Source organism: Mercenaria mercenaria, chromosome 4 (assembly GCF_021730395.1).
Source record: "Mercenaria mercenaria strain notata chromosome 4, MADL_Memer_1, whole genome shotgun sequence".
In the NCBI taxonomy this organism is placed as follows: domain Eukaryota; kingdom Metazoa; phylum Mollusca; class Bivalvia; order Venerida; family Veneridae; genus Mercenaria; species Mercenaria mercenaria.
Window position 1 is genome coordinate 43,524,951 of NC_069364.1, and position 288,358 is coordinate 43,813,308.

The 288,358-nt window shown below is 34.4% G+C and overlaps 7 protein-coding genes across 13 annotated transcripts in view; 4 read left to right on the plus strand and 3 right to left on the minus strand.

Moving 5' to 3' along the window:
• The window catches only part of LOC123551570 (lanC-like protein 3), a 12,458-nt gene extending 10,256 nt beyond the window's left edge, over nucleotides 1-2,202 (plus strand). The window contains exon 5 of the mRNA XM_045340604.2: nucleotides 1-2,202. This exon is cut by the window's left edge and continues 3,171 nt beyond it. The gene's annotated coding sequence lies outside the window, so the exon portion shown is untranslated.
• A 9,791-nt stretch (nucleotides 2,203-11,993) lies between these two features.
• On the plus strand, nucleotides 11,994-59,659 carry LOC128556607 (uncharacterized). The gene is made up of 7 exons (XM_053542156.1): nucleotides 11,994-12,509; nucleotides 25,613-25,784; nucleotides 28,470-28,572; nucleotides 29,823-29,913; nucleotides 47,154-47,199; nucleotides 58,420-58,483; nucleotides 59,491-59,659. Exons 1-7 carry the CDS (start codon nucleotides 12,465-12,467, stop codon nucleotides 59,657-59,659), a joined length of 690 nt encoding a protein of 229 aa, XP_053398131.1. The 5' UTR covers nucleotides 11,994-12,464.
• Nucleotides 59,660-79,026: 19,367 nt separating this feature from the next.
• Nucleotides 79,027-179,449, plus strand: LOC123551571 (uncharacterized). 3 transcript variants are annotated; one of them, XM_053541047.1, is made up of 14 exons: nucleotides 79,027-81,339; nucleotides 112,838-112,948; nucleotides 124,934-125,047; nucleotides 142,845-142,933; nucleotides 150,720-150,893; nucleotides 153,868-154,059; nucleotides 154,727-154,802; nucleotides 156,730-156,807; nucleotides 161,107-161,176; nucleotides 168,358-168,531; nucleotides 173,193-173,518; nucleotides 173,720-173,829; nucleotides 174,135-174,457; nucleotides 174,659-179,449. In XM_053541047.1, the coding sequence occupies exons 1-14, from the start codon at nucleotides 80,614-80,616 to the stop codon at nucleotides 177,919-177,921; spliced, it is 5,826 nt and encodes a 1,941-aa protein (XP_053397022.1). In that variant the 5' UTR covers nucleotides 79,027-80,613; the 3' UTR covers nucleotides 177,922-179,449. The 3 variants fall into 3 exon arrangements, with proteins under 3 accessions (XP_053397022.1, XP_053397024.1, XP_053397023.1); XM_053541049.1 differs by lacking the exons at nucleotides 79,027-81,339; nucleotides 112,838-112,948; nucleotides 124,934-125,047 and adding an exon at nucleotides 130,032-130,182; XM_053541048.1 differs by lacking the exons at nucleotides 79,027-81,339; nucleotides 112,838-112,948; nucleotides 124,934-125,047 and adding an exon at nucleotides 131,732-131,863.
• Nucleotides 179,450-189,306: 9,857 nt separating this feature from the next.
• Nucleotides 189,307-202,295, minus strand: LOC123551574 (uncharacterized). 3 transcript variants are annotated; one of them, XM_053541052.1, is made up of 8 exons: nucleotides 201,855-202,080; nucleotides 198,655-198,865; nucleotides 196,253-196,340; nucleotides 194,714-194,796; nucleotides 194,233-194,358; nucleotides 192,486-192,576; nucleotides 190,860-191,041; nucleotides 189,307-189,524 (listed from the first exon to the last, which is right to left on the minus strand). In XM_053541052.1, exons 2-8 carry the CDS (start codon nucleotides 198,655-198,657, stop codon nucleotides 189,339-189,341), a joined length of 759 nt encoding a protein of 252 aa, XP_053397027.1. In that variant the 5' UTR covers nucleotides 198,658-198,865; nucleotides 201,855-202,080; the 3' UTR covers nucleotides 189,307-189,338. The 3 variants fall into 3 exon arrangements, with proteins under 3 accessions (XP_053397027.1, XP_045196542.2, XP_045196541.2); XM_045340607.2 differs by lacking the exon at nucleotides 198,655-198,865 and having other exon boundaries at nucleotides 194,233-194,355; nucleotides 201,855-202,295; XM_045340606.2 differs by lacking the exon at nucleotides 198,655-198,865 and having other exon boundaries at nucleotides 201,855-202,293.
• A 4,104-nt stretch (nucleotides 202,296-206,399) lies between these two features.
• On the minus strand, nucleotides 206,400-222,615 carry LOC123551575 (uncharacterized). 3 transcript variants are annotated; one of them, XM_053541054.1, is made up of 9 exons: nucleotides 221,803-222,615; nucleotides 212,019-212,223; nucleotides 211,769-211,913; nucleotides 211,167-211,251; nucleotides 209,729-209,805; nucleotides 209,243-209,374; nucleotides 208,578-208,668; nucleotides 208,138-208,319; nucleotides 206,400-207,682 (listed from the first exon to the last, which is right to left on the minus strand). In XM_053541054.1, exons 3-9 carry the CDS (start codon nucleotides 211,823-211,825, stop codon nucleotides 207,503-207,505), a joined length of 804 nt encoding a protein of 267 aa, XP_053397029.1. In that variant the 5' UTR covers nucleotides 211,826-211,913; nucleotides 212,019-212,223; nucleotides 221,803-222,615; the 3' UTR covers nucleotides 206,400-207,502. The 3 variants fall into 3 exon arrangements, with proteins under 3 accessions (XP_053397029.1, XP_045196547.2, XP_045196545.2); XM_045340612.2 differs by lacking the exon at nucleotides 212,019-212,223 and having other exon boundaries at nucleotides 211,769-211,883; nucleotides 221,813-222,614; XM_045340610.2 differs by lacking the exon at nucleotides 212,019-212,223 and having other exon boundaries at nucleotides 211,769-211,883; nucleotides 221,803-222,612.
• On the plus strand, nucleotides 217,361-220,478 carry LOC128556608 (uncharacterized). The gene is made up of 2 exons (XM_053542157.1): nucleotides 217,361-218,535; nucleotides 220,397-220,478. Exons 1-2 carry the CDS (start codon nucleotides 217,361-217,363, stop codon nucleotides 220,476-220,478), a joined length of 1,257 nt encoding a protein of 418 aa, XP_053398132.1.
• A 5,564-nt stretch (nucleotides 222,616-228,179) lies between the features above and the next one.
• LOC123551576 (rho GTPase-activating protein 1-like) lies at nucleotides 228,180-259,186 on the minus strand. The gene is made up of 10 exons (XM_053542159.1): nucleotides 259,070-259,186; nucleotides 258,478-258,632; nucleotides 257,182-257,313; nucleotides 253,945-254,031; nucleotides 246,374-246,472; nucleotides 244,733-244,843; nucleotides 241,864-241,934; nucleotides 236,951-237,157; nucleotides 234,171-234,277; nucleotides 228,180-233,804 (listed from the first exon to the last, which is right to left on the minus strand). The coding sequence occupies exons 1-10, from the start codon at nucleotides 259,184-259,186 to the stop codon at nucleotides 233,628-233,630; spliced, it is 1,263 nt and encodes a 420-aa protein (XP_053398134.1). The 3' UTR covers nucleotides 228,180-233,627.
• Between the last annotated feature and the right edge of the window lie 29,172 nt (nucleotides 259,187-288,358).

Here is a 288,358-nt window from a genome sequence, read left to right on the forward strand (position 1 = left end):
AAAGTAATTTACTGACTGAATAGCAAACAGTGCCGACCATGATCAGCCTGCACGGACATGCAGGCTGATCTTGGTCTGCACTGGTCGCAAAGGCAGAATCACTTGCCGTCGGCAGGCTAAAGGTTAATACAGGAGGCTGCTAAGGCAGGTTTAGTTGTACTCGTTTTGTTAACAGGTGTTTTTAGCTTGACTATTCGAAGAATAAGTAGAGCTGTCCTACTCACCACGGCGTGAGTGTCGGCGTCAGCGTCACACCTTGGTTAAGTTTTTCGTACCAGTCCACATTTTGACAGAGTCTTTTGAGATAAAGCTTTGAAACTTTCAACACTTTTTTACCATCACCATGACCAGTATTAGGCAAGAGCACATAACTCCATCAAGGATTTTGGCTGAATAATGGCCCCTTTTGACTTAGAAATCATGGTTAAGTTTTTCGTACCAGTCCACATTTTGACAAAGTCTTTCGAGATAAAGCTTTGAAACTTTCAACACTTGTTAACCATCACCATGTCCAGTTATAGGCAAGAGTACATAACTCCATCAAGGATTTTGGCTGAATTATGACCCCTTTCAACTTAAAAATCTCAATTAAGTTCTTCGTACCAGTTCATATTTTGACAAAGTCTTTTGAGATAAAGCTTTGAAACTTTCAACACTTGTTTACTATCACCATGTCCAGTTATAGGCAAGAGAACATAACTCCATCAATGATTTTGGCTGAATTATGGCCTTTTTTGACTTAGAAATCTTGGTTAAGTTTTTCGTACAGTTAATATTTTGTGTAATGTGTTTGACAAATGGCTTTGAAACTTTTATCGCTTGTTCGGTATAATAGTCACTATCTGTAAGAAAGAGAACATAACTCTGTCATTTATTTTGGATGAAGTATGGCCTTTTTGGACTTGGAAATTTGTTCTGTTTTCATACAAGTCCACGTTTTGTCATAACTATTTGACATTTTGCTTTTAAACTTTAAACACTTGATTATTATCATGATTTCAATCTGTAGGCAAGAGTACAGAACTCTGACAACTATTTTGGCTGAATTATGGCCCTTTTTGGACTTTGAAATTGGTTCACACATTGCCATTTAGTGCAAGACTTATCGAAATCCACAAATACAGGAGCATTGTTTGTCTAATCTTTTTTTTTGTTTTGTCTGAATATCTGTGGTAGTATTTTGACCCCATTCTTCAATCAATTCTTCGAATAGTCGAGCGCGCTGTCATCTGACAGCTCTTGTTGTAGGATGTATTTATTAAAGTGTCGGCCTTGTACAATTTCTCCTTCTTTGCAATATTATAGTAAAACAATCACTTTTGCACATGGATTGTGAATTTCAAAACAAAATTGCAGCATTGACAGCTCTGTATTTCTGAAGAGTAATACTATCCCAGTCAATGTATCACACAAAAACACTATCATCAACAATAAACTTTTTTGCTACACATCCAAGTATCTAGTCCATGTTTAAATTTCCCACTCACATCTGTCATGGCCGCCAGTCTGGTGTGGTTTTTTAAATTGTCCGCACAGAAATGTAGTCCTGAAAAACACAGACAAAACAACTGTAAAAGACATCAGAAATGACACAAAATGTAAACAGAGTCAATAAATACATTTGGAATTTAACAAGTTAAAGAAGAGATGGCTTCAAATTGGGAACTTTTAACTTTTAAAGAACTACTTCCTAGGATACAATGACCTGGAAGTACTACTTCAATACCCGGGGTGACACCTTACTTTCTCAGAGTGGCCATGTTTCATAAATTGACACTATTCACAGGCAACATTCCTGCAAGTTTATACATATTTTTCTCAGCAGATTTTAACACAAGTCCAGTTAACATTCAACGAGATGAGTGATTTTTAGTTCTTTTGCTTGGAAATTAAAGCTTTAGTCAAATTTTGACAATGATTTTTAACAGCCAAAGCTCAAATTAAGTAAACTTAGGGATATATTTTCAACACCTTATCTGTTGCATCAAGTTTTTTAGATCACACATGTATACAGTTTTGAATCTCTGTTGCTGTTTTTTGTTGTTTAGCTGGGGTTTTTAATTTGTTGTTGTTGTTTTTTTGTTTTTTTAAATTAACTTACTGTGGCATTTTATTCCTTGTAATCAAGTTTTGTATAATTAAATTAAGTTATTGCTATGTTACTGTCTGTATTTGTTTTAGAATTACAATTGTGAAAAAACAGGAGTGTGTTGTTTTTCCTCCAGATGTCCTACAGTTCTTCTAGTGGAATGATATCTGTTGTAAAGATAAAGTCCATCGGTCTGTTTGTTAACTATTCTGACTGGCAAAATCTGTAAAGAATAAATACACCTTTTTCCAAATATGAAGAGAAAAGAACTACCAAATTGCCCAATGTTTTTATTGCAATTTAGTCAGTGAGACTCTGAACAAACCACTAGACTGGTTAAGACAGGGTTAAATGGTGGATTGCTTGAGTAACACTGAACTCCCTTGAGTTAGTAGAAAAGTGCCTTATTTCATATTACCATGAGATTAGCAACATATTTTTCTTGCAATTGTTTTAAAACTTGCAAAAAATGCATGTAGCCACAATGTCTCAGTTTGAAAATTGAAGAAAAGAAATCCTAGAGTAATGGCCCTTGATTTAGTTAAAATTGTCCTATTTGACAATGTTAACACATTAGATGCCTTATTTCTTGATTAATCTTCATGATTGTGTAGTATTACTCAATCTTCCACAAGACTTCTGCAGAATTTATATTGCCACAAATTTGACAGTGCGCAAGACTGTTTATGTAACACCAGAGTTATGCCCCTGAAAAAAGCCTGTATTGTCTGTATTTCTTTAGCAATCTTCATGAAACTAACAAAGATCTCTATAGCCGCAATATCTCGCACACCTTTGACCAAACACTTATGCAGTGATCTCCCTTGCCGCTATGCTCTCATTCATCAACCAAGCTCCTCACAGAGGTAACCTTCCCGTACGTTCATTATAATGTACCATTAGGGGGAGTTTGATTCATCATGATCAATGAGAGCATAGCGGCAAGGGAGATCACTGTGTTGGAGTTTATCTTTGACAGGTAGCAACATTGTATAAGTGACTTCAAAGATATCATATGATATGGCCCTTGAATGGTATTTCAATAATACACTAGACGTCACTTTTTCTTTAAGCAGTATTCATGAAACATGGACTGTATATAGCCACAATGATTAATGGACAAGACTGATCCAGTAGCACCAGAGTTGTAGGTCTTGAACTTGTCATTAATGCTAGATTCACACTTCAAACATATTAGAGGCATTTTTGGTGGTTCTCAAAAGCATTGCACAAAATGCACATGCCCTTTTAAATATCAAACAAGTACAATAATGTGCAATATTGCTTTAATAAAACTAGAGTTGTGACCCTTTAACTTGTCAGAAAGGCAACAATTTTCAAAGTCTTCATGACCGTACATGTAGCTGCAAAGTCGGAGACATGTCCGATGATTGGAAGATCGTTCATTTTATATTGTCAAGGGGGTGGGGGTGGCTTTTTGGCTATGTGGTTAAGGTCACTGACTATAAAACTCTTGCCCCTCATTGGTGTGGATTCGAGCCTAGGCTGTCATATAATTTCTTCCTATGAGGAAACCATCCACCTGGCTTACGGAACCCAGGTGCCCGCCTGTGATGAAATAATGCCCAGATGTGGCACCTGGGGTCTTCCTCCAACATGGGAAGCTAGAAAGTCGCCATATAACCAATGATTGTGTCGGTGTGACTTTAAACTCGGCAAAAGCAAAATGTATATTGTTATATTTTCACTATTGTACATTTATTAAAATAGTAAGAAGTTAGCTTGTACAAGTATTAAGATGTGCGATATAGAGCGATGATGATGGTCCTTGTGTTGCAATCTGTTTTATTACTACGTACTCGCGTATAAACGCCGTTAAGTAACAATGAAATCTGAAACGTCAGTGTTTTTCCATATCGACGTTCAAAAATTTCGTATTAGGCGCGTGACGTCATTTGTGATGTTTAATTAAGGATGTACGAGCGAATTTTTTCTAACGTTAAGAATTTTTTCATACCCTGTGAGCTTAAAGAACATTAGTTTCTAAGACAAACTAGAGCAGAAAAAACATAGGTCACCGAACTCGTTTTAATTTTATAGTTTACTTTCTTCACCCACTGTTTACGCATCTCTGAAATTTTGTAAATTTGAAACAATGTTGGTACTTTATAAAACATATAATATCCTACTTAATCTTATAGGGATTTCAGGTCTTACAGGTTAATATGAATATATGGTGATGTCAGTATAATATAAGCATAAATGTCACTAACAATTCTCTTTAATTTTTACATGTTGACATAATTACCCCACCCACTTTATTTTCAATGGAAAAAACCTATTTAGATCTACAAAAAAAATTCTGACGTTAAGATTTTCAAAATATTTTGCAGCATTAATGACACACAAAAATGCTTCAAAATGGAAAGAAAAAAAGTTGGGGTCACCGTGCATCTAAGAGATTTATTAAGAAAAAACTGTTTAAAAGTGGTGAATTTTGACATTTTTTTGTTCTTTTTGTTTTTATTTATATTTTCTAGATAATATAAGGTGCTATCTTGAAAACTTTTATTTTATTTATAGCTTAAAATTATACGTATATACCAGTCAGAAAAATATCAAAACCAAACCTGATCTACTTCAATAGATATTTCAAATTACCTACCCCTACTCCATTGTAAATCAATTTTGCGTCAATTTTAGGCAAATGCCAGCCAAAAATAAGGGTGAATTTTTTTTTTTTCGCAAAAAGCATAATATATTTGGTTAAATGTTACATTATTAGCCATATTTTAATTATTTAGCATTAATTTTTGGCAAAACTTTTGTTAGAAAGCAATATTCGAAGAAACATTTTTCAAAATGGCGGATATCCTGAAAAAAAAACGCTCGTACATCCTTAAAAGATGTTTAACGACGATATTTTCAATTTTACTTCTGTGAAACAACACATTTACATCATTTATATAGAAGTGCTGCGTATATAACATTTGCATCTCACTCCTCCGCGGAGTTATATTGTGCTTCTAAAGTCGCACAAAATATTGCTACTTCTGGATACAAATTCTTTACATATACTCCCTATATAAAATTAGTATACTGCAGCGTAATATTACCCATTAACATCGTGATTTTACGCACATTTTTAAAACAGTTTCTAGGGTTTTCCGATAGAAAAATGTTAATGTTACTCATGTAACATTATTGTGTTAAACCCCTAGAATTGTCTAATAATGATTTTGCTTTATAATTTTGGAATGTTATGAAAAAGAATAAATAAATAAATAAATAAATAAATAAATATAGCATGCATTTGAATGTGATCGCAGATATTGTAAACCCTTGTAAAATAACGCCGATCTCGTTGTCAACCTCGGCGAAAGAAATGTTAGGTTGACATTTTGTTTCGGGCCCACATTTTGAGCTAACCATCTGAAATTCACGTGATATTTAAGCTGCATATTAAAATACTTGTGTATAGACGTATCGCTTTTTATTCCCAACATATGACTGAGATTTAGATAAAAGTTATTATATGTAATAAATTTAATCTTATTATGATGATCTGAAGTAATATATAATCTCATTATGATAATTTAGAGTAACATTAACCGATATTTTGCACTTTAAGTTAACAATTATCAACAAAACTTCGTGATACCTTACAAAAGGGCAGGCCTAATTTTTTCCTTGGTTTTCGCACGAGATGCGGAAATCTTTTATCTAGTACTTCTTTTCTTATTTTTTTCTGAGGAACGCACTTGTCACTCTTTCATGATCAAGTTCAATTCTTGCCTCACATTTTGGAGAATTCAGAACATTTCAGAAAAAAATCTCAAGAAATAAAATCTAAATGATATAATAAGACCGAAGAAACAAATGTAAAATAGTTCTAGGGTACTGCCAGTTTTCAGAATGGATCTGTATATACATTTATGTTTTTTATCGTAACTAAAGTGTATTTAATTCTTTTTTATTATACATACTTTCATAAACACACTGGAAAGCTATATAAATTTGTAAAATAAAATAAACATTATATAGACTAAAATATTTACAAGTGGATTTATTGAGTCCCAAAAATTTCAAAGGATAGAAGATCAAACCTCACTTTTGATACAGAAAATGACGGTAGGTTTGCATTTAGTTACATGTTTTCGCCAACTGGCATGGAGAAGTAGCTCCAGTTTTTTCATATATAAAGCATCTTAAAAATCTGCACATTGAACTCGAATTTTGAAGTCTGTGATGTAAAAACTTTGCATGCAAAACAGAAAAAGCCGTGCTTGGTGTTTAATTTTCGTAATAAAAAATTACTAGTGAATTTTGATTGTAGGCCTATTATATATATACATAAAACTTCGACATTTCTCGTTCGATATACTAAAAACAAATTCATTTTAGATTTGTCTACTCTAGTTACTCAACTGCAAATCCGCATGTGGCGGACCCTCAAATTAGCTATATTTCGATTGCTAATTACTGTCATTCCCGTTCTTAACAAAAACAGTGGATTTATGGTTTTAGCAAAGGTTACGAACAGGACAGATTTTGTTTGGCCCTCATGCATATTTGGCGTTTTCATGCAATCGTAAAGCTGTCCGTCACAATTACGGCCAATATGACACATTTATACATGTTGTAATAGTTTTTAAGCTTTTTTTATCTCTTAACCTGCTATCGCACATACTTGTGTAAGTGATAGTGGACAGTCAACTTGATAAAACCAGGTTCAGATTTGGATATTCACCTCATCGGCTTTATTGTTTTTGTTTAGCAAATTTTGTGATTTCTGGATTTAAGTGCCAAAAAATAAACCTGAGGATTTTTTTTTTGGAAACAAATATCAAAAACAGTTGCATAGAATACCGATACGGATCGTGCAAACTTCGCAAGACAAGAAAAGGCAAAGGATTTTAATAGGATACCTTTCTCGCGAAGGCTTCGAGAATAGACATATTTAGATATCAAAATTCACTCTTTTTTGCAGGAAACAGTAAGTATTGATGAATAGTTAAGTTTGATTTCTATTTTAACAGGAGTATATACTTGTAGGAGGGTCTTTGTAATTTAAATGAAAAATAAATAAATTAGAACTCTATTCAATACATTCGAAATAATTTTGAATGTAGAGTCTTTAGAAATACTAATAATACTGATTTTTGTGATATTTAGATAGTTACATATAAAAATCCCACAACAAAAGTCCAAAATCTCAATTTCCCGCCAAAAATAATGCAAAAAATATAGACTGATTGTAAGCAACAAAGCCCTAATATACAGAAGCTGATATACAATATCAGGTTAATCGAAAGAAGTGAGAATTGCGAGAATGTTGGTTTTATTAACAAGGTCAACAGTTTTACTCATTTTGAACCATCTTTTTAAATTTTGGCCAGGATGTCGCGGAAATAGATGTAGGTAAAATGGACATAACATTGTCTTTACAGATGTAGTAGAGTTAATGGGATGGAATTGAACATTTTCCCTATCAACTAAACACGATCATTAACTAAAAGACGTTTTGACTCAAGTCTTTTATCACATCAGTCATATCAAGTCTTTGTAGCTATACGATATCTTACTAACTTATGCAAGACTTGTTCCTCTTAGTCTTCACAAATTACGTGACATCTGATACCCTTGAAGGAATATATTATTTCTCTCTACGTACGTATTTTTACCAGAACCAATGACCCATAGTGCAGCGTACGCCAAGACTTTACTAGTAGTTTTGACTTAAATTGATTGTCGACGTAGTTTTTTCACGACATGAACATTTTCTGCTGTGTGTCATTTGCTGTTACTGTTCCAAGCACTATGCCAGATTTGGGTTACTCGGCTTCAATTTATGACATTGAAGTGATTATACCTAGCATGTTTTATTTAGAAATCTGTTTCAAAGACTTATGACAATAATATACAACTTTTGTGGTGACCAAGCTTGTGCTGCACACGGATTTCGAAAATTTGCTTAAAATTTAGCCTGCTGGCGGCAAGTGATTCTGTCTTTGCGACCAGTGCAGACCAAGATCAGCCTGCACATCCGTACAGGCTGATCATGGTCTGCACTGTTCGCCATTCAGCCGGTATCATTTTTAGTAAGCACCTCTTTCAACAGTTAATGGTTCTGTCCAAATTGAAAGATGGACAAGTTCATTATGGAAATTTAGCAGGGTAAGGGTTAAAACTGAAAAGCATCGAGAGGGTTAGAAGCAATCTTTTCCATATTGTTACAAAAAGGGATATCCGAATATACTTCGTATGCAGTCAGTCTATTGACGGCTTGAAGAGAAACACTTTGGTGATTAACTACAAACAAGCTACCAAGCTGGCCAATTGCAGAAATTAGTTTTAATACACCAGAATGTACGATAGCTGTGAAGACATTCCATCTGTAGTCATAATTATAACAGAAAATCTAACTTTTAAGGACAGTGTTGTAAGCTGATCCCTAATCTATGTATATTAAAGTACATTCACGACCAAAAAAGAGCAACAACACATCATGAGATAATTATTGTTGTTAGGTTCAGAGCCACATCGACTCTGTGGATAGGCGACTTTTCCAGTTTTTGATGGCTCTGGGAAGAGTGCCCCAGGTCCCCCCCCCCCCCCCCCCTCCAGACATTGTTTCGTGCATGGGTGTAGCGTGGGCAGAACCGCTAGCCTTCCGTAAACCATTTTAATGAAATGAGCCGTGCCATGAGAAAACCAACATAGTGGCTTTGAGACCAGGATCCATGCTGTTCGCTTTGAAATACTATTGCAGTTAGAGAAACCATTAGCGAACAGCATGGATCCTGACCAGACTGCGCGGATACGCTGGCTGGTCTGGATCCATGCTCGTCGTAAAGCCACTATGTTGGTTTTCTCGTGGCGCGGCTAAAATAGTCTTGTATATTTTTACTGAATATATTACGAGTACGGATTATAGGTTATATATTTCCTTATAATTTAAATCCATAGTAGAAAACTAGAATAACTCTAAAGGACACAGTATTACAAAGTACGACGCAACGACAGGAGCCGCCACTCGAACCCGCCCAAAAACATGAAATGAAATAATGATTATAATTTTAAAAAAGTAATCAAGGAAAATACAATGTACTTGCTTTTAGGGTATCAACCGTTGACATGTAATTTCAAATGGCGATTTTGAAGCTTAAATGGTGCACGAAGACCCCAAGATACCTCGTTCTTGCTATTTCAGGCCTGTGGGCGGAGTTGGATATTTTTCAAAAAAGACTCATCGTAATGTGAACCTTAAACAATAACTTGTCAGTCTTAACGACTTTTAAAATTTCTAATTCAAGCTTGAAAATAACAAGTGTTACACACCGTAGGGTTCGGGTTCAGAGCAATAAAACAAAGAAAATCACACCCTTTGTTGTAAAACTTGATACAATATCTATTTTCTATACTGGCACTTTTTTCCGCAGACGTGATTTATCAGATACCGGGTGGCCTGACATAAGGTTATAACACACTAAATAGTTGTTGTTCTTTATTCTATATAAAACTGACCTATTTCCAATGACCGCAGCACACATCAGGACCCATTTTAAATTTCTGTAATTTACATTTTCTTGAAGAATATTGTCAGGGCTAACTAAAAATCAAAAGAAAAGTGGGGGTCATGTTTGATGCAAGAAAAATAATTTCAGTCAAACACACAAACTGCAAAATCAGCTAAAAAATGAGACCCCAAATTATACTGGTGGTGTATGATCTAAGTTTCCATGAAAAATTTTGTCATGATGTTATTTCATTATGAAAATGCTACCTACATGTCAAGCATAGATCTGTCATGTGATTTTAGCAAACAAAAAATGCAAAGAAAATAATGAAAATAGCTCTACAGAGCAAAAAAAACTAAGGACTATTTGTGTCCGCCATTATGCGACCATTTTTTTTCGCGCCATTTTTCTATTTAGTGTCTGTATGCCATAGGAGTAACGTATACACATTTAAAGTGGCAGGCCTGACATAAGCGAAACATGTACATATTTTAAGTGGAAATAATTGCAATGCTTACAAAAAGTCCTCACAGTTTGTATAAAATTATTCAGAACCAATACGTATTTTTAAGGTGGTTATCTTGTATTTCGACCATTTTTGAGATTTTTCATACTCTCGCATGCATGTTGTCTCCGCTCAATCTTACTAAAGTACTTGATCTTCTAAACGAAGATCTGAGAACGACCCATTCACATTCGTCTTCTGTATATTTTGGATTTCCAATACTGCTATTTTTATTTTCGCAAATCTATTTTTGTTTGAACCAATCAGACCACTTGTTCGAATGTCAGAGTAAGAAAAATTTGCAGATAATCCAGGGCTCGAACCCGGGACCTCTCGCTTACAGAGCAGGTGCTCTACCAACTGAGCTAACCGCCTATCTGATATCTTTCGACATAAAAAATGTTGATATCAAAAACCAAGGCTTTTTAAAGCTTGCAGAATGTTGTAAGTTAGCTTTTGATTGGCTAGCGGGAGGGCTGTCAGAACGAGGCCATCAATAGCTCGTTGTCAGATCCTATGCGTAGCGTAATAGGAGATGTACTTTAGTCAGATTGGTCTCCGCTTTTCTTGAAAAGAATCCATCAAACTTACAGAGAGTTGTAAACAATTAAGAAAGCAACATTTAAAGGTTACTTTTAGCTACTACGCTAGCGGAAAATCCCCATTTATATATAATTATAACTGCAAATAAGAATAGCCGTGACTACAGATGTTTTATGTCAAAAGTAATACAAAAAAAAAAAAAAAAAAAAAACATTTTCCAGCATGAATGGGCATGTTTATGTTTACCAGCCTTTTGGTCATATCCCAATCCCAAACCGTCATGGTGGCACTTACGAGTTCTCAAACAGATTACTTGATTGTTCGTAAATTAATACGACAAAGGCTTAATATACCTTAGCATGTTGTAAACAGCCTTGAAGAGCATATCTTAACCATACCAATTTCTTCATATTCGAGTTCGAATTCAATAAATGTCCGAAAACACCATTGTTTACTCGTATATTATCAGCGCAGTTGCACAGTATCATATTTTAGAATATTCATGTTAGGTCGGATGTCCTAGCGTTTGATCTTGGAAATAACTGAACACAGAATAATTGCTTCGTAGTGAAAAAAAATGTACATGTACTATGCTTTCCTTTCATCTCATCCGCGGCTGTGACTTTTTATGATCGTTGATGACAAAACAATATACGAGAATGACTGCTGCAGATAGTACATACTGAAGCCTCGTTTAATGATAAATATAAAACTGAAACCGGATTTTTTTCTCAGCCAGTGGTAATTACCCAATTCAGTACATATTACAGGTGTTTGGGATCAGATCCTTCCATGAGACGTATGCATTTGCAACTTCAGTAACTGCAAATTTAGAGAGCTTCATCCTGTAAGCCCGCTGGCACTTTGAAAAAAAAAGTCTTTTGTTATGGTTATCTTTCTGTCTTTGAGCTATTCCTCTATAACTAGCGCACAAAGTGTTTAGTTTTAGTGAGCTTTCGCGCCTTTCAGTATGTTAAGTTAGGATATTTTTCAAAGCTTCGTTTCATACATCACTCGACTTTGAACCAAAAAACTCTTTAAGAAAAAGACAACATGAGTTCAATATTGTTGTAGCGATAGAAACTGTTTCAATTTTGTTACCATCAGTACATTTCTAACGTATTTTGTATAAATCAGGTCTGATCTATATTTTATATTAAGTCTTGCGGAAGGAAAGCCGCTTTAACTTTCCATTTTTGTAGAGATAGTACGTGGGTTATTAGGACTGTAGTTAAAACAAAAGAGTTGAGACAATGTATTAAAAAAAGCTCTTTAGTAATTGACCCTTATAGCTTTCATGACTCTTTATGAATCATTATAAAAGTTAAAACTTTTGTTTTATTTGGTATTGTCTTAAACCGTTACACGCAAGCATTGTAATAAGAAAGCCATTGTTTCGACTTGATATTGAAAGGATCATACAAAAAATACAAAAGAGCGACAAAGGGGCTTTTATTTAACACTTATGTCTGTCAATATATAGCAGTATTCTTAAATAATGTGTCTTATGAATTCTTTATGAAGGAAGACAGTGCTGTGATATGGTGCTAGTTGATAAGCATTGTTTGTCAATAAAAAATACCTAGTCATTTTAACGGGTGTAAAATTTCTCATTGAAAATTGTTTTAGATCAATGCAAATTCGGCTATTTATTTATTGATCGCGAATTTTTGGATTATCTTTCTCAATAAACTGTAAATACCATCAAAATAAACAGTGGATTTAGGTGGATTAATTTCTAATATTTAAAAGTGTCAAGTGCTTATATTGTCTAGGTGGTTGAAATACAGCATGTAGAGATAAGGGTCCGCTGTGGAATTTAAGCGGGCCCTAATCGGAACCCTACATGTCATGTTTGGGATTAAATACAAATCCGGGGGTTAAGTACAAGGTGAGTAAAAAGGTGAAATTAATACGTTATATATTTCTTTCTTTCTTTGATAATACGATAAATAGGAGATCAAGCAAAAGAAAAAAAAACGCGTTTCCTAACGTTGGTGAAGGTAAGGTGATAAAGTATTCGTAAATTAAATATACTTCTGAAACCATTCACATATTTTCAATATTTATTTGTTTATTAGCACAGACAAGAAAATTTAAGCCTTTTAAAAGATGTGTGGGATAAAACTGATATTGGGAGCACAACTAGAAATTAACCTAAAACAAAGCTAGACTCTACGTGACCCTCTAAACATTTAAAAAGTTAATTTGGAAGCATAGAATGGCATCTAAATAAAATAATAGGGATGTTATAGAATGTGCAACATCCACGCGTCCTTTTTATTTTCCGAGTCTTTTTCATTTCGGGAACGACACCAGACTGCCAGAAGTTAGAAGAGTAACGTCCCTTCTCTTGAAAACGCCATTTGCAAGCCTTGTGACGAGCAGTCGCTGTCAGAATTATTAGCTCTCTAATAACTTTATTCCTGCTATACTCCTAGCTATTTTCTGGTCTTTTTACAAAAAAATGAGTATCATTAGTTTATTTTCCAAAAATATGTTGCGAGACAAATGGATCCATGGAAATTGGTACATTCGGCAAATTACAGGCACGTGCCGAATGTACCAGTTAGCATTATGCTGTATGTACAAGAATATCTTTCAGATTGTTATACCATCTTTGTCACAGAATAATGAATAAATTGTTTAATTATCACTTCTACATTCTGTTTGATATAAATTAATGAAACTCCTGGTTTGTATTGACAATGAAGTGTCCATTTACATTTATTCGACCACTTTTAGACTCCCTTTTTGACTTCAAAACTTGAATAAAAACTTTTAGTTCAATAGTTGGGTTGGGTAAGGCAGGAAGGTCTAATACGGGGAGTAGAAACTCTGTATAAATCAATACATTTATCTGTATTATGCTGTCGTCCATACCTGTAAATATCGACCATTCGTTAGCGATCAATATTTTGTTTTCGCCACTATCGATTAGCATGTAATTAGCATATTACCTCATGTTAATCATGGAGCTATATACACTTTTTGTTCAAAGGGTTTACCATTCACATGTTAAGTGGCGATAATTAGATGATCAGAGATTGATCTAAAGGGATTCTGAAGGAAAAACAGCATGTCACTGCATGTGGTGATATGCTTAATTATTATGAATTAACTGGAGCTCACTTCCCCGAAGAAATATTTTACCACTTAACTTCAAACCTGTATTAAAGGACCGATTTTTGTTAAATTTGAATAAATAAAATGGAAAAACAGAAAGCTGACACTTTTCTTAATCTTGTAGAGCCATAATTATAATAATTGATTATAATGTCAGATTTCTAAATACAGAAACAAACATTCTTCTTGGACGCAGAGAATGTTTCAAATGAAATTGTTGTATAAACTCAAAAAAATAATTCAATCGTAAAACTGATACATATGTGAAAAATACAATGTATTTAAATTAAAATAACAATGATTTTTTTTTTTAAAAAAAAAGGCCGACAACAAAGTTACATTTAGTATTCCGAACTTTTAGATAAAACTGCAGAAAATCATCTAGGTTTAACACGCATTTAAATGGTGAAGAACAAAGCAATATCAAAAACAAATATTTTCAGGCAACAGTTTACAGTTTCAACTTGCTATTTTCATTAAAATATGTCCTAATTTTATTGTTCTAAATACTCTGAATCAACAAGACAAATATCATGTAAAAAACGGCATCTTTTTCTCTGGGTAAGGCAAGCCTAGATTTAGCCATTTTCACAGGGCGAAATGTAACATTAATGTAGATATTTTCCATTTAAAAACAGATGCAGGCAATAATTTCATGACAGAACTTTTGTTTTCAACAAAAAATTCAACAAATGCTTTCCCAGATTTTCACTGAAAGGACTAGTTAAACTGTAAGGCATAAGTGTGAGAGTAATAGCAGAATAACCTACGGCATACGCTTCGATTGGACGACAGCATAATCTAAGGTAAATGCCAGTTTCCAGTCCCCGTATCGGTTGTTCCAGGGTAAGGTAACCATAAATGATAAACAAATAACATTTTAGGCCTTAGTTATATATTACATGTTCAGTAAAACAGATTTAATTTTTAAACAGTACATTTTATTTTCTGTCAGTTTTAGTTTTGTTTCATGATTAAATATGACTAATGTTTGTGTCTTTAACATTTTTGGAATTAAGCCACGTTTGAAGTATTTACTGTACCTATGTATTACAGAACAGGATTACAGTACTTATCACAGGCTTATTAGCTGATCTACTTGATTTTCTTTTAATTCTAATTAAAGTAAGTTTAAAACATAAACAAGAATATTTTATATATTTGTCTGTCTGGCTGCTTACATTTAAATGACTGAAAATATTGTGTGAAATTATGATATAAAAACATTTTTCTACAGGAAGAAAATATGCATTTAAAATGGTATATAATTTTTTGAAGCAATTTATTTGTTTTCAGGGGTGTAGCTTCACAAGCCTATTGGTATGCTAAATGTCCATGCCCAGCCTGCTAGGTTGGGTCCAGGTGTATTTCCCACCTGTGAAATTTTTTTTTTTATCTAGTCTGTATATTGGAGTCTTCTCCAACATATCTAGGACTCAAAACAATACAAAAAGCCTGAGTATGGTTAAAAAAAGTTTGAACTCCCCAACAATGCCTTTATGATTAAATTTTTATGAAAATTAATATGTACACATGCCTTGGCCAAAAGAGCCTGTGTGGAGCAATGCCAGTGATCTTAGTGATGTTACTTTTATGCTTATGAGATATATCTTAAATTATATAAAAAAAAGCATGGAAAGTTTTTAGAGTCACCATTTTGCTACCTTGTTGTGGCATTTACTAGGGACAGAATTGATGACAAATTACTGTCAGTGACCATATCACCACCCCCTTACTGACTCATTTAACATATAACATATTACGTTAGGTCTTTCAGCAGCAAAGTAATAGGCGACTTACTAGTAAAGACTGACCGAAAATGTCATACAAATATTTTCATTGCATTAGAAAACTATTTTTCGGTTAATTTAAGATAAGTCATAAATCATTTCAATATTTTGAATTGGAAGAGATTTAAAGAATACAAATTATACATGGACACTAATGTTGAACAAAACGGGCAGTCAAGATAGTTGAAATCTATGTTGTTTATAGGCTTGTCATAAAGTAAACAGGAAAACTTGTCTTATCTCCTCATATTAAATATCATGATTTCATGGTTTTACAGAATATTGAATTTCTTTGGGTGTTTTCATGATATTTTTTACTACGTGCATTTTAATTGTGCTCTTACTTTTTTATGCGTAAAGAAGACCAAAATATTTCTGGCGAAAAAACAAAGACGCGAAAATAATATTGACATAAAAATTGTCACAGTTAAGTTCATTTTGAGAAAAGACATTAAAAATAAATATTTTTGATAGTAGTACCACATTTTGACTTTTGTTTTCTATGTTGTAACTAAGCTGTCTAACAATAAGTGGGCTTGATTTTTACCTGTTACACTGATTTGGCCCCAATTTGCAATTGTTTCAGTAGGGCTAGTTGTGCGCGCATCAGTCGGGTACACCTGGGCTACATGCTGAATAGCTCAGTTGAACATGATTTTCTGAGAAGTATTTCTTGCAGTCTTTCATATATTTCAATTTCCCGACGGCCAACTAAGTATGATTTTTTGCCTCCCTGCACTCCACTTTTACCGGCCATAGTTAAAAAAAAGTCCATAAGATTGAGGGGCTTTCAATTAGTACATTTTATTGTTACAGATATCCTGTGTACTTTGAACTTTTATTCAGTTTTTCAAAAGAATGTTGATTTTCCAACAATAATGAAACTGGCACCTCATGCATTAGATAGAAGCAGTAACATTTTAACGCTTTGAAGTTGCATACTGTTGAGGAACAGCCCAGGCTTTGTTCAGTTTATTTAGTGACTTTAAAAAAGTAACCAAAGATATGCGCAATGTTTTTATTTTGATCCATGTTCATTTGGCAGCAAAAGCATGTTTCAAATAAAAATTTATTTGCAAAACAAATACATTTAATTATTCAAAAGTAAATGAAATTCTTTGAAATTTGGTACCAAACATGATATAATGTGATTTATGAATATAAGAGATTATGGGGAAAACTTCAGTGCACACTACCTTTTTTCAGCAGAGTATCTTTTAATAAGATTTTGTCATTGTTGAATATTAGTTAACTGTCTGTAAGAACCAGTTTGAGACATATTTTTAACTTACCCTATACAAATACTTGAAGTTTCAAGCCCGCACGCTTAGCTCAGTAGGGAATGTGCAGATCTACGGATCGCAGGGTCTTGAGTTTGATCGATCTGTTCTCCATGACAATTTGATAAAAGACATTGTGTCTGAAATCATTCGTCCTCCACCTCTGATTCATACATGAGGGGAAGTTGGCAGTTACTTATGGAGAACAGGTTTGTACTGGTACAGAATCCAGGGACACTGGTTAGGTTAACTGCCTGCCATTACATAACTGAAATACTGTTGAAAAATGATGTTAAACCCAAAACAGATAAACAAGCACAAAAAGTTTGTCATAGCAAATCTCACATAAAAAGTAAAATCTTTTAAGTTTTTATTTTCCCAAAGTTGTATGTGCTACACTTCAATACTTTCACAAAACAGTTTGTTTCAGTTTATTGTAGAAACAAATATTATTAATTTCTTTTGATTGATATATAATGTCATTGAAAGACATTTATCATAATATTGAGATGTCACAATTGAATGTTTTAAGTTTAAGATTGGAAAAGATAAAGGTTCAGTAGAACAGAAAGTAAATTTCATGGCATATTGACCAAACAAGATAACATCATTTTTTCATTGTGTTTTGCTAAGTTGTAAAAATAATGGAATGTTTTTACATCTGTATCTGATTTTAAAGGATACTTTTGACAGCTGTTTTTAAGGAAAATTAAACATTGAATGATGTCATTTCGTTTTTTTTTATAGCAAAGCAGTATAGAAATTTGTTACTGAAATTTCATAAATTTCATGTACTTAAAAGATCTCATAAATTTTAACATTCAGAGAGATCTTCAAAATACTGTGTTGTGATTATACAATTATTTTAACTTACAATTAAAGAGCATATTGCAAAAGAAATGCTTGAGTATAGTCCATTTTTTTTTCATTAAAGGCAAAAAATGACAAGATGAAATTAAAAAAACAAAACATTATGCAATACAGCTAAATACAGTTGAAATTCAGTATTTCGAATTCCAAGAGCGTTTTACTTTGAGATAACTGAAATTTGACTTGAAATGATATGAGCCGTGCCATGGGAAAACCAACATAGTGGGATTGCGACCAGCATGGATCATGACCAGCCTGCGCATCCGCGCAGTCTGGTCAGGATCCATGCTGTTCACTAACGGTTTCTCTAATTGCAGTAGGCTTTAAAAGCGAAAAGCATGGATCCTGACCAGACTGCGCAGATGCTCAGGCTGGTCTGGACCCATGCTGGTTGCAAACCCACTATGTTGGTTTTCTCATGGCAAGGCTCATATTTTGTTCACATGTTTTTGTGACAGGACTTGAAAATGACTTTGAGATAGGTGGAATTTCGAGATAGGTGAGATTGAGATACCGAGTTTCAACTGTATATGACAATAGAATAACTGAAAGACAAATTTGAATCCTAAAGATTCTTAGTTTAAACAATATTCCATCGCTGGTTGTATTAGCAAAGGATAAGTTAGGCATAAATATTTGAGGGAGACTGGGAATTAAAATCTAGCTATTAATGGTTTCGCTTAAAACACCAGCCCCTCTTCAGGTCATTGACACAATCAAGAGTAGATACCATGTGCAAACATTTTCTCCATTTCCACCATTGTTACGACTATATTTCCATAAAATATTTGTATCTTGTATTATTAACAGAGCTTTTTCAAGGATTTTTGGGAAAAAAGCGGGAATTTATTCAGAGGTAAATTGTCAAAATTTAGAAAACAGTATTGACAAATCAAGTAAATTAACAACGTAATTCTGTTTGAAGATAAAACCATGTTGTAAAATAATGTTAAAGCATTATGGCCAATGAAAATTGCCCATTTAGTAAGCATTGAATTCAAATCAGTGTCATTTGATACAGTGAATTTGACATTGATTTGAAAATATCAAAGTGTTTATCTATGTATATCAACCAGTTTAACCTTTTATCTTGTATCATTGACTTTCGATATACCTTTATTAATCGTTATCGTAGTCCTCCCAGTCTCATTTTAAGTGCTAAAATCTTTTTAACATTTGCATACGTTGCGATGACCCAAAATAAATTTCCATTGCAAGACCCAGAAATTTAGGTTAAATGGAAATAGGTGGACATTTTTTTTTTTCATTTGAAAAAAATCTGCATTAAGTTGCTTCATCTGGCGCTTGAACCTGCATCAGCAAGGTGCACACCCCAGACTCATTCAGACTGTCTTCTGGTGTTCCGCTCAAGCAATTTTGTTACCATGAACATCATTGTTGAAATAATTATGGAGAACACTGACAATATTCTTTAAAAATAGACATCCCAGATTATAAGTGAATCTCAGTGTTCTAAATTTTTATCAATTTTGGTATTTCAATTTCAATAAAATGTTTATATTAAGGTGAGAATTTAGTATATCTTAAGCCTCATTGGATAGTTTTATGTTTTTGCATTAACCCTCTGCCAGCAGGCCTGTACAATATTCTAGTCATAAGGTTTTCCAGTTTTAGCCATTAGATCATTTAGAAGCTGAATATGATTTTTCCAATACCAGTTTTGCCCAAAGATATTATTTCTATTTAATTGATACCATGCAAGAATGAATCCATTTCAATGAATAAAAAAGAACTTTATACAACTGTTGACTAACAGAAGGAGGCTAGAAAAGATACAGCAGAGAGTTAGTGGCAATTGCAAACATGTTTGTCACGCTTGTCCTTCCAGTAACAGCTCTTTCAAATATGTTACCTTTCTATTTGGAAAATACTGCCACAACTAGCAATACCTGATTGTTCTACCAAAGTTGAAAAATCGGTGAAACCTTTCCTTAAAAGAACTGTATATCTTGCTTGTAGTTTTAAAAGCAGTGGACATTTGAACTTACCTACTTAAAAGGATTGATATTTTTGAACCCTGGAATACAAAAACAAAAGGATTTGCTTTTGATTAAACGAACACTTAACACTGCAGGTTACTAAATCCATTTGTGATAATATTTCATTGAAATATGTTTAAATAATCTTTGAGGGTTAAGCATCGATGGTTCACAAAAGACACAGTTTGACTTCAGCAAAATAAATGTTATATTTTCATGTTTAAACATGAATTGAATTGTTTTATTTGATGTTTATACATTTTTTGAATATCTGAACATATTTCTTAGGCCAAAGAAACTTATTGGATACTTCAGGCAGTTGTTTAAATGATACTGATTTTAAAAACTGAAAGATTTTTGAAAACTGAAAGATCAAAATTAAAAAGATTCTGATAAAAACATTAGAATTACACACCAAACAGATTTTTTCAGAGAGAATTTGTTTTTAATCTATATTCTTAGTTCAGTATTAAACAGCAATTAAATTGCCACCCAATCCCTCCAGCCCCCTCGACTACTGCCCCACCCCCTAAAAAAAGTACAGGCTTGAATATTAAAGAACTCTGACTGAAAATTTAATCCAGTATTTTTCTGTTTAATCCTGTTGGTTTGGGCAAAGTTTGGTTTATTTTTTATTATCATATTATTATCTGACATCCTTTTAACTTCTGAGATTTTAGATGAAATAAAGAAATTCAAACCATAATCATCTTAATGACTTCATCAAAAATTTTATTTACATATGTTTTATTTAAGTTTAATAGCAGAAGAGCCTTTGAAGGTCAAATTAACTTACAGAGGGTGAATATAAGTAGTAAATTTGGTTCTACACAATTTACTATATAATCTTGGGCACATCGTTAATTTTCAGGTTATACAACGCCGACTCTTTTTTCTTAATACATTCATCATGAAAATTACCGTTGTTATAATAGTACAAATATTTATGTAAATACTAAAATCTAGTGAAAATCCGACCAATTTTGACAGATTTCGTGTTGAGGGGAGATGATGCAAATATTTTGTATTAGTGAAAAGTTTTTATGTCTTTACAATAGTTGAAACAATTAACTTTTAAATTTACGCACATATATCTTGAGATTTTACCTTTGAATTGAAGGCTTCATTGTGAATTAAATGAACGATAAAATCTAAATTGCGTATGTGATGGACTTACTAAAGGACCTATGGGGACATTTCGTCATGCTGAAAACGCGAAAATGGGTTTAGCGTTATTTAATGATGATTTTTGAAAGGCTTCGTAATGATGTAAAAGGTTTAAATTTTCTGACATAGTGGACGGTCAATGCAACTAGAAAATTAATAGTTACTATTACATCGGTCAGCTTGTACATACGATAATCAGATATTCTGATCGTAGCGATAGATAAGATTATGACGATGAGGTTTGGCCTCGGGCGAAGAAATGTCCACTGAAAATAATAGAGACATGGGACATGGTTCGGGTGACAATCGTTAACAGTGAAGACAAGAAATTGATGGTTTTCACGATAATGTTCAAAATTTACGTAATTGTTAACGGATAATCACTGGATTTTTTTCTTTACAGGAGTAAATATGAGGATTAAATTAAATCAACACAGGTAAATGATTTTATATGAAGAAAATTTTTGTATTGATTAACAGTTTGTTGTTTTATTAACAAAATAATTCTCAAATAACTTTAAAGTGTTAATTATAATTTCATACAAGAAAAATACTGGCCTGTAGTGCAGATTAGTTACATGTTTGTGGATCCTGTAATATTTGCATTTTAGATGTCATTTTTTTTGTTGTTGAAAAAAAAAAATATTCAAATAATTATTGTTTATTTAGTTCATGGTATTTTTTAAAGTCTTGTATATGCTTCTATATTGTTTCAATTTTTTTCAATTATTGCTATGAACATCTGGCCAGTATGCCTATTTGAAGAAACAAATTTGCAACTGTTTTGTAAAATACTACTGGAGGCTAATTAATTTGAGACAGAAATACATGTTTTACTAAGTTATTTGCTATGATTGATGTTACATAACGCATGAATACTCTTCAAGGAAGGAGGTGACTTGTGACAGAAACATTCAATTTTCTTTAGTTTAGTTAAATATTTAATCATCATGGCTTGATCAGGTTAAGATAAGCTAAAAAATATTTTACTTGCAAGTGACCAAAAATTAACACAAGTCACAAGGCTCTTAATGTGGCCAACATGGTGTCCAGAAATAGATACCTGGTCTTGTAGCCTTGTACAACCCTTTAAAAGCCAGGAGTCAAACGAGGGAGCCACAGGTACCAGTTGTGTGGTATTAAACCGCAACCTATCACACTCTGGAATTGGGCACTCTAACATTGAGCTATTGATTCAGCAGGAATTTTAAAGTAATTACTTCAACTACAGGGAAGACTGAAGACTGTTTCGTTGAAAAATAAGCAGTTCCATTTCTTATAATATTTTGCAACTAAATTTTCTATAGATTGTATTGATGGGTTTGTAAGAATGTTGGTCATAATATTCTAAGTCCACTAAAGTGAAATAGTTACTTAAACTGTATGTGTTGCATATCTCAGTTATAATTTATTATCTAGTAATCATTATGATCCAGATTGGTTCAATTTCTCAAGTTGCAACTGTATTTTATGTGATAATGTCCATAGAGCTCTTTAAAATATTCTATGGTCAAGTGGTGTGAAAATTCCTGGTGTAATTGACCATCATAAAGACCTAATTTCCAATTAAGGCGGTACCTGTCTCCATTTTCTGCTGTCGCGTGGATGGGTTCATGTGATACGTAAGCTTCTCTTATTAAATCAAAGCATATAAATTGACTGATTCAGTACCAGCTTGTACATAAAGTTTATAATTAGAGATATTAATGATTTTAATCAAATTTTCAACAAAATTAAAAATTCTGTTTATTAAATTTGAAATGTTGTCTATGTGGGCAGAGGGATGTTGTCAAACAGAGGTTTGCAGTCAATACCGTTAGTTCAGTTTGGTCTATTTTCACTAAACTTAATGTATAGCTAGCTAATACTGAGACCTAGATTGGGCTTTTTAAATATTTGGGACTGCTTGGATTATGTTGAACGTTGCTATTACTAAAAATAGAAACATAATTTTCCGCTCATTAGTGAGAGTTTTAAATGAGATATTTTGATAAAACTTGGTATGAAGGTAGTTTATATCAGGATTGCATTGTATGCTGCTATGGTCATGGTCAAGGTCACTTTTACAAAAAGTAGAAACATCAGTATCTTGCCAATCACTTTAGTTTGGAATGACCTATTCTCACTGAATTTTTTGTATGTAGACCTAGTTGGGTATTGCCCAGCAGGTTAGCCCAGTAAGTAGTGCTCACAAGTGAATTGAGAGGTTGGTAATGGGATTGTTCTGATGGATTTGACAGGAGACAGTATATCAGAAAATGTTTTCCTGCTATGAAGTTATTGTCAGCTAAGTCAGTACTCCTCCTGTGAAATAGTTCTCAGGACATGTTGATACTTAACCTCCAATGAAGTAGTTGCTAGAACAAGTCAGTACTCCCCCCTGTGAATTATTGTCAGGATAGGTCGATAGTTCATCTCCAATGTAGTAGTTACCAGAACAAGTCAGTATTCCTCCTGTGAAGTAGTAGCCAGAACAAGTCAGTATTCCTCCTGTGGAGTAGTAGCCAGAACAGGTCAGTACTCCTCCTGTGAAGTAGTAGCCAGAACAAGTCAGTATTCCTCCTGTGAAGTAGTTGCCAGAACAGGTCAGTACTCCTCCTATGAAGTAGTTGTTAGGACATGTTGATACTTCATCTCCTGTGAAGTAGTTGCCAGAACAAGTTAGTACTCTTGTGAAGTAGTTGCCAGAACAAGTTAGTACTCTTGTGAAGTAGTTGCCAGAACAGGTCAGTACTCCTGTGAAATAGTTTCTAGAACAAGTCAGTACTCCTGTGAAGTAGTTGTTAGGACAGGTCGATACTTCACCTCAATGAAGTAGTTGCAAGAACAAGTTAGTACTCCTGTGAAGTAGTTGTTAGGACATATCGATACTTCACCTCAATGAAATAGTTTCTAGAACGAGTCAGTACTCCTGTGAAGTAGTTGTTAGGACAGGTCGATACTTCACCTCAATGAAGTAGTTGCAAGAACAAGTTAGTACTCCTGTGAAGTAGTTGTTAGGACATGTCGATACTTCACCTCAATGAAGTAGTTGCCAGAACAAATCAGTACTCCTGTGAAGTAGTTGTTAGGACAGGTCGATACTTCATTTCCAATGAAGTAGTTGTTAGAAGAAGTCAGTACTCCTCCTGTGAAGTAGTTGTCAGGACAGGTCGGTACTTCACCTCAAATGAAGTAGTTGCCAGAAGAAGTCAGTACTCCTGGGAAGTAGTTGTCACAGATCAGTTCTTCACCTCCAGTGAAGTAGTTGCCAGAACAAGCCAGTACTCCTGTGAGGTAGTTGTCAGGACAGATTGGTACTTCATATCCTATGAAGTTGTTGTCAGAACAAGTCAATATTCCTGTTCCTCATATAAAGTAGTTGCCAGAACAAGTCAATAAATATGATAAAGAATCCGGGTACACTTGCTAGATTACCCAATCAGACAAGCTTATGTATAATAATTATATGTGAACAACAGTTTTTTTACTTCAGTTGTCTGGGGTTCAGAGTAAATAAAGTAATTTACATTTCACAAAATCATTCAGTTTTGTTGTAGTCTATGCCTTTTATTGGAAGTTAATAGTTTGATGGTGTTTTAAGAGTAGATTTGTTGAACAAATTGACTCATTAGACCTACAAATAGCCACAGTTATAAATTTTGTCGTTAGATATTGCTGCATGCTGGCCCAAATTTTGAAATAAATGTGCAAAATAATTTGAAAATGAGATCTAACTTGCATGCATGCTGCACAATTGCGGTATAATATTTAATGCTTTTTGAGGAAAAGTAAAATTTATTGTACCAATAACTTTGTTAAAATTATATCCATACAGCTTTTTGAAAATTATTATGTGACGTGAGATAAGAGAGCATATAGTTTTGGCTATTCTTTCAGCATGTCACATTAAAAATATATATAAAATGTTTCCTGACTGAATTCTAATGTACAAAGAAAGGGCTTTGTGTTAATTTGCAAAAATTTAACTTTACAGATTGATTGTTGTTTCTAGGAAGCACCTATGTCCATTGGATTACGACTGTAGTTTCAAGGAAGCACCTGTATCCATTGGATTATAACTATAGTTTCAATGAAGCACCTATGTCCATTGGATTATGACTGTAGTTTCTAGGAAGCACCTATGTCCATTGGATTATGACTATAGTTTCTAGGAAGCACCTATGTCCATAGATTATGACTACAGTTTCTAGGAAGCACCTATGTCCATTGGATTATGACTATAGTTTCTAGGAAGCACCTATGTCCATGGATTATGACTACAGTTTCTAGGAAGCACGTATGTCCATTGGATTATGACTACAGTTTCAAGGAAGCACGTATGTCCATTGGATTATGACTATAGTTTTTAGGAAGCACCTATGTCCATTGGATTATGACTATAGTTTCTAGGAAGCACCTATGTCCATTGGATTATGACTACAGTTTCTAGGAAGCACGTATGTCCATTAGATTATGACTGTAGTTTCTAGACAGTTTCAAGGAAGCACCTATGTCCAATGGATTATGACTATAGTTTCTAGGAAGCACCTGTGTCTATTGGATTCGGACTGTTGTTTCTAGGAAGCACCTATGTCTATTGGATTCAGACTGTTGTTTCTAGGAAGCATCTGTGTCCATTCAATTCAGATTACTGTTTCTGTGAAGCACCAGTGTCCATTGGATTCCCTTATAGTTTACTTTGTACATTTGATATCAGAGACTGAGTTTAAAAAAATGTGTTATCAGCGATGTTAATGTAACAGAATTTTATATTTTCAGCTGGGTGGGGAGGATGGGTGCGAGCTGAAGAGGGTGCTGGCCCTGGCTGTGATGGAATATAAACACATCAGCAGTTATCGTGCCATAGTTGCCTCGACCACGGCCATTCTCAACTCGGAACATCATGGACGCAGATCTAGTCTGAATGAGTCTCAGGGGCCAAAATACAAAGGTTAATTCATTTTAGCGTGATTTAGAGAAAATTTATTCAGTTTCTGTTAATAAGGTACAATGACACCAGTCAAATTCACACTCACCGTTACCACTAAAAGTAAGGAACCAGGTTATATGCAGCAACATTATAGGATTTTGGGGTTTTATCAGAATTATGCAACTTAAATATATAGGTATAAATTCGTGCTTGAAAATAAAAGTGTTTTGGCTTGTTATCAATAAAAATTGGAGCCTCTTCAATATATATGTGTCGTGTATGAGTTAACAGAAATGCAAAGCACATGACAAAATTACCAACAGACTTCCCTAATAAGATATATGAAGAGTGCATTTTCCGAAGTGAGGGGCCTCTATAGGCAAGTGTTTAAGGTCGATGACTTTGAATAATTTGCCTCTTGATTGCTGTGGGATCAAAACTTTGCTGCTTTTTTTTTCATGTGTGGAAGCTATCCAGCTGGCTTACAAAAAGTCAGTGGTCCTACCCAGGTGTCACCCAAATCTATAACAGAGAGTTTCTATGATAATCTTCCTGAACACTGAGCAGCTTGCCACTAGGAGTAAAGTTATTTTGACAGTAGTACCTCCGATTTTTAGCTCCACTATTCATAGAATAGTAGAGCTATTGGACTTGCCCGTGTGTCCGCATCCGCGTCCCAGTTTGGTTAAGTTTTTGTATGTAAACTGGTATCTCAATACTTCTGGGAATGGATTCATACACTTATTCACTGTGATATCCTGACTTACATTGCACAGGTTCCATAACTCTATTTTGCTTTTTTTACAGAACATTGCCCCTTTTTCGACTTAGAAATTTTTGGTTAAGGTTTTGTATGTAAGCTGGTATCTCAGTGCTCACTAATGGGAATGGATTGAAACTTCACACACATGTTTACTGTCATGATCTGACATGCACTAAGCAGGTCCTATAACTCAACTTTGTTTTTTTCTGTTTTTTTTTTTTCAAAATTATGCCCCTTTTTTGACAGTTTTTTGTTATGTTTTTGTATGTAAGCTGGTATCTCAGTACCCACTAATGGGAGAGGATTTACAAAATTATGCCCCTTTTTCAACTTAGCAGTTTTTGGTTAAATTCTTATATGTAAGCTGGTATCTCAGTACCCACAAATGGGAATGGATTGAAACTTCGATCACTTGTCCACTGTCATGAGCTGAGCTGATAAGAACTGTGCAGGTTCCATAACCCAAATTTGGCATTTTTACAAAATTATGCCCCTTTTTCAACTGTTTTCATTCAGTTGACAAGGCTGTTTAATAGTCGAGCATTGCTGACTTCCTGCAGCTCTTGTTTTCTTTGCAACTGCTGTTGCCACAATTTTTGTTCAGATTTTCAAGTCAGACCGCCCACTTAGCTCAATAGGGAAAGTGCATCTCTAAGGATCTGTGGTTGTGAATTCAATCCCTGGGCAAACCGCATGTTCTCTGTGACAATTTGATAATTTTTAAGACTTTGTGTCTGAAATCATTTGTCCTTCACCTCTGATTCATGTTAGGAAGTTGGTTGCTATTTTGGGAGAATAGGTTTGTACTGGTACAGAATCCAGGAACACTGGTTAGGTTAACTGCCCGCTGTTGCATAACTGAAATATGGTTGAAAAATGATGTTAACCCCAAAACAGACAAAGGTTCAACTTTTCAAAGAATAGGTAAAATAATTATCATTTTTAAGTGTCTTCACTGGCATCCATATTTGGTTCTTGTATGTAAGTACAGCCAACATTACTATGATTAGATGATCTGACAAGCATTGCACAGATTTCATATTCTCTGTTTTGCATTTTTACAAAGTTATGCCTTTTTTTTACTTTTGGTATTCATTCTTTCAACTTGTAAACTTTAGTGACAACACTTTTGAATGTAGGGATAACACAATAAAGAAGTCATGCTTTTTTATGCTATAATATCTGCAGAATCCTGATACATCTGTTGGTGCCCAAGCCCAGTAGGGTGAGGGTACCAATGATTCCCAAAGGATTCTGAAGATAACATAGCACAAAATGGATGTTTTGATAGCACGTGAGTGGGAGAATCTCTCTGTTAACACATTTTTTCTCTTGTTAAAACACCCCTGAAATGTGACAAAACCATCAGTTTTATGCTACATTAGTCAAGCGTTGCTGTCAGAGGTTGCTGTCCTCTAAGTTCCAACAGCTCATGTTTAAGTACCCTCAGAGTAATGTCCCTTGTCTGTAATCATAGGGTCAAACAGTAGCAATGTATAGGTAATTATTTTGTGTCAAAGATGTTATTATTGACTGATAATACGCTAATTGTCAAACTGAAGGCTATATCTAACAAGTTGCAATGTGTCAGTAATGTCTTAATTATGATATATTTTACATTGATGACATGCACACATGTCTTATGAATCATCTTCGATCTTGATCAGCCTTTATAAGTAATATCATTATATAAAGATAATTGCGCATTAATAATTATTGAGGTATAAATGTTATATAAGGTTATAAATTTAGTTTTGTTGTTGTATTAATTATTTATTGTTTTCTTAATTAGACAGGGTCATTTGTTTGTCACTTAATTTTCTGAAGAAGACATAAAAAAAATCACCTAGTGTGTTTTCTTTTTAAGGACTCCAAAATCTGAAATTTTTCATCAATGATCACTAGTTCTTTAAAAGGAAAAAAAAATAGTATATGTTTTTCAGCACTTGACCATCGGTTGTACATTGTGTCAGAGTTGTTGCGGACAGAGAAAGAATATTTCAACAATCTTCAGACAGTACTAGAAAACTATGCTGAACCATTTAGGTAAGGCCTAAAGTAAAATATTTATTGTTTCCACTCCCGCTGCCTACCCATAAAAATTACACCCCCGCCTTACCGAAAATACTTTTTCACAAATATTATAGTAGTGCTAGTTTTTAGGATGTAGGGTTCTAATTCTCAAAGAATCCTGTAACTTAGTTTAGTTACTTTAAATTCAAAGCCTGAAGGGTTGTACATGTTACGCATGCTTAATACAATTGTCAAGGTCACAGTCAAGGACACTTTCTAAACTTTAACCCACATGCAAAGACACTATTTTGGGGACATCGATCATTAGTAGCGACAATTCTCTTGTTTGTTTTGACAATATTTGAGCTGGTCTTTGGTCAGATGTCTTGAGGTTTACTGGCTGAATTGCTTGTCACTCACTAATGCTGGTGACATCCTAGCCAAGAATGGAATTCTTTTTTTAAGAGAAGCCATCCATCTTTAGGAAGGTCAGTGGTTGTATTTTGATGCTTGCCTGCACCCAGGGTTTTCGTGTACGTTTTTCATATATGTTTAGAATATGAAAACCACAGGGGCCATTTGATTACAGCTCCTGTAAAATGGCCTGTTTGTGTTGTACAGTATATACACTGACCATTTTTATGCCCCCGAAGGGAGGCATATTAGTTTTCAACTGTCTGTCCGTTTGTTAGTTCGTTCGTTCGTTCGTTCGTCACAACGTTAACTATTTGCATGAAGGCACTTTACTCGCGAACCACTGTACCCAGGACCTTCAGACTTCACATGCTGATAGTACTTATTGAGTACACGACCCCTACGGACTTTGGGGTCACCAGGTCAAAGGTCAAGGCGCTGCGGGGGCATTTGTCACCATTAGTGACAGCTCTTGTTCTCTAAAAGAATTGGATACTGTGCCTTGCATATTATAATATCATATATATGATAATCAAATTTATAAGAAGATCCTTTGGAAGCATAGAATGCAACCAAGCAAAATATAACAGCCTTGCTTTGTGCGAGTATGTTCAAAAGCCATTTTCCCCCAAAAGAGTATTATACCAGCTCCTATACTGAAGACTACACATTCTTGAAACTATGATTTAAATAGAGATTTTTTATTTTAGACTATAATTTTAGTCTAAAAAATATGAAACAAGTTGTTTTTATGATCCAGATTTTTATCCAAATTTCTATAAATTTCACCTTACATCTATTTGAGAAACTTAACACTTGTTTTTATTCACAAAACTAACAACGTTTCGTTTTGGGTGTGTTTTTTTCAGGAAGTTTACTTCTTTGTCGGTGGAGGACCACAGGGTGTTGTTTGTGGGGCTTGAACCAATTATATCAATCAGTGCAATGATAGGGTCAAAGGTGAGTTCAAACTGACGCTTTTTGTCATAATGTGTCAAAAAAACAACTATATCATGTTGTATTGGATAGAGTGCACATTACCTGTAGAAAACAATACTGAAATACTTAGAATTTTGGGATATCCTGGAAAAACATCTCTTTGGCACAGTCTTGCGAGTTTACTTATCCTGATACAAAGAAAGCAAGGTAACTCAGCTTGGAGTAAGATTTGTTCTAAGATTTAGTTACCTCCCTTAGTAGTAGAGTAGATTAACATTAATAAAATGATTTCATATTCACGGCCTGTAAACACTGGCTCGTCCTCTTTGAGGAGATGAATAGAAAAAAGAGCCAATGATACTTCAGAGGAGGCGCTAATGACCGGAACTTTATGCAGAATGTAAACAAAGAAAAAGGGTGAGTTGATTGTTTGCTTTCTCAGATAAATGTAAGGCCCTATTTAAAAAAATAGCCAATGTAGTTCCACTCAGAAATGATTTTACCTTTTATATATGCAGGCCATTATGCAAGGTAAATGCAATCCTTGACGTGAGAACTTTTGAAAGTTGGAAAATAAAGCAAGTCTAAACCAAAAGTAGACATTTTCCCATATATTTCACACAAATTTACACAAATTTAAGATTTTGTAGTCCCTGCATCAACCTTGCTGAAAAGCAAATCTTACTACTGCATGACTTATGTGGTTTTCTAGCGTGTTTATCCCGTACATGTGCATTTATCACCACGTGGAGGAGCCACCGCCGCAGAGAAGGCGCTAAGAACCGGAGTGGGAGCCAAAGCACTTTGAAATTGAGATTTTTTAATGTATTATCAATTCTCACATACCAGAGCTTTATCATGATTCCCTTGGATTGAGACAAACATCTGATGGATGATATTGTAACAACATCCTATTCATTTCCTTAGAATGTATTCTGAGATATTTGCACTTCTCTTTTCTTTCGCACTTGTCTAATGATTGGCTATCATGGCGTTATAAGTTGTATAATTATGATATTTTCTGTGAAAGGGACATTTCCTAATGCACAACGGTTTTCAGGTCCAACGCATTTTGGATTTTGTAATAGTAATGTTTAACTTTGTATAGCTTGAAATGCTTGCAATATGTCTTCATAGACTTAAAATAAAACATAATTGTTTACTTGTAAATTGCTTAATTCGATTACATATATATGAAAATGCTAACAGTCAAAATACTTCTCCCAGATGTTTTAACGATAACAATGAAACTGAAAACGTTAGATATTTATTTCCCGGTCGAACCACATGTATCATATAGCTTTTGTTTTATCCTTGTCCATTTGTCAGTCGTCCTACAGTCAAAGTCATATTAAGTTATTATTTAGTACTTGGAGTTTGTAAATAGGGTGTCATCTGTTGAGGCAATATTTGCTGTCAAATTTGTTTTTAATTAATGCTACGTAGTAAGAATTGGTATTGACCGTTACTGAGCTTACCGTTACAGAATTATAAATACAATTTTCTAATTTTACTTAAGGTATTAGGCCCCTAATAGTAATGTTTAAAAAATGGCATTTGCTTGGTATATTCTTACAGTTGACCGTGCTTCGCACTTTGTTGCAAATTTTTTAAAACTTTTACCATGCCGTTTTTTTTTTAAATTTTGTGTAATTTATGGTATGTCCTCAAGCTCAAGTAGAGACAAATTTCAGTGTGGCGGCCATAATCCAAAACGTTTGCAGAGAATTAATTAAATCATTATTTTTTATGAAAGAAACACTAAACTATTGGTAAACAATTATAAAACTTAAAATAAAACTGTCAGTATCCATTTTTTCTAGGATGCCTCAAGTAAACGGATTTAATGAGACAGAATTTTTACTCCCAACATTGAAAAATTAAGGTCAAATCCTACCCCCCCCCCCCCCCCCCCCCCCCCCCCCCCGAAAATTGCAGTCAAAGTAGGTTTATGGTAGGAACTGAATACTCTTTTAAAAGGAGGTACTCTATTATGGGCCTAATACCTTAAAAAACGTTTGTAAGGAAACATGTATGTTGATACTTAATTTCCAGCTAGCGCAATTCATCGATCCTATTCTGCGGAATATCGAAAAAAAATATTTCTTATATTTACATTATATAGTATCACTGCCTTACTCGATTTTATTTATGCTTTCAAATAAACTCTTAAAATATTTGTTTCTGAATGAATTAGAAAAGACATAAATATACTGAAAAGTTAAAAAAAAAACATACACTAGGACCCCGTTATAACGCTGTCATCGGGGTCCAAGGTTCGAGACCCGCGGATCTAGCGGGGTTAAATTTATAACGCGGGTTGATGGTATCAGCGGTAAATGCAATACCCCACCCATCGGTAATGTATTAGACGTATTTTGGACGCTGTTTTATGTTAATAAGAAATAAGAATCGTATAAACAGGACATTTATTTACCGTAAATGCTACTGAAAAATACATTAAAAGAATTATAACGCTGTGTCATCTTCTCATTTTGTTGTGATTCTAAAAGAAAGTTGAAATTGTTTATCCCGGAAGTAAACATGTATAACGCTGTGTGAGGAGTGCGATGTCATGAGAATTACATACGCAATGCAATTGCACTGGGGGTTTATGTAACTAAAAGAGAAAAAACGCGGACAGTCTTAAAAAAATAATTTTGAATGCATGAAGAAAATCGATAAACAAGATAGAAAATTGTTAAATCGCCATCGTTAATATACGATATTAAAAAGGGAGAACATTCTCAATATGGCTTTAAGTGCGTCTAATCTTCGCAAATTCCGACGAACCGAGAATGATGATTATGAAAAACGGCTGCATTTTATTACAAAACTGGGCCTGTTGTTCGATTTTTATTCACTCGAGTGTTAATGTCATCCACTTAATTGGTGCAAACTTAAACGGTTTGATAGTTGACTGACCGATCTTCCACGCTTGTTAATGCAAACAGTTTAATTTTGACACGGTACTGATTGCCTAATTGTCACAGGTCTACATGTATTGAAACTTTAACAAAGGCGATACGCAAACAAGTAAGCTAGCAGACGATAATTGATTTTTGTCACAGTTGTCATTGAAAGGTGTTAATGTACACGTACTTGATGTAGTTTTTACGCTGGTTATGATCAAATTAAATAACATCCGCGATTTTTTTTATTTTTTTTTTATTTTTGATTTTTTTTACCCTCTAAAATTTGGGAGCCAAGACGATACAGCGTTATAACGAATACCGCGGTATATCGAGAAGCGTTATAACGGGTTTCGAGTGTATAAGCAAAAATATCGGGGGAGTTTTATAAATAAAGTGTACATTTTAACATGACCAGCAATGCTTAAATCATCAGAACGATATTGTGTTTACGTCACATGGACGTTGTCTTTAGCGCCATGTATGCACCCAGAAATAGCGCTTCAAAGTTTAATCAAACATTTTACTTAGAAGCAAGTATAAAACCAAATGTCAAATAGCACAACTGTTTTGCTTAATTTACACATATACTAGGTCGATTAATGGCCTAGCAGAATAAATCGCCATCATTTCCACAAGACGACTTACCATTTCCTGTCCTGGTGTGTATTGTACAAGCAAACAGTCGGTGATAATACATTTTTTTGTGCAAATGAGATCTGAATGTGCTCACTTTAGTGCTGGTGACAGCCGTTCTCTTGCGCTTCTTTTTATGCTCCCGAAGGGAGGCATATAGTTTTTGAACCGTCTGTTCGTCTGTCGGTCCGTCGGTCTGTCAGTCTGTTGGTCTGTCAGTCTGTCCACAATTTTCGTGTCCGGTCCATATCTTTGTCATCCATGGATGGATTTTCAAATAACTTGGCATGAATGTGTACCACAGTAAGACGACGTGTCGCGCGCAAGACCCAGGTCCGTAGCTCAAAGGTCAAGGTCGCACTTAGACATTAAAGGATAGTGCATTGATGGGCGTGTCCGGTCCATATCTTTGTCATCGATGGATGGATTTTCAAATAACTTGGCATGAATGTGTACCACAGTAAGATGACGTGTCGCGCGCAAGACCCAGGTCCGTAGCTCAAAGGTCAAGGTCACACTTAGACGTTAAAGATTAGTGCATTGATGGGCGTGTCCGGACCATATCTTTGTCATCGATGGATGGATTTTCAAATAACTTGGCATGAATGTGAACCACAGTAAGACAACGTGTCGCGCGCAAGACCCAGGTCTGTAGCTCAAAGGTCAAGGTCACACTTAGACAATAAAGGATAGTGCATTGATGGGCGTGTCCGGTCCATATCTTTGTCATCGATGGATGGATTTTCAAATAACTTGGCATGAATGTGTACCACAGTAGGACGACATGTCGCACGCAAGACCCAGGTCCGTAGCTCAAAAGTCAAGGTCACACTTAGACATTAAAGGTCATTTTTCATGATAGTGCATTGATGGACGTGTCCGGTCCATATCATTGTCATTCATGCATGGATTTTAAAATAACTATGCATGAATGTGTGACACAGTAAGACGATGTGCCGTGCGCAAGACCCAGCTCCGTAGGTCAAAGGTCCTAAACTCTAACATCGGCCATAACTATTCATTCAAAGTGCCATCGGGGGCATGTGTCATCCTATGGAGACAGCTCTTGTTATTTGGGGTGCTTGTGGTTACATTTCTGTCTAAATTTGATGTATTTTATTTTCTTTTCTTTTACATTTGTAAGTTACGTCGTTCTTTTTCGTTGTCAATGATAACCCTTTCCTACGTTTGCCTTTAAACAGACCCATCTGGAACGAACAAAAGTAATAATATCATACAGTACTGAGCATTCTTTCTTTGCGATGCCTTTCAAACATTTAATATAAAATTGACCATTTAACATTAAACTTTGTAGCCATTGCGTTGACACATACACATATATTTTAAGCTCGATTTTTCAAAGAAAAAGTAGAGCTATTGCACTTGCACCGGCGTTGGAGTCGGCGTTGCCGTTGGTTATTTTTTTATAAAGTCAAATATCTCTGTTACTATCAAAGCTATTGACTTGAAACTTAAAATAGTTATTAACTATCAAAGTCTACACAAGAGGAATCAATCCCTATAACTCTAATTTGAATTTGATGGAGTTATGCCCCTTTTTTACTTAGATCTTTTGGTTAACCCTTTTGGTTAACCCTTTTGATAGCATCAAATATCTGTTACTATCAAAGCTATTGACTTGAAACTTAAAACAATTATTTACTATCAAAGTCTACACCACGAGAAACAATCCCTATAACTCTGATTTGAATTTTGACAGAGTTATGCCCCTTTTTAACTTAGATTTTTTAAGTTTTATAAAGTTTTTACTGGCAAAGCTCTAATTTAGAGTCAAGCACTGAGAAAAGTCGACTGCGCTGTCTTATGGACAGTTCTTGTTATTTTAGGTAGATTATGTGCATTTGGGTAGTATAATACAATTTCAAGCATCAAATTACAAACATTACAAGGAAAGAGACATTACATTGCGAGAACGAAAATGCTTTATACCAGTGTTAATCACCCAGGAAAAGAACTGGCCAGTGGCTCTGACTCTAGACTTTTGTGCCTCCTCCAAGGCTTTGGCTCCTCCTCTTAGCCAAAATTGAGCTTAGAAGGGTAAAACCCGTCGTTAAAACACATAATTAATTCAGATTTAACATACCATTATGGGAAAAATTGGTACAATGTATGTTTACTCTTATTTGTGTTAATTAGGGTGAAATATATGGGTAAATCTCCACGTTTGGTTCGAACTTGCCCCATTTTCCGACTTCTCACATCAAGGAATGAATTTACCTTGCAAAATGGCCTGCATATATAAAAAGTATAATCATTTCTGAGTGGAACTACATTGGCTATTTTTTGAAAAAGGGCCATACATTTATCTGAGGAAGGAAACAATCAACTCGCCCTTCTTCTTTGTTTACATTCTGCATAAAGTTCCGGTCGTTAGCGCCTCCTCGGAAGTATCATTGGCTCTTTTTTAAATTCATCTCCTTGGCCTTTTTTCTCATATAAGTCCTGCTTTTTTTTTGTAATTGGCCCAGATTTTCTCAGATTGGCTTAATTGAATTTTGATATAATAATTCAGGTTTTTCATATAGTATGCACACTTTATATAATATTTAGTCCAATATTGCACAATTTAGTAATAAATAATATAAAGTGTCCTAATTACCTAAACTTATTTAACCCTAATCATGCTGGACACGATTGATCGCCTTTGCGACCAGCGTAGATCATGATCAGCCTGCACATCCATGCAGTCTCATCATGATCTGCCCTGTTCGCTATTCAGTCAGTATCTTTTTGTTCAACATCCCATTTAACTGTCAATGTAACTGTCCAAATTGAAAGATGGACAAGTTTATTATAGAAATATTGCAGAGTAAGGATTAATTACCTAAACTTATTTAACCCTTACCCTGCTATATTTCTATAATGGACTGGTCCATCTTTCAATTTGGACAGTACCACTTATTACTCAAAGGGGTTTTCACTGAAAATTTACTGACTGAATAGCGAACAGTGCAGACCATGATCAGACTGCACGGATGTGCAAGCTTATCTTGGTCTGCACTGGTCGCAAAGGCAGAATCATCTGCCGCCAGCAGGCTAAGGGTTAAATAGAATGTGTCCATTCCAGTATGAAAAGTTTAAGCAAAAAAAAACATCCACAGCCTAAATGAGAATACAATAAAAATAAAGTTTTCAACATTTTAGATAAAGAAGAAATACTAAAATAAATCAAACTGTTTGTTCCACTAGTGCAATATTTAAATCATTTTAAGAACTCTTGAAATTTTAACCAATGAAAGTTGATACATTAATTTTTGCTTTCAGGGGGCAAAGTGAGCCATTAAAAAAATATTCTTTTCAGTTTTATTGAACTTCGAACATTTTCCTATCAACTGTGAATGACTCCTATTTACTTTAGATATTTATAGCAAAATTGACAACATTTAAGATAATTTTCAAAAATATCTTCTCAAATTATGATTAATGACCGATCGTTAAGTCCTGCGACATCACTATAATACATTGTTAATTTACAGTTAACCTTTTAACTTTTATTGTTAAATAAATATATGTAGGAAATAATTCTTTGATCAAGATATGTACCCAGTAAATTGCTTCAAACTTCTCTGGTCAACAGAGTTGCGTTTGATTTATTCAGTAATGTTTGCATTTTTCGTGACCACTTGATAAATTTGCATTGTCTCCATGTTAGCGGAGAATTGATTTAAAATTTTCTCTTTTTTTCAATTTTTTCTAGTCTCGTGTGGATACGTTATTTTTTCTCGAAACAAAATTTTTAAATTGCTGGTCCTTCACCCTGAAAGTGAAACTTAAGAATAAATTAAACTTTTAAACGTTTAAATGGAAGTAATTAGGTCAGGATGTTATTGTTGCATGCCTGTGAATAATTAAGGGTACACTTTCTGCGGTAGAGCAAGTTAAATTTCACAGGTATGTTATTTTTAGATTTATGTAACTTTAGATGGTGTTGACCTATTTTATTGTTACATTTACTGCTTCAAATAAACTGCTATATTTTAAATGCACGTCACACCCATTTAATTAAACGTTGTCAGACTCTGTTGAAAAAAGTCATTTAATGGTTGAAAACCCAAATATTGCTTACGTGCCCCTCAGAAACTGTTAAATACATTTGATTCTACCTTAAGTTATTGGTCGCGTACCATATATGGGTGCTAAGAAGGACCACCTTTCAGAATACCATTTTGTTGACAAGCAAGGTTTAAAGTTTGTAAACATACTTTTTTTCCAAAACAATTTTCAGGCTTCAGTATAAGTTAATTTGAAAAATTAAGTCCCAAAATAGATATAAAAATGTTCATTTTCATAAATCTGTACAATTTATTTTTTAAGATTCCTTGAGCATCAGTTATCTTTTAAGCCCTGCGAATAGAATTCATATGAGAAAAAAAAATGTATCAGTTTTTGAAAATATGATACTGTCCGAATTTCTTATCGGTAGCAGCTATTCCTGTTTATTAGTTTTTACTATCATAAGAAAAAATGTATACGTGAATAACAGGTGTTACAGAAATTGTGAGTTCTGTTCTCGCAAGAATAGCTTTTATTAATATTTTACAATAAAAATGATAAAAAAATGACATGAAATAATAAAACATGATGGATTGCAGGAAATGGGAATTAATTCGATATTAAATTTTTTGCCGATTAATAATTTGGTTATGGATTTTTATAATCGGGTTAAAACAGACGTTTAAAAAGATACAAGATACATTAGCATAGTATAAATGAATGATTACGCGTTTTACAACCTGCACACATCCCCGATTTTATTTTATCGCAGATATTTCGGCGTCTATTTATCTTGTAATATGTAAAAAGAAAAAAAACTTCTGTACCATCCGAGGCATGGCGTTTTATGAATGGTCGTTAGTTTTTAGTGTTAACGATATAATAGAGAAAAGTAGCGATGAAAATTCAAAATGATCAAATCAAAATGTTCATCATTATGGCTCCTATCAGAGCATGTCTGTATACTTTTAAAAATTGTAAGTTACGAAAAAAAATTGAAAAAAAAAAAAAATCATTGAACATGTCAACATTTTTCGCTGCAAAAACTGTTACATTTGACATAAGTAATTATGCCATCTGACATTTTCATTTTATGTGCATTAAAAAATAAATGATAAAGGTGAGATATAGTTTTGATATCTAAAATGTACACTAAAAAAAGCGTAAAAATAGCTGTTAGTTTTATTACCTATCTTGCCTAACTCTTCTGGTATGCAGGTGTTAATGGAAATGGAAAAACGTCAAAATATAACATTGCTATAACTTTCTAAATTAGCATGCAAAAAACCTAAGTTCTCAATAAAATGAGACGTTAACTGACAGCTTTATGTTTAACCTAATAGGTGAACCGTTTATCTTCAAAATTAGTGGGACAAGAAAAGTATTTGTATATCAGTATGGAACAATTAAAATGCCAAGACTTTTCAACTTTTTATGCCCCTGAAAGTGGGCATATTGAAATCACACTGTCCGTCCGTCCGTGCATCAGGTTAATTCTTGCCCGGGCTGTAACTCTTTCTTCCATCAAGGGATTTTGAAATTACTTGGCATAAATGTTCACCATAATAAAACAATATGTCATACACAAGACCCAGTCCCGTAGCTCCAAGGTCAAGGTCACACTTAGAGGTCAAAGGTTATCATGGTCTGTTTCGTGTCCGGTCCATTATTCTGCCATTCATGAAGGGATTTTCAAATAACTTGGTATAAATGTTAACCATAATGAGATGACGTGTCATGCACAAGATCCAGACCCCTACCTCCAAGGTCAAGGTCACACTTAGAAGTCAAAGGTTAAAAGGGTCTGTTTCGTGTCCGGTCCATAACTCTGCCATTCATCAAGGGATTTTGAAATTACTTGGCATAAATATTCCTCATAATGAGACAATGTGTCATGCGCAAGATCCAGACCCATAGTTCTAATGTCAAGGTCACACTTAGAGGTTAAAGGATAACAGGGTCTGTTGCTTGTATGGTCCACAACTCTACCATGAAGGGATTTTGAAATTACTTGGCATATATGTTCCCTATAATGAGATGAGGTGTCATGCACAAGACCCAGACCCCTAGCTCCAAGGTCAAGGTCATACTGAGAAGTCAAAGGTTTTTCTTGTCTGGTTCATAACTCTGCCATTTATCAGGGGATTTTAAAATAATTTGAAACAAATGTTAACCATATTGAGAATGTCTGTCTTGCTTATGACCTGGGTCTCTTAGGTCAAGGTCAAGATCACGAAATGATGGGTGATTTTTTTACGCATACAGCTGTATCATTCTTGGGCATGCTTCGGGGGCATTTGTCACCAATGGTGACAGCTCTTGTTTAAAATCTGTATTTTTGTTTTGTGTGTAGAGGTCTGCTGTGGTACATGTTATGGATATCTTTAGAATTTCAAGACAGCCAATAAAGGCCTTGACCTATTAAAAGTTACTTTTAGTGCAGAGTTTCAGATTTCAAGAATTACTTAGTTATTTTTTTTTTTTCTGAAAAAAAGATGGGTTTTGAACAAGTCTTTCAAAGTTACAGCACTTTGATATTTTTTATTAACCATTGATAAACAGAATTTGTTTTTAGGGGATACTCTTATCTAGCAGACAAATATCTAGTTTTCGATAAACACCTAGTATCAAAATAAGATACTCTTATCTAGCGGACAAATATCTAGTCTTCGATATTAAACACAGTCATATCAAAATACTTCGCAATTCATAATTTTGCAGTTATGTTCAGTAATTCACAAAAAGAAAGATTTTACGTTTATTTTTGATTTGCAATAAACTGTAGATATTATTTGTTTTCTCCACTCTTTGTTAGCTGTTTTATATATGATGATTACCACATCTAACCTGAGATTCTTGTTTTTCAAAAGGTCGTTCAAAAGAATTGATGACTTATTTTGACGGTTATTTATTACATAAACTGTTTGAACAGTTTCTCGCAATTTAGATTTATGATAGGGGAAAACCCTCTTATAGTGAGTATATTAAAATTGTACTATTTCACCACCATCATCATCTTTATAGTGTTTCACCTTCTAAAGTACAAATGATATCATAAATCTACGATTTTTTATAAAGGCCAAATGGCAATAATTTTCGTCTTTCAGGGACTCCTCTGTTTTCTTTCCTTTTTAAAGATACATTTACATTTGTATTTACCTGTAGCCTGCTGGCGGCATTTGATCCTGCCTTTGCGACCAGTGCAGACCGTTCGCTATTCAGTCAGTAAATTTTCAGCGAACACTGCTTTGAATGATAGGTAAGCAGCCAGGGAGGGACGCAGTTTGGCTGCTTATGTAATTTCAAACATTATGTCTAAATAAACTGCAAGATTGTCTTTTTAATAGGAGTACTGCTACTTATAAAAAGTGATGATTTATGCTACATTGATAGCGCATAGACTGAAGTTTCCCTCCCAAACGATTTAAAACATAAAATTTTGTAACGTTTTGATGCAGTTGGCATAGTTACAATTATGTAAATAAAGTTGAAATATAACAATGCAGGCAAAAAAGTAACAGTTTTACACCTTTGACTTCTACTTATAGATGCTGTAAATCTTTTGTAGCAATATAATGCCGTAACTAAATGACTCTTTAACGAAGAGGATGGATTTTTGAAATAGTGAACTTTTATGGAGTGTTTTAAAATAGTTTTATTTTTCTTGGCAGTAAAAGTTAGAAGCTGAATTATACTAGATCATAAAATTGACAGTTGGTTCAAAAGTGTGTGAAATTTATATATTTAAGGGTGTTATCTAAAGTACAATTTATGGACATGTTGCATTAGGAAGGGATTTCGGCAACAAGTGTTTCTATTGTGCGTTTAAACGTTGCTATGATTTCTTTATTAATTTCTTTTTACGAAATGCTTCGTTGTTTTTATTTTTTGAAAAAGAAAATACATTGATGCTATCAATATACGAGTATTGCAATATTATATTAGCATGAATATAAATATTTTACACATCAATTGACAGAGAGAGTGTTTAAACTGAAGAAGTAGAAAAAAAAATTCAATGAATTTTGGAAGATTTTGTGATTACTGTGACATTGATTGAAAAAGTGTTTATTTCACATCAAACGTAATTTATATTGACAGCTGCGGTTGGGAATGAGTAAAAATTTTATATAAAATATTCGGCTGATCTTATCCTATCCATTATCACAGGAGAAAATTCAGGGGAACTTTCATAGTGTTTTTAAAACAATGGAAAAATTACTCTGGTGTAACTGTTGTTAAAACTTTTACTCAAAAATTAAAAACATCAAAGGAATAGAACAGTGGTAGTAAATAATAGTGTTTGTATAAATGTTTTATGGTGTTCAAAAAGTTATACAAGTTTGATAGTGTTTTTATGTGTAGAAGTGTTTGATAGTGTTCATAATGTTATAGGACTTTGATAGTGCCTAAAATTCCAGTGTTTGATAGTGTTTGTATTTAAGTGTTTGATAGTGTTCATAATGTTATAGGACTTTGATAGTGCCTAAAATTCCAGTGTTTGATAGTGTTTGTATGTAAGTGTTTGATAGTGTTCATAATGTTATAGGAGTTTGATAGTGCCTTAAATTCCAGTGTTTGATAGTGTTTGTATGTAAGTGTTTGATAGTGTTCATAATGTTATAGGACTTTGATAGTGCCTAAAATTCCAGTGTTTGATAGTGTTTGTATTTAAGTGTTTGATAGTGTTCATAAAGTTATAGGACTTCGATAGTGCCTAAAATTTCAGTGTTTGATAGTGTTTGTGAGCGTTAAAAGTCTTGTAATATACATGAAGTTAATGTTTGATTGAGGTATAGAACTTTGATAGCAGATATGAGCCGTGCCATGGGAAAACCAACATAGTGGGTGTGCGACCAGCATGGATCCAGACCAGCCTGCGCATCCGCGCAGTCTGGTCAGGATCCATGCTGTTCGCTAACAGTTTCTCCAATTCCAATAGGCTTTAAAAGCGAACAGCATGGAGCCTGACCAGACTGCGCGGATGCAAACCCATTATGTTGGTTTTCCCATGGCACGGCTCATATAAATTTTCAGTGTTTAAAGGAGTTTCCTGTTGTGCATACAGGGGTATGATATTAGTGCCTAAAATTACAATGTTTGACAGTGTTCTTCAAGCTGTATTAGTGATTTGATAGTGGGCATGAAGTTAGTGTTTGGTAGTGTTCTTCAAGAATTAGGAGTTTGATCAATTATATGAAATTCATAGTGTTTGATGGTATTCTTCAAGATATAGAAGTTTGTTTTATAATGTGCTTTAGTATATAGTGTCTGATGGTGTTTGATATGCATAAAGTTCTAGTGTTTGAAAGTTTTCATCAAGCTACAGGAGTTTGATAGTTGCTTCAGTGTATTGTGTTTCAATGATAGACTTTATTGTAAATAAGTAACAGTGTTTCACAGTGTTGGAGTTTAATTGATATTCTTCAGTAATTCATTGAGTTTAATAGTGTTTATTGTGCTATGTTGTAGTGTTTAATAGTGTTTAGTATGCATCAAGGTGTAGTGTTTGACAGTGTTTATCAAGTTACAGGAGTTTGATATTGTTTATTAGTTCATTGTGTTTAATAGTGTTTGTTGTGCTAAGTTGTAGTGTTTAATAGTGTTTAGTATACATCAAGGTGTAGTGTTTGACAGTGTTTATAAAGCTATAGCAGTTTGATATTGTTTATTACTTCATTGACTTTAATAGGGTGTATACTGCAAAGTTGTAGTGTTTAATAGTGTTTATCAAGCTACAGGAGTTTGATATTGTGCATTAGTTTACAGACATACTGTAGGCATAGGAAATAGAGATCAATATAATTGCACCTTTACTAATCCTACCAGGTGTTCTGTATTACAAAAGTGGATCTATTGTGACATTTTGATACAAGCAAAACTGTATTATCTGCACTATTATTTACCTACTGGTACTTCGTTTTATTATTGGCTTGTTAAAAGTTAATTTTTTACCATATGTAAGTTGACAGAATCATAGGAACCATGTCTTGAGGGGTAAACCAAACACAAATGAATAATCCTTGATGATTTTGTTGTGCAAAAAAGTACGATATTGTGTCTTAAACAGTTTTCATTTTCCACTCAATTGTGTAATTGCAAGGGAAGTAAACTAGTAGATCTCTACTTATAAGTACTAGCCCAAGGCAAGAGTTGTTATTCTTTGTGGATCACAACTTTAAATTAAAAATTAAAACTTCTGTTATTGATATTAACAAAACTATCATAAACTTCACATTTGTGAAATCATTTTTGGTTATTTCAAGGACTTGGAAATTAATTTCTAGACTTTATTTAATGTAATTCTATCATTGAAAATTTTAGGGCCTATCTCTACATACTGTACATGCTCAATATTACAGGTCAAGGTTACACTTTATTTTGAATGTGGTAAAGCTGAAGGTCAGTTATCAAAGAACTAAACCTCAGAAAAGGTCAAGGTTACACCAAAGTTTTAGAAAACAGACTGCCTTCAGAATATTTCTGCCCTATGTCAAAGGTCAAGGGTACATATTATGTTGCTTTGAATAGTGTTTGTATTAAAGGTCAAGGTGAACTACTACTGTGTTTAAATACCAGTTTATCTTCAATTTATTACAGTCACTTATGAAAGGTCAAGGTGAAGTACTATGTTTAAATACCAGTTTATCTTCAATTTATTTACTGAAATAGCATAAATTGGTTTATACACTGTTTTTTATAGAATCAACATTTTTCTTGATTTATGAATTGCATAAATTCAAAATGATTTGAATTGTCACGGAAAACTTAGGTCAGATTCACTGCCAGATGTCTTCTAGCTGCCCTGCCATCATGATTAGTGCCCGAACACAAATTATCATCCTGTGGTTATCTAAGGTCTGTATGTCATACTTTAAACAGAATAATCTTTTTGATTTTATTCAGTTGATTTAAATTTCTGTTTTTTTTAACTTAAGGCATGGAAATGAACAGTATTGAGTCACAATACACTCATAATAATTAGTATTGTAAAGTATGTACATTATTTTATATAATAAATGTCTACATAGGCTAAATCAGATTCCCCAAATATTTGTGTACACAGGTACGGGAGTCTGTATAAGTGTTTGGTACAAGATTATTGACAGGTCAGTAATTGATTTGCATTTATCAACGAGGAAATTGGCGAAGTATTCTTACTCACTGTTTGCGGAAGTACTGTTCAAAATATCAATTTGTTGGAAAAGTGTCGTATTTCAGATATTTGATTTGAACAGTTTAATAGGTTTTCGTAATTAAGATAGGTAGGACTAAATGCGTCAATAGATACTGTGTCTTAATTATTTCACGTATATCGAATTTAAATACAGAAGTTGATTATTTCACATGTGTGAGAGTTGAAACATTCTGTTTGTGATTGCAGAATGATGTAGGATATTTACGATTATTGCCTATATTTGACAAATTGCAAGTTTGAATTGTTGAGTTGGAAACTTTTAAGTGTTGTCAAAATGTATCATTTGAAGGGTATTGTATACGTGTTTTTGGTAAATACACAGGTGTGTGCCTCTCAGTTACATCCCAGTTTTTCTTGAGATCTATTGCACACCTTGTGCTAGATACTTTCACTTGATTTTTATATTGGATTATCACAGATGTGTTGAACTTCGTGCATTTTGACAAATTTGATGTGCGATTATATACAATAGAGGGATATAAACTTTATTTCAACTTGAATGGAAATAAATTTTTTACATAATGACGAATCTTCAAAGATTTCAAGAAATAAGGTGAAAAGTGTAAAACCTAGGCTTTGTTGTCGATCACCAAGAACACTTCCCTGAGATAAATTGCAGGCACGATGCTCGTTTGTCGGAATGCGGATTGGTTGATTTTGATTTTGCTCAGATCTGAAGTTTTAAAGATGGTATAACACTAACATTTCGAAAATGCAGAGTCGACTAGTAAGGCGATTTAGTCGAAACAAAACAAATTCTTTGAAAAATATTTCTCCAGAGAAAGAAAAACGGAAACTCTTGAAGAGTAAAAGTGTGAGTATTTTTGAAGATTGCACTTAATATATTCTTTTTTGCGGAAGATTTTGCGATGTTCTTTTCTGTGATTTTTTGTAATAACGTGAAATTTATGTACAGTTTGCATTTTTGGAAAGATAAAGAGAGCAGTGGCTAGTGATAAATGAAAATCTGTTAAAGTAGCTATGGATATTACTGATTCGTAAATTATTGTCTAATTGCGCGGAAATATAATTCTAATTTCGTTGTATATTACTTCAGGTAATGAGGATTTAATATTTTAGTGACGTAATAATATATCGGTCAATATATCAAGTATCTTTAATGAGTTTGTTGACATTTTCACTGCAATTTTGTGACCATCATTTATTACAGTAAAATGTGTGTGTTCCTTGGAGTATGACTTTTGTTCATGTATATTGAATATTTTTTATGTTGAAATTACTCAGAAAAATTTATAGCAGTTTTTTGTGCAGCTTTGGTCCACATTAAAATAATCCAAAAAACAGCTTTAAGGTTCCAGATAAATCAGCTGTCCATATAGGGATATGCATTTAACTATGTGGTTAGAAAAGCAGTACTTAAACTATTTCACATGAACTTACACAGTCAAGACAATAAAGGGAGGTAATCCTAAAAAGCTCATTTGATATTTTCTAGCATGTTAATCAGATATTCCAACCTATGACAAAAATATGAGAAACCAATTTTCGAAAATTGGATTTAACAAAAAATTAGTCTCTACCATTATGATTGAGAAAAGTCTTATGGCTTGCTCTCAACAAGCCTCATGGCTTGCTCTCAACCAGCTGCATGGCTTGCCCTCATTTAACCTGAGATTATATATACTTTCCCTCAACCAGCTGAAGATGACTTGCCCTCAACCAGTTGCATGGCTTGCCCTCAACCAGCCACATGACATAGTGTTGTTTAGAATTTGACTAAATGCTAAGAAACCTTCCTGAAATTAAATTTTTCCATGCCTGCCCATTTAGCTCAGTAGGCAGAGCGTAACTCATGGGGTTGTGAGTTTTGTCCCAAGGTGAGACATATGTTCTTTGTGACAATTTGAGGAAAGACATTGTGCCTGAAGTCATTTCCGAGGAAAGACATTGTGCCTGAAGTCATTTCCGAGGAAAAACATTGTGCCTGAAGTCATTTCCTCTTCCACCTCTGATTCATGTTGTGAAGTACAACAAAAACAGAACTTTCAAAGGCAAATTCAGAAAATATGCGACAAGTCCAGAAACATTCTTGACAAATCTTGAACATTTGATGCCTTAACATTTAGTTAGCTCTTAACAGTGTTACTGATTGACTGTATAGCCTCGGTAGCCTTGGTAGAGCATCCGCTTCGAGTGTGGGAGGTCGTGGGTTCGATCCCTGGCCGCGTCATACCAAAGACGTAAAAAATGGTACTAGTAGCTTCCTCGCTTGGCGCTCAGCATTCAGAGGATAGTACTAGGACTGGTCAGCCTGGTGTCAGTATAATGTGACTGGATGGGGTATTATGTCAGGTGTCTACGGCGTGATATTCCAGTGAGGCAGCACTATAAAGTTGGGCATTGTGCTCACTGCTACAAGAAGACACCGTCGTTCATATGACTGAAAAATTGTTGAGAAAGACGTTAAACCCGAACACACAGTCACACACTGTATAGCTTACCTTCACTTCGTGTATAAAGATTTTTTTTGCCCATTTCAGCTGGATGATGCAATTGATTCATGGGACCCTGCAAGCACAAAGATAGGTAAGTGACAAGACTTTTTCACATCATTATTTTATGATGATGATGATGTGAATGCTGATGGTTTGTGGTGACAAGGATGATGGTGGTGTTCACTGCAGATGGTGGTGGTGATGGTGGTGATGATGACAGCGTTGATGATGATGATGATTTCAGCAAAAATCTGATTGGTTGATTCTGAGTTCAGTTTTGAAATTGACCAATGGTAACAATGCATTCTTAGACTGTCCTCAAATGTCTCCGTAACATCTGAGTCAGAATTAACTTATTAAAATATAAAGGTTTTGTTCTGTGAAGTCAACCATTGTGAAAACTAGGATATGTAAAGTAAATATGATATATTAGCCAGTGTTATAAATACACTTTATTGCAAGGTTCAAGATGCAAAGAAGCCATAGAACATCATAAAGAAATATATAACATAATAAATAATACAAAAGATTTAGATATATGATAGAATGTTTTTACTGTTTTATTGCCAACCTTGTCAAGGTGAAAGTGATATTTAGGTTTTCAAGTGGGTTAAGGGGATATTTTATTGAACTTCACCAAATTTATCATTGTATATATATTATACTGGTACAAGACTCGGATCTGCCGATATACCCACTCGTTAATGCAAATGCTATTTTGTATGTGGTACATCTGCATTAGTTAAAGACGTATTCTTCATTTATTTAAAGATGTCACTTAAGATGTTTTAATCAAGGCAGATTTTTGCTCCCTCCTTTGAAAGGAAAGTTTTTTAAATTGAAGTAGAAATGTGTTTTAAAAAAAAAACAAACATGTTATTTTTGTTAAACTTTTCCAGCATTATGTAAATTGCAACTAAATGTTTAAAGCATGCTTTCCATAGATGATTAATATGTTTATGTGATGATCGAATGTTTGATTACTCTGTAATTCAATTTGATAAATTTACGTACCTTTTTGCACTAAACAAAACAAGTTTTTAGCTCATCTGATTTTTTGAAAAAAAATGATGAGTTATTGTCATCACTTGAGCGGTTGTCGGCGTCGGCGTCAGCGTCGGCGTCGGCGTCTGCGTCGGCGTTGCCTGGTTAAGTTTTATGTTTAGGTCAGCTTTTCTCCTAAACTATCAAAGCTATTGCTTTGAAACTTGGAATACTTGTTCACCATCATAAGCTGACCCTGTATAGCAAGAAACATAACTCCATCTTGATTTTTGCAAGATTTATGGCCCCTTTTGTACTTAGAAAATATCAGATTTCTTGGTTAAGTTTTATGTTTAGGTCAACTTTTCTCCTAAACTATCAAAGCTATTGCTTTGAAACTTGGAATACTTGTTCACCATCATAAGCAGACCCTGTACATCAAGAAACATAACTCCATCTTGCTTTTTGCAAGAATTATTGCCCCTTTTGGACTTAGAAAATCAGTTTTCTTGGTTAAGTTTTATGTTTAGGTCAGCTTTTCTCCTAAACTGTCAAAGCTATTGCTTTAAAACTTGCAACACTTATTCACCATCATAAGTTGACCCTGTACAGCAAGAAACATAACTCCATCCTGCTTTTTGCAAGATTTATGGCCCCTTTTGGACTTAGAAAATATCAGATTTCTTGGTTAAGTTTTATGTTTAGGTCAACTTTTTCTCTTAAACTATCAAAGCTATTGCTTTGAAACTTGCAACACTTGTTCACCATCATAAGCTGACCCTGTACAGCAAGCAACATAACTCCATCCTGCTTTTTGCAATAATTATTGCCCCTTTTGGACTTAGAAAATCATTTTCTTGCTTGAGTATTATGTTTAAGTCCACTTTTCTCATAAACTATCAAACCTATTGCTTTAAAATTTGCAACAGTTTTTCACCATCATATGTGGACACTGAACATCAAGAAACATAACTCTATCCTGCTTTTTGCAAGAATGATGCCCCTTTTTAGACTTAGAAAATCATGGGTAGGACAATATTTCTATTACACAAAAAAAAATCAGATGAGCGTCAGCACCCGCAAGGCGGTGCTCTTGTTTTTCGTTGCACACACTGTAATAATATACTATATATTATAACAACAACTACTTTTATCAATGTCAGATTACATACATGTAATAACATGACTCATTTTTTTTCCAAACAAGATGTGGGTTTAGATGGGGACAGGCATAATTATATATCATATACAAAGATATAATTTGCAAACTTGGAGTATCATAAATCAGATCGTAAAACTTAGTGAAAAAATGCGGAATACGTTTACACTAAGGTTTGTAAATAATGATACTTGTTGGGAGAATAAGATCACGAAAAAAGCATGATCTAGCTAAAGGTATGCCATTGACGGTATCATTATTATGAATCGACTGGGGGATTAGGTAGAACTGTGAATTTTGATTGGTCAGTAGTTTCTTTATACATGTACCGGTCATTGACCCAGTTCATTCATAAGTTTGCAAATACAAACGGCGCGTTGACAGCGTGGACATTACTATGAGATTAGTGTTACTATTGGATATAAGTGATATGATTGTAAGTATTTATACATATTATTACTGGCTATTTCGGAAATAATTTATTATTAGCGACACGAATGCACTTATGTTTTTTAATACACCGAATGATACCGAAGACAACAGATCACGAAATTTAATTATATTTGGCCTGTTGGAGAACGCTCTAGGGATATATTTCATTCGTTCGTAGGCGAAAAAAGGGCATTTAAGAAGATAATGGAATTCGTCGCCCACATCGTTTAATGAGCACAACGTGCACTTTCTTTCCTCATAGGGAACATTGAATTGACGCCATCTCCCTGTCTCTACTGGCAGTCTATGGTTACCTGTTCTAAAGTGAAATAGTACTAGTCTTTTATTTTTAGGGAGAATAGTAAAGTAAGGTTCTAACTTGATATCAGACTTAAATAGTCTGTAATTTAATCCCTTTGAAGAATTATTTAAACTTCCATCAAACTTTTGTAAGAATTGGTCATGTAAATTCCTTTTAATTAATTGACCTATATTTTTTAAGTATAAAGTTTTCTGATTAATCCAAAAGAAAGTGTTCCCTGTTAGATCCAGAATACTTTTAACATGATTTATCCATTTAAAATGTATTGTTGAGATCAGCATGAATTCGTAACATTTCCTTGCTATTTTTAGTTCACTTCCCATAAGAAGTTTAGCCCAATAATTAATAATTCTAGTTTTAATAACTATTTCGAGCGGATAGCGGCCAAGTTCTCCATATAACATATATATAGGCGTACTTTTCTTGCTATCAGTAATTTTACGCAAAAAGTCAGTATGTACCTTTTCAATTATGTCTAAGTTCTCGAACCCCCATACTTCGCATATATATCATATTATCAGGGTTTTGGAAATTGTGGAAATTTTGAAAATTCAATTGGACGGAAACGAAAGGACGTCTTACTAGATGTCAAATTGGCGCTACCCCACCCACCATATAATACATAAACATATAAAACATGTTAGAGTAAAGAAATTACTGTGTCATGCATTAAAAATGATTTACCAGTCACTTTGTTTAAATTTTGATGTTTTTCCAAGAAAATACATGAAAGGATAAAATTACTGAGGCATTGTTTTCTTAGCACTGTGTTACCTAACTGGTCTAAAAGCCAGCGCATGTGACTTCCGGGTACCATCTACATGGCAGGTACTTTGTGATGTTTCCTCATTTTAATAAAACACAATGCGTCTAAGTGATTTACTCAGCACACAAAGTGTCTGCCAAACATCGGCAGTATTTTTCTCACTTTTGTCATGAGTGCAACCCTGTTACTTTGAATTATCTTTGAAGTTTGCAGTTAATATTCCAAATTATTTCAAGTTTACACAAATTCTTTCAATTTTTTTCAAGTTTGCAGAAAGTCTTTCAGGCTTACAGAAAGTAATGTTTATAGTCAGAGAAGTTTGATTAAACTAAGTGTTGTTAAGTTTATTTACAGTGTCTTGGTGCAAATGTTCTCTTCTAAGAAGAAAGTGATGCAAATAATTACATGTACTTCCTTGAAAAGAAATGGTGATCACATCACAGTAATTACTAAAACAATCTTGATGTTGCATGTTGCAAATTGTTTGCAGTGTAATTTAACTTTGACTATAAAGATTAGGATCAGGGTATCATTGAGCAATTTTCTAAATTTATTTATTGCTTTTCAGTATTCTTTGATATGTTAACATTTTGTCATCTTGCATCTTTTCAACATGTGGGATTCATGATTCATGAAATATATAAAAAATATATCTGTGTATAGATTTTTGAGTTGTTGCCGCAATAATAAAGAATGAGCCTACTAAATACTACTCTTAAGATAAAATGAGCCGCGTCATGAGAAAACCAACATAATGCATTTGCGACCAGCATGGATTGCTAACAGTTTCTTTAATTGCAATAGGGTTTGAAAGAGAACAGCATGAATCCTGACCAGACTGCACAGATGCGCAGGCTGGTCTGGATCCATGCTGGTCGCAAATGCGCTATGTTGGTTTTGTCATGGAGTGGCTCAAATGCTGAAAAGGTATTGATGATAAGCATCATACATTTATCTTTATGACAAATTTCATCTGAAATATTCTCTTGCAGAAACAAAACTTTAAAAACGAAATAGTGTTACATATTTATAATACTTTATAGCTACCAGTAACCAGGTTAAGTGAGTCGAGGGTAGGGCTTGATACCATAAATAAAGAGGTTGCAAGTTTGATTACTAGGAAAGAAATAATCACAAAAGTGCAAAAAAAGGATAACTGCCTTTTTTTTTCTTTATTTATTTGTGCTATTATTCATGAATAATGTCACTAGCAAATTTATAATACCTGATGATATTAAAAAACACCAACACTCTTTTTTTTGTGAATTCCTGACACAGTAAATTAAATTAATCCCCTGCGAAATGCAGTTCTTGAAATCATGAACACTTCAAACCATTAAAGAACTGTTCATGAACTAACCTTCAACAGTTCTTGATTTGTGTTCATGAATTTTTGGACTTGAACTGTCCTTAAAAAGTGTTCATGAACAGTTCATGTATTAAAGAATCATACAGAGTTTTTGAATTGTCCATGATAAAAGGTTAAAGGGATGATCATGATGTTATTTTCTCGAATCGTTCATGCACTACTCATGACAGGTAGTTTATGAACTAATGAAGAGTCATGTTCATGAATGGTTCACTGCTAGTTGGTGAAGATAAAATGGCACAATAAAAACATATAGCAATAAGTTCATGAACTATTCATGTTCAACAAAATATCAACTATTCATGAAGCGAATAGTTCATGAACTGTTCATGTACATAAGTTCTTGAAGTCATCTTTCACTTTTCAAGCACTGTTCATGAACACGGTATTTAAGAATGTTTCAAGAATTTGTGCCATTTTATCTTCACGAACAGTTCATGAAATATGCATGCACTGTTCATGAACTGTTCATGAACAGTAACGTTTCATTTCGCAGGGGTGCAAATGAGGCTGCCATGAAATTGCTGTATAAATTATACATGAAAATAACCAAATCTATAGTATATGCGTATAGAATTGAGGAACACTGGTAAGATAAACACTGGCTATTAATACATAACTGAAAAACTGCTGAAAAAATGTGTCCTTTTTGAAAAATAAAAAACATGTTCATAAAACAGTTATAACCAGACATTTTCTGAATCTTTTTTCTCTGCTATTTGAATTTATATTCAGCTTTTATAGATAACATTTAGCTTGTGCCCAAACAACAAATTCTTTTATACCAGAACTCTTTTATTGTATCATTAAAATCTGCACAGGCCTCTGTGGCCGAGTGGTCGCTGACTTCGAATCACTTGCCAATAATCAATGTGGGTTCTAGCTTCGCTCGGGGAGTTGAATTTTTCATGTGTGGAAGCCACCATCCAGCTTGCTTACGGAAGGTCAGTGGTTCTATACAGGTGCCCGCTCATAATGAAATGATATACAGAGAAGCACCTGGGGTCTTCCACCACCATCAAAGCTGAAAGGTTGCCATATGACCAATAATTGTGGGGATGTGATATTAAACCGAACAAAAACAAAAACATTAATCCTTCAACGAAAATTGCATTTTCAGCTGTTTGTTTCTCACTTTCTTCATGTCCTTGTGACTTACCTTTGAAAGCAATATTTACATAATTTGGTTTAGATGAATTGTTGACCAACTGTAATATCCTTAGGGTTATCAACTTTGATTTCAATAGATTGTTGAGCAATTAATGAAAACATGGCCGGCAAGGAGTGACTTGTTTAGTTCTTTATCAAAATATTAAATATTTTATAGTATCATTCAGAGATTTTCTAGATACTGTGAAAACCCCCTTGGTAGCCTGTAATATAGAGTGCCAGCTTCAAGTCATGAGTCATGGGTTCACTCCTTCAACAGGATACAAAAAATGTAAGAAATGGTACTAGTGGCTCCTTAATGCTTGGCGCTCAAATTGGAACGGATATTCCTTAGTGAGGACTGCAGCTCAGCCCATCGTCAGTATAAGCATGTCATGTGTCAATGGCGTGATATTCCAGTGAGGCAGCACTATTAAATTGAGCATTGTGCTCACTGCTACAAGTAGTCACCGTCGTTTATGAGTGAAAAATTGTTGAAAAAGACGCTAAACATGAATACACACATGTATTGTAAAATATTTAATGTTTATGGGGTGTTAATTGTTCACTGTTTATAAAGTAGTTAAGTCGATCTATAAAACTGAATCCCAACGAACAAAAAAAAAATCTACGAATTGATATCCATACAAAATAGCTGTTTTGGCCCAAGTCGTAAAATTCCATACCCACGAAATTATTTGATTTCACAGTAGATTGAACTAATTGTTTGTATATGGACAAAGTCTTATTTTTTCTTCTCATTTTATCATCTTTAAGATTTTGACTGTCTTTTAAAAAGGCGAAAGACGTTGAGCCACCAGGTTCAATTTTTGTTTAATGTGAATGAAAACTTTGTATTGTGAAAAAACAACTTTGCAACACGATCCTTGCAACACATTTATGTGAAAAATTACTGGCCGCCATTGGCATAATGCTAGAAGATGCCACCAAAAATAAATCTTTAAGTTAGCAGACATCAATAAATATGACCTTTTTTTTTCAAAGATATTTTGCAGTGTTTATTATACAAATAATTGTACTTTGCTGATAAATATTTTTAACTTTGATATTCCTAATGATGATTTAAATATTTCATACAAGTTCAAATGACTTCTAAAGAATCAATACATGTTCAAATAATTTCATTTAATGATTAATTAACACAAGCTAATCAAATCAAAACAAAAACGCATAACAGTTATCAATCTATATGTTCAGTAACATAAATTGCGAAATTTTATGACGGCCCATTGTCAAAACTGTCAATTGAGATGGCAAAAATTGGGTGACAATTACCCTAAGTAGATATATCTTGTCAAACAGCACGGGTCAGCGATTTCACCTGTTTGGTCATCTCTAGGTCAACGATGGTCAGAAGTTTAATTATCGTATTGACCCGCTTGAATTGAAAAGTTTTTGATCATTGATGTGGAATAAAAGTTTTAATTAAAAAGCTGCAGTGATTCATTAATGAATGTTGAAGTTTTGGCAGTTTTAATGTTTTGGCTCTACTGGAGTATAGAGCAGCAATAAAATTTTATATTAACAATCCTGATTTATATTAATTTTTTGTTTTCATACAGCTGCATATTTGGAATAAGATAAATGTGCAAATATATGGAATTTTTTAATGATAAACGTGCAAAAATGCAGAATACATGGGACTAGAAAATAAGGAAACAGATATAAGAGTGAGCTTCGGACTTCTTCCCTAGTGTTTCAGTAATGCAAAGGTTGATTAGTTGAATTTATTTTCTGCACAGGATTACAGCAATAAAAAAAGGATTGATGTATTGTTGCATAAATACAGTGTAAGTTGTTAGATCTTTATTTTAAAAATTAAGAAAAAAGCTGATGATGATTTATCAAACTTTAAATGTTCACCATGTGCACAATAATTAGCTTTCTTTTTTATTTGTATCATGTCCTTTCAAAAATGTTAAATAATAAAATTAAAAAAAATTTTTACAAAAAATAATTTTAATGTGTACTGTTAAAATGGCATTTATTAAAAAAATGGTTATATAACTAATTATTTCATTTGATATTTAACTTGCAATATAAAAGAAGTTGGGATGGTAATATAAAAAGAAAAGTTTAGAACATTTCAGTTTTTGCACAATTAACCCTTATCATGCTGGACATGATTAATTCTGCCTTTGCGACCAGTGTACACTGTTCACCATTCAGTCTGAATAGCATTTTGGTAAGCACCCATTTTAACAGTTATATGTACTGTCCAAATTGAAGGATGGACAAGTTCATTATAGAAATTTAGCAGGGTAAGGGTTAAGCAATACACATTTAAAATGAACTTGTAAAATCCACTTCTGAGTTATGTTTAGCAAGCATTTTAGCAGTGACTTTTTTCTAACTAAGATGTTAACGACACATACAAACTATCTATTCTCTCAAATATAGCTTTCAACTCTTTAAAAAGATTTTCACATTTATTATTACTAAGCCTTTAAAAGATCAAAGATCGCACTACAGCCTTGTCAGAAGTCAAAAATGCCATTTATTTATTATTAATCAAGTATTTCTTTTTCTCTGAAAGAATGCTTTTGTGCTAGAATTAGATGATGTTTACCAACAGTCTGTTGTACAAATACTTGAATGTAAACAGGAAAATAAAACCATGTTTTTGTTAAAGATTTTTGATTTTGTATATCATACAAACCACTATGTCAATATTTTAGATATAACTGCGATTTCAAACATTGATAAAAACAGAACATCACCCGATCTAAAGTCGAACTATTTTTGCTTTGTCATTTGCAAGTAGTGGTCAAAACCTGTTGGTCAATTTGATAATATCTCTATATTTTTATAATTTATTACTACAGAGAAAAAAGGGGGGTTAAAGTTTTGTGTTTAAAGGCTCAAGAAGATTGAAAAACAGTTTGTTTTCTTGGGTTTAACACAGTTTTTCAACCGGGTCTTAGTTGAAAATGTCAGTCATTTCAAGTACAAGTGTTCCTGCTGTGGCTCCATATGTGCACTAAACTGTTACCCACAAGTAGCCAACAGCTTCACCAATTGAGTCAGTGACTTGGAATGCATTGTTTTCCAGTGAAGTCCTCACAGAGCATGAAAGGGCACAGTATGATATAATAGGGTTATATATATTATAAATCTGGTATAATAATAATAATAGTAATAATAACAATACCTTGATCTGCAATGTTGTATTCTGCTTGAGTTGATTTTGCCAGGCATTGATACCATGAAGCGGTTGTGCCACGTGATTTGGCTTTGCAAAATCGACAAGAGCTGAATGCATGTTTGCAGGTCAAAGTACTGCTTTAATGACTCAATTATTATATAAATTGCTGGTGTAATTGAATATAATTTGAGGTGAATATGTCTGAAAACTCTTTTAATAATGGTGAACTTTTTGATGTAATTTTTGAATGTCAAGACACCATTATTACATCATTTCTTGCAGCATACTTGATGCCACAACTAAAACAAGTAGTCCTACCATTAAATATTTTTCCGTGTCTTAGTTGAGTTGAAATTGATGATCTTGTAATCATCATTGAAATACAGACTTTATCTGAGACCAAAAAAAAAATGTATATATTGTATATGATAAAATGAATTATCTTTAATTGAGCCACACAACGAGAAAACCAACATAGTGCATTTGCGACCAGCATTGATCCAGACCGGCCTGCGCATCCGCGCAGTCTGGTCAGGATCCATGCTGTTTGCTAATGGTTTTTCTAATTGCAATAGGCTTTGAAAGCGAACAGCATAGATCCTGACCAGACTGTGCAGATGCGCAGGCTGGTCTGGATCTATGCTGGTCACTAATGCACTATGTTGGTTTTCTCTTGATGTGGCTCAATTAAATTTGAGAGGACTACTTTATGCATAAATTTATGGCCATTTTTTCTCAAGCAAGAGAAAATATTCTTTACTAAAAGTTAGAAATTTGATATTATAGATAGTAATATTTAATGATTTTTTATAGATGATATTTTTGAACCCACCTATTGTGCAACTTTTCTTGAGTGAAGCTTTAGGTATCAAATTTTGGCATATATAAATGGGAGACATTCCCCGATTTCAATATGATTGTAAATCAATAATTGAAAATGATATTGTAATATCGATAAAAGAAATTTCAAATTAGTTTAGATTTATCAAAATGTTTGCATATTTGTATTTAAAAAAACCCTGCACATTTGAAGTTAAAGTTGGTTGATGGTATGTAATATACAATAGAGGCGTGACTTGAATGTTAAATTCGGGTAAAATCGGTTTTAATGATAGTTGTGCCATTAGCTGTATGATTTAAATAAAACTAATTACGAGTCTTAAGAGGTTTTGATGTCGTGTAAAATTACTTGTCATTGAAATGTATAATATGTCATCAGCATGTGAATGGGGTCGTATTAACCTGAATGCTTGTTTACCTAGATATGAAGCTGATTTCTTCTTAAAAACGGCTTTCTTCTCTTCATACTTTCTGCAGGATCGGGTTTTTGTTTAAGTACGTATAATATGATATTTACCCGAATTTCAAGTAGTACTAAAATAACGTAAATTTCCATACGTACAAAGCATCATCTGTTGTAATATTATTTATTCAGAAAAAAAGCAAAGGATACGGGTATCATGTACAATAGGTAATAGAGACGGGGGTAGCAAAACATATTGATCGAAAGAGGAAACAGGAGTGTTTTATATCATTTCCTATTGTTGTCATCGTTATTAAGTTTTAAAAACATTATTAAAGTTAAATCGCGATCAAGTATTAACCTGAGTGCTTTTACCTAGATTGAAGTGATTTTTCTTAAAGGCATTTTTTTATTTTGCATACTATTGTTTAAGTCGTTTGATATTTCCGTTTTGTACTAAAAGTATTTTATGTCGTTGTAAATTTTTTTCAAGATACGGATCATGTATAGGATAACGTAGAAAACATTGATAAAAGGAAGATTTTATATCATTTTAGTTGTCATTTTTAAGTTTTAAAAACATTATTAAGTTAATCGGATCAAGTTAATTCCGTTTCGAATTTGTATATTCGTTGTGTTTTGTATTATCTTTACTCCAGTAGCAGCTGTAGTTTTTTCTTGTGCAATTTTATCCTATTGAACTTAATGTTTTTCGTTTCAGAATTTTTTAGTAAATACTGGAATCATTACGAGGACTACGCAGAAAGATACAGTGCAATAAAAGGGTAAGATTATCTTAAATCAAATTTTAAGTTGTAACTTTTCTCTTAAGCTTTATAAAGATAGGTCCGACTTGACTTAATGTTGGAGATTACGGCCAAGAATTGGGCAGGGATCACTGAACCAAGTTGAAAGATTCCAAGCAAAGTTTTGCAAATAATCTCAGTTCATTTTTGTACAGTTATTGCCCCTTTTTACCTCACCAGAGCGCAAAGCACCTAAGGTCGAGCTAGTGATCATCCTTTTTTCTGTTATTGTCTGTACATTCTTCCTCCTTACTTGTAACACATTGGAGACATAATATTTCATAAGTAATTGTCATGAAAGTTGCATATTTGTTTACGGCCACAAGATGATAAAGGTCAAGATTACTGCAGTAACAACAGATCTATGACCATTGAATTAAAAATTAAAAATTTTCATATATAATAATGTTAACCAGTTGGAGGCCACATTGCGAATATTCCTCATGAGAATTACTCAGAATGTGAATAGCCGTATCACTCTTGGACAAGTTTGATATTTGGCACAGTTATTCCTGTAATACAAAAGTTAATTGGCAATGAATTGGTTAAAATTGCATTGTTTCACATTGCTAATACACTAGCTGCCACATTTGTTAATGCTGTGTTTACACTTAGCCACGATGTCGACGATTAAAAAATGCGCAGAACTCCACAATTTATTGCATGAATTTTGTATTACTACGCTTTCCTATGCTTTCTTACGCTCTCAGTACATTTTGTTGCTACCTGCTACAGTAGCGTTTTGTTATGGAACCAACACGATTCTGGTCAAGATTTGCCACGATTTTCATCATGTTCTCTCAAGTTCTTTTATGATTACCACGATATGCTATCACGTTTTGTTATGTTCTGTTTAGATCCCTCACGTTATCAAGTTCTGTTAAGCTCTCCTTCAATTAATGGCCAGCATTTGATGAAGATTGTCACGTTTTGAGCAGGATTGGAGTGTAAATAGGAGGCATGTGACATCCTCTCATTCTCTCCAGAGATTTCAAAGAGGAACAAGCTATGCATCCAAGAGATGAAGAAGATGCTGAATTGGCAATTTTCCTGTATGCCTATATAGTTACTTGTCGGCAGCAGCAACAAGAGATGGAACAGGACAGAATAGAAGAGAGAGGAAGGAGAAGAAATAGAAGGCCTAGGACCTGCTGAGTGAGACCATGGTTAAGTGGAAACGGAAGGCATCAATTGGGACAATACTCTCAACTTCTCAACAAAGAACTCAGGTGTGAAGATGCTGGCTCCTACGTCAACTATGTAAGGATGCCCCCAGATCTATTTGATGAGATCCTGGAAAGAATAACACCAAGTACAGAGAGGCAAAGTACCAAACGAGAACCCTTGGATTGAAGCTGGCCCTCATCCTCAGACATCTGGCCACTGGTGATAAAATACCCTTATGCCTTCAGATGTAGTTGTTCTTCTATATGCCATATTGTTCTAGAAGTTTATAATACAATTGCTGAAACATATAGGGCCTAAAGATGAGGTTGTCTCCTGTCCTGTCACCTCTGAAGAATGGAAACCCATAGCAGAAAAGTTCACCAAGATCCCCTACGATGGAGCATCAAGGTCTATTGCGCTACATTAAGGCCTGTTAAGCTGTACTACGCTCTACTGCGATTTCCACATTCTATCATGCTCTCTCAAGATTTAACGAAAAATTGTGATAATCATGGAAAAAATTTTGACTGTCAGGAATTTGGTCACGATCATCACGATTCCACCAAGTTCCCTCTAGATCACCATGATTTGATCCCACGCTCATCACGCTTCTCACGAATCGTGGACATCGTGGCTAAGTGTAAACGCAGCATAAGCAATCTTTATGAAACTTAAACAGAATGTATAATATTATAGCTGCAAGATCTCATTCTGGTTTGGAAATGAGCAAGACTGCTCCAGTAACACCAGAGTTATGACCCTTGAATTAGTCAAAATTGTCATATTTTACATTGTTAAAACATCAGCAGTCTGTCTTGCCTTTGAGCAATACTCACGGAACTTTTACAGAATGTATATTGCTAATGAGAAAGATAATGCTCATGTTACACCAGAGTTATGCCCCTTGAATACCATATTTTCCCGAATTAAGTCCCCCCCTCTAATTAACGCCCCCCACCCATTTTGGAGGGGGAAATAAGTCAAGAACGGGAAAAAATCAACTACCTCATTTTTATAAGTCCACATAGTAAGTAATTTATAGTACTAAAGTCCAATTTATTAAAAATTAAACACACTTTTAAACAGTCCATGTACCGTAAAGCCAAAACATTTGTACTAAGTACAGTACGTAACAGAAAATTAAACGGTAAATACATTTTTTATTTGTTTTTACACCACTCGCGCACAAGCTTCCTGCCGACTTTAAACAAACTTGCAGCAATGTGTTTACAATATACCCTTTTCTTCGGCAGTTTTAAGAACTTTTAATTTAAAAGCAGGCACAGCAGCATGTCAAACCATTGACATTGTGTATTGCGCTATTAGCTACCCGCATGTACTAAGGAAAATGTTATCGGAGTACACAGCTGTTTGGGTCATGACGTAATGTGTAGTGTTGCGAGCGTGTCAAAAAGCCAGACATGGAATACACGAGGTACCGTATTTAAATGCATAAAAGACACACTGCATTAAATTGGATACCAAATAATTACGTTTTAGAGCGATTAAACAACACAGAAACACTTCACAGGTAGTTTGAACGCTGTTTTTAAGTTTTGTAAAAATTTTCATTTTTTATTTTTTTACCTCTTTGGAAAATGTAACGCCCCCGGGGGCATTAATACGGGAAAATACGGTAAGTCAAAATTACTCTACTGTGAAATCCTTAATATTCGTGGGTTACCGTATTACTTTTCATGGATTTTATTGTTGCTTCAATCAACGAAATTAAAACTCAGCAAGTAGGAAAATTTTCATTTTATCTTGATTTTAAAATTTAAATCTACAATTCCCTATCTCCACAATTAGTCAATTTAATGCCCATGAAATGGTCAATTTAATGCCCATGAAAGTAGTGCCTTTCTAACCATGTAATTATGCATAATATAACACCTATTTGGACAGGTTTATCATTCTGTTTTCAATATAAAATTTAAAGCCTTATGGGACTCTAAGCACAATTATTACAGTGATTATTGATTAAGAAGAGATTATCTATTTCATTGTGTTATCAACAATCAAAGTTAGCCTGATAATCTTATCAAAAGTGTTTTATTTAAGTCTTGACATATATGATGTCATAATATGTGGTGTTGTTTTGGCAGTTTGTTTCTAAAAATTGTCTAGCCATGTTAGCAATCACAAAATTGGAATTTTGAAAAATTAGGTATGTGTTGGCTTTTCTGTTTTTAAAAGTTATTAATTTGATGGTTATTCCAGGGATATAAAAGAGTAATAACAATTGAACATGTGATTTTGTTTAATTAAATACTGGACTGTTGACAACTTAACATTTGAGTACTTTCCAAAGGTTGCATACAAAGTTGGGGGTTGCATACAAGAGTTGAGGGTTGCATACAGGGTTGAGTGTGGCACACAGAGTAGAGGGTTTCATGCATCAATGAAGGTTGCACACAGAGTTGAGGATTGCACACAGAGTTGATTGCACATAGAATTGTGGGTTGCACACAAAGTTGATTGCACATAGAATTGAGGATTGAACGCAGAGTTGAAGGTTGCATATAGAGTTAGGGGGGTCGCACAGAGAGTTGAGGGTTGCATACTACAGAGTTTAGGATTGCACACAGAATTGAGGATTGCACACAGAGTTGATTGCACATAGAGTTGAGGATGGCACAGGGAGTTGAGGGTTGCATACAGAGTTGAGGATTGCACACAGAGTTGATTGCAAATAGAGTTGAGGATGGCACAGGAGTTGAGGGTTGCATACAGAGTTGAGGATTGCACACAGAGTTGATTGCAAATAGAGTTGAGGATGGCACAGGGAGTTGAGGGTTGCATACAGAGTTGAGGATTGCACACAGAGTTGATTGCAAATAGAGTTGAGGATGGCACAGGGAGTTGAGGGTTGCATACAGAGTTGAGGATTGCACACAGAGTTGATTGCAAATAGAGTTGAGGATGGCACAGGGAGTTGAGGGTTGCATACAGAGTTGAGGATTGCACACAGAGTTGATTGCAAATAGAGTTGAGGATGGCACAGGAAGTTGAGGGTTGCATACAGAGTTGAGGATTGCACACAGAGTTGATTGCAAATAGAGTTGAGGATGGCACAGGGAGTTGAGGGTTGCATACAGAGTTGAGGATTGCACACAGAGTTGATTGCAAATAGAGTTGAGGATGGCACAGGGAGTTGAGGATTGCACACAGATTTGAGGGTTGCATAGTGTTAGAGGTTGCACAAAGAGTTGAGGATTGCACGTAGAATTGGAGTGAGGGTTGCATACACAGTTGATTGCATACAGAGTTTAGGATGCTCACAGAGATGAGGATTGCATGGAGAGTTGTGGGTTGCATACAAGAGTTAGGGGTTGCACACAGAATTGATGATCACACATCATAAAGTTGAGGGCAATGCACACTGAGTTGAGGGTTGTATACACAATTTATGATTGCACACAGAGTTGAGGCACATTGCCAGGCAATATTCCTTACTGTCTGCAATCCTTGGTCATTTATAAATGATAAAGTGAATTGTCTTTTTTTTTCATCTCGGTTTCAATGCATACTTGACTATAGAAAATTAACAAACAATGCTGTAAGAAATAAAAAATGTAAACAAATTCTTACCCACAAGATTTTTTTTAAGTAAATTAACTTATACCATAATTTTTTTTATTTTTCAGGACTTTAGAAGATAAATATGAGAATGATGAGTCATTTGTAGAATTTCTCGAGCTACGCAGAGGAAGTGCCGAACTAACACTTGAAGATCTGTTACAACTTCCTGTATGTATATATCTTCATTTGATTTGTAGTCAGATTTAATTAGACAGCTTACTGTTAAATTATCCATTTGATGACAATATTTAGCGGTAACTGCAAAATGCTTCCATGTCTGATATTCTCATTGTATGATTACCTGTGGACAACTTCCTAGGCTGCTGTATGTAACTTCACGTGATGTAGCAGAATACCCAAGACATCCGTTAGTATCTTCTGGTGGTTGCTGTTCCTTTCAGTACATACTTTATTGATGTCATGCCATGCTTTATAAGAAACTGCAGAAATGGCCTCATTTCCCTCATGCTTATAACACTTCCTTCTTCAGTTGTGATAGGGTATTCCCCATAATGCTACCTCCTAGTAAAAGCCTCCCCCTACCCTCACCCCCAACACACACACACACACAGACACACACACGCACACACACACATAGAGCACAAACCCCTGCCTCCCCTTTTGCAAAATGCAACACTGCCAGAAGATTTTATTTGGATGTATATGGAAATGCAGCCAAATTTACCTTGAAAGCTGCATGATTGGATCAGAGATTTCTTGATGAAAAAAAGGATCAAGGAATGGAGTTGACTTATTAAGTATGATAAGTCTTGATTTCTCATCAAAAGCGCCTGATTTTTACGTGAATACATTTGTTCAGTAGACCTTATTAGACATATTATTTATTTCTAATTTGGGATATAGTGACTCTGGTAGATAACGGGTAAATTATTACAGCACATGTAAGTGAAAGCAAAAACTACATGCAGATTCTTACATTAAACATTATAAGGAATTATTTTTCTTTCTCATGAAGTAAAAACTGACTGGATAATTCATGTTTATGGAAAATATTGGACCTAATAGGGTAATTTGAAGTCAAGGTTAATACTTTAACATACTAGTGAAAATTACTTTTATCATTTTGGTTCTCAGGTACTTGTGAAAATTTCATCTGAATATGCTAATGGATAAGTCTGTGTTAGTCAGTATTGAGTCATGTCACCTTAATGTCCTAAGAACAGAACAAGTTATTTTTATACACCCAGCGTCTGTCTGGCCATTAGCAATTTTGTGTCCACTCACTCTTGAACCCCTTGAAGGATTTCAGAGAAACTTGACACAAATGTTCACCAGAGCATGACGATGTGCAGAGCGTATGTTTTTGATGGCTTGCTTCAAGGTCAAGGTCACACTTAGAGGTCAAAGGTCATATCTTCGGGCGTATATTGCTCTGCATTGCGGTGCTCTTGTTTACCTGCTTGCAAAAACAGGACTTAATATGCAAATACCTGCAGCAGCGGGCAGCAGCCATGAAAGTTGTCTGCTCTGTAACTATAGTAATTCTTATCTAACGTTCACTAAACTTGGTCACAATGTTTATGGGCATAATATATCAACCAGGTTTGATAATCAGTTATATTATCCAAGACTTATTTGTGTTATGGCCCTTGAAAATTATTAAAAATTTTGAAAATTGTTCTTGTTCTCTAACTTCAGCTATTCTTTTCCAATGTTCACCAAACTTGGTTGCAATATTTATGGCCATTATACTATATCTTTGCCAAGTTTGATAACCAGCTGGATCAAGAGTCTCTGGAGTTATGGACCTTGATTTACTGAAAATTGTGAAAATTTACATTGTCCACTCTCTAAATTAAGTAGTTCTTTTCAAATGTTTACCAATCTTGGTCACAATGTTTTTGGGCATAATATCTCAATCAGTTTTGATAACCAGCCAGATAGTCCCAGTCACTGAATTACAGCCCTCAAATTACTTTAAATTTTGAAAATTGACAGTGTCTCCTTAATAACTTAAGCATTTGTTATTCACCAAACTTAGTCAAAATGTTTATGGGCCTAACTTAATAACAAGCCAGAGAGTCTTTGTCACTCTGGAGTTATGGTCCATGAATTAAGGGAAATTTGAAGAATTGACCTCTAGTCTTCTCAGTACGTAGAGTATTTTAAATTCAAAAGCAGTTTGCTATGATGGAGGTATGTTATGACAGTTTGCCACTGAAGTTTTTTATTCAACTAGATTTGTGAAAAGGTACTTCCCATTTCTTCCCATTTTGTTTGTAAGACCTGACTGGTTTAAAAACAAAATCAATCTGGTTTACAAAATTTGTCCAGTTTATCTAGGTCTATCACTGCTACAAGATCCATTTAGCTTTGCAAGAAATTTTCCCCTCATTGCAAAAACTGGTTAAATGCTTCATAATACCAATGCAGTTAACCGCTTCTTGCATGTAGGTGAATTTAATGTCCACTTTCAAGACCAATCTGCATTGCAAGAATGTTCCAGGTTTTGCAAGAACTATCAGCTTTCAAGTCGCATAGCATTTTGCAAGAAGTACATCAGACTTTGCAAAAAATTTTCTGTTTTGAAAATTCTATCTTATTTTTTTTAAGGAAATATTCTTCTGTGGAGGGCATAATGGAAGAAACGATACTGATATTGTATTTCTTTGTTTATTTAACCAAATTTCAGTTGTCAGGTCTTTGCTGTATTCACTTACAATAAAACTTCTATTTGATATTATTAAAATGCAACAGAATCCAATTACCTTGGTCATATATCATGTTTATTGTGTAAGTTTCATAAGGAAGAGACAATAAATCCAGCTTTCTTGTATCGCTTTTACGCAACAAATAAGAAAAAGTTAACCAAAAGATGAGAAAGTATAATTGAAAAGTGGTTTAGATAGAGGGGAAATTGATGTATGGTTAACTTGAAGCTTGTTCCAGAGGAACACAATTATTGTCCATACCCTTAAAACAGCACAATCTTTAAATAAGGATTCTGTGGCTGTGTGGTTAAGGTTAAGGTTGCTTACTTCAAATCACTTGCTGTTTACTGATGTGGGTTTGAGCTTCAATTTGGACATAGAATTCTTCATGTGAGCAAGCCATCCAGCTGGCTTATTGAAGGTCTGTGGTTTCACCCAGGTGCTTAGCGTCTTCCTCCATCATTAAAAGCTGGAAAGACACCATATGACCTGTAATTGTGTTGGTGTAACGTTAAACCCCTCCCACCCCCCCACCCCCACCAAAAAAAAAACAAAAAAACTAATGATACCAGATTGAGTCCTTACATTGTACATGTAGAAATAGTTTGCAAACCTTGATATGTCAATATGTTCATATCAAGGGCCACTTGCACCAAAGAAAATAAAGAAATAACAATTTTGTACAAAATTGGAGTAGTTCTCATATTACCCCCCTTAAAAAAAATATGAATGAATGAGTAATTTGAAGGAATTGCGGAAACATTTTAATGACATTTTACTACATAGATGTCCAGCAGCTGTTGTTCTTGAAAATGTATTTTGTTGCAAATATTTCAGAATTGGTGTAGTCATGTGAACATTTGTTACAAAGAAATTAATTTAAAGCATTATTTTTGATGTCGTATTTTCAGTATAGATCATTTGAAGCTGGTTAAAGCTTTTGAAATTCAAACAAAACTGTCTCGCTACTTCACTTTGTATGGGTTATGACATCGAAATGTCACACGGCTCTTTGCTCCTGAATTTATAAATTTTAATGTAAATTCCTTCAGGTTTTATTACCATACAAGTGTTAGTTTACTTAGTAATTTATGTCGGTAGTAAAGAGTTGCTAAATAGTTTCTAATCGCTTGTTATTTTAAAATGTAAAGATTTTGTCTCCGAAGTGTGAAGAATCCATACAAACGTGCAGAAAAAATGAATATTTACATAAACTTATTAAAGTATTTCTTTGCTGGTGAGGCGTTAACATTCAAAATGTTATGTAATGTATATAATAGAGACGTCTGTTGGTATTTTTAGATTTTTATTTACAATTGAAATATTTGCCAATCACATAGTTATTTTAGTTGTGAAAATATAGTCTTGATACAAACATGAGCTGCAGAGACCTGACAGATAGGGCACCTGCCATGCAATCCATTAGATATATGAAAATATAGGATCCTGTGCTTACCCATAATCCAGTCTACCAGATGATTTAAAAATTTGGACAGCAGGAAATTTTCCAAAATGGAAGTGTAGGAAAACCACAATTTTGATGACATTTTTATATTTTGAATAGACATTTAGATTAAATAAACTTTATAAAATTGTATTTGTATATCTTGTCAATGCAGGCAAATAAGTGTTCAAATGTTATTAGCTCACCTACACGAATGCTCAAGGGAGCTTGTGACGACGTGTCGTCGTCATCGTCGTCGCAGTCGTCCTCATCAGTCGCGTAGTCAACAAATTTGACTGTCAACACTTAAGTCACAATGTGGCCAAATTAAGAAGTGGTCAGATTTACCACTGTAGATGCAGATTTATGAGTATCTTCATGAACTTGGTCAGTATGTTAATCTGATATCTATAGTCAAGTTCAATTTTGGGTCAGATGGGATCAAAAATTAGGTCACTAGGTCAAATCAAAGGAAAAGCTTGTTAACACTCTAGAGGCCACATTTATGACTGTATCTTCATGGAACTTGGTCAGAATGTTAATCTTAATGATCTTAAGGTCCAGTTTGAATCTGGGTCAAGTAGGATCAAAAACTAGGTCACAAGATCAAATCAAAGGAAAAGCTTGTTAACCTTTTAGAGGCCACATTTATGACCATATCTTAATGAAACTTGGTCAGAATGTTAATCTTGATGATCTTTAGGTCAATAGGTCAGGTGAGCAATACAGGGCCTTCATGGCCCTCTTGTTTTTGAAATATTTGCCCATGATTAAAGAGAACTCCAACTTTGATGCAAATTTTATGACATTAATTTGAATTATTGCAAATGCCAACTTTTTTGTTACATAATCTTTAGAAAGATAGTAATATTATTAGCACACAGGTTTATTTTCGGCCAGGATTTATTCTATGTTATCGGAATAAAGCAATCCAATTTATCAAAGGTATGATCTTGTAGCTCTTACTTCAATATAAAAGGGAAATCATTCTGTCAAGTGTTACCTTATATAATTGTTCTAGTGTTGCCTCCCTTAGATCTGAAAACCCTTTGCTCTGTTTCTTGCATGGACATCCACTTACAGCAAGTAATATGTAATTTTATAAAAAATGAAGCAGAGCTGCTGGTTAGTGTTTTGATATCTGACCTGGCTTTATTTCACTTGTTTAATTCCAACAGTTGAGTAATTATATTCTTTTTGATGGTAATCAAATTTTTTATAGTAACACCCCTGAAGTATTTTATCATGTAATCTAATCTTTTATGTTGCATATGATTAAATTAAGGCAAAACTGTAGATTAAAAATATCATTTATAATTGTATATTAGGCCATAATAAGTTTATTGCTTTGATTATTGTCTATGGGAGCCCCTGATGTTTTTCATGTCACTCTGCCCCTTTTGTTTCCTTATAAAAAAAAAATTAACAATTATTTGAACAATTCCCCTTCTCCCTTAATAAGGAAAAAAATGAATGATAATCTAGTAATTCTTTTATAATGGCCTTAGAAATTTTAATGCTAGGTAATATTTTTGTAATGATTTTTATAAACACAAATTACAGATGAAGCTAGACAAGTCCGAAAACCTGTAGATTTATTCGAAATAGTCTTAATCACCCCGGTATTTGGCATGTTGTTTCTCAATCAGTTCCCTCTTAGTAAGTTTAAACACAAATTAAGTCAGTTTGACTGACAAGACACCATTATTTTTTTTTTTACAAGTTGCTGCAGTAGGGCTATTTACCATATAATAGATGCATAGTAACTGGGGCATATAGAGATGTATTGACAAATCAGAGTAATAGAGAGGGTAATTGTCCTTGATGACGTAAAAAAGATTCAAATTTGAAAAAAAAATAATACCAGCTCAGGTTTTGAGATTTAAAGTTTGAAATGTAATAAAGATTTGACAGTTATGTGAAAATGAAGTTTGCAAGATCATCATCCAAGAATTCCATGATTAAAAGTTATTTTTTATTTAGCAAGGGAGGTAATAGAAAACTGAAACTTAAAAACAAAGTAAGTCAAGTTTTATTTTTAGCTGATTACCATCAGTATCATCATCAACATCATCATTATCATCAAAAACATCATCATTGTCATCATCATCATCGTTGGCAGCAGCAGTATCATCAGTTGTATATTCATGTTTTATTTCAACTTTGTTACGTTTATCATCATCAATGGTGTACTACTTTTTTCCAAACCGTTGCCTAGCAACATCTAATAAAACTTTGAAATTGTTTAAGGTACTTGGAGGTATAATACCAAAACTGTTATATCTTTCAATGAAACTTTATTCACAGATTGTATCTTGTGAAATTTATGTGGACACACAGATTGATTCTATATAGATAGCAATTATTTTGCTGTCAAAACTCTTCAATGTTGCATTGTCATGTTTGTCAGTGTTTGCTGTTTTCTCAGATAATATGCTAACAGTAACAATACCATTTCATACATACTGATGAAGGCACTTCATTCACTCAGTATATTTAATGAAGCTGTGGGATGTTGCCTTGAAACATCTCAAATTTTCTAGATGAATATGGGGGCGTTTTTCCATAAAAAAAAGAGGTAGGGTGAAGGGGAAGGGGATGGGGGAGTGGGGGGTAAGTTATAAGGTACTAAATATTTGCATTGCCTCCGTTAATAAGCAGATCCTGAGGTTTGTTATATTGGCCTAAAAATTAAATGATGGTTTTATAAAATTTGGCAAAAGTTATGCAATTTTCATAGTACTGACAATCAGTCCCAGCAAACAAGAGATCTGAAAATGGGTATTTCTGTTCTGTATGCATTATGTCTAAATATTATTTTGATTTTCATTTCCAAAGACAATTAGTCAATATGATTTGAAGGTTGGTGACCTATATTTATGATTTTCATAATAATGAGCCGTGCCATGAGAAAACCAACATAGTGGGTTTGCGACCAGCATGGATCCAGACCAGCCTGCGCATCGCGCAGTCTGGTCAGGCTCCATGCTGTTCGCTTTTAAAGCCTATTGGAATTGGAGAAACTGTTAGCGAACAGCATGGATCCTGACCAGACTGCGCGGATGCGCAGGCTGGTCTGGATCCATGCTGGTCGCATACCCACTATGTTGGTTTTCCCATGGCATGGCTCATATATTATATTATTTGTAATTACTAGTATGGCAATGTTTTTTTTTTATTATTCAGGCTGTCACTGACAACATCTGTGAGAGATAATATATAATTTGATATATAGCTTTACCTTTAATATTACCTTTATAATATTACAATATTTAAAAGATTCTGTGTAGAATGACAGTTACAAACACACTGTAGTTATAGTTTTTGTGTAGCTATAGCTAGAACTTCTTCAGCTTCCAGGAAATGGCATCATTTGTATATTGACGAGGCTTATTCTGGTTGGGCCATTGACCAGATTGATGTTTTATTAAGAATTTTTAAAGGCTGACAATAGAAGTGATTTTGATGACAAGGGGTGGTCAGACCAGAGTTTCATTGTTCCAAGACTGCCTCTGTAGTCTAGTGGTAGAGCGCCTGCCTCAAGTGCTGGAGGTCATTGGTTTGCTCTATGGTTGCATCATATCAAAGATGCAAGAAATTGTACTTGAAGCTTTCTTGCTTGGTGCTCAGCATTAAGAGGATAGATCTAGGATTGGTCAGCCCGGTGTCAGTAGAATGCGACTGGGTGGTGTATCATGTCATTGTCTCAGGCATAATATACTTGTTAGGTAGCACATAAAGGTGGCATTGTACTCACTGCTACAAGTAGACACTGTCATATATATATGCCTGAAAAATTATTGAAAAGTACACTAAACCAGGACACACACTGATTGCTCCCAGTCTTCATCTTTGAGGAACCAGTCATTTGTACTGGTGCATTTGTATTGTTGCATTTGTATTGATGCATTTGTATTGATGCATTTCTTTAGTTGACTATTCAACAACAAGAGGATTGCCAAATACCTCAACAGCAACCACTGTCGATGGTTGGATAATCAGTGTAGCCTTAGAGTTTGTGATCATTGCACAGATTGAACCTAGGACTCGGGGGTTCAGTGGCTGGCATATGTTTCAGACCAACATGTCTTTGTAATGGCATATTTTCCCTGTTAGCTATTTCACCATGCTCCACTTCATGGACAGAATTCGCATTATTTTGAGCTTTTTTCTGTATTTTCGACATTTTGTTGCCTGTTGACGTTCCAAGCGATGATCTTTATTATAGAACGAAAGTCATTGCCATATTTGCTTTTTAATACTGATTTTAAGGTGTTTGTCGTCTCTGCCTAGAGTAGTAATTGAGACTTTTTATCTTTTTATTGTTAATCTAGTAAGTAATAAAATGGTACATTTCCCACTTTGCAGTTTGGTACTTTATTCTTTCTAAAAGGCGTATGATTCATAAAAATACTTGTGAATTCAAAAGCGTAACTTATAAAACTTTTATAACACCTTGCAGCGACTCCCACTTTGAAACCAACAAAATTCTGCATATTTTAAAGACCTGGTATTTAAATGACTGCTCTACGTGTTAGTGTGAAGGTCTCTGCAATAATATAATTGAGCCGTGCCATGAGAAAACCAACATAGTGGGTATGCGACCAGCATGGATCCAGACCAGCCTGCGCATCCACGCAGTCTTGTCAGGCTCCATGCTGTTCGCTTTTAAAGCCTATTGGAATTGGAGAAACTGTTAGCGAACAGCATGGATCCTGACCAGACTGCGCGGATGCGCAGACTGGTCTGGATCCATGCTGGTCGCAAAGCCACTATGTTGGTTTTCTTATCGCACGGCTCATATGATTTTTCTTCTTTTCGTTGTAGCGTCCTGACTTACGTGTGAGATTGGGGAATGACTTAGTATATTGTTGACCGATTTGATTTGTGTCAAAAATAAATGAAATGATAAATTATCAACAAAATCTTTTGTATGATTTAAGGTTTAAACAATGACTTTTGATTTTATATTTATGGCAAGTTATTGTCTTGCCTAAACTTATGTCTTGCCTGGGTGTATATATTGTTACTGGTGTTTGACCAGAATCTGATGGTAATTTATGTTCAGCGATGACCAGTGAAATGTCATCAGCTTTTTTTTTGTTATAAAATGAAATAGTTTATGAGAATATATTTCATAAAAACAAACACACCATGCACATATGCACATACATGCACAAAATTTAGCTTCAGTTTTTATGACATGGTGATCTTTTTTTGTGAGGCTGTCACATAACTGTTGCACAAGAAACCTTTTATTATTTATACAACATGAAATATCAATTTGAAATTATTATTTGATAATGAAGCACACAAAAAATGAAAAAAGAAGAGAAAGTTGTCAGTTTTGTTAAACTGATGATTTATTGGTTTGCTTGCACTGTTTGTCAGTTAGTGACTTTCCAGCTGAATTGGCAGAGAATGACCCACAGTGTTCCTTTGGACGAAATTTCAGGTTGAATCAGAGCTCCTGGGTATAACTAAAACATTGTTTGGCAGGTCAGTCTGGTAGTTCCATCTACACATGAAGTAGGGTTGTCAGGGGCAAGTGATTCAAACTCAGGGACTTTCAACCACTTGGCAAGGGACTCAGGCTGGCCCAGTCAAAACAGGCATTATGTTTATAACCTCCCTTGGCATTGAGATACGAATATTAATTAAGTCTACTGTGGCTGGAGCAAAGTGCTAGAAATTGACTAACGAAAAGCTTTCCTTATTAATTTGAATATTTTTCTATTTATTTAAAGGAAAAAAATAATAAAAAAAATTGAACGTTTATGTAAGTTAATTGTATGATTGGTTTTTATATAAATTATTGTAATTTTATTTCAAGTGGCAGATTGAGCTTGTAGTTGTTTTTCTTTGGCATAATTTAAAAAAGATGTGGGTGTGGACGTTGTTTGCATAACAGAATATATATATTCAACTGTATTTTTAGGCTTTTAAGGGAAATGACCATCTAAGTTAATATTTACTTTCATCTTAAGTGGTCATATTCCCATTCTTGATGATCTTAATCTGTAAATGTTAACATCAGGGTTATGCCTATCTGATGACATTAAAGAACTATTATTGCTACCCAGTTGACCTAGATATCGCATAACCCGCTAAGTGGTAGGTTAAACGGAAATTAAAGATTTGGCAAATGATTACTGCTTGTTAAAGTAATAATGTAAATCTTGATTAAAGAAAATGAAGAAAAGTGTGATATAACTTGCCGAAATGTTCGGTCGTTGGTGTATAGTGAAGGGGTATAGTGAAAAAATGCTGTAAGTATCACATACCTTGTGGGCAGGTGACTTTAAGCACGCTACTCTTAAATCGTTTAACAGTTTCAATGAAAAAAATACATAGTTTAATAAAATTTTGATGTTTTGGGTAAACAAGGTGTTTGCTGTGGTCCCAAATGCCTTTAAGCAACACCAATTTTAAATGGTTAAATATTTATATTTATCTTTGATGAACAAATCTAGAGAGGCATATGACATGTGTTTTTTTCTTAAATTTAGTGGTAATTCATGTAAAGTTCTCAAGCAAAGAGAAAAGGCTTAATAATTCTTTATAATATAAAACCACAAAAATGTTGTTTATTTACATTCATACTCTGACCCCCAGTTAAGAAATATTTTACACGATAATAACTTATATGTTTTTCAGATAACTATAACAAATCTTGCATACATTATTATGTCATATAAAACATCTCATTTAAATGTAACAAACACTTAAATGATTGCTGTAATTGATTTAATGTTTTTTGCCACTTTACGTTTAACTATGCCCGAAGTAAATTTAAAGTGTTTTTTTTATCAGGTTTTGGTTGATTTGCCGCCATTAAACATTTATGTCGAAGTTTTGAATGAATAGCTATGCAGATTTTTACACTTGCTGAAACTTTGCTTGGAGCATGGTGTCTCCTTTTAACATCTGCAGGTTTGTCCATCTGTTTTATTTACTTGGCTGTGTCCAATAACTGTAACTCCTACTTTGTCGTAAATTGAATTAAGCCCCTTTTAAAAACATAATAAGGTATATCATTCTAAAAACAATGATGACATGATTGTGGTGATTATGTTAAGGAAGTAATGCTATGATGATTTTGGTGAGCATGGATGATGATGTAAAGATGGTTAAATTATTTCCCGATTTTGTTAGGATGTTTGGATTACTTCCCTTTTTTGTTAGGATGTTTGAATTACTTCCCTTTTTTGTCAGATTGTTAGAATTACTTCCCTTTGTTTGATAGGATTTTTGAATTACCCCCCTTTTTTTGTCAGATTGTTAGAATTACTTCCCTTATTTGTTAGGGGTGTTTGAATTACTTCCCTTTTTTTGTTAAGATGTTTGAATTACTTCCCTTTTTTGTTAAGATGTTTGAATTATTTCCCTTTTATATTGTAATCTAGCACATTAATGTAGGAAATAGCTTCCTCACAGTGTTTTTGAATAATCCATGTTACCACAGTTGTAGATGATGTTTATAAGACACTGAAATATCAACTTACAACACAAAAACATGCTAAAATCTACGGCAAAAAATCAAGTGATCGATAGGAAACATGCTGTTAGTTGTGTGGGGGTGTTTTAATGTACAAAATAAGCACCTGTGAGTACGAGAAATTTGTTCAAATGATAGCTTTCAATGTAAAGAAATGAAAGGGAACGTATTCATAACTTTATCATGACATCACAGAACATTAGGGGTTCTAGCTGACCAATCAGAGAGCTGCATTTTAGAGTACCTGCCAGTTTCCACTTGGGTATAACAAGGTATTTTTACAATGAACATATAGTGACTTTAGAAATAAATATCACACAATTGAAGAAATCAAATCAAGATTTTTCACTGCACATGCTCCAAATGATGCTACAAACAACAAAACATTGAAGTTGCATTGAAATATTATTTCGATTTGATACCTTTATTTTAGTTAAAACTTCGAGATTTTATACAGGGAGTCTATGATAAAGTCCGAGTAAAATGTAATCAATACCCAAGTGAAATAAGTATCATTCCACAATGTTTTGGACATGTTAAAGTTATGAATAGATGATCAATCAGCTAGAAAAGTTAGTGGGAGTTGAATATAATACTCTGTACTTGTAAGTCTAAGCTGCTAGACTTCTACTACCCTTGTTGGGATATTTTTTTCTTTGACGTAAATGTGTACATGATAAATATTTAATTTATTTACTTCGTTATGAAACAGCCAGCTTTTAAGGATAGTCAGCATGGATTTTGGTCAAAAACTGGATTTTGTTCAAAACCTTTGGACTGACCATTTGCACTTGTTTATATTTAATATAATATAAAAATTTGATTTTTCTTACCTGGTTCCCATTCAAGGTAAAGTTCTAATAAAATGCAAACTGCATTAAAGAATGCAAGGAATATTAACACAGTTATAAAACACTTGTCTTTGATCATGATTTACATTGACAGAATTTTATGTTTTGATAGCTGCCATTTAGTAAAACTGAAAGTTTGTAAAATTATAATTACCTCCCTTCTTTCCCACTAAAATAGATTGAAAAAAAGTTAATATAGTCTTAAAATGGTTCGGTCTTGTTGAAATATTACAGTATCTATAAAACTTAATAGTGAGCATAGCTCGCGAGAAATTGTGCAAAGCGCAATTGCGAGCGCGTAGCTCGCCTTACGGCAATGTGTAGGCGAATATAACAAAGGTGTGCCGAATGGGGCAAAGTGATGTAGCTGAAAAATTTTCCTCTCGTCTGGGCGCCGCCATTTTGGGTGCCGCCATTTTGTTCTACTTCCGTCAAAGTCGGGAAAATTGTTTTTGTTTTTTTTAATTTTATATTTGAGTTACAATCTCTATGTTCATTAGGTGTCTTTATTTTTAAAAAAGTTATGTTATGGAAATAATTTCAATTTTGCTTTTATTAACAAAGTGCGTGTCCCTAGAGGACAGGTGCTCACAGGAAATGCTTTGTTGGCAGTGAATACAGAACTTCATTTGATTGCTGAATATTATCCATCACTCAAAAATAATGCAAGAAAGATTTCCAGTTGGTAGAAAAAAATATGATTTTCTTTTAAAAGATCAAGCATTGGCCAGAAAATGGGATAAAATGTCATAAATAAGCATAAAGCCATAAGAACGCCACAAACTGGTAATGACGTCACCATGACACCGGCTTTCCATAAATTTTGCAACGTATGATATTCGCTCTTACAGGTATAATGACACTAAAATTTTGTTTCTTTTCAAGTGAATAGGTACTCGGAATTGTTTTAAGCAGTGAATAGTTTCTTTGCCGTTTAAGCTACACTCACTCAGAGGCTTTGCCTTTTTCATATTAGAAATATGAAAGTGAAAACTGCTTTGATCAATACAAATACACAGCTTTTTAAATCTCACCTTAAAGGAGGTAAATAAAAGACAGTAAAATATACATGTCCAATGGGGATCTATCTGTATGTGGCATGGGCCCATTTCACAAAGCCTACTGAGGACAACATTTGAAGTTAGGAGTAAGGTCAATCTGACTAAAGTACATCTCCTATTACGCTACGCTTAGGATCTGAAGACGAGCTAATGATAGCCTCGTTCTGGCGACCCTTCCACTAGCCAATCAAAAGGTTACTTGCAACATTCTGCAAGCTAAAAAATTTATATTAAGCCTTGGTTTTAGATATTTACAATTCTTATGTCGTAAATTTTCAGACAGTCGGTAGAGCACTTGCCTTGTAAGATAGGGGTCCCGGGTTCGAGCCTTGGACTTTCTGCACATTTTTCTTACTCTTTGACATTCGAACAAGTCGTCTGATTGGATCAAATAAAAATAGATTTGCGAAAAGAAAAATAGCAATATTTGAAATCCAAAATATACAGAAGACGAATGTGAATAAGTCATTCTCAGACCTTCATTTAGAAGATCAAGTACTTTAGTCAGATTGGGAGTAAGGTGTTTCACGAATAGATTCATATAAACTATTGCACTATTCTTAGAATCACTACCAAAGAAAAATAAGGCAGATCTGTCATAGAATTGAGTTAATGACAGCTTTAAAAAAAATACACGTTATATACATTTTGTACTGTTAAATAAATGTGTTAAGTTCATACTTTGGACAGCTTATGAACTTTTGTGAAACAGACCACAGACCTTTCTGTACCTTTATAAATCTCTAATGCAATGTATGAAAAGTGAAAAATGTTAGATGTTGCTGCCATCGACAAACTTGTAAAATTGGTAACATATTGTATGAATCATCGCACCTGTTGATTTCAAACTTTGAAAATATAGTATTTTGTGTTAAAGATTTTATTTTATTGATATGACACTATAATGATCTATTGGGATATAAAACTTCTCTTGCTTGTTAACATTCATCATTATCTTTTATATATGTATATTATAAATTATCTTTGCCAGTATATTATGGTGATTTATCCTGAAAAATTAGTGTACCGTAAAATTTGTAATTATGAGGGAATGATCAATTGCAAATTATTCATTACAAAAAATGTTCATATGTATATACTGTTGTGTTGATATGCAGTTTTCTGAGATGTCCTATTTCATCTTTAGGAGTGCAAAATGAGAAGGTGTGAAATCGGGCTTACGATCATATTAGAATATATATGCAAAATTTAAGATTGCGTAAATCATAAAATTCTACACATCATGTATACTACTGTTTTTGGACACTGAAGAACATTCGGAAGCTATAGGAATCATTGTTACGAAAAATACGTTTATTGCAGTAAATATGATGAATTTTTAAGAGCAGGTTTAATACTAAATAGGGAGATTTTGGTATCACTATGTTAAATTTTGTAATTCGAACACAAATTCAAGGCTTGTTTAATTATTTTACTGTGCATATTGCATGTGTTTAAGGTATAATTCAGAAAATTAAAACTTCAAATTTCGTGATTCGTATAATTATTATCATTATTATTTCAGTGAGATTATATTACATCAAAACTATCGGAGTATTCAACAAACACAGACAGATAATTTCAAAAACGTAATTTTGACAACTTTTAAGATGATAATAAACAGAGAGATAGCCGTATGCATTGCTATCAAGTTGTAAATTTTGAAGTCTTAATGTCGAAGTTTTTCTGTGTCTTAGAAACAAAATGATTGTTAGATATTTCTTCTTGGGGAGTAAATGGTTTTCTTTGACTTTGTTTGATTAATAAATTTCCTGTGTTTAGATAAAACTGGTTTTATTTGTTTCGTTTACAAACCCATATTTAATATTTACATTAAACTAGGTTGATTAACGTAAATCTGGTTTACTTAAAACAAGAAAAACATTATATGTAAATGATAAACTTGGATAATTAGGTTTTCTTTATATTATGTATTGTTTGTAAAAACATGTGGAAAATATTTTCGTGGAGAATTAATTTGTTATAGAAGTTGATGTAATATTTGATGGAAAGTACAGATAAGTGAAAAATAAACTATTGTTAAAAAGAGCAAACAGGCTGGTTATTACATTAATGCAACAATCCGTCACATTTTTTTTTTTCCGTACAAATACCTGTACCAGTACCTCAAGGTAAAGTTACGGCAGATAATTTATTACGCGAGACTGGAAATATAGAGCAGAAGTTACGTTTTTATATATTGAAATACACTACCCATAAAGCAAGCTTGGTTATTATACTCTGTGTTCTTGCCTATCATCGTAAAAATATGATACTTTGATTTTTCACAGTGGATTTTTTATTTCAAGCTTTTGTTTGATGTGAGTCACTTGGATCTCTCCATATTTGTGATAAAATGATAACGACATTTGTGACACGCGTTTATCAGGAAAATGTTTACTTTTTTGTAATCTAGGTGTCTTGTTTTAGTGTGAAATAAACATAACAAGATCATCTTTGAACATTGGTCAGCTTGACTCGATGTTATCAGTTTTGACATTATTTTTGGATTCGGTGGGGACAAGTTCACAAGGACGTTGACGTTAACAAGTTTCCGCAATGGATAGCTGTTTCGGGTTTCACCGTGAGAGTACATCAGTTTAACTTTTTAACTAGATTTGATTGTAATCAAGATAACATTTGATTTTGGCTATTCGCTTCAAGTAACGTCAAGAGATAAAATTTCGTAAATTATATGCTTGAAACTCGTAAAGGCTGAGCCTTGGACTTTTCCTTTCGGACAGTGAAGTTGAGTTTTGAAGAGTTTTATCGAAAAACACTTGATATATGCAATAAGTGTTTAGTCAGTACTTAAAGAGTTTCTTGTAGCATTTAGTGTATTATATTAAAACTTGCAGAAAAAAGCAGTTTTAATTTTTAAACTTTTCATATAATTGACTAGCCTTGTAATTTTTGGTCAACAGCTAAACAATAATGTATGATACATAGGTGTGTAATAAATCATGGGATTTACTTGAATGATTGAGCTATTTAGTTTAAATTTAAATTTTCGTGCACGGTTGTTGATTTGTAAGACAATTCAAAGATATTTTCTGACATGTATAATAAATTGTTGATAGGTAAAACTTCTAAATTAGTAGTACCTGTGTGAAATTTAATGTACCGTAAGTTTGGAAAATACTCGTAATCCGTTTCATACGTAAAGTCAAGTGGAACATCTAATTTTATAGGAAAATGTTTAGCGTGAGCACTTTCATTCGTTAATAACCATCTTTTCTGAATGATAAAGCAAGCATAATTGACAAGGATTATCTGAGGTACATATGCTACGGGAAGTCTAAAGATTTGCATTGACAATTTTGAAAATCTTGACTTGAGATTTATATATCTTGATAAAATTTGACGATATTTCATCTCATGGATATTAGAGTATAAAATTTTCTTTTATCGAAATACAAAAGTGATAATTTTTTGACTTTAGAATTTTATGCTACCTTAAAATGTGATATTTTTTGTGGAATTTTATGCCATGTTGAAGTGTGAAAGAGGTGTAAAAATGTTGGCGACTTGTGCTATATTTAATTAGGTACTTGACGACTTGGATTAAAGAATTAAAGGATTAACTAAAGTTGAAATAACTTTCTAATTGATTAGAGAAAAAGAACAGTTAACATTAATGTCAACTTGACAATTTGAAGAAAAACCGTCTTGTTTATTCAGATCTGTGTGAAAAAGCATGATTTTGCTGGATTTGCCTGAAGGTGAAAAAACAGTGGGTTGTTTTTGTAGTGTTTTGTATTGAAAATGTACTTATTTTGCAAAATAATCTCCACAGATTTTGTACAATAAGTGAGATAGAAGAGTGCAGTTATAATGGATGAACATAGTAGAATACCGGTTTATAAATCCACTCCTGTTTTGAGAGGTGTAGGAACAGGATCTGTGCGGAGTTATGATCCTCGAGTCATGGATTTATATGAGGATCCCGAAGATGATGATTTTGGATTTAAATCAATGCCAGAATACGCTCTACAGAGGTTGTTTTCTCGTGATGTTAATTCGTTAACTTTGGACAGTTCTATGAATGAGCCAGATTTGAGACGCCCTGTTCCACAGATGATAGTGACTCCGGATTCGCCAGCGACGATAAGAAAGAAACGGAGAGCTCCAGATCCTCCGTCAGGCCTAGTTGCAGCTCGGCAAAAATTTCCTTCAAGTGACGATATTGTTGATAAAAAATCGAAAGCAAGTCGAACAGGAAGTTCACCAGTTGGACGACCATTGAGTATGAGCCCAAATCTGAAAGCTTCTAATTTATTGGACGAGTTACTGTATAAAATGAACACTCAGTCGCCTTCGCCGACTACCTCACCTAAGATAAATCGAACAAAAACGATTTTGAATAAGTTGCGTTCACCTAGAATTACACATAAGGGTTCAAGACGAAAACGTACAACCTCAAAGGAGGAGGAGGAGGCTGGGTTCAAGCCTTTGTCTCTTAGTAACAGTTCTTCTCTTGATGAACCAGACGGATTTACTCAGGAAACGTTATTCTTCGTGATTCTCCCAATGGATTTAAATAAAGATGCTGAGTTTGAGGTTTGTATTTTATACACATCTATAGCCAAATATTCTTTTGAAAAATAATAGAAAATCTTCTTATAATGACACTTCAAACATTTTATTCAAACCAAGAGATAATACATGTCTCGTATTTCTTGTGAAAATTGCAAAAACTTCACATTACATCAGTCAAATAATAGTTTTTAGCTAAAGGATGGTTTACTGTTCCTCATTGTGATCTATTTGTATTTGTTCTTTTGAAAGAAATGATACATTCAAGGTACACTAACAAACTGCTTAAATGGTTGTCCCCTAACACAGCTTGTGGTGCACCTGCAGGCATTATCTAACTTCAACCAGCAAGCAACTGGGCAGAACTGCAGACATTCTGAAAGCTGGAAGGCTGCCTCATATGATCACCCTAGCAGGTCTCAAACTCTCAAAGATGAGTGGATCACTTTCGATGTGACATAAACCCAACAAAAAAAAGTTGTCCATTAACTTGGTTTGTAGGGCACCTGTCTTATGTTAAAGGGCCATGGGTTTGAGTCCAACACCTGGTTGACACTTTTCTCTTCTAACTTGAAGTACAGTGTGTACAGTTCCATCCTAGGTAATACAAGACCAATAGAAAAGTTAACAATTTTTTATAACATCTTTCATGTAAATTAGTGCTAATGCTCATACATTCAGCACAAGATTATTTCATAAACATGATTTTTCATTAAGTTTTGTTTGAAAAATACATGTAGGATTTAACAAAACTTTGATACCCATTGGCCCAACCAATAGGATTTTAAGCAGGGTACTCATCCAAATATATCTTCCTGTTGTACAAATAGGAAGACTTAGTCTTGCTGGAGGTGAAACATGTTTTAAGGCTTAGCATTACGTTTTGAGAAACAAAAATCAAACCAAATCCCCAAATCATAGAAAGAAAGAGTTGTTAAACATGAAAATTGAACAGCATGTAAAACATGTATATTACTTTAGGAAACAAGTGTCAGTATACTGATATAAACATTGAATTGCGGAAAAGGAGAGTCAAACGCTTTTAAAAACTCACCGTTTTCAAAGAACTGTTACATATGTTCGTTTTCATGCATTTGCAATAGCGTGTGAGTGGTGAAATTTCACATAACAAGGTGGAACACAGTTTTCAGCAATTGTTTATTTTTATTTCTTTACAAATGGCATTCATTTTCAAAGGGAGACAACTTTTTCCGAATATTTTAAGTATCCGTCAAGAAAAAGTTGTCTCCCTTTGAAAATGAATGCCATTTTTGATTTGTAAAGAAATAATTAAAAGATAAACAATTGCTGAAAACTGTATTCCACTTTTTATGTGAAATTTCACCATTCGCACGCTATTGCAAATGCATCAAAACGAACATGTGTAACAGTTCTTTGAAAATGGTGAGAGTTTTTAAAGGCGTTTGACTGTCCGGAAGTGGGGCCTCTTTAGGCAGTCTTTTCTGCAATTCAATGTTTATATCAGTATACTGACACTTGTTTCGTAAAGTAATATACATGTTTTACATACTGTTCAATTTTCATGTTAAACAACTCTTTCTTTCTATGATTTGGTGTTGTTTGATTTTTGTTTCTCAAAACGTAATGCTAAGCCTTAAAGTTACAGCACAATTTGTTACTTATTTGTTTGTTACTCATTACTGAATCATTTTCCTAATGCATAAATTGCAAAAAATACTGCATAAGGTGATTGTGTAAGTGATGTGTCATAATTTATGATAGATTTATTAAACATTTCACTTAAACGTTAACACTTACCCTGCTAATTTTCTATAATGAACGTGTCCGTCTTTCACTTTGGACAGTACCATTAACTGTTAGAAGGGGACAGTACCATTAACTGTAAGAAGGGGGGCTTACCAAAATGATACTGACTGACTAGCGAACAATGCAGGTCTTGATCAGACTGCATGGATGTGCAGGCTGATCATGATCTGCACTGGTGGCAGAGGCGGAATCAGTTGTGTCCACCATGATAAGGGTTAATGCTTAGGACTTTAATATTCTGGCAAAAAAAGTTATAAATATTGCTATGTCGATGCTTGAACATACAATGTTTGAGTTGCAACCTTTTGAGCTCAGTACTGGTACAACTTGAACATACACTGTTTACTTGAGCATCAGTAGCTTGAGCACCCAGACTCACTCAAAAGACTTTGTGTGGTCCTCGGCTTCACCTTTTCATTGTGTTTGAATCTCTCAAACCTGTGGACAATTATACTAACATTTTGCTTGTCCTGCCTTGCAACCTTGACCAAAAGATGTTTTAGTGTAGATCCAACACCATTGTAAAAAGAACAACTTGCAAGGAAAACCTCTGGTCTTTGAACACAAATGCATTAAGATTAGAATAAATGTGACACTCTGCCCATCTTACAACACTGAGCCCACCAATCTAGAGGTCGTAAGTTAGATGACAGGGTAGAGGGTGTGTGGCTGCCGAGCAAGTGTTTTCTCGTGACCAAAGACATAACATCTGAAAATTAATAGTACTCTCTAAAAGATGTCCATAATGCTATATACTGAAACCTAATCATGTTTGGTCATCTGATCTTTGTACATGAAAATGGTATTTTCATTTTGTTGGTCCTTGATTAACTGACAACTTCCACACATGAACTGCACATACTGGAAATCAGCAACTTTAAGATAGTGTCACAAAGAACATTTCCTTACAGGGTTCGAACTTGCAACGTCAAGATCTCTCCCAGTTGAGCAGAAGCGAGCAGCTGTTAAAGCTTGCCATTTGCATTTAATGTGCCGAGTGCCTTTTAAGCTACACAACATTTTCCACCGGTGTTTTAAACATGTCTTAGATATTTGCAAAATCTATCAAGAGACGTACTGTATACACACTGTATTTTAAAATGTTATTTTTTAAATCATGTTATGCATCCAGACAAGTGTATGCCTGAGTGAAGCTGTTATACTTTTCTTTTCATTTTTGCGAATTCTTGTCATTTTTGTGTACCCAACCTTTAGATGACATATCATCATATATCACAAAATATAGATCCATAGAAAGTATTAACTTTCAAATTTGAGTGAATTGGATGGTTCTCGTTTACAGTTTACAATACGAGGTGTAATTTTCCTTGTGTATATTGGACATCTTCCAGTATTTATAGTTGGCCTTTTGAAGTTCTCGATTGTTTACATTTTTGATATTTATGATACCTGGACGATTAGATCTGATAATTTCAAGTATGCAGTTTGTTTATTCAAAATCATAGTACCGCAATTTTTGTGAAAATGAAATACGAAACAGCTGTTCTATTTTTAATAAATTCACATGGACGATTTCATTGTGATGATTGACTGTGGTTGTAAATATGAGTCTTAAATTTTTTTCTCAAGTTACCAGAAGTCGTCAGTTGTCAGTCCTTCCACACTTGATATGTTTGCACTCAACCATCCAAGTTAAAGGCCCTTAATTTACCAAGAAATTCCATCTTTAATCATGTTTGCATCAATGCTACAGCAGTATGAACATAAAATCTCTTTAAAGTTTTAACTTAAACAAAACCAAAAAAAAAGTTATATGCTATTCATTTATCAAAATGTGACATACTTCTTTCAAGTTTGATAATTTATCAACAGATCAGACTATAATATAGTACACCCAGAGTTATGAGCCTTTGATATACCAACAATATTACTGTGAAATCATTTTTATTCGCGTAGGACGAATTTTCGCGTATTTTGCACTAGAACTGACGCGCGAATATAAGATCGCTCTATTTTTTTTTTCAATTTTATTTTTTCATTTCTAACACTGAAAATGCGCGAATTAAAGCCCGTGCGAGACAGTTCCTTTTCACGTTTATGCGAAATTTCATGCCAGCGAATTTAAATGATTTCACAGTATATTTTGTTATATGTTGACAGTCTAGCACTTTTTATACACCTGTCCTAATATCATATTAACACAGAATGTGTAGAACTATAAAATTTTATTCAAATTTGAATAGATCCAGAGTTATGTGCCCTTTCACTGTGTCAGATAAATATGGAATTTGTTTACCAAAGTAAGATCACAGACAAGTTCGATTATAATTCAGATTGGACATCTAGTCTACAGTTTTGTGCCCTTGATTCATAAAAAAAAAAAAACAACAACAACTACAAAGTACTCCACATTATGTTTGCACACTCATTTATCAAGTGGTATGCATGCTTCATTTAACAAAAGATGTTCTACTATTGTCAGACTATTTATTGAGGAGTTATGTGCTCTTGATCTGATGTAATTTGATCAACTGCAAACCTGTTATAACAACACATACATATACTGAATTCATAAATTGTGTATAAGTTTGGGTCTTACCTTGACCTTTCGGAGCTATATGATACTCAGTGAAGTGTTATAGGGCCATTATGGCCCTCTTGTTTCATTCAAATGACCAGACTTCACCAAATTTAGTGTTTATTTAATTTCTGTTTTTAGGAAAGCCGGAATTTGAAGTTTATAACAACATTTGAGCCAATGGTCAAGTGTGTTTCTCGTAAACGTTTATCAAATGTTCTTTATCCTATTCAAATCACAATAGTGTTAAGTGTTGACACTGTGCTTTATGTGCTGGTGCATGAAAAACCTACAATGATGAATGACGGTGAATATTTTAACCAACATGTTTTATATGAGGTCACGAAAAATAGAATTTCTATTTTCCTTTATCTTTAGTTTTGATGGTTTTAGTGTCGAGCCTGCTTGTGGTGAGCTTGACTTAGTCGTCACATTTGGCAGGTCGGTGTATTGGCATGCGTCTGTGCGTGCGTGCGTCCAGTTTTTACTGGACAGTAACTTTGACATGCATGGACCAATCTTGTTTATATTTGGCATGAATGTTTACCTCAATGAGAAGGGGTGTCATGCACAAACCCCATGTTCCTATCTCAAAGGTCAAGGTCACAGTTGGATGTCAGAGGTCAAATTTGAAGTTTGTTTCTCCTTCATGCATGATGGGATTTTGATGTAACTTGGCATGAATGTTCACCATTATGAGATGGAGTGTCATGCGCAAGAACCAGGTACCTAGGTCTAAGGTCAAGGTCACACTTGACAGTTGGGGGGCTCGACATTCTGCACGTGGGCATACTTGTTTTATTATTGCTGTTTAATCTGAGACTTGAAATTAGTTCTTCCTTCCTACTGTCAGTTTGAACCTAACCATTTGTCTTATTCTTCTATGCAAGGAAACCATCCATCTGGATTTTTCGAAAATGTATGGTTCCATGTGGGTGTCACTTGTTTGAAGGCACAGTGCCTCAGGAGCCAGAGGATCATTGGCTCTACCTCTGCCTTTGAAAGATGGAAATATAACGAATAACCTTTAGCTGTCAGTCTAACATGAAAAGATTTTAATTCAAGTTTTGAGACCAGTCGTACTGGTGCAATGATTTGATTAGTCAGTTTCAGTATTGTACCCAGAAACAACCAATCAGTAGCTAGATATTTGAGACTCAGGTCTCCAAACTCAGGTTGTTCACCTTGGAACCTGGGTTCATTACTTTGGTCTCCAGTCAAGGAAGTATGTTTATGTTTCTTCACCAAAATCATTTTTCTTTGCGCAGGTTTTTATTTTGAGAAGTTAATGTAATGAATTACAGAAAAAAGCGAAAACCAGCCAGATGATAATTATACAAAGGAAATATTAACGGTCCATAATGTTTTAAATTTTTATCTTAAAAACAGATGAAACAGCTTTTCAAATAGTTGTTTTGTGTACTTACATGGTTAGAAAAGCACTACTTTTAATATTGCACATGAACTGTTATAGTTAGAGCCATAAAGGGAGGTAATAAAAACAACAGATTCAATAAAACATTCTATAATATTCAGTAATATTCAAACCTTTGACAAAATTAATGTTAATAAAAGTAATTATCAGAAATAGGATTAAAAAGAAATTAATGCATTGTATATTCATGACGGAAAATGTGGCAGCGACATTGCATTATGAGCCTTTAAGAACAAATGTAACGTATTTTATTCCTTTAACGTCCACCCAGTTTTCCTTAAAATTGCTATACGTATTATCTAATTTGAAGTAAACTAAGTTCAGCAAGAAAGAGATTGATTGAGAAAATGTTGACAAACATTTTATGGAAACAGATTACTTTTGTTGGTATAATTTGTCCAAAACACAATGAAAATATTCTTTATGTCTAGTCTACCTAAAAAAATGAACAATTACACATTCTAATTAGCCGGAAAATTGTCATAATTTGACATGTGACAAATTCTAAAATGGTTTTATTGGAAGAATATTGATAATTTTGATAGAATACAATTTTTGTGGCTAGCGCGTTTATGCACTAAGTTAATGTTGGACTCGTGTTGATTTATATGTGAAAAACTATTTGGATTTTGTAAATTGTTCTCAGTCATGTTGCTTTTGGTGTATATATGCTAAGGATTGGGTTTCTTGGATTTTTAGATTTTGATCCTGCAAACTTTGATGGTATGTCATTTTTTGATACTGGCTGTGTCTATGAATAGCAAGTATAGAGCTTTCAATCGAACATTAGTCTGCATATAAGCAATTTGTTGTATTCCACTACTTCCTCTTACGTTACAGGAAGCCTGCCACCACCACCCTTTAAATACACTTAAAAAGCATTGTCAAAGCCGGATTTTGCATTAATTTAATTTTTAAAACATTTAAAAAACATCGTCAAAGCAGGATTTTGCATTAATTTAATTTTTAAAACATCCTGAAAATGTTTCCTTTATATTTGACCAACTTACTTTGTTTGCCACTTACATTTGAGAACTTGATAGTTTGTATATTAAAGGAGAGATCAGGTGTAGACATATAAATACCCAGAATGAAATTAGTGTATCTTACACATTTGTTGAAGTTTAAAAGCGACACCTGCTGTTTTTTGTGATACATATTGAATTCCTTCTATTTAGATACCTTACATTCAGTTAAAAAGCTCATTATCATGCGATCAGATATATTTTCATGAAGTTTTTTTTTGTCACTTACGTTTTAACATATGATGTTATTTAAATTGGCTATTTTCTCATTAAAACATATACAGGTTTTCATGGTATTTATGTCCACTTATCTCGGCCAGTGACATTTTGATTGAATTTTTGTGGTAAATGATGCTTTCAGTACACAAAGTCAAATGGTACTGTCTCGGAGATGGTATCTAAATGTTCACAGTTTTATTTTCATCAAAAGGTCCATGATAAATGGCTATTGTTGGTCCCCTGCTTCACTTTTGCACCTGGTTCATAAAGAAAATGGTCAGTATACATGTATTAATTTCGACAAGGAAAACTTTGACGAGTTATAACAACTCTTGTTTCTATGTAATTCATACATACTGATTATATAAATTTGTCATTTTTTTTAATAATTCTTATCTGCATGGATAATAAGCCCATATGAGAGAGCACAATATTCGATTTACAGGCCTTGCATTTCCACAGAAGATGGAATGTCCAGAATTGCTTTTCTTCAAGGGAAAGCCAGTAACACTAGTTCATGGTACTGAAGAGACTGTAACCCTCATGCTAGAATATTGTCAAAGAAATTCATCTCTGCCATCAAGCAAATCACATTAGGATGGTAAAACCATTAGATCCTAAAATGGTGACACTCTTGTCAGCGCCTGGTAAAATCAAAGGTTTGCCATATTCTACAGGCATTTATACTAGAACTTTTAAGAAAGTTTCTGTTATGTTTCATGATTGTATACAAAATATTTTAAATGATTTCATTATCTGCATTTTAACAGACCAGAAAAAGAAGTAAATTAAGAATTTCTGCATTATTATTTAGTACAAGCAAAATAAGTCATATTGTAAGCAAAGTACAAGAAATATAACTATAGACCATATCTATTGAGATCTACATCTACATCTACATCTTTCACCCAACCGTCGATTTCCGACTATCACTGGGCGGCGCTGTCAGAGAAACAGTTGTTAAAGAACTGATATGTTACAATGTTAAAAGAATAAAAGCTAAAAAAGACAGTATGCTACAGTTAAAATGGGACAGAGGCAACAGAATTACATACTGACCACCGCCAGCCTCTCTCTAAAGATTCTGAGACTGGGGCTAGATTTAACATGAGTTGGTAGGGAGTTCCAGAGTCGGATGGTCCTAGGGAAGTAGGAGTTAGAAAAGTACTGAGTGTGAGACATGGGGATTAAGTAATTTAGGTTTCTAGTTGGAATAAGATGAGATTGGTCGACTGCAACTGTCTGGGTCCTTATTTTATAAAACATTACTAATGAATTGTGTAACCTTCTATATTGGAGTGTATTCCATTCTAAGGTTTTCAGCATTTGTGTAACACTACTGGTGTAACTGTAGTCATACATGACGTACCTAGCAGCTGACCTTTGGACATTTTCGACTTTGCTAGTGAGGGTTTTTTGCCAAGGATGCCAGACGCTTGAACAGTACTCAAGTTGAGGGCGGACATAGGTGTTATAGGCAGCAATTTTGACCTTTTTATTATCAGTTTTGACATTTCGTTGTATGAAGCGAAGAGTGGAAGTTGCTTTGGAAGTGATACTGTCAATGTGTTTGGACCAGTTTAGATCTTTGGAAATGGTTATGCCTAAGTATTTAGCTGCCTCACAAGTTTTTAACTCTATGTTGTGAAGTTTGTAGGGGTAGACTACAGGATTTTTCTTTCTAAAAATTCTAAGGACTTCACACTTGTCCGGGTTGAACTCCATGGACCATGTCTTCTCCCAGGTTTCTAAGCTAATCAGGTCTTGTTGCAGAGATATACTATCTGAAATGGAGTTGATGGTAAGGTATATTATGGTGTCATCTGCAAACACTCTTGCGTTACATTTGACGGAATCTGGTAAGTCATTGATATATACCAGGAAGAGACATGGCCCAAGAACAGACCCTGGGGAACTCCAGACAGTACAGGAAGTTCACTGGAAAAATGACCATCAACAGCGACTTTCTGGGAGCAGTTGGACAGGAAAGATTTGACCCATTTGGTAATTTGTGGGTTGACACCAAGGCTTTGTAGTTTATAAATTAGTCTAATGTGATCGACCTTGTCAAACGCCTTGGAGAAGTCCATGACAATAACATCTGTTTGTTGACCCTGTTCAGTGTTATTGTAAAGTTCCTGAGTGAAATTAATGAGCTGAGTCTCACAACTGTGACCTGATCTAAAGCCGTGCTGGAACTGGCTAAGTAGCTTATGCTTGTCAAAATAGGTCATAAGATTGGAAACAACAATGTGTTCAAGGAGTTTGGAAGCAATGCAAGTTAGGGAAATTGGGCGATAGTTACTAGGTTTAGACTTGGGACCTTTTTTAAATACGGGGGCTACGGTGGCTTTTTTCCAATCACTGGGTACTAGGCCAGATTCGAGAGATAACCTGTATATATGGGCAAGTACAGGAGCAATTTCATGGTGGAGTTCTTTTAGGATGCGTGGGGATAATTCATCAGGTCCTGAGGCTTTATGTGGGGATAGGCCATAGAGCAGTTTTTCCACACCTTCAGTGGTGACCTGGATCTTATTCATCATGGAGACTGGGGATGAGAGGACGTTGGAACATATATGCTTCAGACTAAGGGGCTGGGGAGGGGAAAAGACAGATTCAAATTGTTTGTTTAAGATAGTAGCCTTTTGGATGGGGTCTGTGTAGGTAAGACCATCTGATTTAAGGGGGGCAATGCCGACATTTTCTTTTTTGTTGTGCTTGATGAAGCTGTAAAACTTTTTGTTTTTACCAGGTTGTGAGTCATGGTCAAATATGACACTTTCCATATATGACCAGTATTGGGCTCTTATTTGCTTCTGGATAGAAGACTTAAGGGATTTGAATCTTTGTTGGCGGGCTGAGGAGGGAGATTTGTGTAGTTTCTGGTACAGTTTATCACGCTTATGTATAAGCCTGATAATTCTCGGGGTTAACCATGGCAAGTCGGCACGGGGTTTAGACATTTTAGATGGAATGTGTTTTGACTGGGATTCATTAAGGCAGTCCTTGAATGAATTCCACGCTACTTCAGGGTCTGAATGGTTTTCGGTGAAAAGCTAGCACCAAAAGCCTTCATGTCAGATTTTAGCCCTTCCCAATTAGCCTTCGTGTAGAGTTTTATAGGGCGTCTAGGTTGGGTTGGGCGGCCCCTATTAAGATTCAATTCATGAAATATAATATCATGATCCGAGGTGGCTAGACTCGGTAGGGATTTAACCAAGTGAACATGGGATGGATGGTTTGTAAAGAAGAGATCAAGGGTGTTGGATAACCTAGTTGGGATCTTAACTATTTGTTCAAGATTATAATGGGAATATCTTTCAATAAATTCTTCATAAAAGGATCTGTTTTTACAAGTTTGTTTAGGGGACTCTTTTGACCAGTCAATGTCGGGGAGATTGAAGTCTCCAAGTAGCCATACTATGCTGCCCTTGGGTATTTTACTAAGGGATAACCAGAGTTGGGATAGGGAGTCGGCATCTAATTCTTGGGGTTTATAGTAGGCTCCGACAAAGATATCTTTAAGGCCAGTGATGGTAATTTTGGCCCAGGTTATGTTGCATGAAGTCTTGAGGTCTGGTTGTTCTTGGCTGATCAGTGAGTTAGATATAGCTATCATCACTCCTCCACCTTGACCTTCACTCCTGTCATCCCTATATACCTTATAATTAAGATTATCAGTAAATATTTCGGAAGAACTGATGTCTGGCTTAAGCCATGTTTCTGTAAGGCAAATAACATCTGGTTTAATTTGGTCAATAACTAGGTGTAATTCAGGGATTTTGTTTTTGACAGAACGACAATTAATGTTAAGGACTGTGAGACGTTCAGATGTTTTTAGTTTAGGTTTGGGAGTAACCTTTTTCTTTTTAGGGATTGTGGTAGATGAGGCCTTTGGGGTTTCTGGAGGCTCATGGAGGAAAGAAGAGCTATTTAAGCTGAAACTTACTTTACTGTGGTCGTGACTTAGAGGGAATAGTAAGAAGTGTCACTGAGAGTATCTAGGGATTCAGTCAGTGAACTTGAGTGGTTTAGCGAGCCGCACTGTTGACAGTACCAGCTGAACTTTGAGTCTGAGAGTTTGTCGTAAGTATGACTGCCAATGCCTTCGCAGTCTGTGTGAAACCAAGTTTCGCAGTTGTCACACAGGATGCCTTTTTGTGACCAGGACACATTTTGGGAACATATCCCGCACGGGTACTGGGTAGGACAGGAAGCGCCTGGCGGGCCTGGGTTTGGTTCAATGTCTGGGGTCTGACATGCCAGAAGACAAAAAAGAAATAATAAGGATGTCTTACTAGCACTGGGTTTCTCTTTGTGCTTTCTAGATGGTATTACTGTTTTGAGGACGTTGGCAACTGAGATACCAACAATACTGGATTTTGGAGGGAAATGGTCGCACAGTAAATTACTCTGATTTGCTGAGCAGGGAAAAATATGATGTGCAACTATAAAGATGAAAAGGCATAACAATGTCAGCCTTAGTTCCATCCTTGCTGGATTAGTATGATTCTAGACCAACCAGCAACTCTTTGTCCGAATTGTGTAATTATCCGAAAATTGTATAGTTGCAGTACGAGTCAAAAACATCCAATAAGCTGGGAAGATAATAAGAATTATCTACACAGCTGGTTAGCTAATAAGTATCTTACCACCACCAGTTATACAAATTAAGGGTATTGTAAGAAAGTTTTAAGTAAATTATTATTTTGTGTATAGTTTACGAAAAAGTTGTGAACTGTTCTCGACGCATGCGCATATAAACTTTGTAAAACAAAATTCAAAAATGAAAAATATAACTCAGCTGAAATTGAACTCAGCTGAAATTCAGCTCAATGTATTATACACTGAAATAAGGGGAAGTCACACTGTGATAGGTGTTTGAAGGTTGTTACATACCTAAAAAAAGAAATATCTCAGTTATTTTAAACAAATAAACTGATTGTTTACTGATGTATATTTCCTTAGAATATTAAGTTTTATTCTGTGGACTTCCAACAAAATGTTCTTTTTTGTCATTTCTTCAGTCCTTTCAATAGGTTTCAGCTTCCTGACAAGTAAATATATGTTTGTTTCACCAGCTTCTGGTCACATGATGTTAAGACTGGTCTAATGTATTGTCTAACCCAAAAGAGCATTGTTGTCATCACGGTCAATCAAAAAGTTAAAAGTTCACACAAGTTTTAACCACACATGTTATATTGTCTGTTTTGTTGAGACAGTAATTCAGTTTATGGAAGATATTGTTAGTTTTAGACTTTAAATTAAAAGATAACATTTAGTACCATCCTCGTGGTCAACTGAGCTTGAAATTTGCCTAAAGAGACAAGGAAATTGTTACGATGAGGTTAGATCTCAAGGTTATAAAGATGGTTTCACTGATAAGTCTAAAATCTAGCAAGATGTCTGAAATAATCCAAGTTGAGGCAGCTTTTATTCAAATATTTACCCAAATTTTTATTTCTTATTATCTCCCTTTTATTGATCCGATTTAGCAAGGCACTTACGTAATTATAAAAACTTTGTATTTTTTACCGAGAACATTAAATTGAAAGCATTGTTTGACTTCAAATCGATTATGTAAATTTTTCAGACGAAATTGAAAATAAATTGTTTGATTTGTTTCTTTAATGGGGTTTAATGCCAGTTTTAGCTCGACTATTCAAAGAATAAGTAGAATTGTCGTACTCACCACAACGTTAATGTCAGCGTCCATGTCGGCATCACACCTTGGTTAAGTTTTTCATACCAGTCCACATTTTGACAAAACCTTTTGACATACAGCTTTGAAACAATCATCACCATGTCTAGTTTTAGGCAAGAAAATACCTTTTGTCCGAAATTTGGCCCCTTTAACTTACAAATCTTGGATAGGTTTTTCGTACAAGTTCATATTTTGTGTAAACTGTTTGACATATGACTTTTAAACTTTTATCACTTGTTTATTATAACAGACTAACAGTCTCTACCTGTAGGAAAAAATACATAACTCTGTCAAGTATTTTGGCTGAATTATGGCCCTTTTTGGACTTGGAAATTGGTTCAGTTTTCGTGCAAGTCCATGTTTTGTCAAAACTGTGCGGCTTTGAAACTTTGATCACTTTTTTACAAATTATAGTCTCCATATGAACTACAAGACTACATAACAAGGACAAGGATTTTGACTCAGTTATGGCCCTTTTTTGACAGAAATTAATAATAATTAGTTACACATTGCCATATAGTGCAAGACTTACCCAGTTCCATAAATACAGGTACATTGTTTATCTTATCTGTTTTCTTTCTTTTTTCTACAAATCTCTGGTTATATTTTTACCCCATACCTACATTCAGTTCTTTGAATAGTTGAGCGCACTCTCAACAGACAGCTCTTGTTTAATTTCCATTAACATTTCAGTTATTTAAAGGCAGTCAGTTAACATCTTGTTATCTGTAAGGTTTTTGATTATTTTTGATTATCAGTTATGGTGGGCAGGTTTCTAGATTCTGTACCATGGCAGTACTAGCCTGTTCTCTGCAAGTAACTGCCAACTTCTCCACATGATTAAGAGGAAGAAAATGCTGGTACAATGTTTATTATCAAATTGTCTCTGAGAACATGCTTTTCCAGGAGATCGAACTCCCATGATCTTAGATCTGCACTCTCAATATTGAGCTAAACCAATAGGCTGTTCTCTGTAAGTTAAATGACAGCTGCTTTTCATTAGTCAGAGGTAGAGAACATACTGAAAGTATACTGTTTTCTGTGAAAGTATACTGTTTTCTGGCAAAACTGTCAGAATGAAAATATGCCAATTCTGCATTTTGAACTCACAACATCATGATAAAGTTGTGTGCTCTACCTAGTTTGAAACAAAGTAATACAGAGTGTAAATGTGACAGCAAGCTTAAAACTTTTCTTGATATTTAGGGATGAACTTAAAGGTATAATTGCATCTATAACATAAATTAGGTATAATTTGTCAGGCAGGTTGTTTGTTTTCACTGTTTATAAAGTACAGTTATTATATCTCAAAATTAGTCCAATTTTGTTAAATATTGCACCTTAGGGGCATTGACTGACCCCTTCTATTCACTTAACCTACTGCTGTCTATGGTCGAGTGGCCCTCAATAGCCATGCTGATAATCATTGCCTTAAAATGAACACCTATTTTGAGTTAATCCTTCTGAAATCGAGTGAATATGGTCCTCAATCATGAATCACAACTGAAAATAAAATGACCAGTTTGTGAATGAACATGCAGTCAGGGGAAGGAAAAAGAAATTAGTCTTTGTGAAGGTGATATTTTCTTTTGGACACGTGGCTGTCACTAACTCTTTCTGACTTTTGGTTTGTAGTTAACAGTTGTTAATGGTTGCCACAATTCTTTAGTTTTTATGTTTGGAATTAACAAAAATTAAAAATTAGACAATTCAAGGCAAGTGTGATTATTACATTTTTGTTAGTTGTTTTTGTGTGAACAGGTCTAAGAAAGTGATATATTTACAGAGTATCTGTAAATTTATAATGTAATTTTGCATATTTAAAGATTTTTGAATAAATTTATGGATCGGGTGTACGAATCGTCCAAAACTGCTGAAACTACACAGTTGGCCTAAAAATCACAGTTTGAAATTACTTGTTTACTGATGGTATGCATGAATAAATGTCAGCTGTGAGTTTCATTCATTTTTGTGACAACAGTTCGTTTTTGTAAACATCATGTTTGTAAACATTAAAGATTGCGTTTTGTAACCTAAACTCAGGGTTCCATATTTTAGAATGTCTTGTATAAGAAAAACGTGAGCTCAAGCTAAAACAAAACATAATCAAAAAGTAGAAAGGTATTTTTATAAGTAGAGATATTTTGGTTTGAAAACATGACTGTAAACACATTTGACCTAGTAATGGAACTGTACATTTTTTTTGAAAACAAATAACCATGATTTATGCATACTATATATAAATCAATTAGTTGCAGGCCAAACCCTTTTTATACACTTATAAAATCTATAAATTTATTTATTAGATTCTGTAAATTTACAGATCATCTGTAAATACCTATGCCTGTGACATTCTTAGATATGTTCATTTGCTAGAAATCAGAGAGATTCCTCTTCCCTTGACGGACTGTTGACAAGCAAAGTTGTTGTTGGGAGAGACTTTGTTATTATTAGAATTGTTTTGCAAATAACTGGCTCAACATGTCTATACAATAAACAAATTTTTCGTTATAAAAATACCTTTGGATACATAGGTGCCTTTGCTCTACCAGGTGCTGGGCACCAACTAAATTTGCGGATTTTACAAATGTTAGAACGCATGAAACATGTTATTAATTTCAAAAGTATACCCCAGTGAAAATGATCAGTGAAATTTCACTGATATTTCAATGAAATTTCAATAAAATATCAGTGAAATAACAGTGAAAGATTTTGGCAAATTATCAGTAAAATTTTGTTGAAATTTCATTAAAATTTCGCCAAAATAACAGTAAAATTTTGGTGAAATTTCACCAAATTTCAGAAATATTTTGCCAAATTCTTTCGGCGAATTTTGATGAAATTTCGTTGATATTTCTGTGAAATTTCACCAAATTTCATCAATATTTTCCCAAATTCTTTCGGTGAATTTTGGTGAAATTTCATTGATATTTCTGTGAAATTCATCAGTATTTTGCCAAATTCTTTCGGTGAATTTTGGTAAAATTTTATTGATATTTCTGTGAAATTTCACCAAATTTCATCAATATTTTGCCAAATTCTTTCAGAGAAATTTCAGAGACATTTTGTCAAAATTTTGCCAAAATTTCACAGAAATATCAATGAAATGTCATGTAAAGAATTTGGCAAAATTTCAAGGCTGTATTCTAATAAGCAAGAAAGTTACTAAGGTCAAGGTCAAAGTCAAGTGACCCCAAATTACTTGGGGTCATCAGTTAAATGTACTTGAATAGTCTAGGAAAAAAGATCAGAAAATTTTTGAAGTATTTTTTCCTATGTAATTCATATAACAAGTGACCCCCAGGCTTGGGCCTCTTTTCATTCCAGAGGCATAATTTGACCAAATTTGTTAGAGAACCACTAGGCAATGCTACATACCAAGAATCAAAGGCTTAGGCCTTGAACTTTGAGACATGAACATTTTTAAAAACAAACGCGTATATAAGTCTATATAAAACTTGGGACCCCCGTGGTGGGTCCTCTTTTCACCCCTTGGTAATTATTTGAACAATCTTGGTAGAGGACCATAAGGCAATATTATATACCAAATATCAAAGGCCTAAGTCTTGTTATGTTTCAGGGAAGAAGATTTTTAAAGTCTTTTTCTTTATAAGTCTATGTAAAACTTGGGACCCCGAGGATGGGCCTCTTCTCACTCCAGCGACATAATTTGAAAAGTCTTGGTAGTAGACCTCTAGATAATGTTGCATATGGTACCAAATATCAAAGCCCTAGGCCCTGTGGTTTTTGACAATAAGATTTTCAAAGTTTTTCCCTATGTAAGTCTATATAAACCAAGTGACCCCAGGGCGGGGCCATATTTGACCCTAGGGGAATAATTTGAGCTATCTTGGTAAAGAACCACTAGATGATGCTACATAAAAAATATCAAAGCCCTAGGACCTTTGGTTTTTGGCAAGAACTTCAACAAGATTTTCAAAGTTTTACCTATAGGGAAATATGACTTGTATATATATGTCTATGTGACCCCCAGCACGGGGCCTTATTTGACCCTAGGGGAATAATTTGAACTATCGTGGTAGAGGACCACTAGATGCTACATGCCAAATATAAAAGCCCTTTGGACAAGAAGATTTTTAAAGTTTTTCCTTTTGGTTGCCATGGCAACCAGAGTTCTCCTTGAATTTCAATTCTTTGAATAATTTTGAAAGGGGGCTACCTGAGGATCATTCCTGTGATGTTTATGTTAGTCTCACACTTGTCTTCTTTTTTCTACATTTCCCCACCCACTTGTTTACATCAATGTTTTCTAAATTTTCAGCATTGTTTCAAAAGCTTTAAACACTTATTTACTGTAGAACTATCTATTTTCAATTATTCTGCAATTTTTCTTCCACAAAAACCATGTTCATGTAATGAAAATATGGTATTTTTCACAGATGGAATCAAATCTTCTATCAATGTGACTTTGCAGACGAAATATGTAATCACTAGTTATTTCCCTTGGTGCTAATATAGATTGTAACCCTGAAAAATTATCCTACCCTTAATTGGATTTCAATTGGAAGAAAACACGCTTTGAATTTGCAGTCCCCTGTAAATTAATAACTTGGTGGCCATTTTAGGACATTAATTTGGCACATGAGTGTACATAGTAAGGCTTTGCTTCTAAATAATGATGTATAACTTCATCAGATTTTCTCACCAAAATTTTGCTCACAAAAAATTGACAATCAAAATTTCACTGAAAAATAAATTTTGGTGAGAAATGAATTGCACCAAATTTCATTGAAATTTCAGTGAAATTTATGTGAAATTTCACCAAATTTTTATCATTTTGTTAAATTTCACCCGTTTCAATGAAATTTCAATGAAATTTGGTGAAATTTCACTGAGATTTTGGTGACATTTTCACTGGGGTATCATCAATATCTTTTGCACAGTTCTGCCTGGTACTCAAACTGTGACATCAAGAATTGTTATAGTTTTTGTCTGTGTTTTATCAGGAGAAGTTGAAACAAGGTTTAATCCTAGCACATATGACTAGGGTCAGATATCCTCTCAAAGACCTTATAATGTGTATATTTTTTTCTGTTAATGCGGAGTAAATTAGTAACATAGAAGGGAAGTAAGAAGTATCACCTGCTTTCCTTTTTTTGATACTGAATTATCTCCCTTACATTTGTTTATAAACTCTAGGCTATGTAGACTAAGTCCTGTCTAGTCTTTTATCTTGAAAAAGGACACATTGAGGTAGTAGACATGCAACGTTACAATCGGAAATTAAAATAACATGATCTCCTTATGCTACTATAAGCATTTGTGCAACTTTTACTTAAAATTATTTGATATATGATCGAAATTATAAGACAATGTAAATGTGAATACGTAAATGTGCGGAAATACCAAGTGTCATAACGGTACCTTTACTGTAAAAATCTTACGATAAAAGTGGGTGCCCAATATTTCAACTAAAATACTTTTGTAGAAGGTGATTACACAAGATGATTATGATGATGATGATGATGATTGATGATGATGATGATGATGATGATGATGAATACAAATTGTAGATACTTGAGATACTTTGCTCAAGATTAATACTGCTGTAATCATGAATAAGCTGTTACAATAAGAAAGGCGTATTGCCGTCTGCTGACTGTATTTTAAAAGATAATGTCAATATTTAATATTATGAACTTCATAATACACCTCCACTGAATGAAGTACAGCAAAAGAAAATTTATGAATGAATTGTTGAAATTACATATTATTTCGAACGATTAGGGTTTGAAGTGGTCTCCCAGAGCCGAGACAGAAATTTTCAACCTACTCTTTAGTAATTGAGGTGAAATTTGTATATACATTTACCGTTTATAGCCGTTCATTCATTGATAATATGGATAATAAATATCTTCCTTAAATGTTCAAATTTTATTGTCAGCTGACAGTCGTGTCTGCCCCCCTCAGAGTTTTAATATAAGCCCTTGAATATTCGGTCAGTGCGCTAAAGGGCCCTTCATACTCACACCTAGGTTTGCTGTCTGTGGTATTTATAACACTTTATCCTATTTTGAAATTAAATGTAAATGTATTGTTTGTTTTAGAGTTGTCATACCTGGCAGATAAATGTATTTGCTGTGTGATCATGACTGTATATTTTCAAGGAGAACGAATCAAGCAGGTCATTACAGAAGTTTTGATTATTTTTCTTCTGAAAATTATCATCGTTAGATTTCATGTGAGAAATTCTTCATTGGTTATAGACTAATGGCATATTTGCTTTAATTTTATCACAATTCAACTGCCTCGATAGCCTAGTGGTAGAGTGGCTGCTTTGAGTGCGTGAGGTCCATAGCCGTGCTGTACCAAAAAATATGAAAAAATGGTACCAGCATCACCCTTGCTTGGTGCTCAGTATTAAAAGGAACACTGGCTTCTCCTTTCCTATGCTGTCATGGTATTAGATTGAATGGTGGATGACGGTGATGAAACATACCATGGAGGATCACCTGGATCTTCCTCAACTACGAAAAGCTGGAAAGTCACCATATGACCTGTATGTGTGTCGGTGTAATGTTGAACCCTACAAAAACAAAAACAAATCTATCAGAAATGAAATGTCTAGAGTGATTAGAACTCCTTTCACAATATAAACACTAATATAAAGAAGTATAAACTAGGCAGCTACCAGTACTGCTAAGTGCCTCCATCCCTGTAGTATATTGGTAATAAAAAATAGTTCCGGTCATTCCTTATCGCGTATGAATAAATTTTATTTCAAAGACTTGTAGAATATTTCATTGATGTTTTTAAGTTTTTAATGATGTACTTTTATTGAAGAGAAATCTACAAAAGCATACATTGTTACTTTGTTTATTTTTGTTCGATTAATATATTGTAAGTGGCAAAATAATTTCATCACTACCAGTTGCGGTTGGTATTTGCTTTTCGTTACTTTATTTTGACAACATTTCATTGGTGGCCGTCTATTCAGACTGGTTCTAAAAGTTCACTGACATATTATGTTGTTATTAACAATACAAATCGTTACACCTACAATGAATTTATATCCAAAAAAAAATGAAGTAGAAAAGTACACAAAAATTGCCTTGTTAACATGTGGTATTACAGTTCCGATATGTTTGCTTGAACGCTAATTGATACTTTTGTAATGTTTACATTGGACGCTATAGAGCCAAATTTAGACCAGTCATTATTGTAAGTGAAAGAACATTCTTATTTTGATAAAAACTTCTTCATTTTCTTCTATATTATTAAAGATCAATAGCTGTTTTTAATTCTTGTTGTAAGAACTTATTTAATGGTACTTTGATTTTGTTGTTGCAATGTTGAAATCATCTTTATGAAGTTTTAAGGGGCCTCAGTGGCCGGGTGGTTAAGGTCGCTGATTTTGAATTTCTTGTTATTCACCGAAAGCATGCGTGAATTGTTATATTCCTTACACGAGGAAGTCATCCAGCTTGAATGCCCCTAAAAAGCCATAATCTCATACCCAGGTACTTGTAGCTGCTCCATTGAAACTATGCCCAAAAGGTACCCAGGGTCTTCCTCCAACATCATAGGCTGAAATTATCGTCATACAACATGAAATTTGTTGGTGCAACTTTAGATCAAAAAAAAAAAAAAAAAAAAAAAAAAAAAAAAAAAAAAAAAACATACACAAGACAAAACAATGTTTCAATATTTACAACCAATGGCATTGCAGCATTTTCAGACTGATTTGCAACTGTCCTAGATTATTGGCCTAACTGACTAATGTTCAGAAATATTTCTGTATTTGTATTTCCATATAATAGGGAAGTTTGAAATTATTAAAGAGCTTTGAAAAATCCATGTAATTTCAAATAAAAACAAGAGCACCGCCTTGCGGATGCTGACGCTCATCTGATTTTTTTTGTATAATAGAAATATTGTCCTACCCATGATTTTCAAAGTCTAAAAAGGGCCATCACTCTTGCAAAAAGCAGGATAGAGTTATGTTTCTTGATGTACAGTGTCCACTGATGATGGTGAAAAACTGTTGCAAGTTTTAAAGCAATAGCTTTGATAGTTTATGAGAAAAGTTGACTTAAACATAATATTCAACCAAGAAAATGATTTTTCTAAGTCCAAAAGGGGCAATAATTATTGCAAAAAGCAGGATGGAGTTATGTTGCTTGCTGTACAGGGTCAGCTTATGATGGTGAACAAGAGTTGCAAGTTTTAAAGCAATAGCTTTGATAGTTTAAGAGAAAAGTTGACCTAAACATAAAACTTAACCAAGAAATCTGATATTTTCTAAGTCCAAAAGGGGCCATAAATCTTGCAAAAAGCAGGATGGAGTTATGTTTCTTGCTGTACAGGTTCAGCTTATGATGGTGAACAAGTGTTGCAAGATTTAAAGGAATAGCTTTGATAGTTTAGGATAAGAGCTGACCTAAACATAAAACTTAACCAAGAAAACTGATTTTCTAAGTCCAAAAGGGGCAATAATTCTTGCAAAAAGCAAGATGGAGTTATGTTTCTTGATGTACAGGGTCTGCTTATGATGGTGAACAAGTATTCCAAGTTTCAAAGCAAAAGCTTTGATAGTTTAGGAGAAAAGTTGACCTAAACATAAAACTTAACCAAGAAATCTGATATTTTCTAAGTACAAAAGGGGCCATAAATCTTGCAAAAAGCAAGATGGAGTTATGTTTCTTGCTATACAGGGTCAGCTTATGATGGTGAACAAGTATTCCAAGTTTCAAAGCAATAGCTTTGATAGTTTAGGAGAAAAGCTGACCTAAACATAAAACTTAACCAGGCAACGCCGACGCAGACGCCGACGCCGACGCCGACAACCGCTCAAGTGATGACAATAACTCATCATTTTTTTTCAAAAAATCAGATGAGCTAATAATCTAGATATAGACAGACCAGTTCTCCTTAACCCTTTGCCTGCTAAATTTCTAAAATGGACTGTTCCATCATTCAGTCTGGGCAATACCATTTATTATTTGAAGGGGTGTTCACTGAAAATTTACTAACTGAATAGCGAACAGTGCAGACCATGATCAGACTGCACGGATGTGCAGGCTGATCTTGGTCTGCACTGGTCGCAAAGGCTGAAATATTCGCCGCCAGCAGGCTAAAGGTTAAATTACATTTTCTAATTTCTAAAGATAAAAGTTGCGGCAAATACTACTAGTGTTTAGAAAGATTTTTATCTTTTAATGGGATTTAATATTATCTGCATTGAAATATTTTGGCAAAACTGTTTTATTAAAATAAACTTAGGTCCAAATATTTTGATGTCTATTTTTTTCTCATTTCTTATACCCCGGAGAACTTGACCTTCTGACTTCTTATCATAAAACATGCATTTCAAAAGCTTAATTTTAATGCATGTACTTGAAAATGTCGAAAATAAACTAAAAAAAATCTTGTCAACATCCATAAAAAATTCTTTAACCTACTTATGTTTTAAAATTTTAACTTGCTTGACCTGAAATTTGAAGCAGGGTTAATTTATAATTATTATGAACAATTATTACAAAGTGACAAGTTTGTGTAGCACGTTTTAATGGATAAGAATATATTAAGTAATTATTATGTAGACTTCTTGACTGTGTGTCTGTCTGTTCATGCACAGGCTTTGCCAGAAGTTTTTAGATTTAACAAAATGCGTGTTAAAGATTGTGGTGGTGGTGTTGTTGCTGCTGCTGCTGCTTCTATTGCTGCTGATGATGCTTTCAGTTATGGTGATGATGATGATGATGATGATGATGATATTAACAAATGATTATGAAAATACAACAATTTCCTTTTCAAATACATTTTCTGTTGTGTGATTTCGACATTTTCAGGTTCTAATTACCAGAAACCAATTGAGCCACGCCATGAGAAAACCAACATAGTGCGTTTTGCGCAGTCTAGTCAGGATCCTTGCTGTTCGCTTTCAAAGCCTATTGCAATGAGAGAAACCATTAGTGAACAGCATGGATCCTGACCAGACTGGTCTGGACCCATGCTGGCCGCAAAGGCACTATGTTGCTTTTCTCATGGCGTGCCTCATATGCTTATTATGAACTGCGTTAATGGCCAAAGTTCCGATATTACGAAGTTCTGAGATTATACGCACAAGAATACATTATGCACATGAAGAATTTTAGGTTAATCTTTGTTGGACCAGTCTACCTTAAAGTTGGTCATATTGCTTTTTTTTCTGTGTCACAGCTGAGGTCAATTAGCACTTTCAACAACATTGGATTTTGGTCTCAAAAATTAGCTGTCTTTCTCTGTAAATTTTAATCTTCGAACTCTTAAGGAGTTAAGATAAGATCTCTCTTTTTAAAATGCTTTTTAAATCCACCTCAATCTATATCAAAAATACAATTTGAATTAATTGCCCATGTCCAGTATTTTTATATATCAAAAGTGGAATAGAATGTTTTCTTTTAAAATACTAATTTCGTTTGTGAAAATATTTTAAATAAAATTGAAAAGGGGTAGTTCTGTGTTAAAGTGGATACAATTCACCTATTCAAAAATACTTTACTCTCAACTGATTAAGGTCAACAAAATGGTTAATTTTAACAATGTATTGTTAAAAAAATGTTACACAAGGTATATCGCGTTCCCATAGTGTAATTTTTTCGAGGACAGAGTCATTTATACTTTTCCGTTGCATGTACACCATCTGTATAATGAGATTCTAAATGACATGTATTTAATTCTGTTAATTAAGCTATCACTGGAATAATACGCATTTGAGAATTCGATAGATTCAAAAAATTAGTTCTGTTGGAAAGAGAATTTTTTTGTCTGTCATTATGAGTTGGCAAAAGGCGGGATTAAATTGAAACTCAGTGTAACAGGTTCAAGTTTTACTATGAATGGACGACTGTGTTCTGACTCCGGATTCTTCCCAGGATTTGAGTAATTAGTAGGAATGCATGCTGGGAACTGACAAGAAAATTTGGTCAGACTATATTAAATCACCTTTCAAGGATTTTTATGAAAAAAATATGTGTGCCAAATGTTTTGTTTGACTAACTTTTAAGGTTAATAATAAGCAAGGACTGTTGCTTGTAGAAAGAGTTTTAAAACCAATTTTAACTTCGGAGATTATGAATCGAGTCATCAGTTTTTCGTCGACCAATGTTTATTTGAATTCATTTGTGCATGAGAAGAGGGCGATGAAATTAGGGAGAGTGTCAACCATGCCTGCTATGCCTCAGGTGAGCCTTCATGTCGGATGGCACCGTCTGGTCGGAATTTTAAAATTTCTGTATTTTTAGTCTCTCGTCAAGAAACAATTGTATATTCTTGAAGGTATCATTGTCTTTTAGGGATGACAATAGGTTAGTGACTTTGAAAATCTTATTGAAGTATTTTAACAAAGTAAACTTTTCTCAGAATGATGCTATATATCCTTTCCAATGCATTAGCTTTGATGCATGTGCCTTTATCAGCAATTAAGGCCAGTCTTTATTTTTCATTAAAATATGATGGAATTCATCTTTAAAAACATTGATATATATTATCATACCATCAATCTTGTGATAGGTTCTTGATATATAATTCACCTGTCTTTCAAGGCCCGGGTTTCTATGGTCCAGTGGATATTGTGACTTGACTTCAAATCACTTGCTCCCTTCACCGCTGTGGTTTGAAACCTACATTTTGTGCATGTTGGGATTAGCCATCCTCTGACTTGGAAAAGGTTAGCATTTTTTTAAGTAATGCAGGTGCCTGCTTGTTACCCCAGTTTGACTAAAAACCCAACAAAAGCAGACAACCAAAAAAAAGCCCGCTTTTCAAGGATTTTAATGTTCATTTGGGACAATTGAAAAAAATGCAGTGATGTACATAATGTTAAACTATTAACATTCTTGTGTTTTTCTTCCTTGATTCAGATATTTGATAAATGTTGCAGTGGTGTGGGTGTCTTTGAAAACAATGGTAAAATGATGCGTATTTTACATTCATTGAAATGAAACAATGAAAAATAAAATTTTACAAATAATTTGATCATCCTTTAGCTTTTTAAACAATGATGCATGTAGAATAATTCAAATTGACCAAGGCAAGTGTCGTAACTTAGTTTTATGTCTTCTTTCTTAGGGTATGCCAATAACAGATATCTGTTAGTTGCTGGCCAGCTGTTATTTTTGGTGTGACCTTTGCAGTTACGCGTTGTTTCACATTGACCATTTAAGATGGCCCATATTGCAATTTTATGAATTCCAAATACAGTCCAGATCTATATTTCCATGTAACAATATTGGTTCTGAGGTAATATCAAGTTACGCTGAGGACAATTTCAAATTTTTATCACCAAGTGATGACGTCTGTAGAACCATAAATGGTCATAAAAGCACCCAAATTACCCATTGTACTGCTAGCATTCGCAGTGTCTTTGAAGTGAAATGCTTTTATTTGTAGTCTCAGCTAGTTTTCATAAATATTTGAGCTGCGCCATGAGAAAACCAACATAGTGGCTTTGCGACTAGCATGGATCCAGACCAGCCTGCACATCCGCGCAGTCTGGTCAGGATCCATGCTGTTTTGCTAACAGTTTCTCCAATTCCAATAGGCTTTAAAAGCGAACAGCATGGAGCCTGACCAGACTGCGCGGATGCGCAGGCTGGTCTGGATCCATGCTGGTCGCAAAGCCACTATGTTGGTTTTCTCATGGCACGGCTCATTTTGAAGTTTGTGTTGTACCTTTGTGAGTCAAGAAACTTTAATGAAAGTTATGATTTTCAAGTAAAATTTTGATTATTGGAAATGGAACTGTTAGTGAAATAAGTTTTAAGCAAAGCTTTTGAAATTTGCAGTGTTATCGAATTTAAATTATTGTTGATTTTTTACTTTTTTTGCTATAAAAAAGGGACAAAAGTTTAAACTGCTTATGCAGTCATGTTTTACGATATTCATATGATGGTAGAGACCATTTTTCACCTGGAAAAATTAAACAAATTTTTACGGAATGTTGCAGAAGTTGGGGGATTAGGGGCAAGGAGTCGCCATGACCTCAATGCTCAGGTAAAGAAAATTGCACAATTAGATTTTCAATTAACTTTGTTATCATTCACATGAGTATAATGTCACTTAACAAAAGACATGCCTGGGCTGCTTCCATTTAATCCCCGTAAGCCACAAACATTTAAACCATTTGTATCTGATATATGCACACTGGAAAACAAGACCGTACCAGTGTCATATGAGAGATAATCCAATTTTTGTAAATTTTGATAATTTGTATTATCTTTTGTTATTCTTTTTGATATCTTAAAGGCTTGTTCAATGTAAATATTTTGACATAAATTATGAAACTACTTACAGTATGTAATGACGTTACACAAAATAGTTTATACGATAATGGAATCTTGTAAGGGTCTACCACCCGTGTCGGTGCAGGTGAATTAGGATATAGCATTTTTTGTGACGACGATGTTGCTCCAGTGGGTGCCAAATATCCACCTACGCATCAAACATGACACGTTCAAAACTGAAGAAATTTCCGTAAGCTTGCCCTATTTGATAATAAAACTATGTCATTTGTTTCGCTAATTAGTTAAAGTAAGCTCTTTGAAGCTCTAGTTTAACATGGAATGTCATCAAGCTGGAGCAGCCTTGTCAGCTTGACAAACTAAAATTTGAGCCATGCCATGAGAAAACAAACATAGTGGGTTTGCAACCAGCATGGATCCAGACCAGCCTGCACATCCGCTCAGTCTGGTCAGGATCCATGCTGTTCACTTTTAAAGCCTACTGCAATTAGAGAAACTGTTAGCGAACAGCATGGATCCTGACCAGACTGCACGGATGCGCAGGCTGGTCTGGATCCATGCTGGTCACAAACCCACTATGTTGGTTTTCTCATGGCATGGCTCATTTCAGTTTTAGATTCTAGCACATGGTTCACAGTCAGTTGATATATAAGTTCTTGAAATTACCATTTTATGTCTTGAACCCTTCAAGAACTGGTTCTGTAAGGATTGACAAGTTTTAAATGTAACAATTTTCTGTTCAAGAAATAGTTCTTTAGTAATGTTCTGTTCAAGAATAGGTTTTTGCATTGTCCAAGCTTGTTAAAGAACAAGTTCCATTACAGAAATTTAGCATGGTAAGGGTTAAGGTAGTTAAACTATTCATGAACTGGGTCTTAGTATGTTTATATTTTGGATGCGGCCTTTTTCTGTTCAAGAACTGCTTTTTCTTGAATTTCTAGCAGGGAATTATTTTCACTGCTGCAAAAGAGTACATGTAAGAGATTGTAGCTAATAATTATCTCTGTAGATAATTAAAAACATGATAATTGAGCCTCGCACTATGTCAAAGATCAACATAGTGCATTTGCGACCAGCATGAATCCAGACCTGCCTGTGCATCCGCACAGTCTGGTCAGAATCCATACTGTTCGCTTTCAAAGCCTATTGCAATTAGTGAAACAGTTAGGGAACAGCATGGATCCTGACCAGACTGCACAAATGCGCAGGCTGGTCTGGATCCATGCTGGTCGCAAATGCACTATGTTGGTTTTCTCATGGTGCGGCTCATATTTTAAAAAGTCTGCTGAATCCATGAGCCTGAAGTAGATTTTTTTCCAAGAAGTATTTAACATCTCCTTATATTTTCTTTGACGGATGTTAATTGTTTATTGGTAGGAAATAGACTAAACTGCTCTTTGTTATACTTGATTTAATTATTTTATAATCAGAGATAGATTTATTGAAGGAAATAGCATATGACTACTACATATGACATAAATTATGTATAAAGTAGAAAATATTTACATGAAAAAATAACTATAAATATGTTGATGTCTTAATCTATTACAATAACATAACCTTCTCGGAAAGTCAATCACAAACAAGTCCGAGATTTTCTTCCCGTAAATATGCCACACTGTACTTGCGGTTTGCGTAAAAGTCATTGTCACATTTAGTGATTGATTTGTTGTCGTTAGACTATCCAGATACATCTCCTTTTGATACGTTATGTGACGTAAATCAAGGCTAGGTATACCTTTGATATTCACCGACTGCATACGACAAATACAATGCTTGCATCATCAATAAGAGGCTTTTAATGCACTGATGGGTGATTTAGTTTGCTTTTTAGTGGATTCGCTCATTTTAAGATCTGAGTATAGTTTTAGGAGATTATAATGATCATTTTAATATCAGGCGAAGGTTTAATATGATGAACATCGTCACATGTCCTCATTTGCATATGTCACATACCTGTTTGCTTATAAATGATTGTTGCGGACATAATTAATAGATTTATACAATACGAATATTTGAGGTTTTACATGGAAAGCTGTTGAAGTCACATGGTTTATGATTTTTTGAAGGACATGCTTTTTTTTATATGTAGATATATACGTTTTCAGATTGATTCAAATGTAAATTTTATGTTCGTATCAAAAGCATCCTCCATATTATGCTTTATTAACAGGTTCATTGTCGATCTGTTTTGAAAAAAATGAGTATTTCGTGTAAAGATAATATTTGATTGCAAAATGTGAAGTTGGAAAGTCTTTAAAAACTGCAAGGTCTTAAAGCAACACTTCTATAAATTGTGGGTAGAAATCTCAAAATGTCTGAACGGAACACTAACCTTTGATATGAAGATACTGATTTAAGTATTTTTATTCATTCTAGTATTACAGTTTATGTTTACCTTATTAAGACATATGCATAACATGGATGTTCCTTATTTTGTGTATACTATTCACAAGGCTGCTCTAGGGCCACATTAAGAAAAGTTTTATTATTATTATAATCATTATTTACATTATTGCATTATTATTATTATTTTTGTTATTATTATTATTATTATCATCATCATCATCATTACCCCAGCCCAAGGTCAAGGTCACAAATTAATGACATGTCTGATAATCCCTAAAACCCCTTGAAGGCTTTTCATAATACTGAACTTAAATCCATTGTGCACTTCCCCATATCAAAGTGCAAACTCATGTTAAAACCAAATTGGCTCAAGGTCAAGGTCAAAGATCAAATTGTAAAGTACTTATGTTTCATAAAATTGTTTTTAACCTGAGGTAAAGATGTTTGAAATGCAGAGAGAACATTCCTGCTGCATAAATTCAAGGTCAAGGTCACTCTTAAGGGGTTTAAAGCTTGGTTTTTAATAATTAATTTTGTGAAGTTTATATTTTTTGTAAACCTAACAATGCTGCACTGTCAAAAGCATAAAATTATTTAAGATCATTGAACATATAAGTTATTATAGATAAGTTGTCTGTCCACAAATGAGTGTTTATATATGAGCCGCGCCATGAGAAAACCAACATAGTGGGTATGCGACCAGCATGGATCCAGACCAGCCTGCGCATCCGCGCAGTCTGGTCAGGCTCCATGCTGTTCGCTTTTAAAGCCTATTGGAATTGGAGAAACTGTTAGCGAACAGCATGGATCCTGGCCAGACTGTGCGGATGCGCAGGCTGGGCTGGATCCATGCTGGTCGCATACCCACTATGTTGGTTTTCCCATGGCACGGCTCATATATTAAACTTTATTATTATACGCCCGTTTGAAAAACGGGACGTATTATGGGAACGCCCCTGGCGGGCGGGCGGGCGGGCGGGATGGCGGGCGGGCGGGCGGCGTCCACAGACTTTGTCCGGAGCATATCTTCTACATGCATGAAGGGATTTTGATGAAACTTGGCACAGTTGTTCACCATCATGAGACGGAGTGTCATGCGCAAAAACCAGGTCCCTAGGTCTAAGGTCAAGGTCACACTTAGAGGTCAAAGGTCAAATTCAAGAATGACTTTGTCCAGAGCATATCTTCTTCATGCATGGAGGGATTTTGATGAAAGTTGGCACAATTGTTCATCATCATGAGACGGAGTGTCATGCGCAAGAACCAGGTCCCTAGCTCTAAGGTCAAGGTCACACTTAGAGGTCAAAGGATACAAGAAAGAAAACTTTGTCCGGAGCATATCTTCTTCATGCATGGAGGGATTTTGATATAACTTGGCACAAATGTTCATCACCATGAGGCGGAGTGTCATGCGCAAGAACCAGGTCCCTAGGTCTAAGGTCAAGGTCACACTTAGAGGTCAAAGGATACAAGAATGAAAACCTTGTCCGGAGCATTTCTTCTTCATGCATAGAGGGATTTTGATATAACTTTGCACAAATGTTCACCCCCACAAGGCGGAGTGTCATGCGCAAGAACCAGGTCCCTAGGTCAAAGGTCAAGGTCACACTTAGAGGCCAAAGGTCAGATACAATAATGACTTTGTCCGAAGCATTTCTTCTTCATGCATGGAGGGATTTTGATGTAACTTGGCACAATTATACGCCATCATGAGACGAAGTGTCATGCGCAATTCCCTTCTTTAGAATTACTTCCCTTTGTTGTTACTATAAATAGCTTATATTGTAACTTTTTCATTACTAGTCGTAGGGAAAAATCGAGACCACTTTTCTGTAGTACAACATGCATGCTACATCCAATTATGAGGTGTATTTTGACTAATCTCTACCTGGTAAAGATTTTTGTGTGGACTTACAATTTTTTTGGGGATTTTTTTTTTTTTTTTTTTTTTTTTTTTTTTTTTTTTTTTTTTAAGATTATCTTCCCTTAGTTGTTACTATAAATAACTTATATTGTAACTTTTTTATAATTGACCGTAGGGAAAAAACAAGACCACTTTTCTGTGGTACAACATGGATGTTACTTTCAAATTTTAGGTGTATTTTAAGGTATCTCTACCTGGTAAGGAGTTTTTTTGTGGACTTAGAAAAACAAATGACTTACAATGATTACTAAACAACCACAAAATTAAAATTCCATTTGCAAATACAGGTGCTAGAGTAAAGAAATTTGCTGTGACGGGCGTATATTGTGACATTCTGGCACTCTTGTTTGATATAATGTGATGTCCAAATATATTTTAGAGCACTGAGTATGCAAATATCTTATATCTGATAATTATTGACATATTTAATGCTATAGATAATTATAGATGAAATTCTGTTTAATACAAGTGAACTCTGATGTCAGACTTACACAAAATATCCCAGTAGCTATCAGATGGCAATGGGGAGCAGGAAACACTGTTGAATCCATAAAAAACACAGTAATTTAAATATTTCACCTTAAAGGGAGGTAATTATAAAATATTGTCAAGGACTGTAAAATATAACAGAATGTATGAAAATGTAAAAATGGCAAATAATATGGGTTAAATGCGACTGACCATCTTTAAGCAGATAAAATAGCCGCTGTAGAAAGTTTACCTGGCTAAATGGAGCATGAAAATTGTATTTGTAAAGAAGATTTTATAATTTACTGTTGTTTAGATTTCAAGTTCATTGTCAGGTTAAAACTGTGGCCACTTAAAAATGTGACACAAGAAAAAACGTGACAGATCGAATTCAGGTTGCTAGAAATAACATCAAAACATTTGTTTGAAGATGAAATTACATTCTATGATCGTTTAATGTAGTTCTTGTTGCCATTAAATTTCAAAAATGGTTGATTACAAAAGCTGTCACAAAATGAAGAAAAATTATTGTTCAGATCTTATTTTTTGTCACGAAATGATATCTATATACCTCTTTTTATGCCTTCAGAAGTAAGCATATACTGTAATTGCATTAACTCAAGTTGAAAGTGCAAGTTTTCATGACTAGTACAAACTCTTGTGTTTGCTTTAAGTATTTGGCACAAAGTTTCAGCCATCTTCTTGGCTGTGTGATCAGGCTGTGCCTGTTTCTTCGTACGTTACTGCATGCACACAAGTGTTTTGTTCTTCAGAACTGTTGAAACCAGTTCCAAACATAATTATTTTGTCTTTTCTACTTCCAGGTACAAAGAATTCCTGAATATGACAAATATCTCAATGAGCTTCTACAAGAGACAGATCCTGGTCATCCAGACTATGATCATCTGAGTCGTGCAGCTGCTAAAGTCAGACATGTAAGTATAAATAGCTAGATTTAACAAGCTTCTACAGGAAACAGATTCTGGTTATCCAGACTGTGGTCATCTGAGTCATGCAGCTGCTACATATAGATGTGTTTTAGTTATGAAGGACCTCCATGGCAGAATGCTTTAACCCAGAGACCAGTTTATTTACCCCTTACCACTATGGGTATAACACCCTGCATTTATTGTAGATTGTGAGGAAGCTATCATGCTAAAAACAATGCCACTACGTTTTAGCTCGACTATTCAAAGAATAGTCCAAGCTATTCTACTCACCCTGGCGTCGGAAGCTATCATGCTAAAAATGCCACTACGTTTTAGCTCGACTATTCAAAGAATAGTCCAAGCTATTCTACTCACCCTGGCATCAGCGTCACACCTTGGTTGAAGTTTTGCATGCAAGTATTTATAGGCATAAAGCTTTGAAACTAACTTTTTTCTTTTTAGCTCGACTGTAGGAAGTATAAGGAGAGCTATCCTACTCGACCTGGCGGCTGCGTCTTTCCGCATCCCCACCTTGGTTAAAGTTTTTTAACACTTTCTCTTTTTTCATCATATCTCTGTAATTACATGATGGATTTGATTCAAACTTAAAATAGTTATTCCTCATCATCACCCTCGTCATCTGACATAAAGGCCATAACTCTTGCACCAATATTTCATGATTTATTCCCCCTTTTCTTTTAGATTTTCAGGTTTAGATTTTAGTTTTGTTTGTTTGTTTGTTTTGGGTTTAACGCCATTTTTCAACAGTATTTCAGATCTCCAAAACTAATGCAGATACTGTATTGAAACACTATAGATATTTTAACATTTAGGGTAATATTCCTACTTCTGGACAATAGTTAAAATAGTTATGCATTGGCTGTCTTACGGACAGCTCTTGTTCATATAAATCCTTAAAAACTTTAAGGACCTGTAAAATATTATAGAGAATTTTTATTTAAAGATCTGAATCATGATCACATTTCAGATACAAAATAATCATGGTTTATTTTGTCAGTATTGACATTTATAAGTGGCAAGTCATTTCCCCAGTTATCTCCGAGTTCAGTTAAAGTCACTGAAATAATCAAATATAATGGCTTCTTCCATGTAAATTTTTGTGACAGGTATTTTGGCTGTCATATTGTAACATTTTTTTTCACAAATAATACCAATATTAAGTGCAAACATTACAAAGTATACATTTTAATCGGACAAAAGTTTGCTCTTTTTATTATACGGAAGCGTGCTTTTAACCGATGTCAAAATCACAATTTGACTGAAGCTCTTGAAATATGTGGACCAAAGATGAAGTATGAAATTCTACAAAGAAAATACCTTCATCAATTCGTTAACAAATCTGTTTAGCAAAAATTGACAGATTTTGAGTACAGGCTTATTACATACTTAAACATTAGTTCATTTAATTTCTGTAGATTTATAGAAATATTTTTCTGGCATATTATTATTTTGTTTGCGCAAAATCTTAGTTCTCATCAACAGATATTATTTGGCAAATATTTCTTTTGTGGATACGTTAATTAAGAATGTAAAATCAAATTTTATAAAAGGTACCCTATAACATTTAACATAATATACCTGTCCTTAGTAAAGTCTGGGTCTGCTTTAAATACACACAATTCCAAAACTCAGATATGTGAACAATTTATTTTCATAGTATCTGCAACAACAGCAGTAAGATTCTTTATATTATAGAAGCATCTATGCCTAACCTGTGACAAAATTATCCTGTCATTTTCTTTGCATCTTAGTTACACTCTCTGTGACTACCCTGTTTAACACTATCCTCAGAATGATGTCCCCAGTCAAATTCTTTTAGCATCAGCTACACTTTGCCAGCATTGGTAACATTATCATAAGTGTCAGTGACATTCTGTCAAGCTCTTAGCATCAGTGACATTCTCTGTGCCCTGTCAAGCTCTTTAGCATCAGTGAAATTCTCTGTGTCCTGTCAAGCACTTTAGCATTAGCGACATTCTCTATGTCCTGTAAAGCTATTCGGCATCAATGACAATCTATATGTCCTGTTAAGCTTTTCAGCATCAGTGACATTCTCTATGTCCTGTCAAGCTCTTTAGCATCAGTGAAATTCTCTGTGTCCTGTCAAGCACTTTAGCATCAGTGACATTCTCTATGTCCTGTAAAGCTATTCGGCATCAATGACAATCTATATGTCCTGTTAAGCTTTTCAGCATCAGTGACATTCTCTATGTCCTGTCAAGCTCTCTAGCATCAGTGACAATCTCTATGTCCTGTCAAGCTTTATGGCATCAGTGACATTTTCTATGTCCTTGTCAAGTTTTTTAGCATCAGTGACATTCTTTATGTCCTGTCAAGCTTTTTAGCATCAGTGACATTCTCTATGTCCTGTCAAGCTCTTTAGTATCAGTGACATTCTCTATGTCCTGTCAAGCTCTTTAGCACAAGTGACAATCTCTATGCTCTGTCAAGCTCTCTAGCATCAGTGACAATCCCTATGTCCTGTCAAGCTTTTTAGCATCAGTGACATTTTCTATGTCCTTGTCAAGCTTTTTAGCATCAGTGACAATTTCTATGTCCTGTCATGCTTTTTAGCATCAGTGACATTCTCTATGTCCTGTCAAGCTTTTTAGCATCAGTGACATTCTCTATGTCCTGTCAAGCTCTTTAGCATCAGTGACATTCTCGATGTCCTGTCAAGCTCTTTAGCGTCAGTGACATTCTCCATGTCCTGTCAAACGTTTTAGCTTCAGTGACATTTTCTGTGACCTGTCAAAAGTTAGCTTCAGTGACATTTTCTGTGACCTGTAGCACCAATGATATTTGCCATGCCCTGCCAAGCTCATTTAAGGTGATACTGGCAATTTCACTGCAATGAATGTCAATCTTTACAATTAATGACAGTTCTCAATTCACTGCCAACCTTTTAGTATCAGTTATACTATGCCAGCACTGGTAAAATTATTTTGGTCCTGTCAAGCTCTTTAGCATCAATGACAATCTGTATACTCAAACTCTTAAGAGTCATTGACATTCTCTATGTCAGTGTCAAATGCTTTAGCTTCAGTGATAATTTTCTATGACCAGTCTGTTGCTGTAGCACCAATGATGTTCACCTCATTTATTTAAGTAATGCTGGCATTCACTGCCAAATCAAGCTCTTTAGTATTAGTGATGATTATCAGTACCCTGTCAGACTCTTTAGCATAAGTTACATTCTCTGCTTCTCCTTGAATTTAACCGTCAGTGACCCATTCTATGTCTTTAGCATCAATGACATTCTCTTTACCCAGTCCAAGTCCTTTTTAGCATTGGTAACACTTTTTTACGATACCATGTTTCAAAGGCCGTAGCATCATGAGTAACATCAAAATTTACTATTACCGGTAACATTGTGTATATTATGTTAGTAGCATCTGTATGTGGTATTATTGACATCCTTTATGGCTTCAATTACATTGGAAAGGAATGACATTCCTGTCAGCCTAATAGTAAAGATCGCAGTTCATTCATTCATCATATTTCAAAATGTAAGTAACTGTTTTATGGGTTTGGCTTTTCAAAACAGGTCACCTATGAATTACAGTTTATATGACCTCATTAGTATGTAATAAAACTGAATATTTTGAAAAAAATATCTTTTGAACCTAATAACCTGACCTTGTGTGGGATGGAAAAGAATTTGTTTAAGTTGCAATGACACAGTTAAATAATGTCATTTGTTGATTGGTGTTAGAAGACCCAGGACAGAGGATGTTTTAGCCCCCAAGTTTCTAAGTTAGTGTAATCATGACTACATCCTGTGCAATTGCACCTTTCCTTTGCCGAGGTTACATCGGAAGTACATACAAATACTCAGTCACTCGGTATCACTAGCCCTAGTGTACCATTAAAGTCGAGATTAAATCAATAGCTCGTTATTTGTGTACCTCAACATATTTGTGCACTTTTTTAAGTTGATACAATCATCTTTTTTCTTATCTTTCTTTGTTATAAATGGAGAACCCTATACTCCTTGGGTTTAAGGTATCGGGGGATCCTGTGACTTTAAGTCAACCACATTTATTTCAGTATAACCACAAACAGGTGTCCTGGAGGCTCGTATATATTATTTAAAACACAGCAACCAAAGAAGTTGAATGTAACTCCATTTATTTAAAAGTTACTAAGAGGAAATATATAAATCAAGGGCTGGATGCAACACTGTTATGTGTCCTTCTGTACAGATAAGAATTTGCGGCAGTTTTACAACTCAACCTCCACTTGGTTTGCTTCCAAAAGTTACAATTGTTATAATGACAGTATTTTTTGTTGTTAAATTATGATGAAAAATTGCTAAAGACTGAAACAAAAAAAAAAACAACTGGTTCATGTGAAATAATTTAAAACAGGCTGCCATAGTTTTTGACTTCTAAGGTGATATAATTAATTAAGGTACTGGGAAGATATGTTAGATGGCTCCAGTACATTTTTGCTAAGCTTGCATAAAATTGTTCAAAATTGTACAAAGAAATTCATACAAAATAGTATTATATAAGATTACTTCTTATGAGGGAGACAAGTTGGTCCCTTGGCGTGGAGGATGTCGTCTATTATTTTACCAAAGACATGCAGTTGGTCTGTAGTCATTTTTGTCTTCCACATCTGATTCATCAGAAGAATTTGGTGAGCATTAATACTGGTATTAATAAATACTATTTTTAAAAAGTTTGTGCAAAAACATTGTATGCCAAAAGATTCAGGCTTTATAAGAGATTTTGCTGTGTTGGAAACAGTATACTCTATTTACAATTTACACAAGAGCAATACTTAATTTCTTAACCTTAAGTCATTTAAAGGGTTATAAGTTTAATGAAACTAGTATTGCAGTGCTTAATGATGGAGATAATTGCCACTGGATGACTTTGATTACGTAGAAACTGTAAACAATGAGTAAGAAAAGACAGTGAAAGAAATTCTTGACATACATAGCGTTCCTGAGGTACAATAAATAGACACTTCACGTTCCACATGAAAATTTAATTAAAACAATGGACCTGCATGATATGGGCTATTTATGAACTTGAAGGATCTTTATGGTCACTGATAGAGAATTTTATTCCTTCTTTCAGAAGACCGATTTATTTTAATCAAAAGCTCTTTATTATGTTTGTGGCAGTGTAAATTGCAATGAGTCAATATGCCTTTCTTTAAAATGACATCTCTGAAAAGAGCAAATATCTCCCATTTCCTTTCTTGTTAGACTGTTGAAAATCCTCTATAAAGCTACAACCTGTGTACAACAGTATGTATTTGAGTCTTCCCAGCAATGTCCTCTCTGGATAGCCTAGTGATATAGCATCCACCTCAGGTGCAGGAGGTCATGGGTTGAATCCACGGCTTCATCAGTACATGAAAAAATGATACCAGTACTTGGCTCCTGTGCTTTGTGCTGAACATTTAAAGAGAAACTGGCTTCCCTTCTCTCATACCCTCATGGCGAATAGATTAATTTAAGTTGTTATAGAACTTGCTTCATAGTTAACCTAAAATAAATTAGTAGTACAAACTTTACAAAGTGCCAACTCTCAGTAGGTTGCTCAGTACGGACTCTTTGCTAGTCATACAGTAAAGTCATGAACAAAATTATGAAGTCGTAAAAGTTTTAATGTGTTAAAACTGGTGCTATTGTTCTTCCAGGAGACAATTCTTTTACTTTTGCATGATTGGAGATAAATCAAGTGTAAAATGCAATAAGGTTGCTTAGTTTATAGTACCGTATTTTGGTGTGTATAGGTCGCACTTTTTCTACCCATTTTGCTGCCTGAAAAAGTTCCTGCGACCTATACGACAGAACATTGCCAGCAGTTTTTTTTTTTCGGGCCAATTTTCTGACTGTAGCTCTCGCAAAATTACGTGCATCTGTTACGAACGAACAAAATGGATAAAAAATATCAATATCGGCGGCTTTTCAACCAATAGCGGTTACTTTCAATAAAATATATCGTAAATAACCCATACAGACTATTAAAATTACGAATGACTTTAATTCAAAGATGTTTTTGCAGTCTGAATTACGTTTGTTTCTACTTTCGTTTTACTGGACGCCATTGACATGTACTCCGGGTTGGATAAAATCCGGACAGATCCGTCCTCCATTCCAAACATTGTTTATACTAATTCTTAGCGTATTAAAAAACTTGAAAGATAATTTTTTACTTTTGATTTTTTAATAAAAGAAATAAATCCAAACAGAGATATTTTGTTAATGTTTTTACTCAGAATCAAAAGAACGCGGTTAATTACATGACACGGAAAGGTGTTATAATTGCTGTGCAAACAACTCACACTTAAACTTGCATGATAACAGAATGTAAACGCTAACCGTCTGCTGCCAATTAGTGTCAAAAAGCCGCTTTTCTTTGATGTAGTCTGTTACCGATACTACTGTTGATACAAAACGGTTGGGAACGAAAATAACACTGTCCGATTTCCACCAATCAGGTTCTGATAATATTTCAGTCCGCGGCATCAATATGGCCGCCGCCATAACTTTTTGCCGGTAAATATTAAATATTGCTGGGGAAAAAATCCGAAATTTAACTGCGACTAATACGCTAGAAGTTAAATTTTCCGACCATTTCAAGAGCAAAAATTAGATGCGGACTATACATTACCGCGACCTATACACACCAAAATACGGTAATGAAAGTTGGATGGATATACATGTTCTATTTTTGGTCTGTATTTCATAATAATAAGTTCTGATATTTATTTAATAGATATTGTAAAATACAATAGCCGTATAATGCAGATTAAAGAATAGAAGCCATTTAGTTTATAAATAATCAGGTTGATATGACAAAGGTTCATACAATAACTGCTTGATGCAAGACATTGATTATAAAAAAGAGTAAATTGTTCCCCGACATGAGATTTTTGTCCTGGTGCTAAAGTTTTAATTGAGTTTGGATACCAGTCTTGAAATCCAGCTTCTGATTGGTTGAAGACTGAGCACAGTTTTGAAACTGACCAATGGGAGTGCTGCATTCTGAGACTGGTCTCCAAAGAAACACAATTTTATAATTTTCATTGACTGTGACTCAATGCAGACTTGGAGCGCCGGTATAAATTACAGACTCCGGTATATACCGGATTAACTAAATTTGAACGAAAAATATCTTAAATGTATATATTTTGTAACCATGGTGATACTAACCCTAACCTTTAGTCAGTATATTATGCATATTATACACTAAATGCGTGCGAACATGCAAAAACATGCATATTTTTGCCGTGCGCTACAATTGATAATCATTTTCGTGCATGCGCAGAAGACCGCTCCAACTCTGCAATGAGTTACATCGATTTTCATCTAGTAATAAGCCTTTTATATTCAGTAACATCACTTTATGACCAGACTGCTTTTTTTCTTGGGGATGGTCAGGTAAGGGTTTGAGCAGATTGTCCAGCAGATTAAATTCAGTATTTAGTTCTACAGATCGCAGGGTTGTAAGTTCTATCCCTAGCTAGGCAAGGCATATGATCAAAGACATTGTGTATGAAATAAGTTATCCTCCATCTCTGTTCGTGTTGAGATTCAAGTTTACAGTTACTTGCGGAGAACAGGGTAATACTGGTACTGCTTGCTGTTAAAAATTATTACTGAAATACTGTTAAAAACGGCGCCAAACCTAACAGCAAAATTGGTCAGATGAAATAATTATAAGTTATTAGCTTTGTATCGGGAAATATGCACGAGTTCTTCAGCGAAAATATTGCGCGACTTTAGGAGCGCAATATTCTTCCACTGAAGAACGAGAGCATATTTCCCGATGCAAAGATAATAACCTTTTTATTACATGCGCATCCACACGTATAAATATTAAGTAAATACCATAAATATTTCAATAGCCTGAATAGGATTGACAATACAAAACTAAATAGAAAAAAATAGTACAACAACAAACACTGAATTACGTCACGTACCCGATATGAAATTCAGGCGTCAGTGTATGGAAAGATATTGACGTTTCCGGTACAAGTGTAATTTAACGGGGAATAGAAACGAGTATGTAATAATGATACATATGCATGGAAATGGGTCGGTATACAATAGCATAATCCTTGATGAAAATAAGTCTCAACTTGATGCACCGGCAGCTAAAACAACATGATAGTAAATCAATTAACGATTGACGTGACAGACAGATTCAATGGCTCTACGATTGATTGTCTAGGCTATAATATCATCCTCTTAAAGATCACCTATTGATGAACATATTATATTTTTTTCTGATACATCTCTTTAATAGATTTTCTTTGCATGTTCTTAAGGTTCTTAAGGACGTGTTATATTGTTGATATCTTGACTGGTTACTGTAATTGGACTACATGCCTATGTTTGTGAGTCAACTTTTTTGGATTGATTAAAAAAAAGAAAACCTGGAAAATGCATGCGTATGGGAAAAAAACCAAGTCCCAACAGATTGTTAATACATAATTAATGGGAGTGATACATTACCAATCTGTGGAATAAAAAATAATTAATGATATTGTCCTCCTTGGAAATGTTACCAGCCTGTATAATTCTGGTTTGTGCAAACATGGGATATGATATGATGTATTTTAAAAAGATCAAGTTTTTACACTAGGGCATTAATTTTGTAAGTTAAATTGGAATGATATAATGTTTAAATTAGAGTGCAGAATAAGCAAGTGTCCAGTTATTTACTGCTAGTGAGTGCTGCAAATAAAAATCTAAAGAAATAGAGAAGGAGATATGAATTTTTGTTTTCTTCTACCAGCTGTGCCTATATTAATTCACCCTATATTAATTCAGGGCAATGTGACATAATGTTGAAATGGACTATACACTATAGGGTGAGTTCCTTGGTGTGTAAAATTTGACTTTCTTTTTTAGTTTATTTTGATTTAGATTTTTCTGTTATTTGAATTATCTCCCTTTATTCTGCTAATATTGTTATGAAACATCATTATGTAAGTTCATTTTATTGTGTCCTTCAAAGAAAGCTTTCCCATTGTTAAGAAGAAATAACAAATTTTGTCAGATTGTGCTGCTTGTTTCATAAAGACTTATTTATAGACCAAACAACAAAGTAACTGTTAATATTTCGATAATGCACACAAAAAAATATATCCTTGGTTTGTTCTTTTAATGGTTATTTTAAGAAGCTTATGTTAGTCAATATTAATTGCCTAATTGACTTCAAGAAGGGGGCTTATTACGAGCCATTCTGAAATTAAATCCTTTAAACTTGACAACTGACTGCAAAACTTATGGATTTACATATGATTAAACAGTAATTTGTCCTAATAATGAGTAATTTTATTGTTTGAGTGACCAAGGACTTATTCAGTATCGGTTGAAAGCTTGATTTTGAGAAGCCGTTATATTAAAGTTTGGTGCTTTTTAGTGCTGTTGTCTTTCTAATTTTGGGATTTCATCATGATAAAGTATACAAGAATGGATAGAAGAATAGATAAGAATGTGGAACTGAGGTTTTATGTTTTTCATAATTTACTTGTAAGTACATGATGATTGAATCAGTTAACTCAATGTAAAGCACAAGTCTTTAAATATTCAGGGCATGTTGACTATGTTCTCTGTGACAATTGGCTGACGACAGTTTGCCTGTCATCAATGCACATCACTAACTGGGCAGGGAGCAAGTTAATAATGGTAAGAAATCCAGGAATCCTGGTTAGGTAGTAACTGACTGCTGTATGTAACCAAAATGCCAATTGCAAAATGATGTTTGACTAAAAATAACAAGATAGGACTGCAAAGGCAAAAAAGGCACAATGGTTCATTTCACTTTTCACAGCTATTTGAGTCACAGTTGCAAGAATGAACAGGACTGGTACTTAACCTGTTCTAAGAAAACAGTATCTTAAAAGTTACAGCAGTTTAGTGTTGTTTATAGAAGGACTCGAACCCAAGGTCTTTGAATTCTGTTCTAGTTCTAACCAAAATATGTCAGAATTTGTTAAAGAAATTCTCCTTTAAGCTTGACTATAATTATGAAGTATATGGAGAGCTATTCTACTTGACCCAGCATCCGTGTCCATATTCCACGTCCACACATTTGTTAAAGTTTTGGTTCACTTTTTCTTTATCTTTGTAATTACTTGATGGATCTTTTTCAAACTTAAAATAATTATTCCTCATCAACTACCACATCATATGGCACAAGAGCCATAACTCTTAAACCATTATTTCATTAATTATCCCACTTTTTACTTAGAATTTCACCCTATTTCACCCTATTTCTGTTTTTACCAAAGATATTTGACTCAAACTTAAATATAGTTGTTCCACATCATCACCAGACACATCATATGATACAAGGGCATAATGACCCTTGCGCCAATTTTTCATGACTTTTTTCCCCTCATTCAGAATTTCAGATTAATTTAAAGTTTGTGCACTTTCACTAAAACTTTATTACTTTCATTTTGAAATTGATTCAGACTTAATTTAGTTGTCATTATTATCATCATCATCATCATCATCATCATCGCATGACACAAGGCCCATAACTCTGGTGCAAATATTAAATTTTCATGAATTATGTCCCTGTTTTCCTTAGAAATTCAGTTTAGATTTGATGTTTTTCACCATATCTTTGTTGTTACTAAATGAATTTGATTCAGACTTTAAATGGTTGTTTCATATAATCACCTACATCATATGACACATTCCATAACTCTTGCTGCAATTTATTATGAGTTATGCACTCTCTTTACTTAGAATTTCAGTTAGTGTTTTGATGCACTTTTGCTCTATTTCAGTTATTACTAAATAAATTTGATTAAAACTTAAGTATTCTTCCAAATTATTAGCCACATGATATGACACAAGGTGCATTACTCTTGTTGAAAGTTTCCATGAATTATGGCCCTTTTATATTTAATTAATGTATTGAAACACTTTACCTCTATCTCTATTCACTAAATACATTTGAAACTGTACAATATCTTCATCCACATTTGAGTCATTAAACACAATAGTGGCAGCTCCAGCTTCCTCAGATGTGCCTAATTCCTTTTCAGCATCGAAATAGTTGAGCGCACTGTCTCCTGTGACAGTTCTTGTTTGAAACACTTCAAACACTTAAGCATATGTAATTATTATCATTCTTACAGATTGAAAGTTAAACTGCTCTTTAGATAGTAGCTGCTGTTACAGAAAAAAAGTAAAGGCTCATCTATTATATTAACTAAAACTGTCAATTTTTTTGAGATCTATCTAAAGTTGTCACCTATTTCTCAATGATGATAGCAAAGTAAATTGAATTTGGTTTCTTTTTCTTCAGATTATTTGATATGCTGTCAGTCAATGGCAGACAACATTTTACCTTGAAAGTTTTCTTTTATCTAATTAAGAATATTTTTATAGACTGGGTTCTGTTACATTACAAGATGGCGGTCTTGTGAGATTTCAGCTGTTACATGATCTAAAACTAATTGAAACTTTCTAAGTGGAAAGATACTTCAAGTTTTCATTCATTTTAAGACTAAGAGTTAGTTTAGTTTATTGTAATTTGTTTTATTTTAGCTCATTTATCATGAAAGCTTCACACTTAAATCTTATTTAAACCACACTCCAGTCCATTTCCTGGAAACTGCATTACTGTTGTCATACCAGAAGGTGCCACCATCACCCCATTGGTGCATAAACACACAACCCTTTGGTTAGCCCACAGTCCTCTGCTCCCAATTAAGTTTTGTTTGTTGATGTAATGCTTTGGTGTCATTTAAACATACCATGCTTTCAAATGGAGAGAAGCTGTCATTGACATTGTTTTCATTAATGTTTCTGTATTTAGATTGTCAAATAGAGGGAAACTGTCATTGACATTTGACTTATATATCTATTTTTAGATTGTCAACTAGAGAGATTTCATATATTTAATATCTTTATATTGACAAATAGAGAGATGCTGCCATTGACATTTGACCTTGAAATATTCATATATCTATTTTTAGATGGTCAAGGAGAGGGAGGATGAATTGGGCAACATGGACAATCAGAAACGTATGGAGCGTGTCCAGGACAAATTCCCTTATGATGATCTTCAGCTTCGTGACCTTGACCTGCAGGTAGCCTATAATTTTGATTTGCCAATTTCAGTAATCCATTCTTCAGATAAAAATGAAGCCAGTTAGGACAATGTGTTCATGCACTCTTGTCATCAACATAAAGTAATAACATGTCCGTGCACAAACAGTTCACAAACTAGAGCAGTAGGGTTTCTTATGATAAGCTCGGACCCAAAAGCTGCAGACGCACACTCCCATGGTACTGTAATAAACTTAGTTTTGTTATGAAAAGGAAAAGAAAGTGACTAAATAAACTGATATAATAATATAGTCATGCTTTCATTAATAAAATCAAGATTAGGATTTTCTGAATAAAAAAGAAAAAGATTAAAAAATAAAAATAAAGCCTATGTTCTGAATAAATGCAAACTGAATTTTTAGTGTTGTATCAGATGTATGTTGATACAGTAACTTGCATAATTCATCTGGGCGTTAAGCAACTTTTTCCGACTTTAAATCATAATAATTACTCAATAAATTGTAATTAACAACATATTTTTTACATAGAAACGTTTTGAATTGAATGACAAATGTAAATAATTTTGGGCGGGCGGTGGATGAGTAGCATTAAGCTCACCTTGTCCACTCAAACTCTAAAGTTTGGATAGATTTATTAAAATAGAACTGGGCCTATAGATACCTCCTAAATTTCTATAATGAACTTTTCCTTCTTTCAATTTGGACAGTACTATTAACTGTTAAAAGGGGTTTTTACCAAAAAGATACTGACTGAATGGTGAACAGTACAGATCTTGATTAGTCTGCACAGAAGTGCAGGCTGATCATGATCTACACTGGTTGCAAAGGCAGAATCAGTCATGTACATATTAGGATTGCATATGGAGACATTAGGGTCAAGGCCACTAAAATAGAAAAGCAGACTCTGCTCAATTAATATAGGATCAAGCTTAGCCTGTGGTAAGCTTATATAAATACCAGGATTGGGATCGCACATGGAACCAGACTTTTCAAAAAATGCAAAAACAGTGCCAGCTTAATAACATGAGGTACTTAAAGATAATGAAGAGTCAATGAAACTTATACAGTAGGAGTTTATAACAGTTGGGATTAGATATACGACCATTAAGGTCAAGGTCACTGTTACTAAAAATAGAAAAAGAAAACTGTTTCAGCTAAAGTGTAAAGAAAATCAGTTGAAACTTGAGCTTTAGGTAGCAAATACTTAGATTCAAGGGACTTATTGAAGACACGGTGATTAAGGGGTTACTGTTTAGAAACCAGAAAAAATACACCAGTTACTCATTTAGACGTAGCTTTATTTGTGTTTTCATTGCAATGTGAAAAACCCAGTTTTGTGGAATTATTAAGATTTTTAATGACAAATTTATGAAAGTTAGATGCAAGGTAGATGGAATGGTCTCAATTTGGCTGAAATTGATATTGAATTTGAAAGTTAATTTGGGCCGAGTTAGAATGATTAATGGTCAACAGTTCCTTGCCTTACTGTAAAATTGTTCTAACTGGGTATGAATAGAGTGGCATTTATGATAGTCTTGTTCTGCGTCGACTGAAGTGCCGGTATGTCCTTCGACACTCCACTATCTCTTGGTCAAGTCTAAGCATCTAGGCAAATAATGACTGATACCTCTATATTCAATTTAAATCTTAAGGTAATTGAAAAGGATTTTGTAATCCAGTCCAGATTTATTAATTTTACCTGAAGTGACCAAATTGTTTTGATCTGAACGCAAGTTATAAACGGCAAAAATTCAGGGTCATTTTAAGAATTTTTTTGAATCCCCTAAAAGTCAAATAAGGTGAAAAAGTTGTTATGATACGATGCTGAAGAATTAAGGGATTATGGGTAATGTCCGGTATGGATCAGGCACCTGGTATGGAATGTTTTAAGTCCTTAATGGTGGCTATGCCAAGGTGAATAATTGGAAATATCTTAAGATTGAAGGCTTATATATCTTACAATGAACTATTAATCAGGTTAAAGTCATAGTCCCTCATTTGGTCCACTAGTTATAAAACTTGTTTGATGACCTGAGTAAGTGTGGAAATTGTCCTGTTATTCTGAAATCAGTTGTATGATTTTGGATTTAGAGCAGGAAAGTCGGTGTTCTGGTGAACAGTGGGAGATTTTGAAATAGTTTGAATTATATCTTTTTACAGTTTATACCAGCTAAACTTCTAAAATGGACTGATCCATCATTCAGTTTGGGCAGTACCACTTATTAGTCCCCTACTGGTTGAAAACCAGTTTCGGGGACTATAGGAATGCACTTTTCCGTCATTCCGTCCGTCCGTCTGTCCGTCCGTCCGTCTGTCCGTCCGTCCGTCCGTCCGCAATTTCGTGTCCGGTCCATAACTCTGTGATCCATGAAGGGATTTTAATATTACTTGGCACAAATGTTCCCCATGATGAGACGACGTGTCATGCGCAAAACCCGGACCCCTAGCTCAAAGGTCAAGGTCACAATTGGAGGTCAAAGGTCAACAGGGCTTTTTTCCTGTCCGGTCCACAACTCTCCCATCCTTGAAGGGATTTTAGTATTACTTGGCACAAATGTTCCCCATGATGAGATGATGTGTCATGCGCAAATCCCGGACCCCTAGCTCAAAGGTCAAGGTCACAATTGGAGGTCAAAGGTCAACAGGGCTTTTTTCCTGTCCGGTCCATAACTCTCCCATCCATGAAGAGATTTTAATATTACTTGGCACAAATGTTCCCCATGAGGAGACGACGTGTCATGCGCAAAACCTAGACCCCTAGCTTAAAGGTCAAGGTCACAATTTGAGGTCAAAGGTCAACAAAGCTTTTTTCCTGTCCGGTCCATAACTCTCCCATCTATGAAGGGATTTTAATATTACTTGGCAGAAATGTACCTCATAATAAGACGATGTGTCATGCACAACTTTCAGACCCCTAGCTCAAAGGTCAAGGTCACACTAAACAGTCAAATGTTAACATAGCATGAACAGGGTCTGTTTCGTGTCCGGTCCATAACTCTGACATTCATTAAGGGATTTTAATATCACTTAGCACAAGTGTTCCCCATGATGAGACGACGTGTCATGCGCAAATCCCGGACCCCTAGCTCAAAGGTCAAGGTCACAATTGGGGGTCAAAGGTCAACAGAGTTTTTTTCCTGTCCCGTCCATAACTGTGCCATCCATGAAGGGATTTTAATATTACTTGGCACAAATGTTTCCCATGATGAGACGACGTGTCATGCGCAACACCCAGTACCCTAGCTTAAAGGTCAAGGTCACACTTTGAGATCAAAGGTCAAGAGGATTTTTTTCCTGTCCGGTCTAGAACTTTGTCATGCAAAGCAGGATTTAGATATCAGTTGGCAATTTCCCTTTGTTGTTACTATAAATAACTTACATGATAACATTTTTATAATCAGCCAAAAAAATTCAATATGAAAACAACTGTGGGTTTTTATATATGCACATTTTAATCCAAGTGTGTTGTTATAACATATTGTATATGTAGTACAATATTGTTTATACATCATTGACAGATATCAGTTCATTATGTTATACTGCAGTAGAGAAAATTAGGTGCCTTCCAGTAGGGGACTTTGTATTGCATGGCAATACTTCATTCACTTGTTTTTCAAAGGTTTGTTCACTGAAAATTTACGATTGTTTGTAAGATGAGAAAGTATAACTATAAATCTGAGTGCAGAGCATCCTGGAGGAAGGGAGGTGTGGTGCAGTAATCAAGTTTGATGCCAAGCAGCATGGTTAAGGAAGCTGACCATTGGTTCTTAAAATTTGTTAAACTATACCACTTTTTGAACAAAACTAAAAAAAACTCCAGCAGAAGTTATTTGAACATGCAGATTGATATTTTGAATGTTGAATTTCTCCTTTAGTGGAAAGATTTCTTTCCTGGAATGTGAAGTTTTTGATTGTCTTAATAGAAACACCCACAGGCTGGTATTTTAGGAACAGTTTTCAAAAGCGGTTGTTGCTACGTTTGATTTATTAAGTTGTAAACATATTAGACAATCCTGATTCCAAGTTTATTTTTGAGAGAACTAGTTTTTTTTGTAATTACAAGTTGCTATTTCTAGAAAGAAGAGATTCTTTCATTGTCATTTTATTTAGAAGATTTCTTTTTTTGTGAAAATTATCTGTCTTTTTGTTTTGTAATGGACTTTGTTCTTGCATGAAATGTCAAACAGTTACATATACCATTTTGCATCCATGGTTACCAATGATTTCCTAAAAGTCATTGCATTGAAATGTTCACAAATAGAAATTTTACGCTTAATTATTCATTACTTTAAAAGTAATTTGCCAAATCTTCCTCCAAAATAGGGATGGTTTTACTATCAATTAGTAAACGAGAAATTTAAACATACGATCACACACCTAGTGGGACGTGAGGACACATACCAGCAACATGATTTTACTCCAAACCTACAGGTGTACGATTTTAACATGCATTTAACAGATTTATAGTTATAATTTCTCATCTTACAAACAATCGGTCAACTGCGACGGTATGCCAGAATAAAATTAGTATTGCGAGTTTGTGTACACTATGCAAATGGTTACGATACGATATTAAGAAAGCCCCGATTGTTTAAAGAATTTGTCCTGTTTGGTACAGGACTAAATAAGATAATCTGATCGTATGATATAGATTAAATCCGATGTATACTAACAAAAGAAATGTCCATCGTTTCACCTTCTAATTTGGGCGTTAAAGAGGGTATTATTCCACTTTTATGCACAGTGTGAACTGCTATTAATCTATGTGTAAAATAATGAATAGGCCTTTGCCCTGTCACAGTTTTGTACCTTTTATTAAGTACGAGGGATACAAACTTTAAAGCATGTGTTATGACAAATTAGCAGATACCATCGTCAAATTAACAATTTTCAAAAATGTTTTGGGGGACATAAATGAATAAAATATATGTTTTAAACAAACTTTCAAGCAATATTGACTCTGGATAAGTCGAGAATTACGTTTCACAAAGGTTATATTATGTTAATATCATTCTGCCGATTCAAGTTTATGAACAAGCTGGATAATAACCGTTGATGACATCTGTGTTTTAAAAGTGAGAATTAACCCTCGGATTTTTGAAGTTTGAACTTATAAATTAGTTGATCCGCTGGTAATTAAAAGAAAGACTTCATAGGTGAGTTTGATTTTCACTTTTAAAGTGTGTATCAAGAAGATATTCAATTTTATACGAGTTCAAATTAGGTCAGAGATGATTTAGTGTCGGAACGTCGTTATTATGACATTATTTTGTGAAATTTATGACTGTTTATTTATGTTAAGCAAAGATGCTAGGGTTTTGCATACTGATGAATAATAATTGCATATTTTTAGTAAAATTTTCACAAATGCACTTAAATACTGCATTCATATGCAAATAAACCTAAAAATAGAAGTAAACATGACATTTTCACCCAATAATTTACATATTGAGAACAATGTAAGTCTCTAAGATTTCGCAAAAGCTTGAAGTAGAGATGTTTTGGCTGTGTAAACCCAGTGGTCATGGGTATGAATCCCAATACGGCCATGACCATAAAACAGCAGTCTGAGGAAGCAGTCCCAAGAAGCAAACATTTGAATGAATTTCAGTATTTCTTTACATTTTGCCTTGAAAATGCACTTTGTTGTTGAATAAAATATAATAACTGATGATCCACAATGTCACCATGACCCATATATCAAAAATTCAAAATCAGCTCCAGTAACAAAATTCAAAGGGTGATCGCAAAGCATGAAGTCATGAAATAGTCGTAAAGATATTCTTATTCTTTCTTGAATTTTGTGATGCTAGAAGAATTAATGTTCCATCCCATAGTTTCATATAAATTTTGATTTACTTGGTTATCCTAAGTATTCAGGAATGCAGAGGCCCTGACTGCGGTTTGTAATATGGTCTAGATAAATTTATAAATTTTTGAAATTTTTTTGTAGATGTATGAATTTCTGTTCTTATTTTATGAAACAGATTCGTGTATACTCCATCCTTTAAGTCTGGATATTACATTATACATTATAATTATTAACATTCATGGACTTCTGCTTTGATATTTTTTTTCGGAAGACGTTGATTTCTGAGTTAAAATTTGACTGCAGGTCCTCATTTTACGTGTTATGTAAAATTTAGAATATTATTTTGTGATAAAACATGATGAAAGATAGCATTTTGTTTTGATATGTGGTAAAAGTGAAGAATTTTATGTATCTTTAAATAATTTGATAGAAAAAAAAATCAACGTCTTTCATTCTTTTTCTGTTTTATCTAATGTGGAATTGTGATCGAAGTGATTGTGCATTTCGAGGAAAAGTTTAGAAAATGAATCTGCTGTCTGATAGTAAAGAAGTGTTTCGCTATTCTCTGTTTTTGCTAAATATTTATTTTTTATAGGAAAGTAGTCTTTAAAACACTTTATAGAGAGGAAAAAATATTGTACCTCTAGTGTTTCTATTTTTGAAATTTATTATACATAAATGTAAACAGATGTATTGAGATTATCACTTTAAATTGACCCTTGAACCTGTGGCAGGAGATAATCCAACTTTCCGAAAATAAAGCGCTATCTGAGTCTTTATTGTTTACTTGACGAAATGTTATTACGGAATATCTGCATAAAGTACCAAAATGTGAACGTTCTTGTACGGAAAAGATTTAACTGTGTTATTTAAACTATTAGAACTGTGATTTCTTTACGGATTATACCATGTTTCGGATATACCCACATAGACGTACAAGAAGTGCGGATTTGTTGGAATATGGGGATTTGTTGGAATATGGGGAATTATTTACGCTTACCAGTATTCCAAAGTCAGAGAATACGGTAATGAAATAAAAATGTAACTTTAAATATTTATTAATGTAATAAGATATAATAATTTTATATGATAATGCATTATATTTAAAGAATAAATTTTGTTTTGTTTATTTAGACGATACCAATCTATGCTTGAAAAAATGCATTAAGTGGCACTTTGGATCTTCCTCCAACATCAAAGGCTTGAAAAGTTGCCATAATATGACCTAAAAATGAGTCGGTGTGAATCAATCCCAAACAAAAACAAAATTTAAGCCAAATTTGGAATTCTTTAAGAATTAATGAATATTAGGTTGATGCATGTGTTTAATTTAGTTGTCTGCAGCAGTCTTCTTTCTGTTTTGAAAACTCATTATTGTAAGGTGATCAGCATTTATGATTTCTATGCTGCAGTTCTTGCAAAGAACTTCTGATTATAAATACACAGTCAATTATAATAATTTATTAATTAATTGAAATTTTATCGTAAAATATTCTGGGTTATTTAAATTCTTTAATTGGAATGTAAACATTGTAGTTTGAGTTTATCATATACGGTCAAACAGGTATCGCTCTAAAGAAATTAATTGGGGATGTAATAGTTTGATCAGATGGTGGCATTTATCTAAACATGAGATAATCCTTTTCATATTTATTTTGCTGTTGAATTACCCCAGATAGAACACAAATTTGATAGATAGGTTTAAATTGTATCTATATACGATATACGTTGACAAGTATTGATCGTATCGGGGACATCTTTGGAACGAATTGTGTAGAAGACGTTGTAGCAATGACAGCGCTATTTGATTGTAAATGTTTACATTCATTTAAAATATTACGAATGATCATTTTGATCTTTCGTTACTCTTTCAAAATATATAAACTTTTAATTTTCTAATTTATTTTGTGAAGATTTGCATAATATTATATTTGTGCATGAATTTACATTTAGAAATGCAAATATAATCTTCAGATCTGATGTTATTTATCATTGGGTTTGTTATTATTAAACATAGAACTCTGGAATCATTATTTTTTAGGGGGAACTACTTTTTGTCTGTTTCTTGGTTGAACTATTATGAAAATGCTAAAATGCACAATTTTGTGCCCCCACAAGCTAGTTTCACCTGAAACCACAAAATTTTATGCGAATGAAACTACAGTTCGTCACCTTAGCGCAAAAAGTGAATAAGTCCTTTAAGTCAGTGCAGTTATCCACTTCTTGCGTTGAGGTGATGAGTTATTTATTAAATAATTTCATAACTTTTAAGTTTGCTGTTAATTTGGTGTATGGAACGTTTTTCTTGGTTTTTCTTGAGAATGTCAAACTTTTCTGTTAGACATATCGGAAGTTTATATAACTTGTCATAAAAATGATCTATGCCAAAAGGTTGCTACCTCGTTAAAGGAATAGCTGGAAACATTCTGGTCCTTGTCTAGCAATGTTACAATTTCCCATGGTTTGGCAAAAGACATTGACTGAACTGAAGATATTCTTACTAAACTGTTAAAAGAAATTGTATCTACGGAAATGTTTAGTTTTATCAGCCAGTAATCAGGTCTAATTACTGATGCCCGGAGAGTTAATATAAACAAGATTATTTATCCATTTTGACCATATTAGGTTATCAATGGTTTTCAATTGCCAAGGTTGATATATCGTAATGATTGTATAATATTTGTTTATAATCATCAGATTGTTAATGATTTAATAGATATATAGTATGTGTGCAGAGGAAAACAGGTCAGCATACCCTTGTTTATAACCCGGCTGGAGCCCAGCCTCTGACATTTTGTGAACAGATTCAGTCAAATTTACAGTGACTTTCAGATGCATGGCAGTGTGTCAGGAATGCCCTGCACAATTTAGTGAGAGTGATTTCAAAAATGAAAACAAATGTAAGGGGAGGTAATTAAGCAGAATTAAATCAGTTTCATAATATCACCAACATAGTTGTTTAAGTTGCAGTTAGTCATATCTTGCATCTCATTTTCATGTTAGGAAGTTGTTAGTTCTCGGTGGGGATTTCTATTACTTTAAGGGAATTTAATGAAAATTGGTCTTAAAAGTATAACACTTGCCAACCAGTCAGTCAGCTTCTTAAAATCTCAAAAAGAAATCTTTTTTTCCTGCGCTTATTTTGTGTCCTCAAATATGTAAATGAACTGATGTTGCAATGTGACAATTTTCCAATTTTCCGATCGTCTTCGTTGGTGTCTTCCTTCCATTTCATAAATCGACTGTTACATCAACATAATATCAATTGATAACGATGTCAGTAACATGTAAAATCTTCTTGAGGGTGTTTTATATATTCATCCCGCCAGATTAAAATCGTATGTGACACGCTGGGCAATTTATCGGGTGAGAGATCAGGCGGAAGAAGATGAAGATGCTTTTCTTAAAAGAAAACATTTGAGAAATATTTCAAGCGCTAAATATTCAAAATATGTCTGCAACTTTTTTAACAATGTTCGATAGCTACTTTATTGAAATATAAACTTGATGAAATTTAAGTCTGTACTATTGATAAAGATCTTAAACGCCCTTAAATAATGCATTTATATTCTTATTTGTAATTTCTTTCACGCATGAAGCTAATATACATACAGATGAATGAGTCAGTCTGTGTATAAGAAAACATTTGAATTTGTCTGACCGATTTTCATCCATTTAGCTTCAGTAACTGAAAATTTAGCTTAAAGACCCACCACAGAATGTGCTTCCTTGATGGTAATTATACATAATTTGCATAAAGAAATGAGAAAAACAAGACTCTACTTTTGGTAATTTGTCAGGGTATCTTGCTAAAGTAATATGTCAGTCAGTTTGTATACAACCAGCCACTTTCTCGGGACTAACATTTAGGGAATTTTTTTTGGCCTAAAAGTGAAAAAAGTCGCTTTAAATATGTTCAAACTGATCAAAACAAGTGGTGGGTGGATGTTTAACTAATTGACATCAGTGTCATGTTATGTTAGGTGATAAGTTACTAGCACCCTATGGTGTATTATTGATGTTCATTTAATGTTCCCAGCCCTTAAACATAAAGTGAACTTTAAGTAAAGATTATTAATGCAAAATAATGACATGTGTTTCAGGCTTACCTTCCATTTTTCTGTTAGGTAAAGATTCCCATCTTTGCACATGTTTTGAACTTGCAATATAGGTTTTACATGTGTTTTACGAATACTACTGAATGTATTGTATGTCTGAATTCTGTCAAAATTTTAAGAATTTGTTGCTGTTAATGCAAAAGATTAGTGTTGCTGCTTATACAAAATGCAACAACAGGATAGACTCCATTGTAAAATAACAGGATTATCTCTATAAAAAACAAAACATTGTTATCTCAATAAAAAATAACAGGATTAAGACTGGATCAGCTCGTTACAAATAAATCAGCCAAAATTTTCCATCACAATTTTAACGTCTGTCGAGTATTAGCAAGATTACGGGTATGCACTTTTATTTATGGGTATTTTGGGCATTTTTTTATGGGTATGCACAATTTAGGACAACGTAGGATTTCTTTCATTATTTCAGTAAAAATGGGTGAGGTGTCGAAATTCAGAATATTCAGATTGTACCTCAGTTCAGTCATACACCTTCAGAAGTTGTGCTTGTAAAACATAAGGTTACAACACACGAAATAGCTGTTTTCTTCTTTATTCTGTATAAAACTGACATTATTTCCAATGGCCGCAGCACACTAATAATCAGAACCCATTTTAAATGTCTGTAACTTGCATTTTCTTGAAGAATATTGTTAGTGCTGAATAAAAATCAAAAGAAAAGTGGGGGTCCTGTTTGATGGAAGAAAAATATTTTCAGTCAAAAATCAGCTAAAAGCTGAGACCCCAAATTGTAGTGATGGTGTATAATAAATTCTGCCATGTTATATATTATTTCATTATGAAAATACTACCTATATGTCAAACATAGATCTGTCATGTTATTTCAGTAAAAGAACAATGCAAAGAAAATAAGGAAAATAGCTCTACAGAGCAAAAAAACTGAGGACTATCTGAATCCGCCATTTTTTCCATTCTGAGGACTTATAATCTGAATCCGCCATTTTTTCCATTCTGATTTATGGCAGACACTAAATAGGAAAACTGTCACATTGCAACATCATTTCCATTCCATTTTTTTCTGCGCCATTTTCCTATTTAGTGTCTGTATGCCATAAATCAGAATCTCTTTACATGGGAACATTGTAGTCAAAAGATATACTTACTTCACTAGTAAATTACCTTTTTTGGTAATATAGTGTTATTGAATGAGTGTATAAATTAGTAATTTTGTAAATTTTTATTCATGTCTCCTTTTATCTTATATAAAAATAAACTTTTTATTTTAATTTTACGTCATGTTTGTTGTAAAACTATGTATTTGACTTTCAGTGTCTTATTTATACTTATTAGTTTGTACCGAAAAGTGTGATAAATGCATACAATTTAAATATAAATAGGAAAATGCATCACAAAAAAAACATTTAGCAGCTTCTGTATTTATATTCATTTACATTTGACATGCTTAAGATAAATTGGACATTAAAGAACAAACAAATATAGAAAGTCCCACTGACACATTAAAAGAAAAGAAGAATTTAATATGTGGCATTTCCTCAGTATGATTTCACAGAAGTGATAAACTTTGATTTTCTTTTAAACTCTCTGTGAGTTTTGGGCTGTTACTTATGTGGAATACTACTTACAAAAGTTTTAAACCTGCATATCTAACAAAATAAAAGAAAACAAAAGTCCATAAGAAGATTTGGTGCTATATAATTTAATGCATTATTATGATGGACCACTAATATGAGCATTGTGAGATTTTATAAAAACAACAATTACTGATTTGTGTTTGTTTGGTTTCAAGTAATATATAGCCACACAGTTCAGGTCGGTACTAATATTGGGGCTTTTCCAGCTTTTAACAGTGAAGTAGGATTGAGCAGGTACTTAGATTACTGTTAAGAACCAGCAAGCATCCGTAAGCTGGTTTGCCTCTTAAGGCATGTGCCCGCCGACTTAGCTCAAAAGTGAAAGCGCAGATCCTAGGGTCGTAAGTTCGATTCTCGGATGAAGGGCAATTTGATAAATGGTAACGTGTCTGTCAGTGAAATTATTCTTCCTCCACCTTTGTTTCATGTGGAGAAGTTGACTATTACTTGCGGAGGACAGGTTATTACTGTTGCAGAATACACAAATACTGATAAGGTTTACTGTCTGTCATTATATAACTGAAATACTGTCAAAAAACGGTGCTTAACCCAAAACAACAAACAAACAAATCTAAAGGCATATGGAGATTATTTCTTTGTCATTTGTTTTTATAGTAGGAGGAAACAAAATTTTGACAATTATAACATAAATTGTGCACTGTAATTAATGCATTATCTCAGTGAATCATACAGAGGCATTTTGCAAAGATGAATACTTTAATATATTGATAATTGAAGAATTATTATGAGTAGGAAACTATTCTTTAGATTGTTTTTTTTTTTTAAGTTGTTTTATTGTACCCCCTGACAACAAAGTTGTTAGGGGGGGGTATACTGGTTTCAGGTTGTCTGTCTGTCTGTCTGTCTGTCCGTCTGTCTGTCTGTCCGTCTGTCCGTAGACGCAATCTTGTGCGCACCATCTCTCCTTATCCCCTTGACAGAATTTAATGAAACTTCACGCAAGTGATCAGTACCAACAGTAGTTGTGCATGGGGCATGTTAGGTTCTTTTAGAAAAAAAATTTGCAGAGTTATGGAACTTTGTTTTTTTGTTACTATACTATATACATAGACACAATCTTGTGCGCACCATCTCTCCTCATCCCCTTGACACAATTTAATGAAACTTCACACAAGTGATCAGTACCAACAGTAGTTGTGCATGGGGCATGTTAGGTTCTGTTAGAAAAAAAATTTGCAGAGTTATGGGACTTTGTTTTTTTGTTACTATACTATATACATAGACACAATCTTGTGCGCACCATCTCTCCTCATCCCCTTGACAAAATTTAATGAAACTTCACACAAGTGATCAGTAACAATAGTAGTTATGCATGGGGCATGTTAGATTATTTCAGAAAAAAAATTTGCAGAGTTATGGGACTTTGTTTTTTTTGTTACTATACTATATACATAGACACAATCTTGTGCGCACCATCTCTCCTCATCCCCTTGACACAATTTAATGAAACTTCACACAAGTGATCAGTACCAACCCTAGTTGTGCATGGGGCATGTTGGGTTCTTTCAGCGGCAAAATTTGCAGAGTTATGGGACTTTGTTTCTTGTTAACATACTATGTACATACAGTCTGCATATGCAATCTTATGCGTGCCTAATCTACCAAACCCTTGCACACAGTTTAATGAAACTTCACACAAGTGATCAGTACCAACCCTAGTTGTGCATGGTGCATGTTACATTCTTTTAGATAAATATTCTGCATAGTTATGGGACTTTGTTTTTTGTTACTATACTGTATACATACAGTCTATATACATACAGTCCACATAATTATGCAATCTTGTGTGCGTCAAATTGCAATGTACTGTGTCAGTGCATGCGGGGGGTACATTCATCACCTTTAGTGATAGCTCTAGTTTATAGTTAAATGAATTACAAAAATTTAGTCCTAACCAGAAATCATGCAAATATACAAATTATAACAGCAGTATCTCTTTATGTTCCACACATGGTAAAGGAATCATGAAAAAGTTTAGGAAGGAAGGGGTTGGGATGGTGTTTGATGTAACTGGTTGGCCTTACCAGTGTATCTTGATTTCTTGTTCTCTGAAAGCAAATGTCAACTTCCCCACATGATACAATGGTGGAGGACAATTAACAACTTCAGACATTTAGTTGGTTAGATCATGAGAAAAGAATCAAACTCCTGATCATTCCATTGTATTGGCATCTTCCTTGCCGATACCATGAAAAGGTAAAATGTGCTTTTACATTATTCCAGCGGTTAATATCAGTAAAGTTATTTAAGTGTTTGTGATACAGAACATAATTGGTCTGACTTGATGATGCATTGGAAACACTGAAATGTTAATTGATTCAGAAAGATTAAAAGAGATAATCTGTAGTGGGATCAGATCTTAGTAACCTTTTGAGAATGCGTATCATTGTTTTTAACTGTATTGTTTGTACAGAGTTTGCCTACACAGTTTTCATGTGTGTGCGCACAATGTTTGTAGAAATGTTACGCATTAAGATAATTTATAACTCCTGAGATCAGCAATTTAGAAAAGATTCTTTACAAAGTTACTTCCCTTTTATATGGAAAATGTTTATAAAGGGAGACCACTGCTGCTTTGACAAAAATTCTCAATTTATTTAACAACGGAAATAGTCTTGTTGTCAGGTAATTTAATGGCCTGATGTTAAAATTACGTACAATTAGTTTAAATGATTCGCACACCTTAATTGGGAAAGTGAAAGATAATGCAGCCCACCTGTCTGCGTGCTAATGATACAACATGCTGCATCCTTCCTCCGTAAACCAGATTGCTTCCGTTCATTATGGTTCTTATCTGTTTTTGTCAAGATGATTTTTTCTCCAGTTTGTATCTAAATTCGTCTATTTCATTGTGTTTTTGAAGCCTCGAGATCGGATAAGTTGATATAAAATACGTAAAATAGTTTATGGTTGAAACCATATCATTTGGAATTATGGGATTATGCCCAAATTTACATAATATAAGATTTTTCTACAATGAAGAGCGGGTATTGACACTTACGTTTTGAAATTTCCATTAATGATGTTTTTTACGTTATCATGTTACATGTATCGCTATTTAAAGTTTGTCAAATATTAGATGACGGTCTGATTACTAAAAAAGATTCACACATTTGTTCATAAAATTTCAGGTCTTTGGGTACGTCAAGTGACATGTCACTATAAACACGACTCTAATATTCAGTCATTCGTTGATACTTTGATTTCAAATTCTTTATATAATAACTAAATATCGGAGCAGTTTTTTGTTCAGAAAGTGAAATAACAGCGTGGCTAAATACGGAATAATATATTGGAAGTATAGAAAGAACACTTGATTGAAGAAAAGGTTTTATGCTACTTTTAACAAAAAAGTATGTTAGATACCGTATTTAAGTGTGTATAGGTCGCACTTTTTCTACCCATTTTGCTGCCTGAAAAAGTTCCTGCGACCTATACGACAGAACATTGCCAGCAGTTTTTTTTTCGGGCCAATTTTCTGACCGTAGCTCTCGCAAAATTACGTGCATCTGTTACGAACGAACAAAATGGATAAAAAATATCAATATCGGCGGCTTTTCAACCAATAGCGGTTACTTTCAATAAAATATATCGTAAATAACCCATACAGACTATTAAAATTACGAATGACTTTAATTCAAAGATGTTTTTGCAGTCTGAATTACGTTTGTTTCTACTTTCGTTTTACTGGACGCCATTGACATGTACTCCGGGTTGGATAAAATCCGGACAGATCCGTCCTCCATTCCAAACATTGTTTATACTAATTCTTAGTGTATTAAAAAGCTTGAATGATTATTTTTTACTTTTGATTTTTAAATAAAAGAAAAAAATCCAAAAAGAGATATTTTGTTAATCTTTTTACTCAGAATCAAAAGAACGCGGTTAATTACATGACACGGAAAGGTGTTATAATTGCTGTGCAAACAATTCACACTTAAACTTGCATGATAACAGACGTCTGCTGCCAATTAGTGTCAAAAAGCCGCTTTTCTTTGATGTAGTCTGTTACCGATACTACTGTTGGTACGAAACGGTTGAGAACGAAAATAACACAATCCGATTTCCACCAATCAGGTTCTGATAATAATTCAGTCCGCGGCATCAATATGGCCACCGCCATAACTTTTTTGCCGGTAAATATTAAATATTGCTGGGGAAAAAATCCGAAATTTAACTGCGACTAATACGCTAGAAGTTAAATTTTCCGACCATTTCCAGAGCAAAAATTAGATGCGGACTGTACATTACCGCGACCTATACACACCAAAATACGGTAGGAAATTTTGATTTTTTTTTCGGTATGCTAATAAAGAGGGAGTTTACTTAATTATTGCTTTAGTTATTCTGTTTACATGTATAACATTATTTTTGTTGTTTGTGGATTCTTGACAGTAGTCATCATTAGTACAATTATCATCATCATCATCATAATAGTCATCATCATCATCATTTTCAAGTGTAGTAGAACTATTGGCAGTTATAGTGTGTTGAAACTTTACTGTGCACTAGTATGTGCAGATACTTGCATTCAAGTACTTTCAGGAATTTCATTTTAAATTGAACTTAAATCATGTGAGAAATAAAAGATATAACAAATGTCATTTTTGTGTGAAAAAAGATAGTAAATTTTATAAATGTTATTAAGACATAGATATAAGCGTCATGTGTGGCCTGTAAATTTCATTTAGCAAAAATTTTTAAGAATTCTTGTGATTTTTTTTTCACTGAATATTTGAAGTACTTCATTATATACCTATATAATATTATATTACAATAAAAACTTTACCAAGTGTCATACAAGGTGACGACCTATCACACTATCTTTTTCAGTGTTTTTATTTTTTCTGAAGTTCACTCAAATACAGGTATATTTCTGCATGGAAATCCACCTTGTCAGTTTGTAAAGTTGGAATAGCCACTGGCACATTTGAATACTTCTTACAATGGTACTGGATATTAAGTTTTGCATATTTAAGCCATTTAACAGTAGTAAATGAATGTTGGATGTAACTTTTTGGAGTGTGAATATTTTGTTCTGCAATATTTGTCAAACTATAAAATGATATTCGAATTAATTTCTGTTGATGTATCCAGTGTTTGCATACATTTGTCATATTCGATGTGTTAAGACATTGTGGGATAAACAAGAAGTCTGGTGCATTGCCGTAAATATCATACATAATCTACATTAAACAGAAGAAACTGGATTTAATTAGACAGAAAGAAACAGTAACTGCTTGATTTCTGATATGTTTGTTACACAAAATGAACACTCTTCATCTCCACCCTTTGGTTGTCAGACTTAAATATCTTTATGTGTGGTATAATCCCTGATGAGCTTTTGTATTATTGTGTATGGTAATCAGGTTGTTTTGAAACAGTAATTGAATACTATACTGCGCAATCATGTGTTTTGCCTAAAGTAGTAGACTGGTTATAATGAGGCATATTGTGCAAAAAAAAATAGAAACCAGACATATCACCTGATGAAAATTTTCAAATTCTTATGCAGAATTCAAATTGATACTGCAAAACATTTCAAATACAGTCATAATATTTACATTCGCTCCATTTGTTCAGATTGAAAATTATGACGTTCATGTTGTATGAACCGCAAAAGTAAAGGCGCTAAAGTTACAACAACGTTGCTTAGTGATAACGGGCCGCTGTTTTGAGGACGTCCGCTTGTAGTCAGGGAGAATCTTAGATTACTTCGTAGTTGTTCTGTCTAGTAAACAGAATGACCGGGAAGCTGATTTTAATGTTAAATACATCAAAATGTGTGCAATATATAATCAAACATTGTTTACAAATGGAAACGAAATATAAGATATGAATTTATTTTTTCAGAGTTCCTACGAACTCAAAAAAAAAATTCTGAAATAATCCCTGTTCATCGACATCTTTGGGAAGTAAATAGCTCCCTATAAAGACAAACATTTTCTTTCCCATTAGAAATAATTCACAGTAAATTAACCTCTACAAAGCAACAACCTCTTTACAACAAATGCACTTTGGTCATCCCAGTGGTGTTCACTCTGTAGAGGTTGTACTGTAAATAAAAAATTGTTTCATTTACTTTTAAGTATTGTGTTAATTACATAATTTTCAACAGCACAGATGTCGAATTAAGCTCTTTTTTAGTAGCCTAAAAAAGAATGTTGCAAATTGGTGTACATTATAATTCATATACACAAATACAGTAGTCACTAGGGCTGAATAATCAGACTGGGTTTTTTATCTATTTTCAGAGAAGACAGTTGTCCGCCCGGAGAAAGTCTGCCCCAGGGGCAGTTCTCTTCAAAACCCTTGGAAAAACCAAAAGCTCGAATAATTTACTGTAAGTATGCAAAAATATTGTTATTTTCTTGTTTTGACCGTTTCAGAAAAAGGGGGAAATTACTCTAGAGAGAGAATAGGAGGAAAAGTAAGAAAGATCAGTAACTGCCATGTCAAATATTACTGTTAGATAAAAATTTTGTTAGGTACATATAAGCATTTGCAAGGTAATTGCTTTCTAAGATAGTGGGGGCCTCCATTGGCAAGTGGTTGAGGTTGCTGACTTGGATTCACTTGCCCGTCACCAGTGTGAGTTCGAGCCTTGCTCAGGGCATTGAGTTCTTCATGTAAGGAAGCCATCCAGCTGGCTAAGGGAAGGTCTTTGGTTCTACCCAGGTACCCGTCCATGATGAAATAATGTATGGAGGGACACTTGGAGTCTTTCTCCCCCATCAAAAGCTGGAAAGTTTTCGTATGACCTATGGTTGTGTGTCATTAAACACAACAAAAAATGTAAGATAGTGTGCTAGACAAGCAGATGAAAGACACGTTGACTGAAGCACAGAGCAAAGCCTAGATGAATCTGAACTAAAATTCATCAACCCATATGTAAAATTAGGCTTATTATGGTCACGGCAAGTTGTAACCAGCACTAACTGCCGATATGAAGCGGGACAGACATCATTTTGACATCAACATGTATCTATAGAGGAAAGTAAAACAGTTTCAAAATGATGCAAGGTACACCAGATGTTTCGGGTTATACCATTGGTCAGGCGGCAGAAGCATTTCCTAACTATACAAACCTCATTGACATATGACAGTAATACGAAAATTAATTAACAGTCGAAAGGACTTAATGATTAACAAAAACCGGACACAACGTATCTTAAGTGTTTCATCAATCATCCTCTGGCATGTATTAAACAAACTCACTTTTAACATTACAAAAAATTGCATTTTTGCATATGAAAAAGTTTCTTTTGCTCTTCTCATAAAATAAAATATCACATTAAAAGCTTCTGATTGTCAAAACAATTTAGATCAAGTCACTCCGGAGCAAAGATAATGTATTTAAAAATATGTAAAATGAAATACGAGTATGTTTTAATGTAAATTAACCTATTTATGTTATAGTGGTTCTGTACTGAATCGTTTAAGGTCACATTTTTTAATTCATGCTGGGCTTGTTCCCCCGCTTTCATTTAGAAAGATAATGAATAGATTTGGGTAATGTGGGTTTCAATTGATACAAGTCTAAAACGCGTTTAATATTTTCCGATCCATCCCATTCTTGTTTCGCCCTACGCTAATTAAGGTTTGGGTCACCCAGGTGTGAGATCCTGCCCTATTTAATTATTTCAGCGGAATAATAATAATCATCATTTCGAGTGAATGATTTAGGTGGTTCATATAACATCGCCAAATATAACAAGAGTTGTAACTCATTGTACTTGAAGAACAAGTTACGACTTTTTTCTGTTTTGCCCATTACACTTACTTTATCCTGTTAGTGTAGAACACACAAGGTGTTGAAAAGAAAGTAATATTTTTCGCCCAAAGGAAAATGTTTTCACATAATGATATTTACGGGTTCAATTTTTATGACATAATAGACAAGCCCACATCTCATCTATTTAGCATCAAATCAGTTCTTCCTTCAAGGCTTTAAGACATCTGACAAAATTTTCTTCCTTAAATTAATAACCCATACTCATTTTGATTAAGTTGAAATGTATGTATGTGACAGTATTTTAACTTTGAATAACAGGTTTACAAGAATATGTGCGACAAAAATGAATAATGAACATGACACTTATATCACATTTGCTGAAGCCTTGATATCTGGCACAAATACGAATCTGATTCAATTTTGGTCTTTATTGTGAGGAAGAGGAGTTTTAGCACTCATGGAATGGTCTTTTTGAAATTTTGATGGCCGACTTTCAAAGCTTTTTTTCAAAAGTGCCATTTTAGTCTCTCTTTTTTTCTGTGAAAGACGTCATATCGCACATTCATTGTTGCAGAAAGCAATGAATATTATTTCATTTCTATAGAAACGCATAGTGAAATTGAAGTAGGTGATATCAGCCCCTTTAACATATAAATAAAATATTCAGTGCACTGAAATCAAAAGGAAATTCAGTTTCGCAAAAGGGAAATAGCAGGATGACAAATTCTTAGAAATTGTATAAATTCAGGAATTCTAATAAACAATGCACTTTGCAATTATGCAACTATTGATCAGCAATCAGGTACAACTTAAATCTAAATTGTAAATAGAACGCGGTGAAAGTCGTAAAGAAACAGTATGTTTTTGTTGTACAGTTGAACTGTTGAAAATTTCATGGCAGAATTAATTCTGGTTTATTAAATCACATTATGAACGCTTTTAAAGCATTTGTTACAACGATTCGTTCACTAATTTTCGTGTCACATTTATTGACAAATACATTTGCTTAAATTGCGACAACATTTATTTTGAGCTAGGGCGTATATTTTGTTATATACCGTTTGATAAATTAACGTAAAATATTAGCATGAAATATGGTATAATATGTCAAATACAAATCATGTTAACTTGATGCAATTGACTTTAAAATGATGGACAATGAAATAAAACATGCGTTTGAAGTTTATTTGTTGAAACTATTCGTTTTGACGCAAAATTGATAAAGACTGAAATTTATTCTTATTTATACAGAGCCTGAAACCGAAATAACATCCCAGGGAATGAATATGTATTCTAATGTAATGCAGTTCAGTTCATTGAGATAAATCAAAATGTAAAAAAAGTTGTTTATAAACGGAATTATGAATCTTTACAGAAGCAAAAGTAGCCAGTTGATGATAATATATCTTTTGTTTACAATTTCATCCCATAGTTTTCCTAGAAATGATATGACAGAATTTGTAATGATCGAAATTCTGTAGTAGATTTGCAAGCCTACCTGTGCCCTTATTCAGTTTTATAGGTTACATATTAATGAGTTTATTAACTCCTTCATAAATTAATAACTATGTGAGGTTTGGTGATTTTAGCTCAAATACTTTTTGAATGAGCATTTTTTTCAGTTTTGGACAGATGTTTTTTTCATGTTAATTTTGTATCAGCCTATTTAGTAAGTGGATACTCTAGGGAGATAAAAATGAAAATTAAGTCCAGTCTAAGAATGTAGCTTTGTCATTGGTCAATTTCAAATTTGAGTTCAGAATCAACCAATCAGGTGTTGGAAGTTTTGAGACTGGTTTCCTAACTCATCTTTATAACCATTGACCTAGGTTTGAATGATGCCATATAAATATCTTTAGCTATGTGCCTTCCTTTTCTGTTCTATGTTAGAATAATATTCAGTATTTTATTATGACTGATGAAGAAAGTGCAGTAACTGTTGTGGTTTTGATGAACTAGGAGAGAACCATTAATCAGTTTTCAGTAAAATTAATATTATAGCTACCATTCAACTGAATCACTTTCCTTACCTTCTTTATGAAGAGTAGGGCTGGGACGATTTCAAAATTTTGAAATCGGTTAATTGTTTGTATGAAATCAAATCGAACTGGTTAATCAGCCGTCATATTCAAAATGTTGTTTTCTTTCCTGACGACCGTATCAAGGTACTACCAGCAGCTGACTTCATTAAGAACTTATGAACTTTATCGTTTGCAAACGGGGTGGTAATTTATGTCATATTTTGGTGTGTTTTATTTTAGATATATAATGACAGGCAAATCCGCGACTATTGATTATATTCAAGTTGATGTGTTTTAGCGGAGATATACTGCATGTCTATCATATGGTATGTGCCAGTCAAGGAAATGTATAAAGATAAAGTACAATTCGTAATGCTTACTGTTTGAGAGCGATTAGCGGTTTTGCAAAATTGAAACCAGCGAATCGGATCTGATTAACCGAGTAATCGTCTCAGTCCTAATGAAGAGTAATGAATTTGAATGTACCCCAACTCAAACCATCTGCCGAAAAGAAATTCAACTGCTATACAAAGTTGCTAAGTTTATAATTTTGATAAAAAAAAGAGATATGTGAAATATTATCTACCATTTATGTAAAATACTGCAATGTAGTTAATTTTTTGTAGGGTGAGCTTATAATATAAAACAACAATACATACAGAAAGTTAGAGACAGATTATATAAATGGTGGCAGAATTAATTCAGTGAATTAGTTCAATACGGAAAACACAATTTCAGCATCTGCATACTTGATGCAGCTGCTGCAGGCACATAATTTGAATAGTAACACTGACAAGTTTATGCTGAAATATTCTTAATAGAATGCCTTTGATGTGTTGGTTTTGGAATTATTGCATGCGAAAAAGGAAGATTTTGTCCACTTTAAGCTGGTGGAAATCATGAGTCAGAAAACAGAATGATACACACATTGCAAAGTTTAATTCAGGAAAAGTCGAAACAAAGTGTCTAAAATGACAAAATTATAGGCAATTTCCTTTTAATAATAAAGTAATAATTTGATTCATCAAGTAGATTCTTCAAATTTTCTTCAGATTATTGTGAAAAGCAAACTTTGTTCTGTAAGTTTCCTGAACACCAAAGAGCAAGTCAAATGTCGAAAATTACACAAGTAAAGGTTATTTCCTTTAAACTGAATAATTTCTATCATTAATTTCAATAAAAGTAAGTATTTTTATTAGGGAAATGTTTTCAAATTCTAAAAACTTGCTATTGTAAGATTTTTATATGTGTTAAATGACAAAAGTAAAAGATTTTAAAAGACATTGCAATATTAATTTCTGTCATCCGTATTTTACGTTATTACAGACAAACGGTATTTAGCAGCCAGCTAAGGGAGTAATAAGTGGCTTCTTTACCTTTAGCCTGCTGGCGGCAAGTGATTTTGCCTTTGCGACCAGTGCAGACCAAGATCAGCCTGCACATCCGTGCAGTCTGATCATGGTCTGCACTGTGCGCTATTCAGTCAGTAAATTTTCACTAAACATCCCTTCAAATGATAAATTGTACTGCCCAAATTGAATGATGGACCAGTCCATTTTAGAAATTTAGCAGACTTAAGGTTAAAGCAGGTGGATGCTTATGTCATTTTAAAATTATAACAAAAAATCAAGATGGAAAGCTGACTGGCTGGTTAGGCAGGTGGCTGGTTAATACAGGTGTTGAATAAAGTAGGTTGAACTGTATTATAAAATCATGGTCTCACATTGCTCCAGAGGTGTCTTATAAAACAGTTCCATAATTATTTTTTCTCATCTCAGAAAAATGTTTTCTATGAAATACGAGTGAAACAGAAATATCTACATAATAACTAAAAAAAATCGATTTTGTGTTTTCTCAGCAGTCATTTCTGAATATCTGATGCATTTTCAAACATTAAGGGACAAATGATAAATGGTTTATGATGGATCTGTCAACAACATTTACCTATGCATAACAGCCAGCCTGCGTTCAAGAACAATGGTGACCATTATATAGAGGTTTTACTGTATTTTAGTGCAAAACAGCAACTGTTTTATTTATTAACTTACTCCCAGGCATTTTCTAAACCCTCTTTAATAAAGACATTTATACACTTTAAATTTGTGAGCTTCTTCAAATAAATCTTTTTTTCATATGTCTTTTATCCACCCGCTATGTAAATGATGTTCTTTACAAACCATTTAAATGCCGTATTATTGACAATAGGCTCTCAGGGTCAAGGGCGTGATGAACAGATTTTCATTCAGATGTTTGACGATTTTCATTCAGATGTTTCACAATTATGTTAAAACTCCTTACGCTTATCAAAATTTTGAAATTTTTAATGATGAAATGAAAATGGACTTGCACGTTTACAACTGAAGGTGAGCCAAACATTTTGCAATGCATTTGGATCACTAAAAATGTTACCTTTACTTATCATTAATCTCGCACTGTTGGTGTTCTGTTGTTATGGACAAAAATATATGTACAGAAATTTAGGATATTGATAGTAAGTAGGAAAAAAAATAAAGCTGATGATGTATATTCGAAAGGAAACTGAAAAATTACAGTAACATTTGAACTTTTTTTGTGTGCAAACAAAAGTTCACTGTGCTTCATATAAAGTTCTTCTCTAATTTTGTATATTCAGTCAGTTGATGTATTATCAACACTTAAAAGTTTATATATCGATTAAAACTTTTCAGTGTCAGCCAGTGACAGCCCAGGGAAGAGGAGACAAAACGTATTAATTGTTATCCAAGCGCAAATAGTGGATAAGTGCATTGACATAAAGAAATCCTTGTCCACTTTTTGCTGTGAGGTGACGATTATTATTAATTTTTAGCTCACCTGTCACATAGTGACAAGGTGAGCTTTTGTGATCACCCTTCGTCCGTCGTCCGTCGTGTGTCCGTGCGTGCGTCCGTGCGTCCGTCCGTCCGTCAACAATTTCTTGTCTGCACGATAGTGGTTTCATTTATGATTTTATTTTAACCAAACTTGCACACAACTTGTATCACCATAAGATCTCGGTTCCTTTCTTGAACTGGCCAGATCCCATTATGGGTTCCAGAGTTATGGCCCCTGAAAGGGCCAAAATCAGCTATTTTGACCTTGTCTGCACAATAACAGCTTCATTTATGATTTGATTTTAACCAAACTGGCACACAACTTGTATCACTATAAGATCTTGGTTCCTGTCTTGAACTGGCTAGATTCCATTATGGGTTCCAGAGTTATGGCCCCTGAAAGGGCCAGAATTAGCTATTTTGACCTTGTCTGCACAATAGCAGCTTCATTTATGATTTGAATTTAATCAAACTTGCACAAAACTTGTGTTGCCGTAAGATCTCAGTTCCTTTGTTGAACTGGCCAGATCCCGTAATGGGTTCCAGAGTTTTGGCCCCTGAAAGGGCCAAAATTAGCTATTTTGACCTTGTCTGCACAATAGCAACTTCATTTATGATTTGATTTTAACCAAATTTGCACACAACTTGTATCACCACAAGATCTTGATTCCTTTCTTGAACTGGCCAGATTCCTTCATGGGTTCCAGAGTTATGGCCCCTTGAAGGTCCAAAATTGGCTATTTTGGCTTTTGCAGCCATATAGAGACTTCATTTATGGTTTTATTTGATACAAACTTCCAAAATATCTTCAACAACAATAAATTTGGATTCCATGACAAATCAGGTCCAATCGTAGGTTCCAGAGTTATTTTATATCTGATTACCTCCCCTGATTGTAGTCAAAATGGATTTATATCAGTAAGTATTTATAGGACTTATTTGAAATTTCATTATTATCATTAGTTGGACTGAGTCAATCAGGGTAGATAACTATGGACTGATTTTATGTCAAATTACCTCCCTTTATTTCAAATTAAAATGGGTATATCTCCGTAACTAATGAAGATACTGATTTGAAATTTCATTTATGTCAACAGATTTATTTGGCAGATCCTTCTTTTGTTCACTTACAATAATTTTTTTTTTAATTACTTCCCTTTTACGTTAATATAAATAGCTTATTTTTAGTAACTTTTTTATTATTGGCCGTAGGGAAAAACCGAGACCACTTTTCTGTGGTACAACATGGATGGTACCTCCAGTTTTTAGGTGTATTTTGACATATCTGTACCTTGTAAGAATTTTTTTTTCTTTTTGGTTAAATTTCTTTCCTTTGTTGTTCCTGTCCTTTGGACTTAGATATTTTTTCTGTGGACCTTCTTGTCCTCAAGTGCAATGATAACAGGTGAGCGATATAGGGCCATCATGGCCCTCTTGTATTTATTTCGATTTATTGTTTTATTCAAACTGGCGATTGAAATTTTTTTTAAAGTAAGCAAATGCTATTAATATCAAGTACAAACATTCTTTTTTGTATTTCAGCCAACAACCAACCATGGGCAAGAAGGATATGGAATTTTTCCGTCCCTCGCGGACTAATAACAACTTCAACAGACAGTACCTCATGGAAGGCATTGTTGAGTTCTCTCGGGGCATGCAGACACAGGACCGATATCTTTTCCTCTTTAGCGATCTTCTCCTTGTAGCTAAACAAAAGTAAGTTTGTATATTTTCACTAGTCCTGCAGACATTAGTAATGGAACTATATTTTCACTAGTCCTGCATCAGACGTTAGTAATGGAACTATATTTTCACTAGTCCTGCATCAGACGTTAGCAATGGAACTATATTTTCACTAGTCCTGCATCAGACGTTAGCAATGGAACTATATTTTCACTAGTCCTGCATCAGACGTTAGCAATGGAACTATATTTTCACTGTACCTGTAATGATGATTGGCAATTTGCTTGTGGTAGCGTATTCTCGTATGCTATTTCAGCATCCTTCAACCATAGCAGGAAAAAAAAATTCATAATAATTGGAAAATGCCAAAAAGGCATAGTACGCAGAATACATAATTGAACGCAAAATGACGATTGCGAGTCCACTACCTTAACATGTTCGATAGCAAGACACGTCAAATTGTCAGACTGGGGAAATTATGTAACAAATTAAATTCCATGAAACTAACGAAACTACTGAGGCTTTTCATGACAATTTATTTCACTTTATTTTGATGCACTTAGACTTTTTTTCGCAATCACCCCTTGCATTAGTTAACTAAGCTTTGCAAGGGTCCTGAGTTTTCATGAATATGACTGAGAAAATATCAATTCTCAGGAATATAGACATAGGTCTTTTACGTAATGCACTTTGTTTTCATTCGAGAGTTATGAAGGGCATAATATCAGCTTCCAGGAAAGTACATTACACTCATTGGCCTTTTTACATAATGCCTTTCATACTTTCATTCAAGAGTCCAGTAGTCATTACCTACCTGTCAAAACCAGAAATTCTGCTATTTTGTACTTCAGTTTAATGTCTTTCATTACTCCATTAGCACTTGTTTACCTCATGGTTCCAGGGTCCTTGATATTTACTGTAAACTTAGCAAGCTGTTGACATCTTCCCCGCTTGAATTGTTGGTGAAATATCTTAGCTTGGATGTTATGTCTCCTACCAGTTTGCTTCTTGAGGGGTGCATCTCAAACATACACTAAATGGATCTGCTCATTTTTTGCCTAGTGTAATGTTTGTACTTTCAGACCAACCAAGCAGTAAAATGCCTGCAAATCACTTGACTTGAAGTCATGAAGTCGCTATTTTTAATTACTTCATAATTCCGTCTGATACTTCTACCAGAAATAGTAACATTTCATTTTTATGAACTTTAAGAAAACGCTGAAAGTTAGATTGAAATATGAATGGTATAGAACCTCCCACCTCAGGTTCTAAAAGGAATAAAAAAAATGTAAGAGGAAAAGAGTCATTCACACAAAGTTTTTTAAATGAAAAGTTACCAAACAGTTGACAATATTTGATAGGTCTGAGAGCTTCTAAAGTACTTTTGGCTCAGTTTGAAAATAAGTTCAAGTTGTACTTCCTGTTTGTGAAGAATTGTGGGAAGTGCTTGATTAGTTTCCAACTAGTCTACTCTTGCATTGTGGGTAATGTTCAGTTACCACCAGTACTTTAGGGTTTTGTTGTTTTTTTACATTCGGTGATCTTTATAATTACTCCCAACTCCTGAAACCACAAAAATCTGATGTGGTTTAGAAACTACAGTTGATTTGATTACAACTCATTCATAAAACATATTGTATTAACCACAAATTTAGGAAATCTGTTAAATGATGCAAATAGTGGCATTTAATTGTTTGATATCCTTTGATAGGTAATACTAGTACAAAAGTGGGTGAAATACTCAGCAGTGGGACATCCTGTGATCAATATAAATATACAATATAAAATATGACTCATTTTGAAACGGATAGACTTGTAATATATTAAGAATATTTTAGAGTTTTATTAATATATGGGATTAATACACCTTTTTGCCTGCATTAACATCTCCAGAAACCCCAAGAATGTGTTGAAAGCAGAAGTTCATGATAGTGCACAGTTGCCACTTTGTTATGTTACCCAGAGAATGCGTTTTTTTATGCAAGAATTTTCGTTATCGATATAGTTTGCATATTTCTTAAATTTATTTTGGGTCTTGCACAAAAGAGAATATGACATCAAGGAGGACGATAAAATCAACATGCACCCAGAATATCTAGATATAATCCTTAATGTATTTTATGATTGTGTATAAAAAAAAATGATTATGTTTTGAAGACGGAAAAACTGTTTTTGCAATATCTCAGCGAAATAAAAAGCTAAATTATGATGCAGTGTATGAATAGACATATCTATCAGGATTTTCATGCCTTATGCACAGATATTCCCTTGTATTGCGTAGATATAGTGTTGTGAATACCTTAACCGGTATATCTGGTTGTAAGTTTTCATTGCCATTCTTCCTACAACACTTTCATAGGTTTAGATGTTATTTTATTTACATCCTTTTTCCAAATTCCTGTCCTATAATACTGGGGAAGTTGGAAGATGAGTAATGGCTGTTTAAGGTATTCATGAACAGTATGTTGTGCACTGTTTGTATGTATTTTAAGATTTGAAATTCAGTATGGGGGCCTCTGTAGACAAGTTGTTAAAGTTTTTGATGTAGAATCACTTGTCCCTTGCCAATGTGGGTTCACAACCTCCCCAAGGGTCCTTCATGTATAGAAGCCATCCAGCTGGCTTCTAGAAGGTTGGTGGTTTTACCCAGATACCCCCCAGTGTCAGATGGAGATAATGCCCAGAGGACCACCTGGGGTCTTCCTTCACTACCAAAAGCTGGAAAAATTGCTATTTGACTAAAATTTTGCAGTTTGACTGTGGACACAAAAAAAAAAAAAAAATAGTTTGATAAAGCTCAAGCTAAATATAAGTTTGCCTGCCATAGAAGTTATGGCCCCTGTCATCCATCTTTTACATGCCATGGATAGGTAAGGATGGAAGGTAAAAATATAATTAAACCTGTGTTTTCTAAAAAGAATGTATGTAATTAGAATGGTTATTTTCTGTGAAAAAGTCCAAAATTTCAAATACAGGGTACTATAGTAATGCTTTTCTCTGCTTTCAGGTCCAACACAACATTCAAGCTTAAACATCGTATACGTGTGTGCGAGCTGTGGATAGCAGATTGCATTGATGATGTCACAGAAATAACACGGCCTACAGAAAGATCATTTGTGATTGGTTGGCCTACAACAAATTATGTTGCCACATTCAGAAGTCTGGAGCTGAAAGAAACATGGCTCAACAAATTCAGAGAGTAAGCTGGTCTTGTTGGATGTGGGACAGAATTCTCACAGAAAAAATCACCCCTCTCTTACTTCAATTCTTAAATAGAATAAAGTGAAAATTTGGATCTAATTGAGAAAAAATCAAAAGAGGATGTGTGGATTTTGTCCGTCTTGGTTGCATTTTGCATTGTAGGGGATTTTGTCCATATTCCATTCTTTATGACTAACAATTTATGTGTCTCTGAGAAATTTTTTTTATTTAATTTATAATGCATTTTATGGCTTCTATTTTTGACTATGGTCACTTTATAGTCTTAAAAGCTGCCTTGAAAAAAAATGAATTTGAAACAAGTGTTATGTATCATTTGATTACCTCCCCTGATCTCATGTTGATTGCACAATGTGAATTTCAGTAGACACAGTATCAGTAGATGCAGAACCTTAAAATTAGCTTACCATTTTGAAAACTTTCTGAATTATTTAAAAATATTTAAGTTGACCTTACTTCTTTCTTAATAACTAAAGAACTAATCATCAGCTTTGGACCGCCTTTGCACTTTTTCAGCAATAAAATTGTCATCTAGGTATGAGTTAAAATCTAAGAGGCAATTTTCTAATGCTTACACAATATATTTTTTTTCATAAAAAAAGAGTTTTGAATATTGTAACATTTTCTTTGTTCTTGCTTACTTTCAGGCAAGTTGAAGAAGAGCGTGCAAAGTTACGGCCGAAAACTCTGCAACTAGATGTCCATCATAGAGAGATTGATAAGGTATTGTAAAATAGTTTCCAATAGCATTTGGATATAACGTATTTAAAATTTTTTGGGGGCTGTGACTGTTTCCTCGTATGTCATATAGAAAGCAGATTTCAGTGTATGCCCAAGAAAGAAGCAGTTGTGGGCCTTTGACAAAGAAAATGTATGGTAAGAAATTGATAATAAAAGATCAAAAGATAAAAATAGCCTTTTCAAGTACTGATAATGGTATAAGACAAAAATACAAGCATTTTGAAACCTTTTGCTTGTTCAGAAAATTTTGCAAGGAGTGGGAGTAGGGGGAAGGGTTGGAATAATTTGAAATTATGTGGTGAAAAAACATAAAATTTTGCAATCAGACATAATCCTTAAAAGTTTACACTCTAAGCTTGTCATATGTAAAAGGGTTAATACATTTAACACATATACTGAGCTGCGGTGGCCTTATGGATAAGGCACCTGCCCCGCAATCGGGAGGTCGAAGGTTCGAGCCCTGTCAGGCAGGTCTTGTTACTGAAGAGAGACCGGTTGGTGAGCCGCCAGCTAGTTAAATAATGGTTACTGATTGCCTACCTGCCTGGTGTCTGGCATTAAAAAATAGGGATCGGGAAGTAGTGCTGTTCAATGTATGTAGGTGTCTCGTAAGTCATATTGGCTGGCCCTTTCAGTACAGGTGACACTATAATAAACAAACACTTTACTTACATAATTACTTTCCTCCAACTTTTTAAAAATCTTTCATTTTTCCACAAGTATATCTGAAAAACTTTTCAACTGATTCTTGAGTAGAATTTAAATAAAAATGAATTATGGTAATTGATTCAAGTCGTTCAAACAATATATTCTTTCGTTTTGTCTTTAATTTCACTACATCATTTTCCAAAGTTTAAATACTTAAAAATACGGTTCTGTTAATTCAGATAAATCTTGAATCAGTTGTTTTATGTGTTCAAACTGCAGTATTAATTCATCAATTTCAAGGTTTATACTTCATTATAAAAATATTTAACACAGAAGTGGAAAAATTGTTTTTGTCTAATTTCATAGTATTTTTTTAGAAACTTAACGTTTTTCACACATTCTCAATAAGTGTGACCAGTTCATAACAGAGTTTGATTAATTAGCTCTATGAGTAATTAACACCTAGACTGAACAGTAAATGGCAAGAAAGTGACATGGCATTATAGAGCAATAAGTAGTAGACAATCCACAACTTATAGATTAGAGAACTTCACTAATTACCTTGAAGTTTGGAGTCTGAATTCATTTCACTGACACTTTTATTAGAGCCACACTTTTATTGGTATTTTTAGCCAGTTTAAGGGTCTGGAATAAGCAGTTTATCTTTGAATTACTTCTTGTGCACATGTTAAAAAAATGGATGAAAAATCTGAGGATTAAAAAAAATGGGAAATTGAAAATCATTTTGGATTATTATATTTATATGCTGCATGAAACTACAATGGGTTCATCAGGGGGTAAATTTGATGCTAGACTTGGAGCAGAGGAAGTTAGTTAACACTTTATATATTTGTTTCTTTTTTTATTTTCTAAGTTGTGAAGTCTTTTCAGTTTATGAAAAAATGGTGTCTATCTTTGTATGATTTGTACATACTGTTGCCTTACTATTAGGACTTTAATTTGAGTGATGTTTATAAGAAATAGTATAACATTTTCATTTGGAAATAGCTATTAGATTAGGATTTAAGTTTTCTTGGTAGACCTTTATACCAGAAATGGTAAAAAAGAAGTATTTATTAAATTCAGCTTATTTTTAAAAAGAAAAAAAAAGAGAACAGTAATGTGTATGTTTGAAGAAAATGATATTCCTAAAGTTTGTTAAATTCAATTTGCACATGTAAATTAAATTGAAAATACTAAGAGCAGTTTACATTTGACAAATAACCAGTTGATATTCATTTATTTGTATAACTTTTTGCAGGCATGTCATGTAGAAGTTGAGAGTGTTACAGATGTATTGTCTATCATCAAGTCCTGTCTGGAACAGTTAAACATATCAGTAAGTTTCATTTGCCTCTTGTATTAAATATAGTCACATAGTCCATATACCCATACATAACTCTGTCTCATGTATAAGTTTGGTGAAGCAATTCTGTTTATGAAGTTGACTTATTGGCACAACATTTCTTTCAATTAATAGTAAGGGTCAAGTATACAATTTTTAAGGCCTACTAATTGTAAAACAATTTTAACTGATGAATAAAAATGGAATTAGTTGGAAAGATTATTAGATATTGTCTGCTTAGCCTGTGGGTTGCAGTTTTGAACTTTGTTAGGGTCAAGGTCACACCCTGTCATAATTATGGCATTATTACAGTCCCATTGCAGGTAGTAGTCTTTAGTGATTCAAAATAAGTTACAGGATTTGTTTACAAATGGGCTAAAAATTGTAGATATCATATTTTTAATCATAAACTAAATTTAGATTTGTTATCATCATCAGTTATTGATATAACTACACATGTTAATGGTGTTACTGCAGTAATTAAACACAATTGTACCAAATTTATTTATCTTATTTGATAGTATTGTCAAATTAGGATGAGAAAGGAGTGTAGATACACAATGTAACATTTGACATTGTCCAAATTTGGTGATAAACATGTGGGATACCTTGTTCATGATTTTGCTGCCAAATAAAAGTTTAACGAGAAATACGCATACTAATTTGTAATAAACGAGGAAACAAGAGAGAAAATATGGCTTCCTTCAGAAATTTTTTTAAGGATTAAGAACGATTTTCATAATGATGGAAAAGAAACTCTGACACAGGTACAGTTTGTGTTATACGCTTAAATGTCAAAGACTTTGTAACATTGTAAATCAATGTCAACTCTATCCAAACAAATGCTCCGTCAAAACTTGGTTTAAGACGTAAAGTAAGAAAATTGATCAAAGGGCTAAATGCTTTAAGTGCATGTTTGTTATAATTGTGACATTTGTAAGTACCTTTAATGATTGACTTTTAGGCATTTCTTGTAAAAACAATAGATATTAGCATTTTGGTTTCAGGCAGTTTAGTGTCAGTGGTATATAATGGTGTGTCAGCATTCGTATGTTTTCTTATCAAAACTCCCAGCTTTGTCTTGTCAGTGCAAAATGAGCAGAAAGCATGAGAAAAATTTTTAGTAAGGCCATTGGTATTTCATTTTTGTTCTCCCGGCAGATATATAAAGATATGCTTATTTGTTTAGTCGGAAAGGTCAGGCAAAAAAACCCAACTTAATTACCACCTAATTTAAGACTTGCAAATTTATAAGCACTGTACCAGGTTTTATTTAGAACAGTCCACACACATCCCAGTGTTTCCAGAACACTGCTCTGTTTTTATGCCCCCAGTGTCTACTGATGTGGGAGGCATATAGTGATTGTCCTGTCGGTCCGTTCGTTCCTCCGTCCATCCGTCTATACGAGGTTAACCAAATGGGACCGTTTCGTCTATCATCAATACCCCTTACTAGAATGACTTGATACTGATGCAGATGTAAAACCTGTGTAACCTGTGACCATTCCTCATCTTCAGACATCACCTGACCTCAGTTTGACCTTGAACTTGACCTCGTTTTGGACTTAGGTTGCTTTGTATCGACAAGGATGGTACTGGGGGCATCAAGCGTTTATTGAACGCAGCTTCTTGTTCTCTGTTGCATTTAAGGCTTTTTATGCAGAATGTTCTCCCTATCAAAGGAATATTGTCTGTAATTATATTTACAATTTTTGATGGGTGGGGAGAAATGGGGACAGATGTTGAAAGTTACAGTGATGGCTGAGGTAATTTGGGGCCTCCCCAGCTTTAACGTTTAAAGAACACAGGCATATATTAAACCACCGACTTTCAACAAAGCCAGTTGAATGGCATCCCTACAGAAAATCATGTCACCCCTTTTAAGGTTCAAACCAGTCATGATGATTAAAAGTCAATAACCATAGGCACATAGCAATGCAGGCTGCCTATTTTATGTTTGCCTCCCTTTTTTGGCTCTCTTATATGAAGTCCTTTTGGCAGGTTAAAGACATATTATTATTATACCAGATTTATAGACTTGTTCTTCAGAAGTTCAAACTTTGTACCAAGATGTATATTGTACTGATTACAAAAGTACGAATGATACATATTGTTCCCAACGGTTTACTAGGTCAACTGACCGGCTGGTTTCAAAGTTTAAACCATTGACCAACTAACCTAAAATGATGGATAACAAGTACTCAGTACAAGGACAGTTTCAGAGTGCAAATTTCTGATGTTGACAATTCTCGTTATCAGCAAGAGAGCCTTATATTCATGCGTAACGTATTTATTACAATTGGTTTGCGTCACACAGCTTCGTTTCATGGCTTTGAACAACAAACAGTACATGTGATATTTTCCAATAAGTTCATACTTTAAAATCATGTTTGTGTCATATTTTTCTTAATGGACTTCCGCCTGGATATGAGTGCTGTATGATACAGTGTCACGTACACAAAAATTGCAAGTTTTGTAAGGAAAGTAAATTTCCCTACTATCAGAAGATGAACAGTTACTGAACAGAAAACTAAATCTATTCATCACTACACAAAATCAAATTTTTTGTTCATGTTTGCTCATTTACTACATTTATGAAAGAATGTAGGGAAAAAAATCACTTCAAAAGAAATTCTAACCTGCTCTATTTGACCAGTGTGGATTTAACTCATTATAACTTGAAAGAAAGTTCCCAAGTTTTCCTTCAGCAACTCATTACTTAGCCATGTATACTCTGACTAGACTTAGGGCCTCTTTGGCCCAGTGGTTAAGGTTCGCCAGATTCAAATGACTTACCCCACGCCACTGTGGATTCAAAACCTTGCTTGTGGGTGAAGAATTCTTCTGTTTGAAAAAGTCATCCGTCTGGCTTACAGGAAGGTTGATTGTCCTACCTGGGTGCTTGCATGTGATGAAATAATGCTTAGTTGAGCACAGGGGGTCTACATCCAATATTAACCTTTAGCCTGTCGGCGACAGGTAATTTTACATTTGCGACCAGTGCAGTCCAAGATCAGCCTGCACATCTATGGTCTGCACTGTTTGCTATTCTGTCAGTAAATTTTCAGCAGATATCCCTTTGAATGATAAGTGGTACTGCCCAAATTGAATGATGGACCAGTCCATTTTAGAAATTTAGCAGGGTAAAGGTTAAAACTGGAGTGTCAGTAAACAAAGACCAAACCTACTAAATGGACCATGATCCTCTGTCAGAAACATTTGGTGTTTGTCTGGAAAACGATGCTCACTTGTTGACCATGTCTTTGACGTTTCCAGGGAGTGGTAGTCAGGAAGAGACTCGTATTTACGTCAGCCAGGCTATTTTGTGTATATATATGTAATAACTTCGCTGTTTGTTTCATTGAGAAATTTATCTCACTATAGTTATATGACAGAAAAATAAATATACAATCATATTTTCTGGATTTAGACATGGTTGTGTTTTGTATGTATCAATTCTTGTGTCAAAGCTTGATTTATTTGAGAAATATCTTGCAGTATTTTATAACTTATATTGTTCATTTGATATTTTTGTAATGTTACGATACTGTTGTTTTCTTATTTCTTTTTGGTATAAGCAATATACTTGGAGAATTCACACCCCCTTCCCCCAGTCAAACATTTATTTTCATTTTATCGGATAAGATACGTCATTTATCTATTTCAGTTTTCGCTAGGAAAAATTTAGTTACATATAACAAAAATTTCTTTGATTAATTTTACACATTTCTACTCCCACAAGTTTACATTCTCTAGTCTAGCCAGGAAAATAAGTTTGGACAATGAATAGCCTGACCAATAGAATGACAGTTTTTATGACACTCGTTATAACACATGTACATTTGACTGGACATTGACAAATTTTGTGACTATTTTAATGCCGTGGTGGTTAATTTAATTATCCTGTCCCTTTGCAATTGCCATGTGGGTGTACATGACTGTGGGGGAGCAGTTTTAATTTATTTGACGATAAGGGAAAGGCTTAAGAGTTGTGGGCCTTTTGATTTTGCTAATTACTATTACGTAGTACAAAATACCTTATTTGCATTTTAATTAATATGGAAATGAAGCGGGAAAAGTTGTACTTCTACGTAGTATCCTGGCATTATGGAGATGTTGTTTATCAGCTGTGACAAATTGTCGTATTGTTGACAGTGAATGTCCCGTCAACAAAATTCTGAAATTTCACCAAATCCATATTAGCTATTGTCATTGTTGAAGTTTTTTCATTACATGCAGTTTTACCTGTTGTAATTGGGATAAGATATTTATGACCTTGATATATTTTTTCAGGAGACGGAGGTGAAAGAGTACCAGTTGTGGGTGAGACTAGGACCAGATGAAGCCCCCTACCCTCTCTGTGGTAAGCAAGATTGATATGAAAATGTCCATTTTTAGTGCCATAATTAACTGAGTCTTAAAGAATTGGAAAAACAGATACAGAGTTTATCCAATCATTCAGCACATTTTTAATGCCATAAATTATTTGAGTCTTGCAAAATTGGAAAAATACAAAGTCAATCCAATGATTCAAGGCATACTGATGAAATAATACTTTATTCGACAAATATCGCTGAAATTTAAATGTTTTTCGTTTACAATTGGGGCACGTCACAAAATATGTGAGACTAAAAAAATGTGTGGCTGGGTGTTTTCATTGATTGCATTATGATTAATTTCAAACGTAATAAAACTAAAAGGGTACACTAAATGGTTAAAAAGCTGTGATAAAAATAAATTGTGTGAAATTAAACTTTTTCTGCAGTATGTTCTAGTACTGTAATAATAACAGTTTGCATATTTCGAACTTATTTACCTCTGATGATAAAGTTATTAATATCATAATGTGTGATGTTATCACTTAAATTAGTCCCAAAATCCTGTACAGGGTAAAAACTGGTACCGACCGTTCAATGATATCTTGCTAAAATGTATTATAGATAACCAAGTGCAAACTTATTATCACTTTTTTTTTTCAGACGCTTTTAAAACATTTGCGATACTGTCTCAATACTGTCTAGAGTGCAAAAATGCAAAACTATATATGACAGTATGATATGGTGACATATTCTTTATATGACATTTACAGCAAATTCAAAACAATGTTAGTATGTTAAAATAATTATGCACTAAAACTATTTTTTTTAAATATCATAGTTGTAAGCTTTATGGAAAAAAGGATTTAAAAAGGAACGAATTAAACATCGGCAGTTATATGATAATTATGCAGTTTAACGAAGTTTAGTAAAACTCTTTGCATAATTTTATGAACTTAATTTTATTTGCACAGAAAATTTTTTTGCCCCCCCATTTTAAAGATAAATTGCTCAATTAGAAACAAAGACAAAAGAGAATACATATTCTTTTGAAAAGTTTTTAATAAATAATGTTCACATAAAATGAGGCGTCCTTGAGCTCGTGTTAGCATGTTTCCTTTTTTTTGAAGTTTGAAAAGACTGTGACATGATTAACTATACATATATAATACATCATGCATGCTTGACTGTGAAAGAAATATATTTATCGTTATTCATGAAAATGAAAAATGGGATTGGGAATTAATTGCATTTTTTTCTCAAATCGTGTTGTTGTTTTTTGGCTTGAATGGGTATCAAAAATTGAATTTTTCTTGTTCATTTTGTCATAATTACATGCTTAAATTACCAACTCATACCTGTGTACTGGCGACTTTGGGGCGGAAAAATTATAGTTAAAGACATTCGTAAACTTTTTTGGTAGCTGTTTGTATTGAAACATTAATAAATGTATGAGTACAGATACCAATAATGTGGTTTAGAAGGTTTTACCCATTAAAATTCAATCAAATCATCAGGTTGTTTTTCTTCTGTTTTTGCTATTTTAATATTTTGTCATGCAGTTAGGAGATGGTAAAGTGTGCATATTTAAGATTTTCTTAATAACAGACTTCTGTAGTTATAAATCCTCTATTTTGGGTTCTAATAATGTATCCATGGTTTGTACTTCCATTATTCAATTATGTGAAATCCATTATTCAATTAGATGAAATTGTTAATAATTACCTATTTCTTTGGTACATGAATTTGTCAATTTCATGTTTTAAAGAAAGAAAAAAAACAGATGTAAAAATTATTTGTTAGGATTTTAATTTTAGGTAGATGCCATTAAAAACCCACAAAAAAACAATTTTCAAATTCTTTGAATTACCTTAAAATTGATTAAAAAGAATTCAAACAAATTGTTTAAGAACACATTTAATATTGCAATTAAGTTAAAGAATGCATAAAGTAGTTCTTATTCTACGACAATTAAGATTAACTCTATTAAATATTCAATATAAAGAAGTACTTGATTAATGGCATGCTTTTCCAAATGATGGCCATTTGCAAAACTGTGAAATTCTGGCAGTTGAGAAAGTTTAGCAGGTTTTTGAAAATCCTATCAGTGATATGATTAAAGTTGTTAAGACCAGTTATATCACCTTTAACACCTCTCAGACCTTTTCATCCCATCAAAGGGTTACCCCATTTTTGTGAAGTGATTAGTTTGAAATATCTTAATCTGATTTACTGATTGCATTCTATGACATTTCCTAGCAACCAAGGCAAAGTTTATCAACTTTGTGACGCAGGTACTTCAGATTTTAAAAAAGAACTGAAAACAGCTTTAGAAAGAATTTTTAATAATATCTTACCTCAAAACGAAAGGATTTTTTTCGCTGGTCAAGACAAAAGAAAGAAGCAATAGGTCTGTAATCTTCAGCTTTTGAAAAAGAAGACTAAAACTTCGGACATGTTATATGTAAAGAAAAAATAAAATTTTCATCTGGTGCACCCAAGCCCTTTATCAATCTTGTGAAATCTTAGGTACTGATAAAGGCTTCCATTGTTTCTTTAATTTGTGTCACCTTCAGTGCTGTTTGTTATTCATGTTTACCATTTTGCTATTCGTGTTTACCATAATGTAATAATCTATGAATTGATACAATACAAAATTTCTTGGGTAAATAATGACTAACAATGAAAGGGAGCTTCTGGTAGCACTGTCAGATTGACCACCATATTTACAATGTTTGCACACACTTGATTAGGAAAGTCACAAAAACTGCACTCATTGAACCCTTTGTCACGATACCCGCATAAATTTCGATTTTTGCGGCTGGCTGTAATCCTACCCAAAGTTTCATTTTTTATCTGTTTAGCTTTTGACACATTTTTTGACTTTTATGTTATATTTTTATCAAAGAGATTAGGGTTAATCCCTGCACATTACATTACTTCAGTTAATCTAGGAATCTAAGGAATTTTGAAAAAGATACAAAATAAGCAAAATGGAAATTTGATTTGCGATTGTTTAATGAATTCTTAGCCATGTTTGGGTTGGGTGGGGGAGAGGTTGGGGTATGGACTGGTAGGGTAATATTAGGATAAGATTTACTACTGGTATGTTAAAATCATTGATGAAAATATGCAACAGAGCTAAAAGTCACTTAAAAGGTATATATTAAAAAACTGTATAACAATATTTACAGGACACCATCATGGTCTTCATATCACTATCATCATCATCATCATCATTATTCATGCATATTCTCATATTATTCACTACAGTTGTGTATATTCCATTATCATTAGGGTCAGCTGTAAATCCATCATCAAAATGGTCATCATCATCTTCATCATCATCAACACTTTCAGTGTCGTCACAGTCTCTTATCAAAGATACATGATTCATAATTACAAAATCATATAAGAATTTATTACACCTTTTAAGTACCACTAATAGCTGTTGACAAGTTTTAATATGGAAAATATTTGTTTCATCTAGGTTCTTGATGTTCATTGACCTGGTCCACTTGAATTCTTATCAACTTACCACCAAACTTCATATTTTCCCATAATTTACATATAATATACTTGAGAATACACTCCTAATGGGGCAACAAGGGCCATCGAAAACATCCTTAACCCACAAATCCTGTCTATGAATGAATTCTGACAGAATTTTGTTGGGGATAGGTTAAAAGGTCAATCATAAGATCTTAGATGGAATTTGTTTAGAGGAGAAAAAAGTTCTGAATGTATGAAATACTTTACATATAAGTGACACGAACAGTGACAATTTTGGTCCAATTTGTTGGTGCTCGTTCTTTTCTGCACGTATTTCAATAATTTCAGGTCTAACATTACGTAGCATTTTTAAAAGCCAGCACTGACGTATTTTATTTTTGCTCAAAAACAGTTTGTTTTCTTGTTTAAAGCTACAAGTCTTCAGGGAGTGCCATAAAACAGGGGGACCTAATTCTTTACAATTTCTGAATAGAATCAGGTCATTGAAAACGCCACTGTTTAGAGGTAAGAGGATTACAAGACCTCTCCTATTCAAAACAGTTTTAAGATTAGAACCTCAAAAATGTTGTTTTGGCCAGTGGTCAGTAGAATTAACTAGACAATAAACCTTGCAGAATGTGTTTGTTTTTTCAAGGTCTTTAGCGGGTTTTTTGTATACAAACATATTTCAAGAATTGGGAGAATAAAAGACATGCATTATCAGCTTATAGTATAGTTTTGATATATACTTCAAGATAAGAAGTTGTTTATGCATTTTATCAAGACTGATCAATGCTTATTTTGGTGATTTTTTAAAAAATGCAAGTCAACAGACCTGAGGTCAGTTTAACCAGAAAATTGCCATTGTCCAAGATAACATTTCTGTAAAAAAAATTTCAAAATAACTGCAGTTATGTAAATTTTTGCCTTCTCGTAACTCACTTGTTAAAAAGCTAGGACCTGCTTTATGCAGACTCAAAGATGCAAGGGGATGTGTAAATGGCTGGAGACAACATTTATTTTTAGAGTCTAGTCAAGGATGCAGGAGGTTACGCAGTGTTCCAGTGTATTTCAGTTAACTGTTGTTTCACCACTGAAATGCACATTAGATGCGCATTTTTTTTTGTGCCAAAAAGCACTTCTGCCTTTGAATTATATGTTTACAATGCTTTAAAAAAATGATGTTGAGTAAAATCAGATATTTTTGTAGAAATTGGAGACCGTTTGATGGAATTAAGTTATAGAAGTACTTTTAAAATGAGGTCTCGCCTAACTTCTAACTCTCAAGTACCTATTGTCTCCATTGAAATAACAATATGGTCATGCTGGTTCCAGTATGTCAAGTGGTGACCTTCTACCAAAAAGAAGGATAAAAATACTTATTTTACAGTTTCAGATGTCAACAGTCTTCTAGTCTTCAGACATTTAAGAATATTTAGCTTTTAATTACGGTGTTCCTAAAACTGGCATAGTTTTGACGCAAGAGCCAGCTCATTATAATTTAATGAACTTAATGTTTTTACCCCGTATTGCATTTAATTACCTACATAGAACAAAGAACTATAAAATAAATAGATTGGCAACTTGAAAGGCATATAGAGCAAATCTCGCCAACCTCCCGTGACAAAAAAACGAGATCTCGTTACCGGAAGTGGCGCTTTCTCCACGCGCCATTTTGTATGCGAAAGCAATTATTCATCGGTAAAATAATTATCACCGTATGACCACGCTTCTTTCGATGGCAAAAAAACCCTGTACTTCGTGTCTTAAGACCATTTCTCATTAAACTAGTTTTGTTTTAGAAGCTAACATGTATTTTAAATGTAGTTTTAAAGGTACAAATTGTAACTGCATGCTCGCCGATGTTTGTTTTTAGTAAGATAACGCCGAATCACGCTCTGACACGAGCTCACGCGAGATTACAGCCAGTTGCCATTCTGTGTATTTTATACTTCTTTGCATAGAACAAGTCAGAGAGAAAATTACTGAAAGTAGGATTGTGTATTTAATTATGGGAAAAGAACTATCCCTGAAAAAAAATTAAATGCCGTTTGAAGGCTTTGTATTTAATAATTTTGCCTATTTTAACTTGAATCGTAATTTATGTAATACAGTGCATACAGATTTGTCACAGGAAAAGTATTTTATCTGTGTGGTAAAAGGTATATCAATCTTCATTTTGAATCAAAATATTTCAAGGCTATTTTGAAAAGTTTCTATTCATTTTGCAAAAATATTGTTCTTTTAACCCACCTACAATTGGTAATCATGTTTGCGCAATCGTATCGACAATTTCTAAAGAGGCTTACTGTTGTAAAGTACAAATTAGAAAAAATCTGCCCTGGTAAGACTTTGATAAACATCTTCAGGATGAAATAATCAAACACATTTTTTTACCAAATTCTTAAAGTTGAAATTTTGATAATTTCAGTCTATTTCAAATGTTAAATTTATAATAAGTATATCTGTATACAATATCATAACATGGACAGCTGAAATCATTAGTTGTTCTTAATATAGTAACGTGCTCTGATTGGTTGAGATAAGCCTGTCAAGTTGTCATGTGATACAATGATAGTTTTGTCCTACCTGTAAACTAATTCAGTCACTTGTGGTGTTTACAAATATAAAGTTGTAAGAAGTTGTATGTGGATGAAATGAAATGTTTAACATGGATAGTTGTGTGACTTTGACTTATATTATCTAATATTACATACAAACACTCGAATATTGAAAAATCTGCACATATCTTTGGATTATATTTTTCTGTGTATTAAAAATATTAACATTTACACATTAAAAATGTTGCTGGATGTTCAATCAACGCAAGGTAAAGAAATTTATTAATTATATTCAGTTACTCAGTAATATATATATATAGTAAGTTATATAGTAAGTTGTACTGAAATTAAAAAAAAAAAATTGATCTGAAAAATAGAAGAAATGTATATACATCAATACTTATACTTATTTGAAAACCTTTTTGTCTTTAAATGATCAATGCATAGTATGCAAAAGAAAGATTAGAAATGGATGCATAATGAAAACAAAGAGTAAAATAGAAGTTAAAAGTGAAATATAATTTAATACACATTCACCAGTTTTTACTTTTTCAAGAAAATCATTAAGGTATGAAATTGAAATTTATTTTTTTCTCCATTAAGATAATAGTTTATGTTGAGAATGCACTAGACCAGTAAATACATGTAGTTTATCTGAGATCAGATAAGAACTCAAAACAACAATGATGACTAAGTCTTTGTTGCTCTGTATTATCTTATTATCTTCATATCTTACGTTAGTTGTTAAAAATTACAGTGGAGTATCGTTTTCTTTAAACAAAACCTTAGTGTCACAAGATAACTGGTACAAAGTAATACTTGAGCATGACTTAAACGTGCGTCTGAGCATTAATATTGAGATTATAAAATTTGACCAGCGAGCTTCACTTTCTCTTAAAAGGCAGTTTTTATATCCATAATGTTAATATAAAATGCTTTTTTACGTACTGGCTGACCTATCATAGGCAGTTGACAAATTGAAGTGAATTAAATTCAAATGTGAAATTAGAATGCCTCGCATAATTTACAAAAATTACGCCCTGTTCAGATCTCAGTTTTGTCGCTTCATCACAAAACTGTTGTAACAACAACAATATTTAAAATTCAGTAAACATTTGCCACATACGGAGGAAATGATGATTATAAATTTCAACTATTCTCTTTTCTCTTTCCAGGCCATGAGTTGCCATATGCGATCAAATTAAATCAGATTCGAGACTTTGGAAAGAGGACCGAAGACAACTTGACGGAACTGGAGATTGAGCGTATCATTAAAGAGATGCAAGCAAACAACAGAAAATACGAGTTCTTTCTCAAACACAAAAAGTCACAGAAAAGACACAGTCTAGGTTGGTATTCGCCGATGTTAGGATTATCTTTGCCTATGTCTCAAACCTTCATAGCAGCACTCTGGCAGCAGTTGCAACAGAGTTTTTCCTACCAAATCCGGTATTTGGTTCGGAACGAATCAGATACATTCAGATCTGTGACAAATATTAAAAAACTAATACAGTCAGAACTATGTAAAAGTAAGATACATTTGAAGAAACACAGATGCTTTGACCAAAGTATTTACTAGGGAGAAATAAACGATTTATTATTTATGCATATTTCAAAGAGATGGTCAAAGTAATTTAATATGCATACTTCCCATTATGCTTGAGTGCAATTGTTGAATAGTGATACTTAGTATTAGTAAAGGCAATAATGGGCTATTGAGAAAACCTATTGTTAGCGCTAAAATGATTACCTCAGACAAACAAAGCTGATGAAACTTGTTTGTTACAAGTGCATTCCACTGTGACCTTCCCCGATTATTTTGTAGGGTCAGAGGTGTTAGAATTGGCTGGGCTCTTCTTTAAAGTCTCTTCTTTCTCTTTTGTACTGTACATTTACCATGGACTTGCGAAATTCCCCCTTATATCATACAGTGTAAGGTGTTGCAGTGGACAATAGACTGTTTCTGGATTTAGTTGCACAAGTTTGAATAACTAAGTGATTAGGCTGGAGCAATATAGTTGTCCAAAATACACTGTCCAGTCAAAACAAGACTAGTTTGGTCAGCTGGGACTTGTTGTGACAGAAATTATTTCGATACTTTCATGTAATGTGATGCAACATTTTTCGGCCGTATTGTGGACATTTTTAATTCTGCTATTTTAGTAGATTTAAACGTGTAATGTGTAAAATAAACACAGTGAGTCTACCACACTGTTTTATAACATCCATTTTTTTTTATTTGACTTGAAGACAAATAATTAACATAAAGGAAACACCAAAAGATATGTTGGTCATCCCAGTTATTCAAAATTATGTGTATATTAAGAAATAACATTTTGCTTGACGATGTTCATATTATGAAACCGGAAAGTTATGAAAACATGTTGTTGTCAATGAATGATAGACATCAGCGTGACTAATTACCAAAAAATTGTGGCCAAAGACAAAAAATAGATAAATTAGATAATAAACAAGTAGTAAAATACTGTTGTTTCGTGGCGGGAAGGGCACGACACCGTAGAATAGCTTTATCGTTCTGATTGAGCAATACTTCCTTTAAAATTGTGTACGACATTGCATTACGTATTGAGTTGCTTGTATTACAGAAAACCCATTGATAGTAACAGATGAAATGCATCTTAGTGCATTTTGAGATCTTTTGTGTATTTTTTTTTACAAATTTTTATGCGTTAATGTCTGTGCACAACTTGAATATAATAAATTACCGAAATCGTAAATGCATGAAATTCTTCGCAATTAATTACATTGTGACAGTAAAATATATGCGGATACAGACTACTAAATATCTGCATACACGCAGTTTTGTATAATAATATGGGGCTGTCACCATTTTTTTTTTCCACTGGTTAATCATTAATTTTACAACTACTAAAAGAGACATATTTTATTTTCAGTTTACATGTTCTGTATATTAATTTAGCCAAAGCCATCTGCTACATTTTAACTAGTTATTCAAAAATTAGGTAAATATTAATTTTAAATGTTAAGCAAATATTTGCAGACTTTGCCGTTAAAACAGAATTGAAAGTACATTCTTTGGACTTAATAAATAACAAGGGTCATTATTCATCGCATATTTAAATAGCCTAACAGTCATTTAAAATTCTGACCGATCTGTGTAAAATGTAATCGTTTAAATATTTTTCACCTTAGGCTAAAATTTTTATGAAACTATTTAAAATTTTTCAACTGAATAATCATATGCTATGAGTAAAACCCTCATAAGGTTACAAATCTTCGAGCTTGGTATAAAATCGTGGCCTGTAACAAGAGCATTGAAACTTTCCTAATAAAGTATGTAGTATAAAGTGGTGATATCTTATTTCGGTTTTTACATCATGTTACAAAATATAATTAAAAGTAATTATTTCAATTTAAGAAAGGTGACCTGACAACCCGTGTCACCAAGACAGCTCTAGCCTCCAGAAAAATTGAATAAATAATTATTTTAATGAGGTCAAAGTACACCAGATGTATAAAATTACTGGAAATAATATAACCTGAAGGGTTAGTTACTTTTGTAATAAAATTCTTCCCTATCTTATCACCAGATGCGCACCTGTCATCAAATTTGTGTAAGACGTTGGTAAAGCATGCCTTGTATGATACAATCTGCACGTTTTTTTTCTCTGATAAAAAATATATATTAATGATTTTGTCAACTTTATATTTCCCATTCGACAGCAGAGAGTAAAAATTCTGTGCACATGTTACAAAGTCACCTTACGTGTAGTTTAAAATGCATATTTGCATATCCTGTAAAAACATCAGTAATTTTGGAAGAATTTAGATCAGAAGTACCTAACTGGGAATATATCTGCTTTGATTATCGGAGAATGAAAAAGAAATTTCAAACCAGGAGCTTTCTTTATAAGGTTTGGTTCATGTCCTCACAGGAAATTAAAGTAACTTGAAGCAACAAGTTAAGGCCAAATTAGGCGTAAAATTTCGATCTGTCAGGTGTTAATTATAAAGTCTGGGCCTTATATAATGTTATGTCTGCAATTTTGTAGTAATTAAACCCGTTATGTCCTTATACAGTCTGTTGCTTTAAATTGAATAGGCGATTTTCATCCGACTGGTCGCTGATAAAACGTGATAATAATCAGGAAACAATTATATTGACCTGAAATTGAAAATGCATGTACATATGTATATAAATACTGTAGCAGAGTAAAAAAAAACAGAAGAAAAAAAAATAATGAAAATCAATACACTTTGGATAAAAGATAACAAATTTGTAATATTAAAAGGTAGGTCAGCAATTTTTATATTATTTTGACTAATTTTTTTTTTTTTTTTTCGGATCTCTTTATGGAATACTTTGAATGAAATCATCTGGTTTTGAATATCTTAATAGACTTATTTGCCATCAAAAACATGTAATTTTCTGTCATTCAATATTATTTGAAAAGCAGAAATTTCTACATTATCAAAAGTTGATATTCCTTAAATTTCAGGTAATTTACTGCAATGATATCATTTAAGTATATTTAATTTTAAAAAAAAGCATTTAAAAGAGAAAAGCAAGCCTTGGAAATAATTAGCATATCGTATATTCGCGCTATTAAGTTTTTGACAAAAAGTTGAAATGGAAAAAAATAAGTGAACAGTAATTTCACATTCATGAAGATTTTAGTCTCAGATATAATTGTTGTGTCCCTGCTAACTGAAATGATTGATACGTCCCTTTTGAAATGAAACTTGACGCACGAAAGGTCACTGCCCAATTTAATTGGTGGGTATCGTTTTAAAATAGGCTTATCGAAATAATTGTCCAATCATAGTTTTTGAAAGATATATGTTAAAATTATTAGCTATTGAGTTTATTATGATACTGTCCATAATTTTCTTTCGGGGACAGCGACTCGGGTAAAAAACCAGCGGGGCTCCGAGTCAGTTCTCACAAAGACGGGTTATTGACCTTAGGTGGCGCTTAAAAAATTAAAAAGAAATGTTTTGTTCGTTTTGTTAGTCTTTTTGAGGTAATGACATTTTATGAATTAAATTAACCATTAACATTGACAGCTTGTGTGTAAAATGGTACTCGAAAAAATGAAAATATATATGTATCTGTTTTGGAAAATCAGTCTCATTTTTTTAAAAAAAATGTAACAGTTTGCACTTAAAACAACAACAACAATAAGAACATATTCTAATTTAAATATTCATTTTATTACACAGCCATTATTGATGCTCTGAGAATATGAAGGACTCCTAATGTGCATTGTTAAATGATTCTGACCCATATTTTTGCTGACGAAAAATCAGTTTTTGATGCCGATTTAGTGGAGTTGACAGGTTGCAACATAATTGCACAACTGTACTAATTAACCTACTGTAAAATGTTGCTGAAGCCCTTTAACGTTTTCGACAGTCTGATTCATTATCGAGAAACAAAGTTCTTATCTAATTTGCTATGTTACTATATATGGTACAGTCCTGTGACATTTGGTTACACTTTTGTTGTAACTTGTCCTGGTATGGTATTCATTAATGCATGAACGAACACATAGTTACACGAGTATATGAGTTATACATGTGTTTTAACCCCTCAAGGTCATTGCGACAGTTGTTCCAGCGTGCAGGTTATAATAAGAGCTGTCAAGACATCTAACCCCAATTGTCATTCATTTCTCAACATGCTGTCACTTTTATTTTCCCCGCCAAACCTCAAATATATCTAAATGTAACATTTATTACATTTTGGCTTCTTCTGGGCTGTCCATTAACAATTTTTTAATTATTATCAAGTTGACATTTTATTTCAGAATTTATTATCCGTTTTATCAGTATTTTCTGACTGTTTTATCTCTCAGAGAGAAACTTGACAGTAATTTTGTGGTTAGGTGTCTGACTCTATAAATTAAACAAAATATTTGAAATTAGCAAAACATATTATTTACAATGATTGTTGCAAAAACAACAACATGAAAAGGCATTTGTAAAAACTCAGACATGACAAGATGTGTTTTCTCTTTTTTTGCAGATGAAACTTCTACATCAAAACAGTCAAAAGGAAAGAGAAAGTCTCCGCTAATCAACATCTTCCGTAGAAATCGCGATGATAAAAAGCCACAGGGGAAGCTGTTTGGCCACAAACTCGCTGATGTTACGTCAGCAGAAAATCTGATTGCAAAGCCCGTCAAGGAGCTGTTGACGATTCTGTTCCGAGAGGGACCGTACACAGTGGGCATACTGAGAAAATCGTGTAATGCGAAGATGTGTAAGGAATTACGTCAGAAGCTTGATGACGGAGAAGACTGTCTGACAAACGAAACATGGCCGCCTCTCGTCATCGGTGCCCTCATTAAGGTAATTATACATCAATAAGAATTCTTGTCCAATGTTAAAAGATCTGAGTTTCTAATGACACCCCAGCCCCATTAAAAATAATTTTTTACTTTAAAGCAAATCAAATTGTTTCCAAGCGCTTAAAATAAAAAAAAATATATTTGTTATAGTTGTATGCATTTAGATAACAGAAATGTATATATTTCTTTTATTTCATTACAGGATTACTTAAGAAATATACCCCATAGTCTTCTGATGGAGGAATTGTTTGACGACTGGATCACAGCTAACAGTTATACTGATCCAACAGAGAAAAATAATAAACTTAAAGAGTAAGTAAACCATACTATCTTAAATTTCCTTCTTTAACTGAAGAGCTTCAAATGACAAAATTAAGTTGATTGTTTAGATATATTTCTTTTACTAGAATTTTTGTCCAAAATGTGTACCAGGTATGTTCTCTTTTGAAGAAAAATCCCTTAATTAACAACATTGAAGTTATAAATGAAACAGTTGTGTGGCTTAATATATTAAATCCATGAAGATTTGGTCTTGATGTTCACTTTTATTAAATTTTGATTGTTCTTGTTGCTTTCTGTGAATGTAAGATATTAATAAGAACTTATTTTTATTTCAGCACATTGAGTAAACTTCCCGACCCTCACTACGATCTCTTGCGCCACCTAATGTGTGTTCTTTACCATATTGATAAGAAATCAGATGAGAACAAAATGACAGCATACAATTTGTCAGTGTGTATAGCACCGAGTCTTCTGTGGCCGAAGGGAAATAATGACCCGCTTGCGACTCCTCCTGCATTGTTACAATACATGATAGAGAATTGTACTCAGGTGTTTGGCATGGATTCAATTCTTCTGTTTGGTGATTCAGTTGAGCAGAAACTACGCCAGGATTCCAGCACAGACTCCGACAGTATGCACAGTGTGCTCAGTTCACATGGTAAGTTAATTTTACAATTCAGTGCTGCATTTCTCTTGAATATCGGTTAAACTTTAATAATGAACTAAGAATATACTAAATTTTAGCTATAAGCATTATTACTTCTTTTCATAAAGTGCTTGTCCATTGTATGTTATCATTAAATATATCGATATACTAGGTTTACGATTTAGTTTCTAACCATTCCCTTGTCCTTTTCAGGTAATTTCCGCCGTGACGATTCCTCAATAGATAGTCTAGACCGGGAGATCTTATACTCAGGGGAAATGGATCCTGGTTCTCATGTAGCAAAATCTCATTTCTCGCCATCCAATCTCAGTGGAGATTCGGGATTAATCAGCGATTCTCAGTATTATGACGAGGATGGCAACGGAAATGATATAGTTCGCCCGTACATGCGCAGTACTTCATTTATTCATCCAGATGCTTTACGGGAAGAAATCGATCGCACAAGTCAGAGTTTGGATAGTCAATACTTTTATCAGTATGATCCACAAAATCCTGTACCTCCACCTCGTAGGACGCGCAGGAAAGGTTCTGATCAAAGTGGAAGTCCAAATATGGAATATGATCGAAAACCCACGCGATACACTTCTGAATCAAACTTTCATGTGCCAAATAGGTACAACAGGCGTTATAATCAAAATATGGCTGATAAGTTGAAGAGACGGTCTACTGAATCTTTAAAAAGTGTCGAAGAAAGTTCAGAAGCGGACTCTGAAATGATCATGCAGGGTTATAGAAGACCTGATATAGGTACTTTAGTAAAATCAGCAAGTGGTGCTCATTTATATTTTGAAGAACCGAGTTTGATGGAGTTTGACGATATTAATACTGTAAAAAACCGTAGGCATTTGTATAAACAGTCAAGTGAAGGCACTATGCCTATGTCTCCACAATCAAAATACTCACTGAGTAGTTCTCGGGATAGTGTACTATCGGATTCATCTGGATCTTTCCTGAACCGACAAAACAGTCCCGATCCTCTTTCTTCTTCAGCGGAAACGCCAGAACAGGAGGAATGTGGGATGTCCGCATGGTTAAATCAGCAAACAAAACATACAGCATATGCTGTTCAAAAACAGAGACAGATAAGTCATGATGACAGTGAAATAGGTATGAAAATTGACAGAAAACCTATGAATAAAATGAATTATCTCGTTTCACCAAAATCGTCTCCGAAAACATCACCAAAGTTGAGAAGACGGTCACCGATACCTCTCTGTAACAGGAGATCATTTCCATTAAATGCAGAAATTTCTCCGAAAGGTTCTGGCTCAAACACATCAAAAGAAGCAGAAGACATTATAAAATCACCAAAATTGTCAATAACATATTGTTCACAGGACTCGTTAGATAAACGTGATTTCGATACTCAGAAGGACAAAAATCCTTCACCTCATTTAGACGTTTACAATAACAATGCTCAAGTAGCAATGAAACAGTTGAACATCTATTCAAATGGTCTACAAGGAACGTCTCCACCTCCGCGTGTTGTGCTACAGGGTTTGAACTCACAGTCTCAAACCCAAAGACGTGAAAACACCCCAGTGAAAGGCAATCACGGAATTTTACCTCAAGCACGTAGAAACAGTTTCGATACAGCACAGTTCATTGAACACAAGAAATATCCTATGGAGGAAAATTCTGTTTCAAGTGAGGATCAAGATGACTCTGATTCGGAGTGTGAAATGACAACACGTGTGATGACAATGGTTAATATCCCAATGTCGTTTAACATTCCTCAGAAGCTTCTTACTGATAACAAAAGTTCTAGTTCCGATTCGTTATCTAGAAGTTCCAGTCATTCTGAGGACCTTGGTGTTCATCGACCAGAAAATCCACCAGATTACGATGAAGCTGTGCAACGTAGCAATCTCCTTAAACAAGGACTGTCGCCAGAAGAATATGATGTGGAAACGGTAAAACAGGCTAGTTTGAAAGCCAAGCAACTGTATGAACAATCAATGAAACAGTATCAAGAACAAGCTGTTAGATATTCATTACCCTCGCAAAAATTTGAGAAAACATTGGATGTTCATGAAGAACAATTAAGCGAAGAAACTGGATCTATTACTGACTCTAGTGAAGACGAACAGCCCGAGTACAATCCTCGTAAACTTTACGAGGAATCTCTGAAACGTTACTTGGAGGAACAATCAAGCAGATCTCCTTTGGTAAAAATGTCGTCTGCTGACAGGGATATTTCGATTTCGAATAACAAAGGAGGTAGGCTTGGTGTGAACCATTTATTATCGCCACATGGTTCGAGTCTACATAGAAGTAGTAGTGACATTGGTGATATACAGAGAAGAAGCCCAAGAATACATAGTCGGGAAACAACCCCGACAAGGAGGCCAGAACAGCCTCCACCTTATAACAACCCACCCCCTTATCATAGTGAACGCACAGAATCTAGTCCCAGTAGTGCAAGAAGACACTTGTTCCCAAAAGCAGGGGAACCAATGAACAAATCTCCTACGCAAAAATATGTGAACACATCTCCAAAAAATGTGCCTGGAATTTCATCAGAAAGTAGCTCTAAAGTTGAAAGCTCAAAGGAAAATGCTCAGACTGCTTCTGTTCCAAAGCGTAGAGACAATATTCCCGTGTCGAATAGAGCAAGAACTTTAACAACCACAGCTCAAAGTCCAGAAAGAAGTAGTACAAAATCTAATAATCGTAACAGTAGAATTACGGATTATTCAATTCATAGTGCTCAAAGTGAAATTGGACGGTATCAGTCGCCAGTTACAAACATTAGAAGTAGAGACTCGTCAGCTAATTCTCGTTCATCAAAATCAAACACTCCGGTTTCAAACATTGATCACTCTCAGTCGAACAATGTGTTCAGATCACGTGCTTCATCTTTAGAACCAAAACAACCTCAAGCAAACCTTGCCCATCCAAGAACGTCATCTCAAGGAGCCATTTCTTACAGAAATCCGAAAATATCATCAAGAGAAACAGAAGCGGCGAAACCTCGACCATCATCAACTATAGAACCATCTTGCCATACCTCACTAGACACTGCAGTAAACAGACACTCTGTAGCTGTTCAGAAAGAGCTCCCATGGAGTGTGAAAAGACTAAGTAATATTTTCGATCCCACGGCACCAGATAGTAATAATTCAGTTACCTCGCAATCTCATTCCTCATCGCCAGTGCCTAACTTACCATCAAAATCATCACGTGCTCCACCAACTTACACTCCGCCACCAACGTTCCAGCGCTATAGTGACAATACTCGTTCCAGCACTTCCAGTAACAGCAGTGTGGGAAGTTCGAGTCGAAACAAACCAGAGACAAAATCGTTCAATAAATATGGCCCACAGGCTAGAGACTCCTTTAGTTCGACTGATGAGTCTGACTGTTCGTGCCGATATTCTTTCAGCTGTCGGAGAGACAATAATAGTCTTGAAGAACTTACGGACATCAGTTTTACTGATATTACCTATGTTTAAGCAATAAGTAGTACTGTTCGAATAAACAAAATTGTGTTCATATATTCTCCAAGTACATACTGCCCTGATTATGATTTTTAAGCAATAGTCATTTAAACAAAACAAAAACAATAATCTGATAAAGAATTTAATCCTACAGTGCACCATGTGGAAAGTAAATTTTCTGTTTATATTGCATTAATTGTGATTTTTATGTAATTCACAGTGATAAAAGATTTTGCAAGAAAATATATCTCTGTTTAACCCCTTTTTTGGTGTTGAAAATCTTTATCGCTTTGCAATAGTGTTTAAGAATCAGGATGGGAAAAAATGGCAAAGATTTGTCGGTCTTTATATTTTTCGAAGATAAACTGCCGTCTCTTCTTTTGAACAAGCTGGTATTCTGTATGAACAAAATACTCGAAATAATGAAACCATATTACCTCTTTGCATATGTGTTTAGATTTTTTGGCTCATTTTAAATGTGTGGCAGACAATCAACACAAGATGAAGTTCACTTTAGGTATTAGACCCCAAATAAACTTTGGCAAAAGTTGCATAATATTTTCTTGTTCTGCAACCTTTTTGGCTGTCAGTGACATTGGCTGTAATTTCTTATCTTTTAAGATACCAGTTTTAATATAATTCGAAGTGTTTGATAAAATATCAAACTATAAACACACATAATTTGCTAATGTCTGTTTTGGTCTATAATGTCCTAAAGATTTGGACTAAATACTTGTCTAAGGTTTTTATTTTGTAAACTTTCTAGTATATGTAGAAAGTATGGAATGAAATCGTTTTGATTAAGAAAAAAAATGTGCTTCCAGAATGCTTAAGAACGAAATGTGTTCATTTCTGTAGAAAAAAAAAAGAAAACTTGTGTGCAAGGTATCTGAAAATAAGAGGAGCCCTTTTATGTTGTTTTAGCAGAATATGATTGTAAAATACATGTATGTAAATTGTATCATATGAAAAAAAAAGTGTCTGTGATAATACTGAGTTATACATGAAAATGTATGTGTTATGTTATAATATGTTTGTATTATATGTGTATATGTGTTTTTTTTGTGATACGAAAGCTTCTCTTGATAAAAACTTGTGTTAGGAAAATAAGATTCAGAGAAAAGAAAAAACTGTTAAAATTTTGTAAAATTGAGTTTACGCACAGCAATATCCAAATATCAGTATAATGTATACAAGTATATTTTTGTCTAAAACAGGTAAATTGTATTTTGTATGCATAATTTCCAGTAACCTATAGCTTAACTGGGGTCATAATGTATCCACCAGTAAAAAATGAGGCTTTTTTAAAAGAAATAAATGAATAAAAAATCACCATATGATATTTTAGAAATTTATACTTTTAATATGTTTTATGCTTTTATAAACTGTTTAAAATCAACCGATATTTGTATCTCAGGTTGTTTGTATATATAAAAGTTGATTAAAATGTACACATATATTTATGAAAAAAAATTATCATATTATGATAATAACATAGTGCTTATTTCATTATAAAGTTAAATTAAAAAAACATGTTCTATAATCTATTGTTTTGTTATCTATCAAACATTTAAATGCATTCAGTCTACCAACAATGGGTTTATATTAACTTTAGATGGATTGTCCCAACATAAAACACTCCCAATGCTTCATTAAAGCGGACTACTATACCATATTTTTCCTGAAGGTTCAGCCTCTTTGATTTCTTTGAAGACCTCTAAACTACACCAAATGTGACTGAATATGATTGAAGAAATTGTCGTCGTTGGAGATTCAATGAGTTTAAAGAGTTTTGATTTAAGTCAAAGAAAAATATGTGACAAAGAATATCACTTTCCTGAAGATTCAACTTCTTTTAGAAAAAGAATATATAATGGAAAGAGTCTTTGCTGATGAGTTATCTTCTATGAGTCATTTAAAGAGGTCTTAATTAAACCAAAGATACAAATGGGACTGAAAGAGAGTCTTTTCTGAAGATTCATCTCCCTATGTTGTTAATTAAACCAAAGAAAAATATGTGACAGAGAGTCTTTCCTGAAGATTACCGGTATGCACCACACATTATAAGCTGACCTGGGTTCCCAATTATTAGGGGGCTGTTAGTAGCTGAACCAGCTAGCGGCCTCTACAGAATAATGTAATGTCTGTCACTTCTTCAAAGCTTTCAGTTCAACCAACGAAAAACATTCATTACAGAAATAGTGACTCCCCTGAAGATTCAGCTACTTTCAGTTTTTAGCTCACCTGTCACATAGTGACAAGGTGAGCTTTTGTGATCACTCGACGTCCGTCGTCAGTCCGTGCGTCAAAAATTTCTTGTCTGCACGATAGTGGTTTCATTTATGACTTTATTTTAACCAAACTTGCACACAACTTGTATCACCATAAGATCTCGGTTCCTTTCTTGAACTGGCCAGATCCCGTTATGGGTTCCAGAGTTATGGCCCCTGAAAAGGCCAAAATTAGCTATTTTGACCTTGTCTGCACAATAGCAGCTTTATTTATAACTTGTTTTTTACCGAACTGGCACACAACTTGTATCACCATAAGATCTTGGTTCCTTTCTTGAACTGGCCAGATTCCAATATGGGTTCCAGAGTTATGGCCCCTGAAAGGGCCAGAATTAGCTATTTTAACCTTGTCTGCACAATAGCAGCTTCATTTATGATTTTATTTTAACCAAACTTGCACACAACTTGTATCACTATAAGATCTTGGTTCCTTTCTTGAAGTGGCGAAATTCCATTATGGGTTCCAGAATTATGGCCTTTGAAAGGGCCAGAATTAGCTATTTTGACCTTGTCTGCACAATAGCAGCTTCATTTATGATTTGAATTTAATCAAACTTGCACAAAACTTGTGTCACCATAAGATTCGGGTTCCTTTTTTAAACTGGCCAGATCCCTTAATGGTTCCAGAGTTATGGCCCTGAAAGGGCAAAATATTAGCTATTTTGACCTTGTCTGCACAATAGCAGCTTCATTTATGATTGATTTTAACCAAACTTGCACACAACTGTATTACCACAAGATCTTGGTTCCTTCTTGAACTGCCAGGTTCCATCATGGGTTCCAGAGTTATGGCCCCTTAAAGGTCCAAATTGGCTATTTGGCTTTGCAGCCATATAGATACTTCATTTATGGTTTTATTTGATACAAACATTCCAAAATATCTTCAAAACAATAAATCTTGGATTCCATGACAAATCAGATCCAATCGTAGGTTCCCGAGTTATTTTATATCTGATTACCTCCCCTGGTTGTAATCAAAATGGATTTATATCAGTAAGTACTTATAGGACTTATTTGAAATTTCGTTATTGTCATTAGTTGGACTGAGCCAATCAGGGTAGATAACTATGGACTGATTTTATGTCAAATTAACTCCCTTTATTTCTAATTAAAATGGGTATATCTCCGTAACTAATGAAGATACTGATCTGAAATTTCATTTATGTCAACAGATTTATTTGGCAGATCCTTCTTTTGTTCACTTACAATAATTTTTTTTTTTAATTACTTCCCTTTTACATTACTATAAATAACTTATTTTTAGTACCTTTTTTATCATTGGCCTTAGGGAAAAACCGAGACCACTTTTCTGCGGTACAACATGGATGGTACCTCCAGTTTTTAGGTGTATTTTGACATATCTGTACCTTGTAAGAATTTTTTTCTTTTTGGTTAAATTTATTCTCCTGTTGTTCCTGTCCTTTGTGGACTTAGATATTTTTTCTGAGGACCTTCTTGTCCTCAAGTGCAATGATAACAGGTGAGCGATATAGGGCCATCATGGCCCTCTTTGTTTTAAGAGTTTTTGTGCCCCACCAACACTCTGTGTAGGGGGCATATAGAATTGGTCTTGTCTGTGCATCTATCCGAAAAACGCACCTAGCCAAAAAGAATTTGTTATAAATTGATGAAACCTTGCACGAGTCTTTATCATGACATGAACTTGCGCATCTCCTATTTTTCATCTGACCCCGCCCCCGATTTTCCGAGTTATGACTCCTTAAATAGTCAAAAATGCTCATTTTCACCTTGTGACACACCTAGCTCAAAAAGTATGATAAAAATTGATGAAGCCTTGCTCGAGTCTTAATCATGAAATAAACTTGCGAACCTCCTACCCCTTTTTCCAGAGTTATGGCCCCAGAAATGGTCAAAAATGCACATTTTCACCATGTGACGCGCCTAGCTCACAAAATATTTGATATAAATTGATGAAACCTTGCATGAGTCTTTATCATGACGTGACCTTGCACACTTGGCATTCTTCTTGAGATTTTAGCGCTTATTACAGAGTTACGACCCTTGAAATAGCCAAAATAGTGGATTATAGAATAATAATTCCTTTATATAAAATGTTTGTTGAGGCTGTACCCACTTAAGACTGCAAACATTTGTATTATTGCCAATTAATTGTGACAAATGTACCAGTGGGGGCACACCCTGTGTCCTACAGACATATTCTAGTTATATTAAAATGAAGACATATTTGAAGGAAGATCTAACAAAACAAGTTCTTCAAAGAGCTTATTTGTGACCGAAGGAAACCGTCTTTTCTGAAGATTTAGCTCCTTTAGAGTTCTTTCACGAGCTTCTCACGAAACAAAAGCAAATATTTAACTCTTACCCTGCTGAATTTCTACAATGAACTTGTCCATCTTTCTATTTGGACAGTACCATTAACTGTTAAAAGGAGTGGTTACCAAAAAGATACTGACTCAATGGCAAACAGTGCAGATCATGATCAGACTGCAATGGTCGCAAAGGCATAATCAATTCTGTCCAGAATGACAAGGGTTGAGAGCTATCCAGCTCGCCCTGGCGTTGGTGTCAGCTTCCACTCTTTGTTTAAAGATGCACTTCCATTTTATCTCTACTATAACTCGACCTAAAATAGAATTTCCTCATCACTCGCATCATAATAATATAAGGGCCATAACTCTTGCACCAATACTTCAAGAAATTTCCCAGCTTTTTACACATAATTTCAGTTAAAGGTATTGATAAACTTTCACTCTAATGTTATTACTTCAAGTATTTGATTCAAGTAGTTGTTTCACATCAACACCAACATCATGACACAAGGTACATAACTCTGGCACCTATTTGTTATGAATTATGCCCCCTTTTTAAACTTTTGGTTAATTTTGATACATTTTCACTTTGTCTGTTATTACAGAAGAAATTTGATTCAAGCTTGAAATAACTTTTCTGTATCCTCATTCACAAGGGTCATAACTCTGCACCAATGTTCCATGAATTATCTCCCTTTTTACTTTGAATTTCAGATTGATTTTGGTGTACTTTCATTATAACTTTGCCATTGCTTAATGGATTTGATTTAAACTTAAAATAATTTTTCTGTGTCATCATATGACAAACTCCTTAACACTGGCACCAATATTTCATGAATTATGTCCCCTTTTTACTTCAGTTGTGACTGTGAACCTTGTCCATCTTATAAATGGTGCCAAGCGCCCTCATTTGAAGGGGACCTTGTATTGCTACAGACCAAGTTTGACGAGGATCAATCATATAGTTTATGAGAAGGTGTTTCATTTTTAATATGAACAAGTTTTTGAGAGGACCTCATAATAATGTTACAGACCAAGTTTAATGAAGATCTACCAAGAGGTTCATGAGAAGATGTCCTTTAAAATTACTTATTAATTTAGTTCTAGCAGCTTCTAAGATGGGCCGAATGCCCCTATTTGAACAAGGCAGTCTGAAAGACAGCTATATCCCCCGCTGCTGTTCTGGATAGTGAAAGGGTTGATGGTATTGTGTGGAAGCATTAAACATTTGGGTTGGGACCTTGACCTTGACCTGGCACGGGTGAATTTTGAGTATGCACATCGTCTTGATAAGGGGAATATTACAGCAGTCATGTTAAAATCCTTCAAGGGGTTTAGGACATACAGAGTGGAAACAAACCTTTGACCTTGAGTTGTGACCTTGACCTTGAGCCAACATGGCTGACTTGTAAGTTCTGCACATCATCTTGATGAGGTGATCATTTGACCCAAATTTAATGAAAATCCTTCAAGAGGTTTAGCAGATACAGAGCGTATACCAAATGGAAGGCTCAAACCTTTGACCTAGAGTTGTGACCTTGACCTTGAACCAACATGGCTGACTCATAAGTTCTGCACATCATCTTGCTGAGGTGATCATTTGACCCAAGTTTCATGAAAATCAAGGATTTTAGAAGATACAGAGTGGACACAAAATGTTACGGACAGTCGGAAGGATGGACGGACAGAGACCATTCCTATAACCCTCCCCACCACTTGTGGTGGGGGATTAATAAAATTGAGAGAGGACCTTATAAGGCTGATCAAGTTTGATGAAGATTCATCAAGCGATTCATGGCATGAAGTCATTTAGGTATTTGTTTTTAGCTCTAGCAGTCCCTAAAGAGGGGCCAAGCATCCCAATTTGAATGAATTTTGGCGTCTTTAATGATGCTAGAGACCAAATTCGATGAAGATCAAGCATTTCATGAGAAAGTCATTTAAAAGTTTTACTATTTTTAGCTTTAGAAGCCCCTAAAAGGGGCCAATCATCCCACTTTGAATAAATTAGGAATGGTCACTGGTGAAATTCTGACCAGTACTTTTAGACGAGATGTTTATGCAAAACTGTAGATGATGGATGCCAAACCATCCAACTTTTACAATAGCCGACCTTAAAAATGTGACTGAGGGTCTTCTCTGGAGACTTCCCCTCTCGCCTTTTTCAAGGCTGCAGAGTTGATTTAACATTTCTTTTTCATGAAATACAGGTTTTGTCTGTGTATTTATTTCAAAGCTCGATCTACATAAACGATAAGATCAAGTAAAACTATGAGATTTTTCACAAGCATGTTCAACATGAGGCTTTAATGTAGGATAAAGATGCAATCGAGACTACCAGATTCTCTACTTAGATGGCTCAAACTGGCCAAAAGCCTGCTACTTAAACTGAAAGAGATACTGCAAAAATATTTCAACAGATTTAGAGACTTATGACGCAAGGGAGGCTAATCTCATAAAATAACAAAACTAAATAATGCCCAATTACTTCCCTTGAATAATTTTTTTTATCGACAACAACCTTACTGTGCTTCTCATGCTTTGGAGGTTTTCTATATTTGCACAGACTTCAGGGGTATTTTAAATAATAAGTTATGCATAGAACTAACAAACTAACAAAGCCATATCCTTTCCACTACTAGTAAATAAAAGTATTTTTTTGACAAATTTGACGAAACTGGAAGTAAGTCTTTAGAATTCAAGTTGCATGAAAGGTAATTAAAACTTTCCAGCTTTGATCCCAAAAACCAGTATGACTCTCTTTTAAGTTTAGTGCCATAGTTATTTTCCAGCTTTGAGGTCAAGTGCCATTACGACTTTCCAGTGCCATTAAACTGTCCAGCTTTGATGCCTAGTGCAAATATGACTTTTGATGCCCAAAGCCATGGTAGCAAGCTTTTTGATGCCCGATGCCAGCTTTGATGCCCAGTGCCATTATGACTGCTTTTGATGCCCACTGTTATTAAAACTATCCAGCTTTGATGCCTAGTGCAATAAGCTTTTGATGCCCAAAGCCATGGTAGCTAGCTTTTTGATGCCTGATGCTATTGTATTTTTCCAGTTTTGACACCCAGTGCCATTATGACTGTTTTTGACGCTCAGTGCCATTAAAACTGCCCAGCTTCGATGCCCTGTGCCATTATGACTTTTCAGTTTTGATGCCCAGTGCCATGATTTTCAATTTGCAATGCCCAGTACAATGTAACTTCCCAGGTAAGTTTTAGCATCTGGGTAGAACCCCTAACCACCTGTAAACCGACTGAATGGTTTACTTAACATTACTCAGAAAAAAAACGAAATCATTTAACCCTTACATAACCAATTTTAGTGTGCTGTCATCTTTTGATAGACTTGTACTAAACTCCAGACGGCAGCATGTTTTTCAAAAGTAGGCAAATCAGCTGCTTTACCCTTGAATTGAAGAACTATTGTCAATGAGTTTTCAAGTTGGAAGGTTATTCTATTTAGGGCCATTTTCTTCTTTCATCAGACAAGGTAAAAAGATGGAGTGCAGGATTTGCATGTATCTAAAACATACATAAACAAGAGCTATCAGAGGACAGCAATGCTCGACTATTCAACAGCCTTGTCAAATGAATGAATACAAATCATAAAGGGGCATAATTTTGAAACAAGAGGACCATGATGGTCCTGAATCGCTAACCTCTTCCCACATGACCCAGTTTTGAGTATGACGTCGTTTTTTCTATTATTTCACATAGTGACCTAGGTTTTGAGCTCATGTGACCCAGTTTTGAACTTGACCTAGATATTATCAAGATAAAAATTCTGACCAATTTTCATGAAGATCCATTGAAAACTATGGGCTCTAGAGAGGTCACAAGGTTTTCTATTATTTGACCTATTGACCTAGTTTTCGAAGGTACGTGACCCTGTTTTGAACTTTATCTAGATATCATCAAGGTGAACATTCTCACTAATTTTCATGAAGATCTCATGAAAAATATGGCCTCTAGAGAGGTCACAAGGTTTTTCTATTTTTATACCTACTGGCCTAGTTTTTGACCGCACGTGACCCAGTTTCGAAACTGACCTAGATATCATCAAAGTGAACATTCTGATCAATTTTCATGATCCATTGAAAAATATGGCCTCTAGAGAGGTCAAAAGATTTTTCTAACTTTAGACCTACTGACCTAGTTTTTGACTGCAGTTGACCCAGTTTCAAACTTGACCTAGATGTCATCAAGATGAACACTCAGACCAACTTTCATACAGATCCCATGAAAAGTATGGCCTGTAGAGAGGTCACAAGGTTTTTTTATTATTTGACCTACTGACCTAGTTTTTTAAGGCATGTGACCCAGTTTCAAACTTGACCTAGATATCATCAAGGTGAACATTCTGACCAATTTTTATGGAGATCCATTCACAAGTATGGCCTCTAGAGAGGTCACAAGGTTTTTCTATTTTTAGACCTACTGATCTAGTTTTTGACGGCACATGACCCTGTTTCGAACTTGACCTAGATATCATCAAGATGAACATTCAGACCAACTTTCATAAAGATCCCATGAAAAACATGGCCTTTAGAGAGGTCACAAGGTTTTTCTATTATTTGACCTACTGACCTAGTTTTTGATGGCACGTGACCCACTTTCGAACTTTTTACCTAGATATCATCAAGATGAACATTCAGACCAACTTTCATACAGATCCGATGAAAAATATGGCCTCTAGAGAGGTCACAAGGTTTTTCTATTATTTGACCTACTGACCTAGTTTTTGATGGCATGTGACCCACTTTCGAACTTGACCTAGATATCATCAAGGTGAACATTCTAACTAATTTTCATGAAGATCTCATGAAATATATGGCCTCTAGAGAGGTCTCAAGTTTTTCTATTTTTAGACCTACTGACCTAGCTTTTGACTGCACGTGACCCAGTTTCGAATCTGACCTAGATATCATCAAGATGAACATTCAGACCAACTTTCATACAGATCCCATGAAAAATTTGGCCTCTACAGAGGTCACAAGGTTTTTCTATTATTTGACCTACTGACCTAGTTTTTGACGGCACATGACCCAGTTTCGAACTTGACCTAGATATCATCAAGGTGAACGTTCTGACCAATTTTCATGAAGATCTTGTGAAATATGTGGCCTCTGAGAGGTCACAAGGTTTTTCTATTTTTAGACCTACTGACCTAGTTTTAGACAGCACATGACCCAGTTTCGAACTTGACCTAGATATCATCAAGGTGAACATTCTGACCAATTTTCATGAAGATCTTGTGAAATATATGGCCTCTAGAGAGGTCACAAGGTTTTTCTATTTTTAGACCTACTGACCTAGTTTTTGACGGCACGTGACCCAGTTTCGAACTTGACCTAGATATCATCTAGTTGAACATTCTGACCAACTTTCATAAAGTTCCCATGAAAAATGTGACCTCTAGAGTGGTCACAAGCAAAAGTTTACAGACGCACGGACGATGGACACCGCGTGATCACAAAAGCTCACCTTGACACTTTGTGACAGGTGAGCTAAAAATGCAAAACAGGCTTATGAAACCTGCACAGTGCTTATCAGCTTATGACAGTGGACAAGTGTGTGAAGTTTCAATCCATTCCCATTAGTGGGTACTGAGATACCAGCTAACATATAAGAATTTAACCAAAAACTGCTAAGTTGAAAAAGGGGCATAATTTTGTAAAATTGCAAAGTAGAGTTATTGCACCTTTGCACTGCAAGTCATATCATGACAGTGAACAAGTGTGTGAAGTTTCAATCCATTCCCATTAGTGGATACTCATTACTGAGATACCAGCTTACATACAAAAACTGCTAAGTCCAAAAAGGGGCATAATTTTGAAAAAAAAAAAGCAAAATAGAGTTATGGAACCTGTGCAGTGTAAGTCAGTTTATCGCAGTAAATGAGTGTGTGGAGTTTCAATCCATTCCCAAAAGTGGTTACTGAGATACCAGCTTACATACAAAACCTTAACCAAAAATTTCTAAGTCAAAAAAGGGGCATAATTTTGTGAAAAAGTAAAAATAGAGTTATGGAACCTGTGCAATATAGGTCAGTTTATTACAGTGAACAAGTGTGTGAAGTTTCAATCCATTCCCACAAGTGGTTACTGAGATACCAGCTTACATACAAAACCTTAACCAAATTGGGATGCCGACGCAGACGCGGATGCCGACGCACGGGCGAGTCCAATAGCTCTACTATTCTATGAATAGTCCAGCTAAAAATTGAAATATCTGAAACGTCTATAAAAATCAGTATTATTACTTTGTTGCTATAAGTGAAAAATTAGAAGTCAACTGGTGACTTTCCAGCTTTTCGTGGTGCAGGAAGATCCAAAGGTGCCACTCCAGGCATTATTTCATCATGAATGTGCACCTGGGTAGTACCACTGACCTTTATATGCCAGCTGGATGACTTCCTCACATGAAAGAATTCTACATCGCAAGTGAAGTTTATAACTAACAGCATAGGGGGCTGAGTATTGCAAGAATTTAGGGGGCTAAATATTCCAAGAGCATAGGGGGCTGAAGATTCCAAGAGCTTAGAGGGCTGAAGATTCCAAGAGCTTAGGGGGCTGAAGATTCCAAGAGCATAGGGGGCTGAAGATTCCAAGAGCTTAGGGGGCTGAAGATTCCAAGAGCTTAGGGGGCTGAAGATTCCAAGAGCATAGGGGGCTGAAGATTCCAAGAGCTTAGGGGGCTGAAGATTCCAAGTCAGCAACCTTAACCCTTACCATTATAGAAATTTAGCAGGATAAGGGTTAAACAAATTACAGTTTGTTTGAACAGGACTAATTCAGAAGCTGAACAATAAGGTAGCTAAAACTTTCATTTATTTATCTGTGATTTTATGATACGATCTTCTCTGTACAGTAAAAGTCCGATTTGAAAGGAATGTCAATTTCTTCATCATCTGTAAATGCCTCGTCCAACACAGCTTTAAACTTTTCTAACGCCTCCTGTCTCTGCTGAGGATCCAGCCTCGCTATCACACTGATTGATGTAAAGTGATTCAGCACAAAATTTTTGTCACCCTGAAACAAACCACATACGGCAAAATCATTAAAATATCTGAGGGGTGGGTGCTAATAATGCTTGATCTTACGGTTCAATAAATCAACAAAATTAACTCCTATAAACAAACAGATAAAATTCCCTTTGTAACAACTGTCAAACATTATTTAAAATTGTGAATTTCACAAATCTATGTCCAAGGGTATGGTACAGACTTTTTCCATTTTCATTTACTGAAGATATGATATATATTTAGATATATTTAGATTCACACCAACCTAAAAGACATACTGGCCTTGCCTAATGGCTCATCCAGGATGCTTTTTAAATAAGTACTCATCCAAATATATCATGGTATTGTACAGAGCAATGATAAATATTCTTTTTATTATTTACTTATTTTTCTGTTTTAAACGAAGTGGTGTCCTATTCCACATACATCCCAAGAGATCGAAACAAATTATTGATGATGAAAATGTATACATGCTTCAAGTATTTATTGATGTTGAATTTCATGTAAAACTGAAGGCTTTTGTCTCTTAGATAACATAGAAATTTATACTATAAAGTTGCTTTATATAAAAACAACAGCACCGCCTACAGGTGCCATCGCTCGTCTGCAAGTCCTGGTCAGTATGTAAGGAAAGTGTTTTAGTTCAGAATTTCTAAGTACAAAAAGGGCCATAATTCTGACAAAATGCAGGTTAGAGTTATGGTTTTTGGCCTACATAGTCATCTAATGATGTGTGCAAGGTGCAAGGTTTCAAAGCTGTAGCTCTTACAATTTTTGAGAAAAGTTGGACCTAAACAAAAATTCTAACCAAGAAATTTCAAATTAAAAATTTTCTAATAACAAAACGGGCCATAATTCTGACAAAATGCATATCAGAGTTATGGTTCTTGGCCTACACAGTAACCTAATGATGATAAACAGATGTATAAAGTTTCAAAGCTGTAGCTCTTATACTTTTTGAGAAAAGGTGGACCTAAACAAAAATTTTAACCAAGAAACTAAAATTTTCTAAGTACAAAAAGGGCCATAGTTTTGACAAAATGCAAATCAGAGCTATGGTTCTTGGCTTACTAAATCATCTAATGATGACAAACAAGTGTGCAAAGTTTCAAAGTTGTAGCTCTAATGGTTTTTGAGAAAAGGCGAACCTAAACAAAAATTTTAACCAACGCCGAAGATCAAGTGACGACAATCATTCGTAGAATTTTTTTCAAAAATCAGACGAGCTAAAAATATAGTACTAGTATTAAATAGGAGAATATATTGTATGGTCATGTGGTGCAATTGTGAATCAATGAAGGAGAAAAAAACATGATACAGAAAAATGTAATATACACATTACCTTCATACCAGTGATTCCTGCAAGATGCCTGTGTTCCACACATCTGAATGACGGACATCCATCAAACACATTTTTCCACTTCCCTGTGATTTTACGAGGAGTGTCATCATAATACAGCGTTAAAACATCTTCCAATTTTCTCAGCCATTCTATATTCCAGTCTTTATCATTCCAAACTAACACTGCAACAGAAAATATCATATTCAAAAGATAGTAGGATCCAAAGTTGAAGACCAGTCTCGAGACTCCAGCATCTGATTGGTTGTCTCTGAGCACAAATTTGAAATCGACCAATGGCAAGGTTGCATTCTTAGACTGGTCGCCAAACTCAATTTTACAACCCTGGAGCCAGGTTATCTCTTTTTCCTTTATCAAATAATTTTTTACTTTTCATTATTCCACTCAAAATCTTAACTTGCTTCGATGACATTTACTATACATTGTATTTTGAGATAATATGAATGGCAATATGGGTTATATTTTGCAAATTCACTTATTTGCAGCCTCTGCAGCCAAATGGTTGAGATAATCGACTTTGAATCACTTGCCTTTGAGAGCTGTGGGTTCAAAACCATGCTACAAATTTGGTTCCTTCATGTGAAGAAGCCATCAAATCTCGTTTTACCGAGGTCTGTTCCTGAAGCAATGCCTAGAGTGGTACATGAGGGGTGATTCTCACTAAAATCTGGGAACCTGTCATAGGATCTAAGGCTTAAAACCATTTTACAAAACGAGCAAACTATGTAGCCATTTAATAACAGAATCCACTGTTTGTTTCCTGCGAGGTAGGCTGGCGAGGGGTTGGAGTAAGATTCATATCAACACAATTTTAGGTAATATCATGACTTTTCTAACTTTTCATGGCACAGGAAGACCCCAGGTGCCCCTCCAGGCATCATTTCAGTTATGGGTGGGTACCTTGGCAGAACCACCATCCTACCTTAAGCCAACTGAATGGCTTCCTCACATGAAGAATTTTCTACACCTCTAGCCTGGTTTCAACCCACATCAGTGAAAATTTAGCACTCTGAAGAGATGAATACTGTAAAAGCACTTATTTTCGCTTGGTCAAAATTTAGCAAATTTGAAATTTTGAGTATGTTTGCGAAGTTTTATATTCGCGAGATTGTAAAAAAGTTAAACTGCTTGTTTCAGCTCTCTAATAAGTTGGGGTTGTGTAAATGTTACACATCGTAAAGTGTTACCTACAGACAGGTATGTTTTAAATGTCAAACGTATAGGTCGATTGCTGTTAATTGTATGGATGTTTAAAACCTTTTATTACCTGTGTTATCAATGCTTGTTTAATTAAAAACATTGCAAACACAATCATATCGTTCTAAATCAAACATTTATGCTGTTTGTTCTGTTCGTCTTAAAATGCATCCTATAAAATTACTATACCATTGTTATGACAGAAAATCTTCAATTTTTGTAAATATGACCATTTCCATTTGATATGCTTGGAAAGGTTTGTGTAATGAAGAAACTTACTTAATTTGAATAATACTAATAATGAATATTTACACGAGGATTAATGTTCAGGAGGAGAGGGACCTCGCAAATATAACGAAAATCAAACCATTACGAAAATTTCAGATTTTACAGTTCTGCACCAGAACTTACCGAGTCTTCCACCAGGGACCAGCACTCTTTGTATTTCCGCCAAACTTTCTTTCGTTGCAAACCAGTGAAAAGACTGAGCACAGATTACGTTCTGTAATTTAGAAAATTAAAATCTGGTCACCTATTGCCTGAGAATGTTCCCTTATGAAGACATAAACGTTAGAAAAAATATTTCTGAAATAAATGTACAAGTTAACAACTTAGAGGGTTAGCATGGATCTGTTTTACATTATACTGGAGTTTACAGCGCTTGGTCTTGGTTATAAATTTAAGATTGAAGACCAGTCTTAAAACTATATCTTCTGATTGGCTAACAGTAAGAACAACTTTGAAACTGACCAATAGCAAAGCTTAATTCTGAGACTGGTCTCCAAATTCAAGCGTTTGAACCAGTACTGGTTTCGAAGCAGTTTCCGTCGGCTAGTAGTATCCGTCAACGCGTAATTTTACGTTTCATGACATTCTTCACAATGAAGACGAGATTGTTTCCATAACGCTACCCTGCAATCCAGAGCTCTGTGAAATTTCAGCAACAAAGGGTAAAAACTTTCCAAGAAAACTCGAATTGTTCATTCCATAATTGTTTTGTTACCATTCCGCACATGGGGGATTTCACGTGCAACTAATGCGCATGCACAAAGAATAACTCCGTAATCCCCAATTAAGTTGAAAGTAATCCTCCTTTTGGCAGTCGAAACCTGATGATTTACCAAAAATACATAATAAAGATAAAAATGAGTCATTTTTGTGTATCGGCAATATTTTTTTCCACAATTAAGAAAGCAAAAACCAATATGAAATATAGATGATTAGGTTACCCCTGCCAGATTTTCTTATCCAAGGGGGGTAACTGGTCACATACTATGTGCTATACAAAGTGACGGTAGTATCCCTTACGTAGTATATGTGTATATAAGATATATAAATTGTCGCTATAATGTTAACTGGCCGATTAGCTCAATGGGTAGAACATCGGCTTCACAAGCATGAGATCGCGAGTTCAAGTCTCAGGTTTTGCTTTTTTTTTACCTCCTATTTTCAACAAGCCTAATTTAACACCTGAACTTTCAAACTTCTTAAAGTTGTATTAATTAATTTCACCAGAAAGATTAAAAAAAACACGGATGGTGCTTTTCTAGTCGTATTCACTGTAAAAATGTACATAAATATTAAAACAAAAATTGATGACGGAAACTGCTTCTGTAGTCAACCGATTCAGCTCTATTTATTCACCCCTTTTGGAGCCCCTCTGTGTGTTATCACATGCGCTAGACACTATTGATATTTATGTTTCGTAAAGCAGAAGAGCTAAGGTGTTCTCTTTGGGAGCATTTTACGGAACTGAAACGTTCAAGAAAAAAGATATTTTAAAAACCTCCATTTTATGACGGAAACTGCTTCGAAACCAGTAGACTGATAATGAAGGAAACATATATTCACTTAAAAGAAGTCCCATATAAGGATGCTGTATGCAGAGCAAATCAGGTTCCATTAAGCAATTTAGTCATTTACAATAGGTTGATTATATAGCAAGAGTTGTTAATGAAACATGTACGCCCCCAATGCTTGACCGTGGTAACCGAAACAGTGAAACTAATACCAAAGAACAATATCAATCAAGAATCAATTCAGTCTCAAAATGCATAAATTGCCTGTGTTTTGAATTAATATAATCAATTTTGACACACACCTGTCTTTTTGAATGCTGCAGCATATAAAGAAAATCTACAGCTAGACTAAAACATACCATCACAGATTGTTCAGGTAAAGGAATTTTCATTGCTGAGCCAACTAATGTTTCCACAGTTGGCGACTGTTGACGTAGAACTGATAAAAAACCTTCTGATGGCTCCGAGGCTATGTACCGCATCTTCTGAAAAATAAGAACCAGTCAAATCTTTGTAAATCTATGACAGGGACATTAACTTCTACGGTTTTTCTTAAAAATTTGGCAGAAGTTCTGAAACTACTGTCACTTATTGAAATTTTCCACACTGGACTGAAAAATACTGAAAATACTACGGTATGTCAAAATATACTTGTACGGCCAAAATCTGAAGATCAAAACATGCAGATTTATGTATAGCAAGTGACTCTGTATTAAATTCATCACATATTTAGTAGAATGACTTTTCATTTTTAATCAAACTCATGATAACTATCTCCAATGCAGAAATTGTGCAGATTTCTCACTACAAATCTAAAATACTAATAACCTATAAACTCACCGGTAGACCTTTCAAGGCCTCCAGTATCTTCCTGGTAAACTTCCCAGTTCCTGCTCCAAGCTCTAGAATATCATACTGTGTATCTGAAAAGGAAAAGAAAAACAGTCAAATATATAAAGGTATGCCACAAGAACACTTTCTCAAGGATATAAAATATCAAAACTCTTAAATTACCGTAATATTATTTGATATGTTTTACAAGTGTAAAATAAAATACAGCTAAATTCTTTCTACTGCACGTGAATCATTTCATTTTGAAGGGAAAGAATTTCATAGATTTGTCCAAAACAGCTATTTTTTTTTGGATTTCCCCCATCAAGATAAATCAAATGGGAATATTTCTTGTCCATTGGGATTTAATTTTGTGGATGGATGAAACCAAAAAATTAGTCCTCCATAATTTGTTGTTTTTGTTGGATTTAACATCACATTGACACAATTATAGGTCATACATGCCCCTCCAGGCATTATTTCATCATGGGTGGGCACCTGGGTAGAACCACTGACCTTCTGTAAGAAGCCTGCTTGATGGCTTCCTTGCATGAAGAATTCTACGCCCCTAGTGAGACAAAAACCCATATCAGTGAAGGGCAAGCGGTTTGAAGTATGCAACCTTAACCCCTAAGCCACAGTGTATCCCCTGTCCTCCACAAATATAAATAATATATTTTGTTGTATTCAATAACAAAATCAGCTCCAAGGAATATTCTCCTTACCTACATGTGGACATAAAAAAAAAACAACAGCTGAATGTTAACACTAAAATGAAGTGCTCTAAAAATTTCAAATCGTTTTGTAAAAAGCCTATAGGAGATACATGTGACAATATTCAATGAAAATTATCAAAATCAACATTCTTAGTGAAGTTTTACAGTATTGTACATATTCTTCTAGCATAAAGGAATGATTTTAAGTGCTTAATCTGTACCCTGCTAAATTTCTTAAATGGATTGTCTTTCATTCAATTTGGACAGTAACACTAACTGTTAAAAGGGGTGTTTACCAAAAAGATAATGACTGAATAGCAAACAGTGCTGACTAAGATCAGTCTGCATGGATCTTGGTCTGCACTGCTCGCAAAGGCCAAATCACTTGCCGCTAGCAGACTTAAGGTTAATCAGAATAGATTCTGAAAATCTGCTCTGAAAAGATGTTTTGGCTGATTACAGGAATGTTTCCCATCATAGTAAATCACCTAAGAATTCAAGCACACATCATCCTAGTCTGTGTTCAGACTCCTAAAGCTATACAAATTTTGTATCATTATGTCCCTTTTATTCTCAAAACATACGATAATCAGAGCCAAGACTGATGAAGTCAGAATATATAAAAGAATTATTTTTTCTAAAAAAAAAAAAAGATTATCTAGTCGGTAGCCAGACTAACATCATCCATTTAATTACTTTAGTAGAAGAAGGGAAGATGGTATATCTTTTCTATATAACATTTCAAAGACTTTACCTTATGCACACACATATTTGGTATAAAACTGTCTTGGGAGATAATTAGCTAATGATGTTAATAAGTATTCTACATTACCTTTATGGTCCCCTCCGTGAAGACTTTTAATGACATGAGCTGCCAGTTCATCAGAGTATGAGGGTCTATTGCGATCATAATGGTCACCCTGTAAAAATAAACATACAAAGATGTTTAACATATCACATATACACATACAATAAGTTAGATCTGGGATGCTGTATTCAGCTCAACAGAATTTTGCCAGGTCAATTCATACAACATCAAAGCGTTGAGCGTGATCCAGCCTAAAAAATCCACGATAGCAAAATAAAACACTCCATATCTAGTGGTCGGAACAGTATTCCAAGGCCCTGGGTTCGAGTCCCAGCCTGGCTGCACATTTTTTTCACCCTGTGACATTTGGCGCCCAACATGGGGCCGTGACGGCATAACACTGGTTAGTCTCCAATGCCTGTAATTGCTTATATATAAAGTACCTGCTGAAATTTGAGGATGAATTTCAAAATGGTGGAAAAATTTGTCACAGACTTTAATATTGAAACGGGGAGAACGTGTGTAGGCGGCCAGGTAGCTCAGTTTGTAGAGCATCGGAACAGTATTCCAAGGCCCTGGGTTCGAGTCCCAGCCTGGCTGCACATTTTTTTCACCCTGTGACATTTGGCGCCCAACATGGGGCCGTGACGGCATAACACTGGTTAGTCTCCAATGCCTGTAATTGCTTATATATAAAGTACCTGCTGAAATTTGAGGATGAATTTCAAAATGGTGGGGAAATTTGTCACAGACTTTAATATTGAAACGGGGAGAACGTGTGTAGGCGGCCAGGTAGCTCAGTTTGTAGAGCATCGGAACAGTATTCCGAGGCCCCAGGTTCGAGTCCCAGTCTGGCTGCACATTTTTAACACCCTTTGACAGATCAATGAACATTGAATAAAAATCTTCAAGGTTTATCAATGTTAAAATAGAACTGAGTGGGCCTTTAGGGTGTGCTGTTTAGAGCAGGGTTGGCTACTACCCGCCCAGGAAAACCCAGGTTTTCCCGGGTTGGGCAATACTCCTAAAAATGAATAAGTGGGCAATACTGGGCAATAAGAAGTTTTTCTATTTCTTTTTTAACAAAACAATTGAGTTTCTATGTTATAAAATGTGAGCTAATTCTTACATTAAGTTTTACTTACTTTGAAACCATTGGTGAAGTGATAGGTAGCTGACAGAACAGTTTCATAAACAAAATTATGGTTTTTTACACAACAAAATATTTTTTATGTAAAAGTTAAGTTAAGTAAACACCTTTTAACATTTTCTAGTCAGATCTCGCTAGGTCATAACTAGATTTTGCTTAACATATATGATAGTCTACCAGTCTAGTTCCTTATCATGAAGCATTCTGTAACTCACTAACTGAACACAAGTTTTGCAGTTTTTTCGATCCCAAGTCTGTTTCTGAGTTTTGTCGGAGTAATACCAAAATCTGAAAACACCCTTTCAATTGACTAACGTAGTATAACCTTTCAGTCTATGACCTTTCAGACTCTCAATTTTGGCACTAACCACAGTGCCACAGTCTTTACATTTTGCAATCTTTTTTTAATCATCTACAGTAACATTAGAACAATTCCACACAGGGTCCTTAGGTTTTATGGTTATATGACAGAAATGACAATGTGGTATAAACTGATTTTCATGAGTAAAATGACTAGATTTAAGTTGTTCACACTTCTAACTTTAATCCCCTAATCTTGCTCAATAATTGTTCAATCATCATCATAATAATGTCTATTCAATAGATTTTTACAGATATTATAGGACTAGGCATGCAGGTGTCACTGCTATCACTATATGGGCTGTTAGTCAGCTAATGTTCAAATATATATTGAAGTTTGAACTTAAAATTATATTGCCCGGTATTGACCACTATTGCCCAGTAAAACCCGGGTTTTCCCAGTATTACCCACTAGGCTGGGCAATATGCTTAAAACCCAGGTTTTTGCCAACGCTGGTTTAGAGAACTGTGTCAGGTCATAAATATCAATTAATGAAAGAAATCTGGCAACATACACAATACAGGATTAACAGTAACTACTTACTATATGGAACTTGTTTTCTGTCTGTTCTTATTTACTTGTGAAATACAAACCATATTTTTTACAGAATCTATACAGGTATTTAATAAAGGGGATATATATGAGAGTAACACAGTTCCTAAGCCTTTCTGTCTCATGTCAACTTAAACTATATGTCCAGCAATACTGCAAAACATTCATTAATATTCATATTTGAGCAGCACCATGAGAAAACCAACATAGTGCATTTGCGAACAGCATGGATCCTGACCAGACTGAATGGATGCGCAGGCTGGTCTGGATCCATGCTGGTCACAAATGCACTATGTTGGTTTTCTCATGGTGCAGCTCATTTTATTACCATAGACTGACACAGGAGATGATTTCAGAACTTACCATAAACCAGGTGTTATTAAGGTTGTTTTAAAGGTAATTTTCTACTCTTCTACTTTATTTTGTTCCTTTCCTGCAACTGACAGTCATGTTGTCATTTCCAGACTTCATTAGTTATTATGTGACTCAAAGTAGTCAACTGAAGCTGGCAAGTAGGCGAGATAGCCGTATTTATACTAACGGGAAAAACTGCTACACAACTATAAACAGGTACCTGTTAACAATGAGTAATAGTAAATGCAAATAATAAATACCAGTATTATGGAAAACAAAACGGCTACTGAGACTGAAAGCTTTCTGCCTCTGTGTTTATCCGAGTAACATACTTTCCTGAGCAACAAAATTTAACAGCTAAGAAGAAATCTCAGTAAGTTGTGTAGCGGTGTTTTGCCAATTTATTCCATTATTCAAAGGCAACAGATTTACAAATAATGCATCAGCATCAAATATTTTTGAAGTGATTTGCAAATTTTAATTTACAGATCAAACTGTCTCAGAAAGTGACAAGGTAAGACTGAAAAAGTCAGAAACATCCTTACCATGTAGCCTAGTTGTATGTTATCATTTTATCACTGGTGTGCAATATTCCTGATTTATTCTGTGATGTGTATGTCATAACTGAATGTAACTGTGATATTTGTGATACTTGAAACAAACACTTTAGTTTTTAGTCAGGGAATTACATGTAACTCTTGTATAGATTATCATTTATGCCATTAACAGTTGTCTTTCTTAGGCCAAATTCGCATTTAATGCATTGGAAATAAGTTGAAAAACTATATGGGTTATCCTGTGATATATATGTCTCTAAATTTATAAATATATATATAACAAGAGCACCGCCTTGCGGGTGCTGACGCTCATCTGATTTTTTTTGTGTAATAGAAATATTGTCCTACCCATGATTTTCTAAGTCTAAAAAGGGCCATCATTCTTGCAAAAAGCAGGTTAGAGTTATGTTTCTTGATGTTTAGTGTCCACTTATGATGGTGAAAAACTGTTGCAAGTTTTAAAGCAATAGCTTTGATAGTTTATGAGAAAAGTTGACTTAAACATAATACTCAACCAAGAAAATTATTTTCTAAGTCCAAAAAGGGCAATAATTATTGCAAAAAGCAGGATGGAGTTACGTTGCTTGCTGTACAGGGTCAGCTTATGATGGTCAACAAGTGTTGCAAGTTTCAAAGCAATAGCTTTGATAGTTTAAGAGAAAAAGTTGACCTAAACATAAAACTTAACCAAGAAATCTGATATTTTCTAAGTCCAAAAGGGGCAATAAATCTTGCAAAAAGCAGGATGGAGTTATGTTTCTTGCTGTACAGGGTCAACTTATGATGGTGAACAAGTGTTGCAAGTTTTAAAGCAATAGCTTTGATAGTTTAGGACAAAAGCTGACCTAAACATAAAACTTAACCAAGAAAACTGATTTTCTAAGTCCAAAAGGGGCAATAAATCTTGCAAAAAGCAAGATGGAGTTATGTTTCTTGATGTACAGGGTCTGCTTATGATGGTGAACAAGTATTCCAAGTTTCAAAGCAATAGCTTTGATAGTTTAGGAGAAAAGTTGACCTAAACATAAAACTTAACCAAGAAATCTGATATTTTCTAAGTACAAAAGGGGCCATAAATCTTGCAAAAAGCAAGATGGAGTTATGTTTCTTGCTATACAGGGTCAGCTTATGATGGTGAACAAGTATTCCAAGTTTCAAAGCAATAGCTTTGATAGTTTAGGAGAAAAGTTGACCTAAACATAAAACTTAACCAGGCAATGCCGACGCAGACGCCGACGCCGACGCCGACAACCGCTCAAGTGATGACAATAACTCATCATTTTTTTTCAAAAAATCAGATGAGCTAAAAAGGGTTAGTTTATTTTTATATTTTTTTCAAATCAATTAGAGATATAACATGTAGCTACTATCAAAGAGCTATAAAATAAATAGATTGGCAACTTGAAAGGCATATAGAGCAAATCTCGCCAACCTCCCGTGACAAAAAAACGAGATCTCGTTACCGGAAGTGGCGCTTTCTCCACGCGCCATTTTGTATGCGAAAGCAATTATTCATCGGTAAAATAATTATCACCGTATGACCACGCTTCTTTCGATGGCAAAAAAAACCCCTGTACTTCGTGTCTTAAGACCATTTCTCATTAAACTAATTTTGTTTTAGAAGCTAACATGTATTTTAAATGTAGTTTTAAAGGTACAAATTGTAACTGCATGCTCGCCGATGTTTGTTTTTAGTAAGATAACGCCGAATCACGCTCTGACACGAGCTCACGCGAGATTACAGCCAGTTGCCATTCTGTGTATTTTATACTTCTTTGCTACTATCTATCCTATCCTTTGGTTTGTCAGGATCATAATTTTATAGATTGAGCAACTACTTTTGTTTAGAAAATGTTCTTGAAAATGGTTGAGAAGATTAAAAACTATTTTTGATTCAATGTGATATTGGGATAAATATTCACGTTTTAAAAAGATCTATTTAGTGAAAATGACCCTTAAAGGGAGATAATTAAAAATGGCAAACTATATAAAGGGATAATTTTATAGACTGGGCAATTACTTTTGTTTAGAAAATGTTCTTGAAAATGGTTGAGAAGATTAAAAACTATTTTTGATTTAATGTGATATTAGGATAAACTGGTTCAAGAGCATATTGCATGGTTACTGTAAAGAATCAAATGAAAAAGAGATTGAAAAAGAAAATGGTATGTCGCCCATCACAGACTATTGGCCCCAACTTGAGAGCCACTGGCGAAAACTTTTCCTGATTGGCGAATTTGTTGGCGCAAACTGAAACTGACCCAGAGGAAACCCTGAGGATGGCTTATTTTAACCTTAAAGTTGTCTCCCTATAAAGGTTATTACATTGTCCCTTAACGTCCTATTACTTGGACAACCCTGATGTGACTCTTCCTATAATTTCCATGATATATTGTAGGAAACCAAATTATCATGTGCTACATACTTTATAATTCATTTGGCCCATGAATAAAATATCATTTCATATGGTTGCTTTATACCACAATTACTGGTATGTAACTGAACCAATCTGATTATTATTATTATATCCAAATGAGCTGTCTTTGACTTCAAAACTTATCAACACTTTTATCCAGTACTGAAATTTAAAGAGTTAAATCAGCAAGTAACAGCTTACATACATGAGCACTTGCAACGTATCTAGATACAAACCTGTTTAAACCCTTCTTGTGCAGTTTTATGAACACTTTCAACATCCATGCCTTTTGACTTCGACGAAAGTCCTCTTGTACAGCTTTTTATAGTGTGTAGACAATATACAAAGATCTGTCTTTTCAACGTCATTGGATAACTATAAAATGACGTGAATGACTAAGTTTTAAGTGTGTCAGAACACTTGAGGTCATACAAGATAAAAATATTTCAGTTAGGCCTTACCGACGTTTTGTTTGATAATTGCGCACTTTTTACCCGGTGTCTGTTTACATTTTAAATTGTGCTGATAACCACTATTGTTGTTTCAAATATATGTCATATGTCGCATGTCTGGCTCCATCATTTACACCAGATAAAATAAGTCTTCTAGTGTCATTTTTCGAGCTGTAAAATTGAAAACTTAGTCAGCTATTCAAAAAAAATTATTCGCCGGTAGTCTTTTTTTATGTACAAATGGCGCTATACTTACTAAGGGAAATAACTCAAGTAACTAGACGGGTCACAAGGTTACATTATACTAATTCAGTTCCTTCTTTATTTCATATAAACAGTATTAAAGTTAAGACCTCGTTTCAGTAGTTCAGAGCATTTCAATATAAAAACCATCTAATGCCAGTTAGTATAATATTAAATAGAGCTAATCTGTCTTGAAAACAACCTCCTCGGAAATTGCTCTTACCAAAAGCATAGTTGAGCAATTATGCATCTACATCTACATAGATCTACATCTACGGAGATACTCCAAACAATCTGATCATAACTGGGAGGTTAGGGCAGTTGTTAAAAGCATGTTGCTATGTTACATGAGACGTGATATTCATGTTGTTAAAAGAGTAAGAGCAGTAATATATACAGCTTGCATAGGCGTAGGAGCGAGTTTCAAGTTAACTTTGTGGGGGGCCAAACCATTTCGACCGGCGCCGGGGGAGTGGGGTGGGGGAGGTATCCCCGGTGCATTATTCACGACAAAGCCTCAAAGCCTTGAACAAGGGCCAAATGGGCCATAGGCCCCCTCAAGCCTCTATGTTTTAGCAATCATTGAGTTATTCTGATGAGACACATACGACTAGGCACTTAACTGTCTTAATCAGTCATATTATGTATTGTTCTAATTAAGTGTGCCATTTTTTTTTACATTCTTCTGTTGAAGCCCTGGACATACAATCGATGTTACGCTGCTTTGGTATGAGTAGCCATTCATTACATATCTGGCTGAAGCTCTTTGTACCTTTTCTATCTCATATGTTAAGTATTCTGCCATGGATGCCAGATGGTGTTACAATATTCTAATTGTGGCTGAACGTATGTTTTGTAGGCAGTTTCTTTGATATTACGGTTATTACATTGTACATTTCTTTTTATAAATCTGAGGGTGTTACTAGCTTTTGAAGATGTAAATTCAATATGTTTTTTTCGAACTAAAGTCATCACTGATAGTAATCCCAAGATATTTCGCATTTTCTGTGGTTTTTAGTTCCTGATTATGTAATTTATATGGAAAGATGATATTTTTTCATTTTTTTAGAGATTCTTATGATTTCGCATTTATCAGGATTAAATTCCATAGACCATTTACGTTCAAATTCTTCTAATTTTGTCAAATCATCTTGAAGTTTATAGGAGTCTACTAATGAGTCGATAGTGAGGTATATGATGGTGTCATCAGCAAATAAGCGTATTCTACTTTTAACAGAGTCGGGAAGGTCATTGATGAAACAAAGGAAGAGACAAGGACCCAACACTGAACCTTGGGGAACCCCTGAAAGAACTGGCAAAGAATCAGAGTGTGAGCCTTCAACTACTACAGACTGAGAACGATTACTAAGGAAAGATTGAATCCAGGATAGAGATGTTTTGTTGATACCAAGTTTCATAAGTTTATAGAGAAGAAGTTGATGATCGACTTTGTCGAAAGCTTTCGAAAAATCCATTAGAATGAGATCTGTTTGTTTTCCAGATTGGAGATTGTCAAAAATTTCCTGTGTGAAGGATAAAAGTTGAGTCTCACAGCTATGTTTAGAACGGAAGCCATGTTGGAAAGGTGTGAGAAGATTGTTGTTGTCGAGATGGCGCATGATGTTTGAGACCATGATATGCTCCATTAGTTTGGAAGCTATGCAAGTCAAAGAAATTGGTCGATAGTTTCTGGCTTTATATTTAGGACCCTTTTTGTATACAGGTGCAACAATAGCAGTTTTCCAGTCCTCTGGAACTATACCAGTTCTCAGTGAGTTCTGGAAGACTTTAGTGAGAAAAGGAGCTGTTTCGAGAGAAAGTTCTTTAAGTAATCTTGGCGACAGCTGATCCGGCCCAGACGCCATGTTTGGACTTAGATCCTTGAGCATTTTCAAAACACCTTCTACAGTTATATCAATGTCAGACATTTTATTAACTTGTTGAAATTTGTCACTTTCAAAGAGGTTGAATTCAGAAAGTTGTTTAAGACTGACTGGTTTAGGTTTTGAGAAAACAGATTCAAATTGTTTGTTTAGAATTGTTGCTTTATCATATGGTTTGGTATAAATTTTACCTTCAGATTTTAAAGGTGCTACACCATGATTGTCTGTTTTTTATGTTTTACAAAAGAATAGAACTTTTTGTTTTTACCAGATTCTGAGTCATTACAAAAGATTACCGATTCTAAATATTCCCAATAAGATTTACGTATTTCTCTTTGGATGGTGGCTTTAAGAATAGCAAGTCGCTGTCTCATATTGCTGTAACGTTCTTTTCCTTTAGCGTTTTTTACATTTAGTATGTAATTTATCTCTTTTATGTATCATTTTAATGATCTTTTTTTGTTACACAGGGAAGATCACTTCTGGGTTTAGTCATTTTGGTTGATATATATATTTACTCGATAATTCACTGATTTTATTTTTAAATTTTTCCCACAATATGTTTGGGTCATTAGATGAGAGTTTAACAAAAACATTATTAAAGTATTCATTGAGATCAGACTTGAATGAATCCCAGTTGGCTTTTTTAAATTGTTTGATTTCACGTTTTACTTGCCGAGGTCTACCAGTTTTGATGTTCATTTCATGAAAGACAGTATGATAATCTGACGATCCAAGACTAAGTAAGATTTTGGTGGAATGAACTTGAGAAGGTTGGTTTGTCAAGAATAAATCAAGAACATTGTTTTCTCTTGTCGGTTCTTTTACTACCTGATCCAGGTTGAAATTTGTAAGATTTTCCAAGAATTGTTCATATAATGATTTAAATTTACAAGAATCCCTAACTGTACCAGACGTCCAATCTATATCAGGCATGTTTAAATCGCCTAGTATCCAAACTATGCTATTTCTAGATACATTCTGTAGAGAGTTCCACAAGGACAACAGGCTATTTTGATCATTTTCATGAGGTTTGTAAAATGCAGACAAATAGATAGTTTTGACCCCTGGAATGCTTAATTTTGTCCATACTATGTTACAATCTGGGTCAGTCTTTAAGTCAGGTTGTTCCTCACAAACAAATCTATTGGAAACAGCCAACATTACACCACCCCCTTTACCACTGGTTCTATCATCTCTTAAAAACTTAAAATTGGTTATCTTCAGGAAAAATTTCCGAAGAACAAATATCTGGTTTCAACCATGTTTCAGTGAGCGCGATGATATCAGGTTTTAACTGGTCTAACAGAAGGTGAAATTCTGGAATTTTATTTCTTATTGATCTACAATTTATATTTAAAATGGTTACGCGTTCATCATTAACTTTTCCTGTGTTTACTTTATATGGGATACTGTTGTCATTTTTATGAACCTTTTCAGGATGTTGTGGCATGGTTTTAGTGTTTTTAGGTGTTGGTGTAAATTTAGGTTTCATATGCTGATATGATCTGTTTGGTGAGTTAGTATGTTCCGAGATGTTTTTGGGATCTGATATGTGTTGGTAAGATGTGCTATCAGAAGATTGCTGTTCTGTGGCAGAAAAGCTGTTGGTATCCGCCAATGTATTCAGTTAATCCATCAGACGTCCAGAATAGTTAGGGAGGCCACAGCGCAAACACAACCAGACAAGCCTAGAATCTGAGAGTTTTTCGTATGTGCTGCCATCTATCCCCTGACATGACGCATGGTACCATTGGTCACAATCCTCGCAATAGATCCCACTCTGGCTCCAGGTGCAATAGCCACACAGGAAATCCTGGGTTTCAGACAGAGATGACTGGAGACCTGCAATGGGTTGGACTCAACATTTGAGGATTGATTTATCGGGAGAGAGAATATGTACATTAATGTTGTTTTGCTCTTGTGATGTTTATCCAGTAAGTGTATGTTTTTAATGGCTTTACTGAGAAAGGCAATGCAGGATGATTTTCTGTCCTGTTGTCATCGGACATGAAAATTGTTCCTACTTGTGTTTCATGTGTTGGCATATAGAGACATTTTCCCAATCAATAAAACTAACCATAGAAACTCACAATAGGATACGGTCTAGATATTTTCTTAGTACAATAAACAATAAAACTAAGCCAAAAGTATAAGTGCGACATCCATTTGATTAGTTTTACCATATTTCATCAATAACACGGACTTTTCCTTTTTATTGATATTTTGCATTTTTATTTGAGAAAAAGCAGTGGTAGGAAGAAATGTAAACAAAATCAGAGAAATGTGCGCTTAACATGAAATAACAACTATATTTCCCGTCTCTGGACTTCGCTACCTCAGTATCTGTCATACATCAAACGTCACAAGATGATCTCACACTAGAGACCATATCATGCTTTCTTTGCACGAGACCTGCACGTAACCAATATCATGCTATTTAACTTTTATATATTTTCAGCTTAGATTCTACTATATTTTTACGCCAAACTGTTTGGACTACACTACCACAAGAACACCGTTGGCATTCATCAGTAATTCAAATACCAGTACACATATAACAAACAATGCTGCTTGCATAAACTGCGAAATGATACACAAAACATGTGTTAATTTTCATATGGTCAATATCTTGACAAAATCTTGATATTTAGATTATTATTTGATTTGCACTTTGTTCAGCTACATGTATATACTTTTTAAACTTCAAATCGTAATATAAATAATTCCGAAAACGGCTGTCAATGAAACACCATATTTTGCCCATTCAGGCTATCAGAAAAGAGCGTAAATTCATCTGTTTAACCAGGGTCTTTCAAAAATGAGTGACCCTGGTTTAACATAAGAAAAGTTGTCAATATGCAGCATTTCAAAACAAAATAACTTTTATACATTATAAATATAGTATTTCATGATTACACATGAGGATTTCAGAAGAAAGTATATGAAAAATGAATAACTTTGAAGAAATCTGTACATATGGATACAGACGACAATTGAAAACAAGTGAAAAAAGGGCATGCTGTTAAAGTGTTATTTTGCAATGTCCGTATTTGGAGACGAGTATCAACATCTTTTTCTATTTCTTTTTTATCAAGGAAACATTTCATAGTCCACCTATATACAAAAAGTCTCTATTCACTTTTTACCTCTTTTGCCGAACAGATCCAGGAAGACAGGAATAAACAAGTTCCCTCAAATCATATAATATCGTTCTCTTTAATCGATTTGAAAGCAAATTTGCTTAATTTATTTCTGATTTTGTTATGTTCAATAAGCCATAACTGAAAACAACATCTCCAATCGCTATATTTTCTCCGCACAGAAATACTCTGATTTCAATGGTAAAACAATATCTTCCTCGTCTGTGAAGTATGTATCCAGTACAGCTTGAAACTTCCTCTCCGCTCTCTGTTTTTCTGCTTTATCCAGTCGCACTATAACGCTTATTGACATGAAATGGTTTAACATGAAATTCTTGTTACCCTGAAAGAAGTATGAATTTGTTGTACTCACATTGGTTGTGTTTTCTATCCCCAAACAACATTTTTAATATAGAGAATCTATTAGATTTATCATTCATAATCACATTAGAACTTTGTATGGGTTTTTGGTCTTTTGCTTTGTTCTTTTTTCTTTTTTCTTTTTAAATTTTAATTACTTTTGTGGAAGGCTTGCTTTCAGTTTTGCTATTAGTGCTGTTGCCGCTATTGCTTCATATCCTTGTTTCATTTTCTTTTACATTTGTTTCGTTTTCATTAGAATACATCATTATTAGTTATATTTGTAAAAGATTCATGTTTATCAAAACTCTTACAACATACCGGTAATGGAAATCTCTCCACTGATTACTAAACAAGTACTGGCTTAATTTTTAAAATAAGTGATACATTTTTGTAAGCAATTAAATGAACAAATAGAATTTACATTAATGATTATACCTTCATAGCATTATTCCCTATACTTTCCACGTGTTCAATACATCTGAATGACAGACAACCATCAAATGATTTTTCCCATTCGCCCAGAATTTTACGTGGAGTGCCGTCATAATATAACGTAAGCACGTCTTCCATTTTTCTAACCCATCCAATCTGAAAATCTCTTGTCAGCCATACTAAAACTGTACAAAAGAAAAAGACATTCAGTTTTCAAATTTAATAAATATGTTGCATAAATGAACGCTGGTATTCTTTGTAATTATGTTTACAAGTACATTTTGAAATCAAAGGTAACTGACATTGGATTACTATTACCGTATGACAACTTGTACATACATAAACGACCAAAGTTATCAAAAATCAGTAACTGACTATTACTTTTCTTGTATAAAAATTCGAGCAATAATTTTAAGTTGAATATTTCAGTTTAAAACACTTACTAAGTCTCCCTCCAGTAACTAAAACTCGAGAAATTTCCTTTACGTTTTCTTCTGTGGCGAACCAGTGGAAACACTGCGCACAGATAATGTTCTGAAAAATACGGCAGTTTTAAAATGATAGAACAGTTATTTCGAGTTATAACTTAACTTTTTAAATGATAGCACAGTAATCTAAATATGTAACTTTGTCTCATTTTTGAAATTGTAGCACCATAGTTTCGAGTTGTAACTTATTATAGTATTTCAAATGATAGAACGATAGCTTGTTCAGTTTTATTTATACGTTTGTAGGTTATTTGCCCACTGTATTTCAGTTAAACATTGGCAGCCAAATAAGTTAAGATATATATTCTATATTGCATTCTCTGCATTCAACTTAAATGACTTCTACAAAGAAACAAATTAATGCATATCTAATAATCTGAAATAGAAATAATAAGCAATTAAAAGGGATGGTCCTACTCCTGCGTATAAGTCAACCAGGAAAATCTATGTCATCTGAGAATTGTGCCTGTATGGGGAGTTTGAATCATATAACTAAAATAAGACCATGTTCACTTTACAGTCTTTATTTCTATAGACCTGTCTCTTATTAAATTGTTAATATTTAAGATGGCACCCATTGCACCTTTCAACATATTTGACTCACAAATACTAGACTGTACCTGCACGGAGCTGTTCGGCAGCGGGATATTGGATGCCGAGCACACAAGGGTTCCAAGGTCTTGCGTTTGTTGTCTTAGAACTGACAAAAAGTCTTTAAGTGGGTCAGATGCCAGATATCGGGACTTCTGTAACTGAAGTTGAAAAAGTTGGAGTTCATTTAAGTTTTGTTTCATGCAGAAAAGGCTCTCCTACCAAGTAAAACAAATATGCACAATATGAAGAACCGAAGTTTTCAAAGGCTCACTTGTTAAATATTAAAATGCATGTTTCTGCAACGGGTTGTTCTTGCTGTGGGCTTTCTACGACCATGCCAATGGTGACTGTTTCCAAAGCATGTTTCTAAGATGTGTTCTGCTTATGGTACATCTCGTAGCGAGTGTTTCCTTGAATGTTTTAAGTATCTATAAGTTTTAACATCAACTGATACCGAGAAACGTTTGCTTCATTTAAAGTACGATTCTTTACTATGACATGAAGGAAATTACATTTGTAAACCTTTCTAGGATTTTCCTCGTAAATTTCCCAGTACCCGCTCCAAGTTCCAAAATATCGTAATGAACGTCTGCAACACAACAACAGTTAAACATTTAAAATGAAATAATTTGATATAATTATGTATCAATAATGTATGCAGTTAGTCGCCTATATCTTACAAAAATATATTTTTTTTAGTAAATATAAAAGCATTAGACATCTAACATTTCAATTTAGGGATAACGCATGTTTTTCGTGTTAAAACATCTGCTGAATCCCGAGGGACTGTTTGGTGCTCGAACCCGCTAGGACGAGGGTACCAACGTATACCGAGGAATCTTCTGATGTTATGACAAGAAACAAATGTGCGTAAACGCTATTCTAGCATAAAACGTGCCAAAAAAAAAAAAACAACTTTAAAATGAATATATGTCTAGCAACGTCATTCAATATTCATTAAATGCAGATTAGAGAACAACAATTGTTTTCCTATAGACTTTCATTAACATTATGGCGTGTGCGGCCTTCCATAAATCGAAACATGTACATGTATATCTAATCACATTTTTTTCAAGAACTGTCTTAATTAGTTCCACCACAATATCGAAAGAAGAACATATGAATATTGATACTTTATTTGAGTTATTTTGACATCGTTAGCATGGCAAGAGAAATTCGTTAGATGAAACTTCTTTTTCAATACACATAAAGTGTAGCAATTATTGTCAAAAATGTAAAAGAATATACTCTAAATACAGTAAAAATTCTAGGTTTGAAAAAAAAATCACTTTTGGGTTTGTTTGCACCACTGACCGATCGGAACGGACAAACTTTACCTTATTCCCATGTGTAAGATTACCTTTATTCCCAGTCATAGTAATAAGTCCCTGTACTTTTTTGATTTGGTGGCCTCTGACCTGGATCGGGATTTAAATCTCCCGCATTGAGTGTACGCACGCATTGAATGTACACCGTTAAACCAATGTTAAAGATAACCCTAACACTGTACGCTCAATACGTGCGTACATCCAATATAGGGGCGAAATAATGTTGCCGCTCTGACCTGCACGGGAATGTCAACGTTGTTTCGATAACGTTGTCGTCATTAGCTTCTGAATAATCCGTTTCATGTTAACTTGGCCATGGAACGCGCAAAAAGGTATTTTAACAGCTCGTGAGTGCGAGACACGTTTACTGTCCCTTTAAAGCACACACTGAAAACGTCAAAATCTAGAATGTATCTTCCATAATAAGACGTTGCAACTAGGACAAAACGCATTACCACAAGGATTTACTGTTGATCATTTTACTGATTGGCAAATTAAAAAATAATGGACCCCTTACACGCCGTTACTGGCCCCCTTCAAAGTCTATGATTGCGAAAGCCTAATTTTAAAACACTCCAAACATGTTCAAATAAAAAAAGGTACCATTGTAATGAGGTTTTACCATTATTTTCTATGTACAAATTCTCTACAACATGAGACACAAGTTCATCGGTATACTCTGGTCTGTACTGTTCATAAAATGTTCCCTGCAGAATGGAAAATATATAAACAGAAATAAAGCTGAACATGTTAAGTTAATTCTATTGCAAATGAAATTATTCTATTTCACGTTCAATAATAATTTAATTTTCAGTAAATTCTCGCAGGTCTAAAATTATGAGAATGGTTTATATAAGTAATGTTGTTGTTATTATTATCATTATTATAATTTTTTTTATTTCATTTCTAAGTTCGTTGTTTATGTTACAAGCAAAGTAATGAACAAAGCTTAAAAATACTAAATTTTCGTTTAACACAATTTTATCTATGAATAGTTCTTTTCATGAAACTTTGCCTAAAGGTATTTCCTACAGTAATGTCTTTAGGATTTCAGAAGTAAAAATACTTCACTAGAATAAAAGAAAGAATGGCAACTTCACTTTACTGTGTCTAAAACTTCGAGCATAACCCAGAACTGTTGATACTGGACATGGATTTTTAAGGACATTCCACAAAAAGCATGTTTATTTTGATTACAGACTAATTGAAATAAGCTTAACTCACCTCCTTGAAACCTTCACGTGCAGTTCTGTGTATTCCTCCTTTAGCTGATATTGACATTTTGTTTTTCCGTATTTGTTGCAAAGATCTAGAATATTTGTTGAAAAGGTCTCACTCTCTGGAGAAGATACAAAATTTTACACGACACGTATGCATTTTTACCCATAATAGTACTTTGCACATTATGCACGTCGGTAATATGATGCTGAACTCTTGGAATCAAAATACTTTCAAGGAAGGTAACCATATAGATGACTCCTCCAGAAGATTTCATTTCCAGAAGGTTTCCTGGCGTTCTTTAATATTACAGGTGTAATGCTCCAGTACACGACACTCTGATCCTAAGATTAGTTATTTAATGACCGAACCCACGACTTCTGGTTTCAAAGTTAGACAGTGTTACCACGTGCCCACTGTGTCTTCTCTTTTCTTCATTGACTCGTCACTTGACCCGCAACCTTCAAAGTATAAATGTCTCATTGACCTTAACCAAGCATGGTTTGAATTGAAACTGAATATTTTCGTTACAACATTTGAACACTTTTTTTTTGGTGGTGTGTTGGGGGGTGGGGGGAGAGGTGGTAGAGAATCCGTATTGGGACAGTAATTCAAGAGATTTGGAATAATGTTGGAATAATGTAATGATGCTTTACCATCTAAACTATCAGACCATTTGTGTAAGTTTACACCTTATTACAAACAAGAAATATCTTTAAAAATGATGGTCGGCGAATTGTAATAAGGAAAGAAGTTTCTGAATTTTTCATCTAACATTCATCTTTCATCTAACATTTTTCAAATTGCAAAACTAAACACCGCACTTCAACAATTTAAATGGTTCTCTTTTAATTTTTCGCAAAGGTTTCGTGGGGTTGCAATTTTGTTTCGTTTATCCTTAGACGAATAATTACAGCAGTAGTTTGATGAAGATTCATGAAGCGGTTCATGAGAAGAGGTCATTAAACGTGTTTATATTTTTAGCTAAATTGGTCCCTATCCCCATTTGTAACAAAATAGCAGGAGACCTTACGATATTGTTACACATCGAGTTTGATAAAAATCCATTACATTTTAGTGGTTAATGCGAAGAAAGGCATATCTACTTTTAGCTATAGTGGTCCTTAATAGGGTCCAAGTTCCTATATCAATAAATTTGGAAGAGGACCTTATAATGATGCCCAGACCAAGTATGACAAAGATCCACCAAGCTGTTCATGAGACGCTGTATAAAGGCATTTCTAGTTTTAGCTCTAGCAGCCCCTAAAAGGGGTCAAATGTCCCAGCTGAAGAAAGTTGAAAAAATCAATTAAAGGATTTTTTTATTTATTATTTTTATTTATTTTGAAAATAGGCCAACTGATCCCGCTTTAACAAATGCATATTCGCTATTCATGAATCTTTGGACAATGACGTTACACCTATAAAAATGTGAAGGTCAAGCAAAACATACAATTGTAATTATTTCAATATTTCTGTTTCATAAACAAAGTTTGACCGTAGTCATATCACATAGATAAATTGTATGAGATTCAGTCATTATATAGCATATATATAATGAAACAGATTTCAAGTGAGTTCAATATTTGCATACCATACTAAAGAAAACTATTCATATATAATAAATCAGTTAAATAACTTATAACAAATATATCAAAGCAAACAAGTACTCATTTTAATATGCAATCAGAATAAGCCACTAAAGCAAGAAACCTTTTTATATACAGACGACAATTGTAACAAGGAAAATCTTTTAAAAGCTCTTCTCTACATAAAAGACTCTTATCACACCCTTATCCATGTGATACGCAGACCGTATTCAGCTCTTTCTTTTATTTGATATATGTTGGTATTTGAACAGTTTTTTTATCATATTTATTAAACTTACTTATCATTTTGAGATATATCAATATTCTTGCTAAATATACTGAGCCAAATTTAGCTTTAAAACTGTGAACAGCGTCGTTTAGGATAAACGCTTTGTCTACATTTCACTCAGCGTAGCACAATCAACAGAGTGAAAGAAATTGACACTCTCGTCCAATCAGGCAGAGTGTTGCATAGATCTTCCATTTTGACAAATTATCTCTAATGCGTTATCAAGTAGTTTGATTTGCAAACTGAAGTCACGTGGCATAGGTAACGAAAACGAATTTAGACGGCGTTCGCCGAAAAAAAAAGTTTGATATTGCGACAAATATATTTGTCAAGGACTTCTAGAAAACCTGATTCCAATTGAGGAGATCATTACAGGCGTGGTCTAATGTTACGAGCCAGAGAAAACTGCAACAAGAGCAGGACTTAAATTATTTTCTCACGGAATACAAAAAGCTGGAGGTGATAATTTTGCACCACACTCAAGAAAACACCACAACGTACAGCGCTACTTAGTCTTAATCTTAGACGATGGGAACACTTTAAACAGGGACAAGGAGTCGGTCAGATAGTTTAAACAAAACATGATAATACTGTGAAATCATTATTATTCTTGGGTAGTGATTATTGTTGATTTTCGTGGTTGCGAAAACCCACGAAAATAAACCCCAATAAACAAGCAAAGTTCACGTACTTTAATGCCTACAAATTTATAACTCCAAGAAACAGCCGTTTGGGGTCAAAAAATGCGAATTTTAAACCCAGGAAATAAAATCGGACTTCAGTGCAATAAGAAATTTCAACGACAAAATAGCAAATGTGAAGATAGTAAGCTGACAAATTAGATGGGCTTATAGTATACATGAAGCTGACAATGTGTAAAAAAGGGATGAATTTAAAGAGATAAAGCTGAGAAAGGAAAGATAAAGGTGGAAATTGAGAAATGAAAAGGAGAATCTAAAGAGACTGACAATAGAGAGATAAAGATAAAAACTGAGACAGAAATGGAAGTGGAGAGATGGAGCTGACAAATAGCAGTTTAGAGATGGGGTTTATATTATAGAGAGACGAAAATAAGAAATGAGAGAGGTTCACAATTTGGAGATAAAGATAAAAATTGATAAATAGGGCTGACAAGATGGAACTGCCAAAGCGGCAATAAAATAATGGATCTATCAATAAAGCATGGATATGAGAGAGGAGATATTGACCCGACAGTGAGGTGGAGCTGACAATAGAAAGACTGTACTAACAACAGACAAAAACTCTGGCTTTGGAAAGATCGACATTGCATTGGTGGATGCATACTTGTCAAATATTTTACAAGACTGCCATGTGCAGAAAACTAAATACATGCTGATATCAGAATCGAAGACCTTAATGTTCAAAGTATGTACAGGGAGTCTCCGTGGCCAAGTGGTTAAGGGTGCTGACTTCAAATACTTCCCCTCAGCGATATGGGTTTGAGCCTCACTTGGGGCGTAGAATTCTTCATGTGAGGAAGTCATCCATCTGGCTTACGGAAGGCTTGTGGGCCACCTAGGGTCTTCCTCCACCATCAAAGCTGGAAAGTCAACATATGACATATAACTGTGTTGGCGTGACGTTAAACCCAGCAAAGTACGTAAACTTACAGCAGGTATCTATTGACAACTATGTTTACAAAGAATTGTAACAGTTTCTGACATTTTTCATGAAACAAATGGCCAGTGAATATAGAGCCCTCATTAACACCTTTATATATATATATATATATATATATATATATATATATATATATATATATATATATATAAAAGAAAAACATCCAATGGGTTTGCTCTATCTGTATTTCTGGATGTTTTTCTTTTTTATTTATTATATACTTGTCCAGGAGTAACTTTTAGTATTTTCTATTATATATATATATATATATATATATATATATATATATATATATATATATATATATATATATATATATTAAAAAAGTCAGTAAAATCCTTGTGCAGGTATAAAATATATAAAAGTTCAATTTGTAAGGAATAAACAGCAGCAGACTTCTGTGTTTTACAATTATTTTAATTCTTCACTGCAAGCGCTTTCAATACATATATCTTCAGGCAGTTTACATTTTGAAATAATGTACAATGACGTCACGTCATAACAAAAATTACGGGAAACGTCGTAAACAGACGTTGCGGCAAACTTCAAGAAAAATATATTGTACACTCAAGAATACCCTGTGTATGTATGCACACAAAACTTGAAACAGATATATTATACCATTTAAAAGGGAGTTAATAACTGTGCTTAAAACATATTTATGCTCGATATATCAGTTTAACAAATAATATCAAGATGATTAATTAAAAAGTAATAATAGCTTAAAAATCAGTTATGAATACAGTAAAGAGAAAGAATTCCTCAAATTACCCTCACGTTCTTTATGACAAAAGTGGTATATAACCAATGATAGATATAGCATCAAAAATTAAAGGGAGGTAATAAAATTTAAAGCTAAAACTGTATTTCAGGAAAGAAAAGAGATGAAAATTTAAAAACAGAGCAATATAGTACGTTAAATGTACACAGTTGATGGTATTAATTTCTAAACAATTATGACCAATACTATTCCACGTGTAAAGATAGATGAGCAAGCATATATAAAGAGGAGATTCTAGTTACACTGAACATAAACAAATAAATTTAAGGAGCCCGCCATACCCGCGGGTCCCAAGAACCACTAACAAACGCTGTTAAGTTCTGGTTTCAAAACGTTTATAAAATGTAGTTCTTTCTCATCTCTGAAACTGTTACTATTAGTCAAATCTTTGTAAAGAGGGAATATTTCAAACTTCCCACCAGAGCATTTATGGATATGTTTATTTACTTTCAGGATACGTAGTTCATCATTATTAGTTTGTTGTCTATGTAGTGTCATTCGTCGGCACAGTTCATTCTTTGTTTGACCGATGTAAAATTGTTTGCAATTCGCGCAGATGATAGAATAAATAACATTTTTTGAAATACAATTCATATTCTGTTTAACAGTAAACGTTTTACCATTTGAAAATCTAATTGAGTCACCTTCTAGCAAATCTGGACACGTCTTACATCTGCTTCTGTTACACTTTGTTACAGTCGCGATATTTTCCACCATATCAAATTTCGATTTAGATAGAATGCGTTTTAAGCTTTTTGGTTGCCTTTTACTATTTATTATTCTTTTCTGTTGTAAAACATTTTTCATCCTGTCACTGTTCTGCAGCATTGCTTTGCATGTTTGTATTGCCGGCGACATGTTCTTATTACGTGGGTTAAAAGTTGTTACAAATGGAATGACATTATAATCCGATGTTTGATTTTCGCGATTATTCGTTGCTATAGGTCCTTTTGATTTCGCCTTTGATATTCCGTGCTTAATAATTTCTTCTGGATAGTTTTGTTTCAATAATTGTAACTTTAATTCTGAAAGTCGTGTTTCTTGTAACTGTTTATCTTTCACTATAGTGATTATTCTTGAAGCTAAGTTAAACGGTATATTAACCTTAGTATGTTTAGGGTGGCAGGAATTAAAGTTTAAGTAGTTATGTGTGTCAGTAGATTTACAGTACAGGTCCGTCGTTATACTATTTCCAGATTTTTTAACAAGAATATCTAAGAACGGCATGATAACATCATTCTCGCTGCATGTGAACTGTATACTTGGATGTAACTTATTAAGTTCTTGCAAAAGAAGATATGCCTCTAGTCAGAAATAAAACTGGATGGAATCCTCCTAAGAGCAAAGACAAGGTATTAGAGGAAGTAATTCAATCGTTGAAAGAATACCCCACAGATAGCAATGCTTCAATTAAAGGTAATTTATCTAAAAACAGCAAAACTGCATTAAAAACACTACTGGATAACACATCATTAATTATCAAAGAAGCAGATAAAGGCGGAGCCGTGGTATGTATGGATAAGAAATATTATAGAGACAAAATTTTAGAAATGTTGAGTGATACTAGTTATTACGAAAGCATAGATGAACATGCAGATTCCAGAACGCAACGGTTAATACACGATACTATAAATAAGTATGGCAAAGGTTTAATGAAAGAAGAAAAAGACTATTTATTAAATTTTGAATACACAACTAGTTATTTCTACGGCTTACCAAAGATCCATAAAAGTAAGATAATAGCAGATGAACTAAAGAAACAAAACTCCGAATACATAAAAGTCCCAATTCCAGATGACGTTCCTTTCAGACCAATAGTCGGTGGACCTAATAGTGTTACGCAGAGACTCAGTCATTTTCTTGATATTATACTAAAACCATTTTGTGAAGAGGTCCCCAGTTTCATCAGAGACGACTTAGATTTTCTTAACTATTTACCAGAACAGGTCGAAGAGAATTCAACACTCGTAACCTTTGATGTAATAAGCTTATACACAAATATCCCTCATGACCTTGGATTGGAAGCGGTTCGTTTTTGGATAGAAAAAATACCAGGAAAAATAGAGACACGTTTTAAAATAGCTTTCATTCTTAAATCTCTTCAAATTATACTACAGAACAACGTTTTTTATTTTGACGGTAGATTCTACGTCCAGAAAAAGGGCACAGCAATGGGTACGAGGGTCGCTCCAACTTACGCAACATTAGTACTTGGATACTTAGAGGAAACACTTTACAACAATATAAAACATAGATACAGTTCTGAATTTGCCAGTTACTTACGCCTTAACTGGAAGCGATTTCTGGATGATTGTTTTTTAATTCTGAACAAGAAAATTAACGCATTAGAATTTTTGCAAGAACTTAATAAGTTACATCCAAGTATACAGTTCACATGCAGCGAGAATGATGTTATCATGCCGTTCTTAGATATTCTTGTTAAAAAATCTGGAAATAGTATAACGACGGACCTGTACTGTAAATCTACTGACACACATAACTACTTAAACTTTAATTCCTGCCACCCTAAACATACTAAGGTTAATATACCGTTTAACTTAGCTTCAAGAATAATCACTATAGTGAAAGATAAACAGTTACAAGAAACACGACTTTCAGAATTAAAGTTACAATTATTGAAACAAAACTATCCAGAAGAAATTATTAAGCACGGAATATCAAAGGCGAAATCAAAAGGACCTATAGCAACGAATAATCGCGAAAATCAAACATCGGATTATAATGTCATTCCATTTGTAACAACTTTTAACCCACGTAATAAGAACATGTCGCCGGCAATACAAACATGCAAAGCAATGCTGCAGAACAGTGACAGGATGAAAAATGTTTTACAACAGAAAAGAATAATAAATAGTAAAAGGCAACCAAAAAGCTTAAAACGCATTCTATCTAAATCGAAATTTGATATGGTGGAAAATATCGCGACTGTAACAAAGTGTAACAGAAGCAGATGTAAGACGTGTCCAGATTTGCTAGAAGGTGACTCAATTAGATTTTCAAATGGTAAAACGTTTACTGTTAAACAGAATATGAATTGTATTTCAAAAAATGTTATTTATTCTATCATCTGCGCGAATTGCAAACAATTTTACATCGGTCAAACAAAGAATGAACTGTGCCGACGAATGACACTACATAGACAACAAACTAATAATGATGAACTACGTATCCTGAAAGTAAATAAACATATCCATAAATGCTCTGGTGGGAAGTTTGAAATATTCCCTCTTTACAAAGATTTGACTAATAGTAACAGTTTCAGAGATGAGAAAGAACTATATTTTATAAACGTTTTGAAACCAGAACTTAACAGCGTTTGTTAGTGGTTCTTGGGGCCCGCGGGTATGGCGGGCTCCTTAAATTTATTTGTTTATGTTCAGTGTAACTAGAATCTCCTCTTTATATATGCTTGCTCATCTATCTTTACACGTGGAATAGTATTGGTCATAATTGTTTAGAAATTAATACCATCAACTGTGTACATTTAACGTACTATATTGCTCTGTTTTTAAATTTTCATCTCTTTTCTTTCCTGAAATACAGTTTTAGCTTTAAATTTTATTACCTCCCTTTAATTTTTGATGCTATATCTATCATTGGTTATATACCACTTTTGTCATAAAGAACGTGAGGGTAATTTGAGGAATTCTTTCTCTTTACTGTATTCATAACTGATTTTTAAGCTATTATTACTTTTTAATTAATCATCTTGATATTATTTGTTAAACTGATATATCGAGCATAAATATGTTTTAAGCACAGTTATTAACTCCCTTTTAAATGGTATAATATATCTGTTTCAAGTTTTGTGTGCATACATACACAGGGTATTCTTGAGTGTACAATATATTTTTCTTGAAGTCTGCCGCAACGTCTGTTTACGACGTTTCCCGTAATTTTTGTTATGACGTGACGTCATTGTACATTATTTCAAAATGTAAACTGCCTGAAGATATATGTATTGAAAGCGCTTGCAGTGAAGAATTAAAATAATTGTAAAACACAGAAGTCTGCTGCTGTTTATTCCTTACAAATTGAACTTTTATATATATATATATATATATATATATATATATATATATATTACCGTCAAACAATGATATATATGGGCCATTCCATGAGAAAACCTGTATCAGTGACATGATATAATAATGATAATTGCATAATGAATAGATTAAAATACTTAAAAATTACTGTTTTTCATGTGTTCAATCAAAAACTAGAACAGGTAGTGTATTATAATATTAGGTATCCACCACAAAATCAGATTTGATCATAATTATTTTACAAGTAGATGCCATTTTTTGTTGTAGTCCAAAACATCCAGGTAGCAGGAGGATAGAAGGGTTTATAGATAAAATGCCTATGAGGAAATCAAATATATACACGATTTAAGTAGTTTTCAAGTGAAATGAATTTTAAACTGTCACAGAGTTTTCAAATAAATCGTTTACTGCAAAGTGTCTGACCTTGACCTTTGAGACAGGGTCTAGGTACTGTGTGCAACAAATGTTATAATTATGGGAAACATTGTACCAAGAAATATTGAAATACCTTGATAACTGACAGAGTTGTAGATGGGCCATAAAATAGACCCTTTAACTTATGACCATGACCTTTGAGCTAGGGGGCTTGCACTCAACATGTCTTTTTGACATGGTGTGTGTGCCAGGTTGAATACCTATTCATGCAATGCAAAGTTGACCATACAAGAAAAACTATTTAAAGTCTTTGACATCAAGTGTGACCTTGATGTTTGAGATTGGGATCTGGGTCTTGCACATGACACATTGCAAACATTTTGTGTAAAGTAATATTGAAAGGCCTTGGTGAATAGCAGAATTATGGCCTGGACACAAAAAAAACCCTGTCAACCTTTGACAAGAGTGACCTTGACCTTTGAGCTAGAGCTTTTAGTCTTGCATTAAATGCATTGTTTTGTTATGGTGACTGATTGTGCCAAGTTGCTTAAATACCTGTATGTGCATTGAACAGACAAGAACACCCTAAAATGTTTGATATCTAAATGTGATCTTGACATCTGAGATAGGGGTCTGGGTTTTGCATGCAACACATTGTGACATTATGGGGAACATTTCAAGTAAAGTAATACTGAAATTCCTTGATGAACGGCAGAGTAATTGACCAAACACAGAACAGGTCCTGTTAACCTTTAACTTCCAAGCGAGACCTTGAGGATTGAGCTAGGGGTCTGGGCCTAGCACATGACACATGATTTAAGTATACTGAACACCTGTATGAAGTAATTCCAAAATCCCACAATGGATGGTAGAATTGTGGACCAAACTTGAAGTGAGACAGACAGACAAACATTAAGACACAGGGAAACAGTCCATTGGTTGTTCCCCTTTTCTTCTTCAGAAAAAGGCAGGGAAGTAAAAAGAACTATTGAAGTACCGTATAAACCTGGAAATGACTTTGTGCTTTTTAAAGGTGCAAAATTAACCAGGATAGTCTATTAATAAACTTAAATACTGGTAGTCATGAAATCCTAACAAGCTAACATAATGGTATAATATCACTACCGAGACAAGATCATTAATAGATGTGAATACCAATTGAAAGGAAAAACATGAAATAATACTGTTGCTAGCAAATCTAGAATTACAGTAATGTTATTACATGAAGTGCATCTTTAACTTACTGACTAACATTACAGACATTTATTGCCATTATACCTAACAAACTACATACTTACAGTGTAAAGCCTGATGCAATCCTTACAATTTAGCCATCAAATGCACTTAATTTTTTTTTTTCATTTAAAACAACTAAGAACTAAACTTTAAACAGGCATTGAAAACAAACAAGGAAACTATGTTTTAGAATATTTTATTTTGAAGTGGTAACAATGTGGTCAGATATTAACAATAACAACAAACATTCCTATTGGACCAAATTTTCTAACAGCAAAAATACAATAATTATTATTGGTTGCCTCATGTTGAAATATTTCAAGGTTTGTCATACTTTCATTTTCTATTCTGTTTTCTGTTTTGGTTTTCTGAAAACCGGTATCAATTAAAGTTACTCTTTCAAGAAGTTTTGGCAAAAGTATTCAAATTTTTTTTTTTAAATTGCAAGCATAAATTATGTTATCAAAACACATTTAAGAACATGTAATTTTTTTAGAAGGAAAACCCTTTTTCCATAAGGTTAAAGACCAAAGAAATATTTTATAGAATAAGTGGGAGGGAAATTTACAATATTATGGATATTTACATAATATATCAGAAACAATGACAGTTTTCAGTTCTTAACTTCTTTTGATATTTCTGTGTAACACCAAAGATTCTTACATGCAAGACAGGATTTTCCTGTGTTTTTGCCAGTAATGGAAACATCTCACATCTGGGGAATATGAGTCGTCTACATCCAAGTGTGTAGGATGACTCATGTGCTGAAATTTATAAACAAATGCCTGAATTTATATGCTACTAAAATGATATAGGGCTTAAAAGAAAAACATTTGTTTTATTAATTTCTTTTTTTAATGAAATATATGGTATGTATTTAGGCACTTTGAAAGTTTTGAAGATTTTATTAAAAAAAAACAAAATTTGCTTGAGTCTGCTGGCAGTTTAGCATATGAGCCGTGCCATGAGAAAACCAACATAGTGGTTTTGTGACCAGCATGAAGTCAGACCAGCCTGTGCATCCGCGCAGTCTGGTCAGGATCCATGCTGTTCACTTTCGCAATGCAATTAGAGAACAGCACCGTGTTTTTTTCCATAAAACCTTCAAAACTTTCAAAGTGCCTAAATACACCCAAAATATGATATAAATATTTTCAGCCCATCTGTGAAAAAGTAGCTTTAACAGTATGTACTCTTGATTGATGGCAAAAAATTTACTTTTTTCATAGTTGCAGTTTCTAATCTGTGTAATTCTCTTCCTATTACTTTTTTTCTGGAGCAACTCACTTGATTATTTCAAGTATGCACAGTCAACCACTTTGAAATAATTAAGGATGTTTTGATACATAAATATAAACAGTTTGGTTAAAAGATTGTTAACCCTCACCATGCTGGACACGATTGATTCTGCCTTTGCGACCAGTGCAAATGCACTATGTTGGTTTTCTCATGGCGCGGCTCAAATAAAGTTCAAAAACATACTGCTGACTTTTAGTCTAAAGGAATGTCAAAATATCCACCATGATTAATCAATGAAAAAAAAAACCCAAACAACTGTTCATTAATCATGATTAAAGTCTGATCTATTTACAATGGCTAGACTGTATTCGGGCAGCTACCTTTTTAGACTTTTGGACGATGAAATAACTCGTTGATTTTGAACATAATGCCCTATCCACGTCATTTCACATAAACATCAATATGCAAGAATGACAAATTGTCAAGCAAAGTTATATGCAGCACTATACTCAGCTTATTTCTGGGCACAGTCTGGACCTCTGAGTTTGTCAACAATGAAAACATCTGCACATGTCACGCAGTGAACCATTTAATAAAATTTTGTAGACACCATGGTTAATCAGCAAATCATTAGCCTAATTAATACAGTATTGAAGCTCATGAACATCAATTTTCTGGTAAACTTACACAACCAAAGATGTTATAATCAACCAATGCACTCCTTGACCCATTGTCCCTAACAAGAGGACCATGATGGTCCTGAATCGCTCACCTCTTCCCACATGATCCAGTTTTGAGTATGACGTCGTTTTTTCTATTATTTGACATAGTGACCTAGTTTTTGAGCTCATGTGACCCAGTTTTGAACCTGACCTAGATATTATAAAGATAAAAATTCTGACCAATTTTCATGAAGATCCATTGAAAAATATGGTCTCTAGAGAGGTCACAAGGTTTTTCTATTATTTGACCTACTGACCTAGTTTTTTAAGGCATGTGACCCAGTTTCAAACTTGACCTAGATATCATCAAGGTGAACATTCTGACCAATTTTCATGAAGATCCATTCAAGGGTATGGCCTCTAGAGAGGTCACAAGGTTTTTCTATTTCAAGACCTACTGACCTAGTTTTTGATCGCAGTTGACCCAGTTTCAAACTTGACCTAGATATCATCAAGATAAACATTCAGACCAACTTTCATACAGATTCCATGAAAAATATGGCCTTTAGAGAGGTCACAACATTTTTTCATTATTTGACCTACTGACCTACTTTTTGAAGGCACGTGACCCACTTTCAAACTTGACTTAGATATCATCAAGGTGAACATTCTGACCAATTTTTATGAATATCCATTCACAAGTATCGCCTCTAGAGAGGTCACAAGGTTTTTCTATTTTTAGACCTACTGACCTAGTTTTTGACCGCACATGACCCTGTTTCGAATTTGACCTAGATATCATCAAGATGAACATTCAGATCAACTTTCATGAAGATCCATTGTATAAATATGGCCTTTAGAGAGGTCACAAGGTTTTTCTATTATTTGACCTACTGACCTAGTTTGTGACGGCACATGACCCACTTTCAAATTTGACCTAGATATCATCAAGATGAACATTCAGACCAACTTCCATACAGATCCCATGGAAAATATGGCCTCTAGTTAGGTCACAAGGTTTCTCTATTATTTGATCTACTGACCTAGTTTTTGATGGCACGTGACCCACTTTCGAACTTGACTTAGATATCATCAAGGTGAACATAATGACAAATTTTCATGAAGATTTCATGAAATATATGGCCTCTAGAGAGGTCACAAGGTTTTTCTATTTTTAGACCTACTGACCTAGTTTTTGACCGCACGTGACCCAGTTTCGAACTTGACCTAGATATCATCAGGATGACCATTCAGACCAACTTTCACACAGATCCCATGAAAAATATGGCCTTTAGAGAGGTCACAAGGTTTTTCTATTATTTGACCTACTGACCTAGTTTTTGATGGCACGTGACCCAGTTTCGAACTTGACCTAGATATCATCAAGGTGAACGTTCTGACCAATTTTCATGAAGATCTTGTGAAATATATGGCCTCTAGAAAGGTCACAAGGTTTTTCTATTTTTAGACCTACTGACCTAGTTTTTGATGGCACGTGACCCAGTTCCAAACTTGACCTAGATATCATCAAGGTGAACGTTCTGACCAATTTTCATGAAGATCTTGTGAAATATATGGCCTCTAGAAAGGTCACAAGGTTTTTCTATTTTTAGACCTACTGACCTAGTTTTTGATGGCACGTGACCCAGTTTCGAACTTGACCTAGAAATCATCAAGATGAACATTCAGACCAACTTTCATACAGATCCCATGAAAAATATGGCCTTTAGAGAGGTCACAAGGTTTTTCTATTATTTGACCTACTGACCTAGTTTTTGAAGGCACGTGACCCAGTTTCGAACTTGACCTAGATATCATCAAGGTGAACGTTCTGACCAACTTTCATGAAGATCTTGTGAAATATATGGCCTCTAGAGAGGTCACAAGGTTTTTCTATTTTTAGACCTACTGACCTAGTTTTTGACCGCACGTGACCCAGTTTCGAACTTGACCTAGATATCATCAAGATGAACATTCTGACCAATTTTCATGAAGATCCATTGAAATTATGGCCTCTAGAGAGGTCACAAGGTTTTTTCTATTTTTAGACCTACTGACCTAGTTTTTGACGGCACGTGACCCAGTTTCGAACTTGACCTAGATATCATCAAGATGAACATTCTGACCAACTTTCATAAAGATCCCATGAAAAATGTGACCTCTAGAGTGGTCACAAGCAAAAGTTTACGGACGGACGGACGCACGCACGGACGGACGGACGGACGACGGACACCGCGCGATCACAAAAGCTCACCTTGTCACTTTGTGACAGGTGAGCTAAAAAAACTGGACGGTATACCGTGGGATATTCTGACACATTTTTCAACAAAGGAAGTTAAATACTAGAAACTTAACAATTGTATCAACTGTTATTTATACCATATACTGACTTACTGTGTAATAATATAAAACAAGAGGACCATGATGGTCCTGAATCGCTCACCTCTTCCCATATGACCCAGTTTTGAGTATGACGTCATTTTTTCTATTATCTGACATAGTGACCTAGTTTTTGAGCTCATGTGACCCAGTTTTGAACTTGACCTAGATATTATCAAGATAAAATTCTGACCAATTTTCATGAAGATCCATTGAAAAATATGGTCTCTAGAGAGGTCAAAAGATTTTAATAATTTTAGACCTACTGACCTAGTTTTTGACCGCAGTTGACCCAGTTTCAAATTTGACTTAGATATCATCAAGATGAACATTCAGACCAACTTTCATACAGATCCCATGAAAAGTATGGCCTCTAGAGAGGTCACAAGGTTTTTTTATTATTTGACCTACTGACCTAGTTTTTTAATGGCATGTGACCCAGTTTCAAACTTGACCTAGATATCATCAAGATGAACATTCTGACCAATTTTTATGGAGATCCATTCACAAGTATGGTCTCTAGAGAGGTCACAAGGTTTTTCTATTTTTAGACCTAATGACCTAGTTTTTGACCGCACATGACCCTGTTTCGAACTGGACCTAGATATCATCAAGATGAAGACTCAGACCAATTTTCATACAGATCCCATGAAAAATATGGCCTTTAAAGAGGTCACAAGGTTTTTCTATTATTTGACCTACTGACCTAGTTTTTGATGGCACGTGACCCACTTTCAAATTTGACCTAGATATCATCAAGATGAACATTCAGACCAATTTTCATACAGATCCCATGAAAAATATGGCCTCTAGAGAGGTCACAAGGTTTTTCTATTATTTGACCTACTGACCTGGTTTTTGACCGCACATGACCCACTTTCGAACTTGGCCTAGATATCATCAAGGTGAACATTCTGACCAATTTTCATGAAGATCTCATGAAATATATGGCCTCTAGAGAGGTCACAAGGTTTTTCTATTTTTAGACCTACTGACCTAGTTTTTGACCACACATGACCCAGTTTCGAACTTGATCTAGATATCATCAAGATGAACTTTCAGACCAACTTTCATACATATCCCGTGAAAAATATGGCCTCTAGAGAGGTCACAAGGTTTTTCTATTATTTGGCCTACTGACCTAGTTTTTGATGGCACATGACCCAGTTTCAAACTTGACCTAGATATTATCAAGGTGAACGTTCTCACTAATTTTCATGAAGATCTTGTGAAATATATGGCCTATAGAGAGGTCACAAGGTTTTTCTATTTTTAGACCTACTGACCTAGTTTTTGATGGCACGTGACCCAGTTTCAAACTTGACCTAGATATCATCAAGGTGAACATTCTGACCAAGTTTTATGAAGATCTTATGAAATATATGGCCTCTAGAGAGGTCACAAGGTTTTTCTATTTTTAGACCTACTGACCTAGTTTTTGAAGGCACGTGACCCAGTTTCGAACTTGACCTAGATATCATCAAGATGAACATTCTGACAAACTTTCATAAAGATCCCATGAAAAATGTGACCTCTAGAGTGGTCACAAGCAAAAGTTTACGGACGGACGGACGCACGCACGCACGCACGGACGACGGACACCGCGCGATCACAAAAGCTCACCTTGTCACTTTGTGACAGGTGAGCTAAAAATACTGTAATTTCCTGACATAAAAAAAAAATCATCTGGGGCAGGGGGAAGTAACAGATTAATCATTACATCCTAATCATCTTGATATTAAAACAAACAATTGAAACTTGTGTATTTTTTTAACAACAAAACATGATAACACATTCATTTATTTCCTGGGCAAACCATTAAAATCGTTATTTATTTGAAAGGCAAAATCATTAGAATCTGAATTCCTTTCAAAAGCAATTCATTAAAATAATCAAACTTGTAAAATATTTCTGAATGTCACATAAGTGTAATAAAACCATATCTAGCAATGATCCAAAATAAAGGAAAGCCTTCAAGAAAATCGAAATGAAGGCACACCTTTGTATTTATAATGGAATCATGATAACTTTTCATATTTTGTACAGTAATTAGGAAACAATTTCTTACAAAGCATATTGTCATGGGCATCTTAAATTTTCTGAGACAGTCAAAAGCAAATGTACGACAAAAATTTCTTATATATCAAAGTGTGTGTGTGTGTTTTTTTTTTATAGTACACGCTAGCAATGGTGTCACTTCAACCTTATATGGACCAAGAAATTGTCTGGCCCTATCTGTCATACTATTTCACATTTAACCCTTGTAATGCTGGACACAATTGATGCTGCCTTTGCGACCAGTGAAAATCATGATCAGCCTGCACATCCATACAGATCTGGATCAGACTGCATGGATGCGCAGGCTGATCATGAACTGCACTGGTCACAAAGGCATAATCACTTGTGTTCAGCATGATAAGGGTTAACAAATCCTTCTCCTATACAGTCAAACTTTGTTTGCTGAAATTTGATGGGACCTACAAACTTTGTTCCGAGTTCGAAGTAGTTCAAGCCATACAGAGGTTTTGCCCAAAAACCTGAAAAAAGAGTTCATGCAAAGAATGGTATTAAAATTATCAGATGTCGAACAAACGTAGTTTGACTGTATATCATTTCTTATGTAACTTGAGAAAAGGGTAATATATAGAAATGTTCCTTGCCCATTCTGTGAAAAAAACTATTCTATGATTTTATCTGTTTAGCTTATTTTCTTAACTTCCTATCTGAACTTTTAAGAAAAGTTTACAGACAGAAATGGTGCGTATGTTATACATGTAGTATATAGTAACAATAAATATGCCTGTATGAACACAATAATATGTCATCTATTGAGGATACATGTATATAATTACACAGGAGGTAATCTAAAAATGTCTATGCTGCAGTCTGTGTAATTCATTTCACCAGTTTCTGAAATCAACACACTTAATACACAATATTTTACATAATTTTTTTTTAACAAATTCCATACAATTACATATAATGGATGAAAAAATCAATATTTATACAGAAATGAAGGAGGAAAACAATTGGTACATCAAAGTAAACAAACAATGTTATACAAATACACAGAATTCAACAGGAATGTCTAATTTATGACAAGCACGTATAATGTATGTATTAAACCATTTCACAAATAAACCAAACCATTTCTTAGTCCAATCTGATGACATTTCATTGTTCCAGAACTGGCTAGAGCTTTCACATATTCAAGTATTAATCTCCAACTTTAAATGTGTAAATCAAGGAAATTGTAGAATAATGCAACCTTTTTCCCCTTTTGAGGTCAAATTCAGTAACCGAACAAGGATTTCAATTTGCGAATAATATCCTTTCAGTTTCAGTTTACTTTTCAACTCGGTTTTGGCATGAACGTAAAATGGCCCATTAATTTAGCCTTTTTTTCATTTTGATTTTGATTTTGTGTAAATGTGAAATGGCTTTTACAGATAAACAAAAATGTATGATATTTTAACCAGGAAGGGAAAAATGAGCTGCGCCATGAGAAAACCAACATAGTGGCTTTGTGACCAGCATGGATCCAGGCCAGCCTGCGCATTCGCGCAGTCTGGTCAGGATCCATGCTGTTCACTTTTAAAGCCTATTGCAATTAGAGAAACTGTTAGCGAACAGCATCAATCCTGACCAGACTGCACAGATGCTCAGGCTGGTCTGGATCCATGCTGGTCGCAAACGCATTATGTTGGTTTTCTCATGGTACGGCTCAAAGGATTTCTCATGGTACGGCTCAAAGGATGGTTGGTAAACACAGGATTTTTTCTGTTAATTTCTTAACTGATTTATACTACACTGGCACATGAAAATCTTGGTTCTTCCTGCATATACCAACACATAAATTTAAGTTTTATTTCTCTTTAATTCATCAGTCAATGTTAATAAAGTCTAGGCCCAGAGTCACTGAAGTTTCTTACATTTTTTAAGTAACATTACCAGAACCTAGACTGCACAACAATGGCATTGATAAAATACAGTTTAACCTTCCTATAATCTTAATTGTGGGTCTTGTATCTAAAATCACAAACAAAAAGATAATTGAGCCATGCCATGGGAAAACCAACATAGTGGGTATGCGACCAGCATGGATCTAGACCAGCCTGCGCATCCCCGCAGTCTGGTCAGGATCCATGCTGTTCGCTAATAGTTTCTCCAATTCCATAGGCTTTAAAAGCGAACAGCATGGAGCCTGACCAGACTGTGCGGATGCGCAGGCTGGTCTGGATCCATGATGGTCGCATACCCATTATGTTGGTTTTCTCATGGCGCGGCTCAATTATAAATTTCTTGGAAGTAAATTTACACATATACAGAGAATAACACAAGAGATTACAATTTGGCTGAGTATTGTTCAAAACAGGTATCATGAATATTTGAGCAAATATTTTTCTTTGTTTTAGTTTCAGAAAACAATTTCTGAATTTAGAGCAAAATGTAGATATTGAAGGGAAATAACTCGAACAAATCCAAAGCACAATGTATCAAATAAGATACAATATTTACATCCCCTTAAAATTTTGGCTGCCATTGAAAGATAAATATCAGTCAACTAAACTAGAGATGCTTTTGAGAAAAGCGCATGTCTCCCACAGAGTAGAAAAAATTACTGGTTGGGATTAAATTTCATGAACTGATGCAACCATGAAATCATTAGAAATTAGTCCTCCACCCATATTCAAGATTTCACAGCTGAAGCACTGCTTCACAATCTGGATACATAAACAAAAACTTCTTCAGCTATTCTACACACATATTTTTTTTATATGTCATAATGGTACCTTTTCCTCCGACATGTGATTAAACCTTTTTTTATTTCATTCTTAAACAAACATAGTTCTAAACAGAATTGTTTCTCAACCATCCTACTGGTCCAGATCTGTGACTTGTGATATGATTTTCTGACACCATGAATTTGAAACATGAACATTTCTATGATAGTTCTATAATTCTTTTACAATGAACCCATTAATTCTGTTTCATTAAAGAAACCTGTGATTCAAATACAAAAATGAAAAGCTGTGTTTGTGAATAATTACCATTTAACTTATTTTCCTTGGAGACTAATTTATCTTTAGCCTTCTGGCGGCAAGTGATTTTTGCCTTTGCGACCAGTGCAGACCAAGATCAGCCTGCACATCCATGCAGTTTGATCATGCTCTGCACTATTCCCTTTTCAGTCAGTAAATTTTCAGTGAACACACCCCTTTGAATATTAAGTGGTATTGTCCAAATTGAATGATGGATCAGTCCATTTTAAGAATTTAGCAGGGTAAAGGTTAGAATATATAACAGATAATCCAGAACTTCTGAAAACACAAGACACATCATCATTACCTCCCTTTATCTGATTTGGTAAAAGTAATGTAAATAGTGTACTGATTAAGACAATGCTTCGTCTTTAAAAAAATTATAACAAATCTTGCAAATACTTTGATAAAACATGGGATTTAATACATGTAATGAGAAAAAGTTCTGACAGTGCCTTATAATTAGCAAAACTATTACAATTTATACAAACTGTTATTTCCCTTTCCTGTTTATTTCAGGATCTAGAAATTGATACAATGCATGAATCTGAACACACTAAATGATTTATGTGATAAGCACCGAATAAATGTGATAAAAATAGTAAATGATATACAGGTGAAAGTGCCTGCAACCAATACCTAAATGAAATGCTGCCAAATTTTTTGACCCTCTTTCGAGAAACTTTAGTATTTCCTATCACATCAAGTCTCTACCATTATTTTGAATTTCACAAACAAATTTTTAATGTGTACCTTAATTCCTTTTGTCTGGTCATTTGACATAAAAATACAAAGCACAAAGGTGAAAGGGCCCCCTCTTCCGCTATCAAATTAAACCAAGCTAATTGAGGGGAAATGTATTTATTAACACTTCACTGAGGTAGATGTCACAGCTTCAAACATGTTTTCACTGGCAAATCTTGAAATTTTGTTTCCAGGTATTGTGAACTGGATAATTTTCATATATACTTTATTAAGCTATTTCACAGTTTGCAGCCTCATTTGCAGTGTTAAGAATTACAGAATATTAGCGAAAATGAAACAATGGCAAAATTTACCAAATCTACAGGACACAGCTTGAAGATAATATTTTGGTCAGTGAAGGTACTTTAACACAATTTCACCAAGTAGCACACTTTATGCCAGTGTGTAACACGATTGATTCGATTTTGAAGTTTAACATAATTTGTTTCCTCAATTTGTAATGCATTTCAAATCAAAAATGATAAATTTATTTACTTAATTTTTTAAATTTCAAATTTCAAAACAGAAAGATTACAGTCGACATTGTACTTGCGACCACCTCTATTAAGCGATTTTTGTATTAAACGATCAGTCAAAATCCCTCCCGAAAGTTTTCAGTATATAAATTCATTCCATTAAACGACTTTTTTATGAAACGTTTAGCGACCACAGTAATGTAGTCCCGACAGGTAATATATTCGACAAAAGTATCTATTAAGCGACCGGGTACCAAAATTCTACCCGGCATTTCTTCATCTGTGTAATTAGCGAGTACGTTTTGCACGTGACTGAATGCAATTAACATTTGTATCAGTCAAACTGACAAACAATCTAGCCATGATTTTCACGGTTTGTGGACTTGGAAAAGTGTTCACGATGTTAAAACAGATTTGAAATCACATATGTATGTTCATAATAAATACAGTTAAATTAACAGTTAAAAATAACTTTCCTTTTCATCTGACTGAAATTCATTTAGAGACTATTCCATTAAGAGACCATTTCTTAGCAGTCCGGTCTCTTAATACAATGTCGACTGTACACTAAAATCCGAAATTAGTCTAATTTTCTCATAATTTCATAAAAATCTTGCCCCTAGTATCATAAATAACAAAACTCTTTTTTGAGATTCTTTTAATCGACAAAATAAATTAATGAAATAACTAGTTTTGTTTGGACTTAACGATTTAAAATTTCATTATAAGATACTAACTGACAAAAGTGGAATTATAACGACACCTAATTTTTTTTTTCATGATAGGTATTTCTAACTGATGACAGTGTTGCTCAATGGTTCTATAAATTATTCTAGTATTTATTTACAAAAGCTAAGAAAGTCTATTTGAGCCTTGCCATGAGAAAACCAACGTAGTGGGTATGCGACCAGCATGGATCCAGACCAGCCTGCGCATCAGCGCAATCTGGTCAGGCTCCATGCTGTTCGCTTTTAAATCCTATTGAAATTGGAGAAACTGTTAGCGAACAGCATGGATCCTGACCAGACTGCGCGGATGCGCAGGCTGGTCTGGATCCATGCTGGTCGCAAAGCCACTATGTTGGTTTTCTCATGACACGGCTCATTTATACAACAGACCAAAACCTGGAGGACCACCTGTACACATCGATTATCCCTGTCCATCACCACATAGTATCAATGTATAAAATGTTCTCGGAGACTAGGAAATTCCAATATTTATGAACAGCTTTCAGAAATGTCACACATCTCACACCTGTCTCACTCTGAAGTGCTGTGAACTGATCCCAGTTCTAAATTTTAAATTGTACCAAAATACGATCCTATCTCATCCATTTTTTTTAGTTCTATGAAGTTGCTGTGTTAAATAACTCATCAAAGTTATCTAAAAGCAATAGAGCGAATGTGTTAACATGTCCCATTGTGTTGAGCGACGCCTGACCCTTGGGCCAGATAAGGTTTGGTCCAAAACAAATTGCAAGGTTCTGTGTGGTCATTTTGTTCTTGTCTGAATGTGCGGCAACCTAAAATAATAATGAAATATTCTATCTGCATGTTCCCATCAGGTATCTTCAAATTAATCTATTAAAGCACAAAAATGGTACTCAAAGAATTTATTTATTTTGGGTTTAATGCCATTTTTCAACAGTATTTCAGTTATGTAATGGCGGGCAGTTAACCTTACCCGCATTCCTGAATTCTGTACCAATACAAACCTGTTCTCTGTGACTAACTGCAAACTTCCCCACATGAAGCAGAGGTGGAGGGCGAATGACAATCTGACACAATAATGTCTTTTATTAAAACATCACGGCAAACTATTTAGGCAAACTGCGAAAATTCTATACTAATGGTCATTGAAGAAGAATACACTATAAATGAAACATTACCTCAGTAAGAAGATCAAGAATGTACTTCAGTACTGTGTAGTTATCCTCGGGTAATTCCTCAGTCAACATTCTCTTTGCCTGCAAGATCTGTTCATCTTTCTCTTGACCTAAAACATATACAACAATCATAAACCAAACAGAAAACAATGACTGCACAATGTTTATCAAACTTTAGGTAGGTAATAGGTCTGTTCACACTTGCAATTCTTTCTGCACACATGAGATATGGAAATAAAGAATTTATCCCTTCAATATATTTTTGCAGATTTGAAATACAGTATTTTAAATATCCTTGTAAAACAAATATCTGTTTGTCACTTTAGCCATGATTTTCTTAATACACGAAAAGTGCGAGAAATTAACATTTTCAGAAATATTTTGGTGGAGAAAATCTGAATTTTTTTATCTAAATATGTAATTGTTTTAAAATCTAAAATGTCTAAATTCTTGAATCAAGAAAATTAAATTCTGGTTAGCATATATTCTCGTAAGGTGGATCTACAACTCCCATCAGTTGTTGATCAGACAGCCACTCATGTGGTTCAGATTTGTTAAACAAGAGGACCATAATGGTCCTGAATCGCTCACCTATCCCCACATGACCCAGTGTTGAACTGAGTATGACGTCGTTATTTCTATTATTTGACATAGTGACCTAGTTTTTGAGAACATGTGACCTAGATATCATCAAGATAAAAAATTCTGACCAATTTTCATGAAGATCCATTGAAAAATATGGCCTCTAGAGAGGTCACAAGGTTTTTCTATTATTTGACCTAATGACCTAGTTTTTGAAGGCACGTGACCCACTTTTAAACTTGACATAGATATCATCAAGGTGAACATTCTCACCAATTTTCATGAAGATCTCATGAAAAATATGGCCTCTAGAGAGGTCACAAGATTTTTCTATTTTTCAACCTACTGACCTAGTTTTTGACCGCACATGACCCAGTTACGAATCTGACCTAGATATCATCAAGCTGAACATTCTCACCAATTTTCATGAAGATCCGTTGAGAAATATGGCCTCTAGAGAGGTCACAAGGTTTTTTCTATTTTTAGACCTACTGACCTAGTTTTTGACCCCACATGACCCAGTTTCGAACTTGGCCTAGATATCATCAAGGTGAACATTCTGACCAATATTCATGAAGATCTCATGAAAAATATGGCCTCTAGAGAGGTCACAATGTTTTTCTATTTTTAGATCTACTGACCTAGTTTTTAACCCCATGTGACCTAGTTTCGAACTTGACCTAGATATCTTCAAGGTAAACACTCTGACCAATTTTCATGAAGATCCATTGAAAAATATGGCCTCTAGAGAGGTCACAAGGTTTTCCTATTTTAAGACCTACTGACCTAATTTTTGACCGCACATTACCCATTTTCGAACTTGACCTAGATATCATCAAGGTGAACATTCTGTCCAATTTTCATGAAGATCCATTGAGAAATATGGCCTCTAGAGAGGTCACAAGGTTTTTCTATTTTTAGACCTACTGACCTAGTTTTTGACCCCACATGACCCAGTTTCGAACTTGACCTAGATATCATCAAGGTGAACATTCTGACCAATATTCATGAAGATCTCATGAAAAATATGGCCTCTAGAGAGGTCACAAGGTTTTTCTATTTTTAGATCTACTGACCTAGTTTTTAACCCCACGTGACCCAGTTTCGAACTTGACCTAGATATCATCAAGGTGAACATTCTGACCAATTTTCATGAAGATCCATTGAGAAATATGGCCTCTAGAGAGGTCACAAGGTTTTTCTATTTTTAGACCTAATGACCTAGTTTTTGACCCTACGTGACCCAGTTTCGAACTTGACCTAGATATCATCAAGGTGAACATTCTGACCAATATTCATGAAGATCTCATGAAAAATATGGTCTCTAGAGAGGTCACAAGGTTTTTCTATTTTTAGACCTACTGACCTAGTTTTTGAATCCACGTGACCCAGTTTCGAACTTGACCTAGAAATCATCAAGGTGAACATTCTGACCAATTTTCATGAAGATCTTATGAAATATATGGCCTCTAGAGAGGTCACAAGGTTTTTCTATTTTTAGACCTACTGACCTAGTTTTTGACGGCACGTGACCCAGTTTCGAACTTGACCTAGATATCATCAAGATGAACATTCTGACCAACTTTCATAAAGATCCCATGAAAAATGTGACCTCTAGAGTGGTCACAAGCAAAAGTTTACGGACGCACGGACGGACGACGGACACCGCGCGAACACAAAAGCTCACCTTGTCTCTTTGTGACAGGTGAGCTAAAAATGAGGTTCTACAAAGCTTTTTTATATATGAGCCGTGCCATGGGAAAACCAACATAGTGGCTTTGCGACCAGCATGGATCCAGACCAGCCTGCGCATCCGCGCAGTCTGGTCAGGATCCATGCTGTTCGCTAACGGTTTCTCTAATTGCAGTAGGCTTTAAAAGCGAACAGCATGGATCCTGACCAGACTATGTTGGTTTTCTCATGGCACGGCTCATATCTCAAACCTAGCGATGAATTCCTTTATTCACAATTTAATAGGTGTGGAAAATATAATTTCTCCATTTTGGATAATGTATTTTTCTTGGGTTTCCTTTATTGTTGAAAAATGTCCTTCAATAGCATACTTACATAAAGTAGTTCTTGGCAGATGAGAGACAAGAAATGTGAGATAATATTATCTCACAGCAGTATTTCATTTTGAATACCCTTGTCTAATGGTGAGAAAATCATACACAGCTTTCAGAACACAAACAAACACTCACCATGAAGTCTTATAATTGGTTCATACAACTCAAATGTTAATATTGGTTCCGATAAGTCTCTTAGGAATGTTTTCAACGTTACGGCAGCTATCGTGACATCTGAAAACTCTGTGAAATCAATTGTCTCCCCATTATTTAATCTTTGCTGCACTTGTTTCAAAGTAGCTGCATTGGCTGTGCGTCGGAAAATACCCTCTGAATCCAGCGCTGAAATTATGAACAAACTAATCTTATTCCTTTGGCAGAAAATTCTTGGTAAAAATGGCTAATTCGCAGGAACATGTATCTGTGAATTTCAGCTAATAAAGAGAAAATTAAGGGAACTTCTATTTGTTCTTTGAAATTTAATTTCATGAAGAGACACAACATCATAATTAAATGAAAAATTTTCCTGTCAAAATCAGTAATTCCATAGTGATGAAATACTCTTCATACAATGAAATCATAAATTTTGCTGGTTTAAAATAAATAATATATTTGAAGTTCAAGATATATATGGAAAACTTATCATGTGTATTGACAACCTGACTAATGAACAAGAATAATGAATAATCTCAAAGTTGTTTGACATATGCCCAATGGAATTGCTTGGAAGAATAAAATATAAAGACAAAAAATGGGTAAACACCAAATAAAGCATGTCCAATTTATGCTGAAGATGTCATCTGAACTGGATGGAAAGTGAAAGAGTTGAGTACATAAGGTACAGATGTAGTTGTAATATGGCTGACAAAACTCAAACAAAAGAGCTTATGGCCCTAGATCACTCACCTGAGTTTCAATGCTTAAACAGGCTAGAGAGTGTGCAACTTTGGAAAAGGACCTAAATATGCTCCTGCTGACGGAAGTTGAAGTTGACTACATGAATTTGTGTGAAAGATGACAACAGTCGTAACACAAACAAAACTATACACGGACCATTGGAGCAGGCTGAGGGTGTTTTTGAAAGTCTCTTTTCATTGAGTGGTTCATGAGAAGAAGTTGTTAAAAGATATTTCTATATTTAGCTCTAATGGCCCCTAAAAAGGGATCGAGTGACCCCATTTGAATAAGTTTTGAAGAGGACCTTACAGACCAAGTTTGATGAAGATCAAACAAGCAATTCATGAGAAGAAGTCATTTAAAGCCACTTCTATTTTTTAGCTTTAGTGCTTTTTTGCGCCTCAAATTGAATAAACTTGGGACAGGACCTTATAATGACACTTTAGACCAAGTCTGCTGAGGACCCATCAAACGGTTCATGTAAATTAGTTTTTTATTTTTATTTTTTACCTCTGGCGGCTAAAAAGGGTCGAGCTGAAATATTTGAACAAAATTGACAGAAAAGCATGCCAGGATAATACTGATCAAGTTTAGTGCAGATCTAACCAGTAGTTTCAGAGGAGATGGCTTCTGAAGGAAAGTGTAGATGGATGGACAACTGATGGACAGATGATGAGCAATCACAACAACTCTCTCATTGCACTTTGTGCTCAGGTGAGCTAAAAAAAAATAACCAGATATGAAAGACTGAAAATTTGTGCATGTCCAATAAGTTTCCTATGAACTGGATGGAAAATAATGGAGGAGATGATTACAAAAGGTACAGATGTAGGTGTAATATGGCTATATAAATTAAACAAGAGGGTCATGATGACCCTGAATCGCTCACCTGAGTAATATGAGCCACATGTTTAAAATGGCAAACTGATGCTAAAATATTAGAAAGTAGTAAGTAGGTCACATTCATGGTCAATGAAAGTCAGTTTTAAGATCGGTGTGCAAAATTGTACATGTCATCCAAATTTCAAGGCTGTATCTTAAAAAACAAGAATGTAGGTCAGTAGGTCAAGGTCACAGTCAGGTGACCCCCTAATCACTTGGGGTCATCAGGTAATTATAATTAAGCAGTCTAGGAAGTATCTATTCCTAAATAACTCATATAACAAGTGACCCCCAGGGCGGGGCCTCTTTTCACCCCAGGGGCATAATTTGGGCAATCTTGTTAGAAATCCACTAGGGAATTCTACATACCAAATATTAAAGGCCTGGGCCTTGAACTTTCAGACAAGAAGATTTTTTTCCCCTATAAATATATGTTAAATCTGGGACCCCAAGGGCAGGGCCTCTTTTCACCCAAGGGGCATAATTTGAATAATTTTGGTAGAGGAACACAAGGCAAGGCAACATGCCACATATCAAAAGCCTAGGCCTTGCAGTTTCAGGCAAGTAGATTTTTTAAAGTTTTTTCCTATATATTAAGTCTATGAAAAACTTGAGACCCCCTGAGCAGGGCCTTTTTTCACCCAAGGGGCATAATTTGAACAATTTTGGTAGAGGACCACTAGGCAATGCAACATACCAAAGATCAAAAGCCTAGGCCTTGCAGTTTCAGACAAGAAGATTTAAAAAAAAATTCCTATATAAGTATATGTAAACCTTGAGACCCCCCCCCCCCCCCCCCCCCCCGGGGCAGGGCCTCTTTTCACCCGAGGGTTATAATTTGAATAATTTTGATAGAGGACCATAAGGCAATGCTACATACCAATTATCAAAGACCTAGACCTTGTGGTTTTAGACAAGAAGATTTTTAAAGTTTTTTCCTACATAAGTCTATGTAAAACTTGAGACCCCCAGGGGCATAATTTGAACAATCTTCATAGAGGACCATAAGATGATGTCACATGCCAAATATCAAGGCTCTATGCCTTGCATTTTTGGACATGAAGATTTTTTAAGTTTTTCCTGAACAATTTTGAAAGGGGGCCACCCAAGGATCATTCCTGTGAAGTTTGGTATAATTCTGCCCAGTGGTTTTCAAGAAGATTTTTTTAGAAAATGTTGACGGATGGACAACGCACAACGGACATTGAGCGGTCACAAAAGCTCACCATGAGCTAGCCTCAGGTGAGCTAAAAATAATAATCGGACATGAAAGTCTCAAAAAACTGTTCATGTCCAATTCATGCTGAAGATGTGTACCAAGTTTCATTTGAGTAGGATGGGAACAGTAGGAGTTAAGTACAAAAGGTACAGATGTAGTTGTAATACAGTCAAGTCCAAAAAAGGGACATGACTCAAAAATAAGAATCAGACATGAAAGTCTCAATCAAATGTGCATGTCTGTTTCATACTATAATGTATAGCAAGTTTCATTTGAACTGCATGAAAACTGTAGCAGGAGTTCAGTATACAAGAAGTGTGGTGGATGGATGGAATGACGAATGGACAGTTCAAACACCATATTCCTCCTAGATCTTTGACAGCAGCAGCATAACAAGAGGACCATGATGGTCCTGAATCGCTCACCTCTTCCCACATGACTCAGTTTTGAGTATGACGTCGTTTTTTCTATTATTTGACATAGTGACCTAGTTTTTGAGCTCATGTGACCCAGTTTTGAACTTGACCTAGATATTATCAAGATAAAAATTCTGACCAATTTTCATGAAGATCCTTGAAAAATATTGTCTCTAGAGAGATCAAAAGATTTTAATAATTTTAGACCTACTGACCTAGTTTTTGACCGCAGTTGACCCAGTTTCAAACTTGACCTAGATATCATCAAGATGAACATTCAGACCAACTTTCATACAGATCCCATGAAAAGTATGGCCTCTAGAGAGGTCACAAGGTTTTTTTATTATTTGACCTACTGACCTAGTTTTTTAAGGCACGTGACCCAGTTTCAAACTTGACCTAGATATCATCAAGGTGAACATTCTGACCAATTTTTATGGAGATCCATTCACAAGTATGGTCTCTAGAGAGGTCACAAGGTTTTTCTATTTAGACCTACTGACCTAGTTTTTGACCGCACATGACCCTGTTTCGAACTTGACCTAGATATCATCAAGATGAACATTCAGACCAATTTTCATACAGATCCCATGAAAAATATGGCCTTTAGAGAGGTCACAAGGTTTTTCTATTATTTGACCTACTGACCTAGTTTTTGACGGCACGTGACCCACTTTCAAATTTGACCTAGATATCATCAAGATGAACATTCAGACCAATTTTCATACAGATCCCATGAAAAATATGGCCTCTAGACAGGTCACAAAGTTTTTCTATTATTTGACCTACTGACCTAGTTTTTGACTGCACGTGACCCACTTTCGAACTTGGCCTAGATATCATCAAGTTGAACATTCTGACCAATTTTCATGAAGATCTCATGAAATATATGGCCTCTAGAGAGGTCACAAGGTTTTTCTATTTTTAGACCTACTGACCTAGTTTTTTGACCGCACATGACCCAGTTTCGAACTTGACCTAGATATTATCAAGATGAACATCAGACCAACTTTCATACAGATCCCATGAAAATATGGCCTCTAGAGAGGTCACAAGGTTTTTTCTATTATTTGACCTACTGACCTAGTTTTTGAAGGCACGTGACCCAGTTTTGAACTTGACCTAGATATTATCAAGGCGAACATTCTGACCAATTTTCATGAAGATCTTGTGAAATATATGGCCTCTAGAGAGGTCACAAGGTTTTTCTATTTTTAGACCTACTGACCTAGTTTTTGACTGCACGTGACCCACTTTCAAACTTGACCTAGATATCATCAAGGTGAACATTCTGACCAAGTTTCATGAAGATCTTGTGAAACATATGGCCTCTAGAGAGGTCACAAGGTTTTTCTATTTTTAGACCTACTGACCTAGTTTTTGATGGCACGTGACCCAGTTTCGAACTTGATCTAGATATCATCAAGATGAACATTCTGACCAACTTTCATAAAGATCCCATAAAAAATGTGACCTCTAGAGTGGTCACAAGCAAAAGTTTACGGACGGACGCACGGATGCACGCACGGACGGACGACGGACACCGCGCGATCACAAAAGCTCACCTTGTCACTTTGTGACAGGTGAGCTAAAAATCACTGCTATGAAAATGTGTTTTCACCATGTTGTCTTACCATGAACTCTGAGGAATTCAACAGTTTGTTGAACAGCTGGTGGTATAACCTGCTTATAGTTTTCTTTTATTCTGAAATAAACAAGAGGACCATGATGGTCCTGAATCGCTCACCTCTTCCCACATGACCCAGTTTTGAGTATGACGTCGTTTTTTCTACTATTTGACATAGTGACCTAGTTTTTGAGCTCATGTGACCCAGTTTTGAACCTGACCTAGATATTATCAAGATAAAAATTCTGACCAATTTTCATGAAGATCCATTGAAAAATATGGTCTCTAGAGAGGTCACAAGGTTTTTCTATTATTTCACCTATTGACCTAGTTTTCAAAGGTACGTGACCTTGTTTTGAACTTTACCTAGATATCAAGGTGAACATTATCACTAATTTTCATGAAGATCTCATGAAAAATATGGCCTCTAGAGAGGTCACAAGGTTTTTCTATTTTTATACCTACTGGCCTAGTTTTTGACCGCACGTGACCGTTTCGAAACTGACCTAGATATCATCAAGGTGAACATTCAGATCAATTTTCATGAAGATCCATTGAAAAATATGGCCTCTAGAGAGGTCAAAAGATTTTTCTAATTTTAGACCTACTGACCCTACTTTTTGACCGCAGTTGACCCAGTTTCAAACCTGACCTAGATATCATCAAGATGAACATTCAGACCAACTTTCATACAGATCCCATGAAAGGTATGGCCTCTAGAGAGGTCACAAGGTTTTTATATTATTTGACCTACTGACCTAGTTTTTTATGGCACGTGACCCAGTTTCAAACTTGACCTAGATATCATCAAGGTGAACATTCTGACCAATTTTCATGAAGATCCATTCAAGGGTATGGCCTCTAGAGAGGTCACAAGGTTTTTCTATTTCAAGACCTACTGACCTAGTTTTTGATCGCAGTTGACCCAGTTTCAAACTTGACCTATATATCATCAAGATTAACATTCAGACCAACTTTCATACAGATCCCATGAAAAATATGGCCTCTAGAGAGGTCACAACGTTTTTTCATTATTTGACCTACTGACCTAGTTTTTGATGGCAAGTGACCCACTTTCGAACTTGACTTAGATATCATCAAGATGAACATTCTGACCAATTTTTATGGAGATCCATTCACAAGTATGGCCTCTAGAGAGGTCACAAGGTTTTTCTATTTTTAGACCTACTGACCTAGTTTTTGACCGCACATGACCCAGTTTCGAACTTGACCTAGATATCATCAAGATGAACATTCAGACCAACTTTCATACAGATCCCATGAAAAATATGGCCTTTAGAGAGGTCACAAGGTTTTTTTCTATTATTTGACCTACTGACCTAGTTTTTGACGGCACGTGACCCACTTTCGAACTTGACCTAGATGTCATCAAGATGAACATTCAGACCAACTTTCATACAGATCCCATGAAAAATATGGCCTTTAGAGAGGTCACAAGGTTTTTCTATTATTTGACCTACTGACCTAGTTTTTGATGGCACGTGACCCACTTTCAAACTTGACCTAGATATCATCAAGGTGAGCATTCTGACCAATTTTCATGAAGATCTCATGATATATATGGCCTCTAGAGAGGTCACAAGGTTTTTCTATTTTTAGACCTACTGACCTAGTTTTTGACTGCACGTGACCCAGTTTCGAACTTGACCTAGATATCATCAAGATGAACATTCAGACCAACTTTCATACAGATCCCATGAAAAATATGGCCTTTAGAGAGGTCACAAGGTTTTTCTATTATTTGACCTACTGACCTAGTTTTTGATGGCACGTGACCCACTTTCAAACTTGACCTAGATATCATCAAGGTGAACGTTCTGACCAATTTTCATGAAGATCTTGTGAAATATATGGCCTCTAGAGAGGTCACAAGGTTTTTCTATTTTTAGACCTACTGACCTAGTTTTTGACGGCACGTGACCCAGTTTCGAACTTGACCTAGATATCATCAAGTTGAACATTCTGACCAACTTTCATAAAGATCCCATGAAAAATGTGACCTCTAGAGTGGTCACAAGCAAAAGTTTACGGACTGACGCACGCACGCACGCACGCACGGACGGACGGACGACGGACACCGCGCGATCACAAAAGCTCACCTTGTCACTTTGTGACAGGTGAGCTAAAAACATGTGAAAAATTCACAAAACTGTTCCAGTCATATATAAATTGTGTTAATTAACATTACATTCTTATGTAAATTTTGAACATTGCGTAAATTTCCTTGCTTTCTTCAACTGGAAAGAATCGCAGATTACCATCCTAAAGTAAATGACAGGGGCCTGTTTCACGTAACTTGCTATGACAAAGCAGGTAAAATTTTTATGTTACAATTTAACTTGTGGAAACTTGTCAGTTATAACAAAGCAGATAGACCTCTGCCCTCACCCAAATGTATCTCTGTAGGACATTATTTCACATATAGGTGGGTACATGGATAAAACCACTGACCTTTCAAAGCCATTTGGATAACTTCCTCACAAAAATTCTACACTCCCAATGTTCAAACCAACAGGGTGAGAATAAATTGGTCCATAGTCAGTGTCTAACCATTCAGCCAAAAAATTTTACATGTAAAGTACTTAATAATATGTTAATCTCTCTTAAACTTATCTCAAGTTACACACTGGGAAATACCACCAACATTTGCAAGACAGCTGGACAGCTTCCACACTATGATGAAAGAATTCTACACCCCTAGGAGTTTCTGTCCGAGGACAATTCACTAAGTCAGTGACATTAACCATTTGAAGTTGGCGAGTTTATCCACTTGTCCATAGAGGCTTATGTGATCAGTGATCTTTATAAATATTAATTATTAATCATTATTCTATTTCTCGTTGTTGGATACTCACAGTGATAAAGAAACACCAAACTGCTGTGTCTTCAGTGAGCTATTGTTACGTTGTACATCACCACCATATGGATAAGATGGCTTCTGTGTTGACAGGATCTTTGCATTGTATCTAGAAAAATATTTCAAATGTTGTCAATTTAAATCAACAGTCTGTGTTTCTCTCATCAGTTTTTTTCCTCTGAAGAAAAAAAAAATCAACTCTTTGATTACTTCCAACAGAAAAAAAAACTTACCGTAAAAAAAGACTGACTGGGAAAAAACTGACTGTGGTAAAACAGACTGTGGTAAAACAGATTGTGTAAAAAACTGACTGGAAAAAACTGACTGGGGAAAAAAAGGCTGGAAAAAAGTGACTGGGGAAAAATGGCTGGAAAAAGTGACTGGGGAAAAAATGACTGCGAAAAAAATGACTGCGAAAAAACTGAATCGGAAAAAAAAACTGACTTACTGGGAAAAAGTGAAAAAGTATTACTGGGAAAAATTGGGCAGTAGTGGATAATCAACAAGAGCACTGCAATGCGGAGCATATATGCCCGATGGTATGACCTTTGACCTCTAAATCTGACCTTGACCTTGTAGCTAATCATCCAGAACATGAGCTCTGCATGAACATTTGTGTCAAGTTTCTCCGAAATCCTTCAAGAGGTTCAAGTGTTACAGAGCGATGACTTTTAACCCCCAAGTGTGACCTTGACCTTGAAGCGAGACATCCAGAACATGTGCTCTGCATGTCGTCTTGATGTGGTGAACCTTCAAGTTTCTTTGAAATCCTTCAAGGGGGTCAAGAATTACAGAGCAGACATGAAACACACTCATAAACTTTGACCCCTAAGTGTGACCTTGACCTTGGAGCGAGCCATCCAGAACATGCGCTCTGCCTGTCGTCCTAATGTGGTGAACATTTGTGTCAAGTTTCTTTGACATCCTTCAAGGGGTTCAAGAGTTACAGAGTGGACATGAAATTGCTAACAGCCGGACAGATGGACACCAGGGGGCATATAAAAAGCAACCACTCATGCAGAGGTTATAAGTTCAAATCCTGAAATGGACAGACTATGGAGCTTATATCAACTGCTACCTTACCACGAGCAATAGATGATTAAATGAGATACAGCTGGTTTTAAATAAGTAAATTTGTCAAAAATTTTGCAAATCTGTAAAGTACAGGCTGAGATTGATCCATATTATTCACACTTGTTCAAAATTATTCAGTGTTGTTAATTTTTCTGGTCTTGCCCTTTCTATATCTGCTTAAGAGAATTCCACTTTTATCTAGTGCTACTAGTCCACGAGAGGGTTGTTGCAATTTTTTATTATTTCTCATGAACAGACTCAAAATAAGTCTGCTATTCACTTGCTTGGTCAATGCTTCTAGGGGATAGATTTTACTTGCAAAAATGAAAGGCAGACAAGCAAATCACAGAACAAAGAACAGTACTTTGTTCACTATTATTACAACTCAAACATGACTTAATTTGTATTGCTTCACTCCCTTCATCATCATAATCATCATCATCATCATCACCACCACGTCACCAGTGCTTGCAAAAAAAAAAAAACTCATGGTGAATCAAGTGCACCTGTACTTAAAGATATTAGATCCTGTTTCACACAGTGACAAAATGTGATTATTACTCACTGTAAGACAAGTGGAGGGACTTTAAGCTGGTCAAAGTGTAGATGAGCCTTCAACTCATGTAGATAGTTTACATACATGACCTTCCTCCCAAACTTTGCACTGAAATAAACAACAACATTCTTGTCTCTGTGGAATAAAAAGAATTTAACATAAAAGAAAAAATTATCAAAGATATATATATTGCTTATAAAAATATGAAACTTGCCTAATTTTGCAGGTTAGAGGTGAGAGCAAAACAGTTCTATGTGCATCTTTATTTATCTACACTTGTACCTCTTTTGCTCTCACCCAAGTAATGTGAATTCATGAATATTTGAGCCGCGCCATGAGAAAACCAACATAGGATCCATGCTGTTCGCTTTCAAAGCCTATTGTAATCAGAGAAACTGTTAGCGAACAGCATGGATCCTGACCAGACTGTGCGGATGCGCAGGCTGATCTGGATCCATGCTGGTCGCAAGCCCACTATGTTGGTTTTCTCATGGCACGGCTCATTTGTGGGTGACTAAAATTCATCGCTTTCATGGTTGCATCAGTCACTGATGAACAAGTAAATTTCAGAATTCATTTCAACTTCAGAAGGTAACATACATTAATTCATATCCATATGAAATAACCCTTTTGTCCAAAACCAAGGAAGTTCAAAGTTCTTATAAAAGTACAATTATTTCCCACATGTGAAAAAAATGTGAAGTACTGGCATCTTTCAAATTACTTGACATGTGGTATATGTCAAGGAAATGGTTCTTAAGTGCAGACTGAAATAAGATCATGTACTTTAAACTGTTCTGAAGACAGAACTTCCACACTTGCAGACCCCCGAAATCATTTAATTTCATGGGAACGAAATTTCATGGTTTTTGTTGAAACAGCTATTTCATGGGGATATGACTTCCTGGATTCCACCTTTTGGAGGTAAAATGTATGGGACTTTTGATGGTTCAACGGGCTTTAATCTTGAATGACTGAAGGAACAATAAAATCCATGAAAATTTGTTTCCAATGAATATAAATGATTCTGTAGTAATATAGAGTTGCTCTTTGAAATATTAGCAGTATGCCTGTTACCTATGTATTTAAATTATCACAGTGTTCTGAAGGAGTACTTGTGACACTCCCCAGAAAGAAAGTGTCAACAAGCTTTTTTTTTAAGATTTTGTGGGTTGTTTCTGTGTTGCCCTGTAATTTTTTTTTGAATTTCAAGCCAGATAGTGCAAATAACAGAAAACACTGCCGAGTTTTTTTTTAAAACAAAATAGGTTAAAAGTGTCAAAAAAGTTATCTGGCCCGAAATTCACCCTTTAAAAAAGTAAAAAAATGTTAAATTAAGCTCCCCCTACATTCAGATTTTAAAAAATATCAAAGGCAAATCACAGCAAAACTACCCTCAAAATTTTTTGCAGAGTTAAAAGGCATAACCGCCTGTAAACTAAACTTACTGTAACAACATGGTTTAGGACCTAGGAAAATTTGTTTAATTAGATTTTCCTTTTTGATTTTTCTTTCCCCAGTTTTTAGGGAAAAGCCTGTCGCCTTTGACATTTTTAGGTCCAAGAATCCCAAAATGCCTGACCGAATTTTTGTCATGGGTTTAATTTCCCAATGTCTTATAGGGGTCCATCCCTAAGCAGAGGTCAAATGGCCAGAAAAAATGTCCTGCTTTTGGGGGCAATTCGAAGACAGAAAAAGAAGTGACAATTGTGGTAAAATGCTGATAACTGACTTAACAGAGTGGTAAATGCAAAAATCGAAGTAAAATTGTTTCTAAAAAGGCTTAATTCAGAATCTCAAAATAATTAATCTTTAAACAAAAATTGATAAATTTAACATCAAGAAAGGCTACACAACCACGAAATAAATGAATATTAGTTAAGCGAATATGAACAATTTCACAGTAATGAAATTTACTACATTAATTTATAAAGCTACTGCAGAATTTAAAAGAGCAACTTCAAAAAGTATCAAAGTTTGACAGCTAATACAAATAGATAAAAACAATATACAGTGCCGTTTATAAAGTAAAAAGTTTTTCTTTGACAAAAACTGGGCAAGACTGATAAACAATTTGAAAATAAAAAAATTTTTCAGGAATAATTACAATGGGTAATTACATCAACAATCTTAGGATAAAGGAGTAAAACATTTTAGTCGGGAAAAAATTTAAAGTATGTAAAATCATTGAACATTTCAATTTATTTAATCGTGAGGGAACCGGGGGACTAAATGAATTTCTTTAGGATACAAAAAAAAAAGTTAGTTTAAACTGAATCCATAATTATTTTGGTGGATACAGACAAGTACTGATGGTGACTACAATGTTAATATTTACCAAAGCTCTCCAAAGTCTTTTAAAATTATAAACAAAACCGAATAATTTCGAGTTGTTAAAAAAGGGAAAGAATGAAAATGGTTTTTAAAGGGGTAAAAGGTAGTCCACATTAAAAGCCTTTATTTCTTCAATCTAATTAACCCCATTAATAAAGACAATTCCTTTTCTTTAGGTGGTGTTGTGGGTTTTAAAGGGGGGGGGGGGTGAAAGGGGGGTGTTCTTTGGGGAGGGGGGGAATTGTTCAAAGGGTTTAACTTGACTTTGGAGCCAGTCTTAACTCAGCATCTGATGGTGTTCTGGTTTCTAGAAACGGGCCCAATAGCAAAGACTAAAACTGGTTCTTGATGCCCCAAGCGGGGGTTGTCCTTGCTGTGACTTGACAATGGGTGAGCCCCCAATTTGCTTGACCATTTTTTCATCCATTTTTAAAGTTTCATTGAATTTGAATATTGGACAGTGCTCGATGGACAACAAAAATATAAAAAAGTACAGGCTGGACGTATGTTATGAACAGATCTTGGAGGTGTGTTGGGGGGGGGGGGGGGGGGGGGGGGGGGGGGGGGGGGGAAAGGGGGGAAGGGGATGGGGGGTGCAAAAAAAAAAATGTATTGCCCCTAACAAGTGCTACCTTGTAACACAATGACTTTTATGCATGAACTTTTTTTGATGCTTCAATGGGTTACCTTTTTCATAAAACAAAGTTGTAAAAAATCCTACAAATGATAAAAAAAGAAATAGAAAAAAAGGTTCTAAATATGAACATCACCTACTACAAACCAGATACAAAACAAGAAAAGTACATTAATATCTCTTTCTTTTTCATTATTTCTTAATTTTTTTTTCTTTTTCAAAATAAGAAGGGTTTAAAAAGGGTAAACTTTGATGGCATTAAAAGAATTTTATAAACAAAAAAAAAAATTGAGTATGAGAATATTAGAAAGATCCCCAAAGGGGATGTTAAAAATTCATATATAGTTTTATACAGATATGTCTGGTGTCTGATTTATGCCATTTTGTTATTTCGTTCTGTCGCAGCAACACAAGGACAAATGTCCTTATGGCGCCCTGCCGAACGTTGCCCTGCCAAATGTTGGCCCGCTGAACATCAGTACGGCTACCCCAACAAACGTCGCCACTCCAAAAGTCCACGTTTTATCTCTAATTTGCTTAATACAATCATGTAAATTTGGAAGGGGAAAAGACTACGTAGTGGGGCTCCATAACGAGGTTCGGTTTTTGTGGCGAATTTTGCAGGGTGACATTCAGGGGGGCGTCATTTGTGGAGAAACGTTGGGGCAGGGCCCCATAATGACATTTGTGTTTGGCGCTGCGACGGGAAAAAATAAAAAAAGGGGACAAATCAGCCCCATAGCTATGTTTCAAAAAAATACATATTTAGAATATATTGTAAAATTTCATATTTTTCAATAGTTTAAATTATTTTTTTTCTTTACATATTTGAAAAAATATTGCAAATGCAAAAACTTTCCCCTAAAAAACATTTAAAATCCCCAATATCTTGTGTTGATACAAGATTGGTAAAAATACAAATTCCCGCACCAAATTTTAAATATAAACCAACTATTAGTGTTTTTACAAAAAAAAGATTCCCCCCCAGTAAATTTTTTGAAAGGAGAGTTCCAAACATAAACAAAAACCTTCCCCTGTTACAGACCAAAATCAAACGAAAAAAAACAAAAAGATCTGGCTGGGGAAAAGTTGGGTTTCCTCGGGATCTTTGTGGGTTTATGTTATTCACTTAAGTTACTGAAACAAAAAAAAGGACAGTCAGCGATGCACTTCAGAAAAAACAAAATGAAATTTTCTGTTTTTTATTTTTTTTGTCTTTTTTTATATGGGAATTTCAAGCTTCTAATGTAAGAACCAAGTCTTGGCTTGATACTGACAGTAGTAATTTCATCTATTTCATTTCAATGAAACTTTAGCTGACCTTTACTTTGACCTTGACTAATGGGATGGGGGAAATTGTTGTACTGGTTGCTAAATTTTACGGCAATAAAAAAATGAAGTTTCATTTATTTAGTCAGTAAAAATTATGCTGCCTTTTCTTTGCCTTTACACCCCGGGTTTGGGTAGATTACTTTGTTTCCATGGGAATTAAAGGGCACAGTTATGGGTTGAGGGTTTTACAATATTTCAAGAAATATAAAGGAAGTTTTATAATTTTGTTCAACAATTATTGAAAAAAAAAAATTTCAGTTAACCCTTTTCTTTTTTCCTCAGCATTTTGTATTGACTGAAAAAGAGCTTTTGTAAAAAAATGTATCCCCCCCCCCCCCCCCCCCCCCCCCCCACCCCATGTGGGTTGTCCCTTTTTAGTCCTTTTAACTTAGACCTTTACCTTTGACCCCTGCTTATGACCCAAAAAAAAATAGGTGCTTTACCTTTTCAAGCCCAAACATGCTATCAAGTTGGGGGAAAACGGGTCCCTTTGACCCCGAAATACGGTTATCTACACCTACTTTATTGTCCAATCCTTAACGTTTGAAAGGTTTTTGGTCAAGTGGTTCCAAGTTGTTGGGTGGAAACCGTTCACTCTACTAGCTGACAAGCAATATATATACAGATATTTTAATGAGGTGACATCGGAAAAAATAAGATGGTATTGCTGAAAAAAACTGCTAAATAACATTAACCTTCCTTTAAAAACCCCCCTTTTGAAAGGGAAAAAGGCAATTAACTTTTGTGTGTAAAAAAAAAGACCTTTAAAATAAACAAATTAATTTTTTAAAACAAAAAATGATCTAGTTTTTCTAGATTCTTGTAATATTGCTTAAAAGTTAAGTGTTAGATACTCAGTTTAATTTAAACTTAAAATACTTCTTATAACAAATTATGGACCCACAATGTTTTTTTTAGAAGGAGATAAAATAGCAGATTTTGGGTTTTTTTTTTATTTAAAATTGTAAATAGTTTAGTAGTTCTTCAATTACAAAATAATTTTTACTGACCATTTTGTAAAATGAATAAACAAGGGTCCAATTACCCGCCTACAAATTTCAAGCAAGACATGTTCAAAAAGGACAAACCACAATCCACCCAAAACAAAAGACCTCATCTGCCTTTTAAAAAACAGTTGAATTACTTGCGCCACCCCTTTTAAGCGTGTTTGTATTAAACGACGGTTCAAATCCCCCCCCAAAGTTTTCAGTACTAAATTTTTCCCTTAAATGCTTTTTTATTAAACGAATGGACCCAATGTAGTCCGCCGTAAAATTACAAAAAGTATTATTAAGCGAAAAGGGGACCCAAAAATTTACGGGCATTTTTCGTCTGTGTATTGCGAGTACGTTTCGCCATGACTGAATGCATTAACCTTTGTATTAGTTGAAGGGGAAAAAATTTGAAAATTTTTAGGTTTTTGGATTAGAAAAATGTTTACGATGTTAAAAAAATTTTTTATCCCTACGTGCATGTTCATAATAAAATAAGTTAATTAACAGTTAAAAACAACTTTTCTTTTCATCTAAATGAAATTCATTAAGAGCCATTCCCTTTTGGACACTTTTAAAAGCCCTTGGGTGGTCTCTTAAAACAATGTCGACGTAATATACCTTGACAAAGGTTTTTCTTGTTTAGTATGTTGCTTAAAGTAAAATTTAAAAAATTAGAGGAAATTTATAGTCACAAATAAGTATGATAATGTGATGCCAGTTTACATCAATTTAAATCAAATTTTGTTTTTGGGTTTAAATATAATATAGGTATTTTTTTTTTTCCCCTTTTAAGCCAATAAATGAAAATGTACACAAATATCAGATGGAAGCCTGTTTTCGGATGAGTTTTGTCCTCACCCAGAAGAGTTTATGTTGGTACATATTGTTAAGCTTGGGTACATACTACCCCTTTTTGCAGCACCGGATTTTTGCAAAAAATCACCCCAAAAAATTTGTTTTTTTTTTCATTTGAAAGGAGTTAATGCGTGATATATTTCACATAAAGTTTTAAAATATACTTATTAAATTTATTCACCTTTTATTTTACCATTTGTGCTGATATTACAAAAGTTAACAATGATTTTTCTTTTAGAAAATTTTCATATAAAAAAAATAAAAATTTTTTTAAAAAAAAAGAGTAGTCCCCAAAAAATTTTAAAAAAGAAAAAAAGAGTAATTGCAAAAGGACATACGGCCCCTGTTGACCGATGGGTGAAAAAAGGTTCACCCTTTCGTCTCAGGTTACTATGCATTTATTTAAACCATTTAAAGGCCAAAAAATAATCATGCTTTGAAGTTTTAAGGCCCTTTTAAACCCAAGCCTTATCCCCCCTTTTAAAAGGCCCCGCAACTTGACCTTGACCTTGTCATTTCATGACAAAGGGTTTTTTTTCTGGAATGCATTCATGTATGAAGACTGACAGTCATCGTGAAAGCATTTCCCCGAATATGCAAAACCCTTTTTCAGCTTTACATCACTTAAACCCTTTTTCCTTAACCCCTGACCCTAAAAAACCCAAAAAATTAGGGGTCATTTGGGGGACCCTTTTCTTTTTTATGGAAACTTGCGGCCACAACCCAAATGTTCTCCCGAAAAGAATCTCAAGGTGCTTTTACCCTTTTACCCAAAACTATCACCAAGGGTCATCAGTGACCGCTGAAAAAAGTTACATCCAAAAAGTTTCAAAGTCCTTACCCGCCAAACCAATTCTTGATCTGAAACCCCTTTTAGTTCAGTCACTTTTGACATTGACCTTTTTCTACTGACCCTTCAAAAAATAGGGGGGTTTTCTGCGGCCACAGACAACATTTATGAAGGCAAAAAAAGTTTATGGAAATGTTTGTAATAAATCAAATGCCGGGCAGCAGACTCAGACAGGAGCAAAACAATATACCCTCTTCATTAAAGGGGCTGGCTCATAGGTATTAAACATGAATTAAAATGCAATTTAAGATCTTTTCATATTTACAAGTATTTTGTATAAAAGATGATAAAAGAGGGATGAAAACTTTTTTATCACAATTACATAGCTTTAAACTACATTTTCAGGTACATATACTAAAATCCCAACCTCTAGATCAATTCTGTTCTCTTAACATGAAAGGGCCATATACCAGTACTTATTTTAATGACTTTTGATTCTTTCTTTTATTGTTTTAAAATTTTAAGTACATAGAAGTATCATCACAAATATTTCCATGCCAATTAAAGCAGCATCAAATACAAGCTACTACTACTACTACTATGGGGGAACAATTATACAGAACAAAAGGGAGAGACTCACCTGATGAGTGGCTTGAATATATTCCATAATATTCTTATAAAATTTGTAGGATGGACCAAATACAGGGCTTTCAAATTCTTCTTATATCTGGAAACAGTAAATGTATCAGTGTAACTAGGAAAATAATAAGTCCATCACTGCATCAGACATCAACCTCACTTTTAATCATTTGTCCCTAACTACTGCGAGTTCAAGCCAACAAAATAATACAAGAGGACCATGATGGTCCTGAATCGCTCACCTCTTCCCACATGGCCCAGTTTTGAGTATGACGTCGTTTTTTCTATTATCTGACATAGTGACCTAGTTTTTGAGCTCATGTGACCCAGTTTTGAACTTGACATAGATATTATCAAGATAAAAATTCTAACCAATTTTCAAGAAGATCCATTAAAACAAGAGCACCGCCTTGCGGGTGCTGACGCTCATCTGATTTTTTTTGTGTAATAGAAATATTGTCCTACCCATGATTTTCTAAGTCTAAAAAGGGCCATCATTCTTGCAAAAAGCAGGATAGAGTTATGTTTCTTGATGTACAGTGTCCACTTATGATGGTGAAAAACTGTTGCAAGTTTTAAAGCAATAGCTTTGATAGTTTATGAGAAAAGTTGACTTAAACATAATACTCAACCAAGAAAATGATTTTCTAAGTCCAAAAGGGGCAATAATTATTGCAAAAAGCAGGATGGAGTTATGTTGCTTGCTGTACAGGGTCAGCTTATGATGGTGAACAAGTGTTGCAAGTTTCAAAGCAATAGCTTTGATAGTTTAAGAGAAAAGTTGACCTAAACATAAAACTTAACAAGAAAATCTGGTATTTTCTAAGTCCAAAAGGGGCCATAAATCTTGCAAAAAGCAGGACAGAGTTATGTTTCTTGTATACAGGGTCAACTTATGATGGTGAACAAGTGTTGCAAGTTTTAAGCAATGCTTTGATAGTTTAGGATAAAAGCTTACCTAAACATAAACTTAACCAAGAAAACTGATTTTCTAAGTCCAAAGGGGCAATAAATCTTGCAAAAAGCAAGATGGAGTTATGTTTCTTGATGTACAGGTCTGCTTATGATGGTGAACAAGTATTCCAAGTTTCAAGCATTGCTTTGATAGTTTAGGAGAAAGTTGACCTAAACATAAAACTTAACCAAGAAATCTGATATTTTCTAAGTACAAAGGGGCCATAAATCTTGCAAAAAGCAAGATGGAGTTATGTTTCTTGCTATACAGGGTCAGCTTATGATGGTGAACAAGTATTCCAAGTTTCAAAGCAATAGCTTTGATAGTTTAGGAGAAAAGCTGACCTAAACATAAAACTTAACCAAGCAACGCCGACGCCGACGCCGACGCCAACGCCGACAACCGCTCAAGTGATGACAATAACTCATCATTTTTTTTCAAAAAATCAGATGAGCTAAAAATGGTCTCTAGAGAGGCCACAAGGTTTTTCTATTATTTGACCTATTGACCTAGTTTTCGAAGGTACATGACCCTGTTTTCAATTTTACCTAGATATCATCAAGGTGAACATTCTCACTTAATTTTCATGAAGATCTCATGAAAATATGGCCTCTAGAGAGGTCACAAGGTTTTTCTATTTTTATACCTACTGGCCTAGTTTTTGACCGCACGTGACCCAGTTTCAATACTGACCTAGATATCATCAAGGTGAACATTCAGATCAATTTTCTGAAGATCCATTGAAAAATATGGCCTCTAGAGAGGTCAAAAGATTTTATTAATTTTAGACCTACTGACCTAGTTTTTGACCGCAGTTGACCCAGTTTCAAACTTGATCTAGATATCATCAAGATGAACATTCAGACCAACTTTCATATAGATCCCATGAAAAGTATGGCCTCTAGAGAGGTCACAAAGTTTTTTTTATTATTTGACCTACTGACCTAGTTTTTAAAGGCACGTGACCCAGTTTCAAACTTGACCTAGATATCATCAAGGTGAACATTCTGACCAATTTTTATGGAGATCCATTCACAAGTATGGCCTCTAGAGAGGTCACAAGGTTTTTCTATTTTAAGACCTACTGACCTAGTTTTTGACCGCACATGACCCAGTTTCGAACTTGACCTAGATATCATCAAGATGAACATTCAGACCAACTTTCATTCAGATCCCATGAAAAATATGGCCTTTAGAGAGGTCACAAGGTTTTTCTATTATTTGACCTACTGACCTAGTTTTTGATGGCATATGACCCACTTTCGAAACTGACCTAGATATCATCAAGATGAACATTCAGACCAACTTTCATACAGATCCCTTGAAAAATATGGCCTCTAGAGAGGTCACAAGGTTTTTCTATTATTTGACCTACTAACCTAGTTTTTGATGGCACGTGACCCACTTTCGAACTTGACCTAGATATCATCAAGATGAACATTCTGACCAATTTTCATGAAGATCTCATGAAATATATGGCCTCTAGAAAGGTCACAAGGTTTTTCTTTTTTTTAGACCTACTGACCTAGTTTTTGACCGCACATGACCCAGTTTCAAACTTGACCTAGATATCATCAAGATAAACATTCAGACCAACTTTCATACAGATCCCATGAAAAATGTGGCCTTTAGAGAGGTCACAAGGTTTTTCTATTAATTGACCTACTGACCTAGTTTTTGATGGCACGTGACCCAGTTTCGAACCTGACCTAGATATCATCAAGATAAACGTTCTGACCAATTTTCATGAAGATCTTGTGAAATATATGGCCTCTAAGGAGGTCACAAGGTTTTTCTATTTTTAGACCTACTGACCTAGTTTTTGCTGGCATGTGACCCAGTTTCGAACTTGACCTAGATATCATCAAGGTGAACATTCTGACCAACTTTCATAAAGATCCCATGAAAAATGTGACCTCTAGAGTGGTCACAAGCAAAAGTTTACGGACGCACGCACCGACGGACACCGCGCGATCACAAAAGCTCACCTTGTCACTTTGTGACAGGTGAGCTAAAAAGGGAAAGTAATCCAGATGGCTTGTAGAAGACCACAGGTTCTACCATAGTGACCATATGTGCCAAAAATAATGTTCAGAAGTGCACCTGTGTTCGTCATTTAGTATAAAAGCTGGACAGAAATTAAAATGATAATATTTGCAAAACCATTTTTTTTGCAGTTGTTTACTTCTTTATAGAAAATTTCCTATAAGCTGTTGGAAAATAAATAAAATCCCAGCCTGACAGCTATTGAATGGAAACCTGTGCCTGCAGCCATATACTCACTTTCTGTCTAACTCTCTATAGACCTGCACCATCCAAGACAATTTTGGTTTGTTCTTGCTTGTCATACCATGATGGAAATACACTATCACATAGTCCATCTCAACATATTGGTCTAAGGTCATCTTCATAAACCTGTGGATATAAACAACATACTATTATATATTTCACCTCAACATTCTGGTTTAATGTCATCTTCTTAAACTTATCATAAAGTGGACATAAACCATATCACATAGTCCATCTCAATATACTGGTCTAATGTAAACTTTATAACATGAGCACCACCTGCAAATGCCATCACTCGTCTGTAAGCACTCTGACAATATGCAAGAAAATACATGTAGTTAAGATTCTTGGCCTTCTAACTCAACTTAATTGATGACAAAAAAATGTATGAAGTTTCAAAGCTATAGTAAGTGTTCAAGAAAAGTGAAAAACAAAAAACAACCAAGAAATACTGATTTTCTACATTATAAAAGGCCCATAATTCTGACAAAATGCAAGAGAGAGGTATGGTTCTTGACCTACTTACATATCTAACTTACAAAGTTTCAAAGCTATAGCCCTTGTAGAATTCAAGAAAAGTGGACCTTCATAAAAAGAAATTCAAATTTTCTAAGTACATTAAGGGCCATAATTCACACAACGTACATTTAGGGCCATAATTCACACAAAATGCATATCAGACTTTAATGATGATAAACAAGTCTGCAATGTTTCAAAGCTAGTGTTCTGACAGTATTCAAGTAAAGTGGACCTAAACAAAAATTTAAAGTTTCAAAGTTGTAGCTCTTTTTGGGGAAAAAATAGACCTAAACAAAAATTTTAACTAAGAAAATCAAATTTTCTAAGTATAAAAAGGACCATAATTCTAAAAGAATGCTTATTAGAGTTATGCTTCTTGGCCTATGTAGTAATCTAATGATGATAAAATTTAGTATGCAAAAAAATTAACCAATGCTGGCAATCAAGTGATGACAATACCTCGTATGTTTTTTAAAAATCAGACAACCTATAAATGTTATTGATAATAATAAATGCAATATTACAGAGCCACAGAGAACTTTTAACATAATGAGCAAATGTCATTGTCATAAACCAGTAACTTACCAAGAAATGTCACAAATAATTGAAACTAGCACTAGTACTGAAACCTTCCTACACAATCTAGTTGAAATCCACCAGCACCTTCAGAGAAAACTTGACAAAATCTAGTGACAAATGTGCAGACAGACAGACAAGACAATATCAATTTGTCTCCCCGCATATGAGGAGACATAATGAAGCCCAACTTACTCAAACAATCTTTGATGATTGAGTTCTGTTTTTGGAGGTAATTTGCAAGCCGAGAACACAATAACTTTTCTACCATATACATCATCTCCTGCCACTTCAATAATGCCATGTCTAGCAATGTCATGGTAATCTCCTGGCTCAGCCTCATCTTCATCCTATTCAACACAAAAATACAACACAGTGTGTAAACACCATACATAATATATGCTACTTCAATAATTCTATATCTAGCAATGTCATGGTAATCTCCTACAGAACACAGTGTGTAAATATAAAGTAGAATATAATGCCACTTTAATAATGCCATGTCTAGCTATGTCATGGTAAGCTCTTGGCTCAGCCTCATCTTCATCCTGTATAACCACAAAAATGGAAAATAGTGGGTTAATATCAAACAAAAGGGAAAACATGTAACACTATGTGTGTTTACTTGTTTTTGTGGGTTAAACATATCAATACAATTTAGATCATATCATGACTTTCCAGCTATATTGATGGCTGAAGACTCAAGGTGCTCCTTCAGACATTGTATCAGGCCTGGGCTCCACCTTGGTTAAATCCCTAACCTTCCTAAAATGTAGTTGGCAACTACCTCAGGTGATAGAATTCTACATCCAAAGTGGAGTTTTGAACACAAACCATTGACAGGCAAGCGACCTTCACGATCCTGGCCATAGAAGTTCCCAGCAACATCAAACAAGAGGGTCATGATGACCCTAAATCGTAATATGAGCCACATGTTTAAAATGGCAAACTGATGCTAAAATATTAGAAAGTAGGTGAGTAGGTCATATTTATGGTCACTGAAAGTCAGTTTTAAGATCGGTGTGCAAAACTGTACATGTCATCCAAATTTCAAGGCTGTATGTTAAACAAGAGGACCATGATGGTCCTGAATCGCTCACCTTCTCCACATGACCCAATTTTCATGAAGATCCATTGAAAAATATGGCTTCTAGAGAGGTCACAAGGTTTTTCTTTTATTTGACCTAACGACCTAGTTTTTGAAGGCACATGACCCAGTTTTGAACTTGACATAGATATTATCAAGGTGACATTCTCACCAATTTTCATGAAGATCTCATTGAAGAGTATGGCCTTAGAGAGGTCACAAGGTTTTTTATTTTTATACCTACTGACATAGTTTTGACCACACGTGACCCAGTTTCAAATTTTATGTAGATATCATCAAGGTGAACATTCAGACAAATTTTCATGAAGATCCATTGAAAAATTGGCCTCTAAAGTGGTCAAAAGGTTTTTCTATTTTTAGACCTACTGACCTAGTTTTTGACCGCAGTTGACCCAGTTTCGAACTTGACCTAGATAACATCAAGATGAATACTAAGACCAACTTTCATACAGATCCCATGAGAAATATGGCCTCTAGAGAGGTCACAAGGTTTTTTTATTATTTGACCTACTGACCTAGTTTATGACTACACGTGACCCAGTTTCGAACTTGACCTAGATATCATCAAGATGAACATTCTGACCAATTTTCATGAAGATTCATTGAAAAATATGGCCTCTAGAGAGGTCACAAGGTTTTTCTATTTTTAGACCTACTGACCTAGTTTTTGACTGCAGTTGACCCAGTTTCGAACTTGACCTAGATATCATCAAGATGAACATTCAGACCAACTTTCATACAGATCCCATCAAAAATATGGCCTCTAGAGAGGTCACACGGTTTTTCTATTATTTGATCTACTGACCTAGTTTTTGACAGCATGTGACCCAGTTTCGAACCTGACCTAGATATCATCAAGATGAACATTCAAACCAACTTTCATACAGATCCCATGAAAAATATGGCCTCTAGAGAGGTCACAAGGTTTTTCTATTATTTGACCTACTGACCTAGTTTTTGACCGCAGTTGACCCAGTTTCAAACTTGACCTAGATATCATCAAGATGAACATTCAAACCAACTTTCATACAGATCCCATGAAAAATATGGCCTCTAGAGAGGTCACAAGGTTTTTCTATTATTTGACCTACTAACCTAGTTTTTGAAGGCACATGACCCAGTATCGAACTAGACCTAGATATCATCAAGGTGAACATTCTGACCAATTTTTATGAAGATCCATTGAAAAGTACGGCCTCTAGAGAGGTCACAAGGCTTTTCTATTTTTAGACCTACTGACCTAGTTTTTGATGGCACGTGACCCACTTTCGAACTTGACCTAGATATCATCAAGTTGAACGTTTTGACCAGTTTTCATGAAGATCTTGTGTAATATATGGCCTCTAGAGAGGTCACAAGGTTTTTCTATTTTTAGACCTACTGACCTAGTTTTTGATGGCACGTGACCCAGTTTCGAACTTGACCTAGATATCATCAAGGTGAACATTCTGACCAATTTTCATGAAGATCTTGTGAAATATATGGCCTATAGAGAGGTCACAAGGTTTTTCTATTTTTAGACCTACTGACCTAGTTTTTGAAGGCACGTGACCCAGTTTCGAACTTGACCTAGATATCATCAAGGTGAACATTCTGACCAACTTTCATAAAGATCCCATGAAAATTGTGACCTCTAGAGCGGTCACAAGCAAAAGTTTACGCACGGACGCACGTACGCACGGACGGACGGACGACGGACGCCGCGCGATCACAAAAGCTCACCTTGTCACTTTGTGACAGGTGAGCTAAAAAAACTAGAGTTGTCACAGGAGTGACGAAATATACCCCCACAATATGGCCTTGTCACAGAACTAAGCCAATGTCAAAGCCGAACTTGCTTGACCTTTGACCTACTGATCACAAAATCAATAGAGGTCATCTGCTAGTCATGAACAACCTCCCTATGAAGTTTCATGATCCTCCGCCCAAGCGTTCTCAAGTTATCGTCAGTAAAAGGTTTAAATGACCTTTGACCTTTGGAACTCAAAATCAATATGGGTCATCTGCTTGACATGACCAACCTCCAGATTAAGTTTCCTGATCCTAGTCCCAAGCATTCTCAAGTTATTGTCCGAAAACTGTTTAAATGTTCCAGGTCACTGTGAACTTGACCTGTGACCTACTGACCTCAAAATCATTACGGGTCATCTGCTAGTCATAACCGACCTCCCTATCAATTTTCATGATCCTAGGTCCAAGCATTCTCAAGTTATCATCCTGAAACCGTTTAACTGTTCCGAGTCCCTGTGACCTTGACCTTTGACGTACAGACCTCCAAGTCGAACTTGACCTGCATTTCATGATGTTACACCTGTGTACCAAAATTTATGATCCTAGGCCCAAGCGTTCTCAAGTTATCATCCTGAAACCGTTTAACTGTTCCGAGTCCCTGTGACCTTGACCTTTGACATACAGACCTCCAAGTCGAACTTGACCTGCATTTCATGATGTTACACCTGTGTACCAAAATTTATGATCCTAGGCCCAAGCGTTCTCAAAATATCATCCTGAAACTGTTTAACTGTTCAGAGTCCCTGTGACCTTGACCTTTGACCTACAGACCTCAAAGTCGAACTTGACCTGCATTTCATGAAGTTACACTTGAGTACCAAAATTTATGATCCTAGGCCCAAGCGTTCTCAAGTTATCATCTGGAAACCGTTTAACTGTTCCAAGTCCCTGTGACCTTGACCTTTGACCTACAGACCTCAAAGTCGAACTTGACCTGCATTTCATGATGTTATATCTGTGTATCAAAATTTATGATCCTAGGCCCAAGCATTCTCAAGTTGTCATCTGGAAACCGTTCAACTGTTCAGGGTCACTGAGACCTTGACCTTTGACCTACTGACCCCAAATTCGAACCTGACCTGTATTTTTTGATGTTACACCTGTGTACCAAAAATTATTAAAATTGGTCAAGCCTGTCTTGAGTTATCATCCGGAAACCATGCAAAACCAACAGACTGACCGACCGACCGCCAAGCTCACTCCTATATACCCCCCCCCCAAAACTTCGTTTTGTGGGGGTATAACAAGAAAGTAGGTCAGCAGGTCAAGGTCACAGTCAAGTGGCCCCTAATCACTTGGGGTCATCAGGTAATTATAATTAAACAGACTAGGAAATATGATCTGATAATTTTTGAAGCATTTATTCCTATCTAACTCATATAACAAGTGACCCCAGGGCAGGGACTCTTTTCACCCCAGGGGAATAATTTGAACAATTTTGTTAGACATCCACTAGGCAATGCTACATACCAAATATCATAGGCATAGGCCTTGAACTTTCAGACAAGAAGATTTTTTTCCCCTATATAAGTCTATGTTAAATTTGGGACCCCAAGGGCAGGGCGGCTTTTCACCCCAGGGGCATAATTTGAACAAGGGCCACAAGGCAATGCAACAAACCAAATATCAAAAGCCTAGGCCTTGCAAATTTTGGTAGAGGACCTCAAGGCAATGCTACTTACCAAATATCAAAGGCCTAGGTCTTGTGGTTTTAGACAAGAAGATTTTTAAAGTCTTTTCCTATATACCGGTAACTCTGTGTAAAACTTGGGACCCCCCGGGCAGGGCCCCTTTTCAGCCCCAGGGGCATAACTTGGACAATCTTCATAGAGGACCATTAGATGATGTCACATGCCAAATATCAAGGCTCTATGCCTTGCAGTTTTGGACAAGAAGATTTTTAAAGATTTTCATTTCGGTTGCTATGGCAACCAGAGTTCTGCATGGAATTCAATTCTTTGAACAATTTTGGAAGGAGACCACCCGAGGATCATTCCTGTGAAGTTTGATATAATTCTGTCTTGTGGTTTTCAAGAAGAAGATTTTTTTTTAAATGTTGACGGACGCACAACGCACGACAGACATTGAGCGGTCACAAAAGCTCATCATGAGCCTTTGGCTCAGGTGAGCCAAAAACAATAAGCCATTGTGGTTTAGGATGTGACAATAATCACTACAATAACAACAGATACATGTTCTTTCAATAGCATTTTTAAACTGTATAAGAATGGAAGAAGGCTATCCCTTACGAATTTAGAAGAAATTACACCAGAGACTTCACACTGTCAAGGCATGCAATCAATAGGGTTAAAACCATTAATGATAAATTTTCCACTTGCATGGCAATATTAACCTGGATACCATCATATAAACTAAAGGTGATGCCAGTGCCAGTGTCTGAAGTGATATGATCTACAAGTTATAGTATAAGCTATGATGTACAAATGCCTCACTTTATATTGATTGAGATAGAACACAGCTATGATGTATCCATGCTCTGGTTTTGCAATTAACACAGCTGATTATACAGTACAGAGTAAGGTAAATTGTTTATAGCCAGGAAATTGCAAGACATTTTCACATGCAGAAAAAAAGATTTATATAAATCTTGATCTGGCTTTAGAATGAAACAACTCTTTCTTTGCTTTTTTTGTAAAGTTAAGAACCATTTTTCATAAGTATTTCAGTCATATATGGTGGTCAGTATGATTACAGTGTACAAAGTGAGTAAACAAGTAAAGTAAATTGTTTACAAGAACTTTTCAATAATTATTGTTCTTTTTAAAAAAAGCTATTGCCAAAATAAGCTTTTTTTTCAAAAATTTTTTCATATATATAAAATATGGTGGAGTACACTGCCCCTCTTTATCAATTTAAACCCCACCCCCCTTAAAAAAATTTAGAGGTGGAGAAAAATGATGTAGATGCACTTCTTCAACTCATGGAGAGCAAAAGGGCCTGCGGGAAAATTAAACCCTTTTGCCCTCATGTTGGCTGTTGCCTTATAGTGCATTGTCAGCAGAGTCAATTTCCCAAAAAGGCATTAAACGTACCATTTAGGGTATGGGGAAAAATAAATATTTTTGAAATGAAAAATTTTTTTTCCTATTTTTGTTACTGAATGTTTAAATATGCATTGCCCTTTATACAACACAAAGTGAAGAGGTGTCATATGGTGAAAAATGCCCCCCCCGGCCTTGCCTTTGCCCAGGTGATTTGACGGGGCCCCCCAAGTCAGTGGGTCGTGTCTAAAAAGTGTATCAGCTGTGAATTTTGAAGGCCCCGGGGGTGCATGGTTAAAAAGTAAAGTCCCTTCAGCAAAAAGTTAACTTTGGGCCCCTGTACCTTGACCTTTGATTGGGCCCCCAAAGTTAGTAGGGCCCCTGTATAAAAAGTACTTAGCTTGAAGTTTAAGGTCCGGGGTGCAGTGGTTCGCGAGAAAAAGTCCTTTCATGCAAAAAGTTAACATTGGCCCCTGTGACTTTGCCCTTTGACCGGGCCCCAAAAGTCGGGGGGTTGTACTCAAAAATATACAGATTGGTTTGAAGGTCCTGGGTGCTTGTTTTGATTGAAGTGCCTTCATCAAAAAGTAACTTTTTAGAAGGGCCATCAAAAATTTTAACTTGGGGCCCCTGTGACCTTGGCCTTTGGGGCCCTGGTGACCCCAAAGGCCCCGTAGGGGTGGGGTTTACCATAAGTACTCGCATTAATTTGAAGGTTTGGGTGAGTGGTTCGCATAAATTTCCCTTCAGAAAAAAATTTAACGTTGTGACGAACGGAAGACTTAAAAAAAATTGCCTCCCTTTGGGGGCATAAAATTTTTACAGAAAACAATTTTAAAAATGTAAAAAGAACACAAAATAAGGCATTCGTGATGATAAAATACTATTTTGGGAATTTTAGGTATTGTATAATACAAAAAAACATTGTTTTTACATCAAAGAAGTTTTTAATAAAAAAAAAGGTTTTTTTTACTACCCAGCCTACAAAAGAAACAGGTGTCAGACTCATTGATAAAAAGAAAGGTGCTTTGGGGCAACATGGGCTTTTAAAATATTCTCTTTTTAATTTCAAAAAATTAAAATCATTATCAAATTTTGTCTAAAAAATCTTTTAAAAACCACTTTATTATGACAAAAAAGTGTTATGTACCGTTCTTTCCATATGTTCAAGTTTTTATATTTTCAGGTTTTTTTTGGGATTATACATAAAAACATTTTAACTAATTGTTGACCTTGTAGGGGTAAAAGAAGTTTCCTGAATAGTTTAAGTAATGAAAGGGGAAGTTTTGGGGTTATCTTAATTTATTTTAGTTTTGTTGTAAAAAGCTTCATTAAAAGTGGGGAGGGGTTATCTAACTTTAAAGGAAGTCGGGAAAATATAAACTTATATAGGTTTTCTATCTTCCTCAAAGCCTGTCATTAGCCCATCGGGGGTAATAGAACCACCTTGAATGGGATATTCGAATGCCCCCTGAAAACCTGAAATAAAACCTCTAAAGGGATTTGTGAAAAAAACAAAATAGGGGAAATTTTTTTTAACCTTTAAAATTTCTTTTTTTTACATTGTATAAAACATTTTAATCAAAATGCAAAAACAAACTATCAATTTTTTATTTTTGGTGAAGAAACAAAGGTAATTCGGGTAAAACTCATTTCAAAAAAACATTTTTTTTTTCCAATTTTTTGTGATGTTTACAAAACCCGGCTGAAAAAGCTTTAAGATATTTTATGGCACCCAATCTGAGCAGGAAAGTTTGTGAAATGTCAGCGGGATTCAAACAATAAAAAATTAATTACAGCCCATTATTATATGGAAATACTAAAATAAGGGAAAAAACTGTTGAACAGGGCTAACTTTGAAACGCTAAAAATGTTTTCTAAAAAATTTTCCCCCTAAAATAACTCATTTTACATTTGTTAAAACCCAAAAAATTCTTTTGTTTAAAATAAAAAAATTTGTTTTTTTTTTAAAAAAAAAATTTCTTTCCTTACGACAAAGATGGAATGGCACGGGTTGTGTAAAATGAAAATTTAAAATTTCTTTTTTTTTCACTTGTAAAATGGCTTTGCAGGTAAATAGTCGAAACTTTGGCCAAAGTCATTTTGGACCTTCCCACTGTAATTTTGACCTTTGCCAAAATTTAATAAGTGTTTTTTTTTAAAATAGCAATAAAATTTGTATAGGATGGTGATTTATATGAACAGTGTAAAAAAAGTACAAAATTTACTTCATATCTTATAAGGGTGTTAAGGGCCCCCTCCATGGTGTAAAGAAAATTATCTAAAATTTGTTATTTGCTATTTTCACTTAAATGTAAAAAACCCAAAAAAATATAAAAAATCACAAATTTGTGGTATTTTTAATTACACAATGTGATGAATAAAATTCAGGCATGCAAAAATACATTCGGCATATTTATTAAAAAATCATACTAAAGATGTTTCATTGTTTTTATAAAATTTTGGGTCTTTTGATTAGGTTTTTTTTCTTTTATTTTTTTTTGTGAGAGATCAGAAGAAATTTATTCTAAACACTTTTAAATTTTTAACTACAATTGAAACAGATGAAGAAAAAATTTAAAAACAAAAAGACTTTTTTATTAAAAAAACTCCCAAAGAAAAATTGATGTGAAAGTTACCCTTCTATAGTAAATGTGAGAAAATGCTATGTTAGATGTACAAAATATTTTGTTTGATTAAATCTTTTAAAAATAAAGAAAATTTCAGAAAAACCAAACCCTCAGAATTTTATCATGTCTAAGATGCAGACAAATTAAATCCCTGCTTCCCAGGGCCCTTTTGGTAGTGACAAAGGAAAAGACTTTCCCCCCCTTACCTGCTAAAATCTAAAGGACCAGCCCATTTCTTGGGGCCATCCATTTTTATTAAAAGGGGTGTTAAAAAAATTTACTGACAAAATAGCGAACGGAGCTGATCAGACCCCCCGAATGGCGGTGTCTTGGTCTGCATGGTCGAAAGGGCGAATACTTGCCGCCAGCAGGAAAGGTTGTAAAGGGAAAGGCACATGTTTCCCCAAAAAATATTGTTTTTTCTTTTGTTTTTTTTGTTGCCTCCTACGAAGAATTTGGGCAATCATTTTGTTACGATATTATTTTTTGGGTTTAATATTTCAATTTATTAGAATAATATTTTTAACATTAGTGATTTCCCAAAAAAACCCCATGGGGTAAAAAAAAAAACTATAAATTCTGCGTGATGCTCTGCGGGTTTCTGAAAAAATGTTTTATGATAAAATGTTTTATTTTTTAAAAGGGTTTATATATGGCGACTTTCAAGCTTTGATGGCTGAAAAACCCAGATCCCCCTGTGTTTTTCTATGGGGGGAGGGGTTTTTAAAGAACCACTGACTTTCTGTAAGCCAGCTGGTATTCTTTGAGTTGCTAAAATACAAAGTTTTAAAAAATTTGGGTGTCATTTTTTGATGTCTTTTAAAAAATTAAATATGTTTTGTTTTGTCATTGTGAAAGTATTAAAGTTTCAAAAGGGATTTCTTAATTCTTGTTCGTTGTTTTAGCAAAACAGTGTTCACAACCCAAAAAATTTAAACATTTTAAAATTTGTGCACCAGGATTTTTCCAAAACCTTTCTGGCCCTTAAAATGAATTTCTTTGTTACAATAAAACAACTATTTAAATTAATTTCTGTAAATCATCCCTAGTTTCTGTTAATTAAAAAAAACCCCACAAAAAAACTTATCAAGTTTGATTTAAAGATGTCCAATGAAAATAGTTTTTTTCATAATATTACAAAAATGTTTTTTAAATTGACTAAAAAAATGTTTAAACTAATATGTCTGTGAGCTAATTTACAATTGAATGTTTTTGATCAGTGATTTGTTAAGAAAACAATTCCAGCTTCTTAGCGTTTATACACATTAAATTTTACACTGTGCAGACATGTAGCTATACATGTAACAGATATGAACTGTTTACAACAAAATCATGTACTTTCATGTTTACCAGATATAGAAGTTTTAAAATTTTGTTTATTTTGGGTTTAAATAACCTTTAAAAAATTAAACAAGTCTTTGAAAAAAACGAATATGAATCTTGAATAAATTCAAAAACACTACATTTTGCATAACACATTGTTTCAAATCCTTGGCAAAAAAAATATAAAAAAATCCCAGAATCCACAATTAAAGGTATAAAGAAAAAAAAACCCGGTTTAAGTTAGGGGTTTTTTTTAAATAGAACAGCACTTCGTCTGTAAATTATTAACAATACATTTAAAACTTTTTTTTTTTGACTTTGTTTGTGTGTTAATCGTTTGAAGCATCTTTAGCGAAAACAGGTTCGTTTTATTAACTTTTTTACTTGGAAAAGTATTAAATTTTAAAAACCCTATTGACATTAAATTTTCCCTTTCAAAAAAGTTTTCCTGTATGTATTTTGTTATTAGGGTTGTTAGGGAAAACAATATGTTTGATGAATAGTTAAACCCCAAAGAAGGGAATGTCGGCTGTTTTTGGGCCAAACACAAATTTTGAAGTAAGTTCATTTTCAACTTTCTTTGTTTTTTTTTTAATTTTAAACTTTTTCATTACACCAATTAATGTGTACAAGCAAGCCTTTCTAAAGTCAGCCAAAAAAAAAAAATGCCTCTTTAACAAAAATTACTTTTTAAAACCAAAACATTTTTTATTTAGAGTGGAATTAAATATCACTTCAGGCCTAAGCTTTGGTGTTGATAAAATTCATTATAATTTTTTGAGTACTGCGTCTATTCTGCCCTTTTTCACTTTTTGTTATGTTTGTAATATATGCACAAAAGAAAAGTTTTTTAAACGGGCCCTAAATGTACTATATAGCTTGTGCAAAAGTTTTTACCTTGCAATGCCCCAGTTAAAATGGGGTTGATGGGAGAAACCCCCCATCGTTACCTCCTTCAAAAAAACATAATACATGCATTTTAAAAATCAACAAAATAAAAATAAAAAAAAGGTTGAAACTGCGAAATAAAATTTTGAAAACATTTAAAATGAAAGCTTAAATTTGTAAAAATTTGGTATAACAACACAGTTTGTTTTTGATTCACTAATAACCCAAAGGGCTAGACAATCATTTGCAGTCCAAGCTGCCTAAAAATTTTACATTTGTCCTGCTGCAATTTGTACTTTTCCTGCAATTTTCTAAAGAAAACTGGTTTTTATATACAGTCTATTTTGGTGAAAACAGTACGTTTCAGAATTTGTCGGAAAAACCATCTTTTCAATTATATTTTGGTACATTAACAGGCTGGAATAAATTTTTCGATTCTGAAAATTTAAAAAATTCAATTTTTGATTTTGGAGATACTTCACTTCTTTTTCTCTGTTTTCATGAAATTTTTTTATTTCTTTGGGCAAAATGGACAAAAAAAAGTCCCGCGGTGAGTAAAAAGGGAAATTACCGCCCCGCCCCGATTTCTTCGCATTTTACGAGTGGCAAGTGGAATTTTGGCCCTGAAGCTGTTATGAAACTTAAATGATTTGTTTGGTGCTAGAAAAATGAAAACTAGCATTTATACACGAAATTCTTTCTCTTTAACAAACAATTAGTATTTAAAAAATTTTGAAAACCCGAAATTTTTTTTCTTGAAGAAAAAAACTTAATCTTACCCCGGTTTAAAAACCTTTTGGGAAAAAATTTAATGGGAAAAAAAAATTTTTAGGGTTGTTTGTTACAGTACAAAACCATTCATGCTTTAATCACATCTGAGAAAAATTTTTTTTCCAAAACTAATAAATAATAAAGAACAAGGGCCAAAATGGGCCCTGGGGCTCCCCAAGAAACACTCCATAACGTGTAAAAATTTTTGACCCAGGGTTTTTGGAAAAAATATTTGACCAAATTTTTATTAAATTGGGGGCCAAAAAATTGGGCCTTTCGATAAAAAGCATTTTCTTAGATAACCTAGTTTTGACCTGATGCCCTGTTTAAAATCGACTGATTTTATAAGGCTATTCTGAAAAATTCGTGAAAATCAAAATGAAAAAAAACAGCCCTTTTCACATACTGAAATTTTTTTCTTTGATTTGACCAAGTGACCTAGTTTTTTACCTCAGATGACCAATTCAACTACCAAATTATAAAACATGAAAAAAAACAGTCTTTCGCATACACAAGATTTTTCTTTAATTGACCCAGTGACCCAGTTTTTGACCCAGATAACCCCTATTCAAAAACCAACTATTTTTTTACAAGGCAATCCCTTACTAAATTTCATGAAGATCAATTTAAAAAAAACATCCCCATTTCATACACAATTTTTTTCTTCGATTTGCCCCAGTGACCCGTTCTTGCCCCCCGATGCCCCCTTTTCGAAATCGCAGATTTTTTCAGGGATCATTCGGCTAAAAATTTATGAAGATCAGTTGAAAAAAAACGCCTTTTGATACAAAAAGGGTTTTTTTTTTTGATATGACCCAGTTTTTGAACCCCCGTGACCCTTTTTAATTGGTCTAAATTTCTCAAGGCAAAATTTTTGACCAAATTTTTGAAAAATTTTAAAAAAACAGCCTCTATCCATACCCAAAAAGGTTTTTTTTTTGATTTGACCTAGTGACCTAGTTTTTGACCCCCGGGTGACCCTTTTCGCTCGCCCCAGATTTTCATCAAGGTTTCATTTGCCCAAAATTATAGAGAAGAATTTAAAAATACAGCCCTTTTCCCCCTCCTTTTCCTTTTTTTGACTTAGTACCGTTTTTTAACCCCGTCCCCTTTCAAATGGTTGGTTTTTATCAAGGGGTTTTCATTCTCCAAAATTTTATGAAAATTTTTTGAAAAAAAACCTTATGCATCCAAGGTTTTTTCTTGATTTGACTAGTGACCCCAGTTTTTGGGGCCGAGTACCCATTTTCGAAATCGGGGTGATTTCTTCAAGGTTATCATTCTGACCAAAATTTTATGAAGATTAAAAGAAAAATCAGCCCCCATCTATACCAAAACTAAATTTTTGACAAGACAGGACAACAAGCCAGGCGGACGGGAATCGGCGATCAGAAAAATCACGGCATTTCTCAGGGAGCTAAAAAACGGTGAATTTGAGAAAATTTCACTTGCGATATAATTTTTACAAATGTTGAAGAGAATGAGACAAACTCATGATCCAAAGATCTTTAACACATATTGCAAGGTGGACATAATGTAAGAAAAGAGTCATAGTTGATTTTTTTAATAAAAAAAAAAAAGGGGCATAATTTTGCAAAAGCAGGTTGGTTAGGTTCTTGCCCAATTTTTCCCTAAGAAAAATCAAGTGTGTAAATTTCAAAATGTAGCTCTTATGTTTTTTGGAAAAAGGGGACCTAAAAAAAAAATTTAAAAGAAAAAACTCAAATTTTAAGTACAAAAAGGCCATAAATTTGACAAAATGCACTTAAGGGTTTGGGGTTTGACCCACAAAGTCCCTAATGATGATTAATAAATGGCAAGTTTCAAAGCTGTAGCTCTTTTTTTTGAGAAAAGGTGGGCCTAAATGAACAATTTAACCAAGAAAATCAAATTTTCTTAGTAAAAAAAGGGGCCTAATTTCAAAATATATCAGGTTTTTGGGGGCTTGGCTACATAGACCCCCAAATTTTGGGAAAAAAATGTGCAAAGTTTTAAAGATTTGCTTTACAGTGTTTGAGAAAAAGGGGGATAAACAAAATATTTTTAAACCAAAGTGCCAAAAAAAGATGAGCTAAAAATGCACGAGTTCTCCCTGAATTTGAGCAATCCAAAAAGAAATCAAGGTAAAAAGCTGGGGATCAATTATCAAGGAGCCGGGGTTGGAAAATGGGAAATCATTTAGTTAAACATCCTTAATGAGCCAGGAAGCATTTTTTACTACAAAATTTAGTGAAATTTGGGGTCGAAAAAGAAAATTTTACAATTTCAAAATACAGTAATATTAACAATTAAACCCTTTTTTTTTAATTATTATATTCTTTTTGTTCTTTTTTACTAAATTTCTAAAAATATTCATATGCTAAGCCCTTTCTCGCTTTCAGAAAAAAAAAATTTTTTTTGCCTATAGCACAAACTTTTTAAAAGTATGGGGCCCGCTATGGGTCAGCAGAAAAACTCAGAAACCCTAAAAATGTTTAAACCTCTTCCAAAAATCTTCACATAATCCGCATTGCATTTAACAAAAAAATTTATGTTTATGGGAAATGTTTATTAAAACAGTCTACATGTTTGTTTTTTTATGACCCTTTTTTCCCCTTTAGATGAATTTGGGTAAAAAAGCGAATTTAAAATAATTTTTAAAATAAAGATTTAATCCCAAAAGCCCAAATTTGACAATTTTTAAAATAACCAGGTTTGAAACCCCCAACTACTTGGGGTCCCCCCCGGGACATAATTTTCTTTTTTGACCCAGAAAATTATGTTTTTAAGAAGTTTGAACAAAATGAAACCACCTGCGATTAAAAGCCCTTTAAAAACAGCGCAAAATTGTTTATAGGTTTAAAAATGTGGCTAAATGAATATTTTTTATCTCGCATCCATTTTTTACAACTGATATTAAATGTGAAAATCTGACGTTTTTTCAGCTGTTTTTGGTAAAAGATAAAAAAATTTTTTTTTTTGTTGTTGTTTTCTTTTTTTTGGCTGGGGAATTCCTGTTTAATATCAGAATGTTATCAAAAAATAGATGTTTATCTTGGAAATTTTCAAACAATTTACCCTTTTTTGACAAAATTTAAGAGTTTTTTTGGCTAAACAGCTATCTATAACAACATGCCATAACATTTAAAATAATTCGGGCACACTGAGATATCCTTTATTTTAAAAAAGAGATAAAAACAAAAAAAAGTTTGTAACAAACAGTTATTTTAAAACATAGAATGCAACTGGTGGTTAAAAAAAATTCCATATCAACCCAAAGATACAACGAATGAAAATTGGCCTTTAAATTTAAATTAACAGGATCTCACCAAATTTGTAAAATTTTTTTGTCTTTCTACAAAACCAGCTTTTTAAAGGGACAAATTTAAAATGGAATTTTAACCCCTTTTGCTAAATATTATAAAAGAACATGTAATCTTTCAGTTTGGACAGACCCTTAACTGTAAAAAGGGGGGGTTCATCAAAAAGATTGACAAAAAGGCAAACAGAGAGATCTTTATCAACGCAGGATTGCAAGCTGATCTGATTCACTGGTCGAAAGGGAGAATCAGTTGTATCTGATGATAGGGTAATGTGTTTTAAAAAACAAAAGAAAACTTTTGGGAGTTTTTGATGAAGAATTTTTTATTTAAAACCCCAAAATAAGAAAAAAATATTTACAAAAACATCCCGATCTATGTTCAAATTTTTTAGTGCCATAGTGGATAAAAAAATTTAAAATTTAATGTATACTCCATGTGTATCTTCTAATGACATTTTATCTGAATGCAAAAATAAAATTTTGATTCTCTCCCTTTTTTATTTACAAGAAATGAATCATTTTCAGCAATGATTGGCAAATTTTTTTTTTAAAAAAAAAAAATTTTCCATTATTGCTCCTTCTTATGAATGAAAATATTCTCCACAAAAAAGGCATTTTTTTTTTTTAAAAAATCTGAAATTTATTTTAGACCACTGTCTGAACGTTTGAGTTAGGAAGACCATGCATGATTTAAATGGTTATTCTAATTCGGCTTCTTATCAAACTGGCTGCAGGAAACAACAAAAAAAGCCATATTAACACTAAAATTTCCCTTTTCAAATTTTCTGGGGAAATTTTCAAATTAAAAATGAATAATCCCAAATTTTTGGTAAAAATTTTTCTCTAAACTAACTAATGTTTTGGAAAAAAAAACGTATTTACGGGGTAACAAAGAAAAGGTTTGGGGGGGTTGTTTTTTTTGTCAAAAAATGGAGTTTTTTAACCAAAAAAAATTTTGTAAAAAAACCCCAAAACTTATTCCCCCCTCCCCCCATTTTTAAAGGGGGGAACCCCAAAAGTTAAAACATATAGCAATATTCCTGGATGAAAATCTTTTTTCTTGCCATACAAAAGGAATTTGCCAAAATCCAAGTTTGCCCCAAATATTATGTATTTTTCATTTACTAAAAAAAATGTTTTTGGCCAGGAAAGGATCCTTTGGGCCCTTTTAAAATTATCAATGTTTAAATTTTTAAAAAAAAGCAGGATAAAAATGGGATTTTAAAATATAGCCCTTTTTCATATACTTAAATAAGTTAAAAATGTATGGGAAATTCACACTTTAAGCATGGGGCATTTTCAATATCACTTCTTAAAAATTTCACATTCAAATTTGGCATGCAAAAAGAAACTTTTTAAGATGACACAAACTAAAAATTTAACTTTAAAAAATTAAAACGAAATTAAGAAAAACACATCAAAATGTTTTTCTTTGAATGGTCTTACCCCCCCTGAAAGTTTCCCTCTAATAATTTTCTTTCATAAAATACAAATTACCATTTTTGTTAAATTACCAACAGTAATCAAAGGGCCCACTGAAAGAAACTGAAACGAATCTCACCTTCTTTGGCGCAAAATCAAGACCGTCTTTTATAATCAAATTAGGCCTGGAAATCAGATGCTGGGTCTCGAAAAATGGACCAAAAAAAGAAATATTAAAGTATTTATCAAAACAAAAACAGTATATACTGTAGCCAACTGTTTTACTTAATTGGGGAGAATAAGCCTTTTTTTTGCTCATTGAAAAGGAATGGTGGGTTTTATTTGAAACTTTCACTGTTTCCCCAAAAGGGGACAGTCATTTAAAAATTTTTTACTTTACCCCCAAATCGGTTTAAAAATAAAAAAATACAATTACAAAAAGAGCTGTCGGAGGACGCACGCTTGACTATTCAAACCTTGTCGATTGAATGAATTGAAAGTCGAAAAAAAAGGGGCATAATTTATAAAAAAGGGTGCAAAAGTCACAAATACGCCCGTCACACAAAATTTGTTTTCACTACACCCGTATTTGCAAAAGGAATTTTAATTTTTGTTGTTTACAAAGTTGTTTTTTTTAGAAATTTTTGTAAATTTTTTTTATTTTTCTAATCCCCAAAAAAAAATCCTTACCAGGTAGAGATACCAAAATACACCCAAAAATTTTAAAGTTCATCAAAATTGTACCACAGAAATGGTCTTGGTTTTTCCCTACGGTCAATTATAAAAAATTACAATGTAAGTTTTTTATAGTAACAATAAGGGGAAAAATCTTTAAGAGAAAAAAAAAAAAAAAAAAAAATCGAAAAAAAAAATTACAAGTCCACACAAAAATCTTTTCCAGGTAGAGATAGCTCAAAATACACCTCAGAATTGGATGTAACATGCATGTTGTACTACAGAAAAGTGGTCTCGATTTTTCCCTACGACTTGTAATGAAAAAGTTACAATATAAGCTATTTATAGTAACAGCAAAGGGAAGTAATTCAAAAGGGACCAGTGCACGACACTCCGTCTCATGATGGTGTACAATTGTGCCAAGTTACATCAAAATCCCTCCATGCATGAAGAAGAAATGCTCCGGACAAAGTCATTCTTGTATCTGACCTTTGACCTTTAAGTGTGACCTTGACCTTAGACCGAGGGACCTGGTTCTTGCGCATGACACTCCGTCTCATGCTTGTGAACATTTGTGCCAAGTTGTATCAAAATCCCTCAATGCATGAAGAAGAAATGCTCCGGACAAAGTTTTCATTCTTGTATTCTTTGACCTTTAAGTGTGACCTTGACCTTACCCCTAGGGACCTGGTTCTTGCGCATGACACTCCGTCTCATGATGGTGAACAATTTTGCCAAGCTACATCAAAGTCCTTTCATGCATGAAGAAGATATGCTCCGGACAAAGTTTTCATTCTTGTATCCTTTGACCTCTAAGTGTGACCTTGACCTTAGACCTAGGAACCTGGTTCTTGCGCATGACACTCCCTCTCATTATGGTGAACAACTGTGCCAAGCTACATCAAAATCATTCCATGCATGAAGAAGATATGCTCCGGACAAAGTCATTCTTGAATTTTTCATTCTTGTATCCTTTGACCTCAAAGTGTGACCTTGACCTTAGACCTAGGGACCTGGTTTTTGCGCATGACACTCCGTCTCATGATGATGAACAATTGTGCCAACTTTCATCAAAATCCCTCTATACATGAAGAAGATATGCTCCGGACAAAGTCATTCTTGAATTTGACCTTTGACCTCTAAGTGTGACCTTGACCTTAGACCTAGGGACCTGGTTCTTGCGCATGACACTCCGTCTCATGATGGTGAACAAGTGTGCCAAATTTCATCAAAATCCCTCCATGCATGTAGAAGATATGCTCCGGACAAGGTCTGTGGACGCCGCCCGCCCGCCCGCCCAACCGCCCATCCGCCCGCCAGGGGCGTTCCCATAATACGTCCCGTTTTTCAAACGGGCGTATAAAAAGCAAAATAGGGTTAAGGAACCTGCATAGTGCTTATCAGCTCATGACAGTGGACAAGTGTGTGAAGTTTCAATCCATTCCCATTAGTGGTACTAAGATACCAGCTTACATAATAGGAATTTAACCAAAAACTCCTAAGTCGAAAAAGGGGCATAATTTTGTAAAATGCGAAGTTGAGTTATTGACCCTTTGCATTGCATGTCATATCATGACAGTGAACAAGTATGTTCAATTTCAATCCTTTCCTATTAGTGGATACTGAGATACCAGCTTACATACAACAAGAGCTGTCCGTAAGACAGCCAAGCTCGACTATTCGAAATATTGTCCCAGAAGCAGGAAAATATTACCCAAAAAGGTTAAATATCAAAAGAGTTTTAAGTTCAAAAGGGGGAATAATTTGACCAAAATGCATATCAGTTATGGGACTTGCTGCTATCAACTAGTTTTATAACCCCGAAGGCACATGTGAAGTTTCAATTCAATATCTGCATTAGTTTTGGAGATAGAAACTTGTATGTAAAACTTTAACCAGAATTTTCAAAGTCTAAAAGGGGGCATAATTTGCCCAAAATACATGCCAAAAGTTATGGACTTGATCCAGTGAGGTTGGTAAATTGATCTAGAAAAAGAAAAAATAAGTTTCAAATCTATATGCCTTTTAGAAATAGCTGTATGTACTTGCACGCAAAACTTTAACCAGAATTTGCAAAGTCCAAAAGGGGACATAATTTTGGGCCCAAAAATAAAGGTCAGAGTTTGGACTTGCTGCTATCAACTAGTTTTATAACCCCGAGGACACATGTGAGTTTCAAATCAATATTGCATTAGTTTTGGAGATAGTAATTTGCATGTAAAACTTTAACCAAAATTTTCTAAGTCTAAAGGGGGCATAATTTGCTCAAAAAACATGTCAGATTTTGGGGACTTGACCCAATGAGGTTGGTAATTGATCTAGAAAAAGAAAAAATAAGTTTCAAATTAATCCCTTTTTAAAATAGTGTATGTGCTTGCACGCAAAACTTTAACCAGAATTTTCTAATCCAAAAGGGGCATAATTTGGCAAAAATGAAGGTCAGAGTTATGGGATTTGCTGCTTTTAAACTAGTTTAAACCCGAAGACACGTGTGAAGTTTCAAATCAATATCTGCATTAGTTTTGGAGATAGTAACTTGCATGTAAAACTTTAACCAAAATTTTTAAGTCTAAAAGGGGCATTATTTGCTCAAAATACAATGTCAGAGTTATGGGTCTTGACCCGTGAGGTTGGAAATTGATCAAAAAAAAGAAAAAATAAGTTTCAAATTTTATGCCTTTTAGAAATGCTGTATGTACTTGCACGCAAAACTTTAACCAGTTTTTCTAAGTCCAAAAGGGGGGCTTAATTTGGCCAAAATGGAAGTCAGGTTATGGGACTTGCTGCTATAAACTAGTTTTATAACCGAAGACACATGTGAAGTTTCAAATCAAATCTGCATTAGTTTTGGAGATAGTAACTTGCATGTAAAACTTTAAACCAAAATTTTCTAAGCCCAAAAGGGGCATAATTTGCTCAAAATACATGTCAGAGTTATGGGACTTGACCCAGAGAGGTTGGTAATTGACCTAGAAAAAAAAAAAATAAGTTTCAAAGCTTATGCCTTTAATTGATGGCTGTATGTACTTGCATGCAAAAACTTAACCAAGGTGTGACGCCGACGCCGACGCCGATGCCAGGGTGAGTAGAATAGCTAGACTATTCTTCGAATAGTCGAGCTAAAAACTTAACCAAAAATTTCTATGTTGAAAAAGGGACATAATTTTGAAAAAAAGCAAAATAAAGTTATGGGACCTGCTTTGTGCATGTCAGATCATGACAGTGAACAAGTGTGTGAAGTTTAAAATCCATTCCAATTAGTGAGTACTGAGATACGAGCTTACAACAAAACCTTAACCAGAAAATTCTAAGCCCGAAAAGGGGCAAAATTTTGTAAAAAAGCAAAATAAGAGTTATGGAACCTGTGCAATATAAGTCAGTTTATCACAGTTAATAAGTGTGTGAAGTTTCAATCCATTCCTACAAGTGGTTACTGAGATACCAGCTTACATACAAAACCTTAACCAAAAATTTCTAAGTCTAAAAAGGGGCATAATTTTGTAAAAAAGCAAAACAGAGTTATGGAACCTGTGCAATGTAGGTCAGTTTATCACAGTGAATAAGTGTGTGAAGTTTCAATCCATTCCAACAAGTGGTTGCTGAGATACCAGTTTACATACAAAAACTTAACCAAATCGGGACGCGGATGCGGACACCGACGCATGGGCACGTCCAATAGCTCTATTATTCTATGAATAGTCGAGCTAAAAATTAAATATTTTTCCAAAATACATCAATAAAGATATGTACAAGTATATAAACACCTACAATAGCATTAACATAACCAAGACAAGTGCTCCATCATATAAAACATCTAAGAAATTATTTGAAAATCTCATTAAGTTATCCTTTTCTCCAGTATTCACATTGTGATGTAATGATTTTGGGTCAGCCAGTGTGATAATAGAGAGTTTTTTGTTTTGGCAGTGACTACAATTTTGGTACCGTAACCCTAGCCTCCGGTTCTAGGATTACGTAAGTTCCTTATTCCCAGACAACCCTACGAGGATAGGCTAGGATTACGGAAATAAGTTAGGATATGCATAAATGATATTGTAAACTAACTTATTTCACTGAAAATAGCGATTTTTTCATGCCTACCGTATTACATGTATTTCGTGTTATCGATCCGCCATTTTGGGTTAGTAAAATCTTAAAACGATCTATTAATGGCGGCGCGCAGAAAATTAATATTATAAAAATATGAGGGTTAAAATTTGATTAAAAAAATATTTTATACTTTAAATTTTATGAGTTTAGTTTGCTTGTCACTCGAGTTTTCCGTGAAGAAACAGGCGAAATCAACACCCGTATACTTACGTTTTTCTTTCCAAAACCATACTAAATATAAATTATTTTTGTTTGGAAAACAGACAAACATAAAATTATATTCTTAATGATAGTTCAAAAGGATTTTAAAAAATATTTTATACTTCAAAATTTTATGATTTGATTTTGCTTGTCACTTTAGATTTCCGCGCATACAGAATCGGGCAAATCAACACCTGTATGTATGACAGGCATGAAAAATTGCTATTTTAAGAGAAATAAGTAAGTTTACAACATCCTTTATGCATGTTCAAACATATACTTGATGCCTCTTACATACTTCCAATCCGTAATCCTAGCCAATCCTCATTAGGATTGTCTAGGAATACGGAACTTCCGTAGTCCTAGAATCGGAGGCTACATTGTATGATTACGGTAGTGTAACCATAGCCACTGCCTTTTGTTTTTTATCTGTTGTGTTTAACATCACATTGACACAATTATAGATCATAATCATAGAAATATTCCAGCTTTTGATTTTTGGAGGAAGACCTAGACAAGCTTACTGTCGCTGAGTGGCTGCTTTTTAATTTCTGACTTTTGCAGTTAGTTTGACCGTCACAATATAAAACAAACTGTATACGTCAGATTAGTTCGACTAGAGGAAGACCCTGCCTGTGACTATGAAAAAAAATATGAAAAATGTTAATCTTGATGTTCAAAATGTGCCACGAACTTTAGGTGACGACATCAGTCTCTTATGAGAGTCAGTGCACAGATGCTGAGGTAAACAAATGGGGTTATGCCATAACTTAATGGATGCAACCATCAGAATATAAACTTTTTAGATAGCATCAGTTAAGTTTTGTTAGCCAGAACTACTCGTACGCATGTTCATTCATACTGCCTTCACTGTCAACCTACATCACTCATCAGACAACGTTGACATCAAATTTTCAACAAAACACAAAAATATGTACTTACCTAAATTTTCTCCCTCAATGCTCTCTTGAAATTCAAGTTGGGAAGGCCGACCATTTTCAGCCATTTTGACAGTGTTGAATCTTTTACTTCATTAGTGTTACCGCTGACAAACGTCTTAGATGAGTCAGTAAACAGCGATTCAATACATCAGCTGACGACCTGTCAAACAACTGACAGAAAGGACCTGCGTGTTTTCCTACCTCAGTAAAGGACAACAGTACAACAACTACGTGTATAGGAAACCTTTGATATACATTAACTGTTCATTGGAACCTGAAGCAGTTACTCTCCCTAAACACAGACAAAACAATGTTTCAATTTTTAATTCAGACAAAATTCACAAAATTTCTGTGGGCGGAAGTTGACATTTCTCCCGGTGATGCATAAAATCTTAAAGTTGTTAGATTTTCTACTCAATATTATGGTTCAACACGCCTAAATATTATTCCCTCTGTTGTCTATATAAAATACACACACGAAGCTGCCACGCATAGCAAAACCAATTCCTTATCTCATTTATAAGATTTGTCATAAAACCGAAGAGAAAACTATTGCTCATGTATCGTCAGTGTTACATTTGCTTACTGCAAACTCGCATCAAAATCACATTTCTGTGACCTGGTATTACTGGTCACACTAAAATCGATTTTTTTTCTATCAAAATGTCAAAAATACATCTACAACCAAATTTAATCAAAGTCTAGCCGGAATTTAGACCTCTGTAGTACGCCAAAGTGATGAAGTAAAGAGTTCACTAACCTGTCCAGCATTGTTACCAGATGGCTCCTGTGCTGGCCTATAAGAAAAACTGGCTCTGTATAATGTTACTTTAATTTTTGTAATACCAGTTACCAGACTGCATGATAAAACAGCAAGTTTCAGCTTGGTAAAAACAGTTCTCAAGGTTTTGTAGCAAATTCAGTAACAGCTGTCACTGAATTAGTTTTCCTTTAAAATAGCTGTTGTAACATAGCTTCTAACCAGTTCTCATAGCTGGAGCTTATTTTTGCCCTTTTTTAAATTTTTTCTCAACATGGCTTGAAGAAATCTGGTACAGGGTCAAGCACGGAACAGTACTGTCAAATTATTTTGAAATAAAGCAAAAGGTATCAGGAGAACATTTTTCAAGTATTCTAAATAACCATATAACCCCATCCATGTCTTTTTTCTGAGTACTCATTTTTAAATCCTATAAAAACACTTTTTTCTGTATTTTCTTGGAGTTTTCTTTTTTTTTTAAATTTGAGAATCAAAGGCCAGTTTTGGCTATAGTCACATGTTCCCCTTTGTAGTTCATCATAAAAAAATTCTCTAAAAAACCCACTAAATTTATGAACAGGTACACTATCAATTTTATTAAGCTGTATCTCAAGGAAAAAAATTACATCATCTAGAAATTTTATTGAAATATAATTAGTAAGCTAACCTATACATAAAATCATCTTATCTTAATTTTTGTATTCCAGCAGGCTTCCATTGTCAGGTCAAAATTTACATACCCCTCCATAAATGCAACTGTTAAATGACTTAATTTTCTGTCTATTTTGCAGTTTTGAAAATTCTACCTTTGGTGCCAAAAGATGTTGTCCTAAAGTCTCATTCTAAAATTATTCCTTCATAAGTAGCTACATGTAAACTTAAAATTTTATGTAGAACGCTTTCTAGCTTGGCGACTTTGTTGTAGGATATTATAAAACAAGTAAGACATTTGTCTTAACAAGTAAATTTATTTGATAAAAACAACTACAAAATCTTCTATCACAGAAGAACAGTTAAAAGAATCAAGAACATAGGTGAACAACCAGTGATCTACATAAGTATATAGGTGGCAACAAAGATTCATTTTAACTGACAAAACTGAGAACATATGATCAACCTGTATACAGCACTATAGTTGTATTCTTTTCTATGTTCTGAAAATACATTTGGACTCCTAACACGTGAAATATTAAGGAATATCAAACACCTGTATGTATGACAGGAACAATGTCCCCAGTTGGCTTCTAACTTACTGGAAGATAGAAAGAGTACTTTGATGTTCTGCACATGTGTCATCTATTCTTATTTAAGTGGGCATCAAGTTGGGTTTTTTTCACAGCTAAAAAAAAAGCAGAACCAAATCACCACTTTTGGGACAGTATTTTAGAAATTTAAGAACAGTGTATGCATTTGAATGAGGATTATGCCAAGAACATGACATCAGAAATGTGGAGACTTCAATACACGAAAAAACATATGAGCCGCGCCATGAGAAAACCAACATAGTGGGTGTGCGACCAGCATGGATCCAGACCAGCCTGCGCATCGCGCAGCCCCTGGTCAGGCTCCATGCTGTTCGCTTTTAAAGCCTATTGGAAATTTGGGAGAAACTGTTAGCGAACAGCATGGATCCTGACCAGACTGCGCGGATGCGCAGGCTGGTCTGGATCCATGCTGGTCGCACACCCACTATGTTGGTTTTCTCATGGCGCGGCTCATATGTATACATATTTAAGAAGGGTCAGCTAAGAAAGCTATGAACAATCTGAAAAATCAATCAGATGGTTTTACTACTTAGTTCTGAACAGCAAAAACACATGGTGAAGAAAGTGAAGGTACTTAAATGTTTAAAATAATAATTATATTCCAATGCTTCAGATTTTAAAACATAATATTCTATGTATGTGCGTTTATAATAACTAAACATTGAATAATTAATATTCTCCCTCTAAACCTCTTTAGTCTTAACTCTTTCACACAAATTCTACAAAATGCAAAGAAACAAAACAACCATGCTTTACCCTTTGTTTACCTGAAGAGACATTTTAGATCAAATAATCTAAAACAGTAGAAAACCATTTCTGTAGGATAAGGTATTGCCGACAATAAGAAGAAATTTACAAAAAACAACAACAACAAATTCTCCTTATTTACTATTATGTCAAATTTTAGTTTAATATGTTAACTGAAAACTTTTGGTACTTGTAAACTTTTACTTTTCAAAACTTTAAAATATCTGCTGTATATTTTATTTTTCATTGCTTTAAATTTTAAGTATTTTTGTCTACTTCCAGTTTTTGAAAATTTTATATTTATATGTCTAATTAGATTTTTTTTTAAAGTTTTAAATACCTTTTTGCGAACTGTCTTAAACAGCTTTGTCAAATTGATTTTCATTTTACAACAATAAAACAAACTGGTGAAAACTGGGCAACAGCTCAAAGTTAACATAAACAAGAGGACAATGATGGTCCTGAATCGCTCACCTCTTCCCACATGACACAGTTTTGAGTATGACGTCGTTTTTTCTATTATTTGACATAGTGACCTAGTTTTTCAGCTCATGTGACCCAGTTTTGAACTTGACCTAGATATTATCAAGATAAAAATTCTGACCAATTTTCATAAAAATCCATTGAAAAATATGGTCTCTAGAGAGGTCACAAGGTTTTTCTATTATTTGACCTATTGACCTAGTTTTCGAAGGTATTGGACCCCTGTTTTTGACCTTTATCTAGATATCCATCCAGTAACAAATTTTACTTTTTTTCATTGAAGATCTCATGAAAAAATGGCCTCTAGAGAGGTCACAATGTTTTTCTATCTTTATACCTACTGGCCTAGTTTTGACCGCACATGACCCAGTTTCAAACTGACCTAGATATCATCAAGGTGAACATTCAGACAATTTTCAAGAAGCCATTGAAAAATTATGGCCTCCAGAGAGGTCAAAGATTTTAATAATTTTTAGGGCCTTACTGACCTAAGTTTTTTGACCGCAGTTGACCCAGTTTAAACTTGACCTAGATAAACATCAAGATGAACATTCAAAACCAAACTTTCATTTCAGATCCCATGGAAAAGTATGGCCTCTAGAAGGGTCACAAGGGTTTTTTATTATTTACCGACTACTGACCTAGTTTTTTAAGGCACGTGACCCAGTTTCAAACTTGATCTAGATATCATCAAGGGGAACATTCTGAATTTAATTTTTATGGAGATCCATTCACAGTATGGCGTCTAGAGGGGTCACAAGGTTTTTTCTATTTTTTGACCTACTGACCTAGTTTTTGACCGCACATGACCTGTTTCGAACTTGACCTAGATATCATCAAGATGAACATTCAGACCAATTTTCATACAAAATCCCATGAAAAATATGGCCTTTAGAGAGGTCACAAAGTTTTTCCATTATCTGACCTACGACCTAGTTTTTGACGGGAAAGTGACCCACTTTCGAACTTGACCTAGATATCATCAAGGTGAACTTCGACCAATTTTCATAAGATCTCATGAATATAGGGCCTCTAGAGAGGTCACAAACTTTTTCTATTTTTAGACCTACTGACCTAGTTTTTGACCGGACGTGACCCCGTTTCAAACTTGACCTAGATATCATCAAGATGAACATTCAGACCAACTTTCATACAGATCCTATGAAAAAAAATGGCCTTTAGAGAGTTTACAAGGTTTTTCTATTATTTGGACCTACTGACCTAGTTTTGAAGGCACGTTTACCCATTTCGAAACCTGATCTAGATATCATCATGGGGAAAGTTCTGATCAATTTTCATGAAGATCCCATGGAAAAATATGGCCTCTAGAGAGGTCACAAGGTTTTTCTATTTTTAGACCTACTGACCTAGTTTTTGATGGCACTGATCCAGTTCAACTTGACCTAGATATCTCAAGGTGAATGTTCTGACCAATTTTCATGAAAATCTTGTGAAATATATGGCCTCTAGAGAGGTCACAAGGTTTTTCTATTTTTAGACCTACTGACCTAGTTTTTTACGGCACGTGACCCAGTTTCAAACTTGACCTAGATATCATCAAGGTGAACATTCTGAGCAATTTTAATGAAGATCTTGTGAAATATATGGCCTCTAGAGAGGTCACAAGGTTTTTCTATTTTTAGACCTACTGGCCTAGTTTTTGATGGCACGTGACCCAGTTTCGAACTTGACCTAGATATCATCAACATGAACATTCTGACCAATTTTCATAAAGATCCCATGAAAAATGTGACCTCTAGAGTGGTCACAAGCAAAAGTTTACGGACGGACGCACGCACAGACGGACGCACGACGGACACCGCGTGATCACAAAAGCTCACCTTGTCACTTTGTGACAGGTGAGCTAAAAAGTTTAGAATTCATAATGAGCAAACAATAATTTGGCAATTATTACAGGAGAACAAGAGGGCCATGATGGCCCTATATCGCTCACCTGAGTTTAATTGCTTTCTTGAAAAAAATTCTTTGCTAAAGCTAAACAAATAACCCCATGGGGTGGGGTCAATTTTACCCCCGGGGGTAATGATTTGAACAAATTTTGTAGAAGTCTACTAGGCAATGCTACATGTCAATATCTAAGCTCTAAGCCTTCTGTTTTTTTTAGAAATTTTTTGAAGATTTTCCTATGTAAAATCAAGTGACCCCTGGGTTGGGGTTTAATTTTAACCCCGGGGGTCCCTGATTTGAACAAATTTTGTAGAGGTCCACTAGGCAATGCTACATATGAAATATCTAAGCTCTAGGCCCTCTGGTTTATTTGAAGATTTTTCTATGTACAATCAAGTAATCCCATGGGGCGGGGTCAATTTGACCCGGGGGTCATGATTTGAATAAATTTTGTAGAAGTCTACTAGGCAATGCTCCATGTCAAATATCTAAGACCTAGGCCTTCTGGTTTATTTTTAGAAAATTTCTGAAGATTTTCCTATGTAAAATCAAGTGACCCCTGGGGTGGGGTCAACTTTGACCCCGAGGTCATGATTTGAACAATTTTAGTAGAGGTCCACTAGGCAATGCTACAAGTCAAATATCTAAGCTCTAGGGCTTCTGGTTTTTGAGAAGAAGATTTTTTAAGATTTTCCTATGTAAAATCAAGTGACCCCTGGGGCGAGGTCAATTTTGACCCCGAGGTCATGATTTGAACAATTTTAGTAGAGGTCCACTAGGCAATGCTACAAGTCAAATATCTAAGCTCTAGGGCTTCTGGTTTTTGAGAAGAAGATTTTTTAAGATTTTCCTATGTAAAATCAAGTGACCCCCGGGGCGGGGTCAATTTTGACCATGGGGTCATGATTTGAACAAACTTGGTAGAGGTCCACTAGGCAATGCTTCACACCAAATATCTAAGCTCTAGGGCTTCTGGTTTTTGAGAAGAAGATTTTTAAAGTTTTTACTTTTGGTTACCATGGCAACCAGAATTCTGTATGGAATTCAATTCTTTGAACAATTTTTAAAGAAGACCATCCAAGGAACAACCCTGTGAAGTTTCATCAAAATTGGCTTGTTGGTTTAGGAGGAGATGTTGTTTAAAGGAAAGTGTGGACGGACGGACGGACGACGGACGGACGGATGGACGCCGGACGGTGAGTGATCACAATACCTCACCCTGAGCACTTTGTGCTCAGGTGAGCTAAAAAGTGCAGAAAAGTGTCTTTATACATTTGTCATTTTATCATCTACATTTACAAAAAAAGGTTATAATAGCACCAGATCTAGAACATCTTAGACAATCTACAAACTAAAACACATATATTGATAGTCTTTATTTTTTACTTTTCAAATATGCAATCTTAAACACAAAATGACATAAATTGTGCATATCATATGAAATAGACTGAGCCATTTCCAAACTCAACAAAGGCAGTATGAGAAAATCAGGCCAATATGAAACAAGAGCTGTCTGTTGACAATGCACTCTACTATTCGAAGAATTGATTAAGCATGGGGTCAAAAAATTACAAGATATTTTCAGACAATAGAAGGAAAATAGATAAGACAAACAATGTCTTGTATTCATGGAACTGGATAAGTCTTGCACTGTATGGCAATGTGTAATGATTATATGTAAATGTAAAGCCATATATCAAACAGTTTTGACAAAATACGGAATGGTACGCAAAACTTAACAAATTTCTATGTCAAAAAAGGGCCATAACTAAGCTAAAATCTTTGTCCTAGTTATGTAGTCTTACCGACATATGGAGACTATGACGTTAAAGAAGTGGTCAAAGTTTCAAAGCCATATGTCAAACAGTTTAGACAAAATATGGACTGGTATGTAAAACTTAACTGATTTCCAAGTCCAAAAAGGGCCAAAATTCAGCCAAATATCTTTGACATAGTTACATACCCTTGATTAGAGATGGAGATCATCACGATGAACAAGTGTTCACAGTTTTCAAAGTTTCAAAGCCACATGTCTAATAGTTTTGACAAAATGTGGACTTGTATGAAAACTGAACCAATTTCCAAGTCCAAAAAGGGCCATAAATCAGCCAAAATACTTGACAAAGTTATGTACTTTTGTCTTCAGATAGAGACTTTTATAATAAACAAGTGATAAAAGTTTCAAAGCCATATGTCAAAAAGTTTACACAAAATATGAACTGGTACATAAAACATAATTAAGCTTTTATGTTAAAAGGGGCCATAATTCAGACAAAATTCTTGATCGAGTTACATACTCTTGCCTAGAAATGGACATAGTAATGGTATACAGGAGTTGAAAGTTTCAAAGCTGTATCGATGGGTTAGTGCAACACGGTCGTAACTCATTTTTTGAAAACTTTACAGGAGAAGCAAAAAATATTTTTGTATTCAAATGATGTAATGAAAAACAATACAATCTATATTATTTTTATCAAATAACAGTAATAACTACAATACTATGGGAAAAATGTCAAAAAAATGTTCACTGAGGAGTTATTTGAAAGTTTTCCAGTTACGACCATGTTGCGCTGAAATGTGTGGAAATTTTGTCAAAAACTTAGTGCAACAAGGTCGTAACTAAATGATAACAAATAATTTATTGGAGATAATTCATAACAAAGATGTTTATTCAAAAGACTATTAATTCAATATTTTTAAGCATATCCATTTATCTTTTTCTGTACTTTTATTGACTTGTTTTACTCGCA

Excerpts from the sequence above, each read along its gene's own strand:
- LOC123551571 (XM_053541047.1), top strand. The coding sequence starts at position 80,614 with ATGGATGAACATAGTAGAATACCGGTTTATAAATCCACTCCTGTTTTG. Across the intron at positions 81,340-112,837 it reads ATAAAGATGCTGAGTTTGAG|GTACAAAGAATTCCTGAATA; the intron begins GTTTGTATTTTA and ends TTCTACTTCCAG. Across the intron at positions 154,803-156,729 it reads ATCATAGAGAGATTGATAAG|GCATGTCATGTAGAAGTTGA; the intron begins GTATTGTAAAAT and ends AACTTTTTGCAG.
- LOC123551576 (XM_053542159.1), bottom strand. The coding sequence starts at position 259,186 with ATGACCCTCTTGTTTGATGTTGCTGGGAACTTCTATGGCCAGGATCGT. Across the intron at positions 258,633-259,069 it reads GTAGAATTCTATCACCTGAG|GATGAAGATGAGGCTGAGCC; the intron begins GTAGTTGCCAAC and ends TGTGTTGAATAG. Across the intron at positions 254,032-257,181 it reads TATAGAGAGTTAGACAGAAA|ATATAAGAAGAATTTGAAAG; the intron begins GTGAGTATATGG and ends TACTGTTTCCAG.
- LOC128556607 (XM_053542156.1), top strand. The coding sequence starts at position 12,465 with ATGTCATGTTTGGGATTAAATACAAATCCGGGGGTTAAGTACAAG. Across the intron at positions 25,785-28,469 it reads TCAGGGGCCAAAATACAAAG|CACTTGACCATCGGTTGTAC; the intron begins GTTAATTCATTT and ends TATGTTTTTCAG. Across the intron at positions 29,914-47,153 it reads GTGCAATGATAGGGTCAAAG|CTGGATGATGCAATTGATTC; the intron begins GTGAGTTCAAAC and ends TGCCCATTTCAG.
- LOC123551574 (XM_045340606.2), bottom strand. The coding sequence starts at position 201,986 with ATGACGTTGAAAAGACAGATCTTTGTATATTGTCTACACACTATAAAA. Across the intron at positions 194,797-196,252 it reads TCACGGAGGGGACCATAAAG|ATACACAGTATGATATTCTA; the intron begins GTAATGTAGAAT and ends TTTCCTTTTCAG. Across the intron at positions 189,525-190,859 it reads CAGGAATCACTGGTATGAAG|GGTGACAAAAATTTTGTGCT; the intron begins GTAATGTGTATA and ends GGTTTGTTTCAG.
- LOC123551575 (XM_053541054.1), bottom strand. The coding sequence starts at position 211,825 with ATGTCAATATCAGCTAAAGGAGGAATACACAGAACTGCACGTGAAGGT. Across the intron at positions 211,252-211,768 it reads CACGTGAAGGTTTCAAGGAG|GGAACATTTTATGAACAGTA; the intron begins GTGAGTTAAGCT and ends TCCATTCTGCAG. Across the intron at positions 209,375-209,728 it reads TCCTAGAAAGGTTTACAAAT|TTACAGAAGTCCCGATATCT; the intron begins GTAATTTCCTTC and ends TTTCAACTTCAG.
- LOC128556608 (XM_053542157.1), top strand. The coding sequence starts at position 217,361 with ATGCCTCTAGTCAGAAATAAAACTGGATGGAATCCTCCTAAGAGCAAA. Across the intron at positions 218,536-220,396 it reads AATAGTATAACGACGGACCT|TCCAAAACATCCAGGTAGCA; the intron begins GTACTGTAAATC and ends TTTTTGTTGTAG.